The sequence below is a fragment of the Chiroxiphia lanceolata genome, chromosome 9 (genome assembly GCF_009829145.1).
Source record: "Chiroxiphia lanceolata isolate bChiLan1 chromosome 9, bChiLan1.pri, whole genome shotgun sequence".
Lineage (NCBI taxonomy): Eukaryota > Metazoa > Chordata > Aves > Passeriformes > Pipridae > Chiroxiphia > Chiroxiphia lanceolata.
Window position 1 is genome coordinate 8478867 of NC_045645.1, and position 212892 is coordinate 8691758.

The 212892-nt window shown below is 40.9% G+C and overlaps 7 protein-coding genes across 9 annotated transcripts; 4 read left to right on the top strand and 3 right to left on the bottom strand.

Moving 5' to 3' along the window:
- Positions 1-11527: 11527 nt before the first annotated feature.
- ZFYVE9 (zinc finger FYVE-type containing 9) lies at positions 11528-67869 on the top strand. Its single transcript, XM_032696189.1, has 19 exons — positions 11528-11619; positions 27137-27241; positions 31826-31930; positions 32691-34768; positions 39572-39671; positions 43149-43325; positions 43631-43800; positions 44512-44635; positions 46354-46476; positions 47397-47552; positions 54177-54401; positions 55876-55958; positions 56690-56794; positions 59478-59628; positions 61020-61100; positions 62482-62644; positions 63456-63561; positions 64494-64670; positions 65409-67869. The coding sequence occupies exons 3-19, from the start codon at positions 31861-31863 to the stop codon at positions 65568-65570; spliced, it is 4251 nt and encodes a 1416-aa protein (XP_032552080.1). The 5' UTR covers positions 11528-11619; positions 27137-27241; positions 31826-31860; the 3' UTR covers positions 65571-67869.
- On the bottom strand, positions 67803-96004 carry CC2D1B (coiled-coil and C2 domain containing 1B). 2 transcript variants are annotated; one of them, XM_032696190.1, is made up of 25 exons: positions 95961-96004; positions 95519-95623; positions 92737-92878; positions 89890-90005; positions 89001-89120; positions 88023-88160; positions 85789-86047; positions 85192-85316; positions 84975-85050; positions 83738-83848; positions 83286-83416; positions 82944-83016; positions 81022-81134; positions 80075-80261; positions 77764-77936; positions 77535-77660; positions 76957-77015; positions 76585-76701; positions 76051-76124; positions 75354-75412; positions 73783-73834; positions 72714-72813; positions 70162-70252; positions 69703-69833; positions 67831-68940 (listed from the first exon to the last, which is right to left on the bottom strand). In XM_032696190.1, the coding sequence occupies exons 2-24, from the start codon at positions 95582-95584 to the stop codon at positions 69714-69716; spliced, it is 2628 nt and encodes an 875-aa protein (XP_032552081.1). In that variant the 5' UTR covers positions 95585-95623; positions 95961-96004; the 3' UTR covers positions 67831-68940; positions 69703-69713. The 2 variants fall into 2 exon arrangements, with proteins under 2 accessions (XP_032552082.1, XP_032552081.1); XM_032696191.1 differs by lacking the exons at positions 92737-92878; positions 95519-95623; positions 95961-96004 and having other exon boundaries at positions 67803-68940; positions 88023-88134; positions 89890-90003.
- A 500-nt stretch (positions 96005-96504) lies between these two features.
- Positions 96505-111461, bottom strand: ORC1 (origin recognition complex subunit 1). The gene is given in 21 exon segments (XM_032695934.1): positions 96505-96876; positions 97424-97511; positions 97744-97910; positions 99313-99432; positions 100626-100775; positions 101524-101631; positions 103812-103983; positions 104429-104530; positions 105171-105277; positions 106142-106331; positions 106678-106782; positions 107592-107608; positions 107610-107890; positions 108534-108611; positions 108614-108890; positions 109093-109172; positions 109175-109216; positions 109219-109260; positions 110427-110554; positions 110949-111053; positions 111263-111461. Coding segments are annotated over 20 exon segments (2538 nt in total). The 5' UTR covers positions 111038-111053; positions 111263-111461; the 3' UTR covers positions 96505-96681.
- A 485-nt stretch (positions 111462-111946) lies between these two features.
- On the top strand, positions 111947-116030 carry PRPF38A (pre-mRNA processing factor 38A). Its single transcript, XM_032695930.1, has 10 exons — positions 111947-112229; positions 112307-112466; positions 113009-113130; positions 113331-113416; positions 113565-113675; positions 114221-114333; positions 114851-114877; positions 114956-115053; positions 115394-115442; positions 115697-116030. Exons 1-10 carry the CDS (start codon positions 112100-112102, stop codon positions 115737-115739), a joined length of 939 nt encoding a protein of 312 aa, XP_032551821.1. The 5' UTR covers positions 111947-112099; the 3' UTR covers positions 115740-116030.
- Positions 116031-116862: 832 nt separating this feature from the next.
- TUT4 (terminal uridylyl transferase 4) lies at positions 116863-160684 on the bottom strand. Its single transcript, XM_032695933.1, is given in 31 exon segments — positions 116863-117292; positions 118307-118480; positions 120727-121249; positions 123717-123814; positions 124733-124893; positions 126521-126636; positions 127989-128068; positions 128156-128203; positions 128538-128715; positions 129087-129164; positions 130272-130375; positions 130378-130384; positions 131951-132040; positions 132423-132526; positions 132617-132677; positions 133042-133145; positions 134529-134615; positions 135162-135312; positions 135775-136517; positions 137884-138058; positions 138208-138429; positions 138814-138933; positions 139435-139561; positions 140502-140571; positions 141154-141205; positions 142352-142440; positions 144557-144734; positions 146741-146857; positions 150073-150236; positions 151898-152573; positions 160571-160684. Coding segments are annotated over 30 exon segments (4875 nt in total). The 5' UTR covers positions 152460-152573; positions 160571-160684; the 3' UTR covers positions 116863-117200.
- GPX7 (glutathione peroxidase 7) lies at positions 160656-174229 on the top strand. Of its 2 annotated transcripts, XM_032695932.1 has the most exons (5): positions 160656-161881; positions 163614-163722; positions 164112-164588; positions 170980-171241; positions 173032-174229. In XM_032695932.1, exons 3-5 carry the CDS (start codon positions 164382-164384, stop codon positions 173193-173195), a joined length of 633 nt encoding a protein of 210 aa, XP_032551823.1. In that variant the 5' UTR covers positions 160656-161881; positions 163614-163722; positions 164112-164381; the 3' UTR covers positions 173196-174229. The 2 variants fall into 2 exon arrangements, with proteins under 2 accessions (XP_032551823.1, XP_032551822.1); XM_032695931.1 differs by lacking the exon at positions 163614-163722.
- A 16346-nt stretch (positions 174230-190575) lies between these two features.
- Positions 190576-209591, top strand: SHISAL2A (shisa like 2A). Its single transcript, XM_032696478.1, has 3 exons — positions 190576-190811; positions 198601-198740; positions 209084-209591. The coding sequence occupies exons 1-3, from the start codon at positions 190630-190632 to the stop codon at positions 209431-209433; spliced, it is 672 nt and encodes a 223-aa protein (XP_032552369.1). The 5' UTR covers positions 190576-190629; the 3' UTR covers positions 209434-209591.
- The last annotated feature ends 3301 nt before the right edge of the window (positions 209592-212892 follow it).

Sequence of the window (212892 nt, forward strand, 5' to 3'; positions counted from 1 at the left end):
CATGGAGCCACGAGCCTGCCACAATTCTGCCAGATTTTCATCTTTCTTGCTTGTAGCCTTGTCCTTCCTATTCAAGCCCTCTCTCTGAGGTATCCATTTCCATGTTGCCATACCAGACAAAGTTCTGGCTCAGTTTTAGCTTGGCTCCCTCATTCGGCCAAGAGACGTTATTAGATGCTCAGCTTTTTGCAAACTATAGAGGGAGATGTTTGCTCACCAGGTGGGTTTTTTTCCAGTGTGAAGCACTCATTTACCTTGGAGGAAAAGGAAAATCGCACCAATTAAACAGAACTTTTCTTTCTGGCTGTCCAATAAAAGGACCACCTCATTACTGAAGGGAGAATGAGGGAGAGGGGTTTAGTTTCAAGATGTTTGTCTTCCTTCTGCAGTTGGGTACTGTTCTTACCCTTTGGTGTTTGGTTCAGGCAGGAGTTTTCCATCCAGTCTGCTTTCCACTTTTTTCTTATTTTGCTGTGCTACAGTTTACATAAAACTATTATATAATTTATACAAAGTCATTTATTTTAGAAGACTGTCCTATAAACAGAATAAGGGATTTGGTATCAGGTATTATGAATGGGTAAACCAGTTCCATCATTTTCCAAGTTCCTTGAAACATAAATCCCTCTACAGAGAATTTTCTCTAGTGTCATATGTGGTACTTGAGAACCAGTGAAGGTGACTTATTTCTGAAGGAAAAAACCCTTTTTCTAAGCTTTTTCCTGTTTCACAGTTGCCTGTGTTGTAGCAACCTGGAGGGAAGGTGCCAGTGCTGGAACCAGGCCCTGTGTGTGCCTGCAATAACCACAGGCACTTAAGGTTCCTGTTCTATAACACTTCAAAATTATACCAATTTCAGAACACAGAAATTGTCATGTGAACATGATCTTCAGAGAGTAAATTAAATGGGTTATAACTGTCTTCCCTAGTGAATTTATGGTGTGGGGAATTTCATGTCAGCTCAGCTGACTGCCTCATTTTTCACTATAGGTTTTCCATTTTCGGTTAAGCTGTTGCTATTTAAAAAGATGACTTCCATGTCATTTGCAAAGCATGTAGAAGCTGGAGGCAATTCAGCATTTTGACACTCTTAATTAACTGATGGCCTGTCATGAAAGTAGAGTGTAATTAAATGATTTAGTAATTTTGGCCGTGCTGCTTTTCAAACTATTTTTATATCTCAGCAGAATAATTCAGGTGGTGACATCATGTCAGTATATGTCCTTCTCCTTCCTCAATGCCTACTCAAGAATTGTTGCTCATGGTTCAAAATAGCTGTAAGACAATAAATTCCAACCAATTCTTGGTGAAAGAGGAAATAGAAATTTAAAAAATTTCCTGTCCCAGACTGTGGCCTGTCATCCTGATGGGGTCTGCGAAGATGAGGTGCAATATGTGACAACCTACACATCCTGTAGGAGCGAATCACACATTCAGAGATCTGCAGAGTTTCCAGGACAGTCCAGATGGGTTCATGAGAACTGACGGGAGAAAATAAAGGTAATATTGATTGCTACAGAGCCTGAGCCTTCAGATACTGCTAATGATTTGAGTAAGATTGGATTTGGATTTGGCCTAAAATACTTTTGACTAGTGAAGATTATACTGTCTTCAGCTAGAGGGGCGGGTATTGAAATGGGAGTGCTTTTACTGGGTAAGCAAACATAGTTTTATGGAGGTATTCCAGGAGAGACATGTCCCTAACGCAGCCTGACAGTGTTACTGTTCAGAAATTAATGGGATTTGCCAGGAGCCAGTAATACCCACTACATTTTGAGCCAGGTTCTTTTGATGTCCATTTTCTGATGTGCTGCCCTGGGGAAATCTGCCATCTATTCATCTCTTCAATCCTTTAATAACATCCCTTGTGCCAGGAACATCAGAATGCTGAATGCCACGACTGAGACGTTACTATGAATATGCTGAAGATCTTTGCTTGGTGTGCGATGAAACGATCTTTGGGGAATAAGTGAAACAAAAGAGTGTGTAGGATATCCTTTAATTCAATGAAGAATGTGGGTGGAGAAGTAATTGAAATGAACAAGATGCTTTGGATTTTCCTTAATGCCTTGAATACTTCGGGGTGTACTTAAACCTCTGTGTGTGCGTGTGTGAACCGTTTGCTGCTCAAAGAACTAAAGAAAGCAGGAGCCCATGTTTTTTAACCTGCCCCCATCACACCTTTTCCCTGAGGTGTGGGCACTGTATTCCCTGTGGCAGTTCTGAGAGAGGAGAAATAACCCTACAAAGGATTTTAGACTTGTGTACGTCTGAGTGACAGCCACCTGCTGCTGAAAGCTACTGGAGTGCCTCCTTCCCTCTCCTTGCCCTCAGCAGTGGCCAGTTGCCTCTTTCAAGTGTGGTTAAATCTGAGCAACAAATTCTTGAATTATTTAAAGAGAAAGGAAGATGTGCCTGCAATCTGCAGCACAGGTGCGTGAGCCTCTCTCCTTCCAAAGGCAGCTTGAAGTATTTTGTGCACAAAGGATGGTGTTTTTGATGCCCACTGCGCCCACTGTCACTAAGAAGGAGTAGGGAGGAAAAGCCCAGGATGCCAGCAGCAGATAAGCCAAGCCATAAGGCAACAGTTTTGCCTGCAAAAGCGATACCTGCCAGATTCCTTCAAGAATAAAATCCCTTTTGTTGGAGTTGGACTCAATCACGCCTTGAATGATTTAATTACTAAAAAACATTAACCAGAGCTAGAGAGTCAGGTATGTCTATGGATAGCAGCTATTCATTTATCTCCAGCACAACAAAGACGGGAAATGCTTAAGATAACAATGAGCCAACGACATCTATCACTTCCTTTCAAGGAAGTTTCAGTTCCTTTTGAAAGAAAACCCTTTGAATGTAGAAAGACTTAAAGAATACACTCATACATATTAGATCAAACCCTTCTCATAAGCACTGAAAGAAAAAAAGATACTATAGTTGAAGGTCTATACTTTTGTTGTCTTACATCCTCAAAAAAAAGCCCCTCAAACAACAAAACCAACCAGACTGGACGTATGTAACTGCATGATCATAGACATGTTGTCAACTCTACGCTTGGACTGAAAACTTTTTCTGACACGTATTTCCTACTTCAACCAGAAACTAGGAGCTTCAAGCAGATTGTGTGCCCTCACTGCTCTAGCTGTCCCTCATCCTCTGCCTTCCCCTGCTCCAGCATTCATGATGCAGAGAAACTTGTAATTAAAGAGAAATGGAAAATGTCACAATCTTTGCAGAACAAAGAAGAATCAGAAGGAACGTAGTGGAAATGAACAGAATCAAGGATTATATAGAAGAAGATTGTTCTTATATGAGAAAAAAGGGCATTAAGTTAAATTCTGCAGTAGAGCATTTACATCTGATGAAAGAATATATTTTTGAAGTACCTCAATTAGTTCATGGAACTCACTGTTACAAGATGTCACAGATTAAAACAGGATTTTAAAAGGATTAGATGTTCTTCCCTATAAACTGTGTGTCTATTTATATTAGTTAAGTACAACAATGAGCTGATTTATTTCATTTGAATACTGAATCTGTAAAAAAATCTGACAGCTGTTTTGGTCATGGAATATAGTTATGTTGGAAGAAACAAAAGACTTCATCAAAAGATATCACTTCAACATTCATAATAATGGGTTATTTAATAATACCTATGTTGATTTGATTTTTCAGCAGTAGATTTATTTTGCACTGTGTATAATTAAAATTGAGTCAAGTTTGAATTGTAGTGTTTTGATTTCTTTAAAATTGCTTTGTTCTTAGAATTTTCCTTGCATCTGAAGTGTTGACATTCGAGGGAGTGGATTTCTGTTCACAAAAACAGTCATTGAAAAATCCTCCACAAAACATCCTCTGTGCTACTGTTTGCTGGTGGAATTCCTTTCTGCTGTGTCTGATGCAGTTTGTCCCCAGCCAACATATTGACTAAGTCTTGCCTCTAGGAGTGAGTGCACCAAGCACTGAGGACGTTCACTGAAGCCCACACAAATGCCTGAGTCTGTTATTCATGAGCTTGTAAGCTCCCTTGTAGGCTCATAGTCGGTCTGGTTTTGGAGAATCTCTGTTTAAAAATCACCCATTCTTCACCATTGTGTTTCCTATGGGCCATGAAGCATGAATATGTTGGTGGGATGTATGGAAAAGTGCATATGGCTTTTTAGAAAGGGCTGTCAAGAACTTAGAAACTTCCTTCTAGAAGTTGTGAGGTGTGCTGATCCCTCCCTCCTCACCAATGTATCATACTTAAGGCAGATTTTTTTAGAACAAACTGGCACAAATTACGACTTTTATCCAAACAATGAGAGTCACAATTCTCAATCCACCATCCTCTGGCACAGTGCCAACATTATTCCTGGAGTACTATTCTCTTTGAAAGAGTTTTACATGACTGAGGAAATTAAATAATACCACAGCCCAGTGATATCCCAATAAACATGAGATAGGATGCAAAATCAGGAGGTCTACAATTCCAGTACAAACTCTGAAAGGCATTTTTTGAGTGATGTGGAGCATGTTGCTTAATCCTCACGAGGCAACTAGAAGGTTTCAACTATTTGTAAATTACTTTTACATCTTCAAATGCTAAAAACACGTCTGTCAGCATTTTAGGAAGATGAAGTTCTGTAGATGGAGTTACTGTCTCAAACTCCCATTCATTTTTGAACCTCAAAGTTCTTTTGTTTCTTTGAACCAGAAAGCACATATTTAGGTGATGATTTCATATCTTCCAAATGATAGCTTTTCATGTAATCAACATAATAACACTTCCCATGAGAGACTCTCCAAGTGGCTTCACAGACCTTCCTAAGGTCTCATGGAACTCTTACTCATGCTGTAAATATAACTACTTCTACTACAGGGAGGAGAGAGGATCAGACGCGTTAAATGTCACCCAGCAAGTCAGCAAAGAGTTGAACAAGAACCTGTTTCTCCCGATTCCAAATCCTGGCGAGTTTGTTGTTACTGAGCACAGACATGTTCATCTGGAACACTCTCACAAATACTTGAACCCCATGGGTATTCATTGAAGGCATTTCCATCTTCTGGCCAGAACAGGAATGTAATCAAAAAGGTACTTAAGCATTTCCAGGGCTTCCAAACACAGATGAATAAAAAAATAAACTATAAGAATTAAATGATCCAATTGCTTATTGTTTTCCTGTTAACTTAATCCTGTACTTGGCCTTATTGCTTCACAGAGGCTTTCAAATTACCTGAGTATCACATCTCATTCTCAAATACCAAATCCAAATAACAACCCCTGAAAAGTTGTCCTATGAGTATTGGAAAAATAGCCATTGTTTGCCCATGGATTTGTGCCACCCTCTGATCCCTTCCTTGCACTCACCCCAGCCCTGCCACGTCCACAACAACCCTCTTCCCACAACAACCTCAGCTTCCTCCACATCCTCTGCAAGGCCAGAGCAGACACTGATTACCAAAGTGGCTGCTGCCACACTCAGTATGTACCAGCAGAGTTGGACTGGCTTTGGCTCGGCCCCTCTGTGTCTGGCCATGGATTGACACAAAACTTGTAAGAACTAAATTTCCTTTGAGACATCATTTTTTCATCTGTGGCAGAAACTGGCCAAGAGATCGTAAAGATACGGGAAGGAGGGAGGGGAAGAGGAAGGCAAACAATTTAATGGAATAAGTGTTATTTCTTTATTAAGCTTGGGCTAATAATTTAAAATGCGTGCCAGAGGGAGAGAAAAAGAAAAAAATCAAGAAGTAATTGAAGTCCAAAGCCCTTGCCCAAGTTCTCACACAAGTTTAAAACAGATACAGACACAGATCTCTTAGAGCCTCTAGGCCAGTGTCTGGAATATTGGAGAGAAAAGTGATGGATATTTCAATTTTTAGCCAGCACAGACAGTAAAGAAGTGTTGCCCCCTTTTAAACGCACAGCCTATTGAGATTACTGCTGGAAAGGATTACAATGCAATCTTTTTTTTTTACTCCTAAGAATAAGTCCTATCTGGTGGAAAATGCATCATAGATTAATTAAGTGCCCATGTATTAGTGGCTTTATCGTATGACTCACTGAGTTAACCTTAATATAGGATTCTGAGGATATTAAGCCAAGGATTTTATTGATTCACATTGTTCTGATGCAGGTAGGACTTGAGTGTAATGGATGAAGTCTGCACAAAATTTAGAAAAATCAAAGATCCAAGGCTGATGAGGTAATCAAGGTGTATTAAGACAGACTGCACAGGAGCTGGGCTGGTCTCTCAGCCACTAGAGGGCAAAGCCACGACATTGCAAACTTCATCACCGCACCTTTCTAAGGGTGTTATCAAGGACGGGTTGTTTTTTTACAACAAAAGCTGGTTAAATGATCACCAAGCCCTTCCCCATCAATGGCGTTAGTAATGAATCCTTACAGTATTGTTTCTGTCGGTGTGGTGTGCAGGCAGTCATTAGCAACTGCACAGGAAAAAAAGCAAACATTTTCTTCCATGGAACTGCTAATAAAAGCTTCAGTCATCCAAGAGGTTTGGACCCTTTAGGTTCACAGCAGAGGCCTTTCCTAATTGAGATCTTACATATCAGTAGAAGACTGAGCACCTGTGTCAGGAACCACATCGGGAAAGTAATGAACATTTTGCTGCAAGGTTTCCTAATTGTTTGATGTTACCAGATCAGACTGGGAAACTCCTGAATGTTTCCATCACTGACAGATTTTGGAGAGGTCCAGAGCCTTATATACAATTCCCTACCCAAGTCAATCTTTGACCTTCTAATATTAAATGTTCCAGTTCTTCTCTCCCCTGGTTCTTACCCTCTCCTGTGCCTATGTCTGTTATCAATCATCTATTCTCTGCTCCTGCTAAAATTCCCACTCCACTGTTCCGAGATCAGGCATGGATCAGCTTTGGTGTGGACCTGAGAGACTGCTTGGCACAAGATCAGTATCCTGCCTGTGACAGTGGCCAGAAGCAGATGCCAGAGGAAGAGTTTAGTAGCGGGATAATCATACAGTCACACTTGTCAGGAGTAACCTCCCAGCTCCCAGCAATGTATGTCTCAGACTTCCCGAGTGAGAAAAGTTCTCTTGGCATGCAATATGCTTCAAAGGCTTTGCCTTCTGTGAACAAGTCCACCCATCCCTTCAACCAGTGTAAACATTGCCATCCCCACGGCTGCTCCCATCATGTGCTGAGGAGCACATGAGCTGTGTCAGATGATGCTGAAAGGGATGACAGGTTGTTACTTCTTAGTGCCCAAGGAAATTGAGTTCTGCATAGACGAGCAAACAGAATCCACAGCTATGCTCACAGAGCTCTGTCTCATGGGGAGCAGACTTACAGCACTGAACTCCTGCTTCTGCTAAAATTTAGTTGCTACAGTCACCTGATTTTGACATTTCCAGTGCTGGGAAATCTAACTTGTCCCTTTCTAAAGTGTCTCCGTGATTAATTACCTTCCCTGGTAGAAGACTTCACTGGGAAGCTGAATACAGTCACTGAATTTTGGAAGTACTTAGAACCTGTGATTGAGTGACCCCTTCACCTTTTTTTTGACACTGAAATAGATTGAACATTTTCACTTTCAATCTAATTCATTCTTATTCATCTTCTCTGAACCATCTTTTTTCCCCCTTCTATTAAGGAATTAAGGAATTTGGATATCAGACTTCAGGAGCACTGGAACTAGTACCAGAAAAATAAATACAGACATCTTTCTACATTATTCTGTTTATAAACCCAAGGATTGCATTAGCCTGTTGGCTACAGCACCACACCACCTGCTTATTTTCTTCTGATTATATGTGATGATTCTCCAGGTTTTTGAGCATTAACTTGTAAAGCACAAATTTTCTCATCCTATAATCACTGTCTTCATTCTTTGGTGCATGTTTTTAATTTGGCTGTACAGAAATGCATATTACTTGTTATCAAGCCGCCTCAGCTACTTTACAGCATGTCTTGTTATTTATGAATCCCTGTTGCTTACATCACCTACAAACTTTGCAAATGATGATTTTATTTCCTTAGAGCCATTAATATCAATTCAATACAGCATAGAACTAATTGCCAGAGGACCCAGAAACACATTCTTTGATGATGACTTCTTATTTCCCCACTTTGTAACTGTCAGTTAGGTAGAGTCTCAGCAGTTTAATATGTGCTGTGATGAGTCTGTATCATTTTGACTTCTTAATTAAAATGCTGCAAGTTACCAGAACAAATATTTTGCAAACCTACTTACCTTCATCAACCAAACTTGTAATGCCATTAAAAAATCAAATTATTTTGGCAAGATTTATTTTCCACATTAATTTGCATTTATTGTGTTTCCTTCTTTAATTATTTTTTAATCAAGTAATGTAGATAATGTCCCATTATATTACTGAGAATTCTTGTCAGTCTGACAGGTCCTAATTACCCTGGTCACCTTGTTTACCCTTTTAAAATATTGGGACAATATTTCATCCAGTCCTCTGGAACTTTAACAGTGTTCCAAGATTTACTGAAAATCAACATTAATGGTCTAAAGATACTCTGTGCCAGTGCTTTTAAAACTTCTGGATGCAAGTTACCTGGATCTGCTGACGCCCAACTTCATTAGCTTCTGTTTAACATCCTCCTCAGTGCTTGTTGTAATGGAATGTATTTCATCATCATCACATGGTATTTGTATATCATCTGCCTCTTCCCCAAGAAATAGTTCTTGAGTTCTTCTGCCTTTCCTACACTGTTGTTAAACATTCTACTCTTTCCACCTAGGAAGAGAGTGAAGCCTTCATTAAGCTTCCTTTTCCTTCTAGTTTCTGCAACTTTCACCAAGTAGTTAAAAAATCCTCTTATTTGTCCTTAACCCTGTTGTTCAAAGATTACTCTTGGATCATTTTGAATCCCATATCAATTCCCTGGAACTCCTAGCTCCCAGTGTATGCCTTTGTATTGAGCCTGTAACTCTCTGCTGCTCCCTTCAACCAGGGCACCTCAGAGCTTCCCCTCACCTTTGTAACTGTGATCTTCTCACCTGTTTTCCAGATCCCTGCCTTTTGCAAATTGGAATATCCTTTTCTATATGCTCTTCTTTATGCCATTTCCTTGGTAGCTTCTCCTAAAGAGCTGTGGAAAGATGGCAAAATACTTGGGAAAAGTGGTAGGAAACTCAGTACCAAATGTCTGTGCTATCATGTGGGACACTATTGGGCGTGATTTCTTATGATGATGCTGTAAAGGATCAGGGACATGGAAGAGCTGAAGATACTTCTTGGAGAATTTGTAACTCTGACACCAGCACTGAATGTGCCAAGTAGAAGGTCATGGTCCGTGTCCTACAGCTTTGCTGGGGCTTGGGATAAAAATTATTGATTTGGTTTGGAATAGTGTTTCTCACTATCCATAGTGAAGTGTTTCCTCTTTGGACAGTTGCAGAGGGAGCACAGCAAGAACACAGGATGGACAATCTGCCTGCATTAAGCTCAGGTGCCTGGAACCACAACTGCCTGGAGCAGCAATGTGGGTGTTGTGGAGTTTGCTGCTCCTCTAGATACATCTTCATTAGGAACAAGTCATGTGGCACCCAAGATACCCAGAAGCAATGGGGAATGAGACCATGTTCCATCACCTTAACTCACAGAGATGTTTCCCATTGCTCCTAACTCCTGTTTTGCACGCTTTCATGTGACAGCACTCTTGCAAAACCGCCAGTTATAATATCCTTCAGGAAAAACCTCTCAGTGTTTGGTGAGAAAACATTCCAATGAATGGTTGCATCCAGAGGGATTAAAGTAGAACAAAATTATGACAGTGATATGCCTCTGTGAGACGTTTGTAGATGGCAAATCTACGTGCTTGCACACATTTGGCCAGAGGGTACAGTGTGTTATGTCGCTCACCCTTTAATTTACTTCCTTTTTGTTTACCAGGCATATTGTGTGTTTAGCAGTCTGAGGTGTTTCATGAGAATTGTTTTTGAGGATAGTAATTGTGTATTGGACCAATCTGAAGCCCTCATCTGTGCTTCACAAGCATGACACCACTAATTGCTAAAGAGATAGCAAGTTAGGGTTAACAGGGAATGCTTTATGGGAGAAAATAAATTCCATCTCCATTAACATGCTACTCCCAGCTATGATTGATGAGCATTTTTTTATCTTCTCAGCTCTTTGCCCATGGATTGATGATTCAGTTGATTGGGAGTACCTTGCATTTTCTGCTTGAAAAGCACATAGTTCTACCAGAATCAATGAATAAACATTAAGTGCTTCCCTTTCATTTCCAGCGGGATGGGCTGATGCTCTTGGAGCGAGGAGGCTTAGATTTTATCACCGAGGCTCATTACACCGTATTCCCTGACATACGTGGGAAGTTAATGGAGAAGCCCAACCTGCTGGAAAGTGATAGCCTGGAAGTGTGAAGGCCTGAGAAGAGGGAATGGCTGTGCAACTGCATTAGCAGCCACCACACTCGCCTTTCCCTCCCTCTTGAGTTGACATGGTCCCCCCGCAGCTGGAAGGTCACAGTACTGCCCGAAGGTGAGGGGACAGCGGCTCCTTCCCATTCCCCCGGCGTGGAGCGAGCCCTCCTGAGAGGGAGCTGGGATGAGGCGTTCCCGAGGTGAGGGTCCCAGATGAGAGGGACAGGGGTTTCTGAGGCAAGGGGGTCCTAAGGCGAGGGGTGAGGGATTGCTGAGGCTCTGAGCGCTCCTGCGGGAAGGGTGAGGCTGCCGGCGGCCGAGGGACGGCGAGGGCGCGATGTGTCCGGGACGGCAACCCAGCACTGTGAATCCCCGCGCCCGTCGGACCGAGACACGCGCGGGAAGTGACATTTCCTGGAGCTCCCGAGCGCCCGCAGCCAGGCGGGGAAGTGTCCCGCTCCCGGCATGGGCGGCCGCCTCCTCATGGAGAGAACGGGCGAGGCTCCGGGCTCGCAGTGACGGTTTGGCATAACCTGTCAGCTCGCCATCGCGGCTCGCGTGAGGAACGAGCGTGTTTGCTTGTTGTTGTTTGGCGTGGCGTGTTTTCGTTTATTTTTAGTTTCTGGAAGCCTCTTTGCTGACGACTGGACGTGCCTGTGAGCGGATGGCCCCATGCCTCGCACCCCTCAGGGTGTCCCTCTCCGAGGGTGAAGGTCCTCAACGCGAAATGGCGAAATAACACGCGGACGGCTCCCAGCCGCGAGTGCTGCTGACCGGGGCGTGTACGGTCACATTACACCCCGGCTGCAGCCGCCCGCGGGGCAGCTCCCTCGGTGTGGTGCGTGGGTGCCCCCCGGCCGGGTTGCCGGCGGTGCCGCCCCCCAGCCCTGCGTGTCTGCCTGTGTCTGTCTGTCTGTGTGTGTGTGTTTAGGTGGCTGCGGGTCCCGCGGGCTCGGCGGGACCCCGCGCGGGGAGGGCGGCGGTGCCGGCGCGGACCCCGCGGCGCGGGGCGGGGGCGCGGCAGCTCCGCGCCGCCTCCCCGGCGGTGCCGCAGTGCCGTGCGCTGCCGCCGGGGCCGGGCAGGGGGCGCTGCTGCCGGGCGCTGCGGCGGCCTTGGCCGCGGAGGCAGCGAGCGAGCCCGGCTGGCGGCGGCGAGGGCGCGCCGGCCCCCCGCGCTCCCGGGGCAGCACCCGGGGGATCCCCCTCGCCATGCACGCCCGGCGGCGCCTGCTGCCTCCCGAGGTGAGTGAGCGCCGCCCGGCCCGCCGCCCCCGGGCCCGGCAGGCCGGGGTACCCCGCTCCCCAGGCCCCTGCCGCCCGCAGCGAGGCCCCGCGGGCGGGGAGGGCTCCGGCGCCTCCGCGGAGCCGCCGTGTCGCCGACAGCGCCGCGGGCCCGGGGGGCTCCGGGTGTCCCCTCGCCCCGCCGCCCTTGCCCCCCGCACGCCGCCAAGGGGAAGGCAGCGGTCGCCCCCCAGCCCTCCCCGGCCGCCCCGCTCCTCCGAGCCCCCTCCCCGCCGTTCCCCCTCCGTCCCCGGGCGCGCGGGTCGGGCGACCCGCTCGCTCGGGGCACCTTTCTCCCCGCGCCGGCGATCCCGGGGATGGGGAAGGAGCTCTGGCTCCCCTCGGGACCCCGGTGTGCCGGCGCGGGGCAGGGCGAGGCTGTTCCCGGGCAGCCGCGGCCGCCGGCCCGGCGAGGGGAGGATCCCTGTTTGCATCTCGTGCCCTTTTTATGGCCTGATCTCCGCTCTCTCCCGGGCAGGGAATGTTACTTGCTCATCGCGATGTGTAACAAGTCAGTCCTGCAATGGTGGTAGTGGTGAAGGGGGATGGGGAGAGCGGGCGGGATGCGTTTTATAACATCTCTAATTACGTGAAATTGTGGTCATGTCTCACTCTAAGAATAACTGGCACTCTTGGCATGTCGGACTTTTTGCAGAGGTGGGCTGGTTACTTGCTTATAAATGTTACGGCTAAATAGGTGCCTATGGCAGAGGGTGGCTCAAGAATTGTTTTTATCTCGTTAACCAGGCTGAGAAACAAGTAGCAGATGGAAATTGATAGACTTTATATTTTCGTGTTAACGGTCTTGTTTATTTATAGACAAGATATTCCTTATTATTTTATGACAGAGGTTTTTCAGAGGGTGTAATTTTTACACATATTTTCATTCAGTTCCGATATTAAAAGTTAACTGAATTCTGTGAATCTTATTTATTTAAGCGTGGTTGTCTCAGATTAGAATTTCTGAAAAACACTGCCCTCAATTTTTGGGTCCAGGCTGAATCCAAAACTAGAAGGAGCCCTGTATAAACAAGCAAAATAATAATAACAACAAAAAAGATGCTCTACTTGAATAAAAGCTTATATTTTCTTTGGGCATCATTTAGCTGACAACACAATGCTTGAAAACATTGTAATTAACTTTTATTAGCAAGTAATTTTGGATTGTGTGGAACGAATCCAAATTTTAGATATACCTTCAGTGGTTGAAACAACATCACAATCCTTTGTTACTGCCTGAGCCCAGCAGTGTGCTGCTTTTTATAAAGTTACAGCATGTGATGCAAAATGAGAAGAACAGTCTCCTTGACCCAAGAGAGACAAAATTAAAAATCTCTTCAGATGTTTGGGGAATCTGAAATGGAAGCCGAAGAAAGGTCTAAAATTTCAAACAAGCTTTCCTCTAATTGAAGCCCCGATCCACACTGTACAAGTTACCATGTTCTGACACACTGATTGGTTCTCTTTGCTTTATGGGGCCTCCCTTGGTGTGTGAAAAAGGAAGAAACCCACCCCAAAACTGCAGTGCTGACTCCTGATAGTGGGTGTTGTTTTTGTGTGTTAGCTTTGAGTCAGTTATGAGGCCGGGGATTAAACACTTTCAAAGACACGCATTTCAGGATCTGAGGCCTGGGGCTAAGGCTGAGATGAAATACAGTTTTTTTAGTTTGGCATAAAGTCTGACTGTGGTTGTCTCAGGGAACAAAGGTAGAGACTGAACAAAGATGCAGTATTAAAACTCGTGGCCAAAGAATGATAAGCTTTTAATGTCTGTTGTAGTCTGTCCACTAGCTGTGCCAGCTTTAGCAGAAAGCAGCTTGCTGGTTTTTGGCTCTACAGGCTATCTATAAAAAATTACCTGGAAGTTATTATGGTAAAGGATTAGAGTGAAGTTTTGCTTTTGGATAAAAGTTGGCCAAAAATAGATTTTTGTGTATTAATGTTTTGTTGATCAGAAAAATCTTTTTGATGCACTAAGACGAGAATCTTCTAAATAAAAGTGACTTTCTTGACCAAAAATCAGTTGAGGGACAATAGTTTCAGTGCACAGTCAGTCCCTGTGCTGGTGAATCAGTGACCTTTTCCAGAACACTGTTGTGAGGCACCAGTATATTCATAGGTTGCTTTGAAAGTTTTATATAAAGGCTGCTGTTTATTTTTTTAAGGTGATTGAGATTAGAGAGACTGAAGAAATCGAAAGGTGGCCTGTTTATAGTTCTATTTGTGATTCTTTAGGAGACTTGAACTTTGAAATGGACAGAAATGTGAACTGACATGTTTGGTTTTCCCTGCAGTTGTTTCTGTGAAGCATTGAGAAATGTGTCCCTACAATGATACTGTAGGTTTACAAAGCTTTTTGTATCAATAAGAAATAGATAGTCAAGAGTAAATGGCTGAAAGTAACTGGAAGTATCGAGTTTTAGGTGATAGAAACAACTTTTACTTCTGTGTTGGCTTTAAGTGTTGGCTATATCTTGCAACACTGGGAAAATTATATCAATTAATGTAAATGGATGGGAAGTTATAAAAGATACATCAAGGATCCTTCATTGACATAGTAGTTTCTACTTGAATTAGAATTCAGGAAAATTAGAATTCAGCATACATATTCATACAACTTTTTTGACTACTAACTGGAGCAAAACAGGCTATATATAGTTATCAAAAGATTAGCACACTGAAAAATCAGTGTGATAAAAGTAAATGACCATTATCATAATGCACACAAATATAATTTATATATAATCATTATTTGTTTTATAGAGGTAAATTATTTTATTTTTACAGATAACTAAAGTACTTCCCTACTTAATGTTTGTTTGACTGGGTTTCACTTATTTGAAACAAAAGGACAGCACAATTTCTTTTTTTAAATTTGGCTGTGAAGATTCTTTTTAGACGTTGCACATTTGTAGATTTTAAGTTGCTCAGTTAAATCTTAATGAATGTATTTCTCAGCTAGTGTTTGTGGGAAGGAATGAGTATGAGTGTCATACTTAGGATGTTAAACTCTGTCACTCTTTTAAAGGTTAGTTTCTAGAGAAAATTGCAAGACATTGCAGACCCCAGGACCTTTTCGTTGGGATTGGTGGAATACCGCACTCGGTGCTTTTGTCTGTGACAGGTATTTGTTTTCTGAATGTGTTTTATGATGTTTGCTCCCTTTTGTATCACACACATGCAGAATTTGGGATATTTAGGAATGCTACTATTCAGGTTGCCATAGCAGACAGGTGGAATACGAGAAATACTTATAAACTGAGTTTATATTCTGTCAGTGAAAAATTCCAGTCTGGATTATTACTGGATTATTACATCAGTAATTATATTACTGTTGTACTACTAGAAGGGATAAGCAGGGATGTGTAATATTGGTATTTATTCTTCAAGAAATAACAGCCCTTCAACCACAACATCAAATAGGCTTAACGTGATTGGCAGAGGAAATCCATAAAGGTCATGACTAGAGAAATCTAATTAATTTAAAAACATAGGTTGAATACGAACAGTGTATGGCCAGGAAATTATGGGTGACAACACTGGGTAAATTGTTCCTTCCCTATTCTTTCATCCAGATCTGCTCAAGTGAGAGGTGCCTTAAAGAAGCAAGTCCAGTCAGTTGACTTTTGCACAGGCATAGTTCTGTCACAGTGAAAAAAAAGGGTAAAAAAAAAAAAGTGAGAAGCTATGTGAAAAACAGGTGTGGAGTCCCTGAAGCACAGAGAATCTACAGGTTGGAAGTGTGGAGCTGGAGTGCTCTCTGAATAACTTGTGTGGTATCTTCAGTCTGAGCATAAACTAAGGCGAGAGTTGTGTTTGTTACGAAGGCCAGTGAGGAGAGAACTTCAGGAAACTTTACCGTTGTTTTGCTTCCATGTAAAATTTGATAATTTGGAAATGTCAGCGTGTGACAGTCGGACCATATGCTGTGTTTTGAAGTTTTGGTGTCACTGTATTAAACTTTTCACGTATTTTGTCCCCGGTGTACATTGGGCAAATGAAAACATGGACTTCAGTGTCAGATTTCCACTTGCATTGGTTTTTTGTTTATCTCTATATTGTCAAGCAGCAATTACTAACTTTCACATGGAATTGTTTGCAGATAATGGTAGTGGCTGTACCTCTGTATTCTGTCTCTGTATTATACAGAGAGTATATATCAATATCTTTGTCTTATTTGCTATACATGTTAATTATTACTTATATCTCTGACGTTTTGATGACAACTGAAGCTACACATCTACCTATGAGTCAGTGGAGTCAATGTAGTATCAGATGTTTAAGGGAATACTCTGAAGATCTAGAAAATTTCCAGTAAGCTCTGCTAGGATCCTCCAGGTTTTTCTGTCAAGAATTGCATTCCATGCTAATTGTATAGATTTTGCTTCTGATTCTATACTTCTCCCTCTCCCCTTTTTGATATCAACAAGGAAGTTTGATTTTTTTTTTTTTTTAAAGATTGATTGCTTAATGAAGTATAATCAGACTTTACATTTGGAAATGATATTGCCAGTTAATGATTTTTCTAAAAATTTTTTCTGTTGGATTTCTGTTATGGTTTGGTTCCAAAATAGTAACAAAGGTGGAAAGTCCCCTAATGGAGGCTCGAGGCATCAACTGGTTCTTTAGACAGTGCTACCGAGCCCTGGTCTGGGGGATGGCTTTGTATATAAAGTAATGCAGTAATGGATCTTCACCAGTCTCTCCCTGGTTTTTGGTCCGGCTGGAGCTGAACTGACATTCATAGTAGTTACAAAAAGCACTAAAGCCTAATACAGACAAAGCTGAAAGTATTTGTTTGTTTGTTTCTGCTATTATCTATGTTTGAAAATACTTCTGTGTTGTAGAATTTAGTTTGGTAGCTATTTTAGGACTCTTCCCCAGCTATTTTTCATTAGTGACAGAGGAATTAGGCACGATCAAAGATGCTGTGTTTTCAGCCTTTCATTGTGTTGAGAAAAAAAATCCCTTGTTCATGTAAGAGCTGGAAAACAAATACTATATACCAAATTCTGACTATAATGACTGTAATGTTTCAGTGTGAATTTCACTTATTGACTTCTTGCACTTCAATTTTGCCAAAGAGCAGTTGTGGGCCTCCATAAAAAGGTAAAATGTTTAGTGCATGTCTTCAGTTCAGTGCCTTTTTGGTGTTAGTGAAGTGGTAGCTGGGAGGAACCTGTCCTTCCCTCTTCCCAGCATACAAAGATTCCAGAGGTCACTTCTTATCAGGTGATAAATTGAAATTAGGCTGTACTTATATCAGAGATTCATGTGAGCTCTGTCAATTACAGAAGTGCTGTAACTGCCCCAGTAGCACTTACCAGCTTTACTTCTGCATTCATGCAATTTGTAAAAATACTGTAATTGGAAAGGTTTTGTTTACTTCTGTGAGATACTGAAGCCTTTTTTATAAATAATAGAACTCAAACTTTACAAACGTGCTCTGAGTACAACATTTGTATTTTACTGTAAGTTTAAAATTTTATTTATGGAAGTAATATGGGTGAAATACATTAGCAAATTCATAACAGATTAACAGTGGATGAACATACACTGGTACATTTTCCCAAAAAGTAGTCTGATGCAGTTAAAAGGAGTTGGTAAATGTTCAGTATAAGAAGAAGATCAAAGAGCTTTCTGAATCGCAGAATAGCTTCTTTATCTGGAATGACACCAACTATTAGAGGAGCTTTTCTCTTTCCACATTCAGTTTTATTGTGTCAAAACTCTGCTTTGAACTCAGTGTACATGTTGACTTACCTGTTTGCACTCCAAGTGAGATCTAGAAGATTGATTTAGGAACACTAAAATAAAGGCCAAGCCATTTGAAACTATGAAACTATGAATTTATAGTGGATATAGTTGTTATAAATTCAAGAATTGGCAAATCATATGAATATGCATAAAATTTATTGCTTGATCAGTTGGCCAGTCAGATTATTGGAAGTTTGTAAGATACTACAATAAAAGTTGTAGATATTTTCAGATTTGTGAGGGTTTTGTTTCTTGGTTATTATTAGTTGTACTTTTCTTACATTTCTTTTAACCTAATCAATGAAACTTTTCTCATCTGTTTCCTTTTCTTCTTCAACAACTTTTGATTTTTTTTTTCCCTTTCTCCTTTTTTTCAATGGTTGGATTTTAAGAGCAAGGTTGAAGAACGGTGTCATAAATAGTAAAATATGGGGTGATGTGGGTTCCTCTGGTCTGTGGTGCTCAGACCTCATTGTGACCTGGGTGTGCCTCACATCCTCTGTCTCTGAGATGAGACTTCTGTGATGGGGAGGGGGTGTGACAGGTAATCCCTGCTCCTGTCATCTGCCCAGTGTGCCTGGCAGAATTCAGTTTGTATTCCTTCATCAGTTCTGCAGCTCTGAGCTTTGCATATCAATTTAACCGAAATGTTTCTGTCCCAGGTTGGGAAGTGCAGTGCTGAAGAGGTGCACACCTTTTCCTGCAGGTGTGCTAGAGGAGCAAAGGCAGGTGGGCCTCAGTGGTCTGTACAGAAGAGGGGTGGGTGTCTGTGATGGAGATTTCTTAAATGAGCATGATATGAGAGAGAAAAGTGTATCCTGTGTGTCAACACTCCCACCAGCTGTTGAGTAGGGATAATGCCTACCTGCCTTTTGAGGACATTACAGGTCCAAGGAGCATGTTGCCTGACATCCTGCAGTACTGAGGATGGAGAGCTGGGTTTGGTTCAGCTGTTTCTCTGAAGTGTTCAGTGGTTCTTGGATTGAGCCGGTGCAGTGTGCTGGTCCAGGGATAAAGGAGCTCCCATCACTCCAGGTGAAACTGGGGAATCTAAAGTCCAGATTCATTTCTGCTGGCTGGGACTTATTTTTCATTTGTGATTCCTTAGAGTTTGTAAAAGAGTTTGTAAGTAGCAGGGAAATTCTTACACAATCTGGAGATGGAGAGAACTGTTTTGTTTCCAATTGGAAGATGAGTTAAATAAGTTTATAGTCTAAATCATATCCTATGTTTTATGTATCCAAGGCCTTTGAGATACTTTATTAGGAAGCATTTTTTCTACCGTCAGTGGACTGAAGGAATCTTGTTTTCCTGTAGATGTAAATCCTTTTTGCCCCATAGTATCTCTTCCCTTGCTTTCCCCTCTGCATTTAATCCCATCTTTCTCATATAACACCATAATTCTGGGGTTTTTTTCCAGAGCTGTGTAGGTACTGATTGCCCAGCAGGTTGCTGCTAAAATACATATAGCAGCTTGCTTTTCCCTCAGAGGACAGTCCTTTGGATTTGTCTTTACTTAAATGCTATTTTTCATGACACATGTATATATTTTAAATATGAGCATAGAGAATAGTAAGTGAACAATATGATCCCACAATCCTAATTTCTGTAGGAGATTAAAGATGCAACACTTGAGAAGTGATAGCATCTGAACACTTAACCACTGTGTAAGTCCTCTTATTTGTGTTACTGAGGCTGTGAACACTGAGTTCTCTTTGTAGGCTGGAGGAGAAACAAAAGTTACATGGTTAAAATATACCCAGCAAACCAGTAATGTCAGTGTAATTTTTTATTCCCTATCTACACTGTAATGCAGATAAATGAACATTTAATATGAGTTGAGATAATGTAGGAGGAAAGTTCCCTGTTTGTATATTAATTTTTTTTTCATTTATCTAACAGTCTTTTGGAAATAGCACATTCTCCCGTGATACTGTGGAAGTACCTGCTATAGCTTGGAAATACAGGCTATAGGTTGGAAGTGGCTTGTTCCTGAGACTTGGGCTTTTAGAGAAAGGCACAGGTATCCCATTTAGACCCTTTGAGGGGTTTATACTTCAGTACACAGCTACTGTTTCTGTTTGCCAGTCACACTGATAGTTTATCAGAGCACATTGGTTGTCATCATGTCACAAAGGTACATTGTGAGTGCTCTATTGGTTAATTCAAAATGAGTATTTTAATGATCCCTTATTTGGGGAACTTGAAAGTATGTGCAAGGCCCACTTCTTAGGTTGTATTATTAGCAAATTACTTTAAATAACATATATATTGAAGCAACCTCTTAGCTGAAACATCAAATTGCACTGATTGTAGTAATTTCATGCTGAGTTTTTGTATAAATGATGAAGGTAGAATAAAACCCCAATGTACTTCATGTGTTTCACAGTTCTTTCTTGACTCTTATAAATGCAACTTTAAAAGGTTGTTACTTAAGCACCAGTCTGCCTTTGTGCTTTTATGCTTCCAGTAATTATATTGGTGTACTGGTTTAATAGCCTCTATATTGTATTTACCTTAGTTTCACTTAACAAGTCACCCATAAAATGCATTTTAACCTATCTCTGGAATTTGCACATAGATTTTGTTTTTTCTATATGCTCCTGTAGAGTGAACCTGGGTTTTGCTGTGGTTGGCAATTAGAAATTGCTTCTGAGACTCATGGGCAATAGAGACCTGTATGTGTGGTGGTTTTATTCCCCTATTCTTTTCCTACAGTACTCCTTTTGGCTGTATTTTATTTTTTTTTGTTTGTTTGTTTACTTATTAAACTTGATTCTGTACAGATGGCTTTTAAATGCTGTTGTACCTTCTGCTGTGGGGAAATATATAGTTGTGCCTCCTATGTATTCAACAAAACATGTCTTAACTAGAGGTTTCAAGCATAAATGCTTGAGGGAAGTGGGTAGCTGTGCTGATCCTGGATGTTGAATAGTGTGTTGAATTATGTGTCAAAAATTGCATTTCACAGGCTGAAAGGCTGAGGGTTTACATGAGTTTGTGAAGGAGCCATGATGATGGTGAATAATGATGAGGATGGGCAGGAGGCAGGTTGACAGTTACAACAATGTCTTAGGATTCAGCTGTTGTTTTGGCCACGTGGGGTTTTTTTCCCTTTTTGATATCCATTTGGTCTAAAGACTAATTTCTGTTTGCAAAGTGGAGGCATCACCATTGCTATTGGTTTTGCTCCCACTGTTCCTAGATATGAGGAATAATATGATGTGGTTAATAAGGTTGTTTACAACTGGTATGTTTACAACACACCAGTGGCTCTGAACAGTAATATTAGCACATGGGGTTTCTCTTCTTTTTTAATCAGTGGAAGAAGGAAGCATGGGCAGGAAGAAAGAAAACAGGTGCAGGAAGAAGTGAATGAGGAGGGAATGTGAGAGGGGAAAAGAAGACAGACAGATGAAGAAAACAGGAGTATGGCACAGTCTAAGAGGGGTAAAGAGGTAGGGAGTCATGGCTGAGCAGAATCAACCACCGTATCAGTGGACAAAAGAGTCAGAGGTTTCTCAGTTTTGATCTATGTGAGAAATGTTGCATCTGAGTTTAGGAGAATTTGGTGTTCCTAGACCTCTGTAAGATTTCTGATAACTGTGTTAATACTCATAACTCATTAATAATAAATGCCTTCAAATGTTTTTGATTTTAATCTGTTAAGCCTTTATTTCCTGTGACTGCCAGCAATGATACAGAATTATGGGCACTTAGTATTATAGCTGAAACTTCCTTGAGTCTAACATAAATTTCAGGTAAATGTCCTGATTGCTCTAGTGGTACAATATATCAGGGAAAAGAAAAAAGCTTTGCAGTGAACCTAAATGCAAGTTACTCACCATTTCTGTTGGTTAGTGCTCAGTCCCTTCAGCACTCGTAAAAGCGTGTTAATGGACCTCAGCAGAGATGGGAATGATGCTCAGAAGTAGCAGTTTCAGTACACAGTGTTGCCATGGATTATTGAGTTATATGGAGTGAGTTACAAGTTACAGATGACTTGAGACACTGTGAACATCAGCAGTGATGTGAGATCGTGATCATAAGCCTGGGAGTGAACTTTGCTACACTGACAACAGTGTTTTATAATGTGCTTGGTAGAGTATGAATAGAAGGGTCAACACAAAGTGGCAATTAAAAGTTACTTACTTTCAGATAATTTCAGGTTGAAGGGAGTATGAGACAAAACCCCATAGATCTCTGAAAACTTATTTTCAGGGATGCATGGTAATCCAGCTCTACATAACATAGGATCTGAGAAATAGTAACTGTTTGTTGTCTATAATTGTGATATTTCTTTAAAATGTGTGTAAGATTTTAGAACTCTGTTGTCAGATGAGCAGAAATGACCACTGTGCTGTTGGAAACTGTAGTCTGCTGATAAAGGTGGCTTTAGTAGCTGACTGATGCTTCAGTAGAAAGGGACTGTGGACTTCCAGAGTGTTTTTCTGTTCAGCTTGTCCTTTCTCTAAAGAGCAGCTGAGGGTATAAATTGTGTCACTTCTGGCAGCTTCTCTCCCCAGTGGGTACAACTGGAATTGATGGGCTGGTAAATGGTAGCAAAGCAGTTTCCCTTTTTGCCCATTGTCCTTCTCATCTGTCCCATTCTGGTTGTGTTGACAGTTCTGGTTTTATTATCAGATAGAGATTTTGCTCACAGCACCCACAGGTATCGGCCCCTTTATAAAAAGGCGAGTTCCTTGGCAGTGGGAGGCTTTTAATTACTGATTCTAGGGGACCTAATTGCACAAATCTGAGGAACATCTGAAACAATGTTGAGTCTGTTTGGGTTTCATTCTTGTTTCTACCCTATATTAGAAAGAAGAAAAATTCAGAAAGTATTAGAATACAGGACTGATCCACTCTGAGATACATAGCATGTGGCTTTAAATAATTTTGTTCTTCAAATCTGTTAAACACTGTAGTCAAACTCTTGTTTCTCAAATATAGAAACATAAAAATTCATCCCATAAACCTACTTATTCTGTATGTTTTGTTTGTATTTGAAAAAAGCTAAGTAACAGCTTCAGATCAGTATGTTAAATGGATTGATGTTTTTAAAAAATGTACCTTGTTACATTGATGATATTACATGGAATCCATGCACAAATTAAGAAACATGATTTCATATTAAATTTATGTTTAATGCATTAGCTTTTTGTGTTTTACAGTATTTTAAACTTGGGAGTTGTATGAAGCAAAGTGTTATGAAACTTCAGATATATAAACCAAATTTTGAAGTAACCTCTGTGAGCATATGAGTAAGCTCAGGAAAGAATTTTCTCCTTTTTTTTTCCAACTGTGTTCCTCTGGAAAAACTTGCGTGGAAGGCAGAATTGCAGTGTAAACCTATCTGTTTGTTCTTCCCAAGAGCAGGGATGGACCCTGTTCCAGGCAGTCCCAAGCAGTTACATAAGCAGGACTTGGTTCCTGTCTCCAGGTGCTCAGGGCCCAGCTGAGGCTGCTTGGCAGGGCTGGGGTTGTGTCAAGAAAACAAATCAATTGCTTTCTCCTTGAAACAGTAAAAAGGGTAGAAAATGGAATTTATTTTCTACTGTAAAGTGCTGTAAAGCAGGTGTCCTTTCCAGTTGGGCTGCTTTTACTTTCTGGAGCACAAATGTTGAGGATGCTGCTGGAGTTTTTGTGTCCCCCTGTTACTTTTGACTGTGATGTTTCCTGCAGCACCTCCTTGAAGTTGCTGCTCTTTTGAGGGCCTTAGTGCTGCTCAGGATGTGTGAATGTCTCCTTATGGAAACTTGGCTAGAGACAAAAGTGAAATAATGGCTTTAAAATGGCATGGGGAAAAGTCAAGGCAAAAGATGTAAATATTAGTGAAATCGTTAGAGAGACTGTTCTGCTTTAGGCATTGTCCAGCTCTGTTTGCTCAGTTGATTGGAAAAAAAGACAATTCAATGCAACATTGAAATAGTTTATCTTTGTCAGCATTCATGGGTAGTGAGCTGGTACAAAGTGTTGTGTTACACAGAAATAGCCTGTCATGCCCCAGTCTGCTCTTTGGTGCATTTACATTGGGTAGTAGGAACATCAGCAAATTACGGGAAGCAAAGCTGAAGGATACTTGGTCATCTGGAGCTTTTGGTGCAGGGAAAGGATTGGCAACAATTGTATCTTGTTTATATTTGTTACATTTTATCTCTTGCTGCTGCTGTTAGTGTTTCTTACGAAATGGATTTGTGGTGAGTTTTGATGGGATTTTCTAATCCTGAGCTGTGGTTTAGACCACGTGTTTTTAAAAAATTCTGTTGTCATTTGCTGAGTGTCCTTTAATAAATTAGAATTTTGAAAACTATCATTCTCTTCTCTGGTTGCATTGCATGACTGCTGCTTTGATTATTAATAGAACACTTCATTTTGAAATGTTTCATTCGGGGCCTAATCTGAAGTCCTTGCCATTGCAGGCATTTTCATGTGTGTGACAGATATTGGTACTGCTGTGTCACAAACTCTTTGTAACACTCTATAACACTTAATAACCTTTGATTTGGCACACACTAGGTAGAAAGAGCTCCACATTGTTGGGGGTGTGGTAAATTGCCATTATTGCAAGAATTGCATCACTTGAGTGAAGAACCCCCAACTTTTCCGCTTGTGAAGATGTAGCTTCCAGAGTAATTGATCAGATAAAGTGATTTATGTTGTATAACTGATGTGTGTCCTGTTTCCCCTCTTGTTTAAGAACTCTGATTTCCTGGTGATGGAACCCCCTGCTATGGGATTTCTTATTGCAGTTTTTATTCCTGCAAAGTTGGGCCCTGAGCACGTCCATGTCCGGAGTCTCTGAATCTCCCATCTGGTATTTCAGGATGTAGACAAGGGATGAAGTAAAGATACCAGCATTGAAATGTGGATTTGCATTGGAGATAATGCCTAGTTCAACTAATCTAACTGTAATAAAGTGCCTTAAAATGGCTGCAAATGTCTCCCTGCCTACTCAAAGACATCTTCTCTCTGGTAGCACATTATAGAGGATCTCTGGTGTAGTTAGGAGTTGGACCTTTGCCAGTAGATGGAAGCATTTTTTAGCATCTCTTCAAGCTTTGAGCATTTTCTGCATTATTTTAACATAGTATCAGAATTGCTTCTTTTTCAGTCTCTTTCCATTTATTATAAGCTATTCCAATTTGTGCTACTTCAGATTACTTCCATTTAATGTTGTAAACATTTTTTACATTCCTTTTTTGTGGAAGATATTTCTAATTTTATACTTCTGGAGTTCTTTGCTTCTCTTCTTCATCACTTCTTTATTCTGTGCACGTCTCAGCTTGTCAAATTTCTCTTCAATTTCTGTTTTGCTTTTGCAGTAATTGGTAGTCTCCTTCTTGGAGTTCCTGAGGGAAATCAGACATGGAGGGTATAACCAAAGCAGCACCTGAGTGATGCCACTGTAGGGCAGGAGACAGAGATGTTCAGCAACCACCAGCAGAATAGATAAGACACTCAACTGCTTAAAGCAGCAAACTGGGCCAGCAGAGATACTGGGCCTCCTCCCTTTGCAATGATGTCTCAGTGGGCCCATAAATTTTAAGTGGAAATGTGTGTATTTTTTTTCAGGTGTGATGGAACCCCTTTTTTAGCAGTGTGTGTGATTCATGAAAAACCTAATAAACCTGAGGTTATAGGTTGTTGTGAGTATTCTTGACACTCATTTGTAGTTATTCTTTTTGTCCCAGGTTTTTATTTAAATATACTTCTCTTACATTAAATTCTTATTGAAAAAATAATTTGGCTCTGTTGCCAACTTGTTTTGCTTTTTCATTAAACCCATACGTCATAATTTACTTTTTTTTTTTAATTACTTTTTGTTTAAACATATTACATTCACATCTGTAAGCTTGCTTTGATTTTTGCATTGATCTTTGGAAGGGAAAATGGTTGCTGAGAGTAAATGTTGAACTGTAAACAAAAAGCTCCAGGACCTCCAGGTAATAGCTCTTCCAAGCCTGCTTTGGAGACTGGGAGCCACTGATTAGATCTGTGTTCTTCTGTGCCGAATGGTTACTGACAAAAAAGTCATTACCTGGGAAGAATGGAACAAGGAGAGCGGAGCAGAATGAAAACATTGAATAATAAAGCTGCACTGTTGCCCTGAGTATCACTGCCTAGAAGGCTTGGTGGCTCAGGGCGCTGGTGTCAGCACAGGTTCAGCTGGGGATTGCCAGGTCTGATCCATTTCTGATCAGGGGAGCTTGAACTTTGTGGTTAATGTGTGACTGGTTCGTGTGAAATGTGTCCAGTGTTCAGGATGCAGCTGACAGGCCTTGTCATAAATCCCAGGCAGAATTGTCATTAATTGATCTGTCTTTTCAAAGGGGTCATGAAAACTGAATCATTTTCCTCCACGAGAGGAGAGGCCATGGTGGTGGTACAGAGAACCTTCCCCACTGCCACACTACATGACAGGCCTTTGAAAAACCTTATTCTGAAGCCTTTCAGGGGAATTAAATTTCCTTCACTCCATTTTTGCATGCATAGGAAGCCTGTAGAAGAACATTGTAATAAGATAATATCTACTACTTCTCAAATATCCAAAATTTATCTAGTTTATAGAGGTGGAAGTATATATATAGCATCAGAAATTGTACTTGTATACAGGAAGAGTTCTGTTGGCATCCAAAGCTGTGAGATTCTGAGTTTGGAAACAGTACTACTCAGAGTGTTACTGTTCAGTTCATTAGTTTCCTGGAATTATTACTGTAGCTTATTTCTGAAAAGAATAATAAACAACCCTGGGAAAATTGTAGTGTAACATTCAATATTGCTTTCATACATGGAAAACTGATTTTTTTTATTTTTAATTCTGTTCATTTTACTGGAGGTTTAAGATTTTTTTTCTACCGTGCAGCAGCTTCATCAGAGCACTAATAAATATTTCAACTACCTAACAGGTCAAAATGCCAGCACCAGCAAACCTTAAAACATGCATTTAACTTATCTTACTCCTTGTTGCACTTTTTGTTATAAGCTCAGTCTGTTTTCTCTGCCCATGGCTGTGTGGGACTTTTGAGCTGTGCTGACTGTTAAGATGCAGCCTGTGAAAATGAGCACCTGACCTACAGAAATGCTGTAGTTAGGAGAGCAAAACAGTTTCTTCTGAAGACATTTTTTTTTGGTCTTCCCTGATAGTGAATGTTGATGCTGTTGTGTTTTTTGTGAGAAGAAGCCTTTAGGAAATGAAGGGAGCCTAAGATTGTAGGGGAAATAATTTGAAGACAAAAACCAGTTGTTTAACTCTAAGAAAATCAATGGGAAGCTGATGAATACAGTTTACAGAATTCAGAGGGCTGTGAATTTTTGTTGAGTATCAAAGCTACTAGCTCTTTATTTTTGGAAGGCCTATTGTAGTGTAATATAATTAATTTCAGAGTCTGGTTTATAAATTGTTACAGTCAAGGTCATCAGGAATGCAAGGACAGTTGGAGTTGCTGCCTTACTCTGAGGATTTACAGTTAAGTGAAGAATAATAGTAGGTAGGCAGCAATGTGGGGTTTATTAGCAACATTTTTCACCAGACTATTGTAGAGCAATAGTGGCATAGTGCACAGATCCCTGAATTTAAAGCTGCAAACCTAATCCAGATCCTTGGAAACTTGCAGCATTTGGCAAATGTGCCTGTGCTGGCTGCAGACATGTGTTGAAAAAAGCATGTTTTGTGGTGGAATTACCAATCATAAAATACATGTTTGTATTTTCTTTCTAGGATCAAGTAGAACACCCCGATTCAGCAGAGCTGGCTGGTTGTGCTGCAGTCACCATGAGGAGGCACGGGGGCATTTGTTTCCTGACATATGTGTAAGAGAAAAAGGTAAGAGGCAAATTCTGCTTTAGAATATAATGCTTCATTATGTACCTGAAATACATGGGGGGTTATGTATTCTTATGGATATATGTTTATGTAAATAGAATTTATTTATGGATGTATCTCTTATAAGAAGATGATGGAGTAGTTTTAACATTTTGTTATTTTGTTTTTTACTGAGAGTAATTGCCTTGTTTTAGCACAAAGGTTGTGTCTTATTTTGTTTGGGAGAGGTGAGCAAAGTCTTCTTGCTCAGCCTGTGCTGTAGACAGATCTCATCAGTTAAAAATACAGCTATTCCTGGACTCTGAACAAACTGTTCTTCACAGCAAAGGTGCTTGGCTGCTTCCCTGCAAGGGCAGGTAATACACAGATCACCAAAGGGAGCTGGAACAATGTTTGGACTTAACTATTGTTTCTTGGGGTTGAAGGAAGTCTTCAGGAGTACCAGACCTAATAAATTAGTTTGCCCAGTTGATCTGTAGTTCCATGTGGTCATGCTGTGGGAAAATGACATTTTCTGGGTATCTGATTTTTATCAGGAAGAAAAAGCAATGTTTGTTTTCCGTTTGATCATATCCCTTGTGACTTCCATCTTAGGAGCTTTTCATGTATACTGTTGGTGAGGACTGTAATAAACTATTTGAGCATTTTGTTTAGTAAGAGATTACTGAAACATGTAGGTTCACAGTTTCATATTGCAAGAGTAGATTCCACAGGACAGCATGATAGAAAATCCCGAGATTTTATTCCGCTTCTGTACACACTCTCTGATTTTTAGGCCTTTGCTGTGAGGCTCATAGTTGTATGTTGGTATTATTTCCTTCGGTGCATTTTTATTATAGAGTTTTAATATAATTGTGTGCTGGTTGTCCACTGTTGAAGACAATTTGAAAGGCTTAAGGCTGTCAGTTCCTGTGGTAAAAAAATCCCATGGGTAATTTAGGATGTGCAGTGTGGAACATCATGGGTTACATAATTCCTTATCACAGAGACCAAAACAAGTCCGAGTCTTGCTGCTTTGCAGGTGCAACACAAGGCCAGTCTCTTGGTACAGCTCATTCCCCAAGAAGGAGCTGGCATGTGGGATATCTGAGCTGGCTTGAGAGGCAGTCTCCAAGGTCAAACCTGTTCAGAAAAAGCTTTAAGGAAGGTTTTTCTGTCCTTTATTTCTATCTCTTTCCCTCCCCACTATTCAGCTGAAGTTTGCCTTATGTCTGAGTGCAGTGGTGATGAGGGTGGTGATTCTGTGTACATATGACACAGATATTCTGGGACATGCACCTTTGTACTTAGACATCAGGGGACAGTAGAGCATGTAAACTTCATAAAACATAAATACTTAAGTTTTAGGAAAGAAGGTGGTGATAAGCCCATGCTGTTGTATGAAGAAATTGATAAGTAAAACACAGAGTTTCTGAATTATGCATGATCTGTGATCCAGCGGGAGCTTGAAAATAATCTAATCTGACAGGCTGCATGTTTTAATCTGCTTTTTGCCCTGGAAGACAGAAGATAATTCTGCAATGGGTAACAAGTGGTCTTGGGTTCTGGACTGACTATACCAGTGGATGGTACCATTGTATTAATCTTTTTTTGTACACACAGTTAAAATATATAACTTTAATATTTAATGGGTTTTTTTTGCCTGTAGTTAGTCTGTTCTGCCAAATCTTTGCATGGAGGACTGTATTTTTGAAAAACCATTTTATGCTTTTCACTCATTGGGGGTTTATGTCTCCTCCTCCTTGCACTGGCACAATATCCTCTCCTTCATGTTGTTCATCCCAATATATACTAACTTAGGAAGTGTCTCCTTTTTAGCAGCTTGCAGCTACAATTGCCGCTGAAATTTCTTCCTGATTTACTCTTAGTTTTATTCTCCCTTTGAGTTGTGTGTTTGCTCCTGAGCTTCTCTCCATGCTATGACTTAGAATAGATGAGCAATACTAAAGAGTACAACTTATACAACTATTAAGGATCTTTTAAAAATGTCATTCCAACCTTTGTACTAAGAGGAACTTTGGGACTAGAATAATCCAGAAATCTTTATAGTGGCACCTGTGGGTTGCAGTCAAAAGTTTCAAAAGACTTGTAAAGGAATATGCTTCTTTTTCTTTATGTTAGATATTTCACAAAAATATTCAAAATAAAATTAAATTATAAACCACAGGGAAAACAGCTACCTAATTATTACAGCATGCTGTGTTAGAGCATTTTATTTTGTGTTTTGATCTTGAGTTGCTGGCTGTGGAGAGCTGAAGCATTAGATCTTCAACTGGCAAAAAAATGAGTTGCTGACAATGTATAATCAGGAAACGTCGCTGGGATCTGTTCGAACACAAGGACTCGTCCTCCTTTTCTGTCAGACAGAGGGCATTAAGGACTTGTGTGGCTTTGGCAGTGTGTTTTGCCCTTGGACAGAAATTTCTAGAAAAGCTTCTGGGATTGTTGTGTTCTTTAATATAATGATAATAATTTTAGATGTTAGACCTGAAGATTTGCAGCTGACCTTTTCTGAGCAATACCTCCTTGTGCAGACAATGAGATCTCATTTAGTGTGGCTGTCAGCTTAGTGACTGTGAGTTTAAAAATAAAAGGTTCTCCATATATCCTAGTACATCAGTAAGTGAAATAACAATGGTGATATAAAAGGTCTTTTCTCTGTTGAGCTGGAACTCACAAACACAAAAATTTTGTGTGACGTTTTTCAATCCTGCAGTGCTTCACTGACAAATACTCTTCATATCACTGACCTCAGTGGTAGGACATTGCCTAGGAATAATTATTCATGTCTTCATCAATTGTTTGCTAGGCAGGAATGTTATTATAATGTAAATGAAATACGTTATAAATTGATGTGAAATTATATGGTATTTTGTACAAAACAGTCTTTTTGAGACTTCTGAAATGCAGCCTGTGATCAAGGTGGCCAGCTTTTCCTGTGCATCATGTAAATGATATGGGCATGCATCTATTTTACCTGCAGGAGTTATCTAAAATCCCAGATCAGAGGACAAATCTGGGAGTTTGTAAGCTGACAAATCTGGTTTATCTCTGAATTTTTTTGCAAAATGATCTTTTTTCTGTTGATGCTTTTTTGCAATTTCTAAGTTACTATTAGACTGGTTTACTTTAAAATTAACTCGTATATATCTTTAAAATGTGATTTAATCTGATTATAACATGGTTTAGTCTGATTATATTAAATAGCAATGTATTTATGTTGTATCATGATCACCCTTTGAAACAACCATCTATCAAATTTGAAGTCAACCATAAAAACTTGAAGTCTGCATTTTGTGATATTTTGATGCACAACTTTGTACCAGTAACCTAATTATAGCTGTTGCCCATAACAAATACAAAACCACATTCAATGCTGTAGTAATGCAAATACAGGTGGTTGATGTTTTCCTCAAATCCAGGTGCTCTGGTGGAGATGGTGAAGTATTGCTTTAAACTGGAAACTTCTCTGCTGTTTGTTGTGTCTGTTGTATCTGTGCTGTAAGAGAGCAGGTTTTTAATTAAGCTGTCGGGTCTAACACTGCTCCATACTGCAAAACAAGGTTCTCACCCTCTCCCCCTCCACTGCCTTATTTCACAACAGTGAAAACCAACTCTGAAGAGAATAAGGTTGTTTTGGGTGATGTTCAGAGAACAGATCAAATCAAGGTCTCTCTGTGGTATATAGGTTATGGCACACATTTCCCAGGGAAAATGTCTTTGCTGGTAGTGAATGTTTGGAAAAATTGAATCTGGATGTCATCTTGTTACAAGGCTTTGGAAGAAAGAAGTCCATATTCCTACTGTTAGGGCAAAATGTTATTTATTGTGTAAAGATAGAAAGTTATGTAATGATTTAGGGTTGAGTTTTTGATTTTATTTTGTTGTTTTTTTTTTTTCATTTCTCCCTTGTCATCTTCCTCTGTAGCCTGAGAGCATGATGTTTTGATGACACTATTTACTTGTGTGCATTTTTCTAGATTTCCAGTGCCTGCCTTTCAGGGAAACAAGGATTATTAAAGCAGACATTTTAAGAGCCAGCACAATTCAAGTAACACCCATTAAGTCCCTTACCAACTTTTACAACTGTGAATCTTTGAAGCATCTCTGGGAATTGAGGAGTGACACAGAATACTGCTAGACTAGTATACATTAAAAAATCAGAAGCACAGGGAGTTTAAACTACTTGTTCAAAGCCACATGAGCTAATTGGTGGTAGCACAGAACTGAAAGTCGGGTCTTCAGATTGTTGGTTGGCCTTTCTGGTTCTCTAGACTGGCTTTTTCTGACTGGTGTCAGAGCAGTTTTGCTCTTACCATTATGGTGATTCTGATGGCCAGACACATTAATGTGAGAGACTGGAGGTAATAAAATCCAGAGCAAGTTTGGGGAGGTTGTTGATCTGAATCAAGCAAGTTTAAGCACACAAATAATTTTTATTCCTGGAAAATACTTTTGATTTATGTATGTAGCGTATGTAAAATTTGATTTCCAAAGGACTTTTCCCCTTAAATCAGGATGCTGGGTAGTGGAACACTGCTTGACTGAAGGTTAAGTATCTGATTGTAATTTGTTCTCTGGCAGGTTCAGACAAGGATCTGGTGGTCGTTCCCTGACAAATGGAGAACTATTTCCAAGCAGAGGCATATAACCTCGATAAGGTTTTAGATGAATTTGAGCAAAATGAAGGTGAGTCATTTTGAACAAGATTGTAGATGCACATCAGATGTATTCTACAGAGAGCAGTATTGAAGAGGCAGAGATCTGTGACACCCTTTTTAGTTTTGAGTTGCAAATTAATCTCAGAACTTGCAAAAAACATCTGTTAATTTTGCATGGTATGCCTTCAGTGTTTCTTAGTATTCTCTTCTGTTTCCATTAATCTTGTTTACTTTTGTAAAATCTCTCACTCTTTTAATAGCAAATGTTCTGTACACTTTTAAAGAAAGGTTTTGTGAAGCTTAATCTCAGTAGCAATATTTAAATCATTTATTTTAAACAAATCAGGCAAAACTTATTTTAAGCTTCTTTTGCAGAAGTGTTTTATTAGATCACATAAATCATATAATGAAAGTTATCCTTGAAGCATTCAATTTTTTGCTTAGTCTAATTGCTAATTCTGTGCTGTCAAGGAAGTTGAACATTTTATGGGGGTGAGAGTCTTTCTAGGCACTTCTAGTTGTCTAAAGTATATTAATCAGTACTTTAAAGTTGCAAATTCAACCTGATACTAATTGATGTAGCTCTGAATTCCTGAGTTCCGGAAACATTATGCAATTACACTGCTAATGGTTGATCCAAAAATGTTGGTTATGGCAGACGCGTTTTATTATTGTGCCCGTATTTGAACACCTCTGCATTTATATTTGGGGCATTCTAATGCAACAGAATTAATAGAACCTGTAGCTTCAGCAGGACAGTAAGTTCTCTTACTGAAACCCTTTTCCAGATGCCGCTGTCTCACCTACCCTGCTGGGTGCAAAGTGGAATCAGATCCTAGATCCGCCTTCTCGCCGCCTGTCGTTCAACCCGACCGTGGCCAACGTGAATGAAGCTACAACTCCTAATGAATGTCAGCAGAGAGTAAAGGCTTTCTCCTTGTCCCATTCAGCGACTACACCAACAGGAGGAGGGGATCACTGTGCTAATGGGAAGGATTTTAGCATAAGCCCAGAGACCACAGCCATGTGGATTGATGATCAGGCAGCAGCAGACGATCAGTTGATTAAAAGAAACAGTAATCGTGATGATCAGTGTCACACTGTGGAAACAGGGGAAAAGAAATGTGGGAATACAGCTTGCTTGCCAGAGGAGAAAAATGTGCTAGTGGTGGCAGTCATGCACAACTGTGACAGAACACTACAGAGTGGAGATTTGCTGGATTGTGAAAATTACAACAGTGAGTCCCTAATGGACACTATTGGCTTTACACTGGATAATGAGAACCGACAGAGTGACCAGTTGAGTGTTACTGTAAATGGATCCACGGAAAAGGATACAGATACTGAAAAGCAAGTAAACAGGCCATGCACTGAAGATGACTCTGCAAGTCCTTTGGTTAATGCTTCATCTGAAAGCCTGAGCATCGCATGCCCCTCCTCTCGATTAAAGGATGATTTTAATATGAGTAAGGATTCGCTGTTTTCAGAAGCTACAACTGCAGGGATCAATGCAGTGACTCTCTTACAGACACCAGTTGATGCTACTGTTAAAATGCAAGAAAACTGTGTATCAGTTGAAAATTTTACTAGTAAAGCCATTCCTCAGAGAACGGATCTAGAAGCTAAAAACTCTTCTCCTGGTTCCAGTAATGGAAGCTTAACTGTAGAACAGGAAACAACCCAGCAGTTACAGTCTCGCCTGTCTGGGCTCGCTGAAACCTGTCAGCCTAATGTGGCTGGAAGTGGCAATCACAAGGAATGTGTTGCAGAGCAGTTTGGCCCTGAGGATGTTTGTGCCACTGAAAGCGAAGTCATTGAATGTGATAAAAACCTCGGCACAACGAAATTGCTCGGCATGGCAGAATGTTACCCTGAATCTCAGGAGATGACTAATTGGGAACTGACAAAGTTGAATGAGATGAACAATAAGCAAACTCTAGGAGAGAATGAAAGACTTTTGCAGACCAAACAGCCTGATGATGCATGTGGTAATAGCAAAGAAGGTGGAGATGGGGCAATGGAGGCAGGCATAGACTTAAAGGGGACTGGTATAGACGAGCTTGAAGGGCCCAGTCTCTCTGATGTGATGGCTACATCAGCAGCAAGCTCTCTGTCTAATGGTTGTGATTCCTATGGAATGCAGAACCCAGTTGTTGCTCATGTTCCAAAGACTTTACCCTCCAAGGAAGACTCGGTAACAGAGGAAAAGGAGATTGAGGAGAGCAAGTCAGAATGTTACACTAATGTTTATGAACAGAGAGGAAATGAGACCACAGAAGGGAGTGGTCTTATTTTAAACAGCACTGGTGACCACATAAAGAAAAATTATTTACATAATCTTTGCAGTCAGGTTTCATCCATGCAAGGGCAAACTTCACCAAAACCAGTGACTAATCTGCAATATATCAGTGTTCCTTTTGGTGGTGCAAGACCTAAACAGCCTACAAATCTGAAACTGCAGATTCCGAAGCCATTGTCGGACCACTTACAAAATGATCTTATTCCCCCAAATTGTGGAGGTAATAGTAAAAACAAAAATGTCTTTGGTAAGACACAGTTAGGGGATACAGCAGACACGTTTCCTGGTGAAACATCTTCAAATGCCTCTGGTACTGGTACTAATGGGGAACATTTGGATGAGTATGAATCTGGAGTCTCTAATAGTTCGTGCCTTGCAGTAGCCCCAGATAGTCCAGATAATGATCTCAGAGCTGGTCAGTTTGGAGCTCCAACCAGAAAACCTTTTACGACTTTGGGTGAGGTGGCTCCAGTGTGGGTTCCAGATTCTCAAGCACCAAACTGTATGAAATGTGAGGCCAGATTTACATTCACCAAAAGAAGGCACCATTGCAGAGCTTGTGGGAAGGTAAGTTCAGATTTTGTGAGTAGCTCAAAACACTGTTGGGTTTTTTTCCTGATACTGCACAACATCAGATCAGAGGGCTTTCTAAGCCACTGGCTATAGTTACTTGTGACATCTCTTCCTAAAAATCCATGTTTGAGTGAAGGGAAAAAAAGAGTTTCTAAGCTCTGATCTATTTAGGGTTCCAATAAAGAAAAACTGATTGTTATTAGCCTGTATGAGCAGTGTATTGGTTGCAATAATCATCATCATTGGGTTTATGTTGAACTCTTATAAAATGGCAAAGTGCAGGAAACTAGTTTACAGAAATTACTGCATCAATAACCCCATTAAAGATACTGAAGCATCCTGCTTTGGACTGAAAGTGTGCTGTTGAATTGCAGGCATTCCTGCTGGAATGGCTGATCAACTTTGTTCTTTTCAGTCTTCTTTCCTAACTTTTCTCATATTGCTTACACTTCTTAAAATAATATTTACATGTTTTGAAACATACATTCACTCCTGGAAAAAACCCAGTAAATCATCTGTAACCAGATATGTGTGCACATGGTGAGAAATTTTGTAATGAAGGCAACTAAAACATAATTTCTGTATCACTTTTTGTTGTGTAAGAAATATTTTAGTATCAAGGGGGTTTTTAAACTTTTATCTGGGTGCCATCTATGTAAACACAAATTCTTATGTGATGAGTTTATGGTAAATGATTAACTTGTAAAGTATTTCCAAATATCTTTTTACTGAAATACATGTCAGTGGCATAAGTAAGAAGTTAGGGAAAAAATGATGATTCAAAAGCAGTAAACTAACATTCTTGTCAAGTAGGTATTAATGAGTATTTTAAAAAGAAATACTAAAAGTAAGAACTAGAGTAAAGATAGCTTTGGTTCATTTAGGCCTTACTCAAAGGTTTCTGAAGTTGATTGAAAGACCTCCTGATTGCTCTGGGTGATAATTTTTGCTACCAGAAGAGTGCAGGGAAGCAGAATGATGTGAATAAAGGACCTCAAAGGAGCACATCTATGAGGAAAGCTCAAATCCTCATGCCAGCTGTTTCTGGAAGCAGAAAGCCCAGGCTTGCTCCTCTGTAATGGAATATGTATGTATCCCTTCTGTCCCTGTGTAATCAGAATGCACAGCCTTCCGTCTCTCACTGCAACACCAGCAGGTTTTCTTCAAATTTGATTTTGAGATATGCTGAACAGTCTTTCCCAGGACACTTCTGAAACCTAAGCAGACTTTCCTTGTGCACTGGTCCAGGACTTCCAGGTGGTTCTGCCCATCCTGTTGCAGGTTGGTTGCAGTGAAGTCCTGATGTGGAGCCAGTCACCACAGGTGATCAATAAACATCATATAAAGCACATGTCTGCCTTTTGTGTAGAGGCCTCCTTGTTCTTCTCGTTTCAGTTAAGAAGAATCTGTAAGGGAGAATGTCCATCATTTTAGCTTTGATATATTAACTTATACTGTCAGTTATTTAGGCCGTTCTTCTGGTTTTGGTTTTTTTGAGTTTAACAAATATGACTTCAATTTTCATTTACAGTAATGTTTTCTAATTATTTTTGTGTTTTAAACAAGTTCATTGCTTGGATTTAATTGCTTCTTTGTAATGACTGTAATGAAACCTTGGAATGCACAAATGAATGTGCAGAAAATGAAAATATCTATAAAAAATAGATAAAAACTGCAATGCTAGAGCAGAGTGGGGTTTTTTCTTTTTCTTTTTTTTTTTTTTTACATTATTCTGACAAACCTTGAGAAGAACAACCGGTGTTGTTTTGGATTACATGTGGGGAATGGATAAAAGAAAAGGTCCCTCTGCTCTGTTTCTGAGCTGTGAAAAGTCACATAGTGGTATCAGTGTTAGAATAATCCTCAGAATGGATTGTTTTTAGAAGCCTTGGTTAGCTAATGTTTGTCTGGGCCAAATTTGCACAAGTGCAGCCAAAAGATGTGGCAGAAAGCACTGCTTAATAAATGCTGAGAATCAGTGTAAGTCAAATAATACTTAGCACTTACTGCAAATTGCTTCACATCCTTCATTCCTCTAAGGGTTCTGGGCAGAGAGAGCCCAAAGGCTTTGACAGGCAAGCTCTGATGGATGTGGCTGCAGTGGCTGGAGAAATAAATACCTGTTCTCAAGTGTCTGAGTCTCCCCTAAAGAACTGGGGAGGCATTGTCTTCAACTCTTCAATTATTTGTTTCTAGGAGAAGTCACAGGTCTCAATATTTTGAACACAAGCTTTAGCACAGCAGATTCTTTTTAAGCTTTCTCAGCATTGTGGCAGATTACTATAGTAGGGGTGAATGTACCTGTTTCATTTGGGAATGAACATTGCATTTAAAAATAGTTGAGTGGCACCTGGGAAGTCTGTCTCGATTTTTAATTTCAGGATAATAATTGCAAAGTTAATGGAAGATATGAGCCTCATGGGATTGGTAGGAAGTAATACACTTACAGTAAATTTTGAATTAAGAACCTGAAGAATTTGTGTGAACACATTCATAAATGATATGTATTTATATATAATTTTATATACAAATTATATATATTTATGTACTTTATGTTGTCAGATGAAATGATAATCCTTGATAGGAAAACCAGAAAATTTGTATGCAATCTTTTTTACTGGCAACCAAAACTATATTTTCCCACTAAAATATAAAAAGACCCACCAATTCCCCTAGCAACTAATGCTTTAACAACTCCCAGTGAACCTGAAAACCCTAGTAACATCAAATTCTGCTTTGACACTGCTGTTATTTTTTTATAGCATGATATGCTGAGATAATGACTTGAGGATTATAATAACAAGTCTGACTTGTCAGTGGATTGTGTTCTCTGCATTACTGCTCTTAAAGGCTGATGCAGCCTTACAGAGGGTGCAGCCTTAGAGGGGGTGTCCTGTCACTGTTTCTATTTTCTCTTTTAATGTTTAGATCATTACATTTGGGAGCTTTGCTGAATGCACAACATGTTGTTTGATAAAGGGTCCTAAATTAGATGTTAATTTGTGTCGGTCCTTCATTTATGGTTGAAGACATTGATTTTTCCATGTTCAATACTGAATGAACTTTTGACTGGCAGTTTTGCCCAGAGAACTGAAATGATGTCAAATGTCTCTAAAATATGCTGTGATGTTGTTATTAATATTCCCTAGAATGCTTGTAAATTGGGTTAAGGTGTAAATGCAGAAATCAGGTTTTCAAAGTACATTTGCTTTTTTTTTAAAAAAGGTTTTTACATATGTGAAGAGGTGGGTTTTATTTTTGCATGGAAATGCCAGTGTATACTTACTCATATCTTGGTTTTGAAATGTTTCACTTGACATAATTAGGAAACATTTAAATTGGTTGTAGTTAGGCAGGGTGAGCTCCTTCTTCACATTGGATTTTCAGCGCTCATGGTGAGCTCAGAACTTAGATTTGCTTATTTTAAATATTTTCCACTAAAAGACTGCAAATAACAGGCTGCAAAGTAGTTGTAATTTGGTGTGATCTTTAACTTGGTTGAAATTTAATTAGGCTTACACATATTTATATATGAGAATTCTGTGTAGTTTCTTGTCTGTATTACAGAAATAATTTTGCTGAAGTGATGGAGTAATTTGATTTAGAAAGCATTACAGATCATAGTAATGCACAGTGGATTGCAGAGATAATACCCACCTATAATTAAAATTTGAAATTCTCTCTTGCTGTGTGAAGTCATTTGTTAGGTAACTGCTTCTGTTTCTAGATTTCCTGGGTTTGACATCACCTTTCTGCATGAAATGGATGTTCATCAGTATCTTCACATCACCTGAACAATAACCCTGAGGAAATAGTTTCTTTTTAAATAAAGAAAATATTATTATTTCAAACAAATAAGAAATCATTAGGGCACCTGACTTGTCAGTTCTGCAAGATTATAAGAATGCAGTTGCTGCTGTAGGATTATCTCTGCATGCGTGTGTTTTGGTGCACGAGCCATGCTCATGTTTTGTGGTTTTGCTTGTCTGGAGGAAGCCTCAAGCCTGTTCCCTGCCCAGGACTGAAGAGTTATTAGGGCTGGTTCAGGTGAGAAGCACCAGCTCTGCACCTGCATCTCCACAGCACATTGTCCTCCTGGGGCATCCACTGCCCCCTGAGCAGCCAGTGTAAAATGCAGTTCCTGACTTCTCTCCAGTGTTGTGAAGTTGTAGTGTTTGTAACCATGTCAATATGAGCTTTTTTTTAGATAGATGGAGCAAAATTTTCTTGCAATACTGTCATTCAGCTTCCTTAAATGTCTTGGTTTGTATGTTGAACACTTAAAACATTTTGATACTTCACTGTTCAAAGTCTCAGCTGAGGAACAACTTGTTATATATGAAGAGATAAAACAATTAGAGTTGCTTATAGAGATGAATTGTGCTGCTGCAAAGAAAAATGATCTGTTTGAATTAACCTGTGCCATAGCAGTCTTATATATATGGAAAACTTGTGCATTGATATGTATTTGATTCTAGAAAGTACTTGTGTTCTATGACTGAAGTTAATTCTGTGAGGGACTGTAATGTAGGGGGTATTTATTACCCATTGTCATTTACACCAAACATTTTAAAAACACCCCAGTGCAGTCTCAGGACAACGTGAATTTCTGTTTTCCACAAAATACTGCTGCATCAAGATTAGTGGCACAGGCACGTTGGCAAGTATTGGTCACTGTGGCTTTAGTGGGAAAATACCCATAATTTACCTCTATATTCTGCAGATATTCTGTTGTCCAAATCCATCAGTTTCTCCCTGTTTTTGCACCACACTTCAGTTGTTTTCCCTTGGTTCCAGGTGTTTTGTGCTGCCTGCTGCAGCCTGAAGTGCAAACTGCTGTACATGGACCGAAAGGAAGCCAGAGTGTGTGTGATCTGCCACTCAGTGCTCATGAATGGTAAGTGGAAAGAGAATACAAGATGTGGCACTTCACTGGCTTTGTGTGGAGCTGCAGTGATGCTATTTAAAAAAAAAAAAATCAAAACACTTTATTTGTATGGGTAAGTATTCTCAAACAAAAAGGCCCCTGGGAGGCCAGCGTGGAATCCCTGTGGAGAGTGGAGATTTCTAAACTAAATATGGTTGACAGAAGGCAAAAACTGGTAAGGTTACAGTGAGTTTGAAAGCTTTTGTTTGTGAATGTTCTACCAGGATTCTAAAAACTGTGATTTAGGGCTTTTTTTGTTTTGTTTTCTTAATTCAGAAGCCTACTCTGTGGCCTTTGCTGCCTGAGTAGATAACCTATGAAATTGGAATGCCAAAGAGGAGAGTAATGCAGTTGTGCCTCCTCTAGATGATGCTCTATAGGAGATTGGGAAGGTAGTATTTATCCACAAATTAATCCAGCTCTTCTTTCTCCTTAACTCTGTGGTACTGCAGTGGGAAGACTGGTCTAAAAATGGGTCCACGAATGTGGACAGCTGAGTTTGGATTGTTGCTTTGGGCACTGTCAAACCCAGGGTGGTGCTGTGGCTGAAAGCCTGGTGTGAGCATGGGACACAGGAGAGAGGTCACCAGTAGCTCTGAAGTTGACGTGTAGAACAAACAAAAAGTTCTGTTACCTCTGCTTGGAGTAAGGAAAGACTCAGTTTGTTTTTAACCAAAGGGCTCTGGAATGTATTTTGTATGTTGTCCTTAATTGTATTAACACTGTAGAGCTGTGGTGTTAATATGGGCAAAACCAGAGTGTTCTTCTCTCTGAGGCCTGTGAGAATTTCCAGACCTTCCTGTGCTGGCAGATATCACTGGGTAGGTGGGTGATTATCTGTCCAGTTGACTTATGTCCATGACACTGAGACAGCTGCTGCTGGAAGAGTCAGCATTCAGGTTTTATGGTTTGAATTGAGAAGGCTGAAAAATTGGATGAGGTTGAGAGAGGACCCATGTGAGTGTTTAAATCATGAGATAACCTGTCTCCTTGTGAGAAATTCCAGGCACTTCATCTTGGGTTTATTAATGGGAAGGTGAATGGGTGGCTTGGTCTCAAGGTATAAATATATATTGGATAACTGAGACTTGCTGACAGAAGTTAATTCAGTGGTAGATGAAGGTCTGACAGGTGCACTCTAACATGTCATAGGTAGAATAAGAAATCAGACAAATTCAGGCTCTAAATGCAAACTTTTAGCCGTTAGGATAACAAACTATCCTGATAATTACTGAACAGTTTTCACAGAATCTCCTCTGCTGCAAATGATTAGTTAAACTTTGGAGACTTTTGTCAAAGATTGCTGCTGTAATTTTAACCAAAAATTAGTTAGGAAAATTCTGGTTTGTGTCAGCATTCAGACAAGATAATTTTGACAGTATCTTTACCTCTTACTGGGTAGTGGATTATTTGGTCTGCAGCTTTCAGAAACATCTGTTAATTTGTTGAACATCTAGACTAAAACACTAACCTTAGAAGCTCATGGCTTTATTTTTTCTCCAAAAAAGTTCAGTCTTATGCAGGTTTGGTTGAAAGTAACTGAGTGTTTCATCTTGAGATGAAAATTCGAAATTAGTAGACAGTTTCTGTTATTAAACAGGAATCATTTAAAAAAATTCCAAAAATATTAAATGTTTCAAACATATTAAAAATTAATCAGTGTGCAGTGGTAGGTTTTAATTATTAATAATTTTTTACTGTAGGCCAAATAAGTAAGGTGACAGGGAACTGTAGGTTGTAATATCTAGAAATTAAAACTGAGTCCCAGTAATGATGTTGAAGGGGTGCTAAAATGTTATGTTAAATTTTGAGCTGGAGAAATGAACACATTTCAAGGAGTACAAGAACAGGGAATTACAAATACACCTGGCAAAAGACGGATGCACATTGATGGCAGGGAGCAGTGACACCCCTGCCTGGGTCATTCCAGGGACTGCTGCCTGCCCCAGTGGGCTGGGCCCAGCTGCCTCTCTTCTGTCCCTGCTGCAGGGCTTGTGGGGATGCTCTGGGTTACTGGTTAGTTAACCTGTAGCCTCGTGGTCTCCAAGCCCTCCTGCTCCATGCAGTTTTTTTGTCAGTACAGGTTTTGGGGGTTTTGCCCCACTCAATGCAGCAGGTGAGCATTAACATTTGCCCAGTCTTGGAACCGGGGTGGGAATCGCCCTTTAAAAGCAATTCTTGGTTTCATTTGGTTGCTCAGTACCTGGTTTGTGTTTCACTGGGTGTAGGGGGGAGGGTTCTGTGTTTTCTGGCACTTTTCCATGGCCAGACTGTGTTCCATCAGTTTCCAGTGCTATTGTTACTCTGTTTTCAATTGGTACCTATGCTGACTTGGCACTTCGCTTGATTTAAAGAAGGCTTTAAAAAAGTTCTGTTACCATGCTATGACTTTTCTAATAAAACAGTCCTAGAGATGTAACTTTGTGCAGTTCTAACACTTTCTTCTTTCAGGACTCTAAATGACACAGAATTGCTGTTTAAAAAGTGCTTCACTTTAATTAGCTTTCTCAAATGGAATTTCAATACCATTTCACTCTTGGTTTTGCAGGTTGATGGGGGGAAGAAGGAGAATTTGTGTTCTGTTGGGTTCTGTTTGGGTTTTTTTGGTCTTTTTATTTTCACCTTGGTTTTCTAACAATTCATAGTCCAAGGAACCCAAAGAAGGACATGCTCTGAGACCTTAGGTGGCACGATATTTATGCCTGATTCGAAGAATGTGTTCATTTGTAACATACTAATATGGTTGAAGGTGCAAGCACACATCTGAATTTTCTGGTACCCTGCTTTCCTTACAAGTGAAAAAAGCAGTAGTACTGTGGAGATACAGTCTGTCACTATTTTGGATGTTTGGAGATTTCCCTGTGATGGATATTTTTGGCAAAGAAGTTTTATGTGTTATTCTTTGGTCAATTGAATTAAGGCTCAAGTCAAGCCTTCCAAATTAGGAGCATAAGGAGTTTTTTTACAGTTAAGGATAAACTGTGCTGATGTGCCCTATATAAAAAGAAATGCAAGATGCTTTCTATCATATACAAAAGATAGATGTGCTCAAGTGTTCTGTGGGTTATGAAACATTTGTGATAGGACTGTGTGTCTGTCCATGCAGTTTGATATACGTATATATTTATGTATACATTGAGTGTTTTCAGTAGAATCTTTGAAGAAGAAAGAAAATGCAGCATGAGGAACTAAGCACCACTCAAGTAAAAGTGTATTGTTATAATTTTCAGAAAATATTTCTGTATGAACTGATAGTTTTATTGCACAGGGGCAGTGCTGTTTCTCCTCCTGATATGGTTTTTTTTCCTCAGTTACAGTCTCCTGGGCTTTCACATGAAGGGAAGGTGGCAGGGTCCACACCAACTGCAGCTGGGAACTTAACCCAGTGTTTTGGACTGTTAGACACCTTCCTCTGTGTTCATGGTTCCTGTTCTCTGTTTGCTTTAGCTCAAGCCTGGGAGAACATGATGAGTGCCTCAAGCCAGAGCCCTAACCCTAACAATCCTGCTGAATACTGTTCTACTATCCCTCCTTTGCAGCAGGCTCAGGCCTCGGGCGCCCTGAGCTCTCCGCCTCCCACTGTCATGGTACCTGTGGGAGTTCTAAAGCATCCTGGAGCAGAAGGTAAGAGGACTTCTTTTTATTTTCAGTTCACCTGCAGCAAGAATTTGGAAAATATCTGCCCTTCATCCATTCCAAATACTCTAGCTAATGGCAGTTGTGATATTCCTGCAGTCAGCAGAGACATCAGGTCTTTAAGGACAAGTAAATTGTTCTCAGCAGTTGTGTTTATACATGGTGCTGCCATAGGGAATGCACTAGGTGATGTCTTAAGTCCCTTGAAGTCCACGTTTCTACTTCTGTACTAAAATTTTCCAGCTAATGTTGCTGTGAGATCTTAAATCCTGTTTCTCTTACATTCTCCCCAGTGGCTCAGCCTAGAGAACAAAGGCGTGTTTGGTTTGCTGATGGGATATTACCCAATGGAGAAGTTGCTGATGCAGCAAAACTGACAGTGGCTGGGACAACTTCCACAGGAACCTTGGCAGTGTCACATGATCCATCAAAGCCCATGGCCAACAACTCTTTATCAGCAGAAGTAAGGGAGCCTTACGCTGTTCACCACTCAAAATACCTCCTTACCTTGGCCATGAACAGTATATGAGCAAGGAAGTCTGCTGAGGCTTGTCTTAGTTTGTTGTACTGCAAGTGTCCTCCTTATTTTAATGTTTGCAGAGTGCTTAAAAGACCGTGTGTTTGGAACTGAAATGAGCTTTTATGGGGCAGAGCACTGACCAGTGTTTGTTGTCTGTGTGGCTTCCAAGTGTTTGGCTGTACAGCCTGTGTGTGAAGGACATTTGTGTAATACATGTTTTCCAAGAGGTGTGTCATGGTCAGTAAGGAGTTTGAAACAGTAAGTGTCATAGCATGAATCAGAAGAACGCTCTGCTTGTCATAAAATGATGTATGCAGGCAAGTGCAGATATAGTGTAACAATGTGAAGTCCACCATACCCCATGTGAGTGGACTTGAGACTCCACAAAAAGTTTTGATAGGTACATACAGATTTTGTGAAGATAAAGAAGGGAGCTGCAGTCTCTGTCTAAGCAGACTTTTCAGTAGTAGTTCACATATAGGAGTCATCACATGATCATCTATTGTTAAAGAGCCAAATTACTTGGTGTTGCTGGTTCTCCAGCAGACACAGACTCCTTCACCTACATCTGTAGTAATCTAGTCAGCCAGCTCTTCCAGTTTTATCATTATTGCTTTTGTAATGTTGTCCTTCCTTGTTGTTTCCTTCTTGTAGACTGATAATGCCTCTGTATTCTCGGGAAATATAACTCAGGTTGGCAGTCCTGTTGGCAGTGCAATGAATCTAATTCCTGAAGATGGGCTTCCTCCAATTCTCATCTCCACTGGAGTAAAAGGAGGTGAGGGTATCATTTGGCAGCTGGCTTTTATGCTTACCAGTTGCAATTAACCTAATGCTTACTGTGTTTGTTTTAAAAATAAGATGCTGGCAATATGCTGAGTATTTGAGGAAATTCTCACTAAGTACTCCTGGGTAAATTTTGGGACGCTCATTTGCACCATTGGTCCCTGTGAGCCTCTGGGAAGAACCTCACCTTGCAGTGAAATTCCTGTAAGAAATAAAACACAAAGCAAAAAGAATTAACTTCAGTCCAGAAATATGTGCTAATTTCTTCACTAATCGGACTGTGGGGAATGTTTCACACAGAGATAGATTTTAATTAGTCCTATGAATATTCATGTTCCCTTCTCTGAAATGCTGTTGGAACATCAGCTCTGTCTGAGGCATCCCTGAGCACTGTATCAACAACACTATTGCACATCCTGGCCCACAGTGAAGCTTTTAGTCATTGTGATGTCCCCTCCCAGAATATCCAAATGGAGGAGGCTTAAGAAAATTAAAAACTAATTTTTAAAAGATGAAAAAAATGTGTATTTGTTTATCTGAAATTGCTTTCCACAGTCTGATTCATGACATCCTTTAATACATTCCTGGAATTAACTTATTTTTTCATCTCTGTTTTTTTTTATTCCTATTAAATATTTTGCTGACACTGTGCATTTCTAATGTTAAGCTGGAAGTAACCTTTTATTGCAGAATAGTGTCAGAACCAAAATGTGAGCAGCATTTAATTTCAAAACAATCTGTTCCCTCCTGTGTTAGCTGTTCATATGGATGCCTGATTGTTCAGTCTCCTCCACAAAAAAATGAGTGAAACTACAATATGCTTTTCAGCTTTCATATAAATACCCTCACATAAATTGTATTTTGTATACTTAGTTGCTGTTGTTTCCTGTGCTGTCACATACTGAATTTTCTTAGCAGTATTTTACTTCCCATATTATAATTGTATTAAAAATAGAAAAATAATTTTTCATATTGGAAAGCAAAATTACCTTTCTTTCTAGATAATTTTAGCTGGGAAGGTTATACATTTCTTTCAAAATCTGTTTTAGTCAGTGCAGCTGTTTTTTGTTAAAGTTTAATGCTGAGTAGATTATAATCACAGGGATGAAAAATTTTAATTTGCTAATCATCTGAGTCTAATCATAGAGCACACTACAGACATCTTTGGAGTTTCACGTTGGGATCCATTTTACACTGGCTTCAGACCTTCCATGATTATAAAAAATGCTGTTTCATGTAGTGTTCCCCTCTTTGTTACCTTTGTTGTAGGTAATGCACAGAAAGTGTGAGCCACCTGACACAGGGATAGACCATGTGTTGGTGTTTGGTGTTTGTAGTCCAGGATTGATGCCCTTCTGCTCTACTGTGCCATAAATAACAATTTTAACTTCTTTGTCATTTGGGATTTCAGTTGACACCGTGACACATTTCCCAATTTGATTTCAATTTTTTCCTTCAGTTGATACCAAAAAATAATGATTTGTGAAACAAGCTGCACCTTTCTAAAGGGTATACAGAGGTTATTACATAAGTGCTACTAAAGTTTGAAAATAGCAGCCTAGGAAACAATCAGTCAAGCCAGCAATACTTAAATAAGTGTTTATTTAAAAGGTCAAAAGACTAAAAAGCATCAGAATTGGGGTTGTCTGATTATAATGTGGAGTCTGTACCAGTAAGTTAAGGATTTCATTGTGTGTTTTTCTTTCACAGACTATGCTGTAGAAGAGAGACCTTCTCAGATCTCTGTCATGCAGCAGCTGGAGGATGGTGGCCCTGACCCTCTAGTATTTGTTTTAAATGCTAATTTGCTGTCCATGGTAAAAATAGTAAATTGTAAGTTTTTATTATTAAATAAGGTTTGGTCTATGGGAGGGGAAATGTTGTATATATTATTAGTAGGAACAGCAGCATTTTTATTTGGTAGGATAGTCTCTGAAAATGTGTACACATTGACAAGTTTGTACTGAGCCATATGAAGTTAAATGACAAAAGGCTCTTTTCTGTGATTTAGACATCAGTGCAGATCATTTTGTGTGGCAAATATAAACTAGACTAATAGAGCCTCCAGCTTTGGAGAGCTATGTCTCCTGTCCAGCTTGGTAGGGCAGGGTGTTTTATAACTTAATAAATTAAGATGTTTACAAGCCTTTCAGCATCTCTTAGATCGCAGTACAGTGTTTTACATATGTATAAAAATGTAATACATAATAGAGGTTTTATTGAAATAACTTAATTCTCAGTAAATGAACTGTGAAGCTTAGAGCATGTGTCTTTACTGACATTCATGTGAAGCAGAACAGCACAGTGAGGTCTCATGAAAAGACCTGACATTCAGCTCTCCATCCTAAGAGAGATATCACTGTTGGAAGCTGGTGTAGCTGTCAGGATCATGGTATGCACAGCCAACAGCCTGGCCTCTTCCCAGGCCCCTTCATTCACACTTCAATCCTGTCCTTTAATTTGAATACAGAAACTGCTAAAAGTCTGCTCTGTGCTGTTAATCCCAAGATCTCACAGGGAGCTGTAATGCTCTGGCTCTTCCTTAGCTGTAAACTGGGAATTATGGAGCTGCCTTTGTCTTGGGCGTACTTTTCTTGCACGGTAGCAGATTTAGGATGTAATTTTATCCGTGTGACCGATAACACAACAATACTTGCTGTAAAACTGCCTCTTGCAAGAGCTGTCTTCCTGCAGTGAAATTTGGGGCTGTGCTTTGAAATTCCGCTCTCCTGAGCCCTGTTTTGTCCGTGCAGATGTGAACAGGAAGTGCTGGTGTTTCACTACCAAAGGCATGCACGCGGTGGGGCAGTCGGAGATCGTCATCCTCCTGCAGTGTTTGCCTGATGAGAAGTGTTTGCCCAAGGATATCTTCAACCACTTTGTGCAGCTTTACCGGGATGCCTTAGCAGGTAGGAGTGCTCGCTGTTAAAGGTGGTTTGGATTGGGTCATACTGGCTCAGGTGCATTTCTGTCACAGCAAACGGCTGGTTTTGTATACAAGGGTATAAAAAGAGAATAAGGATTGAAGCTGATAGGGAGATAAGTTCTTATTGTTTGCTAGTACCCAGTGTTATCATCATCTCACCAAACAAAGGTATTAATGAGCTGCTGGTAAGCTGGGGAGCTGCTCCAAAGATCTTCCAGTCAGGAATAAAGTTTTGAGAATTCTTGTGGATACTATGTTCAATATCCCCAGACTAGGTAGTTCAGAAGTTTGATTCCCACAGTACCTGTCTCTGTTGCCACATTATGGGGATACTATTTATATTATAAAGTAATACAAATATATCTGTATGTGTGTGCCTGGAATTGCAGGGCATTGTAGACATTATCCCTGAATTTTGAATTTTCATACCTCAATTGCAAGATTTTTATGTAAACCTTTGCACATTTTACATTTGCTAAGTAAACAGGCTTCCACTTCTAGCTGTTGTTAGACTTTAGAATTCAAATCATTGCATAAGGAAAAATGCAAGTGTTTGGTTCCACTGATTGGAAAATAAGCTAGTTTTCCAGAGATGAAATTGGATCACATTAAGGTTATGTGCTGAAAATACCTTTATAAAGGGTTCTGCTTATAATTTGCAATGCCTTTGGAGTGACTGAATCCAGTAGTTTAATAAAATAATGATCTTTGTTTCCTAAAATGTCTTGATACAACAAAGGTCAGCTTGTTCAGAGAAGTTGCCAGGTTCAGAATGTATTATTATCACATGTGATAATGGATCTTGTGTACACTGCAAACAGCTACCTTTCCAAACCTCAATTCATTTGCCATTCTTTATCTTCTGATTATGTTATTCAGAGAGAGATAGATATGAAAAATTGCAAGCATGTGTATATAAGTATATATATATATATATATATGTATATTGCAGATAGAAATCCAGCTTGGTGTGTATATTGCTATGAAGTTCTGTATAATTACACTACAGAAATACATAATTTATAACTCCTACATAATGTATTTGGAATTCTTCTTTTAGTACTGTAGTGGTAGTAATTTGATATTCTACAATTCTACTGGTGCAAAGAGCTGCTTACTATTGTACAATTCTTAATCAGAACACAAATGTCACTGTTTAAGAATTCCACTTTGTGTTTTCTTGTGGTAGGATTTGCTCTGTGTTGTATTTCAGACATAAAGTACAAGTAGATACCTTCAGTTGCAATAGAATTGCCTCCAGGTTTTGTAGATCATGGCACCTGGGTGAGCTCCCATAGCACTTTGGAATGCTCTCCCAATATTGATCCTTTTTTCTTTCCAAGGCATGGGTTGTTTGAGAGGGAGAAGTATGTATCAGCATATTTGTAACTCGGGCTTTTTTGAACTTTATCCAGGCAGAGAGACAGGATGGGATGCTACAGGGTTTCAGTTTGGTCTCTGTAATCCCTTGGAAGTGTTTAGCAGTTTTCCTGCTGTTGTAGATGGAGCTGTTCATTCCAAGCTGTTCATTTCAGAGGTCCTGCACCTTTCCTAGGATGAGATGATGGACATTTAGAGCAAATGAGAATTCCTATTAGAAGTTAGAGGCTACTTAAAACTCTCTGCCTCACCTTTTCATTTTTCATTACATAATGGATTGGCTTACATTTGTCATGTCATCAGGAAACTTAAATAAATTCTGTGGTGTTTTTTATTTGTTCCCTTTAGTAAAAATTGTCTTTTTAAAACATTTTCTTAAAAATAAAAAGGCTGCACCGCCCTGAGCCTTCATTAGTTTTGTTGTGGGAAGTCCCCAACATTAAGCTGTGCTCTGAGTATAGGACTTTCTAACTGTAGAACAACAGAGAGATTTTGAAGGAAAAATGGCATTTTTCGCTATAGGTTGTGTGCATGTGAATTATAAGAAACTAAAGTTGTCAGTTAAGGCAAGTATTAGTTGCTGCTCACTTTTCATCACTTTAGTTTTCCTCTGTCCCCTCTGTCATCCAGCTCCCTACTGTGTTGCTTCTCTTGTTTTGAAATTGGAAGCTAATGATTTCTGTTGTGGCTGTAGTAGTTGTACTGTTGTGGTAGTAATCCCATGATTATCCTTGTCTGTTGGCTATAAGCCTGACAATGAATGGAAAAATGAGAACTTCTGTCCCTCTGAATGGGTACTTTGAGGCAGTTGGATGTGTTAATACAGCGCTGCCAGATCTGCCCTAGTGCATCAGCTCTTTGGTGGAATACAATCAATGCTACTGTTACTTCTGGAGTGAAAATGTAAATCTGGCAACTGCATGAAATGGCTTTGTGGTCACCCTGGGTTTGGGGATATTCTGTGTGAGGGTGGATCTATCCCAGACACAGTTTGTGTATTTTTCACCCAGCCTGGTTTTAATTAAATATGGTGGTAACTAATGCAGAACAGAGCTATAAAAAGGCCCAAAATGTAGATGTTCTGAACAGAGAAAAGGTTAACTGAGTGAGTAATACACCCCTGCTACTGTTATGTGAAAGGAGGGATACAAAATCAAACATCAAATAAGGTGTGTGAGTCATGTTTGGAGGACTGCCACAGACTAGCCTGAAAAAGTTTTGGATACTGGCAGCAGCTACTCACTGATAGTAAGTGAAACATTATGGCCTTTGCCAACAGGAGTAAGTTCTTTCCGAATTACTTGCTGATGTGTTTCAATAAAAAGATGCTCAGCATGGTCAGAACTTTGAATGTGGAGTTTCACATGATTTTTTCTCAGTGCTGGCATCTGCTACAGATGTGTTGTGCCGTCAAGGTACAGTCGTGGTCTTGTCTCTTCTGTGGCTCTTTGTGACTCTTGATGTGACAGGGACTGGGTTTGTGTTCCTTCTCCAAAGGAAATGTGCTCATTTGCTCTTGAAGAAAATCCATGTGGCAGGGTTGTTCACGGGTAAATACTGCTTTGGATCTCTTGCTGCAGAACTGGGATGCTTGGGGTTTTCAGGATGCCGGCACAGTGTTGGTACTTGGCAGTTCTTGGCTGTTCCTGGTGACGGTGGAATGAGGCTGGACAGATGTGGGCTGACTTCCCTAAGCCTTCCCTGAGACTGGATGCCAATACCACCTTCATGACCTGGCATTAACCAAGAGATAGAAGGATACATTAGGAATTTAACCTTACTATTTTTGGTAAAAGCACCTACCTGGCTTTACCACATATTGAGGACAATAAAAAACCTGCAGGATTCTTTTTTTCCCTTTTACCTTTCCTGGTGTAGACTATTTTATCTGAGTCCAGAAGGGATTGCCAAACTACTATGTAAAGTACATTGTCCATCAGAGGAAGATAACTAAGTGAAGAATTCAAACCAGCATGGATCACAGTTGAAGGGAAATCATATCAGTGGAGAAAAACGTGGTTTTTTTAAAGGACTTTGTAGAGATGCTTAAGATTTAAAGTCAAGGATAACCCAGCATAACTGAGAAGAGAGTAAGTATTGACCTCCTGCAGAACTACTTTAGATGCATCATGCACACCTAAAGCACTTCCTAAATAATGTCAGTTGTCTGATGTCAAGTGCTGGAACTTAATAAAAGGAAAGGCACCTTTCTGCTCACTCTGAGATTACCTCTTTAGAAAGGAAGTTGTGATATTTTTTAAATTAAATTACATGCTTTTGAGAAGGATAGCTATTTTTGAAAGCTTTTTCTGACACCTACACTTTCTCTACAAGCTTCTGAAACACAGTTCTGTGCTTAAAATGTGTAATGGTGCAGTGGGTTGGGTTTGACAATGTAATAGCAGCTTCTCAGGGGGGCCTTGGCTTGGAACCACCTTCAGAGATGTGGCAGGAAAGGCTGACAAACCCTGGTCAGTGCAGAAATGTTTGTGGGGCCCAAAGAGGCTTTTTGACTTGGGTTTGCTGATTGAAAAGGGCACTAGAGAAGAGAAAACACTTTGATTCTTCCCATGCTGTCCACATCCAGGCTCTTGCATGCTCTTATAAATAACAAATTGCAGCACAACTACCTAATCCCAGTAATTTGCCCTCTTAAAGCAGTGGTAACCTCTTGGAGCTTGCACTGTGCAAGCTACTCATGTCAGAAGAAGTCATTTATAGTGCTGTGGCTTATGGAAGGAAAGGGCTGAACAGCTGAGTTGCAGATTCCACTCTAAGGGTTTTTTTTCATGTTTCCATTGGCTGAAAAATTCTTATTAAGGCATCCCAGGCATGTGAGCTTTGGAGCTCCATCTCCTGAAACGGAAAAAATAAGGAGTCATCCCCTTCTGCTGCAGCACTTGGCACCAGTCTCGAGTGGAAATGTCTGATTGCTTTGTCATCGCAGTGGGCAGTGCCACACGTCTGGGATCTGCATGGGGCTGTACGGCTGCACTTTGCCTGGCCTCTTCCACACAGAAAAGGTGCAGAATCCCATTCAGGCTGGCAGTTCACATCCCTCAGACACTTCAAGGGTAGAAAGGATTGTTATGGTCATGTTGGAACCGAGAACCTCACCAAGGAATGTTACTATCAGGCCTTTAGCTTCTATTTGGGTAGGAACAGATGGGAAGGGGAAAAGGAAGTAGAAATGAAGAAGAGGCGATTAGTGAGGGTAGGCGGGAACTGCAAAAGCAAATGAGTGCCAGCAGCTATTTTAGATAAGTGCAAATCTCCTGTGAGCACCAGTGGATACATAGATTTGCACTAGCAGGATGCCCAAGGTGGAGCATTGGTGTATTCACTGAGCAGGCAACAGTGTCACAGCACCCCTGACAGATGTGCGTTTGGCATGGGCAGGATCAGTGACTCTCAGCAGCTGACAACACTGGATGTGGCTCTGTTAATCATGTTAGGTGGACCAGTAGCTACTTTTCATCAAGTATGCTCGGCTGAGCCACTCAGTGTCTCAGTTGTAGCCACTCTGGGAGTTCTGGGGTGATACTGTCAGCTCTGGGTCATGTGGGTCTGTAAAACAGAGGTTGGCTTCCAGGACAGTGACAAGCTCTGAATGACCTGTACCCTGCTATGGGATGTCTGGGCTGCCAAAGCCCCTCACCTTCTAGCAGAGAACTTGAGAACTTAGTTTGTGCAGCACTTTGTGGGTACAGAAGAAAAGAGTCCACTAAGGTGCCTTCAAATTTGAATAATGAGGAAATCCCTGAGCATATTTGTGAGTTGGAGTGTGAAAGGAGCCTTTTGTTTAGAGGCCTGGCAGTAGCTCTGTTTAAAGCTGGACAGCCCAAGGTCTGGTGAAGGAAGCAATACTCACTGGTGATTGTGCCAGGGGCATGTCAAAGTTGCACTTCTGTGACTCACATTTTTACCTTCTTAAAACCTCATGTTTGTTTGTGTGTGTCTCGTGTGTGAAAGGGGGAAAGGCTCCAGTTACTTTCCAGTGATTGTGCACATTGGAGACATGCACGTCACTGCCTTGAGCTCAGATATACTCCATTATGAGGTGGTGGGGAAAGAGCAGAAAATCTGCTTAGCAGTCTGCAGGAGCCCAGGAGGTCTGCATGAGTACCTCAGTCCCATGCAATTCCTCAGGAGTGGTGTGATCAAGCACACCATGCTCTCTGAAATGACTCGTGTTTTTCTTTGAGAGCAAATCAGCGCTATTAATATTCACATCTTCCTATGGAGAATTGTGATCAGCTGTTCTGTACATTATTTGCACGCTGTTGTTGTCATTTGATAAAAGGAATCACACCATGGTTCTTTGCTTCAACGTTAAATGCTGTGTCGGATGCTATAATAGCCTAATCAACATTCAGACTCAGTCAGCCATTCCAGTGTAAACATTTTTGGAAATTAAGAGCATCAAAGAGTAAAAATGTGAATAAAAATTAGTGGTGTTTCTCCCCTGTGTCTCTCAGTTGCATTTTACATTAAGTGTACTAATGAAATAAACACTCTTTTGTGTAATTCTTGAAATGACCCATATCTCCAGTACGTGTCTGAGCAGGCATCCCAGTGGTTTGCCTAAATGGAAGGACAGCCAATGGGCATTAATTGTTTGACCAGGTGCACAACCCTCCTTAAATTGCAGCTGAATAGAAAAGTTTAGTTCAGTCAGCAGCAGCTTCTGCAGTGGAAACCCCTTGAGTATCTGTGAGATACTGAAAACAGGCTTTCTGTGGGTGTTTTTGTAGTGCCAGGGGGAAGTTGCAGGAACCATTTCCTTGGCAGCAATACCGGCCTGAGCTATCCTGTGATACCCTGTGCTCTCCCTGGCACAGATTGCCCAAAGAAGCTGTGGGTGCCACATCCCTGGGAGTGTTCGAGGCCAGGTTGGATGGGGTTGGAGCAACCTGGTCTGGTGGAAGGTGCCCCTGCCAATGGCAGGGGCTTGGAATGAGATGAGCTTTAAGGTCCCTTCCAACCCAGGCCATTCTATGATTCTATGAAACAGGCAGATCACAGGAATGATTGAGGCAAATCCCTCCCTGTTCCCCAGGAGAGGCTGGATGTCTGTGTTGTTGTTTCAGGTGTGATTAGTACACAGAAGTGCTTCAGGAAGCAAAGTGAGTTTAATATGGATTTTTTGGTTTCCCTTCTGAAAAACTCCTGACATTCTTGATACAGCTCTCAAACTAGCGAAGCAATGACCTTTTTGTTTCCATAGGTAACATTGTTGGCAACCTGGGACACTCTTTTTTCAGCCAGAGCTTCCTTGGAAGCAAAGAACACGGAGGCTTCTTGTACGTTGCAGCAACGTATCAGTCCCTGCAGGACCTGGTGCTCCCAACCCCACCGTACCTGTTTGGCATCCTCATCCAGAAATGGGAGACTCCCTGGGCTAAAGTGTTCCCCATCCGGCTGATGCTGAGACTCGGAGCCGAGTACAGGCGTAAGTACCAGGCACTGAGCTGCAGTAATTTTTAGGTTTTTTTAAGTAGTGCATTTATTCCCATCAATGATTAGAAAAACAAACAGAACGCTCATATTTTGGATGTGACATCTGCTTTTTAGCACAGAAAGAAATGTTTTCATAGTGACAAGCAGAAGTACCTGCTGTGACACATTGTGAAGCTGGACTTTGCATCGTTTCCATAGCTGTGGTTTGGATTTAGGCACATTCCCATGTGCTGGGGCAGTTGTGACTGCAGGTCACTTCCTCAGTCTCTTCCTGGAAGGTGCTGCGTTTGTGTCTCAGGTTTCCTGGGTTTCCTTCCATCCTGTTTTCTGGTGGAACTGTCAGATTTCAGCCATTTGTGCAGCCCTGCTGGCTCTGCAGCAGATCAGATCAGCTCAGGAGTCCCTCTGGGCTGCTGGATTTGCAGAAAACATCTGCTGAGCATCCGCAGATCAGCCGTACAGTTCGGGCTCAGGGAATTCGGGGCATCTGGGCTGTAGCTGAGCTGCTGTTCACAGACACGGGAAATTCAGCCCTTGTTGGTGCCTCAGGGCACTGAGCACGAGTTGGTCGCTGTGTGGGGGCTGTGGTGCTTTCAGACACTGCGCCGGTGTGCAGAGGCTGGAGCTGATTTCCATCAGGAAATCCTCACGATGTTAATTCAAACCTGCTGAGCACTTCACAGCCCCTTCTGAGCACACTGGGAGCTGCGTGGCATTTGGGGAAATCAGACTGACTGCCTGAGGATAGTTTAGGAACCTTCCTTCAAACATGTGTTTAGGAAGCCTTGGCACTGTGTATCATTGCATGAGTCATGATCCAAGCATTGTGATGGCTCCTGCTGCAACATAACGTCAGGCAGCCAGATCCATACACTGCCCTCGGAATTGCATCACAGATGTTTTACAGGTATGGCCAAGCCAGGCAAGGAATGCAGGTATTTCACATTGCTGACATACCATAAATGACCTTTTAATTGTTCTTGACATAGCTCTGGAGAGGTTGCAACCTTCTTATGAAATAATGAAAACAACAAAGGAAATAATCTGGATTATCACTTGAATGTCACACCTGCCAGCTACACAAGTGCAAGGTTTATGATGCTGTAGTGGAGAGCAGCAGGAGGGTTGTACAAAAAAAGGAAGAAGCCATTTCCAAGGAGTAGTCTCAGAAAAGCATTTAGAAAGGCCATCTTTGCCATCAGGGTCCAGATCACCAGAATCAGTCCTGCAGGGTGGCACTTGTCAGCTTTCCACATAATTTCTTGTTTCTGGGGCCATGACACACATGGAAGATGAATTATAGCCTTAAACCCTTCTGCCCTTTTGCTTTTTAAACACTGGACTCTCTAACCTCTTCTTTAGCTGCTGCTCCCCACGTTCAACTGAGGAGGTGGTATTTGAGTCTGGTTTGCAGGATCTTGGTATGTAAATTACAATCTGATCTGTTGTGTTTTGTTTTATTCCAGTTTATCCCTGCCCACTTTTTAGTGTCAGATTCCGTAAGCCTTTGTTTGGAGAGACTGGACACACAATCATGAACCTCCTTGCAGTAAGTGCTGCCGTGGAATTTGTGTGTTCTGTCTGTGGGAGTTCCATCAGCGTGGGGAGAACTGAACTCCTGCTGCACTTGGCATCAGGTTTAGAAGATGCCAGGGGAGATAGTGGGGATTTGGATGAATTTACTTGCTGTGCTGATAGTGGGTGTGAGCTTTCATCAACACAATGAATTGTAACCAGGTACCCAAATCAACATCCTAAACCTGGCCACCGGAGGATGTTTGGATGTTGAAATAAGAGCATTATTTGCTCAGATTGTTTCCTCAGAAGTGCTGGGTCATCACAGTGTGCAGTCACAGCTCTCTGATTACACAGTGCTTCAACTGAAGGGAAGTTATTATCTCTTCCTACTTTGCAAATATTTTCAATATAGAAAATTCTCCTTGATGCATGACTTAAATCTCACTGCTGGAAAAACTTATATCTCCATCCAGTAATGTAACAGAATGCAGAGAGCAGGTTGTGTTATGTACAGTGATGATATTCAAGGCTGGAGAAAATTAATTTGGATGTAAGAAAATGAGTGAAATGACTTACACTGACTTACAGTCATGATTATGGTTTTCATTTGTATACTGCAATTACACGGGTTACAGGCTGTGGTGTCCCTGTCCCTCCCTGCCTTTCAGTCACTGATTACAATTATTTGAATGGGTAGTTATGAAACCTCCAATGTTAATGATGATCATTGTGCCTAACTTAAAAACTTGTTTTAATTACCAGGACTTCAGAAATTACCAGTACACACTGCCTGTGGTCCAAGGTTTAGTGGTTGATATGGAAGTCAGAAAAACCAGCATCAAAATTCCTAGCAACAGATATAATGAGGTAATGCTTATAATTCATACATTTCTCTACAGTTTCTTTGTGGTTGGAGTACCTGGGATCTAAAGGAATTTTTATTTTATTCACCACCACTGGGGAAAACTGCCTCAAAAGCAAATAGTAAGTGCAGGATGCACAGAACTTTTGGAAGTGAATGAGGGTGGCTGCACAGGAAGAACACAGTTCCATTCAGTATTAATTAAACTCTTACACTTTTCCTTCAGGTTTTTGAACTGTTTACATATAAAGTGTAATATGTTTGATTTGAGCAAATAGATTGACAAACTTTACACTTGAGGTAAACTAGGAAGAAAAAATGCATTAGCTTTTCTCATCTATGCTGTGTCTTCCCACTCAAAGCATTTTGTAGTATTTGTTGGATTGCTGATTATTTAATGTAAAATTTCCCTCAACATCTAAATTTTATACTTGATTTCTGGTGTGAGAAAATCAATCAGAATCTGTAGGAGTTAGTGCTGCTGAGAAAGCTGGGGGAGGAGGTATTTGAACAGTAATGAAAGAGAACAGTGGAGAAGGTGATTGATTTTGTGTTCTGTCTGAGGAGAGGGGGGTAACTTGGTACTTTGAAACCAATCAGAGCTGGGGAGAGAGCAAACCTCCCAGGCAAATGGTATTTACAAGAGTTCTTGTAAGATCAGAGCAGAATTGCAGCTTTATCTCAAGAGGGAATTCACCTGGAAGAAACATTTGAGTAAAATACGTGAGAATAAAGAAATTCATTGGGAAAAAAAGACAAAGTGTTCTTAGGTGAAGTTTGAAGAAGATGAAATTGATGCAGCTAGAAGATAAAGGGTCTGTTAAAAGGTGTTTTAATTTTTGATGCAGTTGTGAGAGAATGGAGGAGGTCAGGGAGGTTTGTGTGAATTCAGACTGGATTGGCACAGCCAGCAGTTCAGTGCCAGCCCTGTCTGGCCTTGCAAGTTGTCAGCTCCACTTGTGTCACACACTGACTGAGCAGGGCTGGGAGGGACTTTCTGGGTCAGGGGACCTAATAGCAAAACCTCTGCCTCGTGCTTGGGTTTTCTTTCCAGTGTCAAGCAAGGATTCAACTTTTTAAATTGAGAAAGTGTTATTTATTTAACATTATTGCTTGCGATCCAGTTGAAAGGTTGAATTAGTAGAAATTTTTCATCTGAGTTTAGTTTAAATTAAGATGAATTAAACCACAAGACATTTACTTTGTTTTCCCATGTAAAGCAGTATTTAATTAGAAAAGACTGTCACTCAAACTATCTCAAAAGTTAAAAACTCATTTAAAATCCCATGCATGGATTAAATGTGGAGAATTCAGCATGTAATTAACAAATTACACATTAATACGTAGTTTTCTCTAAATACATATTTTTGTCTTCAAATTATTTAAATTTTCTACAACTTACAGTGATCCTTCGTTGCGTGTTTAGTCCCTCAGCAAAGGTGACTGTCATTTCTTAATCGGTTGCCTTCTAATGAAACACAGTTGCCATGTCCAGTTGTTGCTTGTGCTGAAGGCAACTGCTGAGCTCCACAAAGATGGCTCTCCTGGAGCTAAAATCTTCTTTCTGGAGCATGACATGATAGACTGGATAATGAAATACACTGTTGTCTGATGCAAAATCGTAATTAAGTTTCCTCCCCAAACATTACACCTGTGCACATTTGTGAGTAGTGAGCATCAGCTAATGTTCCTGACACTATAATTAAAGTTTTGTGTTGGACTGAGGGAGACAGATGTGTTGTGTGTAGCCTGAATGCTTATCAGCTCCAGGAAGCAGAGGGTGGGAGTTTGAGCACTGCTCAGAGATGTCAAATAATTCCGCATTTTCCTTCTTGCCAGGGTTTTCACTGTGGGGGAATTTGTGTAATTCAGTTTGACTTGTTTTCTTTTAAGCAAACATGTCATTTTTGATTTTGAAACAAATTCCAGAGCTAGATGACTCCCTCTGTTTTCTTCTGGATCAAAAATTGCATAGTCTGTGCCTGCCTGAAGAGGTAGAGTGGAGAAAAGGAAAGGAACTATATAATGTACAAGAGTGTTTTGCCAAGGCATGTAACTTGGTGTATGCTAGATGATAAGCAGCAAAACTGAAGGGCAGAGGCATCACAAATATTATTGGATGCTTTCTGGAGGCCTCCCTTGCAGAGAATTAAATTTCTTTCTGGATATCTATGAGTTGGATCTTTTAGAAAAGTATTTTACCTGGAAACATTAATTCCAATTTCACCAGTTCATTCGGAGAGACACTGAAGCTTTGGTATCTGGTCCTGGCAGAACAGGATGAAATGGCCCCAGTCTGAGTGCCCATGTGGCATTTATGATTTTATGTCCTAAGCAACTGGAGTTGTGTAAACAAGCCAGATATTTCCTCCCAGGGTTTTTCTAATGTTTTTTTCTGTGTATTTTTAAAAACAGGTTAGAGAGAACAGCTTTTGCAACTTACATAGCTCAGCTATCCCTTACACCATTTATCTTAATGGCCCAAAGGTGGCACTTTAAAGAATCCAGGCAGCAAAAGACCTGAACCCTCTTCTCCAAAGCAGTTTGTGGTTCCCAGTGCTGAAACCTGACGTGGGACATGAGCACTGTTGGGAAGCTTGCCCTGTCCAATTGAACAGCTCCAAGAACCACCTGTTTCTGGAAGTGCCTGCTGAACTGGGTGGGAATGGTAACCCTTTGTGTTTGCAGATGATGAAAGCCATGAACAAATCCAACGAGCACGTGCTGGCGGGGGGCGCCTGCTTCAATGAGAAGGCCGACTCGCACCTCGTGTGTGTGCAGAACGATGATGGGAACTACCAGACACAGGCCATCAGCATCCACAACCAGCCCAGGAAGGGTGAGAGGGGCTCAGCTCTGCCTGGGTCCTGCTGTCCCAGCGCTGTGGGGCTTTGGGAATCGGTCACAGCTGGGTTTGGTTCTCTTAGAGGAAATCATTCTGAGCGCTGGTGTTACTGCTGGGCAGCTCTGTGAGTTGGACCTGCAATGTGAGGAGTAGTAACATATTGTCCCATGTGCTCTTCACCCCTTGGTGCCTTATTCCCCTTGCAGAACCCATGAGCTCAGGTGTCAGGGGCACACTGCTTTGCAGGCTGTGTGCAGCCCACGTCACACTTCTGTGGGTCAATGGTGCTGTTCTGACTTTGCCCGAGATGTGCTTCAGCAACTTCAGAGATGAAGCAAACAGAAAATACAGCACAGAGCAGTTGCTCCCTTGTCCCTGTGGCGGTGCTGCTGGCACGGGACAGCTCAGGACTTGTAGTGCTCCAGAGGTCACAGTGCTGGAACTGGCTTAGGCAACACCTCTCCATTAATAATGAGCTGGCTTTGGTATTATTGGAGGTGCAGGTGAGGTTGTGGTTGCCTGTGCTTGACCTACGCTATGTGAAAGGAAGATCAGATTTAGTATGAGAGAAAGGCAAATAGGAATAACCAACAACAGCAGCAGCGTTTTAATAATGCAGCTTCAGGAAACTTCTCATGTTCACCTTAATTAGACCATCTGATTTACAGGCTATATTTTTGTTACAGTAGGCTAAAAGGCTGCAGCAGCAGTGTGCTGAGAATTTAAATGTGAGTATGGGGAACATTTCTGGCAAAGAAATGTATACAATCTCCAAATGAGAACAAGACAGAGGCTGACGCTGGTGTTTTGCAAGTATCCCCAGTCATTCCAGTGAGTTCACTGGCATGGGATGTCACTCAGGACTGACGGTCTTGTCTGACTTCTGTTAACTTCACGTGTGGGACAAGAAGAGGGATTCCCAGAAGGAATTTCATGATGCTTAGTAGTCATTTAAGATAATTTTACTTTGTCAGATGGCTCTGAGCTGTGGCCTTGTCAGTGGGTTGGTGTTACAGTGCAATCCATAAACAGCTCACACAATCTTTGCCAGCTGTGTGGGAACACTTAGAAGTTAATTATGTACTTGGTTACCCAAAATTAGTAATTCTGAAATTTAGAGGTGTTTAGGCAGGGAGAGTGAGAGTAATGAAAGAGGAGCATTTGTTAAGCTTGACAAAAACTGTTGTCCAGTTTAGAAACAAACTGGGTGATTTGCCTTTGCATATCCAAGCCTATGATGTGCAGTACAGTCACCATAATTCCAAGCAGCATTTGTCCTGATTTAGGTTAATCACCTCCCTGGCTGATAGAGCTGTGATACCTGATTCTTGTGTAAGGCATTGCTTTACAAAAGCCTCACTAACCCTCTCCTGTTGTTGTTACAGTGACTGGTGCCAGCTTCTTTGTGTTCAGTGGAGCTTTAAAATCCTCTTCAGGCTACCTTGCCAAATCCAGCATAGTGGAAGGTAAGAACTGAACTGCTTCTTAAAAGACATTGCTTTCCTCTTAGCACAGCTCAGCTCTGCAGCTAGCAAGGCTCTGCTCCTATTCCTTGGATCTTGGGATCATCCTGCTGCTTCAGCTTTATCTTACTTTTTAGCAAAAAACATCTTGTTTCCTCTAATGAGGAGGAACGTGTGCAGATGCTGTAAAACAGGGTCACAAGCAAATGAGGGTAAGATATGAAATACCTGGCTTGGGAGCCTGTGACTGGTTCACTGGTTTGGGTTGAATGAGGAAATCGTGAACCTAAGATATACGGAATGTGTAACCCACCAACCAGAAGAGGAAACCCTGCTGAACTTCCTGTGCTACCCACTGCTCTGCAGTGTGCAGGGTTATGAATGTGCATTGTTTATGTGCTTGTGTGTGGGCAGATGAGAACATGACAGGTTGAGATTGTTGAGCTGGTACCTCTCTGATGTGGTTTGTTGTCAGATCACAGGAATAGAGGAGTAGCTGCTGATGGCATATGCTGGCCTGGGAGCTGTTAGTGCCTGTTACTGAGCTGCACAGCTGTGCAGTCACCTCCCTGTAGCTGGGACAGTGCAGACAGGAGTGGGTTAGGAGTTCTCCTTATGGCTTGTGGTGAGGGATGGGAGGTGCCCACACATCAAGCAGTGGGCACAGCCCCATGGGGGAGCTGCGAGTGTGCAGCCATGGCTGGGGGTCACCAGGGCTGACAGGCAACCACCCCTCTGCCAGACACTGTGCAGGTCATTGTGCCATTTCCTGGGTCTGAACTGGGGATTAGTGTGAGACAGAGGTACAGGTGGATTCAGTCTGTACATGGGGGAAATGTTTCACTTCTAAGTCATTTCTGCCCTAATTTGGTCTGGAGATGTGGTTTAGTGGTGAACATGGCTGTGCTGGGTTTGTGGTTGAACTCGATGATCTTGGAGGTCTTTTTCAAACATAATAATTCCATGAATCCAAAGTTCTGTATCTGTTGCCACTGGCAGGCAAGTCCTGATTTCTCAAACACTGTCACTGCTTCCAGTGCCAATGGCGGTGACAGCAGAATGGAGGGGGGTCACGTGGGGCTTCTGAGGGTGGCCTAGAGCAGGTGTCAAATTTTGAGGCAAACTCCTGTGGCCATTGCTTTAGCTGACTTCACCTGGGAGCTGCCCTTGCCCTGACTGTTGTTTGCCTAGTCAGCACTCAGCAGAGCTGCGTTTTGGGAAGATGAGAGTTCAGAAATGGTTTTACAGAGCATTGCTGCCCATGATGCCTGAAAATGAACATTAAACCTTTGTGTTGCAAGCAGAGGAAGGATGTTTGGGGTTTTTTCTATGTAGGCTGTTTGGTGTGGCTTATCTTGGCTTATGAGGATTTCTTGGTTCCCAGATGGAGTGATGGTCCAGATAACTGCTGAGAACATGGACTCTTTGAGGCAGGCCTTGAGAGAGATGAAAGACTTCACCATCACTTGTGGCAAAGTGGATGCTGAAGACCCTCAGGAACACGTTCATATTCAGTGGGTAGAAGATGACAAAAACTTTAGTAAGGGGTAAGTAGAAGAGCAGTCACTTGACACTGGTGACCTATTCTGTTAAAATTTTTAATTGATCTTACAAGGCACATGAGTCTTCCAATCAACAGGAATTAAATTCTGTGCCTCTCTTTTGAGTGATAAGATGCAATTAATTGTCATGAAAATGGAATTGAGATACCAGAGCTTTGGGGCATCAATTTAGAAAATTGCCAATGCTATGGATTTTTTGCCATTGCCAATATCCAGTTATTGGAAACCACTAATCTGTGTCCAACACTCAGTGCTGAACCCTGCACAGTGTGGTCACTTTGCTCTCTTGGTGCTTAGTTTGCATTAAGTAGAGCTGGAAATAAAATTGCTGAACATCAACAGTATCTTTGGACACTTGATACTTAAGCCAAAAGAAAGGTGGATTTGGCAGCTTAAGTATTTATGTCAGTAAAGTGCTGTTGGGATGTATTTGATATTTAAGGACTCAGCACCTAGAAAGGGTATTTCTGTAGTTTCAGGCTCTCCAGATCAGTCTTGGGTTTTGTAACCAAATCCTGGGCTGTGTAAGTCGTGTTTCAGGTATTGCTGGCCTGCAGAGTTTACAAATGAACAGAAATCCAATCTGTATGAAACTCCTCTTTGCAGTGGAAGCACCTCAGGGAGGTACCTCCCCCAGCTCTGGAGAGCAGCTTTGTTGGAAATGAGCAGCTGGTTTGTGCACGTGACCCCATTCAGGGGCTGCCCTGATTCCAAGGTAGTTCTCTCCTGCAGTGGGCTCTGCCCAGCTCGTGTCTTCTGCTGCGTGGGAACTGACCCTTCTCCCTCCCTTTTGCAGCGTTGTGAGCCCTATTGATGGCAAATCCATGGAATCCATAACCAGCGTGAAGATATTCCACGGCTCAGAGTACAAGGCCAACGGGAAGGTCATTCGGTGGACAGAGGTGAGTCTGTCACACCCAACTGCACATGAGCCAACAGCAGCACTGGGGCTGCAACCACAGCCTTCTCTGCCTTGGACCTGATCACCCAACTCACCAAAATGAGAGCAGCAAATGCTCCAGAACAATCCCGTGTTGCCTTTCCTGCCTGCAAGGGCAGATACCATGCCAGATACATCATCCTCCCACTGCTGTTACCCCAGCCTGTGCTGCTCTGGCCCCCTCTGCTGACAGGGGTGTGGAACAGAAGGGGACAAGAACAGCACTTGGTGACTGCATCACACAAGGGAACAGCTGCTTTCATCTGCATTTGAGTTAAAAGTTGCCTTTTTACACTGAGACAAATCTTAATATAAATTGTTTTTTAAAAATGTTATTTCGAGCCACCTTCTCTGAAATGGTTCATGTTAAAATGAAAGTGCTATGGCATCAATCACTTCAAAATGCTTGCACAGCTGATGTTAGTTGTGACTCTGCCAGCACACAAATGCTGATGTCAGAAGATTTCTTCAAGTGTGTCACTCTGCAACTTGCCACCTATGTGTCCTTTTTTTCCCCAGGTCAGAGGGGCTCAAAAGAGACAAGTTCAGTGGCAACAGTAGCTCAGATCTTCAGGCTTGTGCTAAAAATATAATGTTTCTGAAATTACCATCTGTTTAAAAGCAGTTTTTCATTAAAACTTGGTGCAATACATACTGAATTTCCATAGTGAGGCTTTTGACCAGATCTCAGAGGACAGGACTATTTAAATCTTTCTTCTGAAGTTTTTTTTTATTTTTTTCTCCCCTAAGGTGCCCTGTCTTCAGGGGCTTTTGCTGGCCTTCTCTGAACAGCTCTTCTTTAAGTCTTCATTTGTAAAAGTTTAAACGGCATGTCAGTAACCCAGTTTTCTAGAAAAGCCAAATGTTATGTCTTGTGTTAACTCTTCCCTTCAGGTGTTTTTTCTTGAAAACGATGAGCAACACAACGGTCTGAGTGACCCAGCTGATCACAGCAGACTGACTGAAAACGTCGCAAAGGCTTTCTGTCTGGCTCTGTGTCCTCATCTGAAACTGCTGAAAGAAGATGGAATGACTAAGCTGGGTCTGCGCGTCACACTGGACTCGGATCAAGTAAGTCTTGAATAGTTTTGGTTTAACTGGGGGGTTGTTCCCCAAAGAGGGAATACAGCACATTAACCAGAATGTTGAAGAAGTACCCATACCAGATGCTAATCAGGCTGTTGTTTGGTGTTTTGGGACATCTGTTAGAGCTGGAAAGCCAGTGCCCAGCCTGAATTAGCACAGGCTTGACCCCCATATGGCACGAGCAGCACCTGCTCTGTGCTCAGAGAAGGCTCTGAAGTGGCCTTTTCACCAGCAATTCAAGACAGGAGTGTATTAAACGTGCTCCTGTGTGAGCACAAACCATTGCTCACAAGGTGGCTGCTCCTAAAAGATCCCACTCTGCATTTGAGGCCGAGGAATGGACAGAAGGTCCCCTGGAGGGCTCCACAGCCACAACTCTGAGCAGAGCTGAGTCCCAAAGGACAGCTGGGCTGGGCTGGGAGCAGCTGGGCTTAGTGTCACCCAGCTCCTAAACACTGCACAGCTTAAGCTGATAATGCTGAGTGCGGGTCCTGCTGCTCTCAGTGAGCTGCTCTGGCAAAGCAGTAGAAAAAAGAGGCTTCTTTTGCCCAGGCAGCCATAGGAAACAGAAGTGCAAAAACAAGTGGAAAAGCTGCTTTAGTGCCTGCACTAAGTTCAAGCACCAACTCCTCAGGCAGAGACCACAGCTGCTCCTCCCTCCCTGCCCACTGACTCACAGCCTCATGCCCCTCTTAAAACCCGCTCTTACTTTGTATTTTTTAGGTTGGTTACCAAGCTGGGAGCAATGGACAGCCACTGCCCTCTCAATACATGAATGACCTGGACAGTGCCTTAGTGCCAGTGATTCATGGAGGGGCCTGTCAGTTGAGTGAGGGGCCAGTCATAATGGAGCTCATCTTTTATATTCTGGAAAACATCTCATAAGAGGACTTCATTTTCTGTTCAGACCTGTTCCAGCAGCAGTTGTATCTGAATCATTTGCACTTTAAAACTGGAAAATTAAGCTTTTGTTAACACTATTGGGGAAGGGGGGGGGAGGGGGGAGGGACAGTTGTTCCATAATTCTAAATCTTCTATGCATTGTCAACAACCAGAGGATCAGGGCAGCTTCTATACTACAACATGGCTATGCTATCCTTGCAGCTAATCCACTTCTGTTACTGTTTAGAAAAATGTTCATGTTTAAAGACTTACAGTCCTGTACTCTCAATGCTCAAAAGGGTGCAAAGATCACTGGGGCATAAATAAAAAGTGAAACTCCAACCTTGTAGTGTTTGTAGATGGCCATGTAAGAACCAACAGCCAAGCCCTCCATTCTGACCTCATCACAACCTTCGTGGGTATTGTAGACACTGAACAGTAACGTTTACATTATTTTGACCAGATTATTGGTTGAAATATGTTTGGAGAAGCCCTTGAGAACTATGGAAGGATTCCTCAGCCATAACTCCCTTTGTCTGTGTCCAGAGGAACAGGACAGGCATGTCTCCCAAGGTTCTGTGACCTGCAGCTGTGTGTGGGGAATAGGCTGGTTTACTTTGTTCCTCTAGTTACCATAAAGTCCCTCACCTCGGCAGGTTTCTGTAATGTCCTACAACAACTCTGCTCTTCTGTACCTTGTTTACAAATCTGTATGAAGCAGAGGTAACATTAGCCCTAAAGTGCAGTTATATCTCGTTCCTCCCCCCCAGTAGGTCCTGCTTTCTAAAGCCAAGCACCACCCAGGGCAGCTGTGTCCCCTCCCTGCTGTTCCCGGTAGTGTAATGCCCGTGTCACGTATCCAGCTTGCACCTCATCCTGCAGCCCCTGTCAGAGCTTACCTGTGTAACAGTGTAGAGTGGCTGTTCCTGCATGTTCTGCTGAAAAAGGCTTTGTGGGCAGCTCTGAACACCTGCACTTGGCCCAGTGCTCTTAGTCTCACCTGGGAGGACTTTGGGAAGGAAAGCAGCTGCTCATGTCTGCCAGGGCATTAAGAAGCTGAAATTGAGCATCAGCCAGAGGAAATGTGGTTCCATGTTCTTACTGTCTCCATGGAAAGCTGCTAACCAGTGGGAAGAGCTGTGAGCAGGAGAAGGGGTTTGGTTTGTTTAGCCATAGTTATGCAAAGTAGCTCTTGTGAGTCCCTCCCAGGAAGAGGGGTGAAGGTTTCTCCTCAAGTCTACAGAGATAATTTATTTGGGAAGAGAGGTGCTAATTTATGGTGAACATTTATGGCGTGTCAGACATTGCCTGATCCCTCCTTGTTGTCTCTTCTGGGGGAGACAGCAGGGCCTGGTTTGGTTGTGCTGTGAGTAACACCAGCGTCCTTTCCGAGGGAAAGGGGAGTGCAAGGGCCCCTGGGAGACTGAGGCTCTAGTTTTTAAACATATAAACACCACTGGCTGGGCAAGAGAAAAGGTAACTGCACATAGTGATGTGCACACAGCCCAGTGCCTGCACAGAGTGCATTTGGGAATAAATGGCTACTGCTTTTTTTTTAAAAAAAGCAAAGTCTGACAAATCCAATGTTCCAAATTAGAGCTGGTACCACCCAGCCCTTGGAGAAGGCAGGCAAGGGAACTGGGGCCAACTCCACAAACAAAAGCCCACTCCCACACTTGAAAGGGTGTTCATCCAAGTGAAGCCTTACCTCTGGCATTTGGGAGAAGGTGGCTTAATGCAGCTCATTTAATGGTTCCTGCTGGGCAAAGCCTGTGACCCCCCCACTGCTCCTGCTGAAGTGTCTGTGCAGCCCAGCTGGGCTGAGGGCACTTGGATCCCCCTCTGCACGCTGGTCCTGCACTTTGGGTCACACAGCACTACACGGTGTAGGCACCATTCAGCACCTGGAAGAGCATTCCAGAAACTCAGAAATATTTCCTCCTAGAGCCTGCACTCCAGCTTTGCCACAGCAGCGGCTTTCCAGTCACTTTAGTTGCATTGTTATGCTCAATAATGCAGTAAAAGAGGTGAAAAATGTTTATCTTCTCTTCCTTTGCCCCAGAAGTCTTTTAGGTTCGGATTATGTTTGTGCAAAACACTATCAACTGGTGACTGACATGTTTGCTTCAACCATAGCCTTTGAAATGACCTTAATTACCATGTTGTTAAGAAATGAGTACTTGTTTAGAAAAAAATTGTACTTTTAAAATTCAGTTAGTTAACACTGCAAAAAACTGCATATTATATTTTTATTTTCAACATGTAGTTTTGTATATTAAATTTATTGAAATTAAAAACTAAACACTGTATTGTCTTCATCTGCTCAGAAGGACAGAGGCAGCACTGCCTGACCTGTCTGGACTCGGTCCTGTCTCCCACCCTGCCCTTCCAAACCCTCTGGGCAGGAGCACTTGGCTCCCGGCACAGGCACATCCTGCCCTGGGAGATCCCTGGTTTCTGTTCACTCAGAGAGATGTAAAAACACAAACAGATTTAGTACCACTTTTTGTGTGCTGATCAAAAGCATTCCTGAAAATAAGTCATGATCCAGTTTTCTACATGACAAAGAATGACTATTTTCCCATCACCTGGAAGAATTTTAAAAGCCTATTCTTGTAAAAAGACAAGGAACATTTGGGAAACAGCAGAGTTTAGTGTACTTTTTTTTTCTTCTTCTTTTTTAAATTAGAACCTCAACAAAACAAAGGATGAAGGCACAGTACCCTTCTGTGCTGAACAAGCAGTGCAGCAAGCACGGCAGACATCTGGTAGCCAGAACAAAAATGTGGGTCTGTAAACACCTGCTGCCAAGGAGCCCTGCAGCCTTTGGAACCTCAGGTGCCAAGGGTGTGCCCAGAGGAAGGACTCACACCGCTAAATTGCTGCCTGACATCTCTCCTGTTTTAGGAAACGAAAAAAGACCCCAACCCAAACAGGCCTGGACAGGAGAGAACAGAAAAAGCAGTAACAGACTGTTCACTGAACCACAGCAGCTGCTCGGACACTTGGAAAAAGGAATTCTGGTGAAGGTCTTACCTGTGACTTGACCAAAAAGCTCTTGCACTGCCTCAGGGAATTCTTAAGGGGCTAAACTTCTCCCACAGCACTCTGCATAGTTAATGTAACATTCGTCCTGGTGCTACATTAGTAGTCCCACATTAAGGCAACTGTCTATTTTGTGTAGACTGGTCCCAAGCCCTGCAGCAGCACTTCCCAGAGCCTCCCGTTTGCCTTGAGGGTATTAATAAGCACTATGGCTGTTACCAAAATAGACATTAGGTTCAGTAGTGCATTCTTTAACATCTTTGGTGCTTGCAGCTTAGCAGCATCTTCTACGTTCCTTCAGCCCACGGCTTCTGACATTCCAATGGATCTGGGGAAAAAAAGCACACAAAACCCATCAAAATTAGTTGCTGCAGTATATAACAGATGGTCACAACTCAAGGTGACATTACATGTAAAATGCTGACATGAAGGTTCTGGATGGTCAACTAGAAAAATCAATGGAGCAAAATTATTAAGCTCCAGTGATGGAAAGTGCTTCGGCACAAGGCCAAGTTGTTACTTCAGGTAACACGTCCCTCAGCCTGACTGAGGCTCACAGGACCTTCCTGACCTCCTTGGCTGAGAGGAAACCACTAAAAGAGGTTTGGTGCCCAAATTCAGACTCATGCACTGAAACAAGACCTCTCAACCTGTCCAATTCAACAGCAAAGCTGTGGCAAACAGGTGATGTCACCCTGAAGCTGATGAATATTCACTTAACTGCCATTTATAACCACAAACCAAAATGTGCTAAGGAAGAGGGAACACAGAGGCTTTGGGAGGTCAAGCAAAGGAAGATGGATCACTTATCAATCTTATTTTCTAAGTATTATTCTAAGTAAAGGTGACATCAGAAGCTGTCCCTGTATTTCAAGTGATTGTGAAGCATCTTTGAGATACAAACTAATCAGAGGTTCTGTAACCTCATTTATGAAATTATGTCAACTCCCCACCACAAATACAAAGAGGAATGGTATTGAAGCCAGAGCTGTGTAATTAGGTCAATGTCAACATGAGACATTATTCAAGCAGAGTTTATCTGTAGCCCTGTCAGGTCCTGCCCAGACCCCCTTTGGAGCAGCGTTCGTACCTCACACAGAACTAATGCTCCAGGACCAGCCAGTTTTCTGTAACTGTTTGAAGATCTTGACCACTGAGGGGCTCCCTGAGTCTCACTTTTACCTCCAGTTTCCCACCAGTGGGCTTCCTGCCATCAAAAATCTGGAAGAACCACAAAAAGAAGAGCAGTTACTGCACATATGAATTACAACGTCAGAGTGCAGAGCCTCAGGCATCCTTGAATTTATCTGCCCGTGATCCAAAGGTGACAGAGATCATCTGCAGGGATCAGCTGCAGTGCTGGGAGGGGTCACAGCCACGAGATTCCTCAGATTATAATTCAGCAGAGCAGGTCTCCCCACATCCCAGGCAAGGTACCAAACTCATCTGATACAAAACTGCCCACTGTACACACACAGTTATCCAAATATTCATTTCCCCTTTGTGTTTAATGTTAAGTAGAAGAACACACCTCACCCCCAAACCATACCTCAATGATCTCTCTAACTTCACATTCTGATTCCAGCTTGTCCAGTTTCAAGTGTGCTGTCCCCACCTGCTTGTCACTCCTGAAAAAGGACCTGTTCCAAAGAAACCTTCCTTAAGCGAAGGGTAAGGATTGTCAGGACATTAAAGAGAAAACAAGCCTAAATCATCACTATTTGCTCTATCACCACATCCAGGAGGGCTGGGCAGGACATGCTACAAACCTGGGGGCAAAAGGCAAACCCTTAACACACTAGACTACAAGGCACAAGATAAGGAAGCACTCATTTGTTAATTATTCTTGTGCAACCAAGTTAAAGATGAGGACAGCAGTGAAGAAAAACAACCAACTAAACCAGCTTCTGTCCCTGCACAGGGAGACAGGGAAGACAAGCCCAGCAGCCAGGACAAGGCAATGCTCTGCTACAGGACAGGGCTGTTTAATGGGACAGGCTGAAGGACTTCCCAAGGAAGGGAATCTCTCAGCAAAACAAACATTTCACAGGCACCTGCTGCTTTTGGCACACTACTTTTAGGGAAAAGTCACATGAATCATTCTGTTTCATCTTGATAAATCAAAATGTTTTCAACAAGTAGGAACATTTCAGCTATTGGTTTGATCCACCTTCATACTGGTAGTTTAACAGTCAAAAACTACCACTACAGAGTCTGAAGGCAGGAAAGACAACTGACCATGCCTGCTGTGTTTTAGATAGGAAATCTGCCCAGAATGCAGAATGTTCCTTTTTTATCCACCCTGTTTAAGAAAAAACCAGGCAAGCAAACCAATGTGTACAAAAAACCTCCTAAAACCCCCAAACACCCACCCTTCTTCCTTTATCATCAAGAGATATTAAGATATTATCAAGGAAGAATTGATATTTGCAATAGAATCTCCATAAATTTTTATATGGAGCCTCATGATCACATCACTGGTGGCAACAGAAGACTGAGACTCTCCATCGATGAGAATTGACTCACAAAATATTTAGGGAAGCTCAGACTTCATTAGCTCACATGCTGAATACTTCCTTTACTTCACAAGCACCTTAAAAAACGAGGGATTACATAACTGTATTGCAGTGTGTGGGGCACTCTGCTCAAAACTTAGAGGATCAGCAATTCTTGCTGAATTTTTTAAAGCATTTTTTCTTTTTAGAATTCAAGAAACAATGAAGACTGGTTCATCCCTGATCAGTTCCAGGGGGTTTAAAGTGAAGAATGAGAACTTGCTCTAGGCTATGGCTTCAGAAACAGCTCTGGGGAAATCTCCTTTTATCTTCAGAAGCTTTTAGGAGAGGCTCAAGGAGAGACTTTTCTTTTGGAAAAATACATTGCTGGGTTTTTACTTGAAAGTGTTGTTAAACTGAAGTTTAATATATATGACCTGAAACAAGTCTCCTTTGCTCACTGAGCACAAATAATTCTTGGGAGATGGTCAAAGAGCTATCAGAGACCCCAGAGCTACAACATCTACAAAGGCCTTTCTGAAAGTATTCTTCATTTGTAGTCTTAGAGAAAGGCAGGGAGCAGAAAGTCCTTAGGAAAGAGCCTGGATCACTTCATCCTCCCAAGGAGATGGTTGGGGAAAGGTGATTAAAAAGCATTTTAAACAAACGTAAACACTTCACAGCAAAGGAGATCCTGAACAGAGAGAGGGGAGCAGTCAGGACTGACAGAAACAAAGAGTAAGAAAATCAGCTTTTCTCTCTTCAATAGAGATGCAAAGGGATGATCTGGAGTAAAACAATAGGACTTCAGCTCACAAATTAAAACATCTACAACTTAAAAATCATATTGGAGAACCTACAGATGATTTCTGCATGGCCCAGAAACAAAGAACAGCACAAGAAGCCACTGAGACAAAAACCAGGTTATCCAACATCCCAGCCCAGTCATGGATGGCAACTCAGGGATTAGGGAATACAGGCCACTCTGATTTTGAGTAACTCAGTTATGAGCCTGGACAGAGGATGATTTCCCTGAACTATCCACTGTTAACATCCACTTCATTGTCCTGCTCCCTAAGATGAGGGCAGTCTCAAGACAGTCTAACAGCCTGAGAACAGTGCTGGGGAAACACTGCAAGATCCAATGAATGAAACAATATAACTATAAAAACAGAACATTAGTTCTGCCATCATCTGTCATCTGCTTTACTGCTGTTCATGTTTTGCTGCCACTTGTACGTCAATGTTCTGTCAGTTATCCCATGGAACATTTACATTTTCTAATCCTCATGACTAAAACCAAACTGGGTAAGAATCAAAACAATTGGAAGTAAATCGTTGCCTTCTCCACCTCATCAATTCCTCTTAACACACTAATCCTCAACTCCTCTGTCAGTTATGAATCAGCTTCACTGAACTTGTGCCTTTTTTTCACCCCCACAGGGGAAGCTACAGAGCTCAGGCATGTTTTGAAAGTTCTCAGACATGAGAACCAGCCAACTCTTTATTGCCAGCTTAAGAGACTGTGTTGCACAAAGTTCAGCTCCAACACTCTTTCCAGCTATTCCTAGAGCAGCAGTGAGGGGGAAGCAAACCAAGGACTTACCCTTTATGAAATATTTCGAATTTAATCCCTTTGGACCGAATCGCTCGGCGGAAGCCGCGGTGATTCCGGTTGATGTTCAACTTGAACAGCTGGTTGTATTCTGCAGTTCAGGGAAAGAGAAATGAGAGAAAGCTGGGAATGTGCAGTGCTCTGTTATATGCACTTCTCAGACTCTGATCTCAGTTTGGCCCATCTGTGAGAGACATTTCACACCACATGAACTCCTCCTCGGGAGGCTCTTCCAGTCATTCCCTGTGCTGCAGCTCACCTGGCACCCCCATGTTACAGCAAGTTACTGGAGAGCCAAAACTGGGAAATTTAGGTTTTTCAGCAAGTAAATAGTGTGTCTGTGGATAAAAAAAAAGGTACCAAATAATAAGGAAAAAGAACAGTAAGGTTGGAATGACTGGGAAGGGGTGTTTTGATTACATAATTAATACTGTTTCAGCACCAAATTCATTAATGAGTGTGGCAAGAATTGTGCCACCTTTTGATCAGAAAGGTTCACAAGATTGTACAACTAATGCTCCAAGACTTATCTGCTCTGCTACCCAGGAACAACCACCTGTGCCTGCCAGCCTGGAAACCCCAAACACTACCAAGGGGCTGCTCAGCCAGTGCAGAGCAAGTTCCTGGAAGATCTGGAACACAGCTCTCAGCCAATCAGCCAAAATCATGACAGAACTGGCAATCTCACAGGACACCAAGTCTGACTGAAAAATATCTGATCCATGGAGATATTAAAATTAATCATTTAACTTATTTAATAAATAAAATTTATTTATCTGGCCCATCTGCCAGCAGAGTTGACAGCAACAGCTGGAGCACGACTGGTAACTCCATGATTTCACTAATCCAGGACACAACAACCACCACCAATGTTGGGATGAGGGTGAAAGAATTGCCAGTGCAGCTGGACTTCACTCTACAACAAACCCTTTATAAGAAAGAAGAACACAGGTGGTGGGAGGCCCTCTGGGCTGAGTCACAGGATGAGACCAACCTGTACTCTCCAGGAGTTCTTAAGGTGCAATGTTTTTCTCACTGTTCCAAAAAAAAAAGTACTCACCTGGAGAATTGTTATTGTTAATTACAGGTGTTTTACTCTTTTGAGGTTGTTCCTATTAAAAAAAGAGACACACATTACATAAATCCATCAGTTATTGTTTTAAAATACAGAGTAGTGACCATTTTTATTATCAGCTCTACTTTATGCCTATACAAGAAACATGAGGTTTCAGGGGGTTATCTGAATGATAAGAGGAGACATGGTACATTCAAGACTAAAATACTTGGATTTCATTGTGGTAACAAGCATAGCACTATATAAAGAATAAGCCAAAACATTACATTAAATATAAGAGCCCCAGATAAGTTAAATGGTCACAGTCAATTCAGTGCAATCCCCGTGAAGTCCCTGAGTGTGGCTGTTACACTCCATGACAAACTGCACGTTCCACGACGCCGTAATTCTGCTCCTCCTGCATTAGCTGGAATAATAAGCTACACAAGGAATTCATCACAAATCATTCAGGGAATTGCCCTACTATTATTTTGCCTGACAATCAATCTGCCACCAAAATGAATTAACTTTTAACCTAAAGCAGAGTACAAACTAAATCTCTGGGGAATGAACAAGGACAATGTGACCTAATTATTGCAGCTACTTTGCAAAACTGATTTCAGCTATGAAGGAGAAAGGTGATGTATCTGACTTTTGGCAGAGATCTGCTTTTCTTTAAGTAAAGGAAAACAGATTAAAAGCAACTATGCTGATTCTTACTTATTTCGCAGAAAATTATTCACACAGACCAATTCTGTTTCCAGCCACCCTGATGAGGTGACTCCTTTGTTAAGCCCTTGAGTAACTCAAACTGAAACACAAACCTGCTCTGACCATCACCAATTCCCCACAGGTAATTGAATGTATTATAGTGGAACTACTGCAAAATTTATCAGGAGGTAAAAGTCCAGGCTTTGCACTCTCCCAGGGTTCAGCATTAGTCCCGTAAGAGCAAGGTTTGGTTTTGCACTACACAGGAAGCAGCAAAGCCCCAGCACTTCCACTGACAGTAAGACTAGTCAGCCCCTCCTCAGGTGCCCTCCCAGCTCTAAGGTTTGAGTATTTTTCAGACCAGAGACTGCTTTCAAAGGTGAAGGGAAGACACTGGGGAATTCCAAGGAAAGAAGTGATATATATGTGTATAGGTATTTTTATATACATACACATACATATATGCACACAAACACAAGTATTAATTAGTAAAGCCAAGAAACTTGTATGGTCCAAGACCTTCCTCCAGATACTCACATTTATATTTGATAATTAAATCACCAGGAGCCACATGCTTTTATTTGATGACAATGAGTAACCCTTTCAATCCATTTCTCTAATTAGAAGAGATGCCCCAAAGCAATGCCTTTGGAAGGGACTCAGAGGCAGATCACACCTGAGGTGGCCCCTCTCCCCTGTAACATCACCTGCAGAAACAGATTCAGTAGTTCTGTTCCTCAGAAAAACAAATCTGCTTTAAAGGTAATTCCAGGCAGGATGCCTAGGAGTGTCTTCCCTTTCCCTGGAGCCCCCAAAGGCTCCTGCAGTGGCAGGGGTGAGGAACAGCAGAGCCAGGACACACTCACCGCACTTGGGTACTGGAATTCAAACTTCACAAAGGCATCCAGATCTCTTGGGGACACACCTGAGGGAGACAAAGCCAACCCAAACAGCCAATACAGGGGTTGCCATTGCATCTGGAATGCTGAGCAGGATTTTCAAGAGCGCATAATTGACTTTCAGCAGGACTCATGTCCTGTCTCTTGGCGACTGAAAAATCCACCCATCAAACCCAAATCCATAGAAAGCTGGCATCCAAAGGAAAACACCTGCTTTTCTTTATGCTGCTGGTAGTCCTCAGACAGTCTAGCACAGAGGGCTTACAAGCTCCCAGGAACAGGGACTAAAGGCAGTAACATTGGCAGGATCCTGTCTATTGAAGGGTTAGAACACTTCAAGGTGGTGCAATCTTAAGGCAGGCACTCATAACAAAACAGGAAATAACCAGGAAACAAACTATGACCCCGTTATGAGTGAACCCAGAACAATTTAAAGTTCTCCCCTCTGTCCAGATGGAACCCAGATTCTCTGCCTGCTTTTTAAAATACCGTTTAAAGTTTTTCTGGGGGGCTTGAGGCCAAAACCCAGTTATTTGGTTTTAATAAGCGTTGGCTGCAAAGGTCTTGATTCCTAAAGTGTCTTCAAGGTAGAGAAATCTCATTCCCCACTACTTTCCTCACCTACTCAGAGGATAAGAGCCCCCCTGCCCTTTCAAGTACACACCTGGAGGAGCTGGTAGGTTTATCCCCCTGACAATAAGAAGGTGCATTTCTGTGCTGTTGAGCTCAGAAAATATCCTGTGAATAAACAAAAAAAGCATAATCACCCCATAGCCATCACTTGATCCACTACCAACTAGGATGCCATAGGTATTTGGCAGACCTTTTTCAACAGTGCACTCCTACAGAAATCACCTTCACAAAATACAACAGAGCAAGGAAAGAACACAAAAAGAGCTAAAAATATCTCTCAGGCATGCCAGGAACAAAGCCCAAAAGGCAACAGAATTGAGGGAGAAATACAGAGGATGGAGGAGTGGCTGAAGTAACAGAATGTAAGAGATGAAGCTGGAGGTGTTTTGAAAACAACCCACAAGAGAAGTTAGAGAAAAATTCTTTGTCTTTAAGTTGATGAGAGTATCCTTTCCTAACCCTGGGTGCCATCTGAGTTTGCTGAAGCCCACAATTCCCTAAACAAGAGTGAAAGATCAGAAAAGTCATTCCAGCCTGCCTGAGAAATCCTTTTGGTTTTCCACACCTTATCATTTTAAAGGTTCTTTCCTCAAAGTGATGGCTTGGAGGATCCATTCCTTGTGCTCGTGCAAGCTGGAGGATTTCCATGTCCTTTTTACAGCCTTGTGCCAGTTTCTCAAACCTATAGAAAAGGAAAAAAAAACCCAATAAAAAAGCTACACCCACACTGGGACATGAAACAGCATTCTGCCAGACACAGGCCCCAAAATAATCCCAGACCAGAGCTCTGAGAGCATCCTGGAAGTGCAGGAGTCATAGTTACTGACCCTTTCACACAAGGAGAAACTTTCCAACCCAATCCCCAGCATCCTTCAGGGTCAGGACTCAAGCCTGAAGTGACATTGTGGCATGACTAAAAGCAGGTACTGGGTCTTACCGAGTTGTTTCTGCTACGTTTCCCAGATGCATGAATTGCTTGGAATACTGCAAACACCTCTGAAACACAAACAGAACCAAACAAACACAGATGAGTCTCACACGCAGATTCATGACTGGAAGAGGGTTTTGAGGTTCATGACAACCTAATTTAAGAAAAGCCAAGAGTTCTCCCAAGTCATTCAAAAATATCCACCACCCCATCCTTCAATCCCAAAGCTGAGCACAGCATTTCTTTGAGCTGTTCTCCCTATTACTTTTTAATCACTTGATTTGTAGATATGAGGCTCGCCCAAGGACTAGTCTTAATCATTCAAAAAACTATTTTCGAACTTGAGCATTCATATTTAACATTGATAATTTGATAGTCCCAAGCCTTCAAGCACACCCTCAGGCTTCAAATAATAAGAGAATCCAAGTCTGAAAATTCTCCTTTTTAGGACACGCAAAACCATAAGTATTTGAAAAGAAAAACAAAAGACCCCACAGAGACAACGATGATATTATTATATTAGTAAACCCCTGAGAAATGTACAAAAGAAACCCCAAAACATTTATTAAAAAAGATAAAATGGTCACCTCATGTTGGTCCTTCAGCAATTTTACAAGCTGTGCATATACTTCATCTGCTTTTTGAGACAGTCTGACATCTTCATGGTGCACAAAGATAAAATCACCCTCATCATCTGTAGGGGGTGATGGCAGCTGCAACACAAGAACACCACATTGCAGAGCTCTTACAGAGCAAAGTAAGCACTTACATGTCCAAGAATATGAAAAAAAGCAGAACATTACCAGTTCTACTAACCTTGGAAATGTCCACAGGTTTGCCACGTTTGGCTTGTTCAATCTTTAGGTCGAGGCCCTTCGCTGTTCTGAGATATGTCTTTGCCTGTTCCAGGTTATTTTCCCTCTTTGCTTTGATGGCCGCCTTCAGGTATTGTTTTTTCCTGTTCTCCAAGAATTCCAGCTGCTCCCTGACTGAAAAACAGTTGTACAGAAACCCTCACTCATCTGACACCGGCAATGCCCCTGAAACAGGTTTCCCATGTTCAGTCTGTAGCCAGGAAAAGTATAGTGAAAGTACAGATATCGAAGTACAATATCAAATATCAAAGTATAGATATCCTTACAGAGTGCAATGAGGAAATGCCCTTATTGCAATGTCCTTTGCAATAAGGACATTTCCTCATTGCACTCTATTGTTTCTTGGACACTTTCAATTTCAAGCATTAGAAAAAGAAACAAACTTCCTTCTCTCACAGTACCCTTCACCAAAAACCTCATATGACTTCACAAGTGTCACAAGTGTAATTACAGCCCCCAATGTGCAGGCAGGAGACAGATCCCAGCACAGCTGATTGGTCCAAAGCAGCAGCTGAATTCAAACTCTCAGCTTGCCATGGTAACTTCTAAAAACCAGCAAATATTATGAGTATCCTCTGGACTCATTCCTTCCCTCTCCCCTGACATGTCAGAAAAAAACCTCAATGAGCCAGTGTGCAGGCACATTCAGACATACCACTTCTGCTTATTTGTAATTCCTTGTTCTTTTAGTTTCTCATAAATTCTTAAGTCTCCTATTTCCTTCCCAAAACACTGAGGACAACTACACAAGGGAGGCTGCTTTATACTGTACCAGGTTGGTGCATCCTGCCTCTTCCTCATGGGAAATGGAGCAGCAGGACCTGATTACAGCTGTCCCCAAAGATACCCATGATGTATTCACCACTGCACTCTACCCATGGTTACACAAGCTGAACAATCCCTGCAAGAGGTGCCTGTCTCAGCAAATAAACACCCCAGTGCCTCTCACACCGACAACCCCCCCGTGTGTTCTGTGAGGCTCAGTCAGAGCACCGGTATTTTCAAAGAAAATCTGTGGAACATGGACCTAGCTAAGCCACTAATACAATCAATCCCAGCTCCTGGACTTTCCTGGCATAGGCCTTAGGTGCAACTGCTCCATTCCACTCCCACACCTGCCCACACTCTGCATTTTTCAGGAAGAAAAATACAGGATTTTTACAGCGGATTTATCAGCTTTGTAAATCTGAGGAGATAAAGGTAACACGAATGCACTTTGCCTAGTGAAATACACTTTTCAACAGCAAAGTACTGATATTTTGTTGGGAAAATCATGTTGGTATGGCTCTGTCCAGGTTCTTGTTGCACGTACTGGTCTTATTTTAGAATACTTGAAATACCCAGGATCGATTACTGTAACACCAGAGACCAGGTATTATCAATTCCTTCACTGCATAAGTCCAGGGCAATTCACTAAGGAGATTAATATGTCAGCTAAAATTGCAAAACCCAGGAAACTCCTGAGGATTCATAGATTTTCAAAGCCAAAATGGACAACCACTACTTTAGTGGTCTTTATAAAACAAGTAATGGAGTTTCTAGAGAGAAGATTTATGAGATAATCACAGGGGCGCTGTATAAAAAAGCCTTTGCACTCTGCAAAAGAACCTGCATCAGCCAACTAGGCAGCTCTGCTTCATCCTGAGGGAATCAGCCAGGGAAGAACAGGAGGATGGGATTACAGTCAAGGCATCAGCGAGAGCCTGAGCAGTGCCTGTGTGTGCCCAAATCCCACCGTGAGGTGGTGGCTGTCCCTTACTATCCGTACAATTAATCTTGTGCAGACAACTGCTCAGTGACCTCAGCAACAGGCAGACCAGTGATTGATGAAGCACTGCCAGTGTGAGATTCCTGGATGAAGCAGCAGGCAGAAAGCAGTGTGTGATGCAGGGAGCTCCACTGGATCAATGAATAATTCACACTGGCAGCCCTTTAATGAGAGTATATGCAGAGTTCTACTGTGAGCAAGTTAAACGTTATGAATCGATACACTTGTTACATCAAAATTAATTAAAAACTCAATCACCCATATAATTACACATGCTATCTCTGTGAAATAAAGCTGCATGGCTGGTCTGGATCTGCCCTCCAGCAGATGTACATACTGGGGCTCCTGTCAGAGGAAATCTATGCCACAAACTCACAGGTTCATACCTAAACTATAATGAAAAAGTCTTTACCAAGGTATTAAACTAAACTACAGCAAACAACCTGCATGTGGATCACTGGGAATGGTGATCCCTTCACCTTACCAGCTGGAGGGAGATGATCCAGGGACTCTGCCTTGTCCAGGGTGGAGGGTGATGCAGCTCGTTTCAGGTGCTCAGGGGAGCTCTCCTCAGCTGCAGAAGACACTGGAATGGGCTTCACAACCTGAGTGGGCTTCCCAGGCAGCTGGGCAGGCTTCTTGGCCACTGGGGCCTGGGGCAGAGGTTCACTCTGACAAAACAAGGAGAATTTCACATTACACACATGAAATCTATTCCAGAGCTGAAGACAGCACCCCAAGCATCAACAACCGTGGTTATCACTGTATCAGCCTTCTGGTATCCCTTTGAGGGGAGCATAGCATTCCAGAAGCAAATTTTAACTTCTGGAGGTAGCTGACCTAAGCAAGCATCAAAACTCCACCACAGAGAGAATAAAAAGAATGTTGAACAAGGTGGTGATGCATGCAGAAAAAAAATCATCCAGGAATTCTCTCCATTAAAAGCTACTCCAGGCAAAAGCACAAACAATTGTCAACCAAATCTAGAGAGAGAAAGAAATCAAACCGAAGTCTAAAGGCTGGTGCAGCCTGACAAAAAGCAGCAAGTGTTGAACATCCTGGGGAAGAACAAACATGGGAAGCTACTGGGATGCAGGATAAAAGTACAGATTTAAGTACTTTAGAACAATGTAAAGGGGTGGAGGGGATCTGAAGTGTTTGCTTTGAAAATAAAACCCACATACAAGACAGCTATGGAAGAGCCAAACCCTGGACTCAGACTCTGAGGGTACTGACTGTAACAACATCTCATCTCTCTGTGTCCCCTACAATACAATGCAAACTCCAATTACTACTGAGATCCTGTACTCTTCAGACTTTTGGGAAATGTATTTCATCTCAGTACCCTTCTCTGGAAATCAAACAGCCTCGTGTCTGCTGCCACAAGAGACAGCATTTCAACTTTTACATATCCTACTAGGAAATACTGACCTCCTCCTCTTCATCATTCTCCTCCATGTTTGCCAGTCTGCTGGCACTTTCCAGAACAGCGGCTATTGTGCTGCCACCATCTGTTGCTGCAACACCAGGAAGAGGAGGAAACCCTGGGTAGGAAAGGAATACAGAAGTAGAGAGTTGCATATGACCTACACTATGTCTTTCATATTTCTTGTTTTCTGTAAAACTATTTCTATCCAAATACCTATTATCTAATATATTTTGGAATTCAGTGTAACCAGACTGAGGTCAAGGCCACAAAGCCTTGCTAGACAAAGTCTGAGTGGTGGGCTTAAGATCAGATCTCTCAGAGAAACCCAGGCTTAAAGGGATAAGAGTAAAATGATGCAATAACAGAGCAGTTTTCCAAGCTTAGCAACTGGCAGCCAGCCAAGGAACCTCACAACCTCAAGACTTCAGTAGTAAAGATGTCCCCAGAACCAGCAAAGAATTTAGTCTCATTTTTTCCCCCTCTCACTGCTGCCTCACCTTAGCAGGTAGAGAGTCCAGCAGAAAATTAGTGCTACCCCCTAAGTAACAAACAATCCAGTGCTGTCAGATGGGTAACACAGTCTCTGTTGAAAAGCTACTGCAATGCAGAGGTTGCAAAGTAAAACAGAATCAAGGTAGTTAAATGCAAAGTGTAGGAAGAATAATTATTTTCATTGTTTTATTATTCTTTTAAGGATGGGAAGAAGATAAACTCCCACTTCCACATAACCAGTTTAGTGTCAGCTTCAAACAAGAGACACTCAAAGTCCCTACAATAAAATGTCTTAAAATTTTTCTCATTTAATGTGTAGCGGATATTCTTGCTGCCAGTCTCATGAGAAGTGTTAAGAAATAATGACTAAACTGCTTCTAAACCTGGAGATGGCTGCTCTGGGAACAGCACAAGTCTGAGGTATTCAGGCAGGCAGAACACAGAACCCTGTGCTGCTGCCCCCTGTGACATTCAATCCATTACTCAGCAGCATTTCTGCCTCCAAGGAGGCCAGGGCTGGTACTTGTCACCACCCAGACGCAACGAAAGGCACTGCCAGCCCAGGACAATTGACTTCTGGTTCAGTGGCTGCCTGAGGGTTGTCTCAGTGTCAATCCTATGGCCTCTAAGTGATGGCTGAAAACATGCAGCTCATATGTAAGGAAATGGAGGAGTTCTCCATGTTTCCAGAGGTGTAAATATGGAGTATGGAGTACCTCACTCTTACAGAAACTGATGTTTACCAAAAAAGGGATTATGTTCCAGAATAAGACATGCTAAATGCCCTTTCATGGGCAGCTCTAAGCAGGGAACCTTCAAAGCAGTCCATGACCCAACAGAGCTGGCACTGCCCACTCTCCCACCACTGCAGTGCTGCCATTGCAACATCTGACAGTGACAAAAATGCCACAAGGTCCGTGCTTGTTCTAACTTAAAAAACCCAGGCATGGCTTTGCAGGGCCAAGTGTATCTTGTAGAAGAACGCATCGGGCACAACATAAAAGCAAAGATGCTTCCTAGGGGAGAAATGGTATCATGCAAATCAGAGGCAGAGCATTCACAGCTGAGCTTGCTCAAACTTTTACAGACACAGCACTCTTGTGTTCTAAAGAAGATAAACAGGACACTGTCTCCAGAAGAAGGCTCAGTTCCTGCCTCAGTGTGACCATGGGCATGATTTGTTTTGTCTCTGTAGACTACTTTTACCTGCTATCAAACAAACAGTCAATAGGCAGGAATATTCACCAGTGTCAGTGTTTGGGAGCACATCAGTAAGCAGTTTCACAATACTATCAAACAGCAAGGTCATCCTACTCACTGAGAAAAAGGAGGAGCTGTCCCACGGGATGAGGAGGCAATATCTGCAAACCCCTTCTGAGCCCAGAAGGTATGCAAAAGTTTAGGTATTGGGGCATTTTATGTTCACACTTACCAGGAGGAACAGGTAGCTCAGAAAAATTCACTTTTCTCCCTGCCTTATGGGCTCTTATGGCATCCTGGTATTGCTGCAATCAGGAAGACATACAGTGGAGCTGACTATAAATTAGCAAGCATTTGTATTTAACCAGCACAAACACTGCAGAAGACTCAGTATTTTGCTACAATATGCACATTGTCTCTCTGTCTTTCTCCAAATGCTTTCCAGCTTCCCTACTGGACCTCTTTTCAAACAGAAGGACAATACACAAATTATTTCAGCCTTGAAAAAGTCTTCAGCAAGAGAACTAGTTCAACTGGCTTTGCTGGACACAAACAGCCCCAACTCTGGCTTTACCTTGGCAATCCTGTCGTGCATCCTGCCCTTCCGCTCATCCCCGCTCGCTCTGGCCTGTGCTGCTGCTGATTTGTACTTGTCCAGCCTCTGCTGCAGTGCCTCCAGCACCGTTTTTGGCTGCTGCAGGGAATCTTGGAATGAGACAGACAATGAAATGCTATATCATGAAGATTTCAAAACATACAAGCTTGCCTTTTTACTCCCCTTCTTCACTTTCTGCAGCGACAAAACCATCACTGGGAAGTTTTATTATGAACACCTTTGTTCTAAAGGAAGTTGATTAACCTTTACTTCCATTACTGATCCAGAATAAAAGTAGAGATGGGATCAGCAGCAAACAATACTCAGGAACATTAGGCAGGTTTACTCAATCCTGCTGCAGCTCAGTGGGACAGGGCAGACCTTAAAGTGCCTTCCCACCTGTACTTGCTACAAAAATCCAAAAGTCCTACCTGAAGCTTCTTTGGACTGAGGTTCAGCTGTTGCAAGATCCTGGGAACTTCCCACTCGAGGTGGTACCTTTTGCTTGGATGCATCTTGTACGTTTCCTAAACTTTCAAGATCTGCAAAGCAAGGAAAGCAGGAAGTTTCACAGTGTGTTCCATGTAGAGCAAGTCAACACATGATACTCAGAAAACCATCAATTTGATCACATCAACTTCCTGAAAGCTTTTTGGCTTCAAAACAGTAACTCCACGGCTAGTTAAGTCTAAGGTTCCCACTATTCAGAGCAAATGCTTTATAACAGAAAATCTCCAACACTGATTTAATTTAGGTTAGAGCTGCTTGAAGAGGAAAAAAAAGTAAAAACAGCTCAAGTATTCTAAGAATTCTCTCCCCAGAATATAACTTCTTATCTTGGCAGATGGAAAGAGTGAACAAGACTGCTAATTGACTAAAATATCCTAGTAACAAAAGATGTGCTGGAAAAGGGAAGAAACTAATACCACCAATTCAGAAACTCCAGTTTCTGGCGTTGTATAACAGTAGGGATTTCAGAAAACTAAATATTATTTGCTGCAAAAGTCTTGGAAGATTATGTGCTTGGTGAAGTTTCTCTGTAATGCCATTTAATGATCAATTTATAACTTGTGTCATGAATCTCATGATTTACTGAAATAATCTGTCATTTAGTTTGTTAGAATAAAACAATCTACTAAAGGAAATTGTTTAAACACTGGACTGCACAGACCAAGTATTAACTGTTGAGGATATGGTATCTATTTAAAAAAACCCAAACTCTCTCTTAGTAGGAGTAAGGTATCTTTAATATTGGTAACTTTCTAAAAAAAATTAGACTTTACTGCACTGCAATCTCTTCATTAATTTCTCAATTTGGATGTGATGAACTTCTGTTTAAACACATAACACTATCAAACATTACAGTAAACTTTAAGAATGTGCCATTATCCTTCTTTCCTTTCCACTTCAAATAGTGGCTATGATCTAAAGTTACAAAACCAGGAATATCAGACATCAACACTTACTTGAACCTGTAATTCACAGAGAAACTTCAATATAAGTAATCATACCTCATTTTCCATCATCGGCCTTGATTAGAATGTGGATATGCAGAAAGCCTCAGACCTAAATGATCTTCAGTTCTTTTTATAGTTGTGCAATCAAAAGCAGAATCATTCCATTACAGCACAGAGACTTCTGAAAAGGTTTCCTTAAGACAAGCCTTACCCTGAGGAGATGGGGGCATATTCTGGAGGTCTATTGGCTGTCCACTGTCCAAAGCTTCCAAGACCACATTAAATTTCTAATGCAGAAAAAACCCAAAACATAAGATTTATTTGAGTACGTCCAAGACTTGCCAGTTGCCACAATGAGTATCTGCCACGTAATGCCTGGGGGTACAGCAGAGAGGATGTTCAGCACTCAGGATTTTCTGTGTGCATACCTTGCCTGCTCTCATGTATTCCTTTGCTCTCTCCAGGTCCCCTTGCTGCTTGGCTCTTAGAGCTGCTAGTTTGTACTCCTTCTGCCTCATGAGCAGCATTGCTCGTGTGCTGCTGCGCTGGAGATCTGTGAGGATGGAACAATGCTGAGACACACAGAGCACCCCAGATGTGCACCCCTTGCTGTGCCCATCTATGCCAACCCACATCTGAATCAGCCATTTTACAGATATTCTTCTTTCTCCAGTCAGAGGTCCTACCAGACCTAACAGTTCCACTTTTCCAATTTAAAAAAAAAAAAAAAAAAGAAGGTCTTTCAGTCAATATCTCAAAACTATTCAAAAGTTGGAATTCCACATGTCAAATATTGAAGGAGAAACTGTAGCACAGGAAAAGTTAAGGGTACTGATACCATGCATATAAGAGCTCTGCAATAACAACTGATTCCACTGCCAGAAATTCAGCACTCCATGGAGAGCTCTGAGACATTCAGCAGGGAAGCTCCAACACAAGCAGTGCTTTGCTACACAACACAAACGTTAGGGGAGAGGTAGCATTAAAACAGTGTTGCAACTGCTTCTCCTCTCAGGTCACAGTACCTGTTTCCACAGCAGGATTAGTGGTAGCATGACCTTGTAGAGACTCTGATTCCAGCTGCTCCACTGCCTCAGGAGAGCTCTGCTGCTCATCATCTGCAGCACACTCAGCTTTATCCTCTGGGGAATCTCCTGAATTCTCTGGTTCCACTCCTGTGGCTTGAGATATGTAAGAACTCTTTCCTGTTGCAACAGGAGGTGGCATTTCTTCCTCATTGATTTTTTTGCCTTTCTTCACTGCAGCCAGCATGGTTTCCAGCGTCTGTGACAGAGATGGAACAACAATAGGCACTTCTATCAAACACATTACTAGCATAAAATCACTAAAACAAAAATTCATTCCCTTATATGTGATGGGATCTGTTACACACTACAGATTGCTGCCCTTCAGCCCCCTGTTTTTCTGCAAGGCCAACTTCAGCACCAGGGAAAGGTGTCCAGTTATATCAGAGCCACACAATGCAAAGGACTTACTACCCAAACTACATAAATTCAAGTACTTCAACACCCAGAACTACTGGATGACCCAATCAAGTTTATCAGAGAAAGTCATCAAGGAAGCTGTTCATACCAGCTGCAGAAGGATTTTATGTCTTTAAAACAAAATGAAACACACTGCTCTGAAAGGTCACTGCCTATGTGGATTTAGGGAAGGAAACCCATTTAATGCAAGGAAAAAATCTATTAAATACTAACAAAGGAAATGGAGCTTTGGTTGGTGACCCAGGGTGAGAAGATCTCCCCATCTGTAACTGGGGTTAACTGCTGCTCCTTTTCTGAAAACCCTTCTCCCCCCTAAATATTACCTTCCACAGTATTTTTATTTTTAAAATTTAATTTAAGGTTCAGACAAAAGATCACCATGAACTTGAATCCCAAACAAAAGTTTTACTTCTTGCATGTCCACAGAAACTGAAACAGAAGCACAGAAAGACAACGACGACGAAATCCCATCAGTGCCAGAATCACTGCTATTTTTGGTCAGCCATGACATTGTTTGACCTATTAAGTAACTGGCAGAGATACTTTAAACTGACTGTGAGATTGGGGTTCAGACCAGTACAGCAACCCACACACGTGGGGGATGACAGACTGACTGGAAATGGAATTAAACATCAAGCTTAAAGTTCACGGTTCCAAGAACTATGTACAAGAGAGAACTCTACACCATTTGATGGCATATCATTGTGCTAATTAAGGAACTCTGACCTGTGAAGTGAGATCTAGTCTATTATGCTTGGTTACAATGCTTAGGCACAGGGAAACTCCCCTTCCCTGAAAAATAAAGGAAGTGGCAAACAGCACACTAAGCTTCATTACTGGATAAAATAGCTGCCTTGCCCATTCCTCTTGCTCTCTGAAAGGTCAGGTGGTTTCGTGCACATTCCTTTCAGAGCTGGCAGGCAGGGGATACACAGGGACATTTTTCTTGAGCATTTCCTCCCCTGGGTTTGGCCTGAGTTGTTCCCCTTGTACCACAAGACACCTGGTATCTAGTGAGCCATGACATCCTTCTCTCAGAGCACAGCTCTGAGCTACAAAGCTTTGCTCAACAAGACAGAGCTGCCACCTGAGGTGATGCAGGGGAGCAGATGAAAGCAAACAGGGAAATCCAGGCCCTGCACAGGAGTAATCACCAAGCACCACAACTCACTGCAAGCACGCCACCTGCCTGAAACCAGGCAAGGCTGGGGAACTGCTCTGTGCTGCAGCTTTTAATTGTCTGAATGAGAAATCCCATTCTATTCATTTTCAAGCATGGTCAAGACACTCAGGGAAAGGTACCCCTTCCCTTTGTCTCACAGAACTGAGCAGAAGGTTAGTACCCAAGGGAAGGCAACAGGGATGAACTGGAACGTGTATGTCCTAGGAAAGCTGAACTTTGCTTTAAGGTAACACTGAAAAGTCACCACAGGTCCAATCCAGATCCCGACTGGTGGGTTTAAATCCAGCATGTACCACAGTGTAGCTACCACTACCCACACTCAACAGCAACAAAGCTGATGCACAAAAGGCAGCTGAAGTTACACCTTATCTGTGTATTTGCTGTATCAGGCTGGTAGTAAGAAACAACAAATGCTTTTAAAGTAACACAAGGCAGCATATGAAAATCTCTCTCCCCTTTCAACAAATTCACACCCCAGAAAAGACCACAAATTCACGCACCTGGAAAAGCTACATTTCAGAGAACTGCCTTTGCCTCCCCCTCACTCACACACCTGGTGAAGCCAACTCACCTTCAGGCCTCTCTCGTAGCGGCGGATTTTGGCCCCCTCACCCGACTCCCTGGCGTTGGAAATCGCTGTCCTGTAGTCAGCAATTCTCCTCTCCAGGGTCTGCTGTAGCTCACTGGTAACAGCAGGAAGTGAGGAGGTCTCAGAAAAAACAATAAAACAAGTCAAGAAAACTTATTTCATCCAGCTACACAAGTTTTCCCGCAGCACTGAAATACAAATACTCCTGTTCTACACCCGTTCCCGAGAACTGGGCGCGCAAGGAAGGAACAGTCCTAAAACAGAGGAGCGTTTGTGCAGCACTAATGGACCCTGGATCCACCTCTGGGCTTTCCCTCAAAGGCATCATAGAGCAGAATGGGTGGAGACATCTGGAAAACTCACAGTCACAGGGTAATTGGAGCCATGTGGTCAGTGAGTAGGTGAAGAGAACAGTAAAGTCTCTCAAACACACACAACAGAGGGTGTGAAGGGGTATTTTGGCACAAAATCTGGGGTTTTTTCCTTTCTTATTTTTAAAATATGCTAGTTTGCTCCCTTCTGGGCTTCAACCTGCTTCTACAACAAGAGCTCTTTTTCCTCCTCCTCCAGCCTGGAATTAGTTCAGTGACAAAAGCAGCCTAAGCAAAGTTATGGGTAGCTACTCACAAACTCTCCACAGCTACAGAGACCCTACAGATGGCTACTGATGTAATTATTGCCATTATCTCTACAGAAACTCTCTCAGTCTCATTTACTAATGGGCCCAATGTACAGGGGCATTGGAATCTGTAGCACACAACAGAAACATGCAGTAATTCAATAAAGGATTTGACTGCATGAGGACTGACAGCATTGGTTTCCACAGAGAAGACAGCAACAGTGCAATTTTCCCTTCCTTGGAAGACAGGAGACCTGCCTAAGATCCCTGTTTGTGATCCTCATACCAGCATGACAACAGTGATTCAGCAAAACTGTGAGGAACACGAAGCTCATTCCTACCTGTGACTGCAGCTCAGGTTGTTCATCCTCTGGTTCAGTTGGGGATGGCTCTGTTGCTATCAGTTCATCCTCACAGCTTCCTGTTTCACCTTCCTCCCCCAGAACTTCTTGCAATTCTGCCTAAAGTAAAAGTAAATGCCAACAAAAGGTTTTTCCTCAAAATTTTCTATGTTCTCAAAGGACAAAAATAAAAAAATCTCAAGTTCCAAAATCTTTGGCTGGATCTTGAACCCAAGTGAAGAGTCTAAAGATCTTATATTCCAGCCTTTTTTAAATTTAATTTTATTTTTTATTTTTAAATGAAACTGCTTCCAGATGCCACTGAAAAGCCACACTGCAGCTCAAGATCATCACACAAATTTGTGGCTGGAGATCTGAAGCTGGAGAAGTTCAGAGAAGTGCTTTTACAGAGATCACGCAAACCTAAATCTGAAATTCCCAAAAAGCATCTACTAACAATGGCAGTCCAAATCACTCTTTAACATCTTTCCTCAAATCCTGCCAATTAGATTACTCACTGAAATTACCAAGAATTTCTTGGGAGACAATCTCTCAGGCCAAGTACTACTTGAAGCAGTAGCAAAATTGTGACAGCAATAACTTTAAGGAGAATCTCCCTGGCTGTATTTCACCAGCTGTCACAGAGTGGGATTCCTGCTGTTCTCCCACTTCTCTAAGACCCTCATAACATAAGAATGTTAGTTAGGAAACTCTCTTGCTCTGGTGTGCAGGGGGTTGAATCCTGCAAAGACTTGTATCTAACATAATGCTTTTGCAGTATTTTAGCTTCTCACCACAAAGTTAACAAACATTTTGCAAAATGCAGTTCTGTTTAAAAAAAAAATACAAAAAATACATACTAAAACTTATTGCTAACAGTTATGCATACCAACAGGTCTGTATCTTTCTCTAAGTCTTCATCATCTGCATCTTCCTCCTCATCTTCATTCAGGTCCTTCATACACTCTGCAGCCATCTTTTCAATATGATCCATGGGCAGAGGAGCTGTAAAAGGAAAGCACAATGAGCCATAAACCATAAGTAACAGTTCATGCATTCACTGGATATAAATCCTAAAGGAGTTGTTACCAGCTAAAGAGAGCAGGGAGTTCCCCTCTTGTGTCCCCTTTATCAGACAAGTTCATAGGTAAATGCAGTATATTCATGGCTAAAGGTCAGACTGGGGAAGTCAGCATCCAGGAAAAGCAATAGTAGTGTTTCTGAGAGTAACAGTCAAGGCAGGCAGTAAGACACTTGCACATTTTCTGCCCTGCTGTCTCATGCCCATGAGATTTTGCCTTTTCCAAATCTGCCTTGGCTCCTTCATTTTGCAAGTTTGCTTCTGCTCTTCATCCTGAAAACTCTACTTAACTTCTCCTTGCTGAGTTCTCATCTCTGCTTCATGCTATGCCAACCACATCTTCCTAAACTATCAACTTCCCCCACACACTCTCAAAGGTGAAGTTGTTTGCACACAAATCCCAGCTGTCCACGGAAATGCCTCTGATACAGTCATATGTCTGCATAGGGAAGTGACTCACCAGTGGCACAAAATATACATCTTCATGATAGAGCTTTACAGTCAATTTAAACAGATCCCACTCACTCCCTGCATTTGCTGTATCAGCTGAAAATTAACCCAGGTACAAAGCTGTTTCTGTTCAAATAATCTAATTTACCCTATCAGTGCTTCAGTGCTTATATCAAACATGTTGCAGAGTTTTGCTAAGGGTCAAATATATGAGCAATTCAGACACCAGGTCACATCCAAAGGAACTGGCTGTACAGAAAACCCCACTAGAGGCAAAAATCCAATCAAGCCTCCTCAGAAGGTTTGTTCAGCTCTAATCCAGTGCACAAGTTGAGGCCACAATTTCAAACACACAACTGGCTGCCCAGCCAGCATTTCTCAGTCACGGGGAGCAGGCATCTCTGTGCTGAAGATGATGCAACGGTACAGCTTTTGCTGCCTGCATGTTCAAGCTGGAGGAGGAGATCACTTCCCCACCCCCATCAGAGCTCTAGGATGTAAATCCAGGAGGGAATTACTGCACCTTGTGTTCAGACAAGAACTGAGCACCAGCTTGTGCTGTACTGGATCCCTTTCTTCTGTCCTTTTTCAGACAGGATCTGTTTCTCCCCTGTCCTTACTGTATGCCCTCCTTTTTCCTCTCCATCCTGCCCTCACCACTACAATGTACCAGCTCTCCTGAGTCCCCAGGGCCAGCTGTCCAGTTGTCCATCTTCCACAAGCTTCTAATCTATACACTTCCAATGCTACCAGGAAAAGAGCAGCTGCAAATTATTCTGGAAAATCATTTTATGAGCCGTAACACATACATTTTAAAAGCACAGTAAACATTATTTTTGCACTGTCTGAAGTTTCATTTTCCTCTTCAGAATACAGAGACCGAAAAAATACAAGTAAGTGATATGATCAGGACGAGAAGGAAGTCAGCACTTGAAAAGCTGACAACAATTCAAGAGCTCCTGATGCAGGTTCACCCTCAAAACATGCATGTTTTAGCCACCTGTGTCCAGTGGCCAAAATTCTGCTATTGTGCTTTTTGTACAGTTGTGCTTACTAGCTCTAAGAGTTAATCTGGAGAAGTGGAAATTATTCAGAATTTAGTTTTAGACAGAAACACCTCCTCTGTCTCTCATTAACTACGGTGTTTATGGAGTCACTATTTCTAAATATTTAAAAATCCTTCATTTCCCTGCTGCTCTGTGTGGTATTACAGGCAAATTACTGCAGAGCTGCAAATAAGGCTGTAGGTGCCCTAACCCTTCTTTCCAGCACCTCACACACCTGGAATCCAGGCTAGGTCCCATTTTCCTTGTCCCACCTCAACCACTTGCTGCCACCCCTCCCTTGCAGCTCAAACAGGCAGGGAGCAAACCAGACCAAGGACCTGATCCAGCTGAAAGCCCAACACAACAAAAGTTTATTTTCATAGATCGGTTTCCTGAGCCAGCTCACCCATGTTTATCCACAAACAGGGATCTGCTCAGAGGCAGAGCATGCTCACTAGTGTCACTCTCAGCAGCAGCCTTGATTTACAGTAGACTCCAGCTATCCTGAGAAACACTGCATAGCTGCATGCAAACACTATCTGACAAAGTCAACAGATCCTTAAAATATTAGGAATGGTAACAATCCATTCCAAGAGACACACTAACCTCCTGCACAACACAAGCTACAGAATTTTCCCAACACAAGGTACAGGATTCTCCCAACAATTCCATCAGTTCCAGAATTTCCCTCTTGAAAATGGGATTCAATTTTGGTTACAGACTCCAAGCAACTAAAAATATAATGATCATTCAGTAAATTCATTCTTTAAACAAAACAATTCATTCTTTAAACAAAACAACCAGATGACAAACAACCCACCCTCCAATTTCCCTGTAGCGCCTACTACACCTTTTTAGGACTTCATATGCTAAACAAGCATGTCTTAATTTAGTCACTAAATTGGCTGGCCCTCAGAGATCTTTTTCCTATATCTACAAGAGCATGGAAAAAAAAATCCTCTTACCCTTTTTGTGGAGTAACAACTTAAATCTTTCAAAGTAAAGGAAAGGGTAGTTGCAATTTCAGCTTCTACGAGTGACAGAAAACATTTTAGATAAACCTAAAGATTCTTTAGATAAATAATAACTTGGATAAATTTATTAAAGGTAACTTTAATAAATTATTCAGGTTGCCAATAAATAAAATATTTTAACTTACTTTTCCCCTTTGGTTTTGATTTCCCTTCTTTTACTGGTGCTCCTGTGAGAGCAGCCAGCTCTGCTTCCAGGTCCCCATCATCCCCACCTTCCTCAGCTCCCAACAGCATCTCCTCAGGATTGAACTCTACAAACAGCCCCAGCTGGAGCCAAGGGAAAAGAACAATAAAGAAGAGTAAAAAAAACCTGCAGTCAGAACAAAGATGACACCCAAAAACATTACACTGCATGGATTATTTAGACATTTTCATGCATTCTGAATTCTGCTCTTTTTTTTTTTTACAGTCCCCTGTCATACCACTTCTATAACCAAAGCAGTGCATACCAGGCACTTACAACTGGTGTAAAGTACTTAAGTCTTAATAAGCCACAAATACTCTACACAAACTATGATTTCTTAAAAATCAAGTCTATTCAACAGTCTGGCAGAACAAGGTAAAATAAAATGCTGTTTGTTTTACTGAGCCTCATAAAGCAGATACCATCAGGGAAGTTCAGGGCAGTGCCCGTGACAGCTAAGCTAAAAAATATTCACTCATTGTTCACACACAACAGGTCTGACATGTGGGCACTGCAGAGGCTTCACCCTTATCTCTTGAAGAAGCTTTCTAAATACAGAACTGTTCTGTACTCCTTGTTAGCTCGGTTTCTAAATCATGAACACACGGGAAGCACATGCACACCCAGGGAAACAGAGCCTTTAAAACCCAGCAATGCCCACACAGCACCACCCGGCTGGACAGATCATCAGCTCAGGGATAACATCTCAGGGAGTATATTAATAACAGCAAACACAACCTGACAGCGGGGGTTAGCGCTCAGTTGCACAAAACATGCCACAGGACATCAGAGAAACGTCTTGATGTCTGAGTCTAAAAGGCATTCTGCTAAAATGTCAGTTTATCACAATTTTTATATTGCTGGTTAAGGTACTAACTGCCCCAGAAAAAAACATTTTAGTTGAAGTATGCTAAGCTTTTTTATAAACATGAATTAACTGAGTTAGATTCATCCTATGAGGTAGGTGGAGCAGCTTTCCTCAGACTTTTCCAAAGCACAAGCCCCTGTTGGCTTATTGATCCTCACAGGGCCAAGGAAGCAGCACTTGAGCTTCTCTCCAGCACAGAAAAAAACATCAGTTGTCATTATTACAAGACTTAACAACCTCCTCCTGTCTCAAGGATCTGAAGTGCTGCAAGAAGCTGAAGCTGTCTCAGTTTATAAACTACTACGTGCAATAACTTTTTCTTTTAACCCTGTAGAAATTGAGGTGCTGGTGGCTACTGCCCTGAAATATTTTGTGTCCCTCCCTGAACTCTTTTATAATCCCAAAGGAGAATGTGAAGCATAGCTGAGAAACAGAGATTACAGCAACAGCACTCAAAATCATCAGCAACTTGTTTACTAGCCCCAATCCTGCCCTTGCCATTCCATAAGGCACCAGGCAGATCAGCCAGGAACCCTCTGCCTTATCCATCTCCTGCCACAGAACAAAACTAATGTATTTGCAGTCTGGGATAGAATGGAAAGAAGGTCAGGACAAGATTTAAATAGGGAATATTTATAACGGTGATCTAAAGATTCAAGTTCAACGTGCAAAATGGAGCAGGAGCACATTTGATCTGTTCATTACCACACTGCAAGTGTACAAAGTGAACCCAGAATAGTGACAAATTAAGCCAAAACCAGAATCCAGCAGCACCAGCTCCAGGTCTCTCAATCCATTCAGTAAAGCACATTTTCCAATTAAATTAATAACGTTAAAGAAATGTTTAATACAACAGAAAAAAAAAGTTACAAAAAACTTGCAACTGATACACTACATAGCACAGAACCAGATTAAACTGAGTTAATTTGAAAGTGAACAAGCCATTTGTTTCAAGAAAAAGTCATCATGCTGTAAGGCACACTGTGTGTATATATATATACACATATACATACATATATACATACATCTCTCCAGTCATTCCACCTGTTACTTGCCTCTATTCTACCTTTGAAGGTTTCTGAAGTTCCATTCTGGTTGTAACATATTCTTTACCTCTAACTATACTCCGGTTTTCTTTACTATTCTACACAGAATTTTGTCCTGGTTGTATTTCTAATTTTGACACCGTTGCCTGATTTCTCACACCTGCCAGCCCAGACTAAATCCTGTTTCTCTCCACAGGGTTTCTGAAACCATATCCAAAGGTAAATAGTATGAAAAAAACCCCAACACACAGACACATGTAAGCTCACTTTTAGCTACAGGGAAGGGGCATAGGCTTATCAGCCTATCTGTTTCAAGAAAAAAATGACCGTACACAGGGAAATTAAAATTAACTGTCTCTGGTTAGCAACTTATTGTTTCCCCATGTATGCTCCTGAAGTTGTTGCTTGATATTCTGGTTTTCCTATTTCTGCTTTCTTAGAGATGTAAGGAAAGCTTTCCCAGAGCTACTGAAGTTATTATTAAACCTCAAAGTAGCTGGGCTAAGAAAATACTGTAAGCATGAGTCATGAGGTCTCATGCAAAGATTACAGCATTACAACATGTGGCTTCCCTCCGCTGCATATCAGCTATTTACTTTAAGAAGAATGCGTTAGAGGAGAAAGCAGGAAAACAGGCACTGCACAGTTTTAATTTTTTCATGATCCTGCAGTTTGATTAAGGCATGGGAGATTCCAGCAGGAGAAAAGCAGCAAGAGCTCTGAACCAGCCTACCCTGAGGAGCAGCGGGAGCAGGAGGTTTCCCTACCTGCTCTGCAAGCCCATCTCCCTGGCCCTCTGCCCTCCTTACCTGCTTCGCAACTGCAGCTCCCTGGCCCTTTGCCTGCGGGCTCTTTTTAGGTCTTCTGCCAAGCATGTTGGTTCATGAATTTCACGGGGCTGTCTCTCTGAGGGACTGAGAGCACACGAAACCCAAAGTCAGTACCCTGCCTGTCCCACGCACCGCGGGCCGGACGAGGGCAGGCAGTGCGGCCCCGCAGCTCCCACCGGCACCCCCACACAGGGAGAGGGAAGGAGCGGGGGCGGCCCCGCGGATCGCGCTCCCGGGCCGGAGCCCGGCCCGGCCGCACCCCGCGCTCCGCCCGGCCCGGGCGGGCAGCACGCCGGGACCCCCGGCCCCAGCGGGGTGGGTTGGGAGCGCTCCCGGCCCGGCGCAGGGAGGGGCCGGCGGGGCGATGGGCTGGGGAAAGGACGGCGGAGGGGCCGCACGGGGACAGCCGGGCCCGGCTCACCTCGGCTCCGCTCCCGCCCGGCGCGGCCCCGGCGGCTCCGCGGCTGCGCCGAGGGGCGGGGCCGGCTGAGGGCGGGCGGGCTCAGGCGGCTGTTCCCGAGCCTGGCGGCCGCGCTGTATCCCAACTATCCGCATCGCCAACCTGCGCTACCCGAGGGGACGCCTTTGAGGAAATCCTTGATATTAATTAATAAAAAGAGCTGGTTACCTGAACGACACGTTTCTTGCGGTATTTTTACGTTCTTGCTAGCAAAACAGTCCCCTCACTCAACCATTCAGCCCGGATGGCAGACTAGAAGTTCCCCTTAATTATGTCCAGTAATGAAAGTTTAAGGACATTTTAACAATGTCGAGTATAAAAGTCACCGAAGAAAAGCTACAGAGACCACCAAGCCAAAGACAACGCAAGTCTTGACAAAGAAAGGGGATTCAGGCAATCCATTTCAAGAAACCCATTTCAAGCTCATACACCTCAGGTGAAAGGGGACCCAGATAACAGCACATAAAAATATTTTTAAAAACAAAGGAGGTTGGAGCATTTAAAATGCTTTGAAATTAATGCTTTATTATTAAAAGGAGTGCTTATAACATCAAACATTTTGGCAAAGCATTTTAATAAAAATACATTTAGCTATTTCCATTTTATGGACAGTTTAAAAAAATAAAAATAGGCAATATCTAAAACCTTTACACACAGTAAAAGGGATAAAATCTCTTTTGCCCTATTCCTCCCTGAGTGCATACATGACATCGTCCTGGCTGAGGTTCAGTCGCACCCGCATGTGAAGGTATTTATTGCTGGCCTCCAACAGCAGGAGCCTGGAGGCACCGAGTCTGGAGCAAATGGCCATCATTTCTGACACAGTGGGCCTCTGCATCCCTTCAATCCTGCACAGAGCCATGTGCTGGTGGTACACCTGTGGAAAAAGAGAAAAGGACACAGGTCATGTTTACATCCTGCTGCAACCGAGTACACCCAGGTGATAAAGAGGAGCTGCTTCCTTCCCTCCACATCGATGGCAGGGGAGATAAAACTGGCTCCAGCCTGTTCACATGAAATGCACACGCTGCTGTTCCTTGACAAAGTCCTAACAGTTTGTGCCGGAAGTAACAATTCCAAGCTATGGTTTCCTTTTTAATACCGCCAAAAATCAGAACATATAGCAACCTACCTTTTCTGTTATTTTTTAATTAGATCATTTATCTGTTACTGCCTCTTCTCCCCTGGACTGTGCAGACTGAAGCTTTTTGAGGAGTAAAAACCCCAGGCGGTAGCATTAAATTAGGCTCTACACCTGGCCTGGGCAGCCAAGCCCCAAATTACCTTGCCATCATATTGTCTTCCATCAAATTTTAGGAATAAAACCCCAAGTATTTAAATATTTACACTTTTGTCTGATAATTTTGACAGCGCCCCTCTCTTTTTAAGAGAAAAAATAAGAATACTCTGAAGCACGAACATACCTGTTGAACTGTTGCCTCTTCAACTCCTGCCCTGCGAAACTCTGCTAAAATTGCTTTCAAAAAGATTTGCTCGTGCAATGAGGCATTCCTGAGTGGAAAAACCAAACAGACAAAAATCAGCTTGCGAAGTTTAGAACTTGAGAAACATCAGGAAGGGAAACTGCTTGGTAACTACATATTTAAATGCAGGTTGTTTTTCTACCCCAGTTTATTTCAGCCATTTTATTCCAGCCTGCAACTCTGGCGCCACAAGAGATGTTTTTGAATAAACAGCGCAGTGAAAGAGACACAAAGCAAAGCAGTTCCTCTGAGAATTGTACCTGATTGCATTTATATATGGTGATGAGAACATTTCATCTATGGCCTCGGTGACATGGGCCATCCCGACTATCTCAGGGCTTCTCTTTGGCTCGGCAAACTCGCAGATCTCTGTGGCCCTCCTGCAGATATCGAGGCAGCGCCGGGCGTCACCCGACAGCGCAGCGACCTGGAAGGACACAGGACAGCTTTGGAGCAAAACTTCCCTCAAGTTCACAAAAGAGTTCAGCAAGAATCAGTAGACAAACAAAACCCAATCACCCTGAGTGCCCAACAGGAGAGCAGTTGTCACTCTGAGCTGCTAGATTCTAAATAACCATCTTATTGACCAAAACCAACAGCCTCATCCGGGCATCACACCCCCACCCTGAACTGGGCTTCACAAATTCAAGGCTAAACGTTTTTTCTCAAAGAAAAAAAAAATTAAAGGTGAGAAATTCACTTCAACACCAAAAGTTTTCAGAGATACCACTTTAATTACCAGTAAAGATCCTTACCACAATCCAGGTTCATGCCTGGGGGCATAACACCAAAAACCTCCCCAGTTTTTCCACATTCATCATAATATTAAGAGTACACTAATAATTTTATTAGGTCTCAAAGAAATATAGTGATAGTGAATTTTACATTTACGAGTGCCTGAAAAATATTTAGGTGTCTGAAATTTCTGAAACAAAATACTTCCTTTCACTTGTGCTTTATAATTTTAATAAAGCTATGAACTTTCACTAGATATACTATTGGTCTAGTTTTCACAGTAGATGCTGGTAACAAACAGCCCTAGAACTCAGTTAGAGCTAAGAATGAGAAACCCTTTAGAAAATCTAATTGTAAGTTACATTCCTAGATTTTCTGAAGAAAAATCATACTAGAAAAAACACTGCAATTATTCAGTCTATATCATTGCTATTATTCCTACAAAAAGGTGGTTCCTTCCTAACAAAACATATTTACTTCTGACACGTTATTATTAGGGTTTTTTTATCCTACCATGATGTTGGATGTTCTGACAATTTTAATAGATTAATTTAATATATGGTTGCTGACATACCACATTAACAATGACCACATCTCAATTTGAGAAGCTACTGATCCCCAATGCATTATTTATTTTTTTTGTACAACTGAGTATTAAGACTTGCAAACAGAACAGGTACTATCTATTATGAAAGGCATTAAGCATCTTGAAAAGGAAGATTAACATGGATATTTCCACTGCCACTGGCATACTATTTTTTCAAGAAGATCCAATGACTCACATTATGCCAAACACTGGAGAAATCTGACATCTTATCACTATGCATTATCACGACTCTTGCTGTCATGCCTCCAGCTCTTGGAATGTACTGCTGCCTTCACAAAGTGGGTGGGAAAAACAAGGCCACTGCTTTAGCAATGTTTTCTGAGAAAGTACCCTGAATAATGTATGATCTGCTACTTGTGCCCCACTTGTCTCCCATACAGGAAACAACCACAGAACCAAGCCCAACTACTGTTACAAAACTCTCTCTTCTGCCCTCCCACTCTTTACCAAGAGCAAAATGAAGAACTTGTATTTGCTCTGTGCTTACCTTTCTGGAAACCAGCTGAATTGCATCCTCTTCAAATGCCTTCACATCCTTCAGTCTGGATGAAATAATGTGCTGTAACTGTTTGTAGGTGTAGGGCTGGAAGGCCATTCTGGTGAGGCCCTAAAGTAAATGACACAACATAGGGAGAAGCGTTTGCAGTGCTGGAAAACTCCCAACTGCTCAAGCATGGCCTGTATGGTTAAGTCTTACTTTCTCTGGTAAGAGCAATCGGTTTTTCACATCCTTTCCCTCCAAGTGATGTGCTTTAATCAATCATACTTGTGAAATGAATGTACAAATCCACAAAAGTGTGACTCAGTGAGGACCACTGGCTGGACATCCCTGCTGAAAGGCCCAAGGAGCAAGTGCAGCTGCTATTAGAATTCAAATTTCTCTTATAAAACTTTTAAACAAATCACACCCCCCCCCGTACAAAACTATTTTGATTACAACTCTTTACACGTTATTTTTTAATACTGTAGCAGCAGCAGCTGTGAAAAAATATTCATCTCTCCTTTAGCAAATCTGTCTGAGTGTATACAGTCTCACTATTGACTTCATGTTAGCAATTCTTCAGCCAAGAATTAAAAATCCTCTTATGGCTCAAGCTAATAAGAACTGCTCTCAGATGAGGACAAATCTGTGTTTCAGATGGTGCACTGCCTTTCACATTCTGCAGGAGGCCTTGTATTTCTTATGCAAAATTCTTCTCCCTTGTGACTCTGTGGACTCAGCTGATCTGAAGTGGGTTTAGCAATTCACACTCCGGGGAGCTATTTTGGAGTCACAGAAGGATGGAGGCACAGAGCACTGTTTTTGCAAATCACTCCTCAGAACAGTGATGAAGAAATGACCCAGGAAAACATATTCAACACAGGTGCAGAGTGCACCCAACTTTCTGTCCAACGGGATCCAACAAGATCCACCAGCTGATGATGGCAAACAGAGAAGTAACTAGGTGCCTGGAATTAAAGGGGAAAGAGCCAGGGAAACCAGAGCTCTAGAGTAAGCAGCTTAACCATGAAGCACAGCATTTGATTATCCAGATCTTTATATATTTAAAAAGACATCAGTTTTAATTCATTCTTACACAGTGTACTTACAGAGCATAACATCTCATTAAGCAAGGCTCCTAAACTTACCTTGCCAAGATTTACGTGTTCATTATCAGCCCTCTGAAGAGGGAATTATAAAAACCATTGTTCACTCTCTGATATAACCAATCCTACCTTTGTCCTGCATTACTTTTGATTGCATCCAGTATTTAACCTGTTCTCATTTTAGGGCATAGGAACAGAATTGCTGGGACATACCAGCCTGCTGGCGACTCTGTTCATCATGATCCTCTCTGGCAGGTCCATGGTGTTGGCAATGGCCAGAATGATTAACTTGGAGTGCTTTTGGGTGGGCCAGTCAAACAAGTTGTACATCACGTTCTGTTTGCGGGTCCACAGCAGATCAAGCTGCAGAGACACAACAAGAACAATCAGACTGGAAAGGAATGGCTTCTTATTTACAACACCTGATGGGGAGGGGAGGTTGAGAGAACTAACTCTGCCACTTCTCATATGATCCTGAACAAGCTGCCTCTGTTGTGTTTCCTTTCTCCTTTTACTAGTAGGGCTGCATTTTCTGAATTAGGGCTCTAATCTCTTTTGGAAAAGCACAGTCCTATAGATGCTTGAATAGCATTAACCACAGCAGAATGATTAAACAGCTGGAGTTTTTAAACACTGCTGTGACACTAATACTACATCTGACAAGATTCAAAAGACCCTGCATGTGAGAACCTGAAGCTTACAGCAAAAATAAGAGTGCATTTGATTATTATTTGAGGCATTTCGAAACTGGATATGACTGATTTCACTGTAGAGTTTTCTCACTGGAAAATGAGCAGCTTCCAGACAAAATGCAGCAGAATTCTGTGGTATTTAGAACTTGACATAACTACTCATTCCATGTCTTGGATCAAAACAAAACATAAAACCGATGTGAAATCCAAGGCAGAGAACAATATGGCAAAAGGATACTTAGCCTTTTTAGGAAGCTGAATTTCACTGGGTAAGAGGAACTTGTGTGTTCTCTCTCCTAAGTCTGTTCCTTTGAGATATGATACACTCAAAACATGCCTAATTTGTCTTTTTTCCATCCTCCAAAAACTCCTTTCTTACGATATTTCAAGGGAAGAAAACACGGGATTTTTTGTCTCACCTCATCCACTATGAGCACTGTGGTTTTCCTCTTGGGCCCAGGTGTATTGAACAGTTTTGCCAACAGTACTGCAGCATGGGTTGCTGTCACCTTCTGACCTGTCAGTAACTGGACAAGGATCAAACAATGTTGCAGGTTAATCACACCAACATTTATTTCCTATTCAGTTTTACCTTTCTCTAACAATCAACACCAAGCATCTGGAATTTTTTTTCCACTGGGGTGTAAAAAACAGAAAAAGTGGCTCATAAGACACTCAGGTCTACCAGGAACTGTCCATGAAGGAGAATAGAAAAAAAACAATACATAGCTAAAAAGAAACACCATTGGAATTTTCTGGAATTTGTCTTCAAATCATTAAGAAATCCTGAACCCAGTCTCAGAGAACTCCAAACCCAGCATATCTCAAGGGTGTCTCGAACACACACACCTACTTAAAACCTAAGTCAGTTGACAAGAATTGCCTGACTTCAGTAATCTTGAACTCCCATTAAATTACTCATGAATCATCATCAGGATCTAGAACTTAACTTATTCCACTCTAAGCTAAATAAAACCCTTCAATACCTTCTGCAACAATCTACGTGGCAGAACAGATGAGCTGACCTCTTCCCTTGCAGGTCCAAAGATATCCAGAAATTAAAGCATGACATTTCAAAATTACACTATATATGCTGAATAAATTATTCATCAGAGTTCAGAGTCTCCATAAAGCAAAATGAAGATTGCATTTGAAAATTGTATTTCTTTTCTAGAATCCTGTATCAACTGACCTGAGATTTCATAATTATTAAACAGGTCAGAGCATGACAATAATGTATAATCTGTACTTGAATGATGTTTCCAATTCAATCAGGATGGTCTGAATCTGTCATACAAAGCAGTTGGATCCCAGAGAATCCTGATCTACAGCTCTGGAACTCTGTATCCAATACACCAAAGAGAGTTCTGTTTGTTGTGGTGGAACTACACCCCGCCTTTAACCTTATCTCTATCATCTGTCAAGGGCTTCCTGTGCCTGTACCTTCTCTCTACATTTCCATCTGACAGTGAGGCAACTGCAGGAGGGAACACTCCAGGATTTGTTTTAGTCATGCAAAGAAACATCAGCAAACTGGAGCTCAAGACTGACCTGCAGCAAGAGATGCAGCAAAAGCAGCAGCAGCCTGGCTCTTGGCCAGAGTACTTGGATAAGAGCTGAGGTAAAGGCACAGGATAAATAAGTGGTTCATATGACTATGGACTCCCCTGAGGGATATTTAAATGGGCTTGCTTAGAGTTCAGGACCCATGGGGGGCAACAGCTTTCACTTCCAAATGCCTATTCCTTATTAATTTTAAAATCTTATGCTGAATGAGATAAGAACAAAGAATGTTAAAATACATTAACACTACCATGAGAAAAGGTAATTGTCAGGAAGCCTTTCACTGTGCTGAAGAAACACAGTGACCCGGCCTCAATAAATCCCTCTGCAAGAAACTGTCTATGCTGGTTTGAGGAAAGGATGCAAATATAGTAATTTAACTCCCAACTACGAGAAGAGGGATATTAGAACACTGTATGCCACTACCTGCTCAAAAAGATTTCAGACTTAAATAAATGGAGCAGAAGTTTATATGAAAATGGAATAGATGCTGCAGGAAATGATTTCATTTCCAGGTCACTTGTTTTAAGTTAGCCTAGACTGACAGAGCTCTTGAGCAGTTTCTGTCTAATGCCTACTGGGTGATCTTAATCCAGGCCTCAGAAGGTTAATTCACACCCATGTAACATAAGCACATTTGGTAGTCCCAGTTGGACACTGCAGACTGGTTTGTTATGGATATCAGAAACACACTTTTGTTGACAGACAGTCCTTCTGTAGCTGAATTGCCATTATGACAGACCAATTAACCATAAGGACCCCCTTAGTAATTATTCCACTGCTACACTGACTTTCAGAGTTGTCATCCTAGTGGCTGTTTAAGCACACATGTGAAGAAAAAATTACAAAATGGGAAAATTTATAAAAACAAGCTGGTTTAGATTTTTCTTAAACCTGACTGGATGTAATAAAGCAGGCTACTTCCCAGCCACTACCCTTATGCAGCAGAAAGCAAAACAGTTCAAGAAGTTGGCCAAGGCTTTAAGTCAATTATTTTCTAACGTGCTCTAAGATAAAAACAGTCTCTCAGAGGGACTTGGAAATATTGATAAGTGCCTCGATACTGGAACACATCGAGGATCTAATGGCAAGGCACAAAATCTCCTCTTTCAAACCAGAGAGCCCCTGACAAGGCTTTACTCACCTCTAGGATCTGCACATAAGCTTGGTGAGGGTCTGTCAGCTTCATGCCGTTGATCTCCACCAACTGGAAGGGTGGCAGTTCATCATTTTCTGCAGCTTGCTGAAGGCAGCGAATCACTTCATGAACAGTTGCAGTTTTACCTGTTCCAGGCACTCCAGAAATGTACATGCACCTACAGCAGGAGAACAGCAGCCTGAGCAAAATGGTAACACTCTTGTGATGAATGAGCTGGAGTTCCTGGCCTCTGACATGAGTCTTGAGTATTCCTCTGTCACTTCAGGCAATTCTCTATATTTCAGCAAACTGGAACATGTAACAGACTGGAGGATCATGAGGATTTTTATTATTCCTGAAGCAATTAACGATCTAAAATACTTTATAAATGTAATTTACCTCTTTTAAAAAAAATAAATGGTTCCCCAGACATATAAAATCGACTAATTGTATTTTGGCCTTTAATTGTGCAACAAAGAAGCCCACATTATTTCTGTTTCTTCTTAAGGAAGAAAAATATCGGGAAAATTCAATTAGGAACTTTAAACAACGATAACTTGTAGTGTGTATTGTCTGACTGCTTTTATGCCATAGGTAGGTTGGTTACAGTCTCCCAAACTCACCCTCCTGTACCATCAATGAGTTTGCTTTCCACAAAGTTATAGATATCCTGGAATTCTTCCTCACGGCAAGGCAGAGATTCTGGGACAGCAGAAACATGCAGCCTTTTGATTAAAAAAGAAAAAGAAAATTAAAATGGCAGTTCCACCTGAAGGGCCCACTGACATAACAAACAGCCAGATGTGGAGTTTTTCAAATCTCTTTTACATTCTCAAGTCTGAACAGCCTGACAGTCAACGTCAGGTATCTCAAAAGAAACAGCCAGGTCTCTCTATATGCTTTTAATTTATGCAGCAATAAGGATCTAGCTGTTTTAATTCACAAACTATTTGTAAGTCAGTGCAGAGGATAAAACAGTGCAGACTGCTTATAGAAAACTGAGTTTAAAACCTAGTTTGAAAGATATGGTCAATCCCTAATGCCTTTTTTCCCCCTCCAATGTCAAGATCTACAGTGACACCTGTAAAGCTTTTTCAGACACAAAGAGACAAATAGTATACCTTTACAATCTAAAGCTGATAAGACAGGTTAAAATCATCTGAGATTGTAAAAGTAGTATTGTAAATACAACTAGTATTTGTAAATCTAATATTGTGTTGTAAATTAATAAGGGCTCTTCTCATATCATGCATTTTTACCAATCTTATTCAATATGGTAAAGATGACATCCCCTACCTCAGCATAGCTACTGCTGTGCATACCTAACACAAATAAAGATGATTTCCTCCCCTGAGCACAAGTTACCTTAATCTGGCTTCTTCCAGTACACTGGCAGGTTTCTGTGCTGCATGGCTGCGCCTGGGAATTTCGGGAGTGGCATTCCGGGGAGTCTTGGGTGTTCCTGGTAAAGGCTGTAAAGGAGAATTACAACCTCAAACAGATTTCCTACATGCAGCAATTTCTGTGGGAGACTAATGATTCATACAAGTTTCCCAAACATTACTTATGCACAAACTACCTGGGGATGCCAGAGCACAAGATGGACAGAGAAACAGCCTTTGCAAAGGGAATTGCCAAACAAGCCTTATGGTGTTTTCTTCCTAAGAGAAAAAGGAAACTTGAAAGGGGGTGGTGACAAAGCAACTACACCTTGTAACTGTCTGAAGAATTTTCAAGTTGTTAATGCTTTTCTGAAGCACTGTGTTACAAAGTGATCTGGTTCTTAAGAGAGAGCAAGCGAATAGAAACTGATCTATCTGAACTCCACTGTTCAGATAAAAGCCATACAGTATCTTAATTATTCTTCTTTGCTGTGCTTGCAACCTAGTTACACTAGGTTTTTGTGTTACATTCATTTCATTAGACACAGAGTAAAAATGAGCCATTGACACTAATCAGTATTCAGCACCAGGCTAAAGTGCTGAATACAGCCTTAACGAGCCAGGCCTAAGATTTCTGTAACCTGGGATCCCATCTCCATCAGTAGCCAGGACACTACAAGAAACTGCTGATCATGCTCTTTGGTGAGGCCATGATGCTGCAGAGCATCCAAGCCAATATTTTCCCTGTTTACCCAGTTTTTTAATCAACATTGTCACAACATGCAAGTGGTTTATACACTTGCATAACCTACTTATATCAAAGATTAAATTAATCCAGATAATGCTTCATTAAAAGCTAAGGGGTTCAGATACTTAACTGTGGTACACAGGCATCAAGCATTCAATTAACTGGCTCAGAAATAATAAAAATAGCTCTTTCAGATGGAACCTTACAGTTTTCTTTGGGGTCTTTGCAGGAGTGTGAACTGAAGACTTGCTAGAAGATTTTGGAGTGCTGAATATTCTGCTTGATTTAGTTTTCTTTTCTGGTGTACAGGGCACATCCTCCTCCTCCTCCTCTTCCTCGCTACTTGAAGAGTAAGAACTGTCAGAGCTGGACAGATCATCTTCCTGGTTCAACACGCTGTAATAAACAGAAAATAAAAAAATACATACAAATCTAAACACTACAAAGCATCACTGGTACCTTTTCAGCTTTTTCTGCAGTTCTCATAATCAGCAAACCAACGTGTTTTTCACTTGAGCTGCTAATTTTCCATGGCTATTTAACAGCTGGAGGTTTAGAGGAAGTCAGTTTTCTGAAGAACACCATGAGTCAGCTTTATGCTTCTGAAGATAAGACAGTATTTACTCATGCTGCAATTAAGCTGCACTCCTAGAACCGTGTGCATTTCAATGTTACACCAGACAAACTCTCAAGGCTTCTGAATAAGGCCATCTGAATAAGGTATCATGGATGCAAAGCTTACCTGATGTGCTGTGCAATGAGAGCACTTGTTCTCTGTGCACATGTTCTGCGAGAGCGAGGGGTCAGCACAGGGCTCTGAGTGCCCGGTTTCTGATGTCCAACTAAACTGGAAAGAAAGGACACAAAGCTGTTTGTATTTCTTTGCATCACACTTGTAAAGACACACAGAAGGCCTTTCAAACTTCAGGCTCAATTGTTATGGCTGCCAACCCAGCATGAATTCTTATTTGTCATTTACAGATTGGCTATGGCATGGACACTGGCAGCACAATTTCCCCCCTCTTGCACTGTCTCTTCAATATGTCTTCGCCAAGAAAAAAAAACCCACCTACAAAATATTTGCTATACTTGGCAAATATAGCACTGCCAAACTGAAGGGACAGGGGCTCAAAACAGTTGTGGTTTTATTTGGTTTAGAGGTGGGGTTTTTGCCTATTCTTTTTTAAGAGAAAGAAGACAAAAACTATTTCCTTTGGGCCTCTCTTTGATCTGCCCTTATGAATATATTTTTCTCCTTGTGTTTTGATATGCCTTGGTTGTCTTCTTGGTGCTTCTCTCCTCCCCACCACTGAAATATTTTACTGTTAGTACAAAACTTTCCTACTACTTCAAAGGACAGGATGAGATGAATTCCAGATGCTCTAATTATTTGTTGACAGTTCTTGGAGATTTTTTTTAGATCTGTAAATACAGCTGAAACGCCATTACCTTATCAATGAAAGGTAAACATTTTTATGCTATACTGTAATGGACAAAAAAAGAAATGCTAATTCCATTGTCGCATCAGCACCTTTACTCTTGGAAAGGAGGAAAATTACTTATCTCTGGAGTCTTTCATAAATAAATGTATTTTAAGGAGAACTACACGCAAATGGAAATCCTGTAGACAAATATGATAAAAGGGCTCTCACTTACGATATGATGTCATCTTCCACTGTGAAGGTTCTTGGCTTTCTCACTGAAGTCTTTGGCCTTGGGGTAGGGGGACAATCGAATTGTGTCACTGAACCTCTGACAGGGCTCTGCAGTGTCAGATACTGACTTGGATTTATCATTGCTGCAAGGGATCTTTGGCGGTGAGCCTAAAATATCACTTGTGAAAGTCACTTTTCTTTTAGTAGCTGCTGATTCTAATGGCGCTATGGCATCACGGTCATCATCCAAAAGGTCCAAAACTTCACTTCCCAGGAGCCTGCCTTTAGATCTTATGGGACCTGGAAATCAAGAGCAAAATGAACTTTTGTCAAGCTTCATTACGGCTGGTTTGGTTAACTTTCAGAAGATGTGGTACAACTGGCCTGTTATTTGAAGGAGATGGGCATTTCACTCCAGGAACAAGGAAATGGATCAGTAGAAGGCATGCACTTCCCATAAAAAATTACTAAATAGAAGACAGACACATTTGTTGTTTTCTAACTCACCTCCATCACTTACAACTTTACTGAGGTTCCATGTTGAAAATACTGCATGTCACATAGGATCAAATGTGCTCATTCAACCAGCCCAATGGAAACATTTTAGTGCACCATCAGGCAGAAGATTAAAGAAAGGGGGACATTCTGAGGCCAGGTTGGGCACTTCAGTCAACAAGTACTTTAATTTAGAGTTATCAGTTACAAATAAAACATTTGCAACAGCAGTTGGATACACACAGTAAAGTTGCTTGAAATAACAGACAAGACAAACAACTGATGTGCCCAAAAGGCTTGGGCTGATTCCAAAGACCGAACAAGGCAGCTAAAAATACTGATGTTGAATGTTACCACTGTTTAAACCACCTAAAATGGAGAGGCACAGAGCATGCTACATTCAGAACTACCAAATGGAGGGAATATTGCCATATACATACTGCTTAACCTCCAACTTCTTTCCTTGCTGTTGGGGTTTTGATGTCATTGGCCGCTCTCTGTGATTGCCTCTCCTTAGCGAGGGAGACTTGGAAACAGAATGGTTTGACTCAGCATTTTTCGGTTTTGTGGCACTCTGAACAACACTCTCTGTCTCTTTTTTCAGGGGTGTAAGGATGTCTGAAGGAATAAATGGTTCTGACGAGTCCGGGGTGCTGCCTTTTTTCTTCTTGGCTTTCAGCTTAGAGAATGTGTCTGGGGACAAAGCCTTAAAGCATTTCCCATCCCAAGACTGTTTTACGTGTAGAAAGTTTGTTCCTTGTTTAATGCTAATAGGTAGTTCCTCCCCTGGATGTAGTGGTATTACCTGCAAAAAACAGAAAATACCAAAGCACACACACATTAACACTCAGCTATTTTCTATTCACAGATCTTATTTTAACTCATGCAATCCTTCATTATAAAAAGCAACACCTTCACCTACATTTACACCAGCATAAGTTTATTGCACTACAGGACTGTTCCTGTTTCTCTCTTCCCTCTCTGTGCAGAGGGGTTGCAGTACATACCATGATGCTTTTAATGATGGTCTGTGCATCTATATCAGTGTCATAGCCAAGAACTTGGTCAAAAAACACCTCTTGGGAGAAATCTCTCTTTTAAGCAGCTTCCTTTTATTCTGAGGTATCTCTCCATATGACAGAACCACTGCACAACTGCACGTTTGTGCTGAGCACCTGGAACACCGAAGAAGTCAGTGAATGTGAAGAATTTTATTGGCAAGAGTTAGGGCTAGACCTTAATGACTTCAGCCCAAAATGCCTCAAGCATAGAAATCCTCCCTGGTGAGAAAGCATCCAGTAGAGATTGCAATTCCCATTTTCTAAGCTAAATCAATGTTTGAGTCGAGACTTTTAAGGACCAAGACAAACACTATGTAGGGTCTCAACCACAAACACCTGGAGACCAGCTCCAGACCACTGATTCACTATCACAAATGAAGAGGTTCCTTATTTGCATAGATGTCATCTCCTCAAACCCCACTAATTAAAAACAGTGCCATAAAAGGAGAACTGAGACATTTCAGAATTGTTATTTGTAGTGCCAGTGTACTTTTAGAGGCCAGACACATTTTTTTCACTGCTTAACAAACCGTACCTTGTCAAAGATATATAACAAACAGAAAAATCTTGTTTTCAAGGACGTTCCATGTGTTTTTGTTCCAGAATGAAAAGAATCTTCAGTTATGTTACAATAAATATCTGTTAGTAAAAAATAAGCTGGGGTGATATCTATTATGTTTTAAAAAAGGTAAAGAAAATTAGAAAACCTCAAAGTATTATTATGATGGCACAAAAGAACAAAAGCTGTTCAAAGAATCAGACATAGCCAATGAGGAGCTCCCCTTCAGACTCAGACATAGTCTTTGGTATCAACCACCTCCGTGATGATCCTCTCCTATCTAGGAATAAACAAGTAGTCCTAGGAGGGACAGAAGCAACAACCCCATTTGCCAGCCTGTACTTTTTTGTTAATTGCCTGACGTCTAATAAGATGCAACTTCAGGGCTGCAATGCTCTTGCTCCTTTGAATTCTCCAATTTCTAAATCAGCATGAACTCACACTGTCTTCCTCCAGGACCATTTCTTTTAAATTAAACTAAGCAAAAAGACTGTAAAAATATAATGTCCTTAAACTCTGCATTTAGGTATCAAATTTAGCTGAAATTAGTGCCAAATATTTGGGGAGTATGTAAATACAGATGCAACAATTACCAAAGCTTAATTTTCTTAATAAGTTAGGCCCGTGATACATTGTTAATGCTAACTACATTCCCATGAAAAGGTCACTTTAAAACATTTTAACATTTCTCAGATAGAAAGTAAATTGTTATTTCTCTTACCATCTTCATATAAATCCAGGAGTTGTGCTACATAAGGCCGATCTGCATTCACCCCTTCTACTAGAATAAAGTCCCCAAGCTGTATACACGATTCTGTTCTGCTGCTTTCTGAGGTAATAATGATGCCCCTAGAAAGGGATAGACAGGCAGATTAACAGAATTTCATACTCTTCCTAATTCACACATCATTAAACCTGATGGCCAGTCAACTTTACAGCTAGTTATAACCTTTCTTGAAAAGCTTACAATTTAGTTCCCTGATTAGCTTTCATACATATTTCAACTAGACAGCTAACACTTTCACAGATTTAGTTAAATGCTTTCGGTTATACATTATACAATTTATAATTCAAGAGCTTTGTAACAATGTTTTTGTTATATATGTACAGTGTTACAACAAAATGCTCAAAACCTTACTCATATTCTCACTGCCTGCCACTTTAACCTAAACGACGTCAGAAAGGTAAGGAAACATTCATTGATTAAGTTTCCCTGAGCAAGACAGAAAGAAATGTTATTTACTTGTACTGGGAAGTCCTCAGCTTTCTGTCTGAGCTCATGGGTTTCCCATACCAGGAGTAGATAAGTTTGCTTTGCTGCCGGGTGTTCATGATTCCCAAGGAAAAGCTAAAAGAAATAAGCAAACACTTCTTTAAAAAATTATTATTTAAAAGGAAAAGAAGGAAAGATACATAGAAATGACACGAACTCTTTCGGTGTGTAGGAAGAACGTGGTGGTTCGCTCAGAGAAGACCACCTTCCCCAAAGCCGCCAGACACCTCTCTCCGAGGGAGAAGGGAAAAAAGAAGATACTTAGTAGTGAATTTTTACTCAACTCCTAATTAATTCCCCCGCCGCCATGGCGGGGCGGGCTGCGCCCCCCGGAGACTGAACCTCGCTTGTTTTCCACACCTCACTGCGATCGGGTTGGTTTGGTTTGTTTAATTCCTGTTTTCTAAGTAAGAATTTTCCTTGGAAACTCGCAAAGCCCTCGGTGCCGATCACCCCCCGCCCGGCCCAGCCCGTCGGTTCGGAGCGCGGGCAGCGCTGTCTCAGGGGGGACTGTGCCCCGCGGCGGGCGGCGCATGGCGGCACAGGGGACAGTGTCCGCCGGCTCGGACACCGAGAGGCTTCGCCACCACCACAGAGCCCCTAACCCGCTCACCGCCCGCACAGAGCCCCAAGCCCGCCAGACCCCCTCGCAGAACGGGTAAGGCTGGAAGGGACCACATTCACTCATCCGGTCCCTCCCTGCTTCAGCAGGGTCATCCCAGAGCACGTTGCACAGGACTGCGTTCAGACCTGTCTGGGATATCTCCAGCGAGGGAGACTCCCCACGTTCCCCAGGCAGCCCATCGCGGTGCGCGGTAACCCCCATGGGACACGCATCCCCCCTCTGTCCCCTCACAGCCCCAACTCACCACAGTCCTTCCACAACTCCCGCCAGCGCCGCGATGGAACTTCGCGCCACAGGCGAGGGAAGCTCCGCCCCCCGGCCGCGCGTGCGCACGGGGCGGGGGGGTGCCGCCATGTTTGTGGCGGGCTGCCCGCAGGTAAGATGGCGGCCGGTGGCCGCGCCCCGGAGGCGGAAGGTGCCTGAACCCCTCAGGGGAGGGGAGTTCGGAGTTCGAGGCTGAGCTCGGGGTCGGGAGCGGGGCTGTGCAGCCGCGACCATGGCTAACCGCACGGTGAAGGACGCGCACAGCATCCACGGCACCAACCCGCAGTACTTGGTGGAGAAGATCATCCGCACGCGCATCTACGAGTCCAAGTACTGGAAGGAGGAGTGTTTCGGCCTCACGGGTATGGCGGGCGGGCCGGGGCGGGCCGGGGGGCCCGGCGGGAGCTGCTACTGACGGCCTGTCCCGTCCCTGTCGCAGCCGAGCTGGTGGTGGACAAGGCCATGGAGCTGAAGTACGTGGGGGGGGTCTATGGAGGGAACATCAAGCCCACGCCCTTCTTGTGCCTGACGCTGAAGATGCTGCAGATCCAGCCCGAGAAGGACATCATCGTGGAGTTCATAAAAAACGAGGACTTCAAGTAAGTTGTAGCACGATTTTTCCCGTTATTTTATGCTGTTGTAATGAGCATCTATCCAAAACAGCCGGGAATACCTCAGTGCAGGGTTTAGCTTTTATTGGGCCCTGATAAACTTGCTCAAAACCAAGTCTTTCCTCTTACTTTTGAAACTGCTCACCTTGTCATTTGTGTTTAGAGTGGCTTGCACTCGTGGTATGTGCATCTGCTTGAAGTATGTGCAACAAGGTACATAAAGGGAGCCACGTTAATATAATTTTTTCTTCAGTATTTCTTTCATTTTTATCAGTGATGATACACCCATACAGACATTTTATTTATTTATATATATATATATATATATATACATACATATATATACACACACACGCACTTGACTACATGTATTTTTCATAAATTTGAACATGTGAAGGAGGAAATTTAAATGGCTGTGTATTCTATTTAGTGTACTGATTCTTCTCAGAAACTTATGGGAAAAACTCTTCTTTTATCCAAACTGCTAACTGTGCAAAAAGCCCAGGTCCATGAGGAGGTTTCCTTTCCAGGTATGTCCGAATGCTTGGAGCGCTGTACATGAGGCTGACAGGCACTGCCATCGACTGCTACAAGTACCTGGAACCACTATACAACGACTATAGAAAAATAAAGAGTCAGAACAGAAATGGGGGTAAGAACTCCTACTTAGCTGTGTGTTCTTAGTAACTCGTTTGTTCAACTATCATGCTAGATAAAAGTAAATGTTCTGTTTAGCAATATAAACTTAAACAATTGTGGCATAACCAGCCCACTTGACATAAACTGTCTGGAGTGTTTCATCTTTACTCTAGCCACTAACCTTGTCTCTTAAATGCTGTTTTTCACCCTCAGAATTTGAGCTGATGCATGTGGATGAGTTCATTGATGAGCTGCTCCATGAGGAACGTGTGTGCGATATCATTCTGCCTCGACTGCAGGTTGGGGAAAGTAGATGGCTATGGAATTCTTAACTGCATCAGGTTCAGTAGCTGTATCAGTTACTGGCTTGTTGTATAAGCTATGGATGCTTCCTCAGGTGTTTGTTCTTACTTGGGTTATGTTGGATAAAGTTGCCATTTCTCCTAGAAACGGTATGTTCTGGAAGAAGCTGAGCAACTCGAGCCTCGTGTTAGTGCTCTGGAAGAAGACATGGATGATGTAGAATCTAGTGAGGAGGAAGAAGAGGAAGATGAAAAGGTTGGTGAACTATTTTGGAAAGGGATAGTTAAAGCGGAACCACTTTAGAACACTTTATGGTCTACAATAAATATTTGAGGGGAGGCACCAGGAGGCTGCTGGCAACTCTTATCTCCCCCCTTATAATATTTTCATATAAGCAGCTTGTGAGGATTTGTTAGATCCTGAAGCAGTTCTTGAATGCTCTGTTTGTTATGCTTTTCTGTCTCCTGAAGTTCACAAATCTGGATCTGTTCTGTGTTAAACATATTTCAGGGAAATTGTTTTACATATATGTGTAATGGAAAGAGCTGAAGGTGATGATGAAAGTTATTATGACCATCACAGTCACTGCTGCTGTAGTTCTTCAGAATCAACAGTATGAGAAGTGGCTGTTTTAATTTCCAGTAGGCAGGTTTAGGCAGAACCACTCACATGAGATACCTGAGGAGGGGCAAGCTTGACTGCATGACTTTTTTCATTTATATTGTTCAGAAATATTTACTGATAGCTAAAAACCTTGATGAAACAAGACTTAAGAGAACCTGCTCCCTCCTTGTTTGCAGCTGGAACGAATACCATCTCCTGACCACCGCCGCAGGGGCTACAGAGACCTGGACAAACCCCGCAGATCTCCCGTTGTGCGGTACAGGCGCAGCCGGAGCAGGTCTCCAAGGAGGTGACGTGACTCTTCCTGAGCAGTGTTTTCACCTATTCTACTGCAGGTGGCTGGAGCACAGAGGTGAAGGTGGCAGTTCAGCCAGAACCTCTCACACATCCCAATTCCTTTAGCTACTTCCTAAAGTAAGGAGTTGCAGTGCACAGCCACACTCAACCCCTCTGCCTGTTTCTCCAGTCCTTCAGTAACTCCTGAATTTACTGGCCAGCATTAGCTAAATTTGACAATACAGTGAGGATGTTAAGGAGACACAAGTGCTTTGTTTTCATGTATGCCAGAGGCTGCAGAGAAAATCCTGGTAATTTCTCTTACTGATAATAAGCCAGGAAAAACTCATCACTAACCTCCCTTGCTCACTGCGTGGGCCAGTCCAGAAGCAGGTCCTTGTGCAGCAGGCCAAGCACACACTAACAGGGGTACGGGAGGCCCTGGTGCTGTTGCCGGAGGATGTGGGAAATGAAACAGCTGGTTCTGCTAACGATTTTTAGTAATTTTTGCTTTTCTCCCCCACTTGCAGGCGAAGTCGCTCTCCAAAGAGAAGAAGGTAGTGTTTTATTCTGTTATTTAATCTTAGAACGGGTGCATTTTTAGCACAACTCTCTTACAAGCGTCTCTCTCTCAGCCCATCACCGCGCCGGGAGAGGCATCGCAGCAAAAGCCCGAGACGGCACCGGAGCAGGTCCAGGGAAAGGCGCCACAGATCCAGATCTAAGTCTCCAGGTATTTCTGTCACTTGCAGATTAACTCTGGCAAGTCTTTATCGGGAGAACATTCACTGCAAGAAAAATGTGTCATGGTATCAAGACATAGCATCAGTGCTTAATCTGGCTGACAAAAGTGCTGGTTACGTGAAAGCACAGCTGGAGAACTCCTTTAACGCACATAAAATTGCCTTGAGCAAGTTTTCACATAACTGCCAGGAGGTTAATTTGAGTGCCTAATTAAGGCTAGGGTTGTTCTGCCATTATCTAGCACACTTGGTCACTAGGAGCAGATTGCATTGGCAAACAAAAAAGAATTCTGGGGCCTGTGGAATTAACTGTACCTTTTTATCTCACAGGGCATCACCGAAGTCACAGACACAGAAGTCATTCCAAATCACCTGAAAGGTAAAGGCCTGACCTATTTCTTAAGGGTATCTGTATTGCTGTAGCAGCTCTTACTTGTCATTTAATCTTGGAGATTGAAGGTGGCTTTACAGTGTTGGAGATCTAGTATTTCACTGAGTACTTTTCTCACTGTTGTAGTCAAGTCACACCATCCATATTTGACTGCAGAAAACACCCCTTACTGCTAAGGCTCACCTTGGTCTTTCAAATGAATTACTAGTACTGTGTCAGAGAGCTTTGTTTTTCTGTTTCAGATCTAAGAAAAGTCACAAAAAGAGTCGTCGAGGGAATGAATGACAAACTAAACCCAGCACACAGTTTAAGGACCTTGAACTGCAGTCTAATGCTGTCCTATCTGCTTTATGGGACAGCTGGATCTGTACTGGCTGCTTTAGCAGCCCATTTCTTCAGTCATTCTCTTGTGTAAGTCTTGTTTTCTGTTAGGATTTTTTTATTAAAAGGAAGTTAAGGATACTTTTTATGTAGTGAGTTAGTCATCCTTGTGATAGAATTTGAGGATTTTTTAAATTGTATTCCTTGAAACCCATGAAAGCTAGTGAAGAGCAATAAAAAAGGTTTGTCTTTCAAGGCTCCTGGCTGTTTCTTTCATCATACTGTGTTTAGATGTTCCCTGTTTGAAGCTGCTTCATTCTCAAATCAAGGTGTTGTGTTCAGTTGCCAAGGAAGTGTCTGTTCCAGTCCCAGACACTGCAGAGCCACCAGCCCTGAGCTATCTCAGAGCTCCAGCATAGGGTGAGGAAGCAAGACTGTCAAAATCCAGTGAGTTTACAGAACTGCTCTCCAACACGCAGCTGTCACAGGTTCCTTTGTAAAAATCACCCTCAAGTTAATCTGCTGCTTCTGCTGCCTCTCAGACAATTTAGAGGGTTCAAGTAGTACAAAGTGCTACATCATTATTGACAGCCTTGTTTCAGGAGCAGGGACTGGCAGGTTTATCCCTGCATTTAGGGCTTAGGGATTCTCATATATTGCCAAGTGAATCCTGACAACTCAAGGATTCAACTCAATTCACGCCCAGTGAATTTATGGAAAGTCCTCTTCAAAATTACTTCCCAGTACAGCATGAATTTTCCAGAGTATCTGCATATTATTTTGCAAAGATAATTAACAGAAAAGCAGGTGTGCTCTTCCCTCAGGAATTTACAAGACAGGTCTACTGCTTGTATGACATGTTGAAGATGCTCATCTTTCTAAGATCCTTAAATTTAAGCCATTCTTGTTATTCTACTTTCTTAATTCCAGTTAAAGCAAGCATGCATACAAATAGGGAAGAGGAAAAAGTTTTATGGCCTTTTTTTGCAGTTTTATTTTTCTTTTAAAAAGTTTTTTGGCACTACATAGTTCTGTAAAGAATAGAAGTGACAAATTTTTAAACACATGAAATCCCCTTCTAATTTTATTTTTTTTTAGAACAATATATATAAAGTCTGAAGCAACCAAAGTATGAATACAGCTAATAGAAATAAAGAACTTAATTTTAAAATTCTCTCTCTTTACAGTTTATCAAGATAAAACAAAACACGATTCCCCTTAAAAATAGGGTAATAAAATAGATGAAATTTGTATCACTCCGTTTTGTGATACTAGTAAAAACTATAGTTCATATCTATGTACAAATGATACAGTTTAAAAACAGTCTTAAATAATCTTGTATCTAAACATGTTGCATTAAGATTTTAAATCAGAACCTGAATTTTTTCCTCCCCTCCCCCCACCCACCCACAATCCCATTGAATTTCACTTTTTCTGTTGAATGTAATTCAGATTCAAGTGTGGGTGTCCTTGAGACAGAAGCGGGAAACGCTGGTTACTCTGCATCAGTGGACCAGCTAAAAGAAAATGGATCACAGTTACTTCAGCAAATCCAACATTTAACAGTGCTTGGCTACATTCAGTGTACTAATCTAACCTAGAAATAAAGCCATTTACTAGATTGACACAAATGCTATCTGTATAACTAATCCATTTAATGGGACAATGCAGTATTACGTTAATCCTATCTCCAAAATTCCCTAAGAATTATGAATACATCATTTTGCTGCATTACATCATATATTTAGGAGAAATAACTTGAGGATTTTAGATAAATTTAGGTTTCACTTGGAAACCCTGCTACAGCCAGTAGATTAGATTTTCGAAATGGATTTGCACCAGTATCTCATTTTATACCAGGTGACCCAGCAACATGTAACTGCAAATCCTCCAAGGCAAATTTGGGCATCGTTTCTCTTGTAGTGGAGGTCTTTTTCCTAGAGCCCTTCCCAGTCCTGCCAGATGCTGAACACCTTTACCTTTCACTGGCATCAGAAAGAGCTGAGATAAAGTCACTCCTTCAGAGTACCCTGACTAACTGAACCTGATCTAACTTTGACAGCAGATGGGCTGGACTAGATAACCTCCAGAAGCCCCTTTCGACCTCAAATTATTATATAGATAGAAACTTGCAAGACCATAGAAGTCATTCCACAAAGCAAGGCACAAAAGCCAAATAAAAGTAATTAGGACAAATATTTTTTCATATTTTTAACATGCTCAGGGGCCAATCATCTTAGCCTCTGTTGAGGCAGAGGTGACTCTACAGTGAGATAGCAGCAAAGGAAGAAGAGGCCAGAAGTGCACCACACTGCAAACTGGCTCGGATTTCAGATTTTTGATTTAACCCTTCCCTCCCCCAAGGATTTCCATCCATCCCTCGAGGAAGCCGAAGCGCTGATTTGACTCTAGGATTCATTATGGTTCCAGGGAGCCTAGCAAGTGAAACATGATTCCTTGGCTTTGAAAGCCTTTGAGACAGTACAGAGACATGTTGCATGAGCTGTGGATGCACATACTAGTTCTAGTACCTTGAGGGTAGAAAGGTTTGTTCGGTGGGTAGCTGGCATTTCCCTGCTGCATGTAGTTCTGAGGCATATTGTAAGGCCACGCTCCTCGGAGGAGAGGAAAATGGGTAGGGGTCCCATGGTCCCAAGGGACAGAAGGAGGGTTCATTTTACCAAACTGTCCTTGGAAACCCTGATCTATTTTTCAATTGAAAGGGAAAAGCACATTGCAAGTTGAAATAATTAAACAGTAAGTCACAAATACAATTTACATCTTAAATAACAGTTTGCAGGGGACTTAATGTGATTAGTCTGATGTGCTACTTTTCTTTTAAATATACATCAATAAAAATTACCACCTAAATTACTTCATTATTCGCTATAATAGAATTTATTGGGGAGGAAGACAGAGGATGAATCAGTATTAAAATCAAGACCTACGATTTCGTTATTCCTGTGTCATTCTCATGATGAAAATACAAGGTCTGAACAATGTCACTACTGTCTGATCCCACACAAATAAATATCCACTGACATGAAAGCTGTTATCCTACTGCAAGAAATAATTCTCAGATGTACACTGGAATTTTACTAATACCTATATGCTTAAGAAACTTGCTATCTAGATCATCAGACCAACTTAAAATTGATTTTTAAAAATATTACAATTTATTAAAATTGATTTTTAGAAATATAATTTGTGTACTTATTTCCAAAGTTTGTAAGCTATTCCATTTAAAATTCCAGTATCACTGCAACATTAGGGACGAGAAATCAAGCATCCAAGGAGGCAGGGCACACAACATGAGGTGTAGTTCTGGAGTATGCATGAAAAAAAGTTGTCTGTCTGAAACTTCTAATGATCCTACTTGTGATCAGTTGACTACTGAAAAGAAAATTTAAGTAGCTCCTTCCAAGTCAAGGTTATGTGAGCCAAGACCAAGCTTCCAAAATCTTACTGTTCTTAAATTGTCCCAAGACAAGTAAGAAACCAAACCAAAGAGAGAGGAGACAGCTCATCTCTACTGTGCATCCACCCAGTGACCTCACCTTAGTGGCAGCTAAGCCAAAAAGGAAATAAAACTGATTAAATACAAAGAGGAGAAATACCATGACTGGGAAGTAGTTAAAGGAGTGTGATGAGGTTGGAAAGAGGTGGAAGATGAGGGATAGGAAAAAAAATACTGTGACTGACAGCACAAGAAAACTGAAAAATGGAGAAGAAACTAGAATTTGTGGAGCTTGTCTGAAAGAAGGCAGCTACACCTGGGCAAGGAGACTTGGATTGGAAGGAGCTGCCTGAGAAAAAGTCAAAGCTGGGGTGGATGTGCAGAAGGGGACAGACAAGCCTGGACAGAGAATTAAGATCAGAAATGGAGAGGGAGGGACACAGCATACTGGAGACACAGAAAATACATGGGTAGCAGTTTCTGTATCCTCTAAAATATATTCCCCACAAAGCTTTGAATAGAAAACCATTTATCTCCAGCACCTTAACATGTATTTGAAACTCACTGGTGAATTACTCCTCACCCAACAGTGTTAACTCAGCTGAAAATCTCCTGTTGCTGTTAATCACCTTATTAGTGAGAGAAGGGCTGGGCAGGAGACTCAGAATTTCCTCCTTGTGAAGAACTGCACCACTATGTTGTATGATGGATGTGTTTTCTTTAAACATAGGAAGAGCTACACACTCAGAATAAAATCAGGAGACCATTATCATGATCTACAGATAACAGTTAAAATTTAGGGGCTGCCACAGTTCATGCTGCAGAGAAAACTGAATGAGCTGTAATTATTATATACTGTTTTTTCTCAGCCTCAAACACACTTGGCTTAGCTATGAGGAGAGAGGCTGTTGCCCATTTGTTGCAGGAATATGTATTTTCAGGAATCAATATAGAGATTATGGAAGTTGAATGTGGCAGGATAAACTCTAGGAACAAAGGATGGATAAGATGATGTGATATTGTCCTAAATGCAAGGAGGTAATATTCAACTTGCACAGCTATAATCCTACCAGTCTCTAAGTTCCTGGTTGCAGTCTCGTCATTTATCTAATAAACTATGTAACAACATACTGATCCTAGAGGCCTTTTCCAACCTTAATGTTTCTATGATTCTATGACCCAGCAAACCCATTATTTATCAGCATATTCACAGCAATGTGCTTTAGACTCAAACAACGATTAGGACATTTCTCAGTTGAATGCAGGATTTCTCACTGTTGCACAGCCATAAGGGCAGACAGGACCAATGCTTAAAAGTCACAGTTACAGAACCTGGCTAATTTTTTTTTCCTATGAAAATGTTAAGACACTGAAGGTAAAGGTTTAGTTTCTTAAGCATCATATTTAAAAAAAGTTGCAAGAGTTAGCTGTTTCTGTAACACTTAACACTGGTACACAAAGTGCGAGAGGTTTGATACAACAGAGAAGAGTTACCTGAATTCCCCACAGTGCCATTGTTCACCAGTGAGTTTGGAGTCACAGGATTGTGCCAGTGTCCCTCATGAGAAGTGCTGGGGATTCCCATGGGCCTGGCAGCAGGCTGTGCAAAGATGATACTGGGATCATTCAAGCTTACACTGCTCTGGTTATTTGTGGTGCTGCTGCTGCCAGATCTCATAGAAAATGGAACATTTGTAGAATGAGGAGGGTTACCCGGTGCAGAGTGAATAACAGGCCCATGAATGGGCCAAGAAGTGTTGGGAAGCTGAATTTGGTGATGGTGCATCTGAAGCAGTCCCAGGTTATGCAAGGTGGAATACTGACCTGGGGGAGATTGGGGAAAGTTAAACAAAGGCAGCTGGACCTGATGGGGTGGCTGTGCACCCTGCTGTGGCTGTGGAACATGCTTAGACTGGGATATTGATTGTGGTTGAGTCTGGTTAATGGAGGCTGGCTGAGAGGAGTTCTGGGTAAACTGCTGAGGTTGTGGAGAGTAAGATGATTGATGCGAATCAGACTGGAGAGGGAAAAAAAATATGTATTTCTGATTAGTTCACTACTTATTTAACGGTGGTTTTCTTTAATAAGCATCCACTGTATTAGACTACTCATAAAAAAGGCAAAGCCCTCCCCAGCAACACCCCAAACACTGCACCCAAGTTCCTGCTGGTTTCAGTAAGTGTGCAGTTCCACTGACACTGATTTTCACCAGCAGATAATTTGATTTGTTAATGTGGCACATCCCACCATGAGAAACATCATTCTGAGTAAACATTAGCCCCAAGCTTGTCATTAGACTACTCACACATCTGTTTCTGATTTTTAATTAGTGTCTTCCCCACCCTACTTATTTACTACAACCCAGAATCTCATTAACTAATTACCTTATTTCTAAATAGAGTGGTTCTTATTACTACACACAGTTTAAGTAATTCCAAAGCTCCTACTATTTTTTCCAATTTTTAAAATCTGTTAAAGAAAAATGCAAATTCCAAAAACCCAGTTTCAGCCTTCATAACCTGATGTTAGGCCATGGCTAAAGGCACAGAAATATCAATTATTACAGCCTTGGCAGGACTCCTGCAAAGCTTTTCCTTTATCAGCAAAAGAAACAGGCACGAGGCCATTTCATCTGTTTGGAATTGCAACTAAGAAAGGAAGCACTTCAAGAACTGGAGTGGCTGAGAAAAGAGTTCCCCAATTTATCTGCCAGTATTTAATACCAATATCTGGATTAACTAAATCTGTTTCTAAGCACTGAGACAAGATGCTGATGGCATAAGATAAGTGCCTCCAAAGAGGCAGTCAAATGACAGACAGGTACCTAAACCAGAGAGGATTACCTGAATCTCAGATCTCATTCTCCCCCCAAGATTGAGTCTTCTCTCCATCGACTACAGCACCCAGCCAAGCTCCAAGTGCCTCAGCTGCTGTCAAACACCTCAAGTTAAAGGTCTCTGCAGCTTGTCCCTATCCATGACTGCTCCCCTGTCCATTTAAATTGGCAGTCACTTTTCTCCAATGACCCGAGGTCTGCAGGACTTCCCCATGCCAGAGCATTCCTTCTAGCAGCATGCTCTGTGTCTGTGCCTGGGAAAAAGCCCAGAAGGTGGGATTGCTCCCTGCTGCTATTCCAACTGTCCCTGTGTGAGTGCCTTCTATACCCTTCTATCAAAACAGGAAGAGAAGGTAAAACTGGGATTTGAAAGATGACCACTAGTTTAACAGTTTAAATGCTATAAAAATAAAGCACATGCACAGATTACAGCCTTCCTGAAAACATTAACCCACCACAAGCATGCACTGGACACATCAGCAGCAGGACTGGAAGAGTGTTAAGCTCCAGCCTCTTGATCTGCTTCCTATTCTCTGCCTCTTGCTTCACTAATATTCCCCCTTCCCATTCTCCTCAAACAATTCCTGCACAGCACATATTCATCAAGAAATCCTAGCCAAATGACAACCATGCAACACGAGGAGAGTCAATGACATTCAGGGGACACAAGAATGTGCACAAGCAGTAGATCCAGTGCACATGTGTCTGCCTGTATGTGCACCCACATATCCAGCTTCAATTTCCCAAGAAGAAATACAAGGCTCCAAAAAAATTCTCCTGTGACGTGTTCAGCCCTTCACTTAAATTAGGGTTGTATCAATCCCTCCTTAACAGCATATTATTATGGTAAAAATAATGTCATAAGGTGTCTGTTACTGGAGCAAACATTCCAATAAATGCTTGCTGATCAATTAGAGCATTTGAGATCAGCAGCCCTGATTTACTGTTTGCTTATTTGCCTGCTTCATTAGCAGGCATATGTTTTCTGAGACTAAAAGCTTAAAACACCTGAATTTCTGCTGTATTCTGTACTCCAAAAATATTAATGCCAGCAGCTGTAGTTGCTCAAATACCCTCTGCTAGCCATCTACACTTAGAAGTAGGTTAAACATATTTTATGTAGTTCTACAGAGACTTGAACAAATTCTAAGATGAAACTACAAAAAATTTCCCCTTTGTTCTGCATGTGGTTCTAGTGTGCTCTGGCAGACTTTTGATTGAAGTCTGATGCATCTGAGTTCCCTGTCTGCCCATGACAGTCCTTTTAAGACAGCCCTCTTAACTATGGAGTCATGGGTTGTCACTACCCTCAGTCTCCAGCATGTCAACAATGAGCTATGCTTTACCTCCCTCAGTAGCTCTAGAACACTGTCAGAATAACTAAACACAAGACTTGGAAAGGCTTCCTATCTTAAATCTGTCCTTTGAGAATCGCAAGGTATCTCACATGAATTTTGACTATGAAGTTTCCACATTGAAAAGCCATAAATGCTCTCCAAGAGACACTGCTACAAATCAAAGTTTCACGAAGTGGCAGAGTGCAATGTTGTCATTATAAAGGCCAGAATCTGAGGAAATACACACCAAGCTGTTCCCAGCATGGCTGGTTTGCTCCAGCTCACTCCAGCCCCCAGCTCATTGAACTTACACATTCCGAGGACTGTCTCGTGCGCAGGGGCCGCTCCACCTGCTGCTGGCTCACGGCCACCAGCTGGGAATTCACCATGCTCCGGACCAGCTGGGTGCCTGAGCAGGGAACAAAAGTGTCAGTACAAACCACAGGTTACAGGTGACACAGAATGAACAGAACTGGGAGGCAGCAATAACTCATGTGGCAGAGTAAATAAATCACTTGAACCTCTCCTTTAAGCAAAAATCTGTCCCTCTACTGGCAACAGACAACACTAACAGGTACAGCAGCTAAACACAAAATCTATTTCTGAGTACAATAAATTCTAGCATGAACAAGGCTCACTTTGCTATCAGGTGGGTTTCCACACTACTGTTGTAAGCAGTGGCATTTTAAATAGCAACAGCAGAAACTTTCAGGCAAAGAAAGTAAAGGAAAAAAAGAGAAAAGGATAACAGAACACAGAAAAGATGCAAGGTTCCCTCTGAAGTTCATTTATGAATGCTTTTTCTACTTTCTCAAGTAGCACAGGCACTTAAGGGCCTAAGTTGAATGGGTTTGCAATTAGCCAATCTCTAAGTACTATCAGGAATTGGAAAGCTGGATCTAGCCTCCTAATTCACCTGTACCCTTTTTTGGTGATTTTTGGTGAAAATACATTTACTTACCTCTCACAGACGGTGGAGGGTTAGCTAACATTTGAGAAACATTTGGAAGAGGAAATGCATTCAATTATTATTATTATTATTACTACTTCTAAATGCACCTAGTGTGAGTGGCAGACAGGTAATGCCATACCCTGAAGTCCACTATACTTATTGCTGAGTACAGTTTTACCACCCATGCAAAGTAATGTCTCCTGTACTTCAGGAGACATTACTCCCCTTGAAGAAAAGCAACTCTTAGACTAAAACCAATGACTGAAAATATTAGTTGCAAGATTTTTTTTAGGTTAATTACCAGGTCTGTACAAAAATGTAGAGAAAACGGATCTCAGAACTTTCAAATTAGACTAACAACATAAACTAACTTACCTGGCACGCTGTTATTTCTCTGACGGGTCTGTTTGAATTCAGGACAATCTCTCCTAACATGACCCACATCCCCACAGATGAAACACCTTTTCTCTCTTGTTTCTCTGTCATCTTCTTTCACTTCTTTTTCATCATCTTTCTCGTTCTCCTTTTTCTTCAACCTGAAAAATAATTTCTATTAGCAATATCACCAAACCACACACACAGACCCAAATCCCTGTGGAGTTGTTACATTGGTATGTTCAAAGGAAATGGTTACACAACCAACAGCTGTACCAGAACACAAATATCTCAGGAATTCCAGAAAATTCTGGATTCTGGGCTGGTTAACAACCTGTTTGCATAACTTAATGAACTTAGAAGCTCCTCAGACTTGTCCCAAAGCTTTCTGACTGTATTAGTACAGAACTATGCCTGCAGTTAAGCAGGCTTAGCCCGCCAGGTAGCTTGGGAGTAGTTCTATGCAGCAATGCCACTGAGTCAGAATATACCCAAAACAAGTGACCTTGTAGATACAACCTCCCCCTGACTGGAGAGGACATATTGCTCTACAAGAGTGTCTGGAGTCTAGACAGGATGTGAAAGAAAGGACCAAGGCTCTTCAAATACTCTGTACTAATACAACAGGAGAAGAACTAGGGATCAGGAACCAAGAAGGTAAAGGTCTTTTTCCCAAGGTAACTGTAGGATTGTTACATATTAATATTATTTTGTGAGCTGTATATACAATTTGACAGAGATTCTGTGTAACTGTGCTATAATAGCAGTTTGTGTGAAGAACAGATCACAACTTCTTTTCCTGAGGCAGATGTAGGGAAAAAAGTGATGCAATTCAATGTGCTAGTGCTTGTTCAGAGAGCAGCTGAAAGAAATAGTCCACCTGTGACCTCAGAGTTCCAGTCCACGTTCATGTACCTTGAACTCTGATGACTGAACAAAAGGCTGGAAAATAAGGACTTTGTAGTGGGAAGAGACCAAGAATCCTTTAAAGAATTACAGAGCACACAACTGACAATAAGGAGCACATGAAAAAAGCCCAGACTGTAATCTGCATTCTAAGGGCTTCAATAGGTTTTAGGAGGAGTCAGACAACCTACACTGAATGGGTCATTAAAAATGCAAAGCTGTAAAAATGAGAGGAGGGCACATTCTCTGTCAATTCCTGCTAAACTCTCTCTGGAGATACCAAACCTTCAGGTACTAGGGACCTGCTTTTTGGAGGAGTTCTGGATCCAAAATGAATGAATGAGATTAATGTACAAGTGGGAGATCACCAAGTGACCTGGCACCGATATGATGTTACAGAAACGTACCTTAACTCTGTACATTTTAACTATTTCTGGAGTTGAATAAATGAACTTTTACCTGTCTTGCAGATGTATGTTATCAGATCTACAGAACAATTCAAATTCAACACTGTCTTCTGAACATGATCACAACAAGAAGTCCATTTTAATACATGACAAACTGTGCAGCCAGGTAATATGGCCTCCATCTGAATGTTTACACTATGAAAAGATAATTTAGTGATCTAAATTTTAAGTTAAGCTTGACTACATATAACATATTAGACTTGATTTACTCTGTGTGTGCTTGCATAAGCACTCTAAGATTTAAAGAGATGATCAGAAACTGTCTTAAGAAAGGATGGGAAATTGAAGATCAGATATGAAGCGTTGATTTTCTCTTCAATCAACGATTTTTTTCACTTCCATTATATCTTCAAATATCCAAATCTTTTCCTGATTGAATCTCAAAGATTTTATGATAGCTTTCTATATTACTCACCTCCTCCTCTTTGGACAGTCTTTCATATAGTGACCAATTTTCCACAGACAACGACAACATCTGTCATTGGGTGCCAATTCCCCATCTGTCAGCACTTTTGAGTCAAAAAAGTATTCCTATAAAAACACATCAGACAGACAAATATATAAACCATTCACTTACAGACTGGGAAATGGAAGCATAATGGACAGCTTTCATCTCCTATTGTTCCTTAAATGTTACTACTTCTTGGATTATACCTGGTCCTTTTCTTCCCCTAGATAATGGCAGCTCTTGCAGAGATATGGCGCAGCCTGGGCTAAAAACGGGCGTTTTGTCTCAGGGCCAGAGGCTGAATTTGTGCAACAGCTCGTCCAGGCTCCAGCTTGCTGCTTACCTTCCACCTCCCCAAAGGCTCCTCAGAGGGCAAGTTTGATCTATTTTGGTGTCTGAGTCACTGCTTGAATTCTTTTCAAAGCAGCCAATGTCCCTTCCAAATGACATGATTTATACCCCTGGACAGAACAAAGCTCAGGTGGGGAACAGATGGAGCATCTGCAGACTGACCTGTATCCCTCCCCTCCCCTGGAATTTGCTCAGGACAGCTGCAGTTCTGATGTGTGTCAGCACAAAGGCCACAGTTTACAGCCTCTGAGCAACATAAATATTGTGAAAGTACTGTCTTACTTGAAAGACTGAAAAAGAGGTACAACTCAGAAAAAAAAACACAGATAAAGCAAGCAAATGGAAAAGAGAAGACAGGGAAGGATGATGGGAAATAAAAGCTTTCAGAAGATTTTTAGAATTTATTACAATCATAAGCCTGGTTAAGAGTCACTGGGAGAAAATCCCCTAAACTGTTTTAGAAAACACCTTTCTAAGTTGATGTTAAAAGCACTAATTCCAGCTGATTTATTTGCTCATACTGAAAAAAAAATACAGTTGCCTACCACAACCTCTATGACTGGACCCTGGAGCACAGAGGAGCACTTTCTCCAATATATGTTCATGAACACCAACTAACTGTGCAATTTTGAAGATCAACTGTTAATAAAATGGTCAATTATCATCCTTTCCTTCCTTAAGCAGCAACTCTACTATCCCCACTGGAAAAATAACCAGGTGTAACATCTCTTGAATATGCCTGCTTAGCTACACGAACAGCTAGTAAAGTTCCTAAAGCTGTTCTGGGTTTTATAGCCAAATTGCAGTTTTCTGCAATACTTAACATCACACAAGAAGTTTTATTAAAAATAAAAACCAAATTAAGTTTACTGTCCCCAAAAATACCTATCACCCCATCCAACTACTCCTGCGAATTTTATATTGCAGGAGCCAATACTAAGCTGTACATTTTATGCAGTATAATTCCATATATTGTGATACCAAATTGCTAATACATACAACAGATTTGCCTTGGGTGCAATCATTCAGTGGACAAAGGGAAGTAAAATGAAAACTAAAGTTTTTAAAAACTCTGAAAACTTACAGCTTCTCTTCCAACAGCTGGGTAGAATGGGGTGCCAAATATTTTCTGCCATTGATAATGCCTTCATATGAAATTGGTCACTATCAAAGAAAGACAAAGTTATTAGAAAACAAGAGAAAAGGCACAACTCAGAGAAGATTAATCATTAGCAGACATTAATGGCTTACTTTTTCTAGAGACTCCAGCACCGAGATTATGATTCAAGTCAAAAGGATCTGTGCAAAGAAGGGAGAAAACCAAATCCGTGTTGGAAAATACATGCTGCAACAGATTTGTTTTTATTTGAATGCAGGGAATTCCATTCTGAATTCACAGAGTAGACTATAGCAAAGCAGTGCTGAGTGGTTTGAAACATAATACAGTAAGAAGAGTGATTTACTGACATTTAGTAAAAGTTATGAGTCTAATCTTATTTTGGGAGCTGTAGGACTTTTTTTAAAACACTGCTGGTAGTCTCCTCACACAAAGATCCTGTGCAAAGAGAACAGTCACCAGCACCAGAGTACATTACTCCCTCATTAATGGCAAGGCAACCCAGCAGAGCAGCACCTTCGATGGCAATGCATTTGGACGTCCACTGCTTCTCAAACGTCGTCAGCAGCTTCTTCTGCCGGATGCTGATCACGTACTCCTTGAAGTCAAATTCCTCAGTGTAGAATCTCAGCAAGCCCAGCCAGAGCTCTCCAAGGGATTCAGTGTTCTTCCCAAGGGAAGGCAGACGCTTCTTCTGCAATTTGAGACACCTTATGCAGCTACAGTTACTGAAGTACTTCTTCTCCTGCAATGTCTCTCTAATTACGAGTTCGTCTACCATGAATGGTCTGGTTTCATTATTTAAAGTAAGGTTAAATCACTACAGTTAAGACTAATTCTGGACTGTTTTTGAGAATAAAAGTATTTTTCCTGCTTTATGTTATTTAGAAATGACTTAAACCAAGATAAAGCAGACACCCATTTCAGTAAAACGGGACTCATTTGGGAAGTTCTAATTACAGATATGGAAGTTTAATACTCATATATTACACTGCTAGAAATTTATTACTTTCCCATAAAAACAAGGTTTAAGTTTTAGTGACTCTTCTGGAATTAGAATATTACCAATTCTTCCATGTCATCAAAGAAAAAAGCATTCCATCCATCCACCATTCTCTGTGGAATCTGTTTGCCATCAAATATCTGCCAAAATAGAGAGGGCACAATCACTACTCTTAAGTCCAAGTCACCATAAAACACTAAGTTTTGCTGTTAAAAATAATACAAAAATATAAATATTTTAACCATTACTTCTTATACAGACAGAATTTCCCATTGGTAAAAAGTTTGAAAGTCTTTTTGCATTATTGCTGTACCTCTCTCAAATTATTTGGATACTTAATTTTTACTTGTTCCTTGCAACTAAGAAAATATGACTGAATTACCTTGTCAAGATTCCAACATCCCTCTTGCCCACAGAGTCTCTAAGGAGACTTTATATGATTTCTATTACATTTTGACTTTAGCACAGCCAAGGGGAAATTCCACTGTTATTTAAATGCACTCTCAGGGTAGCAATAAAATAACAACTCCCAACCACTACTAAAGAATCAGCAAGAAAGTCTATGAGTCTCAGCTGCAACACTTAAGCCAATTTTCCTCTTGCACAGAAAGTAAAAAAGTCAGAAAGGGATCATTTTCAGACGTGCTTGGGAGTTCCAGAATGTCTCCAGAAGAGGCAGAGAGCTGTCTAATTTTAATTTCCCCACCCATACAATGGAGGTACAGAACATTATTTTCTTTATAAAGTTTCCTGGCACACGTGAAATATTACCTCTAAAGTTGTACCAAAGGGTCAATTATCTTTTTTTTTACCCCTTACCAAATAATAAAATAAACTTTTTCTCTTACAGATAAAGTGTTAAGCAATAAATAATGCTTCTGACAATAATTGGTTGAAGAGCTGGACTCACATTTCAAGAGCATCTGGTGCAGTCTCACAATTACAATTCCCTTCTCTCCTTACCACCTGCCAATTTTTTTCTATCCTGTTCAGCATATAAATATCATCATAAGACTAAAATCCCAGAGTAAATGTAACAGCAGAACTTAGGCCCAACAGATCTCCAAATTTGATCTAATTTTCTCAGTAAGTTTTACCAACTAAAACCAAGTGGGAGTTAAGAAGCTGCTAATTTGAAGGGCCCCATATTTCCTTCAACCCCCCTGATCCTAAAAGCCCAGACTTCTCCTATTTGGCTTGAAGAAAAGGTGCATCTATTTTCACAGCTTCATACTCTGCAAACCTACCTCCTGAAGAACTGGAATAACTGGTGGGTTCCTCTGCTGTAGGAAGTACAAAACCATAAGGATGTAGGCATAGGAGGACAGACTCCCACGGGATGCGTCACCATATCGCAGCGCTGCGAAAACACATTGCAAACAAACACTGAATTCACATTTTATATTCCAGATAACAACTGTGTCAGAGAGCAAACAGAAACCCCACCAGTAACAGCAAATACATTCACCTCATAACTAAAAATTGGTTTATGAAGCCTGAAAAATAAATGCTCTCTAGAGTCAACTGCCATCTGGCAAATCCACAGCATAACTGACTAACATAACAACAGAAAAGCTTCTCTTAGCCAAAATAATTTTTTTTTTTAATTATAATGTGCCAAATTGAAAAAAAAACAAATCAAAACCCCCAAAACAGAAATCCCAGGTTTCGACACTGTAAAATTTAATTTTGCTAAACTCATGTTACTCAAGCTGTTTTTATGATTCCTTACTTTGGTTCCCCTTTCCCTTTTTTAAAAAAATAATCAATTAATAGGCAAGTATTTTTCATGTTGTGCTGGCAACTTAGGCAATAGGTGGCATTTTGCAAGCATATAAACACATCCCAAATGAACCACAGTCCAGCCTGCACAACACTGTGGAACAAACAGTCCTGCCCATGGCAGGGGTTGAAACTAAAGGAGCTTTAAGGTCCCTTCCAACCCAAACCACTCTATGACCCTCTGATCATGGAATTACCTTACTATGCTTGAGGATCTTATTACAGTATAACCTTTCCACAGCACCTGCATCTAAGATATCCTTTGTTTCATGCCTGTGTCATAACAAACAACACATTTTTAACCTCCTAGGTCTGGAAAAAACAGGGATTCACAAATTACTTTAACATTAGCAGCAGCAGTGACAGCTGTTCCCGGTTTTTCTGCCAATGCAAGCAGAGGAGGAAGCATTTTGCACATACATTCAGGAGTGTAAATCCCACAACTTGGAAATTTGATTTTCACAGTAAAATTTTTAGAATGTACATAACAGTATGCAAGGTTACCAAAAAAAGGTAAGACTCATTATTATCAACACAAGGCATTTTTAATCTGGACACAGAAGAGACATGGCAATATTGTGCACTACTGTGACCACACCAAGACAACAATCACTCCTTGTCTTGGTGACAGAACAATGAACATGTTCATTGCATTCTGGCACAAAGTTATTCTATTCATCTTGAAGTATTTTATTACATGAACTTCTAGTAGCATGATGCACTCTCCATAAGCCATTTTAGATTTGCCCCAGTTCACTAAGCTTTCTTTGGATGTATCTGGGGAGTGTATTTAATAGTGCAGCTTGAATAAAAAGCAACACCAAGTTTCAATTAGAACATCATAACAAAAGATGCAGCAGATTTGGTATTTGGTATTTCCAAAATCTTAAAGTCAGGTGTATGTCCTAGGCATATCTAGTAGAGATTCAGGCATTCATCCATCACCCCTCACCTATCTACTCTTGACTTTTTACATCAAGTAAAACAAGGCAAGTACACCAGAAGAAAGCTGCAGTAATCCCTGGGTTTGTCCCAGATATGGACACAGCATTCTACTGTCTCCTTTCAGTTGGTATTAGTAAAAGGCAAACTCAGTAGCAGAAAAACCTGTGTTACACAAATAAGTACTTTCTTTTTCTATTACCTTTGCAAAAACTTTCATTGTGTAGCCCAGATATTGCACTCTAGGGTCAATAGCTGCATATGTAGCCAGCATCCTTGTGTTATGCTGTGCCTAGAAGAAGGAAAAGTAAAATCAAACAGGGAGGAATGTGAGCCATTACAGAAGAAATTGTGCAAATTTGCTGTGCTGGGTGAAAGCTGGAATGAGTTGTACTATTCCTGCTGGCGGACAGGCCATAGGGGATGTGGCACTAACAGCTTTCAGAAGCATCCACAGAAGAAGGCTTTCTGTGCCATGACCTGCTCTGCCATCAGGTCATACTTGGTTGGGCTGAGGGTGTGGGCCACTGAATTGAAATAATGCAGGGAAAAAACCCAAACACACAAAAGCATTTTCATTCTGATTTCAAAATTATTCCCTCGAATGATTGTTTGAGGGAGGTAGAAAGAATGAAAAAGCTTTCTTTGAACACAAAAGCCAAGCAGATGCTCACCAGTGTATTGTATAAACTGATATCTCCTTCTAAGCCACTCCGTCTGTGTTCAAACTTTACTATAGGCACTTTGGCTGTTGTTATAGGCAAGATGTTCCTCAGACCTGGGGAAGCAACACTTTAGTACATAAAACATTTCCATTAACTACATTTATAGCAAATCTAACTACAAAACAAGTAATATTTTAAAGCACCTACCTGGAGCTTCTTAAGAACTTTTGCCAAACCTTCTATTATTTCTTTACAGTTTAATTTCTAGGAAAAAGAAATATCACAGCTTCAGATATTAAAACATGGATCCTATTCCAACAAGCACATTTACTGTCACATATATTTCACAGAGGAGAAGTCTATGTACTGGCAATAAGCAAGCACATGGATTTAAGTAAACTGGTGACTCTGTGCTCTATGTGGAGATCTTCAGTACAGTAGCTGTGTGTCTATAGGACATTAAAGTAAAATAGGCTATATTTTGCTTCAATTGTGCAGAGTGCAACAAGCTAATGTGCTATTAGCAAACCCTACCTTTTCTGTGGACAGAAATCTAAACTGAATTAAAAAATCTTAAAGAATTCTTGAATTTAAAATAGCAGAGTTCATCAATTTTCAAAACTCTTACCTCTGCATTTTCATGGCCTTCCAGTGTCATGCAGATATCGAGATCACTGTCCCGAAATCCAAATCCGTTCTTTGAGGAGCCAAATAAGCAAAGCCTGGCTTTGTCTAATCAAAAGTATACACAAAGAAAGGTAAATTCTATTACAGCTTAATGGTTAAGTGCTTACTATGCAATATTTCTTAACTGCAATGTGCAGGTGCCCCTAAAAATGAGCATTAAGAGAGAGCTTCCAATGTCACTTCAAAGACCTCAGCTTTGATAAAGGAGGAAGCATAATACTTTAAAAATTATTTACAGAAAGTAAGGCAGGATAAAGCCCATGTAATTTTTTATGACTGAGTTACTGAGTGTATTAGAGTTACTATAATCCTTAAATGACACCTCTAAATGTGGTGCAATGTACGTGACAGAACTTTGCTGTTTTAAATAAATCAAAATAATGTGCAAACCCAGTCACCAGAACAGCTTCATTCCATAGATAAGACAGAGCTACTCTTAAGGCAGCCCAAGAAAAATTTCCAGTTCCACTCATACTCTTTCTAGGTTGTATATTTTTTCTGTGCCAAGGTAAATTTGGTCAACCAGTAAGTTTTTGTAATCATAACATACTCTTAAAGAAGATACAAGCAGTAAGATTACTATACTTTATGGAACATTCTTTCCCAATTTCTTTGTTTACAACACAGTATTACAGTGTCTTTTCAGTCTTGTAAAGGAAAGGAAAATTATGTAGTTAAGAGGAATTCCTTCCTAACTGCAAAGAATACATTTTTCTGTTCAACGGAAATCAATGCTAGGAAAATATATCTAACACCTATTCAAAGCTTTTTTCCTAACCTTTAATAGAATTGGAAACCTTAAGTCTTTCAAGGTTTTGTACGAGGTCTCAATCCTCAGCTGCTGCCAATAAGTGGAGGCACAGCCGATGGAAGTGGAATTCACAATTCCTTGATGACAGACCAAATACACAGAATGGATGGCCTTCCCTGGACTGGAATTCAGGACACATGGGTTAGGTACCTGGCTCTAGCACTGTTTTACACCACCTACAAAAAAATCACTTTGCCTCTCTGTGCTTTGACTGCCATCACTGTAGCGAGACACCTTTGCCTGTTTCATAAAAGGGATGTGAAGATAAACTCATTAAGAGTTCTAAGACACTTAAACACTGGTGACTAAGTAACAACAGCCCTTGGCCCACGACCAAAGCTAGCACTAAACCCAACCAAACTTTCTTTTTGTCCTGACTGCAACAGTCCTGTGTCTGTATTACTACTCTGGCAGCTCTTCCTCCACTCTGGGGACATTTCCACAGAACAGCATGAAGGGATGTCCAGTGTCAAGTCTGCAAGATAGCTTTCCACACAGAAGGAAAAGAGACACCACTGCTTAAAGCAAGGAAAATAAAATGATACAATCATATCTTCATGCTCTGGACAGCATGACTGAAGAAAGCATTACCAAGATCACTACCTACTGTTACATACCATTGTACTCTTTTCGAATGAATCTTTCCAAACTTGCCAGTATTTGTTCTCTGTTCTGTTGCTCAGATAAAGGAGGGGATAATTCATCTAAGTAAAAATAAGTTAAAACACAGTCAGATGTGAAACTCAGCTACCTCTAAAGTCTCTTTCAGCTAATTAAAAGATTATGATTTTTTTTTGTTATGTTTACTTTGTTTAAATATGTGTTTTTCTTTTTATATCATTCAAGTCTTCAGGGTTTTATTTCAAGACATCTGATTTTACTGCAGTCATTCAAACAGAGTGGCCTGGTGGGCATCTGGTATCCAGCCAAGGTTAACCACCACAGCACCCAAAAGGGCCTTTTCCCAAAAGACACCACAGAATTTGAACGAGCACAAAAACCAATAACTTTCACAGACACTGTGAAAAATCCCACATAACATTAGTTTTTCAAATCTGTTACAAGGTATCACAGCCAGGAATTATATGAAAATTAAAATACTGATCAATTCGCAGACTAGGGCACCTGGAAGAGCTTCTCCCTACTGAATTACAAATAATTGTAAATAAGTAATTTAGTCATACAGTTTTTAACTTTTCCAGGTTACAGATCACAGCATACAGTGGAGTACAAACACTTTCTGAACTTACCAAAACATCTTTTACACACTATATCAAGTATTTCCCGAAATCTGTCTGTCATTGGTGGTAGTGGTTTTAGATCAATTTTCTTGAAATCCTCTGGGCAGTCATTTTTGGAATGTCCATCCCGTTTGCAGATGCTGCATACTATAGTTGGTGGCTTTTGGGGAAAAAAGCACACAAATGCAATTTTTTACTTCTAAGATAGTTCAGGAGACCTAACAATTTCAAGCAACCAAGAACATTTAACATATGAACAACAGAGCCTCTGGAAAGAATAGAATACCTCTCAGTAGGCTGCATTAAGATCTCACAGTACCCAAAAGCACCTGGAAATTCTACAAGTAAGTAGGAGAGAAAAGGGGAAAATAACCCACAAAACAATCAAAAAATAAAACCCAGGATCTGTGTGTGTGTAAACCAAAAAGCTTTGCATAAGATGGGGGCAACAGACCATCTGGTCCAAATGGGGCACAGGTTGGTGTTCTGCAGTCCTGAATAACAGGTTCTCTACAAGGGCCATTTCCAACACAGACTGAAACAACCCTCCCACCATCCACCCGCCCACAGTCTGAGCCATTTAAAAGTCACAGCCCCCTGCCCCACGGCCAGCACTGCTTACCTTTCCTGAAGTAAAAATAAACTTATCGAACACATAATGCATTTCTTCTGTGGAGAGGCTGCCTTCATCTTTGAGATCCTGGGCTTCCCCCCCTGCTGTGCAGAGGGGCGAGGTAGCTGGTGTGCCAGTGCACTTTGCCTGCGGAGACGCCTCCGGGCCCGAGCTCTGCCTGCTCTCGGCGTCAGAGAAGTCATTGCTCGAGTTGGTGTCCTCAGGCTGATGTTCACTGCAGTTACAGTGGGGGCTGAGCTCACCTTCAGTTACACAAACTGAGATTTCTAAATCATCCCTCTCTTCTGGTGATTTTTGCTTTAATTCACAGCATTCGTTAGAAATAAGGGATAAAGCTTCTTCTTTGTCTTCATCGTAACTAGAGTCCAATGTTGGAAGGAGCAAAGAGTCCATGTCCTTGGAAGTACAACTTTTGGCTACAGCTTCTACCACTTGATTACATTCAACTTCATTCTCTGGTATGTTACATCCACTTCCTATATTTTGTTTATCTACAACATTTTCCTCTTGTGGAAGGCAACAGTTTGCTACAGGCTCTTCAGATCTTGTGGATTTCTTATTATTAATTTTCCCTTTTTCTTTTTTCTTGGTATCTGGCTTGGATTTAATCCCATCTTTACCTTGTGGACACGCAAAATATTTATATGCTGTCCTAAATCTCTCCAGGATGTACTCAAATACCATCTGGCTATTTAGACTTCGTGCAACATTCCTCTTAAGTGCAAAAGGATCTAGGAAGAAAAGAAAAAAAAATTTTCATTAGTAATCTTTAACTTTTACATTTCACAAAGTAGCTGAAATCCCTAAATTATTATATAGAAGTTAAAAAGAACAAAACTGCATATAAAGAACAAAACAGAACTGTTCTGGATATACTTAAGAGAACGTGAGGCCCACAAGTTTTTTTTTAGAATCCTTCCATACAAAACACACTCATGTGCAGCCATGAATGGCTGACTATCATAAACCATTCTAAATAATGTTATTTTAAAAGAAAACCAAGGGTATATTGTACCATTATAGTATGAGCAATTTCTAAGCTAGAAATTAAAATGGAACATACAAAGACAAAATAAAAACAGGTCTGCTAGAACCTTTCTTCGTCCACTGAAGAAGGATTTGCATTTCCCTTAAGAAATTAATTTGTCTAAGAGTAACATAAAAGTTATAAGGATTACATGAACCAACCTCACCAGGTTTCATTCTTAGTCCTGCCTAGTGATTTCTAGATCAAACGTGTTTTCCAAGCAAAAAGAGCACTTGCATAGTTGCTATAAGTTTGCCTGGGAAGATAGTACCAAACTGAGATTCTGTTACTTCATAACTTCAGCTACAAACTTAACATTAAAAAGTCAAAAATGAAAACTTAAAAACCATAAAGCAATAGAAAACAACACAGAGACCAACAACAGCAGGTGTCAGAACCAGAATGTAATCTGGGTTTTTTTGAAATTATTTCCTGTTTCTTCCTCAATAATTTGTCCTGTCATTTCCATCCCGCATGTTGAACAAACACTACTCTAATTTCACTAAACTCTAACTAAAAGTGATTGACGAAAAGAATTAGGAGAGGAGATTAAAGTCACAGGAGTGATCTCAAGACTCACTACTCAAAATACACCTCAACAATTCCTTGCTTGTTTTTCTCTGTTTTAGTTTTCCTTCTCACTCTTCTTGTACCTTATTGACTCATCCTTCAATGCACCTTTAGTACCTCATTCTCTGTCTGTATGATTCTCTTTGTCCTCTCCACCGCCTCAAGTGTTACAGATAAGCCACTTCAGCAACATCTCTAGAAAGTGTTCAAAAGTCGTTATTTACGCTTTTATAAAAGTATCACCTTACATGGTTTCTTAACCTTCCTCAAATATCCAATTTCTCTGTTCTTAAGGCCAATTCAGAATGCCATGCATTGCTCTGTGACTTGCCCCGTTTTTTCAACAGGGAAAACTCGTCTTTAAACAGACTAAGTAGCTGACAAAATATATATTAAAAAAAAAAACTTATTGTCCAGACTTCTTGAAACAGACTGATAAGTGCTGGGTAAATACAAAAGATAATGCAGGATGAATATAGAAGCAGAAATGATGATCCTACCTTCAATGGCTATTCGCCTTTTAGGCCAGTTTTTATTCTCTCTTGTTAAGAGCTCCTGTACCCGTATGCTGATGACATATTCCTCCAAAGCAAATTCCAGTGTGTAAAACTTCAAAAGTTCCAACCACAGTTGCCCCAGTGAAACTTGGTGAGGGGTTTTGAGTGCTAAGAGAGACTGAAAAACATGGACAAGAATGCTCAGCTTCAATAAGAAATTAATATTTCCCTTTTTTTCCTGGTTCCATGCAATATCAATGTTTAAAGATGAAAAAACAGGGATAAGAGGTAGCAAATGTTTTTCAATGAAATAAAGCCATGACTTACAATCCCTTGTTTCTCCTTTCCATTACTTTGGTTGTCCACTTCTGAGCTCGTTGCCTTCTTGCCACCACCTTTTTGTTGTTCAACTTTAGCTTTACTTTCTGCTCCAACTGAGTTTTTTGCTGCACCGTTTGTTGGGGGTTTGTACTCCCACCTTACAAACTCATCATCTTCTACACCCTTCAGCTGGTGGTCATCTGGCCTCTTGGAATCAAAGCCTTCAATCTAACAACAATTAAAGTGGCTCTGAAACAAGACTGTACGTAATACATACAACCAAACATTTTCACCAAAGGTAACACCGACAATTGTGGTATTTATACCCCTCAAGAGTAACTGGTGTCAGAGGAATAAATTCAGAAATCTAAAGAAGAAAATAATTGCCTTTTGTCTAAAATACAGCATGACACAATTGCAGAGGCTACAGCAATTGCCTTTTTAAAAAAGTCTTCAGAATCATCAAGCATCATCTTTGTGAGGATTAATTACCAATGCATTTCATTTACAATTTTTTTGGCAATCAAATTCTGTACATTTTATGAGCTTGCAGAATACAGAGATGTTGTCAACAACTTAACAATAAGGTCACTGTATCACCAAATCACTTACCCAATTGCCCAAATAGGATGGTAAAATACGTGGTTTTCTTTGTTGAAGAAAAAATATCACCATTAAGGCAAAGGAATATGAGGGAATGCCACCTTCAGCCTGACAGTCAATGTGGCAGAGCTGTAAGAGAATAAATAATTACATCTCTGATGTAAAACCAGCATTTTAATTTATGATCTATTATAAAAGGACAGATATTAAAGAAATGTGAGAAACAGAGTGAAACAGAAAATCCTGTCTCTCAGGAACTGCAGTCGCCATTGCCACGCCACACACAGACAAAATAAAAACTACAGGAATTCATACAGTGCCTTAAGTTATACTATTTTATTATACATTATTTTCTTCAGATACACCACATTTTGTGATTGTGGGACATATTTATGCTTCTAATTTCTGTCATGCTTCTAATTCCAGCTATCAGGTATGTGTTGCTGTGAGGCGGCACCTCTCGTAGGGAGATGGGGTGAACTACTGGCATCAAGTATTTCCTACAAACATATTCATGTGACTTATACATTATACTTACACATATTCATCTGATTTATACATTGTATTGTATGCAGTAATTAAAGAGAAGAAATGACCATTATAAGCACTGAGGATAATTAAATAACTTACTCTAGCCCAGTAGCGGAAAGCCAAAACCAAAGGAATAAGGACAGGCTCCAGTTTTCCAAGTGCAGCCAGCAGGTCAGTTGTAAGGCAAGCCACATCATTCCTAGCACTTACTTTACATGTCAAACCACTGGAATTACAAACATAAAACAGATAAAGGGTTATCACTCTGTGGATACAGATGATGCCTGGGGCACAGGGGAAGGTGGGGCATCACACCCACCATAACAAAAACATGAGTCAGTGTCTCCCTATGCAAGAACCTGAAGTTTTGAAACAAAAGCTACAGAACATAGTTACATTTTCTTTACTACTAACTCATTTAGAACTTACAGAAGTTCATTATAGCTAAAAACATAAAACAGCATTAAGAATTTGCTCTAAGTTCTGCCATTACTTAACTGTGCTACCTTCCACGATTCAACCTTCAAGTATATTGTCTACATTCCAAACACTGAAACAAATAAATAAATACTCCAGACTTGCTGCATATTAAGAGTTGGTTAAGTCCACAAAACAGCTCTCTAAAAACTTTTTTTTTTGCTTCTCAGAATAATTTTATTTATAAATTTTATTTCTATCCTCTTACAAACACAGGAAAAGATATGTCCACCCTTGTTGCCTTCACTTCCCCAGAGTTTCAACCAGTACCTCCAGCCAGTCAAGCAATCCTGTTTCATTTTGGAGGTTGCTGCTTCTTAGGAATTTACTGAAACTGTCAGATGATGTGTCCTTTCTGGCAATGTGGATCTTATAAAATGTTTTTAAAGCCTTGGCTTAAACTGCTGGCAGCAATTTTAAATAACAACTGAAAACCATTCCACTTTTCCCCTAGTTAACTCAAAGTAGAACACGTATTTTCAGACTCCTACAACTGAGTTTTATGGAGCACAAAAACAAAGGTAGCTTTCTTTCTAGATTACATTTTCAGGTATGAGCAAATCCCTTTTAACAGCAATGTCAGCTCAATGTCACAGCAACAGTTCTTGTCAGCAATGCAGGCAACAGCTGCTGTGAGGAGCAGAGTAGAAACTGGTATCTCCTTAACACTCCTTTTCAGTGACACATACCTTTTAACATCTTTGCAAAAGACAACAGGAACTTTGGCATGAAAATCTGACTCCACATCTGAGTAGACAGCTAAGCAAGGAGAAAAAACAACATTTTGCTTCAAAGTTTTTTACAATTTTCCCAATTCTGTTTTTAAAACTATTATATTTATACCACAATTTTTCAATAGTGCTGCACAGCTAACCAGCAAGCAATGTTTTCTGGTTACTTTTGATGCTCACCACCAGTATCAAACAGCCAGGCTCTGTTCCTGACAGAACAATGAGGTTACAAAGTTCCAGAAGGCTTGTAAAAATTCTCACTCATGTTCACATGCAAGTGGAAAGCAGCTTTTGAGTTTACTGCTGAAAATTTCTTCTACAAAAAGTTAAACACTACAGAAAGTTTTTTATCTGGCATCTAACACTACTGCCTACTGCCATAACTTCTGGCAATCTGAATTGGACTAACTGGGCTGCCCTTCTCTTGCTGCAGCTTCTCATCTCAGTCACACAAGCACTGGTATTAATAAAAATCACATTAATAAAAACAGCTCAGACACTTTGCTTGAAAACTAATCCATCTTTTTAAGTTTATAGAAAAATTAAGCATAAAAACATCTAAGCAGCAGATGGAATGTTAAATAGAAATGAGATGCAACTAAAAACTCACCACTGTTCTTCAAGATCTCAAGCACCTGGATCAGAACATCTGGCTGACTCATCTACAAAATCAGAGCAGGTTCCATTATTCAGACTAACCTATTTTATTTTATACTTTATTTAAACCTGCTTGGGTGGCACAATTAGTAACTCTACATTCTTTCATAAAAGTGAAATCAGGTGTCAGTATTAATGAAAAAATTGATTGTATCTGCCTGCACCATGAAAACAGGTACTAATAAACATATCAGCCAGCTTTTTACCAGCCTACATCTTTTCTAGTCAACATTTCTGTTCCAGTTTGTATTAATAGACTCTATAAAGTTAAAACAAAACACTTGCCATATATTCAACTATTTCAATGTCAACATATGCCACTAGAAATGCACAACAACACAGAATTTAATGTCAGTGCTTTCCCAAGGGTTTTTAAAGGTTATGATTTTTAAGCGTGTTTTCTTTGCTCCCCAGAAATCAACTTAAGTGGTGTTTCAAAGATAAGCATAAATAGATCAAAGAAAGGCTAAAAATTAGCTCCACCTTTGAGCTTTTGTGAAAAAGTGACATGGCACACTCCACATGCAACTGTTTGAAAAAGGGCTCAGTTCTGCTTCCTGACTGCAGGATCATTTCAAAACGCCCTAAGTATGACCCCAAACAGGTACCTGGAATTTCACTGTAACATGTACAGCCAAAAAAAGGGCAAGTTCAGCAGCTGTGCCTCTAACAAGAACATGCTGCTAATATCATATACTAAACATGAACCAACAGCTTCAATATTTAAAGGTAAATTATACTGGTCTGCAGGCATTTTGTACTGTAACCTGTAAATTGGGATGTGGTATTTAATTGCAGGTGACTAAACCATAAAAAGAAAAAATGTCATTTCTAGCTCCAACTTTAAAAGGGGGGGAAATCAATGCCTACAAGATTTTACAGTCTGAATCACGAGCACACAAAAACACATTTATCCAGAGTCAACTATTTTCATATTGCTTCAATGTTTATTCAAAAATTTAGAAAAAGGCTAGCATAAGATTTTCCAGAAAACAACAACCCAAGAATTATCCATAGCACAGCTGACACCAAATCAAAGATTAGATGCTTTGTGATGCCCCAAGAGAAGATAAAGGCAATGGAGTTGAAATAAGTGTTGATGACCCTGATCTAAAAACAGTCTTAGTTAATACAAGATAATATCTACACACCTTAGGGGGGAATTTGATATCGATGTTCACATCGCTGGTCTTAAAAGCGAATCTGGTTAAACAGGAGCCATACATCCTCAGGGAGCAGTCTGCAGAGAGAGAAACAATTATTTAACAGCTAGTAAAAACATTTTTCTTTAGTGGATGATGCATACTTTGCTTTCAATACTGCAGCTCACAAGTGGCACTCCCAGATTAATGAACACTGAACCCTTTTCTCTGCCCTGGGAAGGTCAGTCATTTCCATGACACAGCATCACAGGAAAACAATCATTCAAACAGTGCAATTACAGGTCCAACAGTTTCCAAGCTGTTTTAAAGGGTTTTTTGCAATAGTTCTGTTTGTTTTTAATATAAAGTTACATATGAAATAGTAATAACTGTCCCTGTCTCAGTGCAGGATTTTTTGTAAAAGCTTCTGTTAACTCTAGCTCGATCCTTCTGCAGCACTCAGCCAATTCTAAAATTCTGTTTATCTCATCAGCAAGTTCCTATGCACAACTCATTATGTACCATGCACATAAAACATAACTTCAGTATAATCCCAGGCAGAGTCCAGGATCCATTCAGTGAGTTTGGAGTTAATACAGTTACCCACAAAGGTGCAGAACAAATCTGAACCAATTAGGAAGTATCTATTCAGGAATAATATAAGCAATGTCATTCCACTCCATAAACAATAATTTATCCCACTTCATGATACAATTTTTGGAGATGAAAACTTTCCTGTAATATCTACTAGGGTCTCACATATTTAAAACAGCTGAAAATTGAGACTGTTCTTAATCCCTCCCAAAACCAACACCTGTTCAAGCAGGGTCACCTAGAGCAGGTTGCCCACAAATGTGTCCAGTTGGGTTTTGAAAACCTCCAAGGATGGGGAGCCCACAATCTCTCCAGGTAACCTGTGCCAGTGTTCAATCAGCCTCACAGCAGAAGGGGTTTCTTGTATTTTTAATTAGGACCTTTATGTGTGTTTTGACTAAACTCTCTCAATCAGAAAATTATTCTTAATAGAGAAAATAAATCTTACACATACATAGCTTCAAACAAACCTATTTTTCACTACTTAGAAACCAGTCCTCTCAAAATGAATGTCTGTATGGTTAATAATAATGATTTGAAATTATTTACAACAGCTTTTCATAGTAGTAACAATTTTTGCATAGTTCTAATGTGAGCTCAAGAGAAAATCATGCCAGAGCATTCCATGTTTTCTACACTGTGTATTTATTCAGTTTTTCCCCAATTTACAACTTAGGAAAACACATTCACTAAAATATAGCTGGCTCTGTAAGGGAGAAAAACAAACTGTCATTTACTATTACAAACTCCCCTTCCACTACTCCTACACCTCCACAGAAGCTCATCAGTCCAAACAAGTCAGCCAGACAAGTAACAACAAAATAACAGTTTTTCCTTAGTACTTACGTTAAAATGTTATATAAAAAAGCTTTGTCTTATTCTAATATACTATCAGTGGGAAACTCAATAGCATGTTGGAACAGAAGTTTGTACCAGAAGCCACATTTATGAGCAAACAGATCAGCAAAGCTCCACCCTACAACCCCCTGTTCTATTCAGCACCTTATATGCAAGAAAATATTTAACAGAGTACCTAAAATTAAAGCTGATTATCCTGCAGCTAACAAGATCTTTCTTACTGCTGTATTTTTATAGAGCAAAGGGAAAAAAGAAGGTATTTACAAAATAAAAGCACAGTATAGAACAACATCCAGTTTCAATATAAATGAAATAAGAAGTCTGAAAACTTTTTTTGGCAATGAGATTAATATTTTCTTCTGTTCAGATGAACTAAACACCAAACCACTGTTACCATAATGTCAACATCACCACAGCTCCAAAAATCTGCTCTCAAAGTCCCAGTCTGTTAACAGGAGACAATGGGAAATCAATACAAAGAAGTAAATGTCAAATATTATCTTCTTTTGGTATGATCTCACCACTCTAAAGAGGATCAATGGTTTCAATGAATACATATCAGAGAAAAGGACAAATAAGCACAATCATATTTTGCCCTTTTTGTATGTTTTTTCATTCCTTTAAAATCAACTGCATATATTAATAGTGTATAATATCAAGATAATTTAACCCCAAATTCTTCACTAATTCACCATTAATGAAGGCATCTATGTAAAAATAAAGAAAAATTGTCACCTAAAGGAAAGGAAGAACACTGAATACCTGGTAAGGGCTGTTGAATAATTTTCTCCATCTCATTTACAATCTCTTGACGAATTCTGAAGTCCTCATCTGAGATGCCTTGTTCATGTGCTGCTTCGATGAGGGTAAAACTCAGAGCAGCCAACTGTGCAGAAGAGGGGGGTGGGAGGGCCCGCAGCTCATTTTCCTCTTGCTTTTCCTGTATAATTATCGGATAATAAAAGTAATAACTAATATTTGAAGGAAAAAAGGTTATCTCATGTTATTGTATGATATCAGAACATACTGTTTCCTGTGCCCTGACCAAAGGCAGGAGCTCTGCCCAGCCTAACAAATCCAATAGTGTGGCTCACAGGAATGGCAGCAGATGCTCAGGGTCTAAAATAGAGAGTGGTGTTTCACAGCTGGCAAGTGGGGAGGAAATCTGCTGTATTCCATTCCTGAGCCACATTTTCTGACAGTTCTGAAACAGGATTCATCCAAGAAAATAAAAAGCTGTAATTGTTCCCATATAATAAAAGTAACTGAGCTGCAGAAGTCACACTGATTTCTTGAGAGTGGACTGTATTTGAAGAAAAAGGTATCAGAGGCAGGAAAAGTATTCCTAGCTCCAAGGAATTTTTATAAGTTCAGTCCCATTGCTGCTTAAACAGCTGGTGCCAGAAAGCACTGGGTTTAGTGCATCTAATCCAACAGTAAGAACAAGTCAGATTCATCAAGTCATTTGGGACTAAGTACAACAACCTCTTGTTTCATAAATTCACCAACTAAATGAAATGTGACTGACGACAGAAATAAATATTAATCATAACACAAAGCACTAAGAAAACACAGTATAGTATGAAAATGTTTGCTTAGTTTTAAGGCTGCATCTCTCAGCTCTTCTGTTCTTATTTTAACAGATTTAGCACAGAAATCTGTTATGCTAAAGAAAGAATATGGGCATTTTTAAAGGATTTTTTTACATCACTACTTTAGGATTTTGCCTGAGTTGGGAAACCACAGCTGCTGCTGAGCTTATTTGATAGTCTTGTATCTCCTAGAGCTGTACATAGTGTATTTTATGAAGTAACATTCAGACAGTTACATATGTATCACTATAATGTGGCAGGGACATAAAGCCATTTGGAGACAAGTGTTAAACACTGAAACTGCTCCCTGTGCCCCAGCATTCCAGTCAGTGGCACAGAAACCTCATTCCTCAATTCTTATCTCCATGTCCAGATGAAAAGCATGGTAAGAAAGTGTTTTTATAACAAACATGAGGCTGGTTCATTCTTTTCTCCATGACAGTAAGAGAACCAGAATCCTTTACCAGTATCACTGAATACAAAAAGGTTACTTTCTGAGATGTAATGGATTTATGGCATCCAGAGTTTTCCAGGTTATGACTTGCACAAATTACAGAATTAGAGCATTAATAGCAAATGGTAAGAAATACACAGGAACAGGAGAAAGTAATTTGACTGAAATTTAGGGAATGGCTGTAGGAAGACTAATTTTGACCATTTAAATCACAAAACCCAACACACTGGGGAATTTGTAGCTCTTCATCAGCACTTACAAAAACAGGCTGGCAGGAAAATCTGGGCACCTTTTATTGGATTTCATGCATGTAACAGTTCTTTTGAGCAAACCACACCACCAGGGTGTCTGATAAAGAAATTGCTTTTCTCTTTGTAAACCTTAGAACTGCTTTTCATATTAAACACATTTATAAACCCAAGCAGATGATGAGAGACTCAGGAACTGTCTCCCTCCATCCTGTAACTACTAAACTTCACAAGTCAGACTAAGTAAAAAACCAAAAAAAACCAACATTCCCAACCCCATCTCTAGTCCCTGGAGATCCTATGACCAATGACATTATTTTTGGGAAAAAACCAAAAAAACTACTTCTATTTTTATATAATACATATATGTCTCACTTAAGCTACCTTGCATTCTGCTACTAAAAGTATGATGAACTGCCCACTACTCAGAGAAACTAATTCAGAAGCAGTGATCAAAAATGTTCTTTCCTCTCTGCCTGGACAGATCATCAAGCCCTTCCTCTCAAACAGAAAACAGAAATTTGTGCATCTCTGCTCAGCACACAAACTTTCACCTAAATGAACATGACCAAAGAAAACAAACCATATAACAAAAAAATCTATTTAAAGAAAAAAAAAAAAGAAAAAATAGCCCAAATTTTATTTAACTTACCATTATATTTTTCTTGTGCCGTTTTTCTTTAATATGCTTGTGAGCTCCCTGGATGTTTTCAATGTGAACTAAGCAGAGCTTGCATAGATACTGACAGTTGGTGTATTCTGGGGAGCGCTGAGGAAAAAGGGCCAGAGATTAAAATGGTGCCTGAAAAACTCAATACTTTGAATAATAAACTGCATGTAATACTTTTAAAGTCAAGGTGCTTTGCAAACATTCAGTAATCTTAAAGAAAAAAACAGCAGAAATGGGATTTTTACCTGTATGGCAAGTGGGGAAAGAAAGGAAAGGAAGTGAGATGACTAAAATATGATACTTCTCAGGACATTTTAGTGAGGCATGATTAAGATTGAAGACTTTATGCTTTCTAAGGCTGACCTAAAGGCCAGTAGACCATTCCCTTGACAGCTCAGGCTGACAATAACAGGATTTAATAAATCCCAGCATTTACCCTCCTTTCTGTGATGAGAAAACAGCAAGTATTCCTCATGTTACCCACTCTTTGTGTGCTGACAGCTGGTGGTGGGGTTTGGCAGCACATCCCCAGCACTCTGTGCAAGGGCTGCAGTCCCATGAAAAAGGGAGTGAGGAGTAACATGACCACTCACTAATGACACTGAAGAAGGTGTGATCTCTTATGTTGTTCCATTTTGATGAATAATCTGGGATGCCCAGAATTGGAGAAGCATGCAGAACAAGCACCTTTTTGTGTAGACAGGCTGGGAGAGGTGGAGTACAAGTGGAGAGTGGCCACTGGGGAGACCCGAGTCTGCCAGAAGCAGCCAAACCTCTGGAGATGATGGGGAAGAAGGGAAATCACTGTTCTCAGAAAGTCCAAGAGAGGATGCTGTGTGAGTTTATTCAACCAGGAAACCATTAAGATCTACTAGACTAAAAGGCAGAAAAGGGGAGGAGTTGTTTGCAAATACCTCACTTCACCTGTCTCATCCTGCACTTGTATTTTCTAACCCTACTTCACATTTTCATCTGAGTTCTAACACATCTGTATTTACCAAAACCAAAAAGTACACTGAAAACAACAGATGTTTAAGCAATGACATAACAATGAATGAACAGAGAACACCACTTTAAGGCACTAAGATGGACCACAGGTCAGTTAAACAAATTCTGACTTACCATATGGAAACCTAAACCACTGTTAAATTTGGGCAGGTTTTTTCACTTAATGAGTTTGACCTTTTGCTTTTGGGAAAAAAAAAAAGTCTGATGCTCTCCAAATGCAGAGTAAATATCAATGTAAAATAATAGTGTCATTATGCTTCACTTAGTAAGTCTCTTTATCCTTATTTTCTGTGAGACAGATACCCAGTAAGATGAAATTAAATATCCATTCAGAAAACAACCAATAGAAGTTACACTTGGCTAGCTGGGAGGATTCACATATTTGATACCTGATGACTGAAGTAGTTCAGTAATATTTTACCACTCTTCTATAATAAAATGAGTATCAGCAATAAAAGTATCTTAAAAATCTGTGTATTTCTTTACAATATTGATCTGCTGTAATATGTCAATAGATGTTGCCAGAAAGGCTGAATCATGTAACAACTTTTATTTTGCCTTTATTGTAAAGACTTTTTTAATCCTCTAGTTATGCTTAACTGCTATGAAAGGGGAGAGAACTCAAAACAGCAAGACAAAGAAGTTACAGACTACTACCTGTGTAAGATAGATGCATTCAAATAAGCCAGGCCTCATGAAATTTGTCCTTGGATATTCAAGGAGCTAATCTATAACAGAGCCAGTTGTATTTTAAAGAACTCACAGAGGATGGGAAGGTTCCAGATCACAAGCAAAGAGAAACTTATGAATATATTTAAAAGGCTAAAGAAGATGAGCCAAGGAATCAGAGACCAGTCAGAATTAGCACTCAGAAAAATACTGCAATAAATTATTAAAAAGCACACAGGGACAAAGGTGACAACCTGACTTGCTCCAAACAAATTGCATTAACCCAAACCTAGGGTTGTTTTTTTAATAGTGCTTGAAGAAGCAGCAGCAGATGTTGTATCTAGAATTTTACAAAGTTTTTGTCACTTGTCACTGTATCAGTCTCCAAAGGAGACCATAAATACTATCTAAATAAAGAACAGTATGGTGGCAGCAAAACCGCTCAGAGAACTGTCCTCAGAGCACACACACCTAAAAGCATGTGCCAAGAATTTTTCAGCAGGGGTCCTTGTGGGGTCAGAAATATCCACACCTTTTTGAAGACTTGGGAAATGAAACAGAGGGTGTGCTGACTAGAAATGTGAAAGCCACAAACTTGGGAGAGGATACAGAAGATGTAAAATAAGAAAAAAAATCAATAATTACAATGAATTAGAGGAATGGAATAAATAAGCTGCCACTAAATAATACCACAGCAAAGTATCATTCCTCCTTAGGTATTGCCAACTGTAAAAAATCCAGGGCTGGGAACACATGATGGAGCATTTCTGAAGCAAAGGCTATGGGGCCCACTGCTAGTCAAACTACAAGTCAACATCCTATTGCTGCTAAAGAAAGCAAAGATGCTAAACAAAAATACTGTATTTCAGACAGATGCAGCAAGCTTTCCTCTGTATATGTAAGACTTCAGCTGAAATGGCATGTCCAATCTAGATACCAGTTACACAATGGGTGTCTGCAGAAAAGCAACAAGAATGAACCACTAAAAACCCCCAAGACCAGTGAAAAAAGACAGTCTAAAGAAGGGAAGACTGGAAGAACGGTAAGGATCTTCCAGTGTGCAGGTGATGTGAAAAAGAAGTAATAAACTTACGGTTATTTTCCTAGGACAACATAAGAGGGATTAAAACACTAAAAGACATACTTGAATTAGACATTTAGAAAAACTTCTGGGTTGCTCACACTGACTTGGACATTGTTTCACTGGGCATACTATTAAGAGCAGTTTAGATGAAGATTTGTAAGCACCCATCCCCAAGAAGGGCCTGGGGAGAGGCTGATATACCAAAGAGAGCACAAAGTTCTTCTCAATCCTGCATTCTGAGTTTCCAGGGAACCAGACTTTCCAGAAAATCTTATGTAAATAATGGAACTGGAAACCTTCAGGTCTGCAGAGTTAAAAAATCCTGTTCTACAAAGGCTACATGTACCACAAAAACAGCCAGAAGTTTCCAATCCATATCATCAGCCACAACGACTGACCAGTCAACTACCAGGGATAAATCTTAGTCCATAAAGTGATTCATTATTAAGAAGAAAAGGAGGCTGTAGTAGAAATACCACCCAACCAAAACATGGTGATGATAATGAGAGAGGACACACATTTTCTTCTTTATCTGATAAATAACCCAACCTACTTTTTCAAGTCGGGAGATATAATCTCTTTCCAGCCGCTCCTCGGCTTGTTTCAATCCCAGTTGCTGTTCAACTGTCAGATTGGATTCATCAAGAACAGCAGTGGTTTCTAAATAATCTGCTTCCAAAGTATGTTCTTTTGTTGATTCAGAATTCTTGATTTTACCTACAGAAAGAAACAGTTACTTTCTTCGGAATAACTCACAGAGAGGAAAAGTGAAAATTAGATAAGAGCCAAACACAAATTAGAGCTACATTCCAGGGTTTTTTTTCCCCAAAGGCTGGCAAAAATCACCTTAAATGTTAGAATCTTTCCAGTATATTAACCAGTATTTTAGAGAGACTTCAGAGACTAGTCTGCTACTGAGAGTGCTATCAAAAAGAGTTTAAAAAATGGTAGTTTAATTCTATGTTTCAGTCATAACTTCACAGTTTCTTATTAGGGCAAGAAAGGGGCTTTTTTTCGTCATACAGAACAGAGTATGCAAGACCCTGATGCCCTACTGTAACAGATAAAAGAAATATTAGGCATAAAATTATTTTACACAGTACATTTTAAGGGAATAAGTCACAGAACTGCCCTAAAGCCATTCACCCATATGACCTTACAGAGTCAGTCATCAGGCATTTCAGGCCCTCAATTTGGAAGCTGCTGGAGCTGCACCTTAACACACTGTGACACTTCACCACCCACAGCTTTGGAACGCTGCTGCTCCCAAACACAGGTCAGCTCCCAAGGGCCAGTTCCTCCAGATGCCTATGGATTGGTCATAGGCCACTAATCTGCACAAACATCTACATCAAATTACTCCTGTCATTTTTACATAAGCAAAAGTGAGGGCTACTTGTGCTTTGTTCTTTTTTCTTTCCTTTCACATGAGATCTGTGCCCCCAGACCAGCGAGGAATCAAAACTGAATAAGTTTCCAAGTCCTGGTTTCTCAGTGACAGATGGTCCCCACAGTATATGATGGTAGTGGTCTACAAACAGCTGACTGATCACAGGATGCTGCCACTTCAACCTGTTTTTCCTGTTAAATTTTATTAAGACAGCTAAAAAAATACACACTTTACTATTTTCTTACTATTTCCACACAAGCAACTGCTGTACAGGCAATATTCACAAAATTGCCTGTAGTTGTGGGAAATACTTCAAACAGAAGGTCTGTACTGGTATGGCATATTAGAGATGAAAAATTCATTCTAAAAAGAGTGTGACAAATCCTGAACTACAGAATTAACCTGATGAGACAAAGCCTGATCAATATATTAAATTTTGACATTAAAAAATATGTATAAGAATTGCATGCTCACAAGGGTAACTGTTGATGGATGATACATATTCCAGAGCTTCCTAAATCAAAAAGCCATCTGCCAAAACCTATTTTCAACATTTTTAGTAACCAAAAGAGCACAACAGTCACAGAAAAAAAAGTGTTTTTCCCCTACTTATGATAAAGAATTTTTCTTACTGATTTTTCCCCTCTGAAAAGCAGTAATAACTGGCATTTCCCTAAGTAGCAATGATATTATGAAGGGTTCCCCCTTCATAAGGCACTACGTTCACAAAACTGCCTCAAACCCACACACACTAAGTAGCTTACAAAGATGTTTAGGTCTCAGGCATAAGAAGAAAGGACAGCTATTATCATAATCTCTTGTTCTCCCAGCAAAATGCTTGTATTAACAGTATGTTCTCTCTAAATGCAACCAGCAACTTTCTCTGTGTGAAGAAAATATTCCAACAGAAATATTTCAAAGCCCTTTTCAGCCTGTTCACAAACGCGCCAGAAGAAAATGGAATAAAGCAGTGTTAAATAATACTCACTGAAGTCATCAGGCTTATGTTCCATTTTCCTCTGATCTGCAGCAGCCTTACCAGGATCACCAGTCTGATCAACACCAGCCTTCAAAGTAGGAACTCCCAGTGGATTTTCCAGCACCAGTTTCCCTTTCTGTGTAGCTGTTAAGCTTTCCATTCCGACCCCATTCCCTGAAACATGGGAGCCTGGAGCGTTTTCTCCCACTGGTTGGGCTTTTGTCTGTTTCAGGTTTTCCATTGCTGATGATAAATTAGAAAATTTTTTTGCTTTTCCATGACTTCGATCCTGAACGTTTGATCCCATATCTTTAGTTCCAGGAATACAACTATTTACTTTGCATGATTTATTTTCCCCTTGTTTCTCAGAACAAACATCATTTTGTTTACTTTTTTTGCTGCTATTCCCACTTGGAGAACTTCTCCCAACATCCTTCACAGATTTGTCATTCCTATTATGTTTGTAATTTTGATTAATTGTAACTTTGACAGGTTTGCCTTCCTCACAGACAAGACGGACAGACTTCCTTGGGTCATGATTTCCATTCTTTGAGCTCTTGGCCTCTTCCATTATAGTGAAGACCTGCTTCTCCTGTCTCTTGAGACCACTTGAAGTGCAATTCTTCAGCAATTTGCAGTTGATTTTAAATCCTCTGTGCAGGCAAGGATCGTAGCTGATTGTCTACTGAGGAAATAATGAGAAGACATTTTTAAATTGAAGGAAAAAAATTAAAGCTCTATGTAGACAGCACATTAAATAAACTTCTCTAAGGGAAAGTGTAACTACAAATTATTACAGGAAGCATATTGCCCCCCCAGGCATAAGTGAATTTTCATAATACATTCGGTACTAAAGCAAAACTCACGAAAATGTTGATCATCTTCATTTGTATTTAAAAAAGGAGGGGATATTAAGAAATGAAAGATGGTAGAACACTGCAAAAAACACTGTGATAAATGTGCCAACAGTTTGCTTTTTTCTTTCCTTCCTATTTCTGGTTCTCTGAACAAAAACAAGAACCAAGATGTCTGCAACTACACTGGAAAAAATTAAAAAAAAAAAATTAACACATCTAAAAAATCCCACTCAATAAATACGCAGCTCAAATTAGCCACTAGAGAAAACTAATTCTGTTTCCAGTAAGCAAGCTCCATTTTATTAACTGATTTCAAAAAGCATTTAGAGATATAATGCAAAGCATTAATAATAAACCTGACTGACCACCTGCACCCACAGATACTCAGCAAACCTTTGACACATACAGCTCTCATATAAGTTAAATGACAACAATTAAATGAGATTTTTGCTTAGCAAAGAAACCCCACAAATAGTAAATATTTTGTTTAGCTGCAGATTAACTTTACTCATGTAAACCTCAGAGCTTTAGGTGGTGTATAATCATCTGAGCTTTATGTTGGCCAGAGCTCAAAGGCTGTGTTTCCAATGGGAAGTTATGAGTAAGTACGTCTGTTTGTAAGGAATTACTCTTATTAATATAGAAAACAAAGGGGGAGAATCTGTAACAAGAAATTAGATTTTGTTACAAATAACCTTGAGATAGCAATTAAAAAATTATGAGAATGAAGGATTAGACATAAAAGAAAATAAATTTTGTAAAACTATAGCAAGTGCAGAGTTTCTCTCTTTCCTATCCAGCTCATATCTGGGGGGTAAATGAATGATCCATGGAAACATCCAGGTTTTAGAGAACCCATCAAAACAAGTAGCTCATAATTTAGTGAAGAAAAGGAATAATAGAAAAGTCTATGAATTACAACTATTAAAAGTATCACAACGTACTTTTGTACTTTAATAATAAGAACAAGAAGGAAGGATCAGACTAAAAAAAAAAACAAAAAAACACAAAACCACCTTTCTGAATATTATCAGTATAAAAGAGAGTAACTTTTTTTTCAGGCTATATAATATAGTTACTACCTCTCTCTCACTTTAAAGAGACACAAATCAGAAAATACTTCAGGACACAAAGCACGTACTAAAATGGTTATCTAAAGTCTCTACTGAGATAACTGAAAATACATATTATCTTTCAAAAATGAAAAGCAAAGAAACGAACAAAAACCCACAAGAATTTTCCTGAAGCTGATATGAGCATCACAGTCTTTAGCAAAATAAAAAAATGAAAAAGAAAAAAAAAAAAAACTGTATTCCTAGATTTGTTCCAATGGCTAAGTATTTTATCTCAGAAACACATTTAGTTAATATTACAGCTATTTCCTATTAAACACTGACTGCACCTGGCTCATACTTCTGGATCAAAAAAATCAAGAAGATTAACCAGTATTTGCCTCTGGACTGTACTCTGTCTTTCCCACAGCAATTCCTGTCAAACAGCAGCAGGATCCTGCCCACCTGGCCCAGGGCTGCTCAAGCCCCAGGGTGTGAGGAGAGCCCAGAGCCCCCCAGGTTGGCTAAACTTGGATTACTGCAGTGCCTGAGCACCACGCAAAGCTCTGCTCTATAGATGGCCAGTGTCACACCTCTGGACAGGACTGGCACTGTCTTCACACTCTACTGTGCGTTTGGGTTTTTTAATGTAACCAAAGAGAAAGCTGAGTAGGACTTTTCAAATGCTTAACTATTTCTTATGTTTCACTTGTTCAGCCTCAAGAGGGGGAAAAAACACCCAAACCAACAAAAAAAGCCCCCCCCCCCACATCAATTCCGCTTCATTTCTGGTTCGTTTCTGACCCCACATCCCCCTCACACACCGAGGCCGCTCCAGCGCGGGGCGGCACCGACCCGACCGGAGCAGTGACACCCTTTTCTCCAACCCGGCTACTCACTCCCAGCTCCTCGGGCTGCTCCTTCCCCGTGCCTTCTGCAGGGAACCAAACCGGAACCCCAATCCAGCCTCACATAAAGCTGGCACCGGGAGGAGGAGGAGGAGCACGGCCGGTAACAACAAACAACTCGCAGGGTGGGGACAACTCCTGTTGGCACCACTTCCACATCAAAGCTGCCACGGAACTCCGGCGTTGCAGGAAAAGTGGGGCCTCGGTTTGCTCTGCTTTTTGTATGTGTCAAGTTGTTGGGGTCATATTTGGAAAGAAGGTTTTTTAAAAAAATCCACCAAAATTATTCAAATTATTTGATCTCATCCATTCAATAAAATACACAGTTATTTATTCAAAGAGAATATATAATCTGTAATCAAATGTACAAATGTGATGGGAAAAAACAACTGAGGAAACAGTAAAAACTAGAATCCAGCTAATAAACTGAGTACTGTGATAATATTACATATCAAGAGAGTGAGTGTAATCAAACATAAGTAGCTAATGTTAAAAAACCCACAGATATATTCCTTATTCCTGAGAAATATGAATAAAGAGAGGTCATGACATCTCATAAGACAAGAATATTTTGTATACCAAAAAAAAAGGTAAGAGTTCCACAATGAAATGCTGAATCTGAAATACAACTGCAATGATGTTGTTGAATTTGGGGATTTTTTTTTGCTTTTCTGTTTTTTTTCTTTTACTCTTTAATGCTGAAATGATTTAGCAAACAAAAAATAATTTAAACTGCTGCAACATACTCAACAGTGCCAAATTACCATCTCACAAAGAACTGCAAAGTAAACCAACTAATAAAACTTAACACGAGAAACAAAACAGAGACCACTCCTAAACCCAAGAGGATCTCAAAAAGATTCCTCTGTCAGATATTGGCCATCTACATAAGAGAGAGGGGAGAGAGGGAAGTAGGGAGAGGGAAAGGAGTGCCTCTGAAAAAAATAACACAGTTGGAAACAAAACACTGGAGTGGAGTGAATCAGTGCTGAGGTGGCATCTTTCTAGAAACCTGGATGGCACATCTTGTCCACAGGCTCAGGCTCATACCAAACTGCCAGATCTGGAATCAAAGAAGAATTTTATTCCCAGACAAGCTGGCAGCAAAAACAGAGCTTTTCACCTGGGTCTGCAAAGTGAGGTGTGATCAACCTGTTGAAAGCATCTCAGAATATTTCATTTATTCACTACCCTGGAGTTAGAGGGGACTTGGTTTCCTTTGCTTTCTGAAAGTACAGTGCCAGGTACTCCTCTGAACTCTAGCCCAGCCCTTGGCTCTTTCTGAAAAATAATCTGGCTGAAATACAACAGCTTGAGGTCAGACAAGATACTATCTGACCTCAAGCTCTAGAAAACTATTAAATCTCTACATACCTACAGCAACCGAATTAAAAATGTTTAAGATTAGCTTCGCTTAGAAATAACTTTAAGCTCACGAAACAAAAGTGAGAGCGTTTCACTTTCATTTCTGCCAGTTTCAATTCTTTCCTCCACCTCTCAGACTAGCATTAGTCTGAATTCAAAATTCTGATTTGAATTGCAAAAACTCAGCGTGAGGCTTACTTCCAAATAGGGGGGAAAAAAAGCTAAAAAACTTTTGAAAAGCTATTTCTACCCATTTACCTTTCCACTTCTTCCTCTCAAAGTTGTTCCACTGGACTTAACTCCCTCAAACACACACATTTTGGGTCAAACTTTGACATAACAGGGCCTCTTCAAAAATATAGGCCAAGTTAAACTGTGAGTTCTTGCATTCTGAGCTGCTCTTCTGCAAAGCATTTCTTCTTAATCATTTCATTAGGAGTAGAACTGACTGTACCTGGTTTTTTGTGCTCCCCAGTCACAGTCTCACTCACAGCCCTTTGGGCAAACAGAGGAGATGTGCTGGGGCTGGGGGAATATAACCATGGACTGGTTTGCAGCTACTCCCCATGAGAAATGCAACTTCCTCTCCTTTACCGAGACAGGATTATTCCAGAAAACACTCACAAACTCGATGATCTTCCAACATTACTTCAAATATGCTCTAAAACATGGTCCCAACTGGCTGAAGGTCCAAAAGTAACCAGAAGAGTAACTGAAGGGAAAGAGAACGGGCTTGCAAGTTTTGTTTCCCCAGGGAGTACTCGATTAAATATAAACAGTGAAAGTACTACAAATATAAGTGTTATCACTCTCCTTCCATAAAACATTCCCTCCTTTGAGATAGGGAGATGTGTATTTTATCCAAGGCCTGCTTTTATCTGTCCCATTATGATTGTCCTTAAGCTCAAATCTCCCAGTCAGCCCTCCCACAGTAAGTGGGGTGATTAACCTCAGTGCCCCCCTCGCCTCTTTACCAATATAGCCCAGCTGAACTTCCTCCACAAAAATAAAAGGAAATTCTGCAAACAAAGGTTACAGCCAGCCAGGAACAACAGGAAAAGTTGTCTTCTGCACTCTGTTCATATCGCAGCACAGGTAATGTCCACAGATACCTCTAATATGCTGGGGAAGAGGGGCTTTTCTGGACTGTTTACAGCCTTAGGCCTATTTTTCTGTCTGAGAACTTCTACAAACCATTCAAGCCTCTCCCATGTTCTGTGTCAATAATTTAAAAAAAAAGTTATCACACATTTATGTTTGTTTTATGATGAACAAGACATAACTTAGTACAAACCATTATGGATTCTTGATATTTTTCCAAAGCACTTAAAACTAAAACTACCAGAGATTACTGGGCACTAAAGCGCCTCAGGCTCTACCAGCACTAAACCCATCGGTATTCTTAGTAACAAACACAAGTGCTACACAGTGTTTCAGATCTCCCTGTTACTACAAACTACAGAATTTATCTTAGTAATATAATACTCCCAAAATCTATCTAGAAGAAAGCCAGTACAGCGCACACAAAATTTAACACACAAATCAGGGATGCAACAAAACACACTCCGGGCTCAGTGAAAATACAGAACTCGGTAGGAAAGTGATGCTGTGCTTACAGCGTGGAAGACTGAAAACTTCCAAGGAGGGATCACTAGATTAACAACTGTGTATATATAAGTAAAAATATATACAATTGTAACAGCATGATATCTGAATTACAAAAGTACTGCTGAGTAACTGAAGTAACAAGAAAGGCTTTGCTTGATACAAAACTTAGTAATTATGTCGGTGCAAATATCTTCAAATTGAATTACGAAATGAGCAAAATCTGCTGGATGTGAAATCTGTAAGGGATGTGCTTGTTACACATCACTCTCTGCATTGACACTGTTTTTCCTACAGCACAGGGTGACTCACAGAGAAGGTGAGAGAGAGGCACGTCACCATCACCCAGTGCCAAGAACGCACTTTCTGACCCTACTACTGCTGCTGACTCCCATTCCAAACTGGGGAAAGCCATCCTCTGTCACACTAGCCATGTAACTAAGCTACAACAGCTTCCTTACCTCTCCATTTCATACAGGCTTCTCATGCTTTAGACCATTTTGGTTCTGACACTGGGTTTTACTGTCATAGTCTACTTCACAACCGACTGCAGCAAGCACTGGAGCCAGAGGAGGGGAGCACCTGCCTCAAATCTCACGTATGCTGTGATCAGAGCAGAAGCTACTTCAAGGTAGCTCCAACTTTAAGAACAAACACACACAACACTTGCATCAATGCCCCTGAGGAGGCTGGAAAAACACAGCACAGCAATGCACAGGTTTAAAGCCTTCCAGAGGCTAAACTGGCTTCTGGAGACCTGAACGGATCGTGAAACTGGCTTAAAGAGCAGCCACACACTGAACTCAAGTTATCCAACTTGCTCTTAACCTCCCTTTATGTGGTGCTTATGCTACATAAAAATACAGCAGTATGTATTTGTGGCACCTGGATCTCGTATTTAAACAATAATGATTCCTTCACCCCACCTGGAATCCTTGAGGAAGGGATGGCCTTTGAACTACTTCATACCAGTCGCAAACTTCTTGCTGAAAAAAGTATTTCATGCATCAACAGAAATAAAAAAAATAAAATCTAAGAACATCTCATAAATCGTTTTTTCCCAGAGATTTGCTGAAACCTTAGAATCAAAATGATGAACCAAGGATACAGTATGAGTACATCTGCATGTATGCATGCATTTCTGATGAAAAGAAAAAAAGTAAAAATTAGATTCGTGTGTATTGTTACAAAATTTAGGTAATTAGTTTTTAGGACTTCTAAGTTAAACAATTTATCAAACAATACACAAAATCTTCCTAATGTGCCAAAAGCACCAGAAATGTTGACTTTCACTAGATTGCTTCCATTGTGTGAACTAATCCACTAAGAAATTGCAGGATCCTTCTTTCTGTGAGTTCTCAATGAAAGTCAGCACCGGTATGACATTATTTCATTAAGCTAGTGACAAAAATAAAGTTAATTTAGTAGAAATGCTTTGTAAAATTTCAAAAGCCGGTATTACAAGTAGAAAACAGGATATACTCTCAGCTGGGCAAAATTCTGAATTGCCTTAGAGCATCACTATGAACACACAACCCAAAGCCATCACTCTGACAAGCAGATCCACACGACATTTTACACGAGCTCCCCAGGGATATCTTGCTTTCAAGTAGGACACAGGGAAATCCCGCTCCCCTTTCTTTCTCCCCACAGCAGCAATTCCCTCCAGAGGAAGAAGCAGGTAAATGCCCTGCACTGTGCAGGTGTTCCACAGCATCCAGCAGCTTCTTTTCCACTGCAAGCTGAGGTAGGAGAGAAAAGCCCCAGCTGTCCTCTGTGCAAGAACAGAACACAGAAGAACTTTTGAGCCCTCTGTGTTTATCTTCTGGGAACATACCCCAACATGTACGTTCTGGGAAATCGCAATTTTATCCCAAAATTAATTTTATGAAGGTATTTTCACTAAAGTTAAGCAGAAAAATGATTAAAAAAAGCTCAGTGCAAAATTGGCGTTTGCAAAAGAGACCTCTTACTCCTAATATAGCACCTTCTGCCAGATACTGTAATTAAGTCATACTTCCATGGTTGGCTTACTTTTCTTGTCACGGAAATAATTATGTCATAACTATCTGGGGTCAGACTATCCAAAGAGCACCTACTGAAACTGGAAGCACAACTCAAACAAACCCATAAACAACACGTATCCTCTATTTTCAAGCAAATGCAATGACCCTTGAATCCAGGACACATTTCAGGAAGCCAAGTGACATGGAGGTGGCAGGGATACAAAAAAAATTATTAGATCCATACTTAGATACAACTATCTTTTTAATGTACTAATCTCTACCTTAGCCTAAATCCGATTATATTGTTTCTCTGCATGTTACGAGCTCATCCTCCTCCGATATACCGAGAAACAACCTTAAAAGAGAGGAGGCCTCAGGTAACATGTCACATTCAGCCAGCTGGCAAATCGCAACCTATTGCAAAAGCGGCAAAGTCGTTCAGCTGTATTTGTACATAAAATAAGCCAACAAAAGAGCACGACCACGTCGGCGAAGAGACGCCTGGGTGTCACATCATAATTCACGGAGAGCGGAGGGGGCACGGCCGGCCAGGGCAGCCCCGACACGGGGCATTTCCCCGCGGGCCCCGGGGGTCTCTCCCCCCCGCCGTATTTAATCGCACAGGGCGTGCGAACAACAACCCGCACGCAGCAGCCCCAGCCCGGATGCGCCCCGGGGGCGGCCCCGGCCCCCGCTGACCTTGGGGCGGCCCCCGCGCCGCGACCCCCGGCGGCCCCCCTGCCCAGGCGCGGGGCCCGAGGCCGCCAAGGGCCGTCGAGGCGGGGCAGGGCTGGGGCGGGGGGCGCCGGCGCGGACAGGCCCCCCCCCCCCGAGCGCGGCCCCTGCGGCCCCTGCCGCCCCCGCCGCGGGCAGCCCCCGGCCCCGGTACCTGCGTGCGGCGCTAGCGGAGCGGACGCGGCGCCCCCGCCATGCCCGGCCGCGGCTGCTGCAGGCCCCGACGGCAGCGCCTCAGTCCGGCCCGGCCGCCATGTCAGCCGCGCCGCGCGGTGCATTGTGGGGCGAGGGCGGGGGGAGCGCCCCGGGGGCGGTGGCGCTGAGGGCGGCGGCGGCGGCTGACAACGACCCGACTCGGCCCGGGGGGACCCCCGGCCGCCCTGGGAGGGTCCTGCTGCCTTAGAACTCCCCCTTGGCTGAGGGGCCGACGCGCCCCGCTCCCCCACACTCCCGGCGTTCTGGGCCTCCCTCCCCCAGTGCCACAGCAGCAAGCGGGGATGAGGGAATACGCGGAATAAGCAGCACGGTTTTTTCTTAATCCCCCCCAACAGCCATCCTAATTTTCTCCCCTCCTTTTCTAAGCCCAGGCCTCTCCTTACGCATAAAATCATCAAGGTTGGAATAGACCTTTAAGATCATCCAGTCCAACCATCCACCCAGCGCTGCCACTGTAACCCTTAATGCACTGAACCACATCATCCAGCGCCACATCCAGGCGCCTCCTAAACACCTCCAGGGACGGTGACTCCACCACCTTCCTGGGCAACCATTCCAATGCCTGATCACCCTAACAGTGACATTTTTTTCCCTAATAACTAATCTGAATCTGCCGTCTCAGTTTAAGGCCGTTTCCTCTCATCCTCTCACTGCAGGCTCGGTAGAAGAGACTGGTCCCTCACCACAATCTCCTGTCAGGTGGTTGTAGAGAGCTATGAGGCACCTGCACCCCCAGGCCCCGTGGAGCTGGGTTAGGGCTCCATGGAGCCCCACGCCACAGCCCTGGCCTTGCTCCCCTCTTCCCCAGGGCTTCCCCTCCTCTTCCTCTCCTCTCCAGTCTGTGGAGAAGGGCAGGTGTGCCCCGGGGACACCGAGGAAGTAGCTCCAGGCTCCCTGACCTTGGCTATGGATCTGGCCCCGGCAGCAGCCCGGGACAGCAGCTTGGCCAGCACATCTGCTGGTAGTCTGCAGGTCTCCAGGGAGAAGAGCCAGCCTGCCAGCTCTTAGCAGTGCTGGACGGTGACCTAAAGGCACTGGCAAGTGCTTGTCTGAAACAAATCCCTCTGTGAGCCACTACTACCCCTTTTGGCACTGAAATGCCATGTTGGCACTTGAGGCTAAGGAGGCCTTTCCAGAAAAACAAGGCACGTAAAAGATTAGTCTTGAACTACTATAGGGGTTCAAAGGAAAGTATTAAAAATAACAAGAACAGGAGTGCTGGAAACACTGCCTCAGGGAGTATGTGCAGGTAAACAAAAGTTGCAAAATCTGTAATACTAGCTTCTATAAATACTGACGATTCATACTTCTGAATGTATTGTGAAGTCAGCACAATCCTGACTAGGGGTAACGTGCTATTTTTTTGGTTCACTTGAAGTTCACACTTTACAAAATTAGGACTGGATAACTCAGGGATGTACTACAGAGGTTTCACCTTCAGGAACGTGAGCCAGGTCAGTCCAGGGCAGCAATGACAGAAACAGCAGTGCTGCCCTGGGGCCAGCTCAGGTTAACTGGGTGGTGGTTTCAGCCAGTCCTGTTTGACAAAGATTTTTATTAGGTTTCATAGGTCAAAGAGTAAATTGCAAAAGTAACCTAATTATACTTGCTGCTGGATACAGTCCTCCTAGATCAACATTTAGACATGCTAGTGAACAAACATACACCAGTTTGCAAACCTGACTAGCATATTTCCTTCAAATAGTTGGATAGACTTTAATATGAAATGTTAGTGCAGTTTGGCTCTGAAAACCTGAACCATTTATAAAGCCAAGAGTCTTTGACATAGTTCCTCTCTGTGTTCAGGAACAATGCTTCCTTCTTTGCTGATGTTAAAGAATGTTTTATTGCAGGCAGCAGTATAGAAACATGGCAGTAAAAGAGGAAGCTGAGTTCTACTGCCAGTTGGCCATTATTTAAAGAATTCCCAATTCAGTGCCAGTGATCAAAACCTTTCAGATTCTGGGCTCAGTTTGTAGGACAAAATAGAATCCTGAAAGCCACTAAATTTTATCTAGAAATCAGAGACAATAAGCATAAAGCTGTAGGAAGCAGATTTTACAAAGTCCCTTTCCAGAGCACAATTTGCTTATCTCCTGTTGCAGTATGACACCTCATTTTCAGTCCCATACCCAAAGGACTATAACATTACGCCTAGAAAATGTAAAAGTGTATTGTAGATTTCTTTTTCATTTTCTGGCCAAAAAATGCTGTTGATCACCATCAGAATGATTTTTTAAAATTATTTTTAGGATTTACTAGGTTTTTAACATCTATTTAAATGTATCTACTGCATTAAGGCCCTGTTCTCTGTCTCTAGCTGTGTTGGAAGAAACTCTAAAACTTCTTAGATAATTTACTTATCAAATGAGGAAATCATACTTGACTGTCATCTCAAGGATAGGTTCCTGGTCAATACTACAGCCAGGAAACTTTACAGAAAGATAGAACTTTTCTGTGAAGAACTTCAGGTTTTTAGCAACTGTATCTTCCCAGCATAGTACAAGATTTTCTATCTATATATTTTTGTAGCATATTACATTGTTTCTTGATGTTGGATGTCTACTTAAGCTGAAATACATAAAAAAGATATGAAAATCTGAAATGCTTAAAAACTATAATTAAATTTGTCAACTAGCTATACATGTCTTCTTCACTTACAGTAATGCCAGTCATGCTTGAATTACCTAAGCAAATTTAATCAAAATGTCAAAGATCTACCAAAACTCAGTTAAAAAAAGAAAATAAATCACCAAGTGAGATGACAAAATGTAATTTGCTCTTCAAAATATAAATTTCCACTATGCCTTGGAGGTTCTACTTAATTGTTTTCTGTAAATCGCTGCATTTTGCTTTTCTTTGCCAAGAACAATCAGAATCCCAGTCATGGGTGACCAATTTCTTGGGCCAAGAAAAAAATCAATGACCATTTAATGCTTTCTATTGTTGATACTTTATATGTCCAAATCCTTTTCTTCCAGCAGGCATAGGAGCAAAATTTTACAGATGGCAGTTTTTTGTTGCAGGCAACCCAAGAATGACATCAGTGCACTGAAGCAGTGTTTTGGTTCTGCGTGTCTGAAAACTCTGGTACCAAATTCAGTTCCTGATGCTTAATGCCTCTTTCTTGCTTAAAAACCCTTTGGTAATGTGGTTTCCCCAATGCCACACTGTAGGACCAGTGCTGTGGCCACTCACTCCTCCCTAACCAGGAGCTCGTAGAGATGAATTTCCTGCAGGCCTGGTTCATGTGGTGGTGTTCCATGTGATGCTCTGCACGGAGTGTTTGTAGTCCTGGGTTTGCTGACTGTGAGCTGGGACTCTTGTTCAGAGCACTCACGTCAGTAACCAATAGCAACCAAGCCATTGGTATCCTTTGACATTACACCGTAGTTACCAGATGCTATACTTAGTACACTAAAAAAAGGCACTTGCAAATCTGTCAAAAATCATAACAACTCTATCCCTTATTTTCCCAGGACGTAGTTAAAGCAGGATCTTTAAATCTGACTGGATCTCACAGACTGTTCTCGAGCCGACCAGTACTTTAAAACCACGTACAGTACTCAATGCACCACTGCCACCATGAAATGCTCCATGTCAGAGTGCGTGGATCCTCCATAAATCCATCCTGCTGAGGTTTGGTGTGGACAGAGCTTTTAGGAGTGCTGCAAAAGGCCGATTTGCAGCAGCCGGTCCTTTGCGGCGGCGCTGTGCCGGGCCGGGCAGAGCGGCGGCGGCCGTGCAGCATGCTGGATCCGGAGGGCAGTGTGGAGCATCAGCCTTCCCCTTCCTTCCCCAAACTCCTGCTCATCCCTCTAGCCATGCTCCTCGCAATTGCAGCGCTCCTGCTCTTAGCCTTTTCCGCCACGCGGCAGAAAGAGCCTGATTTTTACACTTTCAAAGTTGTAAACATCAGGGGCAAGTTAGTCTCCCTGGAGAAGTACAGGGGCTCGGTAAGTCCCGCGGTGCTGGGCTCTGGCCCAGGCTCACTAACAGCCAGTCCTTGCATGTCTGCGGGGCGAGAGGGGGGGAGAGAGCACAGAAACTTGGGGCACAGTCTCGTGTAGGTGTGGGTTTATCACTCTTTATCTCACCACTCTCTAACTGAGGGCAGTGCTGCCTGCATGCTGCCTGGGTGCCGCTCCCCACATCTCTGCGCTCCTGTTTAGCGATGATATCTAGTTAATACAGGCTCCTTCTCAATAAATGTTTGCAGTCTAACCCCTGTGTGTGTCTGCGTCTTCTCCCGGGGCAGGCGGCTGCTGCCTGTAGACGTGGCAGGCAGGGAATGCTGCCCGCCTGCTGTTCCTGCAGCAGGATGGATTGCACTGGATCGTGGCTGTTCACTTGGAAGCTCAGAAAGTTTCTGTCTTTGTGTAACTTACTTTTGGAGCTTATTTCTGCCTTTTAACTGCATGACTTCTTGTGTATTATTTTTACTTAAATCCCATTTCTTTTTAATGTTCTACATTAAAAAGAAAGGGATTTAGTCAATGGCTAATGGAGTAAACAGATTTCACCGAAGTTAGTGAAAACGTGAGAGACATTATAAAGTAGTTATTGTAATATCAGAGTATAATGAAATTGTAACATCATGCTATTCCTCTTTCGCTTTTTAGTGTGTGAAGAAGGTCACGTAGACACACATATACTTTATGATGTCTTTTAAATTTTATTTACATATTACTTTAAGGAGTTTTAGGCAGAGCTTTCCATGCCATTTTAAAACAGTGTCCTTGACTATGCTGTGATTTTAGCTTAGTTAATTTAGTTTTTTAGTGGTTTGATCATCTAGAAAAGATGGTCAGTACCTATGGAAGAGTGATGAGAGAATTTAGCACACTGAAGGCTTAATACTATAAGCTCTTATGGCCCCACTCACAAGTTACAGAAGCTAAAATCAACATAAATCCCACAAGTGCCCCCTTTAGCACTCAAGTGACACATCTGTGACACTTGCAGGCAGTCCAACAGCTTACCTGCTGCTCAGAAAGGCACCACCTCTTCTCACTTTCGCCCTTAATCTCCAGTATTGTGTTTTCACCTTCCTTTTCCCTTCCTCAGGTGCTTCACTGAGGTGTCTGAGCTCACTAGTGCACAGCAGCAGGTCACTGAAACATTGGCAGATAGACAGAGAAGGCATGTGGGGAGATGCACATTTTCCTGAGCTCAGCAGAAAGGGATACTGGTGGAGTTGGAACAAATGACAGGACTGAATCTTACCTGGTCAAAGTTCTCATCTCCCTCCATGCACAGTTCAGATACAGCAGAACTGGTCCCATGCCCACTCCAATATCTGTAGTGGAAAAAAACATGGAAGCTGTTTAATATTGAGCAATATTTGTGCTTTTTTAATCAGTTCCTTCCAAAGGCTCTGTCAATAAATCCTGCTACTGGGGCATGTTTTGTCTGCAGGTCATTGCAAATCTGAATAAGCAAATACCACCTGTAGCTTCTCTACCTCGGGGCCAGAATCCACATAGAAAGGAGTTAAGGGGGAACTCAGAATTCCTTACAGCTACCCCACAGAGAGCTGTGGGTGTTCTTTCCCCCCAGAACAAACTGCAAAGCCTGATTTGGAATCTTATGAACAGGAAGTTGGAGGGGTGTGCCTGTATCCCAGTGCTATGATTCCAGGCCATCCTTGAGGCGTGACTGGTTTCATAAGGGAGAGTTCTAGATCTGTACCTTGGGAGAGGGAGCAGCACTGATGAATGGTATTCCTTGATCTCTGCTAGGCCACATGGAATAGTTGATTCCAAAAAGGTGATGACCAGCTTCTGTGTGGATAAAAAGATTTGCATTCAGAAATCCTATTGATGTTCAGGCCAGCTGCTCTTTGATAATGCACATGCACCATTTTAAAGAAAATTGCAGCAATAAAACACATCCCTTTCTGTCATTATGTTGTCAGAACTCAGTATCAAGATAGAAAAAGGTTAATTAAAACTCCCATTTGTTTCTTAAAATAAATTTGCTTAAATCTGCAGTTAAATAAGTAGTGTTAAGGCGTAGGTTTATCATAATATTTTAAAGCTATTAAAAGCAAATAATATTAAAGTACTACGTGTGTGCTGGTGGTGTTCTAAAGAAAGTGAGTCACTAGTTACCTCCTGGAACAATCGTCTGCTAAGTGCCAAACCAGCTTTTAACAGCCTTAAGCTTTCTGGCAGATGTAGAGAAGACATTTTCTTCAGTTCAGTCACTCAACTAATTTATTTAAATAGCTACCTAATTGGTAGTCAAGAAACTAACTGGGAATTGAAAAAATCCAAAAGCTTCCAGACTACCAAAAAAAAAAAAAAAGTGTGCTAATTCTAAAAACACAAAAGCTGTGCTAAGTATAAACAATCAGTGCAATTCATGACTTGCAGAATCTTTCTTCAATAACTCATTATTAATATAAATTTTTGCACATTCAGATCACTGAAACAATTTTTTCCTAGTACCGATTGATATTATATCAATTTCTAGTTTCATCTTAATAAAAAAGTACCCTCTGTTATATAGTATAGAAGAAACAGACTAACAATTATGCAATAACAAAAATTAAAAATATCAGAGAACAGTTTGTTGTTTTTTTCTGAAATAAATGTGCACAGACATAATCTCCACTTTAATAAAAATACTGAAAATATGTAAGAGAGTAGTCCCTTTCTATGGGGGTATTATATTGCCAGAATGCTAAAAATTTGGCATACGTGCTACAAAATCAGGTACTGTGTGACATGTACCTGGAAGCAAAGACAGGAATGACTATAACAACTGAGAAAAGAGTATCATGAGTGGAATAGACCCCAAAACTGTCTGGTTTACTGTGTTATGGGAGAAGGCCATGGTTTTTCCAGGCTTCTATACTGATGTTGACCCCTCTACATTAAAAATGAGGGGCACTGATACATGGCTGGACAAGAATCAAGAGGATCCAAACAAGCTCAGTTTTCTATCTAACCTGTCTCCCTACCTAATTCAAGAATCTTATCTTCCATTTTATGATCTGAATCAGATATGCTGTAAGATATATTCTTACCAAAAATAGCACCTATTTGGGAGTCAGAACTCCCAAGCATCAACTGTTCTCTGCTGTTTTTATACCTGTCTTTGATATAATAGTCCCAAGCTACCCCAGAGCTGAGTACAGTGTGCTGGGGTGGAATTAAGCAGTGTCAGTGCAGTGCCTTTGGAAATCCTGAACCAAAGGTACAATAATCACGTAAAAGCATCAGGCACTGTAACTACCTAAGTATTATTTTACTATTGGAAGTAATGCCAGGCACTTTGGATCAGAGCTCCCTGCAGTCTGAGTGTGTGTATTACTGAGTGTGGGTAAATGCAGAGAACAGCATTTAATTACTGCACAAATACTGCTCTTTTTTCCGTGGAGGTAACAGCTCTGTGAGTTGGTGTAAGCTGACTCTCATGGCTCAGATGGAGCCAGTTAAGAATCTCCAGGTCTAAAAACCGTGCTGAAAGATCCACAAAGGGTTACTTGAAGATGAGACCAGACTCATAAATCTGTTCAGGGACCATTCCCTCAAGGAGGCACCTTGGTGTAAACATTAAGTAGACCAGGAAGTCTTTTTGCAGTGTTAAATAAATGAGTTCACTACTAGAATGCCTGGGTTTTCTAAGCAAAGGGAAGGACAGGATAGTGTTAAGAGGTCAGACAAGAGCTAATAGAGAATTCAGCTCAAATGAAATGATTTTTGTGAGGTCCATGATGAACTGTTTGCACTGCACACTAGGTGGTGTGCTTGACCTGCACTCTCTAAAGTCAAGCATATTGAACTTAATTTAAAGCATTAATAGTTGTAAGAAGTCAAAGTACAGCCTCTACATGAGAACAAAAAGAGTGACTGTTATTTATTAAAAATAAAATATAGACCAAAAAAATCATCACATTTAATCACTTCTAGTACCAGACACTTGAAAGATAACTTGGTAAAGGTTTTTAAAGAATAATTTTAAATGTTCCTTATGAAATACCAATAAATCCTGCAAGTTTTGATTATATGTGTTAGTTACACTTTTAGGAGGTTTGCACTATTAAATTATGGAGTTCAGTAGTGGAGAATTCAGTTACAGGGAAAACATTTTTCTAAGGAAAAAGAAGCATAATGTGTTTGCTATACAAAAAAATGCTGTGTGGAGTTTCCTTCTATTTTGTTGGAGAATGTCTGGAAGTTTGTACTATTTGCACTGTGAGCTCTCAAACCTTTCATCACCATGCCAAATAATCATTGATTTTAAACAGCTGTAAATTAAAATTGATTCTTTTTGAGCGAATTCATTCAAGCCCTCTTTTTACTTAAAATCAAGCAAAAGTTATAAAAGCTTGATTGTTTTCATCTTTCATATCTGTTTTAATACGAACACAATGCCTACTCAAGCTTATTCCCCTAAACCTCCAATGATAAATTCTTACATTTCCATACTATTTGGGATAAAGTACCAATAGATGTGAATACAATAAGGTATATGAATACTCCTGCATCATGAAAATGCCAAGCCTTAAACTATATTTTAAAAAGCTTCTAAAATTTCATATGAAAGAGCTACATGTGACTTCAACTCTTAATGGTACAATTTATCTTTACTTCATACTAAACTACAGTTATCACTATGCTTGGTAAATCACATTATTTGAAAGGAACAGAACTGCCAATAGTTATTTTTTGTGGCCAATATATAAGTTCTATTTGAAATGCTGACAGTCTGCAACAGGAATTCATCATAAAATTATTATATCTTCTCTCAAAAAAATCTACTTATGTGTCACATCTTATGTGACACATCATAGGAAACTGAATTTAAAATTTCAGGCAGAGCTTTTAAATGCCTGAATGAAAGTGATGCTTTGGAGGTTGGCTGGGTGGCTGCAGGTCATATTTCATATGCAAGTGTCCAGGGAGTGCTTGGGTTGTGTTCTGTTGACACTACACCACAAAGATTACACCAACTTGTGTTTTGTGAGATTACCTGTCTTCCAGGGAGAACAGTGCCATTCCAAAACCACTCAAAATTCAGGAACTGGACCTTGTGAGTCCCTTCCAACTCAGGATATTCTATGATTCTCTATAGTGATATACCTATACAAGGTAGAAAACACAAAGTAAGTGTTAATGTAAGAAATTATAAACACCAACATCCTGTTACCTTTTTCTTTACTCATTCCTACCCCTTCCAGGCCTTTCATTTTATGATCCCATACCTTACCCAGCTAAAGGCTTTTATAAGCCAGTTTGTTTTCTGGCCTTAAAACTCCTATTTACATGTAGTTATTTATTTTTTGTATACTATAATTTCTTTGACATGCCTTATTTCCCTAAATACTTTTGTATTTTATATGAAAGTATTAGAATGGACTCAATTTATGTAGGATGAGCAGCAACTCACACTTACAAAATTTGTGAGAGTAATAAGAACTATGTCTAATAATAAATCCCAAAAGTTATTTAAGGATAAAATATCTCAAAAACCAATGGAAAATTCCTCAAAGCTTTGAGAAACTGTAATATGTGTCAGTTCAGGGTGAGGTCACTTATTTTCTCCAACAAATTCCTGGTGGAACCTGTTCCACACATGCCTTTGTTTTCCTGTGGTGCTCACCTGTGTGTGACACCTTCCTCCAGCTGGATCTGCCTGTTGGTAATATCTGAATGACACCGTGTGCACAGGTTGGACATGATCCACCACAGGAAAGATCTTAAAGGATAGTGGGCAGTCTTCACTTCTTGGAATCTCTAATTGAGGCAGTAAATTTTTGTGAAAAAAACTGTTGTCATTTTGTCTCAACTGAGGAGATTTACTCTAGAAATGGCGGAAGATTTTGCAGCCCATTCTGCACAGACCAACCCAAAATCCTGTAATTGCTTCTGTTAACTTCCAGGTCATTTAACTAGCAATGATAAATGGATCAGCCAGTTCTGTATGGGTACTAAGTTCTGCACAAGGAAAGATGATGCAGAGCAGATGTTTCACAACAGATAAATAAAAAACCAAAAAACACATTTGTTTGCAAGTTTCTTTCATGCAACTTGGTCTATTATAGCTGAATGGGCACTTCTTGAATATGCTTAGAAACTATCCAAAGGGCAGAATGGAGAAATATAGATTCTCTGAAAACTAAGATTGCTTAGAACTTTATTGATTATTTTCATCGTTGCCAAATAGGAATACATGAAAGAAATATTAAATGTTCCTATTGTGAACAGAACTCGATGTAGTTTCAAATATGTATTCAGTCACAGTTCTCTAGACATTCTTTCTTTTTTTAAATAATCTGCATCCCAGCCTACCTCCTGGAAAGCTGACATGTCAGCACATTTTTCAATCTCTCTTCAGGTGTCACTGGTTGTCAATGTTGCAAGTGAGTGTGGGTACACAGACAGCCACTACAAGGCCTTACAGCAGCTGCAGAGGGACCTGGGCCCCTACCATTTCAATGTGCTGGCCTTCCCCTGCAACCAGTTTGGGCAGCAAGAACCAGACACCAACAGAGAAATCGAGAGTTTTGCGCGAAAGACTTACGGTGCCTCCTTTCCCATGTTCAGCAAAATCACAGTCAGCGGGGCTGGAGCAATTCCTGCCTTCAAGTACTTAATTGGTGAGTAATCCGGAACACTGGAGGGTTGTTTCTTCAGTGTAGAATTCCTCTGATACAAAATAACATCTGACAGAAAAAAGATCCCTGTGATTGTATTCACAGAGTTGGCAGGCTCAAAGAGGTCAGAAGTCACGCAGCCCTTCTCACACAAGGCAGGATTTCTCTCTCTGTCACCTCTGACAGCTTTGTCTTACCTTCTAAAAAGATGTTCAGAGGTGAGGACACATCAATAACAGTTGTCCTGTGAAAGCTCATCTAATAAACCTCTGCGTAGGATATAGATTTTGAAATGCTCCCCTGTATACATCCAACACCTGACCTTCCATTTTCCACTTTGCAGCCTCGTAAGTGCTCCTCCTGTGACAGGAATGCTGCAGGCTGGATTTATAAGATTCATCTCGAGATCTGTAGCATAAGTGGAAGCAAAGCACCTCATAATTTACTTCAACAATCAGAAAGTGAAACTGGGCACTAAAGGATGTCCTTGAATACTCCCTTCCTCATTCCTCCCCAAGCGTTGGGATAGCCATGTCCAGTTCTGCCAGTTCCGATCTGCTTTATAGCACTGAGACCTGAAGAGCTTTGCAGGTCCTTGTAGCAGCCAGCTGACAAAATACATTGTAAAGCAGGACATTCTTTATCAAGGCTCTATTTTTCTTGCACTGAACAAACGCTCTAAATACCATTTAAATGCTAAATTAAAATGTCAGTCTTAACCCAACGTGAAGGAAATGTCTTCCAGCAATGAAATAAAATACAGAATTCCTTGAGCTTCATCCTGCAAGGACTGTGTCGCTGCTGCTTCTCTGCAGTGTTTGCCCACATACCACTGAATTCAAATGAGCAGTGATAATATTTGTGACTGTCCCAAGCACACCTCCTTCCAGGTGTCTGTGATCAATCTCTCTGCTAGGCAAACTTTCCTTTTAATCTTCTTCAGGTCCTTCCGTTTCTGTTTTGCCCAGCAGGGTTGTTCCTGCAGACATCTCACATGAAACTTGCCAAACTTGTGTTTCCCTGTTGTCCCACAGGAAGCAGGAGGCTGCTGGAGGCAGCATTTAAGCAGCACAGTGTAGTCTGGCTGTGTCTTGGTGGTACTTTGAAATATCTTCTAATTCCTCATGAGGTTTTGCTCAATGTATAATCAGTGGAAAAAAGATGCTAATTTGTCTGTAGCATCTGTACTTGGGCTTTTAGTGGGATGAGGTTCCTGGGCTAATTGAAAATCCTGAAAATTTTATTAGTCACGTTGCAGAACAGTGAAGGATAAGAATTCAACTTGTGTAAAATGAGTACCTGGCCGGGGAGGGGAAAACTGTAGTAGATGAGGAGTAGGAGGAAACCTGGAACAATTACTTTGTTACTTCATGTAACATTTGTTGAAACAATCTTCTAAAGCACCTGACACTGGGTGCTTTTGGAAGGAAAATTCTGGGTAAGCAAGTAATCAGTCCTGGTACAGCTACTCTGTTATGCCAAATACCATTTTCCTATCAAAGTCCACTGTTTCAGGTTTATCTGGGTGGCACAGACACACGCATGCCCTCACACACTTTAACACCCATTCTAGTGCTTTCTCCTGTCTGTCTGAAGCTTCCCTGTTCCCATTAGTCTCCAGGGGGCTCCTGTCTAATTAAAGCTCCCTGTCTGTCAGAAAATTAATCTTATTCAGTCTGAACTCCCTATTTTACATTCCTCCTTCCTCTGAGAGGGTAATCATCAAATTGATAGGAACAAATGTCGGGAATTGCCTAACGTGTTTTTCTAATATTTCACTTTTTTGCCTGTAGATTCTACAGGAGAAGAACCAACCTGGAACTTTTGGAAATACCTAGTGGACCCCAATGGGAAAGTAGTAAAGGTCTGGGACTCTACTGTCTCTGTGGAAGAAATAAGACCTCACGTTACAGAACTTGTAAGAAAAATCATCCTGAAGAAGAAAGATGAATTATGACTTTCAAAAATACCAGCATGCCAATTACATCTCTGTTGAGAATTAGGACGGGACTTTGTCTCTTCACATTCCAAAAGAGAGAATATGGGGAAGGGAAATTAGGACCAGTTGAATCTAGAGTCACCATTCTAAGAATGTAGAAAAGAGCAAGTTAGCATGGTCTAAGTAATTTAATTTTTTTTCTCCAACTGGATTCAGTTTGACCTTTCTGGGAAAAAAGAAATTCTCAGTAATTGTTTCTTGCCCAATTCAAGTTATTCACTGTGTAAGTCAGTTAATGTACTTGTAGGAAGAAGGCTCAGAATAATGAGAATTTCCTAACTGGGCTCTCACTGATATCTACAATTTTGTTGTTATATTTTGACACAAACTGAATAAAATAAAGAGTAAAAAGTGCATGATTGACTCAAGGCATGTGCTAAGGAGAGAGACAAACCAGGTACCTTCAGCCCAGGCAGACTTGCATGGATATATGCCTTTCCAATTACCACAGCCAAACATATTTCATTTCATCTGTCTAGAAAGTCAGTTGAGAAGGGCATTGGGGAAATACATCTATTAAATAGAAATGGAAGAAATATGAAGACAAAGTCTCTTTAAAAATTCTCCACAAACTATGGGAAGAATTTCTATATTTTTTCACCAAGTAAAGATTACCAGATGCTATTTAAATAGTTATTTGAACATCTGTAGGACCAGAGCCTATAAGAAATGGCTGTCTCTTTCTTCTGAGAGCATTTTGTCTTAGAATTACTCTCACTCGTAAAACTCTCATAAAACTGATGTTAAATTTATTTTACAATTTATGACACCATCCAGTTTTGCTGCATGTACAGACAAACATTAGACAATCAACATCTTTTCCATGGAGTTAATTTTTGCAAATATTTAATTCTTACATAATGTTACCTAGTTTAATACCACATTTATGTTACAAATTATTAATGTCACCTTTTCAGGCATCTGCGCAGCCCTCAGCCTGCAGAACTCCTTAGCTCACACTAAAATAATAACACCAACAATTGCAGCCTCATTGTTCCTTGACAGAAACCCTTTGAAAACCTTGTCAGAAGAACTCTTTGTGTCTCGACAAAAACACAATGTTCCCATGCTCTTAACCCCAGGATGCTTTAAGAAGACTCTAATCTTGCCCAATTGCAGTATTATTGACAAGTGAAAGCTTTTTTCTGCTTTTTAATGTTTTTTTCAGGTAGCACAAACAATGTTTGTCCATATAGTTGTCAGGGCCCAAGTGTACAAATAAGCCTTAATTGACCTGACCACAGTAAGGACTTTTTCCAAGTCATCACTGCCATTAAAGCTCTTCAGTGTCCAAACAGGCTCTAGGGGAAATCAAAGGCAAGTATTGTGGCCTGCACTGGTTTGCAGAACAAGAGGAGAAAGAAGAGACATTCTGTGGAGCTAAGGAAGTAAGAGCTTGAGGTACTTTAGGATTTCCAGAAAGACCGTGAAGGGCAGAGATTGTACTGGACAAAACAATCTCAAATTGCCTGAAAGAAGCTGAGAGTGAGGTTTTTTAGTTTTTAGTGAAGAAAAAAAAAGGGAGGCATGTGGAAGAGAGAATAAAAGGAAGAAGTTACAGAAGAACAAAAGAAAAAAGATATCAAGTAAAAAGGAAGAAATGAGAAGGAAATGAAAAGACAGTTTGTAGCCAAAGAATCTGTGGGACAAATGGGGCATAGAAATGTTCCAGTCTGAACATTGATACTAATGAGTATGTTCCAAGCTATATCAGCTACTTCTCACTTGAACTGTAACTTAAGAGTGCAGGAAATTGGTGCTTGTGGCAGTGAATGTCTGTATTTTCCTCTTCTGATGGTGAGGAAAGTGAACTCTATGGTTGATTCAGTCATTTAGTCTATTCTTGCAGGGATCACTCTAAGACAATGGTTGCTAAGGATATCACATAGAGAGGAAAATCAGATCCAGCTGATACTGTGCTGGGATAGAGAACCCAGCTGCTACAAAAGAAACTCTTTATTATCCATAGACTGTTTTTCTCTGTCCCTTGATGCAGTACCCCAGCATTCTGTTAGCAAGTGCTGCAAGGCTCAAAGTTTTCTCCTTAACAAGTATGGTTCTGTTTTATAACTGAAGCCTGGATGAGCCCAGACCAGGCTTTTAAAAACTTTTTGGCCCTTTCTATTTCAATTTTGTGTGTCCAACTTCAAACAGAACTCTGGATTTACATAGAAACAATCTCCCATTCTCCACCAGACAAATTCTACCAGTCTAAAGAGATGCAATGGCAAGAATCAGTTGGAAAGGTCTTATACTATATGGACAAATATTGTTTGTGCTGCTTTTAAAGGCATTACAAAGCACAAAAAAGCTTTCACTTGTCAATAATACTGCAATTGGACAAGACTAGAGTCTTCTTAAAGCATCCTGGGGTTAAGAGCATGGGAACACTGTGTTTTTGTCCAGACACAAAGAGTTCTTCTGACAAGATTTTCAAAGGGTTTCTGTCAAGGAACAATGAGACTGCAATTGTTGGTGTTCTTACTTCAGCATGAGCTAAGGAGTTGTGCAGTCTGAGCAGATGCCTGAGTGCAAGGAATAACTCCAGACTGGTGACTGTTAGAACTGAGGTTCTTACCAATCTGGCCATTTAAAGAGAACTAAGGTAAGTATTACATATGCAAGCCACGAACAACAGCAAATGTGAACAGGTACATGATTTTAAGCACACACCTACTCTTTCAGAGGTTAAAAGAGTTTTTTTCATGATTAAATTAAGCACATGGTACATATTCCATCCCTTGTTGCACTAAATCAGTTTGTAGAACACAGGCTTTGGTCTTTTAATCAAAGTTATGGAGTAGAAGTAAATCTTCTCAGTTGTAGATTAATTTGTCTCTAGTCGTGCTCCAAGTCCTTTAGGACTTCCTGCTCAGAAGACTTGCAAATTACACTGCACTGGGTTGGATTTGTCTGTTGAGATTGGATAGAGAGCATGCAGAGATCAGAAATGACTTTCTTTGCCTCATGAGTTCGAACACTGTTTTAATCTGACAGGGAGATCCCCTACAGCAAGTCCTGAAAACTGTAAACCAGCTCTGAATATTTAGCATGAAACATTTTTCCTTGCCACTTATCTATTTTGTAGAGACAATATCAGTGTGCATTAACAGCAGAGCACATTGATACATGGAAAGCAATTACCTTGATCACCTAAGACTTGGTCTCCTGCAGTTTGCAACTTTAAAGGTATAAATTCTTGGCATGTTGATTTAAAACATAAACTAAGCACCCTGACATGATTGTGTGCAGCCATGTGCCCCCTGTGGCAATGCCACAGGGAGAAGAAATAACTTTAAAGCTTGACTATAAGTTTAAAGTTAGACTGGGCTCTTTTAATCTTTCAAAACTTTGTCTCATAAAGAAGGTAAAATCAGACTTACATGTATTCAAAGCTCTGTTTGAAATGGAATGTGCTCCATTGAAATAGAGCATTCGAACGAAGAGATAGGGAGGGGTTTAACCCCCTCTTTTTGGCATTATAAGGAGAACAAAACTAAATACCCTCGTTATCCTTACAGCCACATCTGGTATTTTAGTTATATACCAGGGACATTTCACTTGAATTTCTATTGTGATTTTAGTCAGAAATCCCAGTGGCAAATCAGAGACAATTTTGCAGTTTGTCCCTTCCAACACATCAGCAACTCATTCAATAAGTTGCTGACCATAGTCAGGATTTTCAGAAGACTGTACATCTCTTTGGTTAAGCAAACAAATTTGATGCTACCTCCAATTATTATATAACCAAATACATTCTCTACACATGTAAATCTATACCGCACCTACTCATAGAGCCAGATAAAATTTTACAAGCTTCCTTCTGACTCATTCACAGAAAGAATCAAATAAGCAGAGAAATTAGGTGTTCTCTGTGACAATTAACAGATTCTGCAGTAAAAACATCACTGACAAAACACAAAGGTGTTTACAAACCTTTTGATGGATGAGATACTGAAAGCACCAAATTTGAGAATCATATTAAAGCTCCACAGCACAGCAGAAGGAAATCACTGAGCTCTACCCAGACATCATCTCAAAGGTGATCTGATGCTGTGATCTAATGCTGCACAGCTCATTCATCTGCCCAGGCAGCTCACTAACACAGTGATGGCCACGGCAGAGGAGGAGAAACAGCATAACTCAGCTACATCTTTTAAGCCAACCCTTGGCACAGATGACAGTGGAGCCTGTCCAGTGACAAGGGCTGCCCTTTGCCAGCTGTCTCTGCACAGGAGCTGAATCAGCCCCAAGGAACTTTCCATCCTTAGCCTAGAAAACCTGATCCCAGCTGTCAGTCTACCTAAGAGATAAGACAGGCTGTTTTACCAAAGCACTGCAAGATACTTGCTCCAAAGAAGATCTTCTAAAGTAATTCCAGAAAATGAGAACAGTTGAAGGATCATTTGAGTTTTAAGTAGGCAGACCTGTATTCTGGAAGGTGAGCGGAGGCAGGGAAGTTTTTAAGATGGTTCTGCTGATGGAGATTCTTTTCCCCTACTCAAACAGAAATAACAGCACTCACAGGGGCAGGGGCAGATTCTTTCCTAAGATGGAACAGTGACAGTAAAAGGAAATAATAGTATTCTAGAACAATAGAAAGACTGAAATACGATTGGTTGGAGAACAAACTTTTGTGACACCTGATTTATAAATGCAGTTCTGGGGAACACTTCCCCATCAGACAGGAATTACAGAAATTCCACCTTTAGGGAGCTGTACTTTCAGCTTCCTTAAGTGAAAGATGCAGTAAGAAAGTTGTTACTGTATTATATAAAATAATCCTCTGGCTTTTTTGTCCCTCTTGCCCCAAAGGCATTGCTCTTTCATAGTTAGTGCTTTAACCTGATTTATATGATAAATCATTATATTTTTATTTATCAAGCAAGTAAATCTGACAATGATGAATAAAGAATAGCTGGCAAGGAAAATATCCATGACCCACAAATTGTTCATCCATCCTTTAAAAAAGGGCACAACAGTCAAACTGTTCTTGTAATGAAAGAGCTTGCTGAATTCCCTGCATAAGTTATAAATCAACTTCTCTAACCCTTAATTAGAGTCACACCACTCATTCTAATTTGTCATAACTTCTATGTTCAAAATACTGTTTATTTTCTTACTGGTATTTTACTGTCCTCTGGAGAGACCACTAACCACTAGAGATATATAGGGAAATGTTTTTCTGCCATGTGAACATTTTACATTTGAAAACTCCTCTTCCAAATCCAGACACAGTATTTTAAGTTTTCAAGAAAAAATAACCCCTAAACCATCAGTTTGGTTAAGCTGGACACAATTGATGAGAAACATTTCAAAGGTGATATTCATGTTTTCAAACTTTATAAATAAAATATTAAAAAGGAAAATAATTTCAAACCAAGAAACAGAATCTAAATGGCAATATAAAGAGCTTTGATGATCTTAAAACTTAGAAAATTGATTTTGTGAATTTTGTCAAAACATATTTTTCTGCAGGTTTCAGCTTAGGGAACAGTTTGGTTAAAAAAAGTTGACAATTCCTGATATCAAAATGTTCTTTTGAAAAAGTCTTGCTTGCTTCAGAGGCTGCCAATCTATTCTGCCTTTAGCTACACTGAAGTGGACAGGAATATATCACTGAGTAAAATTGCAATCTCTGAGTCGTTCAGTTTTATTGAACACTGGGAATTGCAAGACACCACTTCTAGTTGTTAACTGCATGCACAGGAAATGTCCTTGTCAAGCCATTAAGAAACTGGCAACAAAGAATTTGGTGAAACAGCTTCATAACCACAAAATATTTCAAAGACCTGACTTAAAAAATAATATCATGTAAATAATCCATGCAGTAAACATGTAATCAACATAATTTTAGTAATTTAAATAGAAGAAAGGACACAACACAGGTTTGGGGTTTTTTTTAAGATTTAAAAAGTTAAGAGAACACTAATAGACAGCCAACTGGCAAGGGATAAACTTCTCCTAACTTTCATGTGAGAAGTTGTGTGCAATAGAAAGGTGTCATTTATGTCCACATGGGAACTTCAGGGGAAATTGTTTCAATGCTGGAGGAAGATCATAGAGCAGAGGGATTCTTTTGTTATCAAGCACTGCTAAAAAGCTGTGTTACTGCAGGTAGGGCAAGTGCATGTATTTTGTCATCTGTCAGGAAATTTCTCTGCCCTGTGAATATTTACTCAGGTCTGATTTAGTTCTCTGTCAATTCTACTTGTCATTTTAAAGTTCACTGCTTTTCTAGCCTTTCACCTCTGACCATTTCTTTTGATTCTTTTCCTGATGTCTTTCTGACATAATTAAAGTTGAAAGCCTCACTCCACAAAGTATCACCATACCTATGAAAGAGTATTCTTAAAACATCTGTTAGCAGGTCAAAACACAATAGATGAAAAGAGGAAAAGGAGCTCAGTGGAAGGTGCAATAATTTGAAGTCATTTTATTTTCTCTTTCTTCTGGTTTAGTTCATAATCAGTGTTGATTTTCTCCCTTTCTCTATTAACAGCAGGACAACAAAGGATAAAAGAGATATTTAGGGTCCCTTTGTTGGCTATGTTTTGAAAGGGGAATCTTGTCAGGATGGAAGAGGATCATTTGGTGCCAGGACTAGATTAGATTTTAGCACAATGGATTACTTTTATGTGGTGGAATAATTCTGGCCATACTTTTGTGCTGTAAAACTCAAAAGATGAGCCTCACCCTCCTGTGCTTCTGCTAGAAAAAGCATTCCACCAACACAGCAGAAATTCAGTAGCCCAGGATCAAGGACAACTGAATATCTCTGAAAATCTCTCTGAAAAAAATCTTTCATGAGTCTGTCCTAAGATATGCTCCTCCTTAAGTTCTGTACCAAATACACAAGCTCAGTAACTGCTACAGATGGCAAGATCAGTGAATAAACATACCCAAGTCTACTGTGCATCCCAATCTCACAGGGAATACTTGTCTGTGTTTATTTTATATTCTGCAAAACATAATTTCTAAGCACTTCAATATTTATTGTAAGTCCTCCGGAAGAATTCTTGTTCAAAATCCCATCTACTGGGCTGAAATGCACCTGGTCCTTCCAAATAAGCTGTACTCTGAACTCCCTTTTGGAGACCCAGTGCTTTGTCAAAGGCAACATCATTTTATTCTTCCTTCCAAGAGCATTTTGTGTGCACTAAAGCACTGCATGGGAAAAACCTGCTGCAGATGTCTGCATCATTTGGTGTTCAGACTGAGTGCTATCAGTGTTAGACTTGGCTCCCTGCACTGTGAATGCCTCCTTTCTGATACTAAGCATATGAATTAATCAGTCTATAGTCTTATTTTCCTCTCATTTAATGGAGTTGAGAATACTATGCAAAATATTTGTGAGTGGACTAATGAGTGAATAAAATAACATCCTATGTGGAGACTGGTGCTTAATATATAGCATATAATATGAACAGAAGTCATAAATCAAGAAACAAACCATGCTGTGTACCAGCAACAGTTACACAGATGTGCTGGAAGGACCAGGGGTTTAGCATCTATAGAGATCTGGCTTTTTAGTGTGTATTACATTACTAACAGCCAGTTATAAACTCGATTTCTTGTACATCTCTATTGGCTTAAATGTCAGAAAAGCAGGAAATCAGCTGTTCTCAGGAACCAAACATCTTCAGTCACAGCAACCGGGGAATAATGAAGTAAAAACCACTTGAAAAAAGTCTCTTGTGCTTCTAGCGCGTCACTGTCGATGCAGTTTGGTTCATGTACTTTAGGAGCTTCCAAAATAAGTTAAAACCCCTCTCAATATATACACCAACTCTCATAATTACATATTCCATTTACTGGTCCCCTTTCCTGCTTGCATTAATTACCTGTTGGGAAGAGCAGGGTGACGTCTCTGGGACTCGATGGTGACTCATCAAAAAGTGACCTCATGGCAGGGGACTGATTTTGTTACCACTGCTCTAAATACATTTCAGCTCCTGATTTATGAGCTGAATGGTTTGTTTTCTAAAAGGAACAGACAGTAACACATCCATTTTTCCCAGAAAAGCAAGGAATGCTCAGCACTCTCCCCCCTGTCAGGCCAGGTTTGCTTTTGCATAGGCAGTAGTAAGGAAGCAGCACACTTGGTATTTGTCTTCCTTTTCCATTCTCACGTGGGAGATGACTACTTTTAAAATTGTTATTATAATAATTGGTGCAAGACTTAAATACAAGCAGTGAGATGAGATAACACTGCACTGTTTTGAAAGAAAGCCCTCAGAGTTCTTTACACTTAATATAAAACCACAGAATGTCACTAGTTGGAAGGGACCCATAAAATCATGGGGTCCCACTCCCTGCTCCTCACAGAACCATCTCATTCACACTCTGCCCAAAACCGTGGAGAATTTCCAGATATAAGGGCTACTTTTGTAGTATAGTTAGGCTTTCAAAATTTCTACACCCAAGAACTGATGTGGAAAGCCTTAAAGGTCAGGAGGATTAGCATTTGTGTTTGGCTTTATATAGGATATTGGCTGTAATTGTTTATACAACCACAATTCTTGCATCTTTTTCTTTCTTTCTTTTTTTTGAACAAGATCTCAGATCTCCTGAGAACAAATTACAGTAATATAAAAACATTACAGATTTCCTATAGGCATTCTTCTGAAACAGAAAAGAGATTAGACTTTAGAGTGGGAGTTTCTAATGTAAAAATGTCTAGTGTGATAAGAATTCTGAATTTTAGACCTATAATGAGATAAAAATTCAAATTTCCATTGGAATAGGCATTGCAGTGCCTGTGTTTCAGCCTGAACATTTTGAATGTGAAATTTAAAATGCAATGCAATTATAAAATAGCAACCAGTGAAGCAAATAAAAGAATTATTGAAATACCATCTTCTTTTATTCTTGTCTTTCTTTACTTTGGTACAAATGCTGATTTAAAGTCAAATAATGAAAAGAAGCATGTAGAATCACATTCATATGTGCACATTCACATCTGAGAGTTATGGCACTTGTGCTGAAGTAAAGTGGTTTCATGCCATATATATATGTTTACAAAGCTGTGTGTGTGTAGGATGGAAGCATTCTGTACCTTATTCGAAATTTCATCTGTACTGAATGTAATGAGGTTCAAAACAAAACATGACAATTTTCAGTGAGATGAAAAACAGGAATGTTTGTTACTGATGGAGGAACTAAAGTAATAATAAGGATGGTAAAAGTGGAACATTTTTAGTCAAATACATTAATAATTATATTCTGTTACTGTAACTTACAGAAACCTCAGAGCATCATGAAAAAGGGCTTGATATTGATCCTATAGATGAAGCAATTAAGCATGTCAGTGACACCATTTTCCCAAAAACATGTAAGAAGTTAATGAAAAGCAAAGGACAGAATTTAATCTTCTCCTTCCAAGTCTGTACAGATGTATCTATCACCTTCAGCTAATCCAACAGGAGAAAGCAAGCTACCAGGTAAATCTGAATAATTTGGCAGCAGTTAAAGTGAGAAATAGACAACAACAAATGAAGTAATTACATTCCCTTCCATAAGACAAACAGCAATGCTACTGTAAATTAAGCTAATTTAGCTTGATTCTGCTTTGACTACTTCTGTTGAGATGTTCATCACGTCTGACAGTGAGCTGCACTGATACATTCCACTTCAGTAGCAACACAGAAACAATTTCTGTCAAAATCCTGGTGTGAATTCCAGGTAGAATGGTGAGAAGATACAATATATCTACAGCTTCATTCAATTCCTAAGAGAATATCTAAGACAGATCAAATGAGCCATTCATCTGAGATGTGACTGGTGAGCATTTCACCAAAGCAGGACTGATGAGGTGGAGACCTGACCAATAGCTCACCTGGCCCAGCTTCAAAAGGCCTAGTGTGGCACTAAGAGTGATTCCATTAATTACAGATTGCATGGTAATCAGGTGCTCTGATAATGAGGGATGGATAAGATTAAGAAGTACCAATCATGTACCTCAGTTGCATTTTAATAACTATTGTGCAAACGTAGTTGAGTTGAAAAACCTGTAGTGTCTCAAAGACATACAAACCATGTAACCATCAGATATTGTTTGGAGTCTATATTCATTTAATGTTCTGAACCATCTGATCAAAGAATAGGCTATGTAAGGTGTTCTTAATAAGAATATACCTTTTATTTTTCCTTTGGCTTAGCGGTTTTTGTTGGACAACTGGTCCTCCTTTCCACCACTGAAGTAAAAATGATTTTGAAAAGGAATAAGGCTTTCTAATTTCAGCCAAAGGAAACTGATTCTCTTTACAGTATCCCCAAATCTAGTAGTGCTCCAAAGGTGGAGATCAAACTCACCTTCAGCACCTAAAAAGAGGAATAAAATTGATCTTTTACAGCTAGAAACTGCAAAACTGAAACTCTGTCAAGAAAACAATTGCTCAGAAAGGCATGTTCTTGCTTGTGACTAACACAACAATATCAGGAGTGAAAAGTCCTCATATCACAGGGGACTGGACAAATGAATTAGTATCTGTGAAGCAATCAGAAGTATTACCAAAAACCACGGCTGAAATAATTCTGTATTCCCAGTAGGTATGGTTAACATGCAGTTGATAAGCTTTTGACCAGGCATTTAAAAAGAGTAACAAAATAAAATCCTTAAAAACTCCATTGCCAAAGGAGATGAAATCTCTCAAAAAATAGAGTATGATCATATTATTAGCTCCAAGTCTGGCAAGTGTAAATTCTCAGTAACCTAATATTCTTTCAATGTGATTTTGTAGTTCTGAAAACAAATAGAGGAAACAAGAGCAAAATTTCATATTTGCAACAACATGAGTCATCCGAAATATTTCAAACCATCACGTGGAATTTTGCCACATGAATTGATGAAATAAATAGGTCACTGTCATCATATATGTGAGAGAGAACTCACTGAATCATACATTTTCCCATAGGAATTAAAGATACTTGCTGATAGAAAAGGAAGAGGGACAAGCAGGAAACCTGGGTTCTGTTCCAAGTTCACAAGCAGAGCAGGGATTCCCTGTTACTCCAAGACTGATCCTCTTTGCCTTGTCCTTTCAATTTGCCTCTTTCCCACTCCCATCTCTTCATCCCAGCCCTGTTCTCTTCAACTACCAAATCCCAGCTCCTGATTCTTATGTTTATCATGCCAGTTCTAGTTTCTTACCCCAAATCTTTGGCCTTAACATCTTCCTTCACACAGGACAGGAAACTTCAGTCCCAAAATAAAGCTTGGTAAGACAAGAAGCTGTTGTAAATAGGCTCCTGTAAAAAGCTTCTCTCCCGCTGCAGAACTTTAACAATAGATGATGTTACCCCTACACACAAAATATGAAGACAGTTGTGTGGGAGAATTAAAGAGGAACAGCTATTGATATCTGAATCTCTTTGAATTATAAATTAGAAAGAAAGTTCTCTATGATGGCCAAGTGAGAGAAAGGATTCTGAGACAAGGCACACAAAAATTTGTAAAAACTATTTATATAATAGTATACAAAAATCAGCTTTTGATATTTTAAAAATATTCTTAGTAGGACTAAATCTAAATTATTGGCCTAAGAGCTTGAACAAAATGAAGAAAATTAATAAGCTTCAGTTTGAGTTTACAGTAAAAATGGTGGGAAGAAGTTTTATTGTAATATTTTTTCACTGATATATTGAAGTCAATGCTTCAAACCTGGTTTCTTAAGTCTTTTCCTTAAATCTTAAATTTCAGACAAGGTAAATTCAAACTGTGATAGAAAGTGACAATTCATTATGAGCCTATGAATCTATAATTTTTTATTTTGTCTATTAATATAGAATAAATGCTGAAAAGATCAAACAATTACATGTTTTACAAGTGATGTCTCTGGGGATATCTTGCTTAAATAGTATGAAATAATAGGCCCATCATTTCTAACTGTCTTGTAATTGAGTAACTCAGTTTCAGAATTACCCCCATAATTATCCCCTACATACAGAACTGCATACTTGCTGGAATTCTTTAAAATTTGAATCCTCCTATTCAAGGAGAAGTTGCACTGCAACGTATAATTTGTTCCTAAAATTACAAATAATTGTATTTTACAAGTAGAATAAATAAAAGCAAAGTCAAATGATTGAGGCAGTGTCACATTGTTATTTTTTTGTAAGTAAGGACCATAAAATTTCTACGCCTTTTACTCAGAAAAGTAAAATGAATATTCCTCTCTGAAAAGGAAAAATGAAAACCAGCCCACAAAGACAAACTGCAATCAAGAGTGTTTGGTCAGGTTCATTGTTGAAAACTGTATTATCCATCTGATCATTTTATTTCTAGATAGAAGAATAAGTGTTAAAGGGTAAGAATTGCTTAAGTGAGTCATTATTCTGAAACATTTGCCAATTACAGAACATAAAACACTGTAGATACTGAGGGCCACTACACATATAAAAACAAACTGCTTATCAGAGCTCCATCCTCACCTCAAAATTACTGGTGCCAACTTCCTACTTCACTGTGTTTCACTGGTTTTCCCTCTTCCTTAAAATTTTGACTGAAGCCTCTTCTTACTTCTTGATGCTTAAAATCACTTTCTTCTTCTTCGTTATTTAGTTCTGTGAAGCAGAGACAGTATAAAGGCAAAATCTATACCATATATTGACTGGAGGAATCAACTAAAGAATAATGTGTATGAAGGACAGCTAAAATGACCAGAAAAATTGGTAGGCTCTAGAGTGACATGAAAAACTCATGATGATACTTCATACTGTGTCCATTTGCACAGAGAGGATCTCAGACTACAAACTCTTATGCCCAGAAGTGTGTGTCACACAGCTCCATTGCTGTCACAAACGTACAGAGTTCAAGTGGGGCACACACCAGGAAAGCAACCTGCTTACAGCTGTGCATTGGCTGAGTTGAGAGCAGAACCTAAGGTGTATCTTGACCCCTTGAGAGACTTCAGTCCTTCCCCACTGCACAGGAGGGCCAAAGCAAACAGTGCTCTTTATAATGCTCCTCACATCGGTCCTTCTTCTTTAGTCCTCTGAGTGACAGCATCTCACTGTACTCCAAGCATGCACCACTTCAAACTTCTGTTCCCCTTTCTGTTCTGAACCTTATGCTGTCATCTGCCTTTCTGAATTGCCTACTACTCATGTAGGATAAAACATGTTGCCTGCACTAACTCTGCTGTCAGTTTAAGTTTTTAGTCCTAATCAGAGCTAGTTATACCATCTTGGCACGGCAATTGTGTTTAATTGCATAATTTGCCACCAGATTACTTTTGAGAGTAATTTATGCAGCTCTTTGCCTATTAATAATTAGATTATGCTCCTAAGGAAAAGCTTGTCATGTAGGTCTGAGGATTGATGCTGATCTGACAGCTCTGTTGGTAATTCATAATGGATTTTCTGTTTATTAGAAGGTTGGCTGGTAGAAATGTGTCCCATAGCTGTTAATGAAAATGCCTGTTGTCAGCTTTTCTCAGTGGTCAGCACAGAGGCAAAATTCACTGTGAGTTGTGTCTAAAGGGAATGGCTAAATCAAAGTTTAGCTTCTCCCTCAAGTCCCCTTTGCTCTAAGCTGTATCAGCCAGAGGAACTCCTGTAATTTGCTGCAAAATGAAAGCACCCCAGTTCTGCTGGCCAGTATAGTGTGGAGTAAATAAGTAAATAAGTAAATAAGAGGCTGTATGCTTTTCACATGAATTGTAGTTTAGATGAAGATTACAAATATATTTAATGATTACAGAAAATGCTGCTGTTTTAATTATTGCATAGACAACATACATATATTTTTATTTATTAGTTAATTGGGAAGGCTGGAAAACAGTTATAAGAAAGAGAAAGCCAAAGGTGCAGTTCCATGGCACCAAGTATTTTGGAAAAGGGCTTTAAGTACAGCCAAAACAACCTCTTGGAAGCCAGTATGAGTGCCAGTTACAGATTTGCAGGGGAGTCTGGATTGCAAGCATCTGAGAAAGTTGGCACATTTTATCAGAATTAGAGCTGGAGCTTCACTGCAAAAGAGACTCATATTCACAAGGATGATAATTCAGCACTCAGGGAATAGAAGTGTCTTGTTGTGGATACAGTTCTGAAAGCTGTTCCTGAATTACCTAGATAATTTGTCTGTTACTGACACATATCCTGCAAAGGTCTTTGATCTGTGTTTTTCTGAAAGCTGGATGATCTCACTGTTAGGTTGAAACACACTCCTCACTCAGCAGAGAGAAGTGCTGTAGGGATCTGTGCAGTAACTTAAACTGATATTGGTAATAGTGAGGAGAGAGCAAGGACAGCATATTTTACGAGTTTCAAACCACTGGCTCTTACTGGAAGAGGTCTGTGTTTTGAAACTGGAATGAAAAAAGAGGTCGATATGGTTTTCTTCTGACATAAAAGATGACGCACAACATCCACTGGTCAGTGAAGAGCTTCCCACTCCTGCTTCAAATCCTGAATGTCATCAAAAGAGAATGTTTTTTTATTTCAATCCTCCAGCATTTACATAGTTAACTCAGTCACTGAGGTAGATAGCTCAAAGTCAGTTCTAATGTTTCAAATAAATCTTTCCAAATAATTGGAACAACAGAGCATGCTAATTATTGTCACCCAATAATCACAGCAAGTATAAACTGACTGCATGATATAAATGAGTATACTGATTGCTAAAAAAAAGATTTTGCCACTTCAGAACATTTCAGCTTTCTTTGAAACAAAATTTCATGAAGTTTGGAGAAAAAAATCCACCCTTACTCCAACTCTGACTCAGATCTGTCTTATTAAGTATGAGCAGAAGTTTGTGTAAGACTGAGCATAAAACTGTGATAGCTGACTTTATTTGTTCAAAATCACTGCAGTAATAATTCTGAAAGGAAAATAGTTAGCTGAGTTCTGAATAATAGGAGAAAAATCTCCAAAAGTAAAATAACAATGTGAAATACAAAAATAACCAAGAATGTTCTATATCTCTTGACCACTTGATTTGGGAATACTCAGTTGGAAAGGTGAATTGAATGACTCCTGGAATCAATTCTCTCTGCCATGGTTGTTGAATTTTGGTATGAACAGAACCTTGGTGGAAACAAACAAAGGATGAGTTAAAAAAAACCAACAGAGGGATAAAGAGAATCAGAGATAAAAACAAAGATGGGAATTCAGGTTTTGGAAGAAAATAGTTATTAGCAACTGAAGAAAGTACATGAAGACATTTCAAAAGACTAATACTATTAAACTGGAATTAGATGTTTCTCCATCCTGGGAAGTTGTAGGACTTACTTAGGTCTGTGTTTTGAACACAGTATTGACAATCTCTCAGAAGTCTTGAACCAGTCTCCAAAACCCTGACATTTACCACTGTACTTCTGGGTTTCAACCACACCACATGTTGTTTAACTGACTGGTGCACACACACTAGCAGGCCAAGCAACTGATAGCTTTTGAGCTGAGATTCACCCATCCTTCCCTCCTTAAAGACTCTCCTCAATCACAGAAAAACAGTCCCCACGTCACTGTGAATCAAATGACCAAGAGATTGGTCTCTAAAAAAAAAATCTCAGGTAACACAAGAGCCACAATTAAATCCTAACATGTACTGACACTATTGACATAACTGAGGTAAAAAGGCTGCCTTCTGGCCTTTGGTAGATCATTTTCCTGTACACATTTCAAATAAGTCAATCCTCAACTTTATCATAAAAATAATTGATCTGATTGTATCTGATTTCACCTGAACAACACAAGTGATGAAGTTACAACTCTCATGATATCTCATAGTTATCCAGCCTTTTTCTTTGTTGATGTTCAATAGGCATTGATCCCTCCTGGTCTCCCCTTTTCCAGAATCTTTGCACCAGCCACATCACTGTCATTAATCCTCTCGCTGTGTGCAGTGCATCATTAAGTGTTGAGCCTGTTTTTGAGATACCTAAAGTCAAATTCTCAAATTGTCCAAGCTTAACAGTTTGATAATTTGAATCTTCCCTGACTCTCCATGTATACATTTAATACTAGCAAGGCAAATCTGTAATTCAGCAGAAAGAGTCTGACTGAATTTCTGAGTTCATTTCACTTGATGCCAAGTCAGGGTTGATTTCACAAAATAAAACCAACCAAGCAACAGAAGAATATCTATACTTTTTAGCAAGTACAGTCTAATACAGGGGTACTGCACGTAGTATTGGAAGCACTCAGTGTCAGGGCTCTAGGTAGCCACCAACAGGCCCTGACCAGTGTCATCTGGCTCCTCACAACATCCACACCCTCTGCTCGTTGATCCGGGAGCCACATTTAAGCTCAGTTGGGGCAGCCTGACCTTTCCTAAGCTCAGTGCTGTCTCCTGCTGTCCTGGTTGCTTGTTAGTCCTCCTGAATGAACTTTAGACCTATGCTGTATGTAACTTGCCTTCTGCCCTGTCTCCTGGATGGACTCAGTATCTTACCTTGCCTGGTGTTGCTGATGGTGCCCGTCCACCAGCCTGTCCACCTTCAGATCCTGCAGAGCTGCACCTCCCTAAGCTGCCATCACTCCTGGCTCTTGCTTTTGCCCAACGGCTGGAAGTCGACACTCCCACTTGCCTGGAGTTCATCTCAAGGTAAAGCCTGAAATCAAAGTGTAAAGTGCTAGCTGACTTAATGCGGTATTACTAGTTCAAGTCAAGCTCTATTGATATTGCACGACTTCCCTTTCTCTCTAAAACCTGAACTTTTCCTTGAGGAGGTCACTTGTGTGGTAAAGTACTTGATCCAGGCTCTCCTGGATCTAGAGGAGACTGACTGAGCACCAGGTCCTTAGAGGGGGTAAGTCTCCCATTGCTCTCCCAGAGGCTTCTTATTACCCTTTTTTCCATGAGCCAAATCACATGCAGAGAGTGCACTACAGGCAGGTGTGTCGTCTGCTTACCCTTCCCTCAGGAGAGGCTCTTTCATACAGGTAACAGTGACTGCTTGAGCCCCAATTTTTTAAGAAAAGTACCCTGAAATGACCTCTGGAAAGAGAAGGAGATTGATCTCTCAGAAACATTAAGTTTTACGTGAAGCTTTTCCCCCAAGGGCTCCTGAGTGTAACACAGGTGGGATCCCTCTCCATGACCTCGCTGCTTTGGCTGCCCAGAGACGCCACCGAGGCGACGGGTGAGGGCGGACCCCCTAAACCTCTGCTCGACGTGTGACCCGGCGCTGAGGTAACACCCAGGCTCTGAGGGGAGCAGCTCCCGCACACAGCCGCTTCCCGCCATTCCCTCCCCTCAGGGCGCGGGCGGCTCCCGCCGCTCCCGCCCTGTGGCGACCCCGGGGGGGAGTGGGCGCGGCGGTTCCCGCCGCCAGCGCAGCCCCCTGCCCGCCCAGCTCCGCCCGCCACGGCCGCCTCTCTCCTCTCCTCGCCTCGCCTCCCTTCCCGCCCGGGCGCCGCCGAGCCGAGTCGCCGGGCGGGCACCGGCACCATGAGCGCCGAGTGCAGCAGTTACCTCAACGCCGACAAGGTGCTGGTGAGCGGGTTCAGCTGCCCGCGGGCGGGCGGCGACGCCCGCGCCGTGTTCTGCTGCGGCTTCCAGGACGTCAAGTACTGCTGCGATGACCCCCACAGCTTCTTCCCCTACGAGCACAGCTACATGTGGTGGCTAAGGTAGGGGCGCGGCGGTGCCTGCCCGGGGGGGAGGCTCCGGGCGGGCCGGTGAGGTATTTGTAGCCGGGCGCTTTCAGGCTGCCCTTGTCCCGCCGAGAGTAGCGGGAGAGCGGCATCTTCAGCCCGGAGAGACTTTTGCTTGTGCCAGGGTGGTTTCTGAAGGAAACAACTCGTGGTCTTCGTAAAGGAAGCGCTGGGAAACGCTCGGTGCCTCTGGATGGAGCATCTCGAGTGTCCCCCGCCCTTCGGGTGTGAGGGGAACAGCGTGTAAGGTGCTGCGGGCATAAAGTTCCCAATGACTTTAGCTACTTTTCCATGTGTGGTAAAGTCAAGCACTGCGTAACTTACCACTTGGAAGATGACACATAATCAGCCCGGTGCTCTCCCGGGGCAGTGCGAGAGTCCACCTGGCTCCGGCAGTGTCTCCAGCAGAGAGGAGAGCTGCACACAGCCAGCCCGGCTGCTCCCTGATTCCCCTCGGGCTCCTCAGCATCCACGCTGGCAATATCAGGATGTTGGTACACCTCTGCATGATGCTCTCCCTGTGTTTCTTATGGACTTGATATCCTTGATTTTGTCAAATCCCTTTCTGGGCTCACTTATAGCGTCTGCTTCTGCAGCCCTGGTGGCAGCCTGCTGTTTGAAGATACAGGCTTTTATCTGTTTTCTATTGTTCCCCACTAGTTTTCTGAAGTGCTCTCTACTATTAGTATTGTGAGATTTGGTGAACAGCAATCGCATGTTCAGTTTATGCTTGATGTTTAAAATTTTATTCGCATTTGGTGCATCGGTTCTCAGCTTTCACCTCTCCGAGCTGAACAGCCTTGGTCCTTTTGGATTATCATTAGGGCAGGTGCTGTGCCCCACTGATGGTTTTAGTTGTGTCTCATCCATACTGTTTTTCACTCCACAGTGCTGGAGTTCCATGCTCAAGATGTGGGTATGGCAAGGTTCTACAGAGTGGCAAAATGCTGCCTCCAGCCTTGCTCTCAAAATTCTTCCTCTTGGCCAACTTCTTGTTGATGTCTTTGACTGCTGGTTCACATTGACTCTGATTTCAGTGAGCTGTCACTGATGACTGTAAAACTTTCCTTGAGTTCAGAACTGCCAGTTCTGAGTTCATTGCCCTGTAGGCTTGGTTTTGTTTATACGTTGTGATGTTTATACATTATGTTATGTACACTGAAACTCATCTACAACACTTTTGCCTGCTCATTCAGTTTTCCTCAAGTCTTCTAGCATTCCTTACCCTCATAGCATTTAATCACTTCTAGGGACTTAGGATCATCAGAAACTCAGATTTCATTCTTCACAAGGTTATAGATGAAGATACTGAAGAAAGGTCAGTCTCAGTGACTTTTCTTTACACTGAAAAGAGCCCACCTAGCCTCGTGCTTTGCTCCTTATTCTTTTAAGCAGCCTTAAATCTGTAACAAAACCTTTCCCTAAGCCTGTGTCAGTTCAGCCTTTTTAGCCACACCTTCAGTGTGGGGCTTCGTCAAAAGGTTTTTTGAGACATCTAACTCTGTCCACTGGGTTCCTCTGTCCATCTGTCTGTTGACACCTCATAGACTCCAGCAGGTTAACAAGGCAGCGTTTTCCCCTCGTAGAAATGCTGACTCTTTTATTAAAGATTTTATGTCAGAAAGCTGCAAGTGCCAGCAGCTTCCTGTGGGCAGAGCATGATAAGGAGGGGGATGGGAGTAGTGGCTTTGCCATCAAAGGACCTGTCCCTCATATTCAAGCAAGGTGAAGGGGGGCATCATGGCCTGGGAATAATAGCCAGGCTCAGATTCAGCACTCAGCACCCTGACATTGTGTTTACCTCTTGACTTGATGATATCATTTTTTTTTCTCACCTTTCTGTCTTGCAAGGGGTGGAATTCAGGTCTGTAGTTCCTGGGTTCCCCTGTAGAGCCCTCTTTCAGGTTGGAGTTACACTCCCAGGCTGCCAGACCTCTGTTAGGGTGGCCCTGTGTGATGATGGGGTGCACACCTTGGCCAGCAGTTTTGCAGTTTCACATGTGAATTCCTTCAGGGCTCATGAATGAATGCTATCCTGTACTGTGGGCTTATTCATTTAATTTGTCTAATATTTAACATATTATTATTTAAAATCTACTTTCTCTGCTACAAGGAGTGGGTTGAATATGGGGATCCCCCAGCCATTCACCACTGTGACTGACACAGAATTACTCAGCCTCTCTGATGTGAGAAGATGTCTCCAAGTGTCCTTTTTTACACTTATCAAATACTGTTTTAATGTTATATGATATTTTTGCATAGTCTGATGTTTTGATCACAGTAAACTTTCTCAAATACTGAAAGATTAAGTTTAAAAGGTTTTGCTCTTGCATGTGGATGATATGCTGCAGTGAAGACTGAGAAAGCTTGATCTTTTCTGAAAGTACTTCCAAGAACTGAATCCCAGGAGAGGCTTTAATGAAGCACCTGTCTGAAGGGTCTTTCTTTACAGAGATTTTCTAGAGTCTGAGAAGTGACTTCTTAGCCTCCATGTAGGTCAGAAATTTGGGCCCAAACTTTGAAACCTAAGGACTTTTCTTTTCTTCTTCTTCTTTTCACAGTGGCCCTAAACTGCTAAAAGGACTGAAGGAAGTTGCCATTGGTGGGATTTTGGTTGTGCTTAACTTTTGCCATAACTGTCTCTATCCATTGCAGAAAAGAGGTGAATGAATACAATTTACCTCTCTAAGCAAAGTTACTGAGTGGTGAGAATTGAAATTTCTGTTTTCATTAGAGTTTTCAGGAACAAATGAGATAACTTCTAGTTACCAACACGCTGATAATGTTACAATATTACAGCACTTTGAAAACTGTATACATTTGCACATGATAGTTCCATTAGGAGTTTGAGGAAAACATAACAATAACATTTTTTGGCTTCTCAGAATGTTTTGGTGATCACTGCCTTGCTTGTCTTTGTCTCAGGCAGTTACTTATATCAGTTTGTAGCAACAATATGTTAAAATAATCCTTATAATGCTTCTTGCAGCCTTTGAAGACACACTTTTAAGACTTGAAACCCTTATAACTATACAAGAGTTAGGCAAACTAGCCAAGGTAAGTCTGGAGATGGAATGTACTGAGAAAGGGAATGGAAGCTCTGATGGGGGAATTGTTTCAGGTTTTCCTTTACTCCAGAGCTTTAGGTTCCTTTTTCTAAATCTTTGCTTGATTTTCCCCCATGAGTTTGAAAGCAGTGACTGAGTGCACCACACATGGTTGGTGATATCTCAGGGATTGTTTCAGTTTGGTGACACACCAGGTGGAATTTCAGGAAACTGTTGCATTTTCCTTTTGTGTTTTTCCTGCTGTGGGAGAGGCTTTGCCAGAGCACTTTGTAGCCAGCTCTGACGGCAGCAGGTCATGGAGAAGCCAGCAGCCTGGGCAACCTAAAGCAATAGTCACTTGCAGGCCTATGCTATTCCTTTTATTTTCTTGCCAAATCTCTACTGCCTGTGCTATGTTTAGAACCAGACACTGCCCTATGCCTTAGCAACATGGAACCTTCTTTTCCCATTCCACTCCTGCAAAAATTGTGGTATTTGACAAGTGCATCCTAACACCCGCTGTACTGGGAGCTGTTGGACAATCATAAATAACAGACCTTTGAGCAACTCTGACACATTTCATATTTTCACCAGAATTTATTATATGTAATTAATATTATTCTTTCTTGTGTTTGTTTTGGGTTTTTTTCCTTTTTTTTTGCTGGTATTTAAAATGAAATAATACAGTATGTTTTTTTTCTCTTTGTTAGAACGTATTTCTTGAAAAGCTGACCTCAGCAAAGAAGAGTGAAGGGTGCATTTTTGCTCTTACAACAGTCAGGAGCCCATGGAACGGGGAAGGCAACATTAGGAAAAGGCAGGGGTATGCAGATTTCACCAGAAGGTTATGCAGCATTTGAAACAACAGAACAGAGATGCTGAAAAAGTCTAGTGAGCAAAACACTGAGCAGCTCAGCCTCCAGAGCTGTGTGCTGTGCATGTACATGCAGTCATCACATCTGCTTTGCCTCCCAAGCTGAGTGGAAGGGAAGAAATGCTGAACATGTAGTATTTGTACTGAACTGCTGCAGTTAAATTCAGCCTTTTTGTTTCTCATTGTTTTAAAAGATTTTTAGAATTTTTTTTAGCACTCTTTGGTTAAGTTTTATTTTGCAAATTTAATGGCATCTGTCAGTATCAAATAGAATTATAGCTCCATTCCAAAGCTGTATCTTTTTAGTTTCGTATAATAACATATATTTGATTAACATTTTGTCAGACCACATATAGATGTTGTTCAAAATGCTTTATTAATGAATACTCTTGACCTAATGCTGAGGCCAAGCTTTGCTTGGCTGTGCAGATCTCCAGGAGTCTGTTTTGGCTTTCCAAAATAGCAAGTCTTTTGTTCCTCTATGCCCACTCTTTCAGTCTCTTGAGTATATTTATCTGTTTGCTTTGCAAATACTACAGACAACACGTCACTGCAACAATGGCATTAGGAACATTTGATTCACTGGGATCAGATGACTCATGAGCTTCCTTTAGTGTACCAGTGGGCAACACTGCATCTGCTTAGCCAATATTTAAAGTTTCCCTGGCTGTTCTTGGTGTGGATGGACTAATTTTATCGACTAAAAGTAACAGTGGGTGTGTGGTGCTGAGCATCCACCGACAGAAATGTCAATGACCCACTAAGCAGCTCCCTGAACAGCAGCTTGGGGAGCCCTGGGGAGGCTGCTGGCAAGTGGAGCCTCTGCTGAGCAAAGCCTTTGGCTGTGCTGCAGGCCTGGATGTGGCACTTGGTGGAACAGTGTCAGTGAAATGTGTGATGTGGCTGTATCTTTATTGTATGTGGAAAGTAACTTGGGAGAGTTCTGTTTGGATCTCCTGGCAAACCTAACACTGCTCACGTTCAAAGCGTTGAGCAAATACTACCAGGCCTTCAATGCCATTTTTATGCTTGATCATTGGTTTTGGGTTGGGTGGGTTGTCAATGCAGAGGTTTTCACTTGCTAATGGGGCCACAGCTGTGGGCAAGAAGGACTTTTTAAATTGCTTGTTGAGTGTCTCTGCTGTCGGAAGACTGATCTTGGAGATACACCCAGAAACCTGTAGATGGTTACCATGTGGACTGCTGAGGGCTTCAGACAGCTCATGTTTAAGGTAAAGGCTGGAAAATGGCAAAATGCTTTTAGCAAGGGCTAAGTTTGTTTCTGATAACAGCTTTAACTGCAAAAATAGAAGGAAAAGACCCTGGTTAAGAAACATCAGTATTTAGAACTATGGAAAACACTAAATTCTTCTGAATTAAATAAATTAAGAAATAACCACCCACTCCCAAACTTTAACCCAAAATTCATCTTAAAGAACTTAACCACACCTTCTAAGTGGGTTGATGGCTTCAGCACTTTGACAACAGTTTGGTATTGAAATATTGTGTGTTTAAAAAGAGTAAGTACAAATTGAATTCTGATTTCTGATTCATTTAGGAAGTGGAATCCAGAGTGTCTGTTTGGTTTTGTGCTGCTGATCTCAATGTTTTGGGTGAGATCTTTTCATGTTGCTGCTGGAGCACGACAAACACTTTTGGTGGCACATATGCTGTGATGTCTAATCTGGAGAGTTCTTCAGGAACTGTTTTTCTTTGTCACTTGTAACTCCCAAAGCATCTTACCCAAGTTGTGTAGTGATGCTGAGGGTGTATTGTGCTGTACATTACACAACTGTGCTGTTAATGTCATCTTCTACAACTGCATGGAGGAGAGCTACAGCTCAGAGGTAACAGATGCCTGAAAAGAAAAATCTATAATCACTAATATGTGCTTGATCTCTTCGGCTTTGGGACAGCTGACTCTGCTGAGTGTTTGGATAGTGGTGAGCAACCTCCTTAGTACTGCACTGCAGATTGTAATTTAAATGGAATCTTACAACAGAGCTTGTATTTTCACAGCAAAAAAGCACAGATACGTGTTTCTGAAGAGCTTGTTTGTATTATTTGGTTCAAATGGCTATTCAGCCTCCTGTAGTGGTGTGTATTTCTTCTGTTTTGTCTATTTGGGTCAAGGTGTTCCAAGTGAAAATGCAAAAATGAAGCCAGAACCCAGCTGAGATCTCTGACTGTAGGGTCATACTCGGATTCCATATTAAGCAGAATATTGCTTGCCTGCAGATTTTGTTTGAGCCAAAAAACAAGAAGGAAAAATTTGCTTGATATGTGCATATATGCACAAACACATAATGACACCCCTGTTCATGCAGATGATAAACACCATGACAAATCTTCAGAAGGGTAAAGCTGTTCTTTCCAGAAATGGTCATTTTGCTGATAACAAATTATTTTAGTTATGCTAAAGTGGAGCTAAATGTTGCACAAACCTCATTAATGAATCTGACCAATAACTCAGGAAAACTGCATGTTAAAGTCATTCTGATATCTGCTGTTCTCATGCTGATGGTTTTAAGAGTTTCTCCTGTGGACAGACCTGTCTGCTGGTGCTATGGGAGCTCGTGGAGAAGCTTTGTAGTAGCTTGAATTTAAAATTCATAAAAACATCCCAGGGCACAGTTCTTCTTATATCTCTGCAAGGCCACAGTAGAGCTGACTTCTCACTGATAGCAGTGATATATAAAGGCATATTTATGGCTAGAGGATGGAGCTGGTAGAATTAAGAACATTCATTTATCTTCTCTCCTTTTGACGTCTATCCAAATCGTAAATAGAGCAGCAACAGAGGGAGTCTCAATCCTCAGACCCTTCCTCTGTGACCAAAAGTCTGCTGTTTAAGTTCACCAGAAGTCAGCACTTTGGCATGGACTGTAGAACAGAGGACTGGAACACTGAAGGCATCAAGAGGCCCAGGAGGGGATAGGAAATGATAGCTAGACTGTGCTGTATTGAGGCCTTTATTTCATCATGAGCATTTTATATTAGGAAAAGACTTGAAAAGAAGGGTTGGAAATAAGGAGAGGTTTCTGTATATACATACACTGTCTCACTGTGTGCCTGTGGGATATGTATAAAGTAACTTTTATCCTGCAGGAGTAGTATCTTGATAAAACCTACATATTACTGTATGTTTGGCCTGAGAAATTAAGTTCCTACTTCTTTGGTGCCTTTGATATTGTGTATAAACTAATTCAGCTTTAGTTTTCCTTTTACCATGACAAAGATCATGGGAGAATTTCACTGGTCTTAACTGGAGATTTATTGCATTAACACAAAGGCACACCAGTGATCACAGTACTCTGTCCTGCTCTCCAGAGCTGCTCACAGAATTGAATAACATGGCTTGCATGGGTTTTACACAGTGAAAATGGCTTTTCAGACTGAAAATACAGCTTGAGTAGTCATGTTGTTTGAGCTGCCTGGAACCCTAGAATCCCTCTCTGTGTGTGCATGTGATATTATGGTTTTCTAGGAATATGCACTGCACTGAAGAACTTTTTGATCTCTGATGTCAGTTACTGCATGACATTACTTCTGATTTTCATAAACACACTTTCAATCAGACTCAGCAGTAGCATGCATAGGGAACAGGAAATGTCACCAAGGGCCACATGTTCAACTCCTGTATAATGAATTGACCCTTCTGAGGACAATGAAATAACTGCAGTTTGTGCAGTTTAAGTATTGAGCTCTAAACTTTAGTTTACAGGAAAATACGCAGTCAGTCCCATGCCTGAGTGCAAGTAAACTCCAGACATCATCCTGACCATTGTTTTAATGGTTATGCCAGGCTGTTTGTACATTTAATTTCTTTGTTTTTCTCTCCTAGTGTTGGAGCACTTGTGGGCCTGTCCATAGCAGCAGTGGTCCTCTTCGCTTTTATCATCACTGTGTGTGTTCTCTGTTATTTGTTTATCAGCACCAAGCCACGCAGCAAACTGGATACTGGTTTAAGCTTGCAGATGGCAGGTAAGACCTGTTGGTTTTGATGTACATAATCACCTGCAGAGGAAAAGTCTTATTCTGTCTTTAAATGGATGTGGAGAAGTCCAACAGTGTGTATTTTGTTTCTGATGGGGACCTCAAGATGTAATGGAGTTGTCCTGCTGTTTTACCTTCTGTGTGAAATCCGGACCAAACTCAAAACATTTAACGTGAGCTCGGGATATTTTACTTAGTTAGGCATTGGAAGTTGAACAAGTTGAAAAAGGGGAATAATTCTTGGAAAAAAAGTCCCCTCACCTCCAGTTTTTTTAATTTGTTATTTTAAAATGCTTCTCTACCTCCATGGCAGTAAATTACCAATGAGTTACTGCCTATTATAGAGCAGTAAGCCCCCTCCTGAGTGTCTAGTTAACACAGTCCACTTCATCCCAAGCTTCCTATGTCTTATTTTTTTCTCCAGAGGATGCAGATTTTGGTCTAAAAGTAGTTCTTTGGGCCATCAGGAACTGCAAAGCCTCCCTTTGGAGCTGTGTAAGCTGAGCAAGCTGCTGAAATGAGTGTTGCACATTCAACAAACTGCTACTAATCTGCAAATTGAAAACTTCACACTTGTCCTGGAGAGAGAGTGGAAATAAGACCTGCTACCTAGAACAGCCTAAATAAACTCTTGGGTGGGATGAACAAAATGCTCTGGTGCTCCAAGATGGTTGTGTTCTAATTATAGACTGCCATTATGCTTTTCAGTGTGTTGCTGTTCAACTTCTTCCCTCAAGTTTTCCTGCTATGACATCAGCTGTTAATCCATTGCCAGGACAGCAGTGCTGTTCTCCTCATGCCTTGCATTTTTGTGCCAGACATGTTTGGCACATGGGGAGCTGGGAAGGAGGCAGGGATTCCATCTTTCTATACCAAGTTGGACCCCGCTGCAAACCCACATCCTGCTTGGGCATTAGAGGTATTCCTCTTTTCCTGTCATGAGGTGAACAACATCCCAAGCTCCCTCACTGATGACCCAGCATTCCTGCAGGCATCCCATCTCGAGATTCCAAATGTTATGAGCCCAGGAAGCTGGGAGATCTTTGCCTTTTCCCAGCCACCTCCTGTGTGCTCTGGGGCTTTGTTCAGGCTCCGTTACTTTGCATTTAAACACCGCTTTGGCTTTGCTCTCATCCCGTGTTTTTCACTTTTATTATTCTGCTTCTTTGGCTGCTCTGAATGACAATTATTTCACATCTAAGCCCTGATAGCTTTAGCTGTTCATGAGATGGACTGCTGGAAATTGAAAGCCAGTTGCTTCTTTGCCTGTGAAATGCTGAAGGATTTCACTGACAAGCCTGAGTGCTTGTTTTCATCATCCTTGGGTTTCTTTTGCATGAGAGTCGTGCAAGGTCTGAGTATCTGAGGGCATGACTAGGTCTGAGTGTCTGAGGACGTGACTGGTTAGCTGCTTTCAGGTCTGGGGAGCAATGAAAACAGCCTCTCTCCTCCTCTTCCAGTTCTTCTGAGATCTGAGGATAATAATTTCTAGACAATAAAAATGAATTAAAAAATTAAAACAGTTTTTAGAAGCTTCAGGAAACTGCAGGCCTGGGGACCAAGAGTTTTATCTGAACTCAGTTCAACCCAGCTTTTTCTAAACTAGCATAATCTTACCTTTAGGTGAAGGCTGTGTGGCACATTAGGTGTTGTGCAACATCTGTATCCCTGGAGCATTCAGAGAGCATTCGTTTCTGAAGGCAGTATTTTTTATTGTGTTCAATTTCATGCATAATACATCAGCTCAGTTAGAGTTTTATACTTCATTAAACATACAATTGATTATTGTATGCCTTTTGTACATCATGGAATAGTTAAAGTTGGTCATGGTTCTGTGGGCTCATCCAAGATCCCCTAAAGAAAGAGGTGGAATAGTTGAATTTTTACAGAAATAGTTTCAAGATTGATCATAAATTTAACAATAAAGTGGATGTGAAGCCTTTATTAAAGTTTCTGATTATGGAAAAGGCAGATCAACTGGAATTTGCCTCTGTTTAGCCTTGGGCAAATGGTCTTCAATAGCACCAGCAGAGATATTACAGTCTGGGTTCCTGAGTTAACTAAGGATGTTTTAGCCCTAGCAAAACTTAACATTTTAATCTGAACACTGAATTTCAAGAAAAATGAGCTCAGTCACTGGTATAGAGAAGGAAGAACCCCTTAAATGTTACTGGAGTTACACAGTTCTATTTGTAGTATCATAGTGTAGAGTGCAGAGTTGATCCCTAATATGCAAGACAGTCTGAACAGGCAAATGAGAAGACCCTGCATTTCAAGGAATTGACAGCCTAGTGTCTTGTCAGATCAAGTATTTCTCAATAAAAAACAGCAATGTACTTTATTACTCTTTCAGTGAAATCCTCTCCTTTTACAGGCAGTCTCAGCTCTTTACACCTTGCTTTTTCACTGTTTGCACTGTGCTTACAATGTGAGGTTCACACAGGCTTTGGCTTGAGAGCTGATGTTCTGCCTTGCCCAAGTGTCAAAGGGCTTCTCAGCTGTTCCTCTCTATCCTCAAAGCTGCCTTGCTGAAGTAGGGAGATGCTATAACCCATCTCCCAAGAGACAGAACTGCAGGGAACTGTCACATTTTTAATGCCTTGTGTCAGTTTAGACATTAATGTCCAGTGGAATTTTGAAGGGACATCACTAACCAGAAGACCTTTGTCCTTTTGCTTACATTACCTCTAAAAACCAGCTCCAAGACTGGCTCGACCCAGGAATTGAACCATGCTTTTTGAGACCAAGACTTCCCAAATCCTTGGAGCATACTTCCTCTTAGCATAGTGAACTTGCTTTTTAATTATACAAGTTGCTCTTTAAGCTCTTTCTTTGCTCTTTAAGCTCTTTCTGAGAGAAAGGATTTTTCATTGAACTCATTTTTTGATGTTTCTGTTTCTCCCACTCGAAGGCTGGAAAACTATAATGCTGGTAAAAAAAGGTGCCAAAGAAATCCATGCCCTGAGCATTCAAACATTATGGATTTATCCAAGGTAGAAGGGAATTTGGCCATATGCTTTGTTCTTCTAACCAAAAGCTTCTCTTTGTTCAAAAGGTTTATCCCCTTGAGAATGTAGGGAACTAAGAAGTCAAAAGATTGCAAGTGTTTCGTTAAGGTCGAGTGAATAATGCTGGAACATCTCCCAGTGCTGGAGACAAGGAGGGCTGAGGAAACATTACCTAATTGTCAGGAGAGGAGGTAAACAGGCAGAAAAGGAGGAATCTAAAGGCACATCTGCTCAGCTCTGGGGAAAGATGCACACATATTTCCCTTGGGCAGGCAGCTGATGGGAGAGGAGGGACCATCTCTGCTGGCTCCTTAAGATAGGCTTTGCTATCAGAGGTATAAAAGGTAGACAGAGACTCTCCACCTTGGTGACCTAAAAGTTTTTAAACACATTTTCTGAGTTGCCCCTGTATTTCTTCCAGATCTGGGAAGACCTTTGAGGTGAGGTGTTCCATACCACTGCAAAGCAAGAATAGCAAATTGTATTTTATGATGGTAACTCGCATTTTCCCTTAAAATTTAGCACAGGAGGACCTCTGTAATGCATTCAGAGTCAGACAGCAGGGACCTTTGGGTTGGAGTGTGAAGAGAACTGTGACCTTGTAAATTAATCAGAAGTGCTGGGGAAAATGTACTTTAATGGAAATTATTAATTTCTTGTTCTTGCAAAGCAATGACATCATAGTATGCAGAAGTTCATGGTTTCATTTAATTAAAAGGAAAAACTCAGCTTGAAAAATAGCCAGATGACCTTCTTGTTCCTATTTCTCTCCTTAATTAAAGATTCCTCATGGGGCATGATGCAAATACTTGAGATATTCAGATATTTTGATGAAAAGGTACCAAAGTCTCACACATTCCCCTTCTTAGTTCAGTAGAATTATCCGACTCTTGGTTCTGAAAGCAGGTAGCTGCTGTCTGAATTCAGACACACTGCTTGGCTTTTGGAGTGTGCACTGATAACTTTGCTTTCCAGGTTTATCAATAATGGCAACTATATGGTCTTCTGGTAGCTGGCCTTAAATTTTCCCCGCTCAGGCTACTTTTGTCTTCACCAATCATCTGCCTCAGATTTGTATATGGGGAAAAATCAGCCAAATGGGCTCAACTGTTCAAAGGAAAAAAAAAAAAGAAGAAAAATTTTTTTTTGGACCTGGAAATTCAAATTTAGTGGAGGTTACATCACTAGGAAAGATTAAATTTGGAAATGTTTTTATTGGACTTCTTAGCTTTTAAATTTCCGAAACCTTCTCGTAGCAGTGAGATTTTTGCAGCTCATTAAGTCAGGTTTTTTACTGCAAAGATACCTATAGCTGGTATAGGCTTCAAAAATAAGGTGCCTTCCTCTATAACTGAGTAGAAATTTTTTTTTTTTTTTGCTTTTTCTGTTTGTTTTTTATCACAGCTGAAATAACTCATGTAGTTGGTTTCAACTGAGATCTTGGCTTAAATCCCATTTTGACATCTTTGAAACCAAACTGCAGCTTGTTCAATTCAAACAGAATAAAGTGCAACTTTCAAAACACCTCAAAACCAAATAATTCCTTTGCCCAATTTGCTTTGTGTCAGGTGTTTGGTTTTTTAATTAAAATACTAGAATTCTCGACTTTTCTTCTGTTTTGGATTCAGGGAACCTGTTTTTTAATCCCTTCCCCATACACTTTCTTGGGCAGAAGTACCCTGCCCTGTTAAGCTTATCTTTTCAATTCTCTTTGTTCTTTGTGTTGGCCCAAGCAGTGGAAAAGTGGAAAATGAGGTCCAAGACAGTGTTGGGCTGGAGGGTGTTGGGAAATATAAGAAAACTTGGCTTGCAAGGAAGATTGATGAGCTCCATAAGGAGACTTAGATGAGAGGAGGGAGCAGGGAGAGGTTTGGAACTGGTAGATAAAGGAGAAAACTGCAAGCACCTGAATGTGCCAGGAGCATGTGGAAAAGGCTGGGGACTAATGGAGTTGAGAGCAGCAGAGCAGGGAGGCAACAATTCCAGAGGGGATGGAGAAAGCCTTGGAGGGCCAGGGAGTGGAGCAGTGACTGTGGGGGGGCTGGAGAGCAGGGTCAGGCTGCTTGGGGACGTGGAGATGCAGCCTGGAGGGTGGGAAGCAAGTGGAGGTTTAGGGCAGTGAAAAGTGAGAGGAGGGACTCAAAGTATGACCTGTTGTTCATGGGTACGGGGATTAGCACGGGAAGCACAGTAGCAGGAAACAGAACGAGGAAAGTGGGAAAGGAATGAAAGAAGGAATATCAGGTAAGAAAGAAAATAAATTGAGTTCAAAGTGTGAATATCAGGTAAGAAAGAAAATAAATTGAGTTCAAAGTGTGGTCAGGAAAGTCCTTCCAGAGCTTTACTTTCCCAGCTGTCAGCAGGTATCAGTGAAACCACTGGCAGAGCATCTCTTGTCCCTCCCTGCAGGGCTGCCTTTGCTTTAGTTATTCTGAGCAGTTGGGCAAACTCGAGTTATCTGCACTGAATCCAAAGATTCCAGCCATTCTGCTCCAAGCAGGTGTCTGGATCAGTTAGCCAGTGGAGTTTTAATAAATATTACTTACTTTAACCTGTGAAGTTGTGCTCTGGAAAACATTTGAATGCTACTAAGCATCAAAAGCAAAGGCTCAAAAGATGGGAGTTGCCAGAACTACAGATTTTCTGGGCAACTGGTGAAATGCCTGACTAAAAATGGCTTTATTTGCTCATGTCATCACTTTAATCTTTCTGTCAAACATGGGTAACATTTCTTTCATGCAGAGAAACCTCCTCACACACACACACAGTGCTTTGGGCTCACTGGGTGGAAGGTGCAGTGAAGGCAGTAGTGACTGATCATGTTTGGAGAGGAATGAAAGTTTGAGATTTCTGACTTACTTTCTTGAATATGGGCTTTTTTTCCCATGCAGTTTCTTGTAGCAGACACTCTGATTCCCTGCTATAAGTCCTACTTATACCACAGTGCTGCTACCTTAAACTGCTTTTTCCCTTTGATATTTATTCCTTTTTAACACAAGTATGCTAATAATTGCAGCCTCCTGGAGGCCCAGAAATGGAAAGTGGAATGGTTTTGATCTATCCTCTAAAAACTGTAGAAGATTCCAGGAACTGTGTTTTTTCTAGTGCAGTGGGCACATCTGTATATTACTACTTGGAACTAAAAGAAGAAGAATGCTGTTAGTTCTACTAAAAATGCTTTTGTTTTACAGACAGTGAAACCAGAGGGAGTTCAGTATGTTAAAAAACAGAGGCACTGGATGGATTCTACCAATGCTGTAAAGAAAATAGGTACTGAGAACACTTATTTTCGTCTTACTCTATTGTTTTTGTATATTCTTTACTCTGTTTTATATGGATTCCATAAAATGCCATGATTCTTTCTTTTTAACTTTCTGAAAAGCAGTGGCAACTGTCTCTGATTTATTTATACACTGCCCTGATGCTACCCTTGCACAGGGATGTATCTGCAGAGACTTGGACAGAGTCCTTCCACAGACAAATCTCTTCCTGATTTACTGGTACATGAATACTCCATCATGGTTATGTGCCAGAGAAGATTATATTCCCCTTATGCTGTCTTTGTCCTTTCCCTGATGCTGTCCTGGATGCACCAGAGCTTATACTAAGGTGGCAAACACTGTAACTTGTTCAGAAGAATTTCTTTAGTGAATAACTGCTAGAAAGTCTCCTGTGTGACAAAGGGTGAGAGCAGTGAGGTGTCTGCTGGGCAGTTTAGTCATACTTTGCTTTGGGGGGATGCCACCTGTGAGTGCTGAGTCAAGTCTGACAGAGAACTGGAGGGGATTACCTTGGCAGAAACTTGATAAAAACCAATGCTGAAATCCTGTTTAAAGGTCATACTGCCTATGACACAGACCATGCAAAATAGTATTTAAAATGTATGCCAGTAGAGATGAGTTGTACTTTAGGCTTAAGAGGAATTTATCAATAATGCAAAGGACTTCAGGTGGCATGAAACATGCATTTTACTTTCTGCAGGGGGTGAAAGCTCATGGCTAGGCAGGCACAGTGTGAGAACAGCTGCGGATCAGCAATGTCTGTCACAGGAAAAATAAGAGGTCCTCTGCTCAGCAGGTTGTTCTCAGATAAGCAGGAAAGGGAATGTGTCAGGAGTTCCCTACTTCATGTATTTTCTCTTGTACCCTTAAAAAAAGCCACCCTGTGCATCCCAAGTGCCAATGCACCTTTCTCAGTGCTCTTTATGGGCACAACGGGTTGGTTTGGGCTGCTGGTCCTCATAAAAATACTTCAGCGTAACAAAACTCATTTCAAAACTCCCAACCACCTCCACACATTTTTTTTCTGCTGTTGCAAATGAAATGGCTTGTGGGAGAAAAATGCCATGGGAAGACTAAAATGGATCCTGCAGTCAGAAAACCGTCTGTAGTGAGAAAATCCGAAAATATCCGAGGCAGGTGCCAAGTACTGAGACGAGCTGAGGTCTGGGAATGTGGCATTGCTTTCTGAGGGCCATGAGCCTCTCATTTCCTCATGCTTCTGCTTGCCTGCCTTCCACTGTGGCAGAGAAGCTCCTGTTTATGGGGTGCCCTGAAGTGCAGCCTGCAGACCACTATTGCTTCCAGGGAGAGAGAAACAGGGAAAGAATGAAAGGCCAGCTGCAAAGGACTTCTCTAGGGTTTGAATGCATGCATTATATAAAGACAAAAAAATTTAGAGCCTTTTTTTGTGCGTGAATTACCCAACTCTTTGTGTTGGCAAAATGAGGCTGGCATTATCATGAAGACTCAAAATACCTGAGACCTCTTTTGGAGCTAAATCCAGGAAAACGACCTCCTTAGCCTGTGAGCCTTTTTCTTCCTGATCCACAGTGGAAGAGCTGGAAACTTTATGGGAAAATGAAAAAGGAGGCAAGGATCTTTTCTGAACCTCAACAAATAATATGCTTAAGTGTTGGTAGAAATTCCAGGTCTCAAGTTGTTTTTTGTCCTCTGCTTTTCACCTCTGCTGGTTGCAGATTCCATGCCCACACCTATCATGGGGAGCCACTCCACACTGCAGCGTTGAGCCAGAGACTCCATCACTTTCTACTGCTGTGAGAAAGCTACAGGTGCCAATTAGATTTGATTTAGCATGCAGAATTCCTCTGCCAAATTCATTGGGTTTTAATTAGGAACAGGACCCCTGTTCCAACTGATGTGGTTCAACACACAGTTCAAGTTTGTTTGTGTGTTCTTTTCCAGCAAAAGGGCAAACACAGCTTTTAGCTTTAAAAAGGGAAAGGAGAGGAACTAGGCAGCTGGAGGCATTGCTTCTAACTTAGATTGATAACATATTGCATTATTAGACAATTGAGTTACGCACAAGAAAAATGTGACACAGATTTCATGAAGACAAATCACGACAAACCAGTGTAATTTCTCTCTTTGTCAAGGTAATTTTGCCTATCAGATAAGTGGGAACAAGTGGCTCTGACTACAGATCTTTATGAAAATGCAATCAAAGAGAAGTTTTCAGTGACTCATTCTCAAACACATTTTGGAGGGAAGAAAGATGTCTCGGTGCTCTATCCCAGTTCAATAGTAAGAGCTTGGCTGAAGGACTAGAGGATATGTATCAAATTTATGAATGACACCACCCTGGGAAGGGTTGCAAGATTCTGGGGCAAAACTACCTTTCAGAATTATCTCAGTGCCCCGAAGAAGTGTTCTGAAAAAAAAAAGGTGAGATGCAATAAAAAAGGAGAAACCAAATCCTCAAATATACCTAAGGGAGAATAGTTGACTAAGTAATAAAGAAATGCTTCCTAATGTCCAGTCTAAACCTCTCCTGATGCAGCTTTGAACCATTCCCATGTACCCTATCACTGGATACTAGGGAGAAGAGATCACAGAATCACAGCACGATTTGGGTTGGAAGGGACTTTAAGCTCATTTCATTCCAACCCCCCGCCATGGGCAGGGACACCTTCCACTAGACCAGGTTGCTCCAAGTCCCATCCAACCTGGCCTTGAATACTTTAGGGATGGGGCAGCCAGTTTCTCTGGGCAATCTGTGCCAGGGCCTCACCAGTCTCTGCCAGGAAGCTGGAGAGAGGTCACCTCTCAGCCTCCTTGTCCCCAAACTAGACAAGTCCAAAGTCCTCAGGCATTGCTCATAGGACATCCTTCCAGCCATCCTTCCAGCCCTTTCTCCAGCTTTGTTGCCCTCCACTGGATGCTTTTGAGCACCTTACCATTCTTCTTAACTTGTAGAGCCCAGAACTGCCTCCTGTATTCAGTGTGAGCCTCACCAAGGCTAAATACAGTGGGATAATCCCCTCTCCTGACCAGCTGGTTAGTCGGTGTTTATCACGCCCCAGGCTGGGGTTTGCCCTCTTGGCTCATCCTGAGCCTGCAGTCAGCCAGATGGCAATCCTGGGGAGGGGACAAAGCTATGTTTATATGGATGTCTCATGTTTTCATTTAAGTTGGTCAGAAATGTATAACCATCTTCAGAGCTTTAAGCAGAAAAACATCGAGAATCTACAAAAGGCATCACTGATAATTCAGATAAGCATCATTCCTCTTAATGAACGAGTATGAAGTGATGTTCTTCGCTGGTTAGGATGCTCTTTGCTGCCAGTTGCCATCTGCCTTGAATCCAAAATTTCATGCTTCAGAACTTCTGTCAGTAGCTGAATTAGCTGAAATTTTCCAGCCAGACTTCAGTGCATGTCCATTTTTTTTGCATATCCAGAAGAGCATTTGCTTCTAAACCCATCTGTACCAACAGCTGTTGGGCTTCACCTCGGAATCAATCCTCCTTTAATGAGCAGTAGAGTAATTTATTTGTAAAGAAATTTCTCAAGTGTAGTTTGGAATATATTCTGGTGTCTTTCAGGATTAAAAGCACACATTGTGAGTATGTCTATCATTAAAAAGAAATTAAATGTGTGGTTTAATGTAAGTATTAGTGATACATTTTCCACAAGGCACTGCACAGAAATGTTAGATGAATGACTCTGTCTACTGAGCCTTTTTTTTTTGTTCTAGCCTCATTTTGCCTTGAGCCTTTGCCACAGGCAAGGGGAAATCCTCGCTTTCACAGCATAGGAGCATCAGCAGAGCTACCTATCCACATACACCTCCAGAGGGGGCATTTAGTGTTCCATAGCTGTGGTAATGCCCTTCAGAGGTGTTCTTCACAAGGTTAGGAATAGAAAGATGTACTTGGAAAGAAGTAATGGCAGTGAAATGGATTGAGCTGTGTGGTTTGCTCTGGTTTTTTTTGTAGGATCTTCTTATCAACTCTGCTAAGCAGCAGAGGAAAAAATGCTTCCCCTCTTCAGTCTATTTCTGAACTCTGATTGGTATTTTGCAGATGCAGAGCTGCATCCTTCACAAGGCCCCCACCAGAACAAGCTGCTGACAAAGCCAAGTGGCTTCAAGAAATTTCCTAAGCTGCAAGGATGGACTGTGACTGAGAACCTCACTCACTCTTCCAGAGGTGTTTCCTGGCTATTACAGCCACTGTGGATAACCAGAGGCCAATCTGAAGCTGTGCCTGCATATGTTTGTGTATGGTTCTGTACTGAGAAACAGTATGTTTTGATTTGCACATTCCAGCTACTGCTGTCAGTCGTTTTCATGCAAGTTGTTGTCTTTACCCTGTGCAATCCCAGTGAGATGACACAGTTGTCAAGCAGAGCAGAATTTGGCACACCACGTTGACCAAGCTTTATTTGAAGCCTTCCCTGTGTGCCATCTTAATGTGGTGTCTTCATGTCATGAACACGGTTGTCTTTAGTCCAATGTGACTGTTGGGTGCACATACCAATGTGAAAGCAGTACCTCAATAAAATCTGGCACTTGTGTTGTATTTTTATTAATTGATCATTTCCCCCCACCTTTTCTTCCTCAGAAGATCCACATGAATCTGGAAATTATTTTGACAGGAGAATTCCAACAAAAGATGAAGTTAGTAAAGAGTGAAGTTTTGCAGGGAAGTTCTGGTTTTAACAGCTGTTTTAACTGGAAGCAGTATACACTGAAATGACTTGAAATAAATATCCACAATTGTTTTGCAGATTCTGCATCAAAATACATTGGAATATTTCTTGTGAAGCAAACATAAAAATTTTCAAGTAGTATTTCAATTTGGAGCACTAATTTGTGAAGTGTTGCATTCCTTCAGGTAATCAAAGAACTCTAATTGCACATTTTATTTCCCCAGAAGTCTCAGAACTACCAACACAGCCTTAACTGTCATATTTGAGTTTTCAAGTCTTTCAAGCTCTCAGTCCTGAAATTATGAACATTAATGATAATTATTTCTTTTTATCTTGTGAGAATTCTTTACGGTGAGTGATGAAAAGAATTTCAAAAATATTTAACCATGCTATTGATGTTAAGGCAGTAGACAGATTATATCTTCCATTTGCAGGTGAAGCCTGAAATATTTACTTACCATGTCAGTTTTTTCTCTGGTTATATTTCAACTTTTTAAGATAAAATCCTTGTCTACGCTTTGGGAGTGACAGCTTTTTGTGTGATAGTCCTTGAAAATTAAACTGTAGCCATCTGGTATTATGCATCAAAACCCCAAAGTGCTTCTGATCTAATCTACTCTTGTGTGAAATAATACACCAGTGCCTGCAAAAAGAGTAGGGAATATGGTTAATATTCTTTCAATAGCTGTTTGCATATAATATCTCACTAAACTGGCATTTGCCATTGCGGCCTTCTAGAAAATTGAAACCACATTGGATGCACAAAGAAAGTATTTTTATAACAACAGGACATAAACCTGATCCTCCAGCCTCATAAGTTTCTTGATTTGGGCTGTCAAAGAGCAGAAGGGAAAAGGATTTATGATTTTTGCCATGTAGTTTCCTTTGAGAATCCCAGCCCTGAGATACACATTCTGGAAGCATATGCTTCCTTTTGAACCATCAATAAAAGGCTTATGGAAGATGAGAAAAAAGAGGATTTAAGTTATTTTAACTACATACAAACCTGAGCTAGCACTTTAATTTTTAGATTTTAAAGTATTAAAGATATTTAAAGTAACAAAATATACTCTATTTTGAATGTTGCAGATCTAAATAGCTTTGATTCTTTTTTTCTCTCAGACAATTTCTAAATCTTTCATTCTTCAGATGAGAAGGTTGTTTTCCCCTCAAATATCAGGCTTTTTATTTATTTTGAATATCTTAAGATACCGAAGTAACAGAATAAAAACCAGAATGCAAAAAAACAAATGCTTTCAATCTAATGCCTATGTCTAATGCCTGTTTTTGTTTTGTGTTAGGAAAATCCATTTCTTTGCCCTTTTAGGTAGTTATTTTGTAATTGAGGTATTCTAAATGTCACCAAAAAGTACCTCCCACGCTGGTTTGATTAGGGACTCAGTACACTGCCCATAACAGCTTTCAATGTGCAGTCACAACAGGGGTGACTCCCTGTGCTTAATAGGCATAATAAGGCTTAATGTACTTGTTAGGCATAGCCCTAATTTTTGCCCTGGGAACATTTTAAGCTTAAATTGCTTAAATTACCATAGTAAAGCAAATTCAGGGCTGTTGTGCTGCCATCAGCTGTACAGAAGCTACTAAAGCTCACAGAAGTTTCTATGAGTATTTTTTGTTTGTCAGAGTTGGGGAATTTTTCTAATCATAGGGTCAAAATAAAAATGGGAGAATTGTGGAATAGTATGGAATAGGCCTCTTGGTCTGTGGGGTATAGAAAGTGTGTTTGTCTCTGCACTTATAGATGCCAGCGGAGCAGCACAAGCTGCAGCTCCTGATGGATTTCCCTGGGACCAGCCTGATTCCCACTGGCACTTCTGGGGCTGGCTGCATCTTTCTTTGGAGTTCTGCTGGCAGAAGTGGCAGCTCACTCCAAAGGGATCTGCCTTTGTCATCCCTACCATTCTAGATGTTGCAATATTAACGTCTGGCTGTTCCCTTGTATTATTTCATCTGACTTTGGGTCTAAGCAGAAAATGCCTAATCAGTAGTCCCACACAATCAATGAAGTATTTAATGTCTTTGATAATTAATCACTTTATTTAAGTGTAATTCCTAAGGGCCCTATCTTTTTCAACTTCTAAATCAGGGAAGAAAGACCAGCGAAAAGTCACAGTTTTACTGAATGAAAATAATGTGTGTTTTAATTATTTTCCTAATGTGACAAATGCTGGAGATCCTCATGACTGTTACATGGCTCAAGTTGTGGAAAACATTAAGCAGGAAGAGCATAAAAATTCAGCTACTTCCTAGGAATACAAATGAGAAGCTTTTAAGTTTTTTTTCTGTTAGCCTGAAGCTCACAGAAATCCTGTCTCTTAATTTGAGGTAAGGAATTTAAAAGTTTTTCAAATAGATTTAGAAGTGATTATAGTTATAAGGTCAGAAGAATAGTCAATTAGGAGGTGTTTGTGGAAGATGTACTTGTTCTTTTCATAGCCATTTGTCTGGAAGTTTAGGAAGTTAAGAAAAAGTATAAATAGAGTTCATATTTTGACAGACACTGAATAGTGGGGTAAAGATCCATTATATATTGCATTAAAAGCAGAGGATGAGAGGATTTTGCAATGGACCAGTTTTTGGAGAGTCAGCTCTTAGCCATATGAAGCTATTTCTGGTTCAAAAAAAGACATCTCTGCTACACTGAGAAATTGAAAAAAATGAAAAGCTGATCTGAACAACCACCACCAGGATCTGTCCGAGTTCCCAACATCATTTATTTCTGGTGTAGGTCTTTCAAAACACATGCTGGTTTCTAGTGCTCAGTGGGATTAGTGCCCTTTACATCCCCCTTCTGTCACTCTATTGTTCCTTAGTGACCACAAAAGTGTGATCTACAGGTAGAGATAATTGATTTGTGTGTGTGTGTGTGCACAGAGCACATTTGTTTGAGATGCCTTTGTGTGGGAAGAATCTATCCAGGCATCTCTGAAATCCCTAAGTCTATAACCAATATACTGAAATTTAGATTCTACATATGCTTTATACTTGCTGCTTAAAAACATCTTTTCAGCCCTCTCCTGTATTCCTATACTTTTTCCAACCCATCTCCTTTAGAAAAGCTGTTGAAGATCCGTGTTTTGTACACAGAGTACATTTTGATGGCAACAGCAACACAGAGTGGTTGAAATCCATTAGTGGAAGCAGCAGCGTAAGTACAAAG

What these genes read in the sequence shown, in the direction of transcription:
- PRPF38A (XM_032695930.1), top strand. Translation starts at nt 112,100, where the DNA reads ATGGCTAACCGCACGGTGAAGGACGCGCACAGCATCCACGGCACCAAC. An exon ending in ATCCAGATCTAAGTCTCCAG is followed by an intron (nt 115,054 to 115,393) that starts GTATTTCTGTCA and finishes TTTATCTCACAG; the next exon opens with GGCATCACCGAAGTCACAGA. An exon ending in CATTCCAAATCACCTGAAAG is followed by an intron (nt 115,443 to 115,696) that starts GTAAAGGCCTGA and finishes TTTCTGTTTCAG; the next exon opens with ATCTAAGAAAAGTCACAAAA.
- GPX7 (XM_032695932.1), top strand. Translation starts at nt 164,382, where the DNA reads ATGCTGGATCCGGAGGGCAGTGTGGAGCATCAGCCTTCCCCTTCCTTC. An exon ending in TGGAGAAGTACAGGGGCTCG is followed by an intron (nt 164,589 to 170,979) that starts GTAAGTCCCGCG and finishes ATCTCTCTTCAG; the next exon opens with GTGTCACTGGTTGTCAATGT. An exon ending in TGCCTTCAAGTACTTAATTG is followed by an intron (nt 171,242 to 173,031) that starts GTGAGTAATCCG and finishes TTTTGCCTGTAG; the next exon opens with ATTCTACAGGAGAAGAACCA.
- SHISAL2A (XM_032696478.1), top strand. Translation starts at nt 190,630, where the DNA reads ATGAGCGCCGAGTGCAGCAGTTACCTCAACGCCGACAAGGTGCTGGTG. An exon ending in AGCTACATGTGGTGGCTAAG is followed by an intron (nt 190,812 to 198,600) that starts GTAGGGGCGCGG and finishes TTTCTCTCCTAG; the next exon opens with TGTTGGAGCACTTGTGGGCC. An exon ending in TTTAAGCTTGCAGATGGCAG is followed by an intron (nt 198,741 to 209,083) that starts GTAAGACCTGTT and finishes GGTATTTTGCAG; the next exon opens with ATGCAGAGCTGCATCCTTCA.
- CC2D1B (XM_032696190.1), bottom strand. Translation starts at nt 95,584, where the DNA reads ATGCTTGGCAGAAGACCTAAAAAGAGCCCGCAGGCAAAGGGCCAGGGA. An exon ending in GAGCTGCAGTTGCGAAGCAG is followed by an intron (nt 92,879 to 95,518) that starts GTAAGGAGGGCA and finishes CCTTGGCTCCAG; the next exon opens with CTGGGGCTGTTTGTAGAGTT. An exon ending in TTCGAAATATTTCATAAAGG is followed by an intron (nt 70,253 to 72,713) that starts GTAAGTCCTTGG and finishes TCTTTGGAACAG; the next exon opens with GTCCTTTTTCAGGAGTGACA.
- ZFYVE9 (XM_032696189.1), top strand. Translation starts at nt 31,861, where the DNA reads ATGGAGAACTATTTCCAAGCAGAGGCATATAACCTCGATAAGGTTTTA. An exon ending in ACTCGGAGCCGAGTACAGGC is followed by an intron (nt 54,402 to 55,875) that starts GTAAGTACCAGG and finishes GTTTTATTCCAG; the next exon opens with TTTATCCCTGCCCACTTTTT. An exon ending in AGGTCATTCGGTGGACAGAG is followed by an intron (nt 63,562 to 64,493) that starts GTGAGTCTGTCA and finishes TCTTCCCTTCAG; the next exon opens with GTGTTTTTTCTTGAAAACGA.